The sequence below is a fragment of the Oncorhynchus nerka genome, linkage group LG21, assembly GCF_034236695.1.
Source record: "Oncorhynchus nerka isolate Pitt River linkage group LG21, Oner_Uvic_2.0, whole genome shotgun sequence".
NCBI lineage: Eukaryota > Metazoa > Chordata > Actinopteri > Salmoniformes > Salmonidae > Oncorhynchus > Oncorhynchus nerka.
This window is the reverse complement of record NC_088416.1, coordinates 21,415,659-21,704,016: the sequence shown is the minus strand read 5'-3', so window position 1 is coordinate 21,704,016 and position 288,358 is coordinate 21,415,659. Positions and strand designations below refer to the sequence as shown.

Below are 288,358 nucleotides of genomic sequence, written 5' to 3'. Positions count from 1 at the left end.
AGTCCTTGTCAAGTCAGAATCAGTCCACAGGTGGCCGAAGAAGAAGGTGGCAGGGGGACTAAGGAAGTGGTGGTGGGGGTTCAGGGGTGGGGCGCTGCTGGTCTGCCGGCAACTGCTGGAATTGTACTCAGAAGGTGGTGTGACGTCGATCCTCGCTCACTCTCGCTCTCACTCACACATTCTCAGACACTCATCTCAGCGCACGCTTCACTTCTGCTTTAACTCGGACACGACGCAAAAGACAGAAGAAACTCCAGTGGGGCGTTTTCATTGTTGTCCATCTTATCCCCAACCAGCATGAAATCTGTAGAGGAGGAAAAGAGGAAGAAAAGCTTATTAGCTGAAGGAGCCAAAGTCCTGTGTTCACGTGCTCCATGCACATAGTGATCTCTCTCATTAGGCTGCTCCAGTGAAATTCTGGTGACTTTATAGATATCAGAATTGGTCACCAAGTTACACACTCTATACATGCGCTTTCATGAAATCACTAAAGGTTACAATTTCACACCATCTCCATAATGAAAAATAAATAAATGGACAAGACTCGCACTTCCTGAATAAGTATATCCCAACGCAACATTAACTTTCAAACTGTACTTTTTTTTTTAATCCCTTAGCTATTCCCTTGCTGTTTTGTGACGCCCTAAAGGTGCTGTAGGGGTGACTGTCAGTCAGTAGGGCATTAGGACAATAACTCACCAGGCCTGGCTCTTGAGCTTGCGCAGCTCCTTGGTGGCCCAGGTGGCCAGCGTCTTGGTCTTGGTGGTCTTGGACCTCCGGCCCTCCGTCAGCAGGTCGTTGATGAGGGGCCGCAGCTCCACCAGCTTCATCACGTCCTTCCCAAAGGCCGTGCACAGGTCTCTGAGGAGAGGAAAGAGGGAGAGTCGGACCACATGCAGCACATTTTACGTCACAGGGGAGGGAAAGGGTTAAACTAAGCACGTCGGGCAGGAACATTACTATTTACATACTGCAAAGGGAAGCGGAGGAAACCGTTTTACATTGATCAAGTCGCTGGAAACACTTCGATCTAGAGGCCTGCTACCTCAAACAACTCCTTTTCAAGTCTCTTACTGACCGGGTCTGTGCAGGTTTAAGATAAACGCCATTAAAACATCAGGGTTTTGAGTACAAGATCTCACAGAATTTTTTAATCAGAATTCATCATGAAGTAACTTTCATGCCTTGAGATCACCTGCCCTCCTCCGCGCATCTTAGCCCAAGCTGCCATTAACATTTTTATGCTATGTCGTACCAAAAGCATCTTCAGTATTATTGTGATCCACAAAGCAAGCGTCACTACCACTGAGATAATCCTAGTTGCCTTACCCTATAAGTCCGGCGGCGTTTGCCACCACGCCATCAGAGTGGTCCTCGTCTTCAGCGATGTGATGGATGAAGGACAGGATGAACTCCACTCTGGGCTGCACCAGCATCACGTCAGCTACAGGTAGGACAGAACGATGCAAGGAAGACAATGTTCAGCGCAAACATGAGAATTAAGACAGGTGACAGATGACCAAGTCACTCAAAATTGCCATAATTCAGACAAAGAGGTGATTAAGGATGTGTGTAAGGAAAAGTGGCATTTGCTGATTTTCAGACTTTTCAGTGTGCCACCATGTGCACGTGTGGGGTCCCGCAAAGTCCAGTGTAGACAATGGCAGCCCTGCTACCTCATGAACACTGGGTGAAATAGACCGTGTTACTCTGTGACCACCTAAAATCCCAGCTGCCACAGCTCAGAGCAGCGAGAGGAACAGGCGTCAGTGGAAGGACTCCTCAGTCTCTACTGTAAACACTAGTGCAGTGAAATCGTACATTTGGCATCTCAAGACACAATATCAATACCATAGTCGCACAAAACACCAAAATACTAGATCCACAAAATGTGTCGATTAGTTATGCCAGTGGGACGATGGCGGACTCACGGTGCACGTTCTCCTGGTCCCCCTTCAGGCCCTGGATGATGCCAGTGTAGGCCTCCAGACAGCCCTCCCGCAGCTCGTTCAGATAGTCCACCATGTCATAGTCCGTCTGCCAGGGGGGGACCAAAACACAGCATGTTAGCAGAATAGAGGACAGAACGCGCCGAGGAGCGCAACTGTCATTGTAATCTATTGACCACTATAATACTAATATCTCTAACAAACTCCGGAAGAGGCATGCTTAACAAGGTTCTACAAAAAAAATTCTCAGGGAAGAAACTTGTGGGGTCCCGCAAAGTCCAGTGTAGACAATGGCAGCCCTGCTACCTCATGAACACTGGGTGAAATAGACCCTGCGTTACTCTGTGACCACCCAAAATCCCAGCTGCCACAGCTCAGAGCAGCGAGAGGAACAGGCGTCAGGGTCAAATGAAACAGGGGGATGCCAATGTGGTACAGCGCGTGTCCATCTGTTCTACCTTGTCGACTTGTGCCTGTGATGCCTGCTGCAGGGTGTCCAGGACGATCTCCAGGTACTTCTTGAACTCTCCTCCGATGGCCAGGGCAATGTCTCCGAACGCTGACAGGATCTGGGGCTTCACCGACCGGTGCACATTCTCATTCTGCAGGGGCAACACACACACGCCCTTAGTCAGTACAAGTGAAAAACGTTATGAATATCTACAAGACTTAACCTAACCCATATGAACAAAGACAGCTGGAATTATATCCCCTTTTCTTCCCGATAATTTTTTGTTGCTGTGTCTACGGTCAGCTTGACACTAAGACATTTACACGCTTCCACAAAGTAACCGATCAATAAAACGGAGGCTGTAAATCTACAATAAAAAAAGACTCAAAATGTCCTGGGTCCTGCACATTCCAGTATTACCAACACAGCTGGCAGAAACTAAAGTGCAACTCACCCCCAGGTTCTCCAGCAGGAGCTGCATGATCTCGTCGCAGTAAGGCAGGATGTTGGACATTAGGGCTCGGCACAGGTCACATACCAGGCCCACCGCGGCCAGACACACCTGACGAGGGAGGGAGGGAGGGCGAGCGGGGTAGCTAGGTGAAATAATTGAGTGTCGACTCTCACGGCAAGCATTACTAGAAGGTACTTCGCTACTAAGTCAGTGCATTTCAAGTGTGGGGTCCCGCAAAGTCCAGTGTAGACAATGGCAGCCCTGCTACCTCATGAACACTGGGTGAAATAGACCCTGCGTTACTCTGTGACCACCCAAAATCCCAGCTGCCACAGCTCAGAGCAGCGAGAGGAACAGGCGTCAGTGGAAGGGAGAAATCTTGTTTGTTTTTTTACTTTAAGAGATTAATAGGAATATAATCTGAAAAAAAAACATAGAACCCACTTGATATTCTGCATAATTCTTCAGTCCAATTCCCAGGAAGGGTTTAAAGGCATCCATGTATTTCTGAAAGTCAGCGCCCAAAACTGAGGAAACAGAAGACATTACAGAACATTGAGTATGGTTACATGCACACAATTATTGTGAATAGTCTAAATTAATATGACAATTCGATTTAAATGTTTACATGCATTGCAAAATTAACGATTTCCCTAATAATTTTGTTTATATGGACATATCTAAAAATCAGGCACTTTGATAAATGCAGAAATTCTTCAATCAAAATAAACGTTACCATAGCGACCATGCCATTTTTGGGAAGCCTATTTGATTCTGAGTTCGGACATATAAAAAGTTTGTATGTGAAAACTATTTATAAGATTCATATACTTGCAGTTTGGTCCTAACTCACTTTACTCGTGCAAAAGATGGAGGCTATAGTTGCTGGTGCTAGCACACGCACCGATCGAAAACGCCACTGGAACACCGATTAAGCCGCTTATATACATCCTAATCTTTCCAAAGATACCTGGTTTTCAGAGCTGTTTTAATTGGCTTATGTTTACTTTGATTGTGACCTTACAGCGATTAAGATCAGTTAGAGTAACGCGATTACATGACTAATGCCACACTCTGCCCACTGCCATAACACCATTTTTTTTAGTGTGCTTGTAAAAATGCTCAGTGAGGCATGTGACACTGGACATGCAACACACCATTTACATACTGCTAGAAGACTGGAAATCAGATTCACATTGACCAAGCGGCTAGAAACAGGTCTCAGATAAATCCTATTAAAACATCAGGGTTTTCAGAGTTTTGAGTACAAGATTTCTCATCACAGACCAGATACGAGGTTTAACTGCTTAGATTCACATAAACATAATTCATCCTACTAAAGTGTGCGTAGAAAACCCTGTGTGTGTGTGACCATCTAAATGTTTTTTTACCCATCCACCAGTGTGAGTTTTAAATGGCTCACCTTCCACCAAGGTTGAGACGGCCATGAGCGCATCCTCCTGTACGCCCCCGGAGCCGGCAGTGTTCTGGAACATTCTGAGCAGGGAGGCCATCACCACGTCTGAGATCTGCAACGCGTCCTGGTGCTGCACCTTCCTCAGCACATTCTACAGAGAAGTGGGGAGGGAAAGGGTTAACCTAACATAGCACAGGCTAACTTGAAAGTCGTTTAGCTACTGTGAGAAGTGGGAAAGAGGAGAACTCCAACCCAGAAGTTGTTTCCTTGCTGGGTGTCCGTCTACGGTACCTTTCCTCATAAAGCCTTCTCCTTTCCTAGTACATTTTAGATCATGTCTGTGCAGGTCTCAGATTCTTCCTAGTGTCATCAGGGTTTTCCGTACACGATCTCTCATCACAGATCAGACAAGTACTAAAAATGTATATGGCTTTTGTCTTTTTTTCTTAGGCTTTAAAATACTCAGACAGCTAAATATATTCATGGAACCCCCTAGGTATTCTTCTTCTACCTCTAGTTCGGGGAGGTTGAAATAGTTTGAGGGTCAAACTGAATGAAGTCAGCTCGTCTCACCTGCAGGGTGGCACACAGTAGAGACTGGAGGTCGTTGAACTGAATTCTGTCCGACGTGCTCTGGATGTGAGACTGAGGCGAGAGAGAGCGCACATGAAATCAACAGTTCCTTCAATGGGAGTTTATTCAATGCAGAAAAGAATCCAAGCAAAATGTCTAATAGTTTAGAGTAGGTCTCAGATAAATCCTTAAGTAAACATCAGAGCTCTTCAGAGTAGTGAGTACATGATTTCTCATCACAGACCAAAAAGGTTAACCCCACCAATCCACCGCTCTCTCTGTTGGGACCCACCTCCATCTGCAGGACCTGCTGCAGGCGTTCCATGATGACCAGGGTGGTCTTCTGCACGGCTGGGTAGCAGTCCTTGGCGCTGTTCTTCACAATCTCCATCAGGGCCTCGTAGGCCGCGCTACGCAGGTTGTTCTGGTGACCGTCCGGCCTGGTGGACACAGGGAAAACATAACTTACAATCATTACTATGCATCAGGAAATCAAATTACTTGCATTTTATATTATACAGAAATGTGTGCAATTCTTAGCAAAAAATTTGGTGCATTTAAATACATAAACCTGATCGATCTATGACAGCGAGACTGGATAAGAGACTCACAGCCTTCAAAAGGGTATATACAGCTAAGGGCTTCAAAGGATTTCCTGAGGAAGTAGATTTTAACGCCATTCTACATCTCCAAATGCATTTTTGTCATTGAAGGCCTCAGATATTGTGGTAGGGGTTATCCATCACATGTTCAGCGTGGTGCATGATTTCTCATCACAGACCAGAGAGTTAGTCTCCAGCTAACTTCAGAAATCCTCCAGACAAAATGTCTCGTTTGACTAGCAAAGTTGAGGTTTCTAAACCTCTACAGTCCTGACAACAGAAGGCGACATTCCATCCCCATGTCCTGCTTACCAGTCAACCGTTTCTGGACAGTCCTGCCTACCTGTCTGTGGTTTCTAATAGTTTCTGGACGATGAGCTCGAAGGAGGAGGAGAGGCAGTACGTGGCAGGCTCCTCCTGGTCCTCCGCTGCATCTGTGGCTTCGTACGCGGCTTCCGCCAGGCTGGAGAAGGCCTGAGGGACGGAGAGAAAGGGATGGAGGGAGAAGTTACGAGGGCATCCATATGAAAATCATGAATCATTATTTTTGGTCCTTAAAAAAAAAAAAAAAAAAGTCTTTAGCATGTCTCAGATAGTGTGGTTGGGGTTATCCATCACATATTCAGTGTGGTGCATGATCTCCCGTCACAGACCTGACAGGTATCTCTCTCAACTACAGGTACTTTGATGCAACATATTTCACTCGAGTGGGGTGGACAGATCTACGGCATCAATTGTAAATGAGCATGTGGTGTCTTTGTACTATGCAGTATATCGTTGATGCTTGTGGTGATGAAATCCTTATCTGTGGGATTAACAAAGTACTACTGCGGCATGTGTGGTGGAGGCCCACAATGGAAATACGCTGTTTACCGTTTTCCGTGACCCTCAATTTTAAATGCATTGTATCCACGTGTTGAGTTTTAAAAAATTGTCAAATTAATCAAATCAAAAAGCGGCTCTAGCTTGTGTCTCACCCAGCAGACGTTGGATGCGACGCGCGGCTCGGCCCCCAGGCCCTCGATGAGGCACTGCAGAAGAGGGGCCAGGTACACCTCGTTGATGGCCGCCTCCGGCAGCAGCTCACAGATCCTGCCCACTGTCCAGGCCGTGGTGTCCCTCACCACAACGCTGGGGTCCTTCATCAGCTCAATCAGCGTGGGCATTGCCTGGGAAGGGAGAAAGAACAGCATTAACCCCGGTAGTGTCAATGAACGGGGACGACGACACATGAAGTCTCCCCATTTAAGAGCGTTGAGATCCTATGAAAAGCGCTATAGGAATGTAAAAAATAATTTAAATTATTAAGTACCGTTAACCAGGGTTCAAGAGTAAACAGAACGACAGATGGGCAGAGAAAGGAAGGTACTGTTAATATAACAGCAGTGTTTAAGTGTAGCGAGGGAGGGCAGTGGACAAGATTTTACAACAGTAGCGCCTGTCAAATGTGACAAACAGGGAAAGGGGCCACCAGGGATTGTCACTGAGCCTCTACAGAGTAGGGCTGGGAATTGCCAGGGACCTCGCGATACGTTATGTATTACGATTCTAAATGTATTGCGATTCGATAGTGTGATTTTATTGTGATTCGAGATGTTCCAAACATATGTCTGCTGCAGACAGACAAGAGAGCCATGAGAAAAGGAGTTTATCAGTCATGGAAATAAAAATGTGTTGATGACAACAATTTGGCTTCCTGCATAAAAAGATGAATAAGCGGTGCAGGAACAGCGAACTAGCAAAACGATACGAGTCATCAAAAACAATATTCCGACGTGTAACTGTCGATTTAATATATCAGGTCAGTTCTCTTTACATTTGCTACCTAGTGAACGACAGGTTTTTATCTCGGATTATGGACAGTTACACAAGCTTATCACCAGCTCACTCTGAGACAAGCACCCACTTTCAGTTCACAGTTCAATAGGGCCTGGGGGTCAAGGATTTCGCACAGTCTGTATCCCAAATGGCACCCTAGTCCCTACATAACGCGTTACTTGTGTCCTGGTAGAAAACAGTGCACCAGATAGGGAGCCATTTGAGACGCAGCCATACACACAGCCACGAAAGAACATGGTGGTTCGGCCGATACCGCCTCCTCACAGCCTCCCCAGTCCACCCTACTTGTGAATGAACACGTCTGGAAATACCCGATCACCCTGGCAACAATTTAGGGTAGATTGTGGTTCATCTAAAGATTTACTGAAACTTGCAGATAGCTTCATTATTAACCGTAAGGGAGTTTAAAAACACACAGAAAAGACAATGCATTATCTGATGGGCATGCAACACAAGGAAACTGAGAAATGCTTGCAGCCTAGAGATAATGACCTTTACAGCAGATACATTTCTACTTGGCCACAAGCAATTCTCTTCCTTGCTCGACACACCCATCAGACGGTGGATTGTTAGTATGCATGTTAGTCTATGCTGCTGTGAAACTCCACCGAAACTTCCCCTTGGGGGAAAATCGGTGGTATCAGTAAGTAGAGCGTCTGCTAAATGACTTAAATGTTAAATGTTATCATAATGCAGCGGAAGCTGGTGTACTGACCTGCGTGACAAGGGGTTTGAGCTGGTTGGGCCATGCCTTAGCGATGTGCAGTTGGGCGAACGATGCGTTCTTTATAAACAACTCTTTTTACTGACTCGAGACGCGTGATTTGTTTCTCCTGAGTGACCGGGTCATTTTATAGTCTTTCGTTTTGACCTGCTAGTACTGGCCGCAGTGAGTCCTACCTACAGCGGGATCAATACACACTCCTCCGGCTCAGCGGCTCCAGAGACGCACTCCGACCACCAACCATCGGTCATACGCGCACGGGGAAATAGATCATAAGCGTCGAGAAGAAAAATGCATGTTTACAACTGATAATTGATCGCATGGTGCAAGAATGACTGCAATTAATTGATTATTGAATGTCATTGGCGCAGCATTTCTTTAGAACCAGAGCCTCTGCTCAAACATACTCAAACTCTACAATTAATCATTCTGGGGGCTGCAGTTTGAACATGGTGCTCGTCACCCTCACGGGAGACATTTAAGGAGTGCAATTCCACCAAGAGTCGTTCATAATCTCGTCCGGTTGGAGCCACAACCTTACCCCATTTCAAATGAATAAAGAAACAATCATATTCGTGTGCCTAGCAATCAACAAATGTACATGGTTTAAAGCAGTTTCACACGTCTCAATCACAAACGACGGCTCCAATAAGCCCCCTATGGTGAACGAGATGTGAACAAGAGGCTTGTGGAATCATGACTCGAGTTTTCAGTTCGTCGTTCGCCGGCCGGGGGTCCTGCGTACTCGGGGCATTACTGACTCAAATGAACAAAAGGAGCCAAACGAGTCGTTCTTTTGACTGAATGAGTCGACAAGATCCGAGGCGGTCAAAAGAGCCAAACATCCCATCCCTACTATGCCAAGAACTTCCTAACAGATAATCAAAACTCCTCTTCGATCTGATATGTTAGCTGCAGGTTGAGATCATAACATGGTGGTATTCCATTTATGGCATGTCTTCATGTCTAATAAAAATAATGACCTGGCGCACACCCAGAGAAAAGTATTTTGTGCAGAGATGCCGACTAACGAAGAATAAACTAAGATATAGAAATAGTCGCACACTATATATAAAAACGGCCGGTCATTTATGGGTAAACCAACGTTTCGGCATCACTGTGCCTTCTTCAGGGTAATGTCATGAATGCTTGAACCAGGTTATGTAGACAAATACTGCAATTAGTGCAACCAATGACAATAGTGATGGTGTGTCATAATTGTTCATTAGAATGAATTGAGCGAAGCCATTACAAGAATGGCTTACAGCATGTTGAATTTGTCTTCATGTCTACATTTGGTGAAGTTAGTCACCTGAATGACGAGGGGTTTGAGCTGGTTGAGCTCGGGCCCCTCCAGGATGGAGCCGAAGGCCATGACCGAGGCGTCGCGGTAGCGCCAGTCGGGGTGCTTGATGTGCTCCTTGATGAAGGGCAGCACGTGAGGCACCACGTCATCCTCGCAGCACGTGGCCAGCAGCATCAGGCACACGCCCGCCGCCTTGCACGGGTTCCAGTCGTCATCGTCGTCGTTCTCGTCCTGAGGAGGAAGCGAGAGGGGTGAATGAGAGGAGACGTTATTACATCGAGAAAAGGAGGGATAAAAACCAAATGTCTATTGACAGAGGAACAAAGAAGGGGGGTGGAGGGAAGGAGAAGTATGAAAGGAATCTATACTGGACTTGCACATAGGACAGGTGAGAGGAAAAACATTTACACAAAAAGGTGTGCCGGGAGAGATGACTCGATGGTGTAGAAGGGAAGGAGACCCAAAGGAAAAAGCATACATTCACATGAACAGGTACCTATAGCATATCAACAAGGACATTCTACACAAAAGGACACACAATAACAGGACAGACCAAATGTGACACAAATTCAGCTAGACAAGTAGTGTCTCATTAAAGCCCCTAATAGATAAGACTGGGGTGGCACGTACAGAAATCCTCACACCTCCCTGCTAGACTTCACATGGTACACTTGTACTTATTATAGAATGGGTGGTAGCAGTAGAACACAGTCTTCCCGGGGGACAATCAACAATGTTGTATGTGGTATTAGACACAAAATGGTGGCACCTGGATGGGTGAGGAGCCACCCCCCCACCCTTAATACAGGCTCCCCGAGTGGCGCAGCGGTCTAAGGCACTGCATCTCAGTGCTAGGCGCGTCACTACAGACACCTTGGTTCAAATCCAGGCTGTATCACAATCGGACGCGATTGGGAGTCCCATAGGGCGGCGCACAATTGGCCCAGCGTCGTCCGGCTTTGGCCGTGATTGTAAATAGGAATTTGTTCTCAACTGACTTGCCTAGTTAAATAAAGGTTAAATTAAAAATACATGTCTGCAGGTCTCAGATATTGTGGTAGGGGTTATCAATCACATGTTCAGCGTGGTGCATGATTTCTCATCACAGACCAGGTTTTCCTAGGAGGCAGAATCTTAATTTAATCTCAAGATTAAGGATTCTGCCAGCTAGAGGCATTAGTGTTGTACAGAGATTTTAATACAAGGAAATGATTCACCCATATCCTTATCAATCAGTATGTCTCACTCTACAGGATCATTCTAGGTTATAAAGGTATTATGGATGGACGTTTTAGTGTCTCTGGCTGACATTAAATCATGTAGCGTCACCACCGCTGCCCTGCTCTCCAAGGACAAACTGGCTGGGGATGCCTTCACTTCCACGGGCTGGCTTACCCTGTCCGGGTAAGGTTTCCAACACCCTGTGGCTGGCATTTTTCACATGCTTCACATTAATCCAAATCTGTTTGGTCGATTTCTCCCTCCTCCAACCTCATTAACATTGTTTCACTTAGAATTGTGTGTGGGCTGTGCTAGCCAGGCTGGGCTGTGAACGGCAAGGAATCTTGCCTTGTGGTAAACACTAAAAAACGGCAGACTGAAATGTTGTGTGGTGCATACAGACGCTTCACTTGAATTGTGTCCATCAAATCTGTGCCCTAATGTGTAACGGAGAGGATAACGAGGTGTAAAATGACTGCCGCGGGCTCTTCTCTTGGGTACCTGTTTGGTGAGTGTCTGGGTGAGGATGGGCACCAGGTATTGCAAGGCTCCTTTGGCATAGAACTTGCTGGTGTGCTCTGGGGGCCGGCCCTGCTCCGATGCCTGGGGGGAGAGAGAGAGAGAAAGATGTACCAAACTTAGAGGAATATTTGCCTTTTTGTTGTTGTGCAACTCTCCACTGTATGCATTTTGCACCTAAAATAAACACCCTCGAGGTAAGGGATGTCAGCTTAATGGCCGACTAATGGTGTGATAACAAAATAACAAGGTAGGTGTAGGTCTCCGATTTAGTGGTAGGGGTTATCCATCAGGCGTTCAGCATGGAGCATGATTTCTCATCAGACCAGACAGGTGAGCTAGATCGTCACTCAGCAAGCACGGCCAATTGACCCTTTCGGGTGTTATAATATATAAAACGTTTACATTTCCATTAGTGGGCTGTAGTGTTGCCTTGTGTTTAGTTTATCGAGTTAAAACACGTTTGAAAGCACGTGTGTGTGTGTGGGGTGGGGCTCACCTCAGTCGCTTCAATGGCCAAATCCATCTCCTCGTCGCACACGTTCGACCAGAACTCGATTCCTTGTAAGGCAACTTCATCAATGTCACTTTTCATGGCTTCTATTGTGATCTGTTCGGGGGAGGACAGAGACCGGGGGGGGTCAGGATGTTCATTTTAAAGGAGCGTCCTTGATATGGACTACTGGCCTTGGTGTCCGTGCAGGTCTCAGATATTGTCGTAAGAGTTACACATCAGGCATTTACAGCGTTGTGCATTATCTCTCTAGACCAGACAAGTGGTCAACAAGCAACGCTATAATATCAGTAACTGATAAGGTCCATCAAGACCTTGTTTGGAGTTCTCTGCCTTAAGTTCTTCAGAAAGAAATAGAAGCACATCGAAAGACCACAGACCAAGACCCAAGTTGCTGCATGGGGGTTGCTTACCGCAAACAGTGCCGGACCCATGTACGTTTCCATGTACTGATAATACAAAGACATTATCTTCACCAAGTTCTGTAAGGCAGCCACTCGTACCTTTGGGAGACAGACATTGCATTTCACCAACATTGGTTAACAATATGATTATTGGCTGAACGCATGAATAAATGTGCCAAAAAAGGTTTTAAATAGAAAAGAGAAACTCACGATACTCACTCTGGTGTCTGGGCACTGTGTGGCCTCGCAGACGACCTGCATGATAAAGTGCCTCTCCGTCTGGAAAACACAGACCCATTCACTGTCATGACAAGCCCATAGACAAAGCATTCAAAACCCAACCATGTGTGCAGGTCTCAGATATTGTGGTAGGGGTTATCCATCACACATTCAGCGTGGTGCATGATTTCTCATCACAGACCAGATAGTTAAGTCTAAACAAGCTCAGATTTGTCCATTTCATCTTTCCATTTTTGGGGTCACAGCAGGCGACAAAGGAGGAACTTAAACACTAACATAGTGGGACACAGGCAGGGCGGGGGACACAAACACACCTCTTTGTCGAAGTTGGCTTTGGTGAACTCCAGTGAGTTGAGCAGCGCGTTGGTGGCAGCCAGCTTGACGTTGTTGCTGGGCTCCTCCTTCCTCATGCCCTGGATGATGGCTGTCAGGATCTGGTTGGCGTTGTCCTGCAGCTGCTCAGGGTCCTACAGTACAGGGGAGGAGAGAAGACAGGTGTTCATGGAAGTTACATCTGCTCTGCAGCGAAACATGCTTTGGAAAACAAAAAACAATTTAGCCTAGGTTCGATTTTGGAATCTTGTATTTGTGAAATTGTTATTGAGGACACAATGTCACAAAGTTCCATATTACAGTAGATAGATTGAGGTTATAAACACTGTATCCTCATGTGAGCAAATGTGTGTGTGCCAGGGGCACTCACTATGTCCTGGCAGATGTATCCAATGGCCTCCAGGGTGGACTCCTTCATGTGCTCAGTGCTGCTGGGGTCCGTCACGTTGGCCACCAGCTGGGGAATGAGCTCGGGCCACTGGGTGACGGGGATCTCTGCGCAGGCGATGCCAGCCACACACTGGGAGGCCGAGCTGGGCCGGTAAGTCTCCGTGCCCAGGGTCTGCAGAACCTGGAGGGGAGTGAAAAGGGGGGGGGGGGGTTAGAGGTGAATCAACTGGTGCATTTGGCTGAATGAAGCCAAGTGGGGCGGAGAACATTGGTATTGTTTTGGGGGGACCACATGAAAGCCAACTGAAGCTAGAAAGTATAAATAAATCTGCACTTAAGAGGTAGAAGAAGAGTTTCTCCTTACAAAGTTCTTGATCTCCCTCCGGGCGTTGGCGTCGATGGCAAGCCATCTCTGCTGGTAGCGTGTCTTCACGTCCGGGTCTTTGGAGGTGAGTGAGTTCTTCACCTGCAGCCCTGCGGCCACGCGAGCCACCTGGGTATTGCCAGGGTTGGCGAGCACCTTGGAGAGCTCCACCAGGAACGTGGGCTGGAGAAAGGGTGGGGAGAGTTTTTAAAATGTATTTTTTTACACAATCAGGCCATAAGATGGTAGTAGTTTAGTAAAACACAAGTAAGATTTTTTTCTCATCACCACAGTCCTTCAGTCCCAGGCATGAGTAAGATTTCACTGCAGTGATTCTGAACAGCGTTCAACAGTTACATTCAGCAACTGAAGGATGTGGGAGGCTAGTAATCAATCAACAGACATGACAGAGCAGGTTTGTATGCAACAGCAAAACAATTTGGACACTAAATTCCATTCATGCTGCAGTCAGTGAGTAGCAGCAGCAGGCACCACAATCTCTTTTGATCCATGTGTGGTTGTTTTAAATCAGATCTGTAATGCGTTTGTGTAACCAAAACAACAAACTGCTAAATTCATTCAGGTCCTGGTAAGTTGTTAAGGTTTCTATTTTACATATACATTGCCTTTGGAAAGTATTCAGACCACTTGACTTATTCCACATTTTCTTACATTACAGCCTTATTCTAAAATGGATTAAATAAAAAGATATCCTTAGCAATACCCCATAATGACAAACCAAAAACAGGTTAACTTTTTTTGCAAATTTAAAAAATAATCAGAAACAACTTATGTACATAAGTATTCAGACCCTTTGCTACAAGACTTGAAATTTAGCTCAGGTGCATCCTGTTTCCATTGATCATCCTTGAGATGTCTACAACTTCATTGGAGTCCACCTGTGGTAAATTCAATTGTTTGGACATGATTTGGAAAGGCACACACCTGTCTATATAGGGTCCCAAAGTTGACAGTGCATGTCAGTCCAAAAACCAAGCCATGAGGTCGAAGGAATTGTCCATAGAGCTCTGAGACAGGATTGTGTCGAGGCACAGATCTGGGGAAGTGTACCATAAAATGTTGGCAGCATTGACAGTCCCCAAGAACACAATGGCCTCCATCAATCTTAAAATGTAAGAAGTTTGGAACAACGAAGACTCTTCCTAGAGCTGGCCGCCCAGCTAAACCGAGCAATCGCGGGAGAAGGGCCTTGGTCAGGGAGGTGACAAAGAACCCGATGGTCACTCTGACAAGCTCTAGAGTTCCTCTGTGTAGATGGGAGAACCTTCCAGAAGGACAATCATCTCTGCAGCACTCCACCAAGCAGGCCTTTATGGTAGTGACCAGACGGAAGCCACTCCTCAGTCAAAAGGTACATGACAGCCCGCTTGGATTTGCCAAAAGGCACCTAAAGGACTAAGACCATGAGAAACAAGATTCAACTCTTTGGCCTGAATGCCAAGCCTCACATCTGGAGGAAACCGGGCAACATCCCTACAGCGAAGCATGGTGGTGGCAGCATCATGCCGTGGGGATGTTTTTCAGCAGCAGGGACACTACTCAGGATCGAGGGAAAGATGAATGGAGCAGTAGAGAGATAATTGATGGAAACCTGCTCCAGAACACTCAGGAGCTCAGACTGGGGCGAAGGTTCACCTTCCAACAGGACAACCACCATAAGTACACAGCCAAGACAATGCAGGAGTGGCTTTGGGACAAGTCTCTGAATGTCCTTGAGTTGCCCAGCCAGAGCCCAGACTTGAACTTTCCGGAAGTAACTGTATACTCTGCTTTGTGACCAATTTTAGATGTAAGAGTTCATCCGTGACACCTATTCAAGATCATCCCATTAGTGGGGCCTATGAGGCATCAAGTGTCTAGCTTGGAGTCACTATCTAGGCTTTCTGGAGATCAAAAAGTGTATGTACAAATATGTTGATTTGTCCCTTTAGCTGATGGATTAAAAGACAGATAGGGTTTAATCATAATGCAGTCTTTAATGATAATGAAGGACAGGAGGGCACCACAAAAGAAGGCCATTTAGCAACACTTGTACCATGACATCTTCTGACTACTGATTTGGGTCAAACTCCCTTAATAGTTTTTTATCTGCCTAGCCAATTATGTGACTGATCATTAACAGAGCTGCACAGTCCAGCAAACAAGCCATAGACCTTAAAGGTGCCTTGCAGTTAAGAGTGTTGGGCCAGTAACCGAAAGTTTGCTGGTTCGAATCCCTGCGGCGACCAGGTAAAAAAAAATCTACCAATGTGCCATTGAGCAAGGCGCGTAACACTAACTGCTCCTGTATGTCGTTCTGGATGAGAGTGTCCGCTAAATGACTAAAATGTCAAATATATTTATATTATTTTGACTTGAAAAAAGCTACATAAGGACATGTGGACAAATAAAATGGGAGATTACACAATCGATGTTTTGCGTTTGACTACTCTTCAGAATATATAACTTGTATGTAACATGCACAAATGAGCCCTGCACACCTTGCACAAACTAGCTTTTTCTATGGGGATCTGCCACTGCCCAAAATTGTTATCATAGCATAAATGTTTCCTCAAAAGGCAGAGACTAATTTCAAAGCTAAATAGCTCTGCAAAAAATGTAGTTCAATGACAGATGCCTTGATCACGCCTTACTTCCTCTTCTCTAGCCAGCTAGCTACACCCTCTTTTGCTTTCTACTCCAAAAATGCAATGGACATCTGTCAGGGGGGAGGAGTGCTCTTGCTCACTAGTAAAAGCCTATCAGGCAGTTTTCCGGTTAACTATTAGTTACTTGAATAGCATACGGAATCAAATGCAGCTATACAATTACAACATGTTAGCCACATGTGTCCATATCAAAACAGCGTAATCCGCCCTGCTAGTGATCCATCACTATCATTGAACTCGTTGTTCGATCCCGGGGTTATACTGCTCAAGTGAAATTAATCTGAATGAATAAACGTCTTAAAAAATCACTGAAAATGGACATTTGTCGAAATTTTGTTAGTGCTCAAGTGATCATGCCAAGGCACTGGACTCCAACAATGGTGTAGCTGGTGTGCTAGCTAGCTAACGTGGGTTAATGCTAGGTCTCCATTCATTCGCGAAAGCTGAGGTGTGTGACGCTGCTGCCATAATGTTGAGATGGAGAAAGGGCCCAGTTGAAAACGCCGGCAATTCAATTCAATGCGCTCATGCCCTGTGTTTCTGGCGCCAGACCTGAATGTGACCGGAATATATTATCCGTCTGACTGATAAAATGTGTAGTTATACAAACCAAATTCTCAATTGCCGCCTGCTCCAGAAACTTCTGTGCCGCCTCCAGTTCATTTCGATCTGAGGGGGCGAGGGAGAAAATGTGAGCGTTATACAATGTGAATAGCTAGTGCACTTGCTAGTTAGCTACAACATGAAGCAGCAAAGTTATGTTAGCATGCATCTGCAATTCCTACATTGCCCAGCTAGCTAGAACGATTAGCTAGCTAGGCTACCACGATTACCTAGCTAACATTAGCTAGTGTGTCCACCAGTGATCACATTCACCGCTACTGCGATAATTGGGAAATCTACTTGGGAAATTGTGGGTGTACATTTCCTGATGCGAGATTAGTTCGTTAACTAGTGAATTAAATAGGCAATTTATCAACCCTACTAGCTAGATAGGTGACCTATGTCATGCAAACACGTTGGCTACCGGGGATGCTATGCTCACTAGCGGATAGCTACTAGAGGCCAACGATTAAGTTAGCCATCCAGCTAACCAACTCGTATCAAACTATTTAGCTAACGTAGTTCGCTCTACATGTTACATCACCACGGGCAATGCACAAGTGTTTACTTCACTAGCTAGCGTATACCACCTAATAAGGTTTACATGATTGAGCCCAGGCCTTTTCTTAAAGAAAAAAAAATCACATCGGCACAACATGCACATGTTAGATACAGTACTTAGATATTAATCTTTAAAGTTAGCGGGCGTGCAAGGCAGGGCCGATTTAGTTGCACATGAATGGCTAGTTAGCCAAGTTAATTGATAGGTAACTATACGTATCAAACCAGTAAAAATATCCCATCAAAATGACCAACTATCTGGGTGATAACTTTTCCAACGGATAATACATTTTGACAACTGGCAGTTCGGCCAATGCCACCCAGATTAAACTATTAACAGTGCTAAAAGTTAGCATGTTAGCGAATTCACCACAGAAGCCGCATCCGCAGAGTGAGTAGGCCCTAACATTAGCAGCCTAGCTAGCCGAGTGCTAGGCATTTCCTCCTCCCTTTTTCTGATTTAACTTTCACCCGTTATCGTTATCAAATACAGATATGTCAAGTTGCTTGGCCTAAACTCTTCACATGGCAAATGTTAAAGATAAGTATATGGAGCTGTATAATCACCTGGAGAGACAGTTTTTTCGAGGATTGTTATCAGCTCCATTCTGTCCCAACCACTCTACACAGAAGTCGCTAGCTAGTTAGATTGCCGCGCACAACTCAACCCCGGATTATATTTCTTCAGTGTTCAACCAAAGTAACAAGACCGTGGATAAATCAACGAAAGCCGGTGAGAAAAACACACACGCCCAGTATCCCCCAGCCGATTAGTTTACTCTGGATATGGGCTATTTCCAAACGCGGAACCTGGAAAAAAATTGTTTAAGCAGCAATGCCGCTTGTTCATTCTGTGTTGTCGGGAGGGAAAGGGCCTTGCTCGACTCCCGCGGAAGGATATCACGCGCCGCTTCTATGAAAAAAAAACAAAAAAACTCCTCCCTATCTTCCGCGCGAGCGCGTTTTCATGTGCGCACACCTTTTCTGGACATATTCTTATTTTTTTTACCAAAACTTGTTCGCTTGTTCAAATAGGTAAAGTATTAGCCAACTGTTGTATAATTGTTGTAACTTTGCTGTCCTGTACTTAAATCAACCATAATATGATCTGACTTCTCAATAAATTCTAAACCAAATGTGGAGTGGACAAAATGGCTAGTCTAATGTAATGACATTTAACCGTTATTTCAGTTGGGACAACTCATGTATGTATCTAAGTAATCCCCCTATACTTTATGTACTGCCGATAACTTTTAATTTATTTCCAATGAACGTGATGGAAGTAAGCCATGGAAGAGTGTACTAATAATAATAATTGTACAAAGTTCAAATAAATCGTCCCTTAGCCTGCCATCCAGGGCACTTTTTATTTGATCTGTCACAGCTGCTCTCCAGAGCTGGCCAGTCGGTTTGTGCACCTGTACACTAACTGATAGCAGCTACATTTTATGCGACGCCGTTTGGCTCTTTGCGTGTCAAAAAAGATGCACGTCAAATAACACTATTTTACCCGTTAAATACGCTTTTAATTTGACACGTCAAATAACACAGTTATATTATAGAATGTTGTGTGTTCTGAATTTACACGTGCAAGCCAAGCGCCACCACTACTATCAGTAGCACTGTCACAGCTGTACAAAAAAGTCTGCAAACAACTGCCATTAACGAAGTGTTTACAATACCGCTTTGGTAACAAAGCGTTATTTGTTCGACCGCAACTTCTGGGGAAGCTAGCTAACCAGCCTGAAAACAATGACCAGTAGAAACTGTAGTCATTTTCATTATTCTTAGTAATGATTTAGGAATCATTGTAAGTATTATCTAGGTAGCCACTTGTTGTTCGCCTATTAAAATTCAACTTCAGATCATGAAAATAAATAGCTAGCCAGCTACTTAACCCTGTTGCCCATAGCTAACGTTATAAGCAGCTGGCGAGTGATGCTCGACCGGGACCGGGTTGTGAAGCTAGCTACAATAAGGATTAGGCACAATAGGGGAATGTGCGGGTTGTCTTCAAAATAAAAGTACCTATTTGAAAGTGATGCAGAACGTTACAATTGGAATGTGAAGCAGTGAAATGGGGTATCATTCATATTACACAGTACAGCTTTACCCAATGATTGGGGATCAATGAAATGGGGTATCAGTCAACTCAATACCCAATATATTTTTTTCCTAACGTCCTCCTCCGAATTATCAAACTCCTAAACATCCACGCACTTATTTTTTCTCAGGAACAGACACTAATGTTCTCTGGGTGTTGCACTGCGCTAAAGGGTAGAGCTGCCGCTTTCAAGGAGTGAGACTCTAACCCGGAAGCTTATAAGAAATCCCGCTATGCCCTCCGACGAACCATCAAACAGGCAAAGCATCAATACAGGACTAAGATCGAATCGTACTACACCGGCTCCAACGCTCGTTGGATGTGGCAGGGCTTGCAAACTATTACAAACTAAAAAAGGGAAGAACAGCCAAAAGCTGCCCAGTGACACAAGCCTACCAGACGAGCTAAATTACTTCTATGCTCATTTCGAGGCAAGTAACACTGAAACATACATGAGAGCATCAGCTGTTCCGGACGACTGTGTGATCACGCTCTCCGCAGCCTATGTAAGACCTTTAAACAGGTCAACATTCACAAGGCCGCAGGGCCAAACGGATTACCAGGACGTGTGCTCCCAGCATGCACTGACCAACTGGCAATTGTCTCCACTGACATTTTCAACCTCTCCCTGTCTGAGTCTGTAATACCAACATGTTTCAAGCAGACCACCATAGTCCCTGTGCCAAAGAACACTAAGGTAACCTGCCTAAATGACTACTGACCCGTAGCATTCACGTCTATAGCCATAAAGCGCTTTGAAAGGCTGGTCATGGCTCACATCAACACCATTATACCAGGAACCCTAGACCCACTCCAAGTTGCATACCACACCAACAGATCCACAGATGATGCAATCTCTATTGCACTCCACACTGTCCTTTCACACCCGGACAAAAGGAACACCCATGTGAGAATGCTATTCATTGACTACAGCTCAGCATTCAACACCATAGTGCCCTCAAAGCTCATCACTGAGCTAAGAACCTTGGGACTAAACACATCCCTCTGCAACTGGATCCTGGACTTCCTGACAGGCCGCCCCCAGGTGGTAAGGGTAGGTAACACATCCGCCACACTGATCCTCAACACGGGGGCCCCTCAGGGGTGTGTGCTCAGTCCCCTCCTGTACTCCCTGTTCACTCATGACTGCACGACTCCAACACCATCATTACGTTTGCTGATGACAGAACAGTGGTAGGCCTGATCACCGACAAGACAGCCTATAATGAAGTTAGAGACCTGACCGTGTGATGCAAGGACAACCCCCTCTCAACGTGATCAAGACAAAGGAGATGATCGTGGACTACAGGAAAAGGAGGGCTGAGCTCGCCCCCATTCTCATTGACGGGGCTGTGGTGGAGCAGGTTGAGAGCTTCAAGTTCCTTAGCGTCCACATCACCAACAAACTAGAATGGTCCAAACACACCAAGACAGTTATGAAGAGGACACGACAAAAGCTATTTCCCCTCAGGAGACTGAAAAGATTTGGCATGGGTCCTCAGATCCTCAAAAGGTTTTACAGCTGCACCATCAAGAGCATCCTGACGGGTTGCATCACTGCCTGGAATGGCAACTGCTCTGCCTCCGACCACAAGGCACTACAGAGGGTAGTGCGCTTGTACCAGTACATCACTGGGGCCAATTTTCCTGCCATCCAGGACCTCTATACCAGGGGGTGTCAGAGGAAGGCCCTAAAAAATGTCAATGACTCCAGCCACCCTAGTCATAGACTGTTCTCTCTGCTACCGCACAGCAAGCGGTACCGGAGCACCAAGTCTAAGTCCAAGAGGCTTCTAAACAGCTTCTTCCCCCAAGCCATGACTCCTGAACATCTAATTAAATGGCTGTTCAGACTATTTGCATTGCCCACACCCTCTTCTACTCTATCTATGCAAAGTCACTTTAATAACTCTACACGTACATATTACATCGACACCGGTGCCTCCGTACATTGACTCTGTACCGGTACCCCCTGTATATAGTCCCGCTATTGTTATTTGCTGCTGCTCTATAAGTATTTTATTATCTTTTTGTTGTTGGTATTTTCTTAACTGCATTGTTGGTTATGGGCTTGTATACTGTCAGACATACTTTTATTTAAGGCTAAGTGCAAAGTCCACTCTTGTAGTTTTATTTTACCTTTATTTAACTAGGCAAGTCAGTTATGAACACATTCTTATTTTCAATGACGGCCTAGGGGTTAACTGCCTTGTTCAGGGGCAGAACGGCAGATTTGTACCTTGTCAGCTTGGGGGTTTGAACTTGCAACCTTCCGGTTACTAGTCCAACGCTCTAACCACTAGGCTACCCTGCCACAGATGGGTCTGACCACCATTAATCAAATAAGAACTGTCTTATAAATTAGGGTAATTTTAAATGACACCAGCTATATAGTTATCTAGCATTGTAGGTGCGCGAGACAACTTTACCAGCATCATGGCATACGTATCGATGAATCGTGACAAATGAAATGAGTGATTACACCATGTGTAATAACTACATAAATTAATGAACGAGTTAAGTTACGTGATATGCAGTCATATTCAGGTCAAGCTTATTTGACGTATCTGACACGCGAAGACCCAAACGGCGTTCCATTGAACGTGGACAAAGTGTGAGCTGCTATGTAGGCAACATAACTTAATGTAAAATCTGAGAAATCAGGCCACACAGTGTAAAAACCACCCCACTGTCTTTTATTTAGTTAGTCATTTTACAGTAGTCACTCGTAAGTAGCTGCCTTGAGTTTCTCTTTTTCACATCGTTCTGCTTTTCTTTCTCATTTTGATCAACACAATGGAAGAAATAACAAATAAACAAGAGGAAAATGAAAATGGATAAAATGCCCCTTCTCAAAGAAAGCAGGAATTTTGGCAAGAAGTGATGACAATGTTGATCCAGTGCATCGCTCTGGTGCAATACAGTTTGGTAGAGACAAGACTGTCCAATCTAGGGGCCAAGTCTGAGTCAACTTGACTAGGCTGGGATGTTGGGATCAGGATGGGGGTGAGAATGACAGATTTGAGTCTGGAATCATTTCCTTATCGGACTACCGGATCAATTCCGATGAACCACCACCCATTTATTTTCTCTGAAAGTGGTTGTCAGTTTAACTTCCGATATGCTTTCTCATGCTAGAACATACTGGATGACAAGGAGTAGTAACAACTCCACATTACTGATGGAAGTAAACAACATTTTTGGAAAACTGACCCATTGTCTATGAAAAGTTAAATATTGATTCAGATGAGTGTGTATGGCAGAAGGCAATTTTCCACCATATATTGGACATTTGCTTCGCTGAAAGCCTCAGCCCACCACAATTACTACGTGGTAAGCTCAGCTCTGTAAGCAGCATAGCTTAGTGGCAAACAATGACTTAGCTATGATCTAAAGTAGGACCCAACCTGAGCTAACATTTAAACGCGCTGGACTACCCAGCTAAATGGTAACTAGCATGGACAGCTAATTAGTTCTATTTTTGAATCAAGCTTGAGGTTCATGATTGGTCTTTTTTAATTTGACCTGTTTTAACATATATGTATACCCCTTTCAGGGTAATAAAGCACACTATAGCTCAGTGTTCCCCCCTAAATTGTCTTATGATCGATCAGTTAGTGCAATCTTGGTACCAATGCTTTGTACGCAAGTCTATAAATTCACACAGGAACACGAAGCGATTTAGAATACACTGGGTAAAGATGAAACCAACCTTTTAGGGAAAGGGGGATACCTAGTCAGTTGTACAACAATACAATGGGACAACTACCAATTGTCTAGTGGCTCAATAGTTACTTGGCAGGTCTCTAGCCCTACATGTATACCCCAAAGAAGCTGATTTGAGTTCTAATAATGGTATTGTGAATTTTAACAGAACCGATGAGGATGGAATCACTGAAAGTCTAACAGAATAGTTGAAAAGATAAGGAAACACATGATTTAGATGAGAATTACAGATTGAGGCTCAAGACTGTCCACCACCCCGCCTAGAGTTGGTGGGGTTTAGCTCCAGATAGCACACAGCAGCAAGATCCACTGTGGCACTGAAGCACAAATACAGATCAATATGGCTCAGGAACTGGACAACCGCTATAGAAGGAGGAGAAACAGACAGACAAGGGAAACACATGACTCAACCTGGCATGGTTGAGTCCAGCATTGCAGGACAAAGTGCTGTCCAGTCCAATACTGAATGAACTGGCCCTATCAGTCCGATAGCTGTTTGAACTGGTCCAATGCAGCCCGACTCAGCTGAATACCATTTACCCATGTCACATACTGCTCATGTTAATTCAATACAGCTATAAAGTATTTTCAATTTCCTCTCAACCAAATTCAATACAGCTTGGGCTGTGGTCTGAATGACCTCCTGTACATGCTGGTTTCAACCAATAACATCCATTATTAATAATGATAGTTGTTCCTTTTCCTGCTCACCCTGACTGTTGACGTTGGCCTCTGAACTGGATTGAGAGTGGATTGGTTAAAAAAGTTGAGACTGAATAAACAAATACTGCACTAGATTTGTGATTAGAGTCAAAAACCCAGCATGCACAGGGGTAACCCTAATGGATAAATAGTTTGGGGGTTAATGCTGCAACTGAGTCAAACCCTCATCCTACAAGACCTTAAGGTAATGGCATTGTGATGCAGGTTGGATGGGCTGGGATGTTCCTGGCTTTGGAAGATAAGCAGCATGTGGACACTGACATGAAAACCCAATTCTGGGGAAATATTCAAAGTACCTCACATCTGAGGCAGAAGTACAACCAGGGTCAGCCTTAATTTGAATCCCCCCTGCCACGTGGAGCAGCGAGCTCATTGCATCGGACGGTCTCGGCTTTCGACAGTTTTCCCAATTCATACTCAAAACGTGTCAGTCATTCACTTCTAAGTTTGTGCGGTCGTGATCTAGACTGAACCAGTCTGCACATATACAAGATAATGTTACATCAGCCAGGCATCGTGAAGCAGGGAATAAAGGGGCCTTGACCAATTCCAGGTCTGGTATGGAACAGTACGGTAAGCATGGTTCATTGCAGTCGGGCACAGCAAGGTCCAGCTCTCTGCATAATGTACGCACACAGCGCAGACGGTGGGCAGCATAAGCTGCAAAAGGGAAATGGGAGCAGAGACCGTATGATTGGAAGGGTTGTCCAGGGTACGGAGTAGGACAATCAGATTCACAAGGATGGACAGACTATAAGAATGGCACGCACGTTGGGCGGGAAGAGGTTGTGGTCGGGGCTAGGAGTTTTGGGCTCTAGTGGCTCTCGGCCATTGAACAGGATATGTTGGACCTTGAATGTCCTTACCCCCCTGAAAGATTGAGGGCAGCAGAGAGCTTAGTGGCGAAGGAAACAGACAGGTCATATCTCCGTCTCTTTCTCGCTCCAATTGTCACATTAACACTGTTTACATCTCACACATACTTAAAGACACACACACACAAACACCAGCCCAGCATCCGTCTGTACATTAAACGGCTTCTGATGGGGCGCAGCCTCTGGCATTGGGTACATTCTTCGTAGTCTGACGCCACGAAATAGGAAATTGATTCCTTTGTCAGGAGCTTTTAATTATGGAGTGCAAATTATGCTAGTTCAATACGGCGGCGCAGTGCAGTGCCTTTACACATGTCAGCTGGATAATGTGTGCCATGGTTGGTGTGAGGGTAGGAGGGAGGTAAGGGGCGGAGAGTGGATAATTTACAGTAAACTACATTTATATACACACACCCATTGTACAGATATTGAATATGTACATGCTGAAACATTTTCAATGATGTCCATTCACAAACAAGTCAATCCAGAGAAATGTAGGCAAAGGTCTATGTTTTCTCATTCTCTAATCCCCCCTTTCTCTTTCGTGGCTCCCACTGCATGTCCTTTTCCCTCTGGCTAGCTCACTGCCCACATCACAGGGTCCCTCTCGTTCGCTTATCTCTCTGTAGTGTGGCGGTGGTTGATGTGGGGGGTGGGCGTTGCAGGCCCTTAGCTGTTCTTGAGCAGCACTCTATCATCAGGGCAAGGGAAGGAGAGGAGCTGACAGACATCGGGGGTGAGCAAGGTGCAGGAGCGCAGGTCAGCGCTCTGTAGGGAGGCACAGCGGCGCAACAGGGGCAGGCACTGCTCCGTCACCTTCACACAGCCTGCGGACAGGAGGAAACAACAGGAGGTTAACAACCAATGGTTAACCTACATAACCACAATGACTGCAACACTTCCATGAGTATACCTGGTTTAAATATTTGAATCAGGAGCCAGGTTGATATTGTTCAGAAATAAGAGAACAAGTACCTCTATATGTTCCTACTTTAGCATGATTAAACATCTCAGAGGGAAGAAGAGGTCAGTATCTGGAGCAGATCCCTGCTCATTAGTGGTCTGAACCGGCAATGCTCAAATACACAAACAAAAACAGGGTACCTACCTTGGTGTATTTGGGGCTAGTGAGTCTACCGTGTAGTCTTTACCTGCCAGGTTGAGGTGGGCGAGGCTGTCCTTCAGTGGAGACATGGGGGAGGTCAGTGTGTGGATAGTCTGGTCCGTGATGTTGCCACACTGACTCAGGTCCAGCTTGGTCAAGTGGGGCAGGTAGCGCACCAAGAGGCGGGACGTGACATCTGTCAAGTCCAGCCCGGCCAATCGCAGCTCCGTTACGTTCTGGAACCTCCCCCCTCTGCTCTCTCCATGAGCTTTTTGACCAAGAACCAAGCAAAATATGTTACAGGACTTTTAAGATTCAGTCTGTGTTTATTATGCTTATGAAGAGGGCGTGGTTGTTCAAAGCAACAACATTCACTGGAAACAAGCATGACAGTACAGTGAAATTAAACAGTACATTACAGCACAGATTGGTATTTGTGATATCAAGTCTATCCAATGAACACAACATGGCATCTTCCCTTCCATAATGTATTGCAGGTTATGGATGGCTGATCAATCATATGAGTGACTTGTCACTAACCTGTCCGAGTGTCAGTAGGGGGCGCCAGTAGCTCCCTCAGGTGCGAGTCCTTCATGTCTTCTACCCGGCTGAGGTCGAGCAGACGCAGGCAGGGACAAGCAGCCTGACACAGGGCCGACACAGAGGACCAGGGACAGCCCGACACATTCAGCTCCAGTAGACCTGGGAGAGAAAGAGGAAGGCCAGGAGTTACCGTAATCTCTGAGGCAGACGAGCAATACGGTGACGACAGCCCAACTACAATAGGACATGATCAGGCTATATTGATGGAAAAAAAGAAGTAGCAGGGAGGCAGAGGTGTTGAATGAACACAAGATACCTTACCTTGTAGACGGTTGATGAGCCACATGAGCTGCTTCTTCGAGATGTTGGTATAGCTCAGGTTAAGGGAGACTGGTTGCCTGCGGATTATACCACTCAGCATAGGAGGGGTGATGGAGCGCTGCCGGCTGAGGTCAATCTGAGTCCACAATCTCTTATCACAGCACCTGAGAGAGCAAGAGAAAATAAAAGACTGGGATGAGAACAAAAGAAAGTCTGGTCTACTGTACAACACAGAATTTGAGACACTGCAGTCAATGAATATCCTTTCAGGGATGGTTTTCTATTGTTCTCAACATCAAAGATGCATTTCTCAGTAGTCCAAACAAGTTTGTGTTGAACCACCCTCTTCCAGCCCAACCGGATGCTGACCACATCTGAACCCTTTGTCTAGACTTACCACCGGCTCCATGTCCGACAGACCCTCATGCAGACGCACAGCTCCCTCTGGCTGAGGTGCTGGAAGACGCGGAGCCAGACGTCGCGGGGCATCACGTGGGAGGAGCCGCTGTCCAGGGGCAAGCAGTGGGGCTCGGGGCAGGCGGGCGGTGGCCGAACCAAGTGCCGCTCCATCTGAACAGGCCGGGGAGGCGAGGGCACAGCAGGGGGGCTGCGTTTCATCATCTGCGAGCGTGGAGCCATCCGGGAAGGCTGTGACCGGGGTGAGGCGGCGAGGGCTGACATGCCCCCTGAGGAGTTGCTGCCTGGGCCCAGCAGCCCCCCCCCTCCCCCGTTGGATGTGGTAGTGGCAGTAGAAGCGGAAGAGTTGCTACTGTTCCTCGACGTTGGTTGGGACCCTGTTTGCTTGTTGTTACGGATCTTGTTACCCTTGTTGCCTTTGCCAGTTCCGTGTCGGTGGTTGGCCACCGAGCCGCCGCTATTGTTGGCGTTCTCCTTCTCCTGAGTCTCCCGGTCCCTCACCCCTGCCCGTGTCCGTCCATTGCGCGTCTCGGAGCCATTGCTGCGCTTACCGGAGAAGCCCTCGGAACCTGGCGAGGGACCGTGGCCGGACGAAGGTGGAGGCTGAGTGGAGGAGAGAGGGGAGGGTGGAGGCAATGGGGTAGACTTCCGACTCCTCTCCCCGCTCTCCTCGTCATTCCCGTCCGTCGTGAGCCCCTTGCGGCCCCGTGGAGGTCCCTCCCCCCGACGCCGAGGCTTGTCTCCCACAACCTGCTCCTCCACCGCATCCTCCTCTTCCTCCTCCTTAACACTTCCCTCAGAGTCCTCACTGGCACTGAAGCCCAGCTCCGCCAGCCTCCTGTCCCTCTCCCTGTCCCGTTCCCGGTTGCGCTCCCTCGCACTGTTGCTATAAGCGACGGGTACGGGGGAGGAGGGTTCAGAGCCGCGGCGGCCATCTGAACCGGAAGGCGAGTCAGAGTCGGACTCAGAGTCAGACTCTGAACTAGACGAGCTCGATGAGCTGGACTCGCGGACACGCTCAAGGAGTTGACACATGCGCTTGAAGCGCTCCAATTTCTCGCGGTGGTGCGAGCGCTGGTCCTGGCTGGCCGTGGAGGTGGGGGACTGCGTGGAGTTGGAACCCCCTCCGGAACCCTGGCTGCCTCCAGTGGAGGAGTTGGGCCCATTGGACTCTGCAGTCTCTGACACGTTAGGCTTCTGTTTCTGTCATGGGAGGGATAATGTTAGTGAAGAGAGTGACAGAGGAGCATGAACCGTAACCTTTACCATTGAGAAATATGACTAAGTCAACTAAGAGATGGATTCAGTCCGTATCTCGGAAGAACCGCGTTATCGCTTGATTGAAATTCTAAGGCAATATTCCCGCATTTGCGAAGACTGCATTCATGGTAAACACTGCAGATGTCAGCTCAATCAGAAATCTTTTCCTTTTTTTAATGTACTGGGATCTACTGCGATACAGATTGAATCTAGCTCTTAGTTACCATATGCTTTATGACGGAGCTTAAAACTTGATCTTCATATGAAAATGTACCTTTTTCAAGCGTTTTTCATGTGCCCCTTTCATCTGAGTGAGAAGGTCAGACAGAGACAAGAGTTGGCAAGCTGCGTTCATAACAACTGGTCACAACTAGTGGGCCTCTAAGCAATGATACACTGAGCATACAAAACATTAAGGACACCTGCACTTTCCATGACAGACTGACCAGATTAATCCAGGTGAATGCTATGATCCCTTATTGATGTCACTTGTTAAATCAGTGTAGATGAAGGGGGGGGGAGACAGGTTAAATAAGTATTTTTAAGCCTTGAGACAATTAAGACATGAATAGTGTGTGTGTGCGCCATTCAGACCGCAGTGCTGCTGGGTTTTTCACAATAGCGTTGATACACACAGTTTCCCATGTGTATTCAAGGTCCACCACCCAAAAGACATCCAGCCAACTTGACACAACTGTGGGAAGCATTGGGGTCAACATGGGCCAGCATCCCTGTGGAATGTTTTCTGCCCCTTTTAGAGTCCATGCCCTGACGAATTGAGGCTGTTCTGAGGGCAAAAGGGGGGTATGCAATTCAATATTAAGGTGTTCCTAATGTTTGGTATACTCAGTGTGCATGCTGCTAAATGTTTGCATACTGCAACACTGCAAAGATCTTCCAACCTTCTTTTTGGGGCCGCTGTCCTGGGGAAGCTCCTTCTCCTTCTTCCTCTTATGACCGTCCTGCCGCCCCCCGTCTTCTAAAGAGGGGGGTTTCTTTTTGGTGGGCGGAGGATCGTCTGTTAGCTTCCATCGGCCCACCTCCCCGTTGTCCATCCGCCTCTTCCCTGAACCATCACCCCCGTCCTGATGTGTGGAGAAAGGGGAAGAGGATTTAAGAATATGTACTGTGCATTCGGAATGTATTCAGACCACTTTCCACTTTGTTACGTTACAGCCTTCTTTTAAAATGAATGTAAAAAAAATAATCCTCAATCTACACACAATATCCCATAATGACAGAGCGAAAACAGGTTTAGACATTTTAGCAAATTTAAATAAAGAAAATAACTTAGAATTGAGCTCAGGTGCATCCTGTTTCCATTGATCATCCTTGAGATGTTTCTACAAATTAAATTAATTGAACATGATTTGGAAAGGCACACAAGATCCCACAGTTGATAGTGCATGTCAGAGCAAAAACCAAGCCATGAGGTTGAAGGGATTGTCCATAGAGCTTCGAGACAGGATTGTGTCGAGGCACAGATCTGGGGAAGGGACCAAAAAAAATTCTGCAGCATTGAAGGTCCCCAAGAACACACTGGCCTCCATCATTCTTAAATGGAAGACGTGTGGAACCACCAAGAATCTTCTTACAGCTGGCCGCCCGGCCAAACTGAGCAATCGGGGGGGAGAAGGGCCATGGTCATAGAGGTGACCAAGAACCTGATGGTCACTCTGACAGAGCTCATCTATGGAGATGAGAGAACCTTCCAGAAGGACAACCACATCTGCAGCACTCCACCAATCAGGCCTTTATAATACAGTGGCCAGACGGAAGCCAGTCCTCAGTAAAAGGCACATGACAGCCCGCTTGGAATTTGCCAAAAGGCACCTAAAGGACTCTCAGACCATGAGAAACAAGATTCTCTTGTCTGATGAAACCAAGATTCAACTCTTTGGCCTGAATGCCAAGCGTCAAGTATGGAGGAAACCTGGCACCATCCCTATGGTGAAGCATGGTGGTGGTATCATCCTGCTGTGGGGATATTTTTCAGCGGCAGGGACTGGGAGACTAGTCAGGAATGAGGGAAAGATGAACAGAGCCAAGTACGGAGAGATCCTTGGTGAAAACCTGCCTCAGAGCATTCAGGACCTTGAGACTGGGGCGAAGGTTCACCTTTCAACAGGACAACGACCCTTAGCGCACAGCCAAGAATACACAGGAGTGGCTTCGGGACAAGTTTCTGAATGTCCTTGAGTGGCCCAGCCAGAACCCGGACTTGAACCCGATTCAACATTTCTGGAGAGACCTGAAAATAGCTGTGCAGCAACACTCCCCATCCAGCCTGGCAGAGCTTGAGAGGATCTGCAGAGAAAAACAGGAGAAACGCCCCGAATACAGTTGTGCCAAGCTTGTAGCCTAATGTGCCAAGCTTGATACCTAAGACAAGGCTGTAATCGCTGCCAAAAGTATTTCAACAAAGTACTGAGTAAAGTGTCTGAATACTTATGTAAATGCAGTATTTCCGTTTTAAATTTTTAATACATTTGCAAAGATTTCTAAAAACCCGTATTTGCTTTGTTATTACGGGGTATTGTGTATAGATTGAGGAGTGTGGGAAAAAAACAATGTAATCCATTTTAGAATGAGGCGTAACAAAATGTGGGAAAAGTCTAGGGTTCTGAATACCTTCCAAATGCACTCTAATTTTTTACCTATTTAACTTGGCAAGTCAGTTAAGAAGAAATTCTTATTTACAATGACGGCCTAAGAACAACTGCCTTGTTCAGGGGTAGAACGACCATGGCAGCTCGGGGATTCGATCTAGCAACCTTTTGGTTACTGGCCCAACGCTCTAACCACTAGGCTACCTGCCACCCCTACTATAGCCTACTTCAGTATATGAAATGGGGATAGGGTCAATGAAACACAAAATTCTATTCCAATTTAAGAACTTATTTACACAACGTGTTCCATTCCAAATCAATCCTCCTACCTTATCAACCATTATTGATTAATCCATACAATCATAGATGTCCTTCATCACTCTCTGGTTTAGTTTAATCAGCAGAGCCTGACAGACCAGTATTCCCTGTCACAGTTCTCACCTTACTGGTCTTGCCTTCCTTGTGGCATTTTGGACACTCCCAACAATTCGGGATTTCATCGTTTATGATGCCTTCTGCTTTACCCATCTGTAGGTTGGAGAAAATAAACAATGAAATCACAATCAGTCAATCAATAAATGTATGTAACCAATACTAGACAGAGCAGACATTTGACTTAGGACAGTATGAATGGAAGATTGTGTGTGTATATGTGTGTGTGAGTGAGAGAGAGAGAGAGACACACTCTACTTCTCCAGCTATGACAGCCGGCCATACACATGGAGGGTCTGGCCCCACCTTGAGGCAGCTGGGGTGGATGATCTCGTTGCAGATGGTACACTCCATCAGAGAGAGGCTAAACTTCTCTTCTTCTGTGTCCACTGTGTCCTCCTTCCCCGCCTCCCCACACGAGAAGCACACCGCTGTGTGGGGCAACACAGGCTGCAAGGAAGAAAATAAAAACATAACACGTTATATAACCAAGTTAAACAATATAATATACACATTAGGTGTGGAATGTAGGCCTGTATTTAGTCAATATAAATCAAATATTGTATGTGCGTAACCAATATAATGTGTATATGTAAATAAATCAAATATTGTACGTGGGCCCATTCAGGATAGAGGGCTCAGAGTTGGAGCTGTAACTATGTATTCATCCACTATGGATGGTATGTTTATTAAGTATTCAAATTGACGCTCAGAAAAAAAATATTGGACTCTTGCTGCTCTTATGAGAACCTAGCTAATTGAGAGTGTGTGGATGAAAGCAAATGCATTAAATTTAGTTTAGCGGTTTTTGGAGTGTTTTCAGAAGCACAGGGACAAAGCGCTATTTTTATTAGGTTTATTTTCTTTGACACATTACCCCAGTTGTCCAGCTCAACATTTTCATTAACCTGCCAACAGTGGAAATTTGACAGTATCAAAAAAATTAACTGAGGTGGAAATTATTCACTTATCAAGCCCAAACAATATGAGGCCAACAGAATCTAGCCTAGATCCATTGACAAATGATTATGCATTAATATGAGAGTAGGTCTTCAATCTGCACAGATTCTGTGGATTAGTATCTCCGTAGACATCCAACCTAATTTCTTTCCTTCCCCACAAGATATGTTTTCTAGACAGATAGCCAGGAGACTAACTGATCAAAGCAAATTCCTACCCTCCAAAAAAACAAACACCCAAGTAACAATGTGCTTAGTTACCAAGGAAACAAATCACATTTCCCACATCGAAACTACCAGTCATCTATGCCATTTGAGGCATTCGCAAACCAATCTATTATTTTTTAAATCACACCCTAAATCACTGAAGGCGCACTAACAAGCTTATCCATTTTCATGCAGGGGGTGACTACTCTATTTTGATGACAATCGCATTCTGAAACAGCTTTTCTAAACCAGAGGGGCTGATTTGCAGAACGTAAGCAGCAGCGAACAGTTAACATGTTGTATGTCATACAGTGCCTTCAGAAAGTATTCATTCCCCTTGACTTCCACAATTTGTTGTGTTACAGCCTGAATTCAAAATTGATCAGGGATTTCTCTCTTTCACCCATCTACACACAATACAACATAATGAAAAAGTGAACACATGTTTTCAGTAAAATGTTGCTAATTTATAGAACATTTTCTACATAAATCTAATTTACATAAGTATTGACACCCGAGTCAATAGAAGCACATATGGCGTCGATTACAGCTTTGAGTCGTCTTGGGTATGTCTGTGAGCTTTGCACATTCTTCCTTTCAGATTTTCTCAAGCTCTTTGAAATTAGATACATATTGGCGGTGAACAGCAATCTTCAAGTTTTTCAAATGGGACTCAAGTCTGGGCTTTGGCTGGTCCACTCAAGGACTTTCACATTCTTGTTCTCGAGCCATTCCAGTGTTGCCCTGGTTGTATGCTTGAGGTTATTGTCCTGTTGGAACGTTAATCTTCGCCCCAGTTAAGGTCATTTGCACTCTGAAGCAAGTGCTTATTTGGCTGTGTTTATTTTACTGTATTTGGCTCCACTTATTGTTCCCCACCCTTACCAGTCCCTGCCGCTGAAAAGCATCCACATACCATGAGGCTGCCACCACCATGCTTCACGGTAGGGAAGGCTTTAGACATGTGATGAGCAGTGCCTGGTTTTCTCCCGACATAGGCCTGAATGCAAAGCGCTAAGAGTAAAATATTTGTCTCATCAGACAACAGAATCTTTTGCCTCATGATCTCAGAGCCTTTTTGCAAATTCCAGGTGTGCCGTCATCTTCCTATTTCTCAGGAGTGGCTTCCATTTGGCCACTCTCCCATAAAGCCCAGATTGGTGAAGAGCTGTAGAAACTCCTTTTTTACTTAGCCAGGATTGTACACTCAGTAACAATTGCCACTGTTTTCCAGGAATTCTTGGGTTCCATTGAACCAATAAAAAATATATACAGCATACCCACTGGCATACATACAAAAGCACATCTAAGACTGCTTTCCTTCTGGCAGGTTCTCCCATCTCAGCCAAGGAACTTTCTAGTTCTGTCAGTGGTCATTGGGTTCTTCGGTCACCTCCCTGACCAAGGTCCTTCTTGCCTGGTTGCTCAGTTTGGTCGGACAGCCACCTCTAGGCAGAGTCTGGGAAGTTCCATATTTTTGAGACAAATTTGGGCTTGGAAACCTTCAACACACAAAAATTGTTTTATATCCTTCCCCAGATACACAGTGGCAAGAAAAAGTATGTGAACCCTTTGTAATTACCCGGATTTCCGCATAAATTGGTCATCTAATTTGTTCTGCCTTGTTAACTGCCTTGTTCAGGGGCAGAACGACAGATTTTTCCCTTGTCAGCTCTGGGATTTGATCTAGCAACCTTTTGGTTACTGGCCCAACGCTCTAAACACTAGGCTATCTGCCGCCCCATCTTCATTTAAGTCACAACGATAGACAGTGTGCTTAAACTAATAACACAAATTACTGTATTTTTCTTGTCTATATTGAATACATCATTTAAACATTCACAGTGTAGGTTAAAAAAAAGTATGTATGTATTTGAACCCCTAGACTAAAGACTTCTCCAAAAGCTAATTGGAGTCCAATCAATGAGACGAGATTAGAGATGTTGGTTAGAGCTGCCTAGCCCTATAAAAACCACCCAGTCTGAGTTTGCTATTCACAAGAAGCATTGCCTGATATGAACCATGCCTCGAACAAAAGAGGTCTCAGAACACCTAAAATTAAGAATTGTTGACTTGCATAAAGCTGAAAAGGGTTACAAAAGTATCTCTAAAAGACTTGATTTTCATCAGTCCAAAGTTGGACAAATTGTCTATAAATGGAGAAAGTTCAGAGCCGTTGCTACTCTCCCTAGGAGTGGCCATCCTGCAAAGATGACTGCAAGAGCACAGTGCTGAATGCTCAATGAGGTTAAGAAGAATCCTAGTTCACACCAGACATCCAAGAATATTGCTGAACTGAAACAGTTTTGTAAAGAGGAATGGTCCAAAATTCTTCCGGACCTTTGTGCAGGTCTGATCCGCAACTACTGAAAATGTTTGGTTGAGGTTATTGCTGCGAAAAGGAGGGTCAACCAGTTATTAAATCCAAGGGTTCACAAACGTTTTCTTGCCACTGTATGCCTCATTACAATTCTCTCAGAGATCTACAGATAGTTCCTCAGATTTCATGGTAGTTTCTGCTCCGACATGCACTGTAAACTGTGGGAACTTATATAGGACAGGTGTTTTCCTAAATCATGTCCAAACTATTTAATTGGCCACAGGTGGAGTCCAATCAAGTTGTAGTGACATCAAGGATGATCAAAGGAAATTGGGATGCACCGGAGCTCAATTTGGAGTGTCAAATGGATGTGCATATTTATGTAAATCAAGGGGTATGAATATTTTCTGAAGGCACTGTAACTGTAGTCATCAATGGGATATGTCAATCATTTGTGTATCATAAACAAAATGAGTTTATATTCCAGTGTAAACAGCGGTTTCTGTTTAGATGGGATCTCAATGAGTGTGAGGGATATGCCAAAAGCTCGTCCTTTCACATTTGGGAAAAAAATGCGGGTCAAAACATGTAAGCAGTGTATGTGGAGACTCCCTTCACATATTTATTGTTTGGCAGGGTGGAGGGTTTGTGTAACAGGAAAAACAACCTTAACAGTCTTGCATGGATAAATTACAAATGTGTTACCGAGGTTAATAAGGCTATGTAATGTGCTCTATATAACAGATGCCAATAAAATATCATTACAATGCGTGGTCTTGGCTGTGTGCTTATGGTCGTTGTCCTGTTGGAAGGTGAACCGTCGTCCAAGTCAACCTGCTCCAGAGCGCTCAGGAGCTCATTCATCAAGGATCTCTCTGTACTTTGCTCCGTTCATCTTTCCCTCGATCCTGACTAGTCTCCCAAGTCCCTGCTGAAAAACATCCCCACAGCATGATGATGCCACCACCATGCTTCACCATAGGGATGGTGCCAGGTCTCCTCCAGACGTGACGCTTGACATTCAGGCCAAAGAGTTGAATCTTGTTTCTCATGGTCAGAGTCTTTAGGTGCCTTTTAGCAAACTCCAAGTGGGCTTTCATGTGGCTTTTACTGAGGAGTGGCTTCAGTCTGGCCACTCTACCATAAATGCCTGATTGCTGGAGTGCTGCATAAATGGTTGTCCTTCTGGAAGGTTCTCCCATCTCCACATAGGAACTCTGGAGCTCTGTCAGAGTAACCGTCGGGTTCTTGGTCACCTACCTGACCATGGCCCTTCTCCCCGGATTACTCAGTTTGGCCGTCCGCCAGCTCTAAGAGTCTTGGGGATTCCAAACTTCTTCCACTTAAGAATGATGGAGGCCACTGTGTTCTTGGGGACCTTCAATGCTCCAGAAATGTTTTGGTACCCTTCCCAGACCTGTTCCTCGACACAATCCTATCTCTGAGCTTTACGGACCATTCCTTCGACCTCATGACTTGGTTTTTGCTCTGACATGCACTGTCAACTGTGTGACCTTTATATAAACAGGTGTGTGCCTTTCCAAATCATGTCCAATCAATTGAATTTACGACAGGTGGACTCCAATTATGTTGTCGAAACATCAAGGATGATCAATTGAAACAATACACCAGAGTTCAATTTCAAGTCTCATAGCAAAGAGTCTGAATATGTAAGTAAGGTATCTGGTTTTTAATTAATATTTCTAAAGACCTGTTTTTGCTTTGTCATTATGAGGTTTGTGTGTAGATTGTTAACGATTTTTTATTTATTTCATCCAATTTAGAATAAGGCTGTAAAACGTAACAAAAAGTGGAAAAAGGGGTCTGAATACTCTCCTTATGTATGTATGTATGTATGTATGTACATACGTATGTGCATGTTCCACAAATTAGTGTCAGATGTTACAGCCTATCTAGAAAATGCAATCAGTTGGAACAATTCATACACTACCATTCAAAAGTTTGGGGTCAATTTTTTTGAGGTAATCTGAAGAAATTTCACCCCATGCTTACTGAAGCACCTCCCACAAGATGGATTGGCAAAATGGGCACTTCTTACGTACCATACAGTCAAGCTGCTCCCACAACAGCTCAATAGGGTTGAGATCCGGTGACTGTGCTGGCTACTCCATTATAAACAGAATACCAGCTGACTGCTTCTTCCCGAAATAGTTCTTGCATAGTTTGGAGCTGTGCTTTGGGTCATTGTCCAGTGGTAGGAGGAAATTGGCTCCAATTAAGCGCCGTCCACAGGGTATGGCATTGGTGTTCCAGATGGAGTGGTAGCCTTCCCTCTTCAAGATCCCTTTTACCCTTTACAAATATCCCACTTTACCACCACCCCCAGACCATCACATTGCCTCCAGCATCTTTTCATTTAGTCTGCGTCTCACGAATGTTCTTCTTTATGATCCGAACACCTCAAACTCTGTCCATAACACTTTTTCCCCCAATTTTCCTCTGCCCAGTTTCTGTGTTCTTTTGCCAATCGTAACCCTTTCATTGGCCAGTCTGAGATATGTCTTTTCCTTTGCAACTCTGCCTAGAAGGCCAGTATCCTGGAGTCGCCTCTTCACTGTTGATGTTGAGACTGTTGTTTTGCAGGTACTATTTAATGAAGCTGCCAGTTGAGGACTTCTGAGGAATCTGTTTCTCAAACTAGACTCTAATGTACTTGTCCTCTTGTCTGGTTAGAGCCCATTTGCACTGTTCTGTGAAGGGAGTAGTACACAGCGTTGTACGAGATCTTCAGTTTCTTGGCAATTTCCCGCATGGAATAACCTTCATTTCTCAGAACAAGAATAGACTGACGAGTTTCAGAAGAAAGTCCATTGTTTCTGGCCATTTTGCGCCTGTAATCAAAACCACAAATGCTGATGCTCCGGATACTAAACTCGTCTAAAGAAGGCCAGTTTTGTTGCTTCTTCAAATCAGCACAACAATTTTCAGCTGTGCTAACATAATTGCAAAAGGGTGTTCTAATGATCAATTAGTCTTTTAAAATGATAAAAATTGGATTAGCTAACAACGTGCCATTGGAACACAGAAGTGATGGTTGCTGATAATGGGCCTCTGTAGATATTCCATTAAAATATTTAATAACTTTTTTTCCTCCATTTTTATCAGCCGTAAATAGTCATTTACAACATTAACAATGTCTACACTGTATTTCTGATCAATTTGATGTTATTTTAAAATGGACAAAAAAAATGGTTTTCTTTCAAAAACTAGGACATTTCTAACTGACCCCAAACTTTTAAACGGTAGTCTACATTTACTAATGGATGCAATAGAGCACTGGCACTTTTCCTAGTGAGAGTATAATAATAGGGCTGGGAATTGCCAGGGACCTCACCATACGATATGTTCTATAATTCTAATTCACAATTCTATATGTTTTGCAATTCGATACTGTGATTTTATTGCGATTCGATGTTATAACATATTGTTCACCATATGTCTACGGCAGAGGGACAAGAGAGAGCCATGGGAAGTTTTGATCAGTCATGGAAATAAAAATGTGCTGAAAAAAAATTGGCTGCCTATTTAAAAAGAAGATGGAGAACAAGCTATGAAGGACAAGTACTGGAATTTTGGTGCAGGTACAGCCAACTAGCTCAAAAATAATATTGTAAAAACCCTACAACCTCAAAGATAATATCCTAATATGTAACTATATCGAGTTCTCCCCCCATCACTAGTGTGTGTTCTAACTTACCGCTGTGCACTGTCGGAGCAGACAGGACTGCTTCATCCTTCCAGGCCCGCCAAATTTTTTCATGTCCTTGCAGAAGTGGCACTCGCCGCACTCGGTCCGCATGCAGGCCTGACAGCGCCGGCACCGCGTCCGCCGCCGCCGTGCCCCTCCCAGAGCCTTACTGCCTGACATCCCCTCTGCAGTCAACTGAGGAGAGGAGAGAAACAGGTCAATACAAATACAGTGGGGCAAAAAAAGTATTTAGTCAGCCACAAATTGTGCAAGTTCTCCCACTTAAAAATATGAGAGAGGCCTGTAATTTTCATAGGTACACTTCAACTATGACAGACAAAATGCGAGAGAAAAAAAATCCAGAAAATCACATTGTAGGATTTTTTCTGAATTTATTTGCAAATTATGGTGGATAATAAGTATTTGGTCACCAACAAACAAGCAAGATTTCTGGCTCTCACAGACCTGTAACTTCTTCTTTAAGGAGGCTCCTCTGTCCTCCACTCGTTATCAGTATAAAAGACACCTGTCCACAACCTCAAACAGTCACACTCCAAACTCCACTATGGCCAAGACCAAAGAGCTGTCAAAGGACACCAGAAACAAAATTGTAGACCTGCACCAGGCTGGGAAGACTGAATCTGCAATAGGTAAGCAACTTGGTTTGAAGAAATCAACTGTGGGAGCAATTATTAGGAAATGGAAGACATACAAGACCACTGATAATCTCCCTCGATCTAGGGCTCCACGCAAGATCTCACCCCGTGGGGTCAAAATGATCACAAGAATGGTGAGCAAAAATCCCAGAACCACACGGGGGGGGAGCTAGTGAATGACCTGCAGAGAGCTGGGACCAAAGCAACAAAGCCTACCATCAGTAACACACTACGCCGCCAGGGACTCAAATCCTGCAGTGCCAGACGAAACCCAACCCTACTCAAATATGGCCCAATATGAAACCCAAACATAACTTTTTGGTAAAAACTCAACTCGTCGTGTTTGGAGGACAAAGAATGCTGAGTTGCATCCAAAGAACACCATACCTACTGTGAAGCATGGGGGTGGAAACATCATGCTTTGGGGCTTTTTTTTCTTTGGGTTTTTCTGCAAAGGGACCAGGACGACTGATCCGTGTAAAGGAAAGAATGAATGGGGCCATGTATCGTGAGATTTTGAGTGAAAACCTCCTTCCATCAGCAAGGGCATTGAAGATGAAACATGGCTGGGTCTTTCAGCATGACAATGATCCCAAACACACCGCCCGGGCAACGAAGGAGTGGCTTCGTAAGAAGCATTTCAAGGTCCTGGAGTGGCCTAGCCAGCCTCCAGATCTCAACCCCATAGAAAATCTTTGGAGGGAGTTGAAAGTCTGTGTTGCCCAGCAACAGCACCAAAACATCACTGCTCTAGAGGAGATCTGCATGGAGGAATGGGCCAAAATACCAGCAACAGTGTGTGAAAACCTTGTGAAGACTTACAGAAAACATTTGACCTCTGTCATTGCCAACAAAGGGTATATAACAAAGTAATGAGAAACTTTTGTTATTGACCAAAAACTTATTTTCCACCATAATTTGCAAATAAATTCATTTTAAAAAATCCTACAATGTGATTTTCTGGAGAAAAAAAAAATTACCATTTTGTCTGTCATAGTTGAAGTGTACCTATGATGAAAATTACAGGCCTCTCATCTTTTTAAGTGGGAGAACTTGCACAATTGGTGGCTGACTAAATACTTTTTTGCCCCACTGTATATACTAGATGCCAACAGCCAGACCTCCCCTCTGGAGAAAAAAAAAGTGATACAGGTAAACACAAATGTACACAGCGCATTCAGAAAATATTCAGACCCTCATTTTATTATGTTACAACATTCTAAAAAAGTTACATTGTCACAGAAATACCTTATTTACTTAAGTATTCAGGCCCTTTGCTGAGACTCGAAATTGAGCTCAGGTGCATCCTGTTTCCCTTGATCATCCTTGAGTACCTAAAGGACTCTAGGGCCATGAGAAACAAGATTCTCTAGCCTGATGAAACCAATATTGAAATCTGAATGCCAAGTGTCATTTCTGGAGGAAAACTGGTACCATCCCTATGGTGAAGCATGGTGGTGGTGTCATCATGCTGTGGGGATATTTCTCAGCGGCAGGGACTGGGAGACTAGTCAGGAATGAGGGAAAGATGAACAGAGCCAAGTACGGAGAGATCCTTGGTGAAAACCTGCTCCAGAGCGCTCAGGACCTTGAGACTGGGGCAAAGGTTCACCTTTCAACAGGACAACGACCCTAAGCGCACAGCCAAGAATACACAGGAGTGGCTTTGGGACAAGTTTCTGAATGTCCTTGAGTGGCCCAGCCAGAACCCGGACTTGAACCCGATTCAACATCTCTGAAGAGACCTGAAAATAGCTGTGCAGCGACGCTCCCCATCCAACCTGGCAGAGCTTGAAAGGATCTGCAGAGAGGAATGGGAGAAACTCCTCAAACAGGTGTGCCGATCTTGTATCGTCATACCCAATAAGACTCCAGGCTTTAATCGCTGCCAAAAGTGCTTCAACAATGTACTGAAAAATTTAATATTTCAGTTTTTAATTTTTAATAAATGAGCAAAGATTTCTAAAACTTGTTTTTGCTTTGTCATTAAGGGTATTGTGTGTAGATTGACAGGGAAAAACTACTTTATCCATTTTAGAATAAGGCTTTAATGTAACAAAATGTAGAAAACGTGAAGAGGTCTGGATACTTTCCAAATGCACTGTACATAACAGATAGTCCTATGCACTACATATACAGCTACAGCCTATACCATATGCACATACTGTCTGACATCGCCTCTGCAGTTAACTGAGGAGAGAGGTCAACACAAACTTTACATACACTACAGTCAACTTGAAAACAAGTTAACATTTGGACATCCATTCTGCAGTAATTGAAGAAAATTAGACAGGTTAGCACAAAAATACACTGCAAATACAGATAAGCACCACAATCTGAATATCACCTCATGTCATATGGGAGGGAGGACAAACAGTTCATGAACATACACAAACTGGGGTGTTCTCCAAAGTGAGGATAGATAAAGAGAAGGAAAGAGAGAAGGGACAAGAGCTTATTCAGTGAACATACTGAACACGCATGCCAGTGCATTCATAGACATTTAAGAGACAGAGAGAAAGACTGACAGTGCAAACACTAGTGAGCAACAGGAGGCCAGTCTGCTCTCTAGACTACTCCTCATACATACACCATAAGTGCTGACAGGCTATAACTATAGCATATGCTCCATGCTCCTTACCCCCAATGTTATAAAATACAACAGGGCAAATACTGTTGGGAGCGTATGGAATCTCCGCATTCCATGGCCTCTAATAAAAATAGGATTGGTTTACTCTTAGCCTAAGCCCATGTGACAGGCCCCAAGCTAGTTGCATAACTTGGAACACAAAGCCTTGGGAACTTATTTCTTGTACCAACCAATCTCACACCGCACCTTCTCTCTAGCAACTAACACAGGTGATCTTACATTTCCTCAAAACAGCCAGGATCAAAGAGCCCGTGGCTAAGGCTTTGAGGCCCTGGTTGTCTCGTCTGTTAAACAATAATGTGGTTCCTGCCTAGAACGAGAGACTGGTCAGGAAGATCCTTATTGCATCATGAGTGACTGAGGATGTTGAGGGGTTTTGGGAGATTCAAATTGCATTGCGCTGGCAACTAAACAGATATTTTAGCCTGAGAGAATAGGCTTTGAAATGTCTAATGGTCCCATGATTCATCATTCGATCGTGGACATTTTTTTACAATCTCAGAGATTTTGAGTAACTGCGTTTCAAATTAAGTGCTCACTGATGGCACAAACTCTGTCTCTGTGGACCTTCAGCCAGTGCATGAACTGCATTAGGCTACCATTACTCCTATTTTTAGAACCTTTAAAAAAAGAGGCCAAGTTTAATTTTGGTGCCACAATCTCTGGATGGTACTTTAAGGCATAGTGCTTATTTAAAAACCTATAAGAAACAGAACTGTACAGGCCTATCTACTGCACAATCATATGATGGTTAGGCATATTTGGCCTGTTACAGGTACGACACATCGATAACTGATTATTTTCAGAAATAATGCAAAAGTATTTTTTTGTACTTCGGTGGATATTTTAAAAAATGATTTTACCGACAGGGGGCATTGCAGGATGCAGTGTCTGGATTTGAAAGACCAGCCATTCAATGGGTGCAAGTCATTGCTCCCGTCCAGCATGACCTTCGCAAGCACAGACTGGAGTATGTTCCTGGATTCATCCGATGTCATTGAGGAGTTTACCACATCAGTCACCGGCTTCATGAATAAGTGCATCGACGACATCGTCCCCACAGTGACAGTAGGGGGGCGACATTTAAAACATAAGACATTTAAAACAGGTTAACATTCGAGGCCCAGCTGGCAAGTGTCTTTACTGAAATGTTCAACCTCTCCCTGACCCAGTCTGTAAATATACTACATGTTTCAAGCAGACTACCATAGTCCATGTGGCCAAGAACACCAAGGTAACCTCTCTAAATGACTATCCCCCATAGTACTCACATCTGTAGCAATAAAATGCTTTGACAGGCTCGTCATGCCTCACATCAACATCATCATCCCAGACACCCTGGACCCATTTCAATTCGCAGGCCTCCCCAACAGATCCACAGATGACGCAATCTCTATAGCAACGCACACTGCCCTCTCCCACCTGGACAAGAGGAACACATATGTGAGAATGCTGTTCATTGACTGCAGCTCAGCATTCAACACCATAGTGCCCACCAAACTCATGATTAAGCTAAGGACCCTGGGACTAAACACCTCCCTCTGCAACTGGATCCTGGAATTCTTGACGGGCCACCCTCAGGTGGTGAGGGTAGGCAACAACATATCCGCCAAGCTGACCTTCAACACGGGGGCCCCTCAGGGGTGCATGCTTAGTCCCCTTCTGTACTCCCTGTTTACCCATGACTGTGTGGCCGCACACAACTTCAGCACCATCATTAAGTTTGCTGACGACACAACGATGGTAGGCCTGATCACCGACAATAATGAGAAAGCTTATAGGGAGGAGGTCTGAGACCTGGCAGTGTGATGCCTGGACAACAACCTCTCCCTCAAGTTCAGCAAGATAAAGGAGCTGATTGTGGACTACAGGAAACGGAGGGCCGAGCTCATCTCCATTCATGTCAACAGGGCTGTAGTGGAACAGGTTGAAAGCTTCAAGTTTCTCGGTTTCCACATCACTAAGAATCTATCATGATCGACACACACCAACAGTCGCAAAGAGGGAACGACAACGCCTCATCCCCCTCAGGAGGCTGAAAAGATTTGGCGTGGGGGCGAAGATCCTGAAACAGTTATACAACTGCACCATTGAGAGCATCTTGACTGGCTGCATCACCGCTTGGTATGGCAACTGCTTGGCACCCGACTGCAAGGCGCTACAGAGTGGTGCATCCAGCCCATTACATGACTGGGGGCAAGCTCCCTGCCACCCAGGACCTCTATACCAGGCAGTGTCAGAGGAAGGCCCTACAAATTCTCAAAGACTCCAGCCACCCAAGTATTTGACTGTTCTCTCTGCTATGGCACAGCAAGCAGTACCGCTGCACCAAGTCTGGAACCAACATAACCCTGAACAGCTTCTACCCCAAGCCATAAGACTGCTAAATAGTTAATCACATATGCATCTGCTACTGTTTACTATATATCCTGTTGCCTGGTCACTCTATCTCTAGTTATATGAACATATATATACCTCAATTACCTTGTACCCCTGCACATCAACTCGTTACTGGTACCCCATGTTTACAGCCAAGTTATCATTACTTATTGGGTCTCATTATTTATCTATTATTTCTATACTTTCTATGTCTCTGCAATGCCACTGTTAGTCTACACCTGTTGTTTACGAAGCATGTGACAAATAAGACTATATTTGATATCATGTCAGATGTATAGTAGGGTTGGGCCATATTTGAGTAGGGTTGGGCCATATTTGAGAAGACCTCTTCAACAATATGCTACTCCAAAAATCTTTGCGCTGTTTGTGTGCTTATTTACAATATTAGTCGCATTCTCATTAAATTATCTCTTAATTCATTTGGAATTAATTTTTTACATATTGATACAGCCTAATTGATAAAACTGCACAGTTTTGATTTGTAAAGATCAAATAGAGTATATATAGTCTTGCACTTCCCGATATATCATCAATGTCAAATATCACCATATAATCAAATATCAGCCCAACCCTAATTTGTAGGCTATACTTTGCATGAACTAATGTAGATAAACAGATGTGTGTGGAATGAGACAGAGTAATGCACTGACAGCTAGCTGGCTTGGGGGGTGAAAAGCAGAGATGAGGATAATATAGGATGTTATAAATTAGAGCCAAACATGGACCAAGTGTATCAGTCTCTCTCCATCTCACACAAAGAGAGGGGCTAAGGAAGGAAAGAGGTTAAGGAAGGACAGAGGCGTGATATTGCAGAAACTGAACTGAGATAGATGTTAGTACCAGCCAGGCACTCGTGAAATCAAAACAGTAATTTCAATGTGTGCCTCCCCAGAGCAGAGGAACCTTTGCCAATTAAGCCAAGTCATTAAATGGATGTGTTATAGTACAGTAAACTTACATCCAGCGACCTGTTTTATAGGAAATAATTAAGTAAATACTGGGGTTTGATTAATGAGATGGCAAGAAATAATTCAACCAAGTCTTGGTGTTGCTAGCTGCTGTGGCAAGCAAGCTTGTTAGCCTGCTTCCTAACAACCACAACAAGCATTTACTTTGCACACAAATCACGTATTGATAAAACATGCTTGTAATTTTTCATAGCAATGTTGTTTGTTGGGAGGGACTTGTCCATTCTGTAAGGATACATGGCTGCCCACATTATGGCCTGTAGCGCAAGATTGAATTGGATGACTAGCTAACATTAGCTAGCTACAAGGAAGATGCGCAGCCAATAACTTAGCAGCTAACGTTAGCTAGCTAACCAGTGTGGCTGCTTTACTGGCTACTGTACGTAGTTAGTTCACTGCACGGTGTGTAGTGAACATGCTGTACATGAGTAACATTGAAAAAATGCATTGTTATATCAATGAATAAAATGATCAATTGATTACACACAGTCCTCCGTCATCTCTCCTCCATTCGCTTCCCTGCAATGCTCTTCCTCTTTCATATTGCTCAGTATCTTGCAAAAATACTGTAGTAGATACCTGATCACTTTGAATATGTGCGTTTAGTGGTAAACTGTTACAATTACTAACCTCTTTGTATCGAGTCGCATACTCCTTGGTCGCGCATTAGAAATAATATTATTAGCCAACAGTTAGCTAGCTAGCTTTGATATTAGCTGTTAGGAGATTGCTTCCTTGTTTCTTTCTCCTGTAGCCTTTCTTGCCGATTCTGGGTCCCGTATGGCACGTTCATATGCGTTCCATGTTGTTACAGTAATAATGGAGCCAGAAAGATAATTAGATTTTTCCTTCTTACCGGTCTACTCTAGATTAGGCAGAGATGTAAAGGGTTGCAGAATGGGTATGTAACAATACATTTCAAGACGCAACACATAGCGTTTTTTGTGCCATTCACTCAATTCTTTGACCACTATCCCTGTTTCTTGGTCTCTCAAACGTCTTCCAAACGTGTTCTTGAGGTCTTCAAAACATGCAAAATGGCACGTGATTTCGAGAGAAGACGTTTTGTTAAAAAAAAATCTTATTTCGCAGCTTAAATGTCTGCTGCGGGTTTCCCTATAAATTCCAGTCAAAATGAAAGAGAAAATCTGAATAGACGGATGAGCGTGGCTATTGTTCTCGTTTTCTATTTCTTGTTTTGTGTTTTTTTTTATTAGCTTTTCAGCAACCTTGCTACTTTAATCCGAATACACGTTTAATCGTCCGTATGCTATTGTTAAAATATGTGGCAATCGTTCTCCATTTTTGTCTTGAAAAAATTAATTAATAAATAAATATAGTAAATAAAATATGGGGAGGAAAAATATTGCCGCGCCTCCCTTTCAAGACGTCAGGAGCGAAGCCTGTGGAATTGTGGGATTTGGAGTATAAAGAGTGTAGAACCAACCAAGTTCTAATTGTACCACTAAAAGGCTGCAAAGGAAGCCTTGTTTGAGATTCAAATAGTCAGTAAACATCTGTATTTATTCTATGGAGGATTGTGGACAGCAGTAGGCATTTTCTTTTTGTGTCTAAAATATCCACAAACAAAAAGTCTGTGATGAAACTGTACATAAAAAAAGGTGAAGAGACAGAAGGGTAGATTACCCTTGGTTACCCAATACCAGGTTGATGTTATACCAGGTGATCACCGCATTCTTATTGGCAGACTCAATAGCCTTGGCGTATCAAATGACTGCCTCGCCTGGTTCACTTCTCAGATAGAGTTCAGTGTGTCAAATCGGAGGGCCTGTTGTCCGGACCTCTGGCAGTCTCTATGGGGTACCACAGGGTTCAGTTCTCAGGCAGACTCTTTTCTCTGTATATATCAATGATGTCGCTCTTGCTGCTGGTGATTCTCTGATCCACCTCTAAGCAGACGACACCATTCTGTATACATCTGGCCCTTCTTTGGACACTGTGCTAACAAACCTCCAAACGAGCTTCAATGCCATACACAGTTTTGATAGCCTTTAGCCGTACCCTCATCCTACTCCTCCTCTGTTCCTCGGGTGATGTGGAGGTTAACCCGGGCCCTGCGTGTCCCCAGACGCTCTCATTTGTTGACTTCTGTAACCGTGAAAGCCTTGGTTTCATACATGTTAACATCAGAAGCCTCCTCCCTAAGTTTTTTTACTCACTACTTTAGCACACTCCGCCAACCCTGATGTCGTTGCCATGTCTGAATCCTGGCTTAGGAAGGCCACCAAAAATTCTGAGATTTCCATCCCCAACTACAACATTTTGCATCAAGATAGAACTACCAAAGGGGAGGAAACTACAACATTTTCCATCAAGATAGAACTACCAAAGGGGGAGGAGTTGCAATCTCCTGCAGATATAGCCTGCAAAGTTCTGTCATAGGGTATCCTAGTGGTTAGAGCGTTGGACTAGTAACCGAAAGGTTGCAAGTTCGAATCCCTGAGCTGACAAGGTACAAATCTGTCGTTCTGCCCCTGAACAGGCAGTTAACCCACTGTTCCTACTGTTCCTAGGCCGAACCCACCAGGTGCAACCCTAAATCCATTAACATGGGCACCCTCATAGATATTATCCTGACCAACTTGCCATCCAAATACACCTCTGCGATCACTGCCTCATTGCCTGCATCCGCTATGGGTCCGTGGTCAAACGACCACCCCTCATCACTGTCAAACGCTCCCTAAAACACTTCTGCGAGCAGGCCTTTCTAATCGACCTGGCCCGGGTATCCTGGAAGGATATTGACCTCATCCTGTCGGTAGAGGATGCCTGGTCATTCTTTAAAAGTATTTTCCTCACCATCTTAAATAAGCATGCCCCTTTTAAAAAATGTAGAATTAAGAACAGATCTAACCCTTGGTTTACTCTAGACCTGACTCTGACCTCGACCAGCACAAAAACATCCTGTGGCGGACTTCACTAGCATCGAATAGTCCCTGCGATATGCAACTTTTCAGGGAAGTCAGTAACCAATACATGCGTCGGTCTGGAAAGCTAAGGCTAGCTTTTTCAAATAGAAATTTGCATCCTGTAGCTCTAACTCCAAAAAGTGTTGGGACACTGTAAAGTCCATGGAGAATAAGAGCACCTCCTCCCAGCTGCCCACTGAGGCTAGGAAACACTGTCTCCACTGATACATCCACGATAATCGAGAATTTCAAAAAGTATTTCTCCACGGCTGGCCATGCTTTCCTCCAGGCTACCCCAACCCCGGCCAACAGCTCCGTACCCCCCGCAGCGACTTGCCCAAGCCTCCCCAGCTGCAAAACCTGAACCCGTACAAATTAGCTGGGCTACACAATCTGGACCCTTTCTTTCTAAAATTATCCACCGCCATTGTTGCAACCCCTATTACCAGTCTGTTCAACCTCTCATTCGTATCATCCGAGATCCCTAAAGATTGGAAAACTGCCCCGGTCATCCCCCTCTTCCAAGGGGGTGACACTCTAGACCCAAGCTGTTACAGACCTATATCTCTCCTGCCCTGCCTTTCTAAAGTATTTGAAAGCCAAGTTAATAAACAGATCACTGACCATTTCGAATCCCACCTTACCTTCTCCGCTGAGCAATCCGGTTTCCGAGCTGGTCACGGGTGCACCTCAGCCACACTCAAGGTATTAAAAAAATGTAATCTAGAATCGGCTTTCTGTTTCGCAACAAAGCCTCCTTCACACTCGCTGCCAAACATACCCTCGTAAAACTGACTATCCTACCAATCCTCGACTTCGGCGATGTCATTTACAAAACAGCCTCCAACACTCTACTCAGCAAACTGGATGCAGTCTATCACAGTGCCATCCGTTTGCCACCAAAGCCCCATATACCACCCACCACTGCGACCTGTATGCTCTCGTCGGCTGGCCCTCGCTACATATTTGTCGCCAGCCCCACTGGCTCCAGGTCATCTGTAAGTCTTTGCTAGATAAAGCTCCGCCTTATCTCAGCTCACTGGTCACGGTAACAACACTCACCCGTAGAATGCGCTCTCGCAGGTATATCTCACTGGTCATCCCCAAAGCCAACACCTGCTTTGGCCGCCTTTCCTTCCAGTTCTCTGCTGCCAATGACTGGAACGAATTGCAAAAATTGCTGAAGCTGGAGTCTTATATCTCCCTCTCTAACTTTAAGTATCAGCTGTCAGAGCAGCTTACCGATCACTGTACCTGTACACAGCCAATCTGTAAATGGTACAACCATCTACCTCATCCCCATAATGTTACTTATCCTCTTGCTCTTTTGCACCCCAGTATCTCTACTTGCACATCATCATCTGCACATCTATCACTCGTGTTAATGCTAAATTGTAATTATTTCACTTCTATGGCCTATTTATTGCCTTACCTTCCTACTTTGTACACACTGTACATAGATGTTTTTATTGTGTTATTGACTGTACGTTTGTTTATCCCATGTGTAACTCTGTGTTGTTGTTTTTGTTGCACTGCTTTGCTTTATCTTGGCCAGGTCGCAGTTGTAAATAAGATCTTGTTCTCAACTGGCCTACCTGGTTAAATAAAGGTGAAATAACATTTAAATAAAAATGTTCCTTGGACAAATATGAACAAATAGGTATGATGTCCTTGGGACAATATATAGGTATGGGATAATGTCATCCACCTCCCGGCTCTCTGTCAACCTGTCTATATGCGGTAGCAATTGAGCCTGGAGACAACATTAGGTATGGGACAACACAGAATGTGTTTCTGAATGAGGTCCCTAAACTTGAAAATGCTGTCTGAAGTAAGACTTTTGATATGACTCTCTCTCTCTCTCTATTCAAGGGGCTTTATTAGCATGGGAAATATGTTTACATTGCCATATACTGAATGACATTGATGAAGCGCAAAAGCCAGACAAAAGTTATTCAAGTTGTAAAATATTTTTTAGATACAGTATGTCGCCCATTATCCTATATATTGTTGCAAACACTAACACAATTATGCCATGGGTGTTAATTTATATTTTTAGGATGAATTTCTACATTTTAAAAACACTTTTGTTATTCAATCTTTAACCCGGACAGTTACACTGAAGGACATTTGAAATGTTAAATCGCATTTATTGGTCACATACGTGTTTTGCAGATGTTATTGGGGGGCAGCGAAATACTTGTGCTTCTAGCTCCGACAGGGCAGTAAAATCTAACAAGTAATATCTAACAGTTTCACAACATACACATAAATCTAAGTAAGGAATGGATTAAGAATATATATACATACAGTTGAAGTCGGAAGGTTACATACACCTTAGCCAAATACATTTAAACTCAGTTTTTCACAATTCCTGACAATTAATCCTAGTAAAAATTCCCTGTCTTGGGTCAGTTAGGATCACCACTTTATTTTAAGAATGTGAAATGTCAGAATAATAGTAGAGAGAATTGTTTATTTCAGCTTTTATTTATTTCATCACATTCCCACTAGGTCAGAAGTTTACATACACTCAATTAGTATTTGGTACCATTGCCTTTAAATTGTTTAACTTGGGTCAAATGTTTTGGGTAGCCTTCCACAAGCTTCCCACAATAAGTTGGGTGAATTTTGGCCCATTCCTCCTGACAGAGCTGGTGTAACTCAGGTTTGTAGGCCTCGTTAGGTTTGAGTCAGGTTTGTAGGCCTCGTTAATCGCACACAATTTTTCAGTTCTGCCCACACATTTTCTATGGGATTGAGGTCAGAGCTTTGTGATTGCCACTCCAATACCTTGACTTTGTTGTCCTTAAGCCATTTTGCCACAACTTTGGAAGTATGATTGGGGTCATTGTCCATTTGGAAGACCCATTTGCGACCAAGCTTTAACTTCCTGACTGATGTCAGGTCTTGGCTGATTTCTTTTGATTTTCCCATGATGTCAAGCAAACAGGCACTGCGTTTGAAGGTAGGCCTTGAAATACATCCACAGGTACACCTCCAATCTATCAGAATCTTCTAAAGCCATGACACAAAAAGGCACAGTCAACTTAGTGTATGTAAACCTCTGACCCACTGGAATTGTGATATAGTGAATTATAAGTGAAATAATCTGTCTGTAAACAATTGTTGGAAAAATGACTTGTGTCATGTGTAACAGTATAGACTTTACGTCCATCCCCTCGCCCCGACCTGGGCGCGAACCAGGGACGCTCTGCACACGTCAACAGTCACCCTCGAAGCATCGTTACCCATCGCTCCACAAAAGCTGCAACCCTTGCAGAGCAAGGGGAACCACTACTTCAAGGTCTCAGAGCAAGTGACGTCACCGATTGAAACGCCACTAGCGCGCACCACCGCTAACTAGCTAGCCATTTCACATCGGCTACACATGCACAAAGTAGATGTCCTAACCGATTGCCAAAACTATAGTTTGTTAACAAGACATTTGTGGAGTGTTTGAAAAGCAAGTTTTTAATGACTCCAACCTAAGTGTATGTAAACTTCCGACTTCAACTGTACAAGATGGCGTAGCAGTCGGACGTGTGTTTTGTCTTGTCCCGTCCTGTCTGGTGTAAATATAGTTTTCCTCGTTTTTTTCTGTATATATTTCGTACATATTTTAATCTCACTTTCCAACTACAGGCTGAATATACTCTCCTGCAACCCGCATCACCCAATGTGGTACGGATCTGCTTTTTCTATACTTTAGAACCGGAACCCCCATCAGAAGCTAGCCAGCTAACTAGCTACTAGCTAGTACTCAGTTAGCCACTGCTAGCGGTCTTCAAAGCTAACTAGGACACCAGCGCGACATCAACCCAGAGCATATCAGACTGCTTTTTCTCTACCACATCTCCGGATTCCTACCGCAAGCTCTGAACCTTTACACCGGATCATCGCAACTAGCTAGCTGCAATCCGAGTGGCTACTCCTGGCTAACGTCTCTGTCCCAAAGCAAGCACCAGTTAGCCTTGAGCTAGCCTCGAGCTAAGCCCATCTCCCGACTAGCCGAAGAGGTCCAACAATACCTCTTTTGCCAATTGGCCTGGACCCTTTACTGCCGACACGGAGCCCCGCCGATCCATCACGACTGGTCCGCCGACATAATCGTCCGAGGTGGTTTCAACAGGCTTTTCCGTTGCGACATCGCCAAAGATTCATCTGCTGGCCAAGGCCCGCGAGCTTTCTGAATCGCTGTGTCTCCAGCTCACCTAGCGTACTAGAGCACCTGTAGCATACTCCTGGGCTACAATTACCCGGGCCCACGACCGGTCTGTCGATGTCACCGCATGAAGAGGAATAAACAGACTCACCCCATCGCGACGTCCCCCAAAGGTTAACTCTCTAGCCCTCGCTATCTCCCTGCTTGCTAATTCGGCCTGCTAACGGCTAGCTTGTCTAGCTCCGGTCCGCTAACTGCTACCTTGTCTAGCCCGGGCCTACGAACTGTTAGCTTGTTAGCACAGGCCTGCTAACCGTCTGAATCACCGCGTCCCAAACACTCTCTGAACCCATTTACTTTCTATCTCTTTTTGATTTTTAATTTGTTTATACCTTCCGGAAACCTGCCTCACCCAATGTGATACGGAATCGCTATTACTTTTAATTTTATTTTTATGACACACTCAAGAACTATAACATCTTCCGTCAAGATAGAACTGCCAAAGGGGGCGGAGTCGCAGTCTACTGCAGAGATAGCCTGCAAAGTAATGTCATACTTTCCAGGTCCATACCCAAACAGTTCGAACTACTAATTTTAAAAATTACTCTCTCCAGAAATAAGTCTCTCACTGTTGCCGCCTGCTACCGACCACCCTCAGCTCCCAGCTGTGCCCTGGACACCATCTGTGAATTGATCGCCCCCCATCTAGCTTCAGAGTTTGTTCTGTTAGGTGACCTAAACTGGGATATGCTTAACACCCCGGCAGTCCTACAATCTAAGCTAGATGCCCTCAATCTCACTCAAATCATCAAGGAACCCACCAGGTACAACCCTAACTCTGTAAACAAGGGCACCCTCATAGACGTCATCCTGACCAACTGGCCCTCCAAATACACCTCCGCTGTCTTCAACCAGGATCTCAGCGATCACTGCCTCATTGCCTGTATCCGCCACGGAGCCGCAGTCAAACGACCACCCCTCATCACTGTCAAACGCTCCCTAAAACACTTCTGTGAGCAGGCCTTTCTAATCGACCTGGCCCGGGTATCCTGGAAGGACATTGACCTCATCCCGTCAGTTGAGGATGCCTGGTCATTCTTTAAAAGTAACTTCATCACCATTTTAGATAAGCATGCTCCGTTCAAAAATGCAGAACCAAGAACAGATACAGCCCTTGGTTCACTCCAGACCTGACTGCCCTCGACCAGCACAAAAACATCCTGTGGCGGACTGCAATAGCATCGAATAGCCCCGTGATATGCAACTGTTCAGGGAAGTCAGGAACCAATACACGCAGTCAGTCAGGAAAGCTAAGGCCAGCTTCTTCAGGCAGAAGTTTGCATCCTGTAGCTCCAACTCCAAAAAGTTCTGGGACACTGTGAAGTCCATGGAGAACAAGAGCACCTCCTCCCAGCTGCCCACTGCACTGAGGCTAGGTAACACGGTCTCCACCGATAAATCCATGATTATCGAAAACTTCAATAAGCACTTCTCAACGGCTGGCCATGCCTTCCGCCTGGCTACTCCAACCTCGGCCAACAGCTCCGCCCCCCGCAGCTCCTCGCCCAAGCCTCTCCAGGTTCTCCTTTACCCAAATCCAGATAGCAGATGTTATGAAAGAGCTGCAAAACCTGGACCCGTACAAATCAGCTGGGCTTGACAATCTGGACCCTCTATTTCTGAAACTATCTGCCGCCATTGTCGCAACCCCTATTACCAGCCTGTTCAACCTCTCTTTCATATCGTCTGAGATCCCCAAGGATTGGAAAGCTGCCGCAGTCATCCCCCTCTTCAAAGGGGGAGACACCCTGGACCCAAACTGTTATAGACCTATATCCATCCTGCCCTGCCTATCTAAGGTCTTCGAAAGCCAAGTCAACAAACAGGTCACTGACCATCTCGAATCCCACCGTACCTTCTCCGCTGTGCAATCTGGTTTCCGAGCCGGTCACGGGTGCACCTCAGCCACACTCAAGGTACTAAGCGATATCATAACCGCCATCGATAAAAGACAGTACTGTGCAGCCGTCTTCATCGACCTCGCCAAGGCTTTCGACTCTGTCAATCACCATATTCTTATCGGCAGACTCAATAGCCTCGGTTTTTCGGATGACTGCCTTGCCTGGTTCACCAATTACTTTGCAGACAGAGTTCAGTGTGTCAAATCGGAGGGCATGCTGTCCGGTCCTCTGGCAGTCTCTATGGGGTGCCACAGGGTTCAATTCTCGGGCCGACTCTTTTCTCTGTATATATCAATGATGTTGCTCTTGCTGCGGGCGATTCCCTGATCCACCTCTCGCAGACGACACCATTCTATATACTTTCGGCCCGTCATTGGACACTGTGCTATCTAACCTCCAAACGAGCTTCAATGCCATACAGCACTCCTTCCGTGGCCTCCAACTGCTCTTAAACACGAGTAAAACCAAATGCATGCTTTTCAACCGATCGCTGCCTGCACCCGCATGCCCAACTAGCATCACCACCCTGGATGGTTCCGACCTTGAATATGTGGACATTTATAAGTACCTAGGTGTCTGGCTAGACTGCAAACTCTCCTTCCAGACTCACATCAAACATCTCCAATCGAAAATCAAATCAAGAGTCGGCTTTCTATTCCGCAACAAAGCCTCCTTCACTCACGCCGCCAAGCTTACCCTAGTAAAACTGACTATCCTACCGATCCTCGACTTCGGCGATGTCATCTACAAAATGGCTTCCAACACTCTACTCAGCAAACTGGATGCAGTCTATCACAGTGCCATCCGTTTTGTCACTAAAGCACCTTATACCACCCACCACTGCGACTTGTATGCTCTAGTCGGCTGGCCCTCGCTACATATTCGTCGCCAGACCCACTGGCTCAGGTCATCTACAAGTCCATGCTAGGTAAAGCTCCGCCTTATCTCAGTTCACTGGTCACGATGGCAACACCCATCCGTAGCACGCGCTCCAGCAGGTGTATCTCACTGATCATCCCTAAAGCCAACACCTCATTTGGCCGCCTTTCGTTCCAGTACTCTGCTGCCTGTGACTGGAACGAATTGCAAAAATCGCTGAAGTTGGAGACTTTTATCTCCCTCACCAACTTTAAACATCAGCTATCCGAGCAGCTAACCGATCGCTGCAGCTGTACATAGTCTATTGGTAAATAGCCCACCCATTTTCACCTACCTCATTCCCATACTGTTTTTATACTGTTTTTTATTTATTTACTTTTCTGCTCTTTTGCACACCAATATCTCTACCTGTACATGACCATCTGATCATTTATCACTCCAGTGTTAATCTGCAAAATTGTATTATTCGCCTACCTCCTCATGCCTTTTGCTCACATTGTATATAGACTGCCCATTTTTTTCTACTGTGTTATTGACTTGTTAATTGTTTACTCCATGTGTAACTCTGTGTTGTCTGTTCACACTGCTATGCTTTATCTTGGCCAGGTCGCAGTTGCAAATGAGAACTTGTTCTCAACTAGCCTACCTGGTTAAATAAAGGTGAAATAAAAAATAAAAAATAAAAAAATATGTCAGAGTGGCATTGGACTAAGCACAGTGGCATAGTATAAAATACAGTATATACATACGAGATGGGTGATGCAATATTTACACACAATTAAATTGACTAAGATACCGTAGAATAGTATAGAGTACAGTTTATACATATGAGATGAGTAATGCAAGATACGGAGACATTATTAAAGTGGCTAGTGTTTCATTTCCTTAAAGTGGCCAGTGATTCCTAATCTGTCTATAGGCAGCAGCCTCTGATGTGCTGGAGATGGCTGTTTAACAGTCAGTGGTTTAGACATTTACATTACATTTAAGTCATTTAGCAGACGCTCTTATCCAGAGCGACTTACAAATTGGTGCTTTCACCTTATGACATCCAGTGGAACAGCCACTTTACAATAGTGCATCTAGGTCTTTTAAGGGGGGAGAAGGATTACTTTATCCTATCCTAGGTATTCCTTAAAGAGGTGGGGTTTCAGGTGTCTCCGGAAGGTGGTGATTGACTCCGCTGTCCTGGCGTCGTGAGGGAGTTTGTTCCACCATTGGGGGGCCAGAGCAGCGAACAGTTTTGACTGGGCTGAGCGGGAACTGTACTTCCTCAGTGGTAGGGAGGCGAGCAGGCCAGAGGTGGATGAACGCAGTGCCCTTGTTTGGGTGTAGGGCCTGATCAGAGCCTGGAGGTACTGAGGTGCCGTTCCCCTCACAGCTCCGTAGGCAAGCACCATGGTCTTGTAGCGGATGCGAGCTTCAACTGGAAGCCAGTGGAGAGAGCGGAGGAGCGGGGTGACGTGAGAGAACTTGGGAAGGTTGAACACCAGACGGGCTGCGGCGTTCTGGATGAGTTGTAGGGGTTTAATGGCACAGGCAGGGAGCCTAGCCAACAGCGAGTTGCAGTAATCCTTACGGGAGATGACAAGTGCCTGGATTAGGACCTGCGCCGCTTCCTGTGTGAGGCAGGGTCGTACTCTGCGGATGTTGTAGAGCATGAACCTACAGGAACGGGCCACCGCCTTGATGTTATTTGAGAACGACAGGGTGTTGTCCAGGATCACGCCAAGGTTCTTAGCGCTCTGGGACGAGGACACAATGGAGTTGTCAACCGTGATGGCGAGATCATGGAACGGGCAGTCCTTCCCCGGGAGGAAGAGCAGCTCCGTCTTGCCGAGGTTCAGCTTGAGGTGATGATCCGTCATCCACACTGATATGTCTGCCAGACATGCAGAGATGCGATTCGCCACCTGGTCGTCAGAAGGGGGAAAGGAGAAGATTAATTGTGTGTCGTCTGCATAGCAATGATAGGAGAGACCATGTGAGGTTATGACAGAGCCAAGTGACTTGGTGTATAGCGAGAATAGGAGAGGGCCTAGAACAGAGCCCTGGGGGACACCAGTGGTGAGAGCACGGGGTGAGGAGACGGATTCTCGCCACGCCACCTGGTAGGAGCGACCTGTCAGGTAGGACGCAATCCAAGCGTGGGCCGCGCCGGAGATGCCCAACTCGGAGAGGGTGGAGAGGAGGATCTGATGGTTCACAGTATCGAAGGCAGCCGATAGGTCTAGAAGGATGAGAGCAGAGGAGAGAGAGTTAGCTTTAGCAGTGCGGAGCGCCTCCGTGATACAGAGAAGAGCAGTCTCAGTTGAATGACTAGTCTTGAAACCTGACTGATTTGGATCAAGAAGGTCATTCTGAGAGAGATAGCGGGAGAGCTGGCCAAGGACGGCACGTTCAAGAGTTTTGGAGAGAAAAGAAAGAAGGGATACTGGTCTGTAGTTGTTGACATCGGAGGGATCGAGTGTAGGTTTTTCAGAAGGGGTGCAACTCTCGCTCTCTTGAAGACGGGAGGACGTAGCCAGCGGTCAGGGATGAGTTGATGAGCGAGGTGAGGTAAGGGAGAAGGTCACCGGAGATGGTCTGGAGAAGAGAGGAGGGGATAGGGTCAAGCGGGCAGGTTGTTGGGCGGCCGGCCGTCACAAGACGTGAGATGTCATCTGGAGAGAGAGGGAGAAAGAGGTCAGAGCACAGGGTAGGGCAGTGTGAGCAGAACCAGCGGTGTCGTTTGACTTAGCAAACGAGGATCGGATGTCGTCGACCTTCTTTTCAAAATGGTTGACGAAGTCATCTGCAGAGAGGGAGGAGGGGGAGGGGGAGGAGGATTCAAGAGGGAGGAGAAGGTGGCAAAGAGCTTCCTAGGGTTAGAGGCAGATGCTTGGAATTTAGAGTGGTAGAAAGTGGCTTTAGCAGCAGAGACAGAGGAGGAAAATGTAGAGAGGAGGGAGTGAAAGGATGCCAGGTCCGCAGGGAGGCGAGTTTTCCTCCATTTCCGCTCGGCTGCCCGGAGCCCTGTTCTGTGAGCTCGCAATGAGTCGTCGAGCCACGGAGCGGGAGGGGAGGACCGAGCCGGCCTGGAGGATAGGGGACATAGAGAGTCAAAGGATGCAGAAAGGGAGGAGAGGAGGGTTGAGGAGGCAGAATCAGGAGATAGGTTGGAGAAGGTTTGAGCAGAGGGAAGAGATGATAGGATGGAAGAGGAGAGAGTAGCGGGGGAGAGAGAGCGAAGGTTGGGACGGCACGATACCATCCGAGTAGGGGCAGTGTGGGAAGTGTTGGATGAGAGCGAGAGGGAAAAGGATACAAGGTAGTGGTCGGAGACTTGGAGGGAGTTGCAATGAGGTTAGTGGAGGAACAGCATCTAGTAAAGATGAGGTCGGGCGTATTTCCTGCCTTGTGAGTAGGGGGGAAGGTGAGAGGGTGAGGTCAAAAGAGGAGAGGAGTGGAAAGAAGGAGGCAGAGAGGAATGAGTCAAAGGTAGACGTGGGGAGGTTAAAGTCGCCCAGAACTGTGAGAGGTGAGCCGTCCTCAGGAAAGGAGCTTATCAAGGCATCAAGCTCATTGATGAACTCTCCGAGGGAACCTGGAGGGCGATAAATGATAAGGATGTTAAGCTTGAAAGGGCTGGTAACTGTGACAGCATGGAATTCAAAGGAGGCGATAGACAGATGGGTAAGGGGAGAAAGAGAGAATGACCACTTGGGAGTGGTTTAGTATAGAATGCAATACAGTATATACATATGAAATGGCTGATACAATATGTAAACACAATTGAAAAGTGACTAAGATACTGTAGAATAGTGTGGATTGCAGTTTATGCAGATGAGATGAGTAATGCTAGAGACGGAGACATTATTAAAGTGGCTAGAGATCCATTTCTAAAAGTGGCCAGTGATTCCTAATCTATGTCTGTAGGCAGCCGCCTCTGAAGTGCTAGTGATGGCTGTTTAGCAGTCTGATGGCCTTGAGATTGAAAAATATCTTCTATCTCTCGGTCCCAGCTTTGATGCACCTGTACTGACCTCGCCTTCTGGATGATAACGGGGTGAACAGGCAGTAGCTCCGGTGGTTGATGTTGTTGATTATCTTTTTTATAGCACCCAACTACAGCACTGCTGCCAATGGGTGTGCTGTAGGTGTACCTACCATAGGAATCTCCTCGAAGCCTAACATTGACTATGTACAGACCCAGCGTGCGACCAAGTTGCAGGAGTTGTGACACATTTTCTTGGTTGTTTTGTCATAGTTGTGTCTAGGGGGGCATATTTGGGAGGGAATACTGTCACCTCCAGGTAGGTGTTTGTCTCCCTGTGTGCTGAGAGTGTCAGGTTCTTGTCCAGTTCTGGCATTTAGGTTTGCCACAGACTAGTACATGTCCCTTGGCCTGGAAATGGTTGTTCTCCCCATCTAGGATGGAGAAGCTGTCATCATTAAAGTATGGGGATTCTATTGGTGGGATATAGGTAACACACGTGAGGACATTTCAAATCAATTCAAATTTATTTATATAGCCCTTTGTACATCAGCTGATATCTCAAAGTGCTGTACAGAAACCCAGCCTAAAATCCCAAACAGCAAGCAATGCAGGTGTAGAAGCACGGTGGCTAGGAAAAACTCCCTAGAAAGGCCAAAAATTAGGAAGAAACATATAGAGGAACCAGGCTATGTGGGGTGGCCAGTCCTCTTCTGGCTGTGCCGGGTGGAGATTATAACAGAACATGGCCAAGATGTTCAAATGTTCATAAATGACCAGCATGGTCAAATAATAATAATCACAGGCAGAACAGTTGAAATTGGAGCAGCAGCATTGCCAGGTGGACTGGGGACAGCAATGAGTCATCATGTCAGGTAGTCCTGAGGCATGGTCCTAGGGCTCAGGTCTTCTGAGAGAGAGAAAGAAAGAGAAAATTAGAGATACTTAAATTCACACACGACACATTTCTCTGTTGAGATAATTTCCTTATTACATTTCTAGCCAGATGTAAAATGTTCCTGTTTTGACTACTTTAAGAGTGGGTTAGGTCTGCTCTATAACAAATTAGCATACCCCCTGAGTCTCTTCTCTGTTTCACATCTGGTAGTTCGGTGGATGGGACTACCAGCTCTCTGTAACCTAGAGGGCAACCAATGAGTCTGTCTCCTCTATACCATGTTTCTGGCAGGATGACAATGTCTGTGTTTCCAATTTCTTTGATGAAGTCTGGGTTCCTTCTCTTTATTATTATTATTATTTATTTATTTAACCTTTATTTAACTAGGCAAGTCAGTTAAGAACAACTTCTTATTTACAATGATGGGCTATCCCGGCCAAACCCTAACGACGCTGAGCCAATTGTGTGCCGCCATATGGGACTCCCAATCACGACCAGTTGTAATACAGCCTGGAATCAAATCAGTGTCTGTAGTGATGCCTCAAGCACTGAGATGCAGTACCTTAGACCGCTGCGCCACTCGGGAGCCCATTAGGCCAAAGGCAGATGACCGCAGACCTTGCTGTATCTAATTGAAGGAACACACACACACACACATCAGTTATAGAGGTGTCATAATACCCATAAAACCTCCAATTGATTTTCCACAGGGAATTTTAGAAACACTTAATAAGGGCTGTGTTTCGTGTAGGCTTACCCTGGCATGACATTTTGATTAGCATGTAAATCTCTGTTTGGACAAGGTGACAACAATATTTGTGTCTATATTACTCAGATTAAAAAATGCTCATTAATATCAAAGTAGACATCATGCAAGACTACAAATCCCTGCATGTCATCGCTAGCTGACACCTTTGGTAACAGGTATTGTGTCAACTTAAACCTTGCACAAGACAGTTCACAGAGCTGTCAATTTAAAGAAATGTAGCCAATTTATTCATTGCTAAATTTAGCATTAGATAGTTAATCCAGAGATTCTTACCTTTGCGTTGAATTGGCAACCTCATCCAGATCATCATGGCATTTGTAGTTCTTTATGATAGTCACAATATCAGCTAATTAGCATTTCATTTTTTGGCAGGTAAATACATTGATAAGTCTCCTTGTCCTAAAGTGAATTACAGTTATCAAAATGTCACTCCAGGGTAAGCCTACACGAAACACAGCCCTTGTTTCCCCTATGGGAAAACTTTTCCACCATTCATTTATTATGACTCATAGTGAGCTAGTCATAATTAAATGTGAGAAATATTTTTTTCAATCATTTTCCAAGCATATTGTTCTTGCCTGAGAGACAAAATACTGTCTGGTGTGGTGCTGCAAATACATATGTGCATTATTATTTTGTGTAAGCTATGTACAACACTGATTTAACATTGTACATCTGAATCAAATAGTTTCTGTTTTGTTTTGTCCTTGAATACTTCAGGGTGCTGTTCCGCAACCAGAAAATATGAACATATCTCTAACCCTCCAATATGAGTGTAAGTTAAATAAAGCTTATGAATATGAGTATCCCAACTAGGCAATATCCTATGATTTAATATCAACAGAAACAAACTGGTACAGTTTGTGTACCTCCACCGTTCTTTCAGAACTCCCCCCTTCCTTCATTCGATACCTTGGCATCGTAACGTTACTGTCTCACGCAGCAGTGCTACGGAGCTAGGCTATCAGCTTGTCTTCCGATATTGTAGCTGAGACGCACCGGCTCCAACAACATTACGGTGCTGTACTGAGTCATAACTCCCTCCATAAATTTAAGACAAAGAGCTGTTTCTAATTGAAGGACCTGAAACATAGATCTTCAATAAACTAATTGAAGATGATTAAGCTCTTTTCTCTGAAGCAGCAGAAGAAAGACGAGGAATCTGCTGGAGGAAACAGAACAGGAGCTGGGGGTAAAAAAGCGAGCGCGGCCCAGCTTCGAATACAGAAAGGTAGGCTAACTGGCTTCTTTAAAATCAGATGGTTTATTTTTAAACCATGGACATGTTTGTTTAATTAGCGTGTCTGTCTACATGGTTAATAAATAAAGACACAACTAAAACTAGTGTGTTTTGTCATAGGAGGCTGAGCTAGCTAGTTGGCTAATTAGTTAGCTAGCCATCTGGCTAACGTTAGCTAGCTAGCTATTATGAAAACAAAACTCAAACGTCGCAGCCAGAAGATGGTGAAGCCAGGGAGTCAACTCATATGCACAGCACTTCTTTTTAGTTAGCACCCTTGTTAGTTAGTTAATTTGCCCTACTAGTTAAGTGACTTGGCTAGCTAACTTACTGTATAACGTTATTTGTTCAGTAGTTAGCCAAGTTATCAATGTTTCAATTTAGATGTGCCACTAAGCAGTTTGTGCAAAAGAGAAAACACAAGCTACCAGTAGCTATACCCATTAAACAGATGAAGTTCGTTAGCTACTTCGGTCTGATGCTAACTAGCTCAAAAACGTGGATGTAGTTGTTCATTATTCAACAAGATATCACAAATGTGTCTTCCACTATTGTGGATATCACTATTGATGTTATTAAGTAACATAAAAGTAACCGTTGATTTTCATTAGTCAGCAGCTAGTTAGCTATACTGACTTGAAGTAGCAATCACTAGCCAGGATGTTTGCCACGCTTACTTACTTACCTAGGTTACAAACAGTTTCTGGCCAGTGTGCTGGAGTAAACTGTTTGTCACAAAGTAACTGTGTACAACGTGGCTATTTAATGTGAGACATTTTCAACTTTCCATACCTTTCATGACAGAACACGTGACAAGACTGACTGGGAGTTGAATGGCAAGAAATATGAATATTGTTTTATAATCTCAGCCTTATAAAGTAGTTACAGAATTGTAAAGGCGGGTCTTTAGCTAATAACATTGACTCAAACGTGTATGTGACATTTCCAGCTATCCAAAATGAGGAAATGCTGTGAAAAGACATATGCACCATGTTTTGAAAAGCCCCCCACAACCATGTACACAAATGTTTTCCCAGATACTTGGATAATGAAATTCAAACCACCCCTGTGATGAGTGTGGTGGTTTTGTTCCAATGGCTCAGTTGTTTGGTTCATGAATCTTGTAACACCACGGACCCCATATAAGATATCCAGTTGGCTTTTGACTCAAGCCATGATTTTGAAAGACTAAGCTAATCTCCATTTCATAGCGGATGAAGGCCGCCTAAAACCAATGGGACCTATATACCTAAAGAATGTTGTTTAGCTTTTAGGCTAGAGGACCACAACATAGTCACATTGGTTTTCCTCCATTTGAAGTGAACTGACTCTGTTCGCATATTAAACTTGTAGAAAAAGATTGTTGTTATTCAAAGCAAAATATAGGAAATACTGCAGGGGCAACCATTGCAGTTTGAAAGACCTCCGAGTGAGAGGGAAAATACCACCACAGGTGTGGGATTACCCCAGCACTTCAGAAGGGATCATTGGACTTTGTTCATTGGACTGCGCTGCTCAGGTGCCTTCTTCAATGGCATTTACATGCCACTTTCTGTCCGTTAAAAAAAACAAAAAAACGGATAAGAAGACTTTAGTTTTCATATTTCTGCCAGGCAGGTTTCATGCATGCAACTGAAGGGAAATCGATGCAAACGACTGCTATTCACTGAGACATACATTTTCTCCTCGCAGACATCAATGAGCTGAACCTCCCAAAGACGTGCGAGATCGTCTTCCCCGACCAAGATGATCTGCTCAACTTCAAACTCATCATCTCACCAGACGAGGTCTTCACTCTTTCCTGAAACAATCTGTAGCTACTTGTCAGAGAGAATCCTCCATATGTCATATGTGTTTATTAGACATTTAACTATTGTACTCACACTTGTAAAGTTGCAACTAATGAATGGGTTCGAATGCTAACGTGGTTGCTTATCAACTAATATCCAAAGATAAATACTTTGTACACAATGTATTATTTAGCGCTGTACATTGGCATCATGTCATGCCAACCCACCAAACAGGCTATGAACAGCATTCATAGAAACCCTTATGTAAACACATTCTCAGGTTATTTTCTCTCTTTTTAGGGCTTTTACAAAGGGGGAAAGTTTGTCTTCAGCTTTAAGGTAAGGGGGCTTAATGTGGGTGGACAGACATCGGGACGACATGAGTCACTACACCCTTGCTTTACTGTCACACAAAACTGTTGTTAATGGCATTCCACCTGCTTGATAGCTATTGTTTTGTGATGTTTTTAGGGTCACAATTTGGTATCCAACGTTTTTAATGTCAGTTTTGAATGGTTAAAGGCCCAGTGCAGTCAGAAACTTGATTTCCTTGTGTTTTATATATAAACTCAGCAAAAAAAATGTTCCTTTTTCAGGACCCTGTCTTTCAAAGAAAATGTAAAAAAATCCAAATAACTTCACAGATCTTCATTGTAAAAGGTTTTAACACTGTTTCCCATGCTTGTTCAATGAACCATGAACAATTAATGAACATGCACCTGTGGAACGGTCGTTAAGACACTAACAGTTTACAGACGGTAGACAATTAAGGTCACAGTTATGAAAACAAAGAGGCTTTTCTACAGGCTCTGGAAAAACACCAAAAGAAAGATGCCCAGGGTCCCTGCTCATCTGCGTGAACGTGCCTTAGGCATGCTGCAAGGAGGCATGACGACTGCGGATGTGGCTAGTGCAATAAATTGCAATATCAGTACTGTGAGACGCCTAAGACGGCGCTACAGGGAGCCAGGACGGGCAGCTGATCATCCTCGCAGTGGCAGACCACGTGTAACAACATCGGTACAGCTGAACATCACATCTGCGGGACAGGTACAGGATGGCAACAACAAATACTCGAATTACAACATGAACGCACAATCCCTCCATCAGTGCTCAGACTGTCCGCAATAGGCTGGACTGAGGGCTTGTAAGGCCTGTCCTCACCAGACATCACTGAGCAACAATGTCACCTATGAGCACAAACCCACCGTCACTGGACCAGACAGGACTAGCAAAAAGTGCTCTTCACTGATGAGTTGCGGTTCTGTCTCACCATGGGTGATGGTCGGATTCACGTTTATCGTTGAAGGAATGAGCGTTACACCGAGAACTGTACTCTGGAGCGGGATCGAGGTGGAGGGTCCGTCATGGTCTGGGGCGGTGTGTCACAGCATCATCGGACTGAGCTTGTTGTCATTGCAGGCAATCTCAATACTGTGCATTACAGGGAAGACATCCTCCTCCCTCATGTGGTACATGACAATGCCACCAGCCATACTGCTCGTCCTGTGCGTGAATTCCTGCAAGACAGGAGTGTCAGTGTTGTGCCATGGCCAGCAAAAGAGCCCGGGATCTCGAGCCCATTGAGCACGTCTGGGACCTGTTGGATGTGAGGGCTAGGGCCATTCCCCCCAGAAATGTCTTGGTGGAAGAGTGGGGTAACATCTCACAGCAAGAACTGGCAAATCTGGTGCAGTCCATGAGGAGGAGATGCACTGCAGTACTTAATGCTTAATGCAGCTGGTGGCCACACCTGATTTTGACTATTACTTTTGAACCCCCTTTGTTCAGGGGCAATTTCTGTTTGTCACATGTCTGTGGAACTTGTTCGATTTTTGTCGAAGTTGTTGGATCTTGTTATTTTCATACAAATATTTACACATGTTAAGTTTGCTGAAAATAAACACAGTTGACAGTGAGAGGACGTTTCTTTTTTTGATGAGTTTATACTCAGTGGCCAGGTTTTATCAGGTACACCCACCTACTACTGGGTCAGAGCCCCACTTGCCTCCAGAACATCCTGAATTCTTTGGGGTATGGATTCTACAAGGTGTGGTGTTCAAATGTTGCTCAGTTGGTATCAAGGGACCTAATGTGTGCCAGGAAAACAGTTCCCACACCATTACACCACCGCCACCAGCCTGTACGGTTGACACCAGGCAGGATGAGGCCTTGGACTCATGCAGCTTATGCCAAATCCTGACTCTGCCATCAGTAACAGGAACCTGGATTTGTCGGACCAGGTGATGTTTTTCTACTCCTCAATTGTCCAGTGTTGGTAATCACGTGCCCACTGGAGGCGCTTCTTGTTTATAGCTGATAGGAGTGGAACCCGGTGTGGTCGTCTGCTGCAGTTGCCCATCCGTGACAGGGTCCGACAAGTTGTGAGTTCCGAGAAGACGTTCTGCACACCACTGTTGTACAGCGCCGTTTGTGGCCCGCCTGTTAGTTTGCACGATTCTTGCCATTCTCCTTTGACCTCCCTTCAATGAGCGCTTTTCACCCACATAGCTGCCGCTGACGGGATGTTTTTTTGTTTGTCTGCACCATTCTCGGTAAACCCTAGACACTATCGTTCGTGAAAGGCCAGTCGTTTCTGAGTTACTGAAACCGGTGCTCCTAGCACTTACGATCATACCACGCTCAGTCGATAAGGTCACTCATTTAGCCCATTCTAAAGTTCAATCAAACAGTAACAGAATGCCCTGATGCCTGTCTGCCTGCTTTATATAGCACTCCACGTGACTCACTGTCTGTAGGAGCAAACCGTTTTCATGAACGGGGTGGTGTGCCTAATAAATGGACAACACTATGATGATGGAATAATACCGTGAAAGCCAAAATGCCCTTTTTAATGTAAGAGCTGATTTGAAAAGACAGCCTGTTTTAGTGGGACATAGTTTTGGCCTGCATGGTGATATCACTAGGTGGACATTGGTTAATAGACTATTGACAAAGGGATTTCCCAACCTTAATTCCAATAACAGCTCGTTTTTAATTCCCCCTCCACTCAGAACTGTTCTAGAAAAATGATTGCTTGAGAAATTGTTCTTTGCTAGGAAGCTTTTTTGGCTTCAAGTTTACCATTTTAATTGAAAACAATCTCAGTAAGGTACTTATTTGTTACCCAGAAATTATTTTATATTGAGATAAAAATGGCTGCACTGGACCATTTAAAAAAAAAAAAAAAAAAAAAGGATTTATTTAACCTTTATTTAACCAGGTAGACAAGTTGAGAACAAGTTCTCATTTACAATTGAGACCTGGCCAAGATAAAGCAAAGCAGTTCGACACGTACAACAACAACAGAGTTACACATGGAGTAAAACAAACATACAGTCAATAATACAGTAGAAAAATAAGTCTATATACAATGTGAGCAAATGAGGTGAGAAGGGGGGTAAAGGCGAAAAAAGGCCATGGTGGCGAAGTAAATACAATATAGCAAGTAAAACACAGGAATGGTAGATTTTCAGTGGAAGAATGTGCAAGGTAGAGAGAGAAATGATGGGGTGCAAAGGAGCAAAATAAATACAGTAGGGGGAGAGGTAGTTGTTTGGGCTAAATTATAGATGGGCTATGTACAGGTGCAGTGATCTGTGAGCTGCTCTGACAGCTGGTGCTTAAAGCTAGTGAGGAAGATAAGTGTTTCCAGTTTCGGAGATTTTTGTAGTTCGTTCCAGTCATTGGCAGCAGAGAACTGGAAGGAGAGGTGGCCAAAGGAATAATTGGTTTTGGGGGTGACCAGAGAGATATACCTGCTGGAGCGAGTGCTACAGGTGGGTGCTGCTATGGTGACCAGCGAGCTAAGGGGGGCTTTACCTAGCAGGGTCTTGTAGATGACCTGGAGCCAGTGGGTTTTGCGACGAATATGAAGCGAAGGCCAGCCAATGAGAGCATACAGGTCACAGTGGTGGGTAGTATATGGGGCTTTGGTGACAAAACGGATGGCACTGTGATATAGACTGCATCCAATTTATTGAGTAGGGTATTGGAGGCTATTTTGTAAATGACACCGTCGAGGATCGGTAGGATGGTCAGTTTTACAAGGGTATGTTTGGCAGCATGAGAGAAGGATGCTTTGTTGCGAAATAGGAAGCCAATTCTAGATTTAACTTTGGATTGGAGATTTTTGATGTGAGTCTGGAAGGAGAGTTTACAGTCTAACCAGACACCTAGGTAGTTGTCCACAGAGCCGTCCAGAGTAGTGATGTTGGGCGGGCGGGCAGGTGCAGGCAGCGATCGGTTGAAGAGCATGCATTTAGTTTTACTTGTATTTAAGAGCAATTGGAGGCCATGGAAGGAGAGTTGTATGGCATTGAAGCTTGTCTGGAGGGTTGTTAACGGTGTCCAAAGTGCCAGAAGTATACAGAATGGTGTCGTCTGCGTAGAGGTGGATCAGAGACTCCCCAGCAGCAAGAGCGAAATCATTGATGTATACAGAGAAAAGAGTCAGTCCAAGAATTGAACCCTGTGGCACCCCCATAGAGACTGACAGAGGCCCGGACAACAGGCCCTGCGATTTGACATAGAGAAGTAGTTGGTGAACCAGGCGAGGCAATTATTTGAGAAACCAAGGCTATCGAGTCTGCCGATGAGGATGTGGTGATTGACAGAGTCGAAAGCCTTGGCCAGGTCAATGAATACGGCTGCACAATTTTGTTTCTTATCGATGGCGGTTAAGATATCGTTTAGGACCTTGAGCGTGGCTGAGGTGCACCCATGACCAGCTCTGAAACCAGATTGCATAGCGCAGAAGGTATGGTGGGATTCGAAATGGTCGGTGATCTATTTGTTGACTTGGCTTTCGAAGACCTTAGAAAGGCAGGGTAGGATCGATATAGGTCTGTAGCAGTTTGGGTCAAGAGTGTCCCCCCCTTTGAAGAGGGGGATGACCGCAGCTGCTTTCCAATCTTTGGGAATCTCAGACGACACGAAAGAGAGGTTGAACAGGCTAGTAATAGGGGTGGCAACAATTTCGGCAGATAATTTTAGAAAGAAAGGGTCCAGATTGTCTAGCCTGGCTGATTTGTAGGGGTCCAGATTTTGCCGCTCTTTCAGAACATCAGCTGACTGGCCCATGTTTACTCCAATGCTTCCCACAATTGTGTGAAGTTGGCTGGGTGTTCTTTGGGTGGTGGACCATTCTTGATACACACAGGAAACTGTTGCGGGTGAAACCCAGCAGTGTTGCAGTTCTTGGCACAAACCGGTGCGCCTGGCACCCCGTTTAGAAAACTATTCACATTTAAAATGGATTACAAGTGAGGTTTTTTGCTACACACAATACCCCATAATGTCAAAATGGAATTATGTTTTTTTAAATGATTGCAAATTCCTTCAAATGAAAGCTGAAATGGCTAGAGTCAAGTATTCAACCCCTTTCTTATGACAAGCAAGTTCAGGTGTAAAAAATGTGCTTAACTAGCCACAAATTGTATGGACTGACAGTGTGCAACAATAGTGTTTCAATATGCTTTTTGAATGACTACCTCATCTCTGTACCCCACACATACAATTATCTGTAAGGTCACTCAGTCAAGCAGTGCATTTCAAACACAGATTCAACCTCAAAGACCAGGGAGGTTTTCCAATGCCTCACAAAAAAGTGCACCTATCGGTAATTATTTTTTAAATAGCAGACATTGAATATCCCTTTGAGCATAGTGAAGTTATTTATTACACTTCAGATAGTGTTTCAATACACCCAGTCATTACACAGATACAGCCGTCCTTGCTAACTCAGTTGCCGGAGAGGAAGGAAACCACTCAGGAATTTCACGGTGAGGCCAATGGTGACTTTAAAACAGTTGCTGAGTTTAAAAGCTGTGATAGAAAATTGCGGATGGATCAACAATATTGTAGTTACTCCACAATACTAACGTAATTGACAGTGTAAAGAAGGAAGTCCGTACATAATAACAAACATGCATCCTGTTTGCAACAAGGCACTAAAGTAATACTTTTTTTTTTTAATGCGGCATAGCAATTAACTTTTTGTCCGAAATACAACGTGTTATGTTTTGGGTCAATTCAATACAACACATTACTGAGTACCACTCTAAAATATTCTCAAGCATAGTGGTGGCTGCATAATGGTTTGGGTATGCTTGTAATCATTAAGGAGGATAAAAAAGAAAGGAATGGAGCTAAGCACAGGCAAAATCCTAGAGGAAAGTCTGGTTCAGTCTTCTTTCCACCAGACACTGGGAGATGATGAATTGACCTTACAGCAGGACAATAACCAAAAACACAAGTCCAAATATACACTGGAGTTGCTTTAACCATGAAGACCGTGAATGTTCCTGAGTGGCCGAATTACAGTTTTGACTTAAATCTGCTTGGAAATCTATGGCAAACTTGAAAATGGTTGTCTAGCAATGACCAATTTTGACAGCGCTTTAAGAATTTAGAAAATAATAATGGATAAATATTATACAAATCAGGTGTGCAAAGCTCTTAGACACAGCTGTAATCACTTCCAAAGGTGATTATAACATGTACTGACTCAGGGGTGTGAATACTTATGCAACATTTTTTTTTACTCTTCTGAATTCAGGCTGTAACACAACAAAATGTGCAGTAAGTTGGTTATGAATACTTTGTGAAGGCCACTGTAAGTCTTTTGTCTTGCCCATTCAACCTCTGAATGGCACACATACACAATCCATGTCTCAATTGTCTCTAGGCTTAAAAACCATTATTTTCCCTGTCTCCTCTCCTTCATCTACACTGATTTGAAGTGGATTTAACAAGTGACATCAATAAGGGATCATAGCTTCTACCTGGATTCACCTGGTCCGTCTAAGCCATGGAAAGAGCAGGTGTCCATAGTGTTTTGTACACTCAGGGTAAATGAAGATATTTGCACCACGTCATTGTTCTCTCTCTGGCTCGGGTGTGTGTGTGTCTTGCTAGCTCTCACTTAAATGGCGAGGGCTGAAGTTCATTGGCTTGATCTCAAATTGCTAGGGGCTGGCTCACGTGGGGGAAAATGCTAGAATACAGCGTCCAGAAAAACAGTCACTTTCAAACTAGGGATTTCGTGGCTAATTGAGGTAAGACAGTAATTCAGATCATAGATAATGCATGTATGAACTACACATCGACACATTCAGGCCAAAGCGGGAGGTTTAAAAAAAACACAAAAAAACTTAGTAGTCGCCAAAGTTCCCGATCATGCCTTTAACAATGTTGATGGTAAGCATGTTAATTAACACGGTTGTAAGTCGAAAGAAAGGGAATGGATATAAGGTCAGAGATTATCCTCCTTTGACTTCTTGTGACTGCTCTGTTTTCCAGGTAGGACAGGGCTACCCTCATGACCCCCCGAAGGTCAAGTGTGAGACAATGGTGTACCACCCAAACATTGACCTGGAGGGCAATGTCTGCCTAAATATCTTGAGGTACACCACCTGCACTGTGGTCACTTTGTTTACCTTGTCTCATTTGATAATTCAGAATGACTACAGATTTCCAAATTTGGACTATTATACTGAGCAGTGTCTTTAAACATCTATTTTTCTCTTACAGAGAGGACTGGAAGCCTGTGTTGACAGTAAACTCCATCATATATGGACTACAGTATCTATTTCTAGTGAGTACAGGGATATTCTATTTCCAATTTTGCCTAGCCAAGTTTGATTACTCTTCCTTGTGCACCATGCTTAGAATCAGGAATGTAGCAGGATGTACAGTGTGTTCAGACCCCTTGGCTTTTTCCACATTGTTATGTCACAGCCTTATTCTAAAATGTATGAAATGGTTTTTTCCTCATCAATCTACACACAATACCCCTTAATGACAAAGTGAAAACAGGTTTTGACATTTTTGCAAATGTATTCAAAATAAAAAATACCTTTTATTTCCACCAGTATTCAGACCCTTTGGTATGAGACAAGCAATTGAGTTCAGGTGCATCCTGTTTCCATTGATCATCCTTGATGTTTCTACAATTTGATTGATTGGACATGATTTGGAAAGCTGCACACACCTGTACATATCAGAGCAAAAACCAAGCCATGAGGTCGAAGGAATTGTCCGTAAAGCTCTGAGAAAGGATTGTGGCAAGGCACAAACTCTGAGCAATCTGGGGAGAAGGACATTGGTCAGGGAGGTGACCAACAACCCGATGGTCACTCTGACAGAGCTCCAGAGTTCCTCTGTGGAGATGGGAGAACCTTCCAGAAGGACAACCATCTCTGCAGCACTCCAGCAATCAGGCCTTTATGGTAGAGTGGCCAGACTGAAGCCACTCAGTAAAAGGCACATGAAAGCCCGCTTGGAGTTTTCCAAAAGGCACCTAAAGGACTCTCCGACCATGACAAACAAGATTGAACTCTTTGGCCTGAATGCCAAGCGTCACATCTGGAGGAAACCTGGCACCATCCATATGTTGAAGCATGGTGGTGGCATCATCATGCTGTGGGGATGTTTTTCACTGATAGGGATTGGGAGACTAGTCAGAATCGAGGGAAAGCTGTACAGTGAGATCCCTGATGAAAATCTGCTCCAGAGCATTCAGGACCTGAGACTGGGGCGAAGGTTTACCTTCCAACAGGACAACAACCCTGTGCACAGCCAAGACAACGCAGGAGTGGCTTCGGGATAAGTCTCTGCATATCCTTGAGTGGCCCAGCCAGAGCCCGGACTTGAACCAGATCAAACATCTCTGGAGAGACCTGAAAATAGCTGTGCAGCGACGTTCCCCGTCTAACCTGACAGATCTTGAGAGGCTCTGCAGAGGGGAATGGGAGAAACTCCCCAAATACAGGTGTGCCAAGCTTGTAGCGTCGTACCCAATTAGACTCAAGGCTGTAATCGCTGCCAAAGATGTCAACAAAGTACTGAGTAAATGGTCAGAATACTTATGTAAATGTGATATTTCCGTTTTATTTTATTTTTTTAACTAGAGGGGGGGGAATCCAGAAACCTGTTTTTGCTTTGTCATTATGAGGTATTGTGTATAGATTGATGAAGGGGGGAAAACAATTTAATAAATATTCGAACAAGGCTGTCACAAAATTTGGAAAAAGTCAAAGGGTCTGAATACTTACCAAATGCACTGTATAATGGCTATGACTTTCAGATTCTGAAAGATTGGTCGACTGGTTGGAGCAGGTAGGAACACCTGGCAAATAACCACGCCCTTCTACTCCTCCTCAGGAGCCAAATCCAGAGGACCCCTTGAACAAAGAGGCGGCGGAGGTCCTGCAGACAAACCGACGGCTCTTTGAGCAGAATGTCCAGCGGTCGCTGCGGGGGGGCTATGTTGGCGCTACGTATTTTGAGCGGTGTCTCAAATAGCTCCTTGCCCATGTCGCTTTTTCTTTTTTTGTCTTTTTTCCCCCCAAGACGCATTACCGTTTACACACGCTGAGACACTGACTGATACACAAACTTGAGCAGTCGGGGAGGGAGGGGGTCGATGGAGCTGGGAGGGGAAAGTATTGGGGGGGTGGGGTTCACTCGGGGGAAGGGAGGGGGTCCAAAGGTAAAGATGACAGGTTTGGATGGTCAGTGAATGTCGCTCAGAGAATCGGTATATTGCCACTACGCTGATGCCCACAGTTGTTATTTTGCGGAGATAGACATGCCAACTGATCCTCCCACTCGCGGACCAGGACAAAAACACACAACCGAGATACGCACTTAGACACCTCCCTTACTAAAGGATCGCGTTGTATGTTTTGAACACTGCGAGGCCTCTCGATTACGAGAGCTCTGAACCTGACGGATCGCACCCATGCTTGGTGGCGAAACTTATCATATATATACACACACATGCCTCAACAACATGCCTACTGACACGCAAGGCATATGCTATCACATGCGCACACGTGATTCAGACAGGTACTTATACCAACCCAGATGCATAATACAGGCCATAGACACACTGGCAGAGGACTGACTGACTTGACAGGACTGACACAGACATAGATTGACAGGATCAGTAATGCAGGCAGGGCTGTTGTGGGATTGGGAGATCTTTTTAGTTTTGTTATGGTTTTCCGGGTGGGGTGGGCGTTAGATTTCATTGGGAGGGGGGGGGTGGAGGCTTACAATGTTACAATTCTATTGTGTATATTGAAATCCCAGCTGTTCACAATGACTGCAATATGAATTATGTTAAATAAAATATGAACTTGAATGATAATTATTGTAACGTCTATACAAACTACAACTTATGTCAATGGGGCTTTATTGAATTAAAGGTTTATTTTATAACTAAACTCTACCCTGAGTTATACAGCCAATAGAACATTTAGTTGTACTTTATGAATTCATCAAGATGCTTTCAGTTTGGCTGTGTTCAGAAATGTTGAGGCCATAATGTTATTGGTGATTTAATAATCTCAGGCTGCCAGTGGTGATTAAGTTTATTGAAATTAATTAACCCTTTCAAATGAACCATGCATACTCACTGTAGTGGCTAGGATCCAACTGACAGGATCCTTTGAAAACATCTGAGAGCAGCTGAACAAAGATGCATTGTTCATTGCCATGGACCGACACAATATAATGCTGGTTTATATAACGCTTTCCATTATAATTGAGCCATGGTGACGCAGTATACGTGATCTTTTCGCATTTGTCAATGTTGGGAGTTTGGTGCATGATACGACTCATGAAGTGCTGGGTTTGCGCCTGCACATAATGGCTGTCCAAGAGCAGGGATGAGGAAAAGGCTGCTCTTGTACTCCAGCACCCTCTCGTGGCTGGAATCAACAGCACTTTTTGTAGCTGTAGTGATGTTTTTTATTTGACCAGGCAAGTCAGTTAAGAACAAATTCTTATTTACAATGACGGGCCTAGCACCGCCCTCTGGGACTCCCAATCACAGCCTGGATACGAACCAGGGACTGTAGTGAGGCCTCGCCTTAGGCCGCTGCAATAATGGGAAGGTTCCAATGACCAAGTGTAAAACATGAGGCATTTATATTAATAGCTGAGGCAACCCTCCCCCCAATACATTTCTATTGTTAAAAATATACATATTGGGACAGAACGACAGACAATAACAAGCAATATTGCCACTCAATAAATAAGCAACCCACTGTCAAGGGCTCTAAATAGCCACACAAGATATTGGTATCTTTCACAGCCTTCTACTTGATTTGTGTAAGGATGGTGATTCATCAAATGTCTATGATCATCATCTACCATAATTCTCTGACAATGGTAGCACATGAATGCATTACACAATGCTGCAAACAGGACGAAATTCAACTCCAGGTATAGAACAAAGGTATTTTGTGCAGCATTTCCCCTACCACAACACAGCTGTAGGACATGATAAAAGCTTGATTAGTTGATTTGAATCAGCTGTGTAGTGCATACTTGGAAGAAGAAGAAGAAAAAAAATTGTACCCCTTAGGGTCCCAAGGACCAAGTTTGTGAAACCCTGAGTTAATGTGAAACATTGAACAATGCAAGAGATCCTCAACAGGACCTACCACCAAGATAAATAAGAACCTTAGGCTAAACCATTTTGACACAAATATTAGAAAATTGTGACAAATAAGTGTACCATTGTGATTTCATGACTTACTGATTTGTGACCATGAAGTAATTCCAAGATTCCACACGTGTTTAGTCCGATCACCTGCCTTTCAGTGAATCAGTACATTGTGAACCAGTGTGTGTGCAATGGGTACTGGACATAATGCCAACAGTTGAATTGGAGGTCACAGGCAAAATGTAGAGATGAGACTTCTCTCCAACTTATTTTCACCGCATATGCCTCCATTTCTCTTTGTCCCCTCCCTCCATCAGTCTCACAATCCCACACCCACTATTAAATTGCATCACATTCATCTTCGAGCACATTCACCTTAAAATTTGTAATACATCACCTAATTAAACTTCCTCTCTATGACTCATCCAAGCTAACCACACTTTCATCAAGCAAATTCATCCTAAAACACTTTTACTTTCATAATCACACACACATCTATCTCACCCTATCCTCTCACTCAAGCACACTGTGATCTTGAGAGCCAGGGGCACCTCCCTGTCCCCAGCAGAGGAAACGTTCTCTTAGAGAACTCGGCCACGCTGAAGCGGTACACCGCCGAGCTAGTCTTGATGTTATAAAAGTCACCTGACCCTCCTCACAATCCAGGAAGACATCCACTCTGGGGAGGCGCACCAATGCCTTAACCTTGGTGAGGGCGCGCAGGTGGGTGCACCCCCACCAGAGGGCGTAGTAACCGCTATTAGGGCTCATGTCAAACAGCCCTTTCCTCTGGGCTGACTCCCACACCACACCCACCTTCCAGTCTTTATTCTCACCCACGTTCACCTGAGATGAAAAGACACAAAGAAACTAAGAAAGTGATACCGACAAAAGTTTCAGTGGGGACGAGTATGCAAATGTGGTCATCAGGGTTCGAGACCTTAAGACAAAAAATCATCTTTGGCGTGAAGAGCTCCAAGAGTGCAGACAGACATACCTGATTTGATCTTTTTTTAGATCTGAGGGGAGAAGAAACATTTAGACATGTTTAAAATGGAAGTATGTGTGAGTACAGGTTTTAAGTCCAAGCCCTAGAGTCCAAGCCCTAGAGAGCTCCGAGACAGGATTGTGTCGAGGCACAGATCTGGGGGAGGGTACCGAACAATTTCTGCAGCATTGAATGTCCCTTAAGAACAGTGGCCTCCATTTTTTAAATGGTTCCAAACTTCTTCCACCGAGACTCTTCTTACAGCTGGCCACCTGGCCAAACTGAGCACTCGGAGGGGAGAAGGACCATGGTCAGGGAGGTGACCAAGAATCTGATGGTCACTTTGACAGAGCTCCTCTGTGGAGATGGGAGAACCTTCCAGAAGGACAACAATCTTTGCAGCACTCCACCAACCAAGCCTTTATGGTAGAGTGGCCAGACTGAAGCCACTACTCAGTAAAAGGCACGACAGCTTGCTTGAAGTTTGCCAAAAGGCACCCAAAAGACTCTCAGACCATGACAAACAAGATTCTCTGGTTGAGTGAAACCAAGACTCGAATATTTGGCCTGAATGCCAAGAGTTGTCTGGAGGAAACCTGGCGCCATCCCCTTCCCTAAAGTGAAGTATGGTAGTGGCAGCATCATGCTGTGGGGATGTGTTTTTCAGCTGGGAGACTAGTCAGGATCTAGGGAAAGATGAACGGAACAAAAGTACAGAGAGATCCTTCATGAAAGCCTGCTCCAGAGCATTCAGGACCTGAAACTGGGGCAAAGGTTCACCTTCCAACAGAACAACGACCCTATGCACACAGCCAAAACAATGCAGGAGTGGCTTTGAATGTCCTTGATTGGCCCAGCCAGAGCCCGGACTTGAACCAGATCAAACATCTCTGGAGAGACCTGAAAATAGCTGTGCGGCGATACTTCCCATCCAACCTGACATAGATTGAGAGTAGAAGAATGGGAGAAACTCCCCAAATACAGGTGTGCCAAGCTTGTAGCGTCATACCCAAGAAGACTTAATGCTGTAATGGCTTAATGCTGCACTCCATCACTCTCCTTCTTGGTCAAATAGCCCTTACACATCCTGGAGGTGTGTTTTGGGTCATTGTCCTGTTGAAAACAAATGATAGTCCCACTAAGCACAAACCAGATGGGATGGGATGGCGTATTGCTGCAGAATGATTTGGTAGCCATGCTGGTTAAGTGTGCCTTGAATTCTTAATATATCACGGACAGTGCCCCATCGCACCTCCTCCATGCTTCACGTGGGAACCACACATGCGGCAATAATCCATTCACCAACTCTGCGTCTCACAAAGACAAGGGGGTTGGAACCAAAAATCTAAAATTTGGACATATTTCCACAGGTTTCCACATTTGCAAGTGTTTCTTGGCCCAAGAAAGTCTCTTCTTATTTATGTCCTTTAGTAGTGGTGTCTTTGCAGAAATATGACAATGAAGGCCTGATTCACTCTCCTCTGAACAGTTGATGTTGAGATGTGTCTGTTACTTGAACTCTGTGAAGCATTTATTTGGGCTGCAATGTCTGAGGCTGGTAACTCCTTTGCAGCAGAGGTAACTCTGGGTCCTCCTTTCCTATGGCGGTCCTCCTGAGAGCCAGTTTCATCATAGCTCTTGATGGTTTTTGCGACTGCTCTTGAAGAAACATTCAAAGTTCTGGACATTTTCCGGATTGACTGACCTTCATGTCTTATAGTAATGGACTGTTTGCTTATTTGAGCTGTCCTTTCCATAATATGGACTTGGTCTTTTACACAAATGAACTTTTAGCAAGGTACAACTGTTAATTGAAATGCATTCCAGGTGACCTCATGAAGATGATTGAGCGAATGCCAAGAGTGTGCAAAGCTGTCGACAAGGCGAAAGGTGGCTACTTTGAAGAATCTCAAATATTTATTCTACAATCTAGAAAGTAGTAAAAATAAAGAAAGACACTTGAATGAGTAGGTTTGTCCAAACATTTTACTGGTACTGTCTGTGTGTGTGTGTGTGTATACACTGCTCAAAAAAATAAAGGGAACACTTAAACAACACAATGTAACTCCAAGTCAATCACACTTCTGTGAAATCAAACTGTCCACTTAGGAAGCAACACTGATTGACAATAAATTTCACATGCTGTTGTGCAAATGGAATAGACATCAGGTGGAAATTATAGGCAATTAGCAAGACACCCCCAATGTGGTTCTGCAGGTGGTGACCACAGACCACTTCTCAGTTCCTATGCTTCCTGGCTGATGTTTTGGTCACTTTTGAATGCTGGCGGTGCTTTCACTCTAGTGGTAGCATGAGACGGAGTCTACAACCCACACAAGTGGCTCAGGTAGTGCAGCTCATCCTGGATGGAACATCAATGTGAGTTGTGGCAAGAAGGTTTGCTGTGTCTGTCAGTGTAGTGTCCAGAGCATGGAGGCACTACCAGGAGACAGGTCAGTACATCAGGAGACTTGGAGGAGGCCGTAGGAGGGCAACAACCGAGCAGCAGGGCCGCTACCTCCGCCTTTGTGCAAGGAGGAGCAGGAGGAGCACTGCCAGAGCCCTGCAAAATGACCTCCAGCAGGCCACAATTGTGCATGTGTCTGCTCAAACGGTCAGAAACAGACTCCATGAGGGTGGTATGAGGGGCCCAACGTCCACAGGTGGGGGTTGTGCTTACAGCCCAACACCGTGCAGGACGTTTGGCATTTGCCAGAGAACACCAAGATTGGCAAATTCGCCACTGGCGCACTGTGCTCTTCACAGATGAAAGCAGGTTCACACTTGAGCACGTGACAGACGTGACAGAGTCTGGAGACCCCGTGGAGAATGTTCTGCTGCCTGCAACATCCTCCAGCATGACCGGTTTGGCGGTGGGTCAGTCATGGTGTGGGGTGGCATTTTTTGGGGGGGCCGCACAGCCCTCCATGTGCTTGCCAGAGGTAGCCTGACTGTCATTAGGTACCGAGATGAGATCCTCAGACCCCTTGTGAGACCATATGCTGGTGCGGTTGACCCTGGGTTCCTCCTAATGCAAGACAATGCTAGACCTCATGTGGCTGGAGTGTGTCAGCAGTTCCTGCAAGAGGAAGGCATTGATGGTATGGACTGGCCCGCCTGTTCCCCAGACCTGAATCCAATTGTGCACATCTGGGACATCATGTTTCGCTCCATCCACCAACGCCACGTTGCAACACAGACTGTCCAGGAGTTGGCGGATGCTTTAGTCCAGGTCTGGGATGCCCAGGCATTGTAGGGAGGTCATACAGGCACGTGGAGGCCACACACACTACTGAGCCTCATTTTGACTTGTTTATATGAACGCAATTTAAATTGACCCACCTCGTAGAGACCACTGACTCTTAGTGGTCCGTAGTGTCTGTACACTGGTCGTACTGTCGCTCTCCCGTAGGGAAGTAACTGTAACACACGCGCACTGTGTTATATTAAAAAAAACAAATAGGTCGGTCCTCAACATACAGTGCATTCTACTTTATCAGGCCAGGTGTGATAGGTTGTGTTTCCTTTCTTGTGTGTTCATGTTCCTCCTGGTATTTTTTACAACCCACTTTTGTCAATGAGTCATTCTTTGCCAGGCCGATGTTGCACCACAGTAATGGATGACGGAAGGAATGAGTTCTATTGGCATGAGGTATTTGAGTTGGAATGGTTTTTTGACTGCTTGCAGACTAGGCTGACTTTCAGAGTGACTCAGCAGAATTCCTGTCTCAATATGTATCATCAACTCAGTAATTTATGAGAAAACCACAGTAGGGGAACAACTTATGAACAACTTATGACTTTACAAAATAATAATGTTGTAGATGATCATAAGGAGGAAAAAAAACAAAAATGAAACTACCATTATGAATATTTGGTAACTGATGTTCATTTTGAAAAGGATAACACATAATGATATGACTACGTTGATTAGAGGATTGTTTTAAACAACGAAAGTGATGGTGCTACTCACTGGAGAATCGGGAGTGCACCTCCCCCATGCGGATTTGAGCCATACTCTTCTTCAGTTCTCCCAGAACCACCTTCCCCTCCCCCAGAGAGAAATGCAGCGACACCTCTGCCTCAGCATCCAACTCCTGGGTGTCAGAGTCTGCCCGTAGGGGGGGCACTCGCCTCCTCAAAACTCAGTGGTTTGAAGGCAGGCATTGACAGATATGTTCAATTGAAAGACTTACAGTTCAGAGTTTAACATCAGTGGAATGGACTCTGGTAATATCTCTGATAGCTTGCACTTAGATGCCATTGGAACGTATATGTGGCACACCCGGTGCAGGTCTCATCGCCCTCAAAGTGTGAACCCCACCCAATTGTTACAACAGACACCCACAAATGATCAAATGTGCCTCGGCTAAAAACACATTCCCTCCATACCTGGAGGAAGCAAATGTGGTCATCAGATGTGACCTGGGCTTCCAATCTGGATCGCCGCACCAGCAGCTGGCTATGCTCCGCCTCCAAACGTGTCACCAGCCCCTTCCCCCTTGTTTCCACAGACGCCTGCTTCTCTTCCATCCCGCCCACCAGCTCGTCACGGATCCTGTCCACCGAGCGACTCAGCTCCCCCAGCAACTGCTCCACCTCCGACAGCTCACCCCGTACATAGTTCTAGAAAAAAAACAGTAGGATTAAGTTGCTCCTTGACGCTGATTTAAGGTCAGTTTCTTTCTCTCCAGTTGTGGTCATTATTGTGATCGCAGGTCAAAGAGAAAACATTCTGCCAACTGAAAAATGTGTGTTTGTTTTTTTTTACATTTTAATTGAGTATTTTCCATAATGTATCATAACAGGGGTATGACAAACATCCTTTCGGTTGACTACACAGACTGTCTTGACCTGCTAATCGCCACTGCAGTGGGAGTAATGGTTGTGGGTACGTTCTCCTAACACTAGAGGGAGTGGTAGCGTGATCTGGTGAATATGAAGCCCGACATGTTGAGGGGTTTAGGGAAGGGGTCAAATAGATCTAACACAATGTTGATACAACGTTGGGGCCTGTGAATCAGCTGCCGACCCCGACGGTCTCCAGTCGGCTCCTGAGCTCATTCAGACAGAGGCGCTTCCCCTCAATCCTGTCCAGAATCTCTAGTTCTGTCTTCCCAATGAGTTTCTGTGTAATAGACAAAAGGACAGGAAAGAGAAGGAGGATGAGAGACAAAGAGACCAATTATGTGAATGCAGTGTCATTGAGAGTAGATTTGGTGTCATGTATGTTCACTACTTGTCCTAACTAGACAAGTCTGCTGGCCTGCTGCTGCTGCTTAGGGAACACTTAAGTAAAACGTGCTTTGTGAAGTGCAAAAAAAGATATATATTTTTAGATGCAAATAGAAAAACATTGCTCTTGAAATAGCCATATACACACACACACAGCAGATAACACAATGAAGTACATTCATTCAACAACAACAACAAAAGGGTGCATGTTATTCATTTGCCTTGAGCCAAACCCATTGTCCAGAAGATTAAACCTAAATCATGTCAAATTGCTCATGTTTTGCCTGACAGAGATTTTGAGGACTCTAGTGCCCAAAAGCCCATTTTAGCACCATTGAGGACTTTGACCACAGTATGAGTCATAATACCTGTATGTCCTCCTATAGGTGAAGGAAGGATCACATGATTTTGGGCTCCCGAGTGGCACAGCAATAGAAGGCACTGCATTTCAGGGCTAGAGGCTTCACTACAGACACCCTGGTTCGAATCCAGTATGTATCACAACCTGCCGTGATTGGGAGTCCCCATAGAGCGGCGCACGATTTGCCCGGCGTCGTCCGGGTTTGGCCGTCATTGTAAATAAGAATTTGTTCTTAACTGACTTGCCAAGTCAAATAAAATACAAATATTCCATCTGCGTCATCAGGAGGAATCCGCCAATGATTGCTACTCATGAGTAAACATTCCATAACTGCAGGTGGCAGTAAATCAAACCTTGGCTTTATGTAACACATTCCAGGTCGCATACTTCGTTTGTCAACTCAGAAATAGTAGAAGAAATTGAGTACTTTTGAGCCGGGAGCTGTCAAATTGTGATGCAGTCATTGAATGGAAATGTGTTGCTAAATCTGTAAAGTTCCACAGTTCCCAATCACTTTTTTACCCTCTTGGTTCAGGAATTTACAGTTATCTGAAAGCAAACCAGAGAAATACCCAGTCACTGTTTCTATGCAAGTGGTTTACATTAGAAATGTGGATGCAGCTTAGATAAGAACATAATCAACTCCCATCTCAGACAATCTTTAGAGTAAAATCTGCATTGCAAAAGGGATTTTAGTGGCTTGTTTACAAAAAGGTGTCATCTATGTCATCTGCATTGCAAGAAGCTGGGATGCCCCTAATGACCTACAAACTAGTGGCCAATACTCAGTCTTTCAAAGGTTCAATCAAAATGCAAGTTGTAATATAAAAAAGTAACCTAAATAAAAACACCAGACACCAACCACAGAACTAGAATGTAATTATACTTCTTTAAGGAACACGTCCAACCCTAAGAAACACACCACACCCTTAAGTAGCCTTCAAGACTATAACCTTGGCACAAAAAGCATCTTTGAGCTGCGTGGGCCATTGAAGTTCTGAAGGGGTGTGTGCTCCAAGAGCCTGATGTGAAAGCTGCTTTGCCTTCTCACCCGTTTGCTGACTCTGTCTGCAAGGACACGGTGCGGTTCTCCTCCAGCACACAGATACAGATCTGGTCCGTGCGGCAGTACACCTCCAGAAGCCGGTGGTGCAGTGGGCAGGGTGCGGCCGCGAAGCGCTCCCCGGGGCTCCAGGAGCTGGTGGTTGGCGTAGAAGGGCGTGTTCAGGTGAGGCTGCACATGGGCCTCGCAGTAGGATGCCGTGCAGGTCAAACACGAGCTGATCGCCACTTGTTTCTTCCCTGTGCACACGTCACATTTGATCATCTCCTCCAGAAAGGGGTTGCTGTTGGCCATGGCTCCTGGTGTCTTCATGTCCAACATGTGCGGATTTGCCGTGGTGTAGCGAGCTTCTTTGAATTACTCAGCGATATGGGCGAAAACCCGGTTGATGTTGAGCTGAGGCCGCTCGGGGAACTGATGCTTGCAGAGCGGGCAGGTGCAGGTGGAGCTGGAGGCAACGTAGCCTCCGATGCAACCCTGGCAGAAGTTGTGTCCACAGGGCGTCGACACTGGGTTGTTGAACAGGTCCAAGCAGATGGAGCAGGTCAGCTCCTGCTCTGAAAACATCTCCATGACCCCTGCCTCAGCCATCATTTTCTCCTACTCTACGGGTGAGACAACATACTCAGTCACACAAAAACATTGAACTAGGCCCATAGGTCAACACATAGGCCCAGTTCAATATTTGTGACATATGCAGAGAAGAGGTTAGGAAGAATCTCACCAACAGGAACCGCTTTGAAAATCACAACTGGATAGTTTTAGAATGGGCCAAGGACAATTGTCCCTTACAAGGCAAACAAATGATGGTCACAAAATACAAGTGCTGATAGACACATTTTGGACTAAGTTGTTTATTACAGTAAGGGTTGCATCACAAATAGTAATTCCTATTTTTATCAAGCATTTTGACTAAGAATTCTATAACTAAACTTGTCCCTGTCTAGGTGAATATTTTTGAGTTAGCTGAACACACCTTAACCGATCTCAGATAAGTATTTTTAAACTGATTTCAGACTTGTTGTAGATTAGAGACAAGAAGTGTGTCTGACAGTGGACAAACTATCACTGATATGCACAGGTGAATTGTGGGCCACCTCCACTGGGATTGGCCTAACACCTGTTTACAATTAGTGCTGATTCACGCCAAGGGTTTATCTCAATAGTCTAAAGTTACCTCACCTCTCTTCCTCTCATCTGCTCTGATCCAAGTAATTACCCTCATCAATCCAGAAGGCTGTGTCTGGTTTTTCAGAATGCTCTCTATTCTAGTCCATTGATATTTCTGGTCCTACAGCGTTCCATGACATTTTCTAAAGACTCTCTCTCTCCTATGCTGTGTGTGTGTGTGTGTGTGTGTGTGTGTGTGTGTGTGTGTGTGTGTGTGTGTGTGTGATTTCTCCACATAATTCCTACAGTGCACCTTGTGTGCTCTCATAATTCCTCCTGAAAGCACAACAATAGACAATTCTACCCCACATAGGCCTAATGGGAGCACACAGATGCAAGAGAGGTTGAAATCATTATTCTACCATGATACTGACAGACAGACAAACGTCATCCATGCAATTTAGACTGATGTGTGAGCTCATGGCTTTTATCCCATGTTTTAAGAATTGAATAGCCACTGAAGAACAGTCTCAGATTCCAGTACTTCCATTGTCATTTGAACACAGGTCTCTGACCACAGGTACATTTTCAGACAGACAGGCTGACATTGAATTTCCAACATTGCCATAATATCATTCTCTGCTTCGAGGCGGAGGACTCCATACTTCCGATGTTTCCAACCCAATTTAACATACAATCTGTCAGGTTCTTCATTACTTATTTTGTAGTTAGTCCCAAAAGAAGCCTCCCTTGTCCGACCATTAATCTACCTGTGTGGCGTGCAAGTGATTTTCCTCTTGGTGACCTGAGAGATGATCAGGAGCTTCACATCTGAGCCAATGGAAAATAACAGGTGTATCTCTGTATGCTCTGTAGACTATAGTCAGTTTTGTTGCGTGTGGCTTAGATTGTCTCAGACATGAGTGAATGTGGATGATAGTCAGTTTTGTTGCGTGTGGCTTAGATTGTCTCAGACATGAGGGAATGTGGACTATAGTCAGTTTTGTTGCATGTGGCTTAGATTGTCTCAGACCTGAGTGAATGTGGACTATAGTCAGTTTTGTTGCATGTGGCTTAGATTGTCTCAGACCTGAGTGAATGTGGACTATAGTCAGTTTTGTTGCGTGTGTCTTAGATTGTCTCAGACCTGAGTGAATGTGGATGTCATACCATGTGAACTCCAATGCTCCATCTCCCTCAATAAAAACAACAATGGCCTCTTTGTGATGCAGTAAATGACTCTTTCAACCCTAAGAGCTTTAAAATTGTATTTATTTAGAAAGTGATCCGTGAATCCAACAAATAAGTTATATAACCTCAAAAACATGGGGACATACTTTCAAGCTTCCCTGCCAGTCAGGCAAACAATATCCCAGGTTGTCTACTCGAATCTACTACTGACAACTGCAGGCTGTCGACAGGCCGATTCTTGTGTCCCATTCATGCGGCCTCAGTTTGGTCCAAAGCTAAACGGCTGTCTAAAGCCCAGGTTTAATTGACTGTTTCCAGTCGCACCAATGTCACCATCCAACATAACATGACACATGCATTGTGCTACTAGATTTTATACTTTACATGATTGGCGCTAGCTCGTCAAACCTGTTCACCAACAGTGAACGGTGAGGTTCATATGTAACCAAGACTAAACTCAGCAAAAAAATAAACATTCCTTTTTCAGGACCCTCCAGAATCCAAATAACTTCACAGATCTTCATTGTAAATGGTTTAACACTGTTTCCCATGCTTGTTCAATGAACCATAAACAATTAATGCACATATGCCTGTGGAACGGTCGTTGAGACTCTAACAGCTTACAGACGGTAGGCAATTAAGGTCACAGTTATAAAAACTTAGGACACTAAAGAGGCCTTTCTACTGACTCTGAAAAACACCAAAAGAAAGATGTCCAGGGTCCCCGCTCATCTGCGTGAACGTGCCTTAGGCATGCTGCAAGGAGGCATGAGGACTGCAGATGTGGCCAGGGCAGTAAAATGCAATGTCAGCGCTACAGGGAGACAGAACGGACAGCTGATCGTCCTCGCAGTGGCAGACCACGTGTAACAACACCTGCACCGGATTGGTACATCCGAACATCCCACTTGCGGGACGGGTACAGGATAGCAACAACAACTGTCCGAGTTACACCAGGAACGCACAATCCCTCAATCAGTGCTCAGACTGTCCGCAATAGGCTGAGAGGCTGGACTGAGAGCTTGTAGGCCTGTTGTAAGGCAGGTCCTCACCAGACATCACCGGCAACAACATCGCCTATGGGCACAAACCCACCGTCGCTGGACCAGACAGGACTGGCAAAAAGTGCTCTTCACTGACGAGTCGCGGTTTTATCTCACCAGGGGTGATGGTCGGATTCTCGTTTATTGTCGAAGGAATGAGCGTTACACCGAGTCCTGTACTCTGGAGCGGGATCGATTTGGAGGTGGAGGGTCCTTCATGGTCTGGGGCGGTGTCACAGCATCATCGGACTGAGCTTGTTGTTATTGCAGGCAATCTTAACGCTGTGCGTTTGATTTTGACCCATTTGTTCAGGGACACATTATTCCATTTCTGTTAGTCACATCTGTGGAACTTGTTCAGTTTATGTCTCAGTTGTTGAATCTTATGTGAATACAAATATTTACATGCTGAAAATAAAATGCAGTTGACAGTGAGGACGATTATTTTTTTGCTGAGTTTATGTTAATGGCTGTTTACGAATGGAAAATAAACTAGTCAATGAATGTCCTGTACTGAGGTCTACCTGGAAACGTCTCAGTGACTAAACCATTGTCAATCAAGGAAGAATAGTATCTGCCAAACTGGGATGCTCACTGTTATAGGTTCAGATGATGATGTCACTATATAGTTGTGTTTAAATGTGAAATGTACCTGACCCACATCAACAGACAAGATTGTTTGGAATGCAAACTTAAGAATCGTTGCTCTCATAGAGTACTTATAGCACTGTAACTTCACAGCAGTTAATATTGCTACACACAAAAAAAATGGCTTTATCCTGTTACAAAAATAGTTGACACACAAACTTACCTTATATCGATCTTTCTTCTGGGTGTTTTCTTCTGCAATGGAGTTGAAATAATGAAATAAGTCTGTGACTGTCCTGCAAAGCTGCTGTCATCACTGCCAAAGGTACTACCAGCTAGTCAGGTATATGTGTGATTGTGCGTGGTTATGTGTTGTGATGGGGAGTTGACAGCAGCTTGCACAGTAGTCAGTGCCCTCAAAGTATTCACACCCCTGGACTTTTTTCACATTTTGTTGTTACAGGCTGAATTTAAAATGCATTACATTTCGATTTTGTGTCACTGAACGCAACACTCCATAATGTCAAAGTGGAATTATGTTTTTAGAAATGTTTATAAATGACTAAAAATGCAAAGGTGAAATGTCATGAGTCAGTAAGTATTCAAGCCTAAATAACTTCTGGAGTAAAAATTTGCTTAACAATTTGGATAAGTTGCATGGACTACCTGTGTGGAATAATCGTGTTTAACATCATTTTTTAATCACAGACCCATCTCTGTACCCCACACATACAATTTATCTGTAAGGTATCTCAGTCGAGCAGTGAATTTCGAGCACAAATTCAATGAAAAAGACCAGGGAGGTTTTCCAATGCCTCGCAAAGGCAGGCACCTATTGGTAGATGGGTAAAAAAATAAGATGTCAAATATCCCTTTGAGCATGGTGAAGTTATTAATTACACTTTGGATGGTGTATCAATACACCCAGTCACTACAAAGGTAAAGGCGTCCTTCCTAACTCAGTTGCCGGAGAGGAAAGAAACCGCTCAGGGATTTCACCATGAGGCCAATGGTGACTTTAAAACAGTTACAGAGTTGAATGGCTGTAATAAGAGAAAACATTGTAGTTACTCCACAATACTAACCTAAATGACAACGTGAAAAGAAGGAAGCCTGTACAGAATACAAATATTCCAAAACATACATTCTGTTTGCAATAAGGCACAAAAGTAATACTGCTAAAAATGTGGCAAAGAAAATTAACTTTTTGTCCTGAATACAAAGCATTATGTTTGGGGCAAATCCAACACAACATTAAGAGCACCTTTTCTAATATTGAGTTTTTTAAAGATTAATGGGCAAATATTGTACAATCCTGGTTTGCAAAAGCTCTTAGTGACTTACCCAGAAAGACTGCCAAAGTTGATTCTAACATGCACTGACTCAGGGGGTTGAATACTTGTCTAGTCAAAATATATTGTTTTTTATTTTCCATTAAATACTCTAAAAAAGTAATCATTTTGTGTAATCATTGACAAAAAATGACAAATCCATTTTTAATCGCACTTTGGAACACAACAAAATGTGAAAAAGTAAAGGCGTGTGAATACTTTTTGAAGCCACTGTATTTCTCCTTTAACATGCGTGTGAAAGAGACAGACTGTGTAAAAAGATATGGCTAATTTGTGTAGATAATTTTGTTACTAGCACATATATTCATAAGAGATAGATGAAGGAGTTTGTGGTTATTTTGAGAGGTTCACCAACTACACAGCTGCAACCTGCTGCTGAAATCGCAAATCTGTAAATTAGTCAAACAGACCAGAGAATAGATAGGACAAAACACAGATTCTAAACCTATATTTACACAAATTACCATTAATTTCACAACTGCAGCTATTTTTCTATGTCTGGTCTGCAGGGCAAATATATTTATTTCCGACTCTCAAGACACCCACATGAGAACTAAAACTAAGTAAAATGCTGATGAGGCTCATTATTTGTTTCTGCACTTCCCACCTGTTAATAGTTTCTGTTGTTTTCTGCATTAGGGGAACTACAGGGGAAAACTCTTGTTTGTTTGGTGTTAAGGTTCATTTATCATAAAGACATTTCTCCAGCCTATTATATTACAGGAGCACCTCAGGACAGACCAAAACAATAAATGTGATAAAGATGCACTGAAACACGAGGGGAAGAGAAATTACTTGTCTGAATGCAGATACAAATGACTACGACGCCTTAGGGAGGACACAGTGCTTCATCTTTTACTAATGAGGAGAAATGTAGGTGTTGGAATGCTGCCTACCCTGACTGACGTCCTAAAGGAGGATCTAATGCATGTAACACATGGTGTTACTGTGATTCATCTGGAGTCTGTAGGTGTGTGTTTCTCTCAATGCTGTGGCTCAGCAGGGAGGTCCCTTTAGTGCAGTAAAAAAAATAATAAAGCAGTCAATTTCAGTGCGAATGGCACCATCAAGCAAACTGTTCTATGAGCCATACTGGGAGCATGAATGCAAAGTAAGGGTTTATATTGGCTTCGCTTTATTGGTCTGCTGATAAAATTGCACCCGAGCGCAATTACTTATGTAAATGAGATATTGCTGCATTTAATTTAATACATTTGCAAAACATATTTAATCCATTTAGAATTTAGGCTGTAATAACAAAATGCGGAATAAGTCAAGGGGTATGAATACTTTCTGAAGGCACTGAACATTCTAAGTATTTAATCCAAAGTTGTGTGAAAATGATTGTCTTCAAACACCATCAGATTTGGAGGAGCGCTTTGGTCAAAATGGAAGTCACAGTGAATTCTAATCCATTATTGTGGCTGGAAGCAACAGATTTTCAGGTCAACATGGAGTAGACTAACGGGGCTTTAGTGCATACATGTTTGACAGCCTTTCTATACTAGTCAATCTATAATGTTATTGTTCTCCGAAATATCTAGGAACAGAAGAAACTATACTAATGGCCTTTCTATACTAGCCAATCTATAATGTTATTGTTCTCAGAGATATCTTGGAACAGAAGAAACTATACTAATGGCCAAGTATCAAGGAAATGAAGTTGTACATTATCCATTATACAAACATTTGTCAAACCCTAAAGTAGACAGAAAGAAATACACAGGACAAGCATTTTGAAAACTGAACACTTAAAAAATGTAATCACTCAAATTTGAAGGGAAAAAAAACAGGATAAAAGACATGGTATCTTGCTGTGACACTTTCATAGATGAAATGACCATAACCGAGTTCACAATTGAAGTCCTTTTCATTGTAAAATGTCTTCTTGAAGACAATGGTAGTTGTATTGAGGGAGCTTGGTGTCTTGATGTTGATTACGAGCCTGCTTGTGATGCTCTTCATCAAAAGTCTTTGTAATGCAACAACCTGAAAATAAACCAAATTATTATTCCAACATATTTACTTGTATCAAGTCACCCATAGTGTTGATGTTTTTTATTTTCTGCTGTCTGAAAAAACAAAAAACAAGACTTACCTGAAGAGAGGGGCATGGCCCTTGTTGTTGGCCAGAGAGAAGAAGCCGCTGTTTGGGGAGAAGTCCAGGCGGTGGGCCCTGTATATGGTTTTCCTCTGGAACATGGGGAAGTTGGAGAACACCGTGAAGCTGGGGATATGAACCTGAAATGAGAAGGGTAGACATATGGCACTTGGAGAGACTTGATGACAGTGAAAGAGAGACATGGTGTTAGTTCTTTATTACTATCCAAGTCATGCTGCAATAAAACCTCGTATTTACAAGAGACCAGGTGTAGCTGTTATGATGACAAAGACAACATTAGGTGTGTGAGAGAGAGAGAGACTGACCAATCGGGCAGCCTCGTCGTCAGCCCTGGAGGCAATGGCCAGGATCTCGGAGGTGGGATTGAAGCGGAGAGAGGTGGCAGACGTCACCAGGTTCATGATGGCCTTCAGAGGCTTGGGGTTGTTCTGCCGCATACACTCCTCCTGCGAGTACACGTTCACCACACCTGCCGCTGACCTGAGATAATAGAAATGGTAGAAAAATGTGAACTTGTGTGCTACAGCTATATCTATACGAAAAAAATATAATTGGGTTATTCCATGAAATGGGTGCCTTTTGCATCCCGTTGAAATTTTAAGTATAAAATGTGCACAAATACTACAATTTAAAAGCCTGTTATGTTAAATGAAGTGCCCTTTAAAATGTAGACCACATGGAGAATTCAATAAATCAGCATTTTGACATGTCCCTCCGTCAACCATGTGTCCACCTTTAGTCAGATTTGAACTCACTTAACCCCAACCTTTCTCCAAGTTTCTTTCACCATCATTGTACAGCCCTAGTTATTTTGTTGCTTTGACAAAGTCATTTCTGAAGATAATTTATTTAATGTGATTCATTTACATGTTTCCTTCATTTTTAAGATCAACCATGTTTACTTGAATTCGTGAAACTATTCCTTTTAGAATAGTTTTCATCCTGAAAAACAGAACATCGAATAGTCAAATCAGAGTAAAATCGGGTGAGCTGGTTCTACTCTTTTTGGCTATTTTCTGGTGTTTTGTGGTGGAAAACTGAGCGGGTCGAGCATGACATGTCAACCCTGTTACCCATGGACAGACAGGCTAGAAATGTTTTCACTACATTTTTTTTGTGTGAAGCTTGCATTTAATTAACACTCCCTGTTGCACAAAACAAGATTCCATTCTCCCTGTCACGAGGAAATGTACAGCTGATTAAAGATGAAATCGTCAACCCTGTTCCTTTATTTGGCACATAATAGGCAAATGTTTTATTTAAATCGCTTAAAGTGGGATACTATGTTTTTTATTTTTATTAAGTTGAACGTGCTCTTTATGACATAATGTTAATATTTGTTACACTTCTTAAAAAGCCACCTAATTGGTGGAACGACCCAATTATCCTTAAGGTTTTGTGGCAAAATCATGCATAAAAACAACAACAAAAAGACATCTGAAGCAAGACAAACAGGACAATACAAACATTGCAATGGCTTGATCACAAAACGACAGGGACCATCGCTGCTGAAACACATCAGCAAGGAAACGGATGAATTAATAATTAATAAATGAATAATGATACACACCAACAACCTCGTATCACAAAAAGACATGGAAAATGCTAAAAACAAAATGGCTGACTCACCCGCAGGCCAGATACTGTCCATTCTTGGATGCAGCCATGGAGGTCCCACTCACACAGCCATCATCTGTGAACCTGTTCAGGCATTTACTGCTCCTCATGTCCCATATGTACACCTCACCCTCCTCTGCAACATCAAAACAAAGTTTGGTACATACAGGTACCCATGTACAGCTTTTTAAAAAAAGGTGCAATATGCAGAAATCGCTCCACCATTTCCTTTCTGCTAAAATGCTAGTAGTTCGCCTAATTTCAGTTTGTGACAAAACAAGCAGTGGTCACCAGGGCAGTGGTCACTTCCTTAGTCAAAATTCAAAGCCAAGATCTACCGCTCAGATTTGTTTATATATATTTTAAACATGACAAAAAATGAAATATTAACCTATTAAAAACAGCTCGAGGCTTCTTTTTACAGTCTTTGGCTTGAGGAAACTGTGCATACACAGTGATCTGAGCTATATGATTGGCCAGCGGTAGGCCTGAAGTTGCACTTGATTTGCTCTCTGGGTATTTTTCAAAATGGGAACACTTTGCCTTCCCAGTGCTAGGGCTGCTGAATCAAGTGCACCTACCACCAACAGCATGAAACAAATACAAAAATAGGAACATGAGGATTAATCGTTGTTTTTTTTTTACAGAAATGTTTGGTGACCAACTAGGACCACTGGTGTAGAGAATCATTGTACCAGTTAAATATATGTCCCATAAACAAAAATATTGTTTGAAGCTGGTGAACAAAGCTAAAAGTAAAAAGACACTAAATCTAACTTGAGAATGTGAAGCATAGAAATGGCACACATAAAACAAGTCTACAGCGTCTTAGAATTGATTTCAAAGAGAATGACAGATGTATAACTCACATTTCTATGTTAATTTGGTCAGGTCGCCCAAAAAGTCACATTTTGAAGCGTTAACTAAAATCTAAAAAAAGCTTTAGGATGTGATTGGGGTGTTGGGCTGTGGCTGTGTGTCTTAGACCAGGGTAAAAACCCACCAGAATTGGTGAAGACTTTGCTGCCGTCGTGGGAAAAAGCCACTCCCACAATGTTTCCGTTGATCTTCATGCTTTTCACTACCTCCTTTGTCTGAAAAAAACAATAATAAAAACAGTGAGAAAATACAGACATTTATGCAATACATGTATGCCCCTGATCCAAAATGGAGTCTTACATTTTGATCCATTTTGGATGTGTGGTATACCAGGTATTTGCCATCTACAATCACTTACCTTCATTGTTAACACGTGGAGGTATCCGGAGGTGCCAGTGAGAAGGAGGGATTCTCCATCAGGGGAGACTTCAAACTCTTTCACCCTCTGTTCCCTCAGACCTGGGGGGCAATCATAATTGTTACTGCACTCAATCACACAACCAGGCACTTACCCACTACCCATGTAAAAAAAAAAGAACACAGCCTGGCTGAGATTATACAGCGATTTTATCTTCAAACCAATCACAGAACACAATAACTTGCGCAGTAATAACTAGGCTTGGGCGGTATACCGTAAAACAGGGTATTTGGAAATAGCCATGGGATGGTTTTCAATACGGTCAACACAGTTGAAACCTTCATTTTTATACATTGGAATATTTGTAGGTACTTTTTAAGTAAATAACTGCAGTCAATTTGTGCAATACGTTACGAGATAAAGCAGTTCCTATTCTTAATTTCACCGGTCACATAATATTTTATTATGAAGCTTACCAGTAGTTCCCAGTCACATGGTGTTTGGTTTACAAGCACACAACGACTAGAGACTGGAGCCTTGTGAATCACTCAATGTTTTGCACCACGTGCCAGGTGATCTAGGGGCGGCAGGTAGCCTGGCGGGTAGGAGAGTTGGGCCAGTAAACGAAAGGTTGCTGGATTGAATTCCCGAGCTAACAAGGCAAAAATCTGCCGTTCTGCCCCTGAGCGAGGCAGTTAACCCACTGTTCCCCGAGCGGCGTTGACGTGGATGTCGATTAAGGCAGCACCCAGCACCTCTCTGACTCAGTGGTTGGGTTAAATGTGTTAAGAGACATTTCAGTTTAATACATCCAGTTGTAGAACTGACTAGGTATCCCCCTTTCCTCTAGTTACACAACTAAATGTTTGCCAGCTACATATCAAACCAAATGTTATTTGTCACATGCGCCGAATACAACAGATGTAGAACTTACAGTGAAATACTTCCTTACAAGCCCATAACCAACAATGCAGTTAAGAAAAATGAAGTGTTAAGAAAGTATTGACTAAAATAAACAGGTAAAAATACAAAACAATTTTTTTTTTAAAGAGGAACGATAAAATAACAGTAACAAGGCTATATAACACATGTGGGGGCACAGGTTAGTCGAGGTAATTGAGGTAATATGTACAAAAGCTGAAGAACATACGCACATCCAGGTACTTTCCACAGGTGCTGGAGTTGTAGGCAAAACTCATGGAAAACAGAAAGGAAAATGCCGCACACTGCTGCTCATGCTCCCAGGTGAGGTCCTGGATGGCAGGAAGCTTGGCTCCAGTAAGGTACTGGGCTGTACTACGCACTACCCTCTGTAATGCCTTGCGATCGGAGGCTGACGCAGTTGCTATACCAGGCGGTGATGCAACCAGTCAGGATGTTCTCGATGATGTGGATGATGTAGAACTTTGAGGATCTGAGGACCAATGCCAAATCTTTCCAGTCTCCTGCGGTTTTGTCGTGCCCTCTTCACGATGGTCTTGGTGTGTTTGGACGATGACAGTTTGTTGGTGATGTGGACGCCAAGGAGCTTGAAGCTCTCAACCTGCTCCACTACAGCCCCGTCGATGATAATGGGGGTGTGCTCGGCCCTCCTTTTCCTGTAGTCCACGATCATCTCCTTTGTCTTGATCACATTGAGGGCGAAGGTTTTATCGTGGTATCACGCTGCCAGGTTTCTGACCTCCTCCCTATAGCCTGTCTCATCGTTGTTGGGGATCAGGCCTACTACTATTGTGTCGTTTGCAAACACATGGTGTTGGAGTCGTGCTTGGCCATGCAGTCATGGGTGAACAGGGAGTACATGAGGGGACTGAGCACACATCCCTGACGGGCCCCCGTGTTGAGGAACAGTGTGGCAGATGTGTTGTTACCTACCCTTACCACCTCGGGGCGGCCCGTCAGGAAGTCCAGTATCCAGTTGCAGAGGGAGATGTTAAGTCCCAGGGTCCTTAGCTTAGTGATGAGCTTTGAGGGCACTATCGTGTGGAACGCTGAGCTGTGGTCAATGACTAGCATTCTCACGTTCCTTTTGTCCAGGTGTGAAAGGGCAGTGAGGAGTGCAACAGAGATTGCATCATCTGTAGATTTACATTTACATTTAAGTCATTTAGCAGACGCTCTTATCCAGAGCTTGGGGCGGTATGCAAATTGGAGTGGGTCTAGTGTTTCCGGGATAATGGTGTTGATGTGAGCCATGACCAGCCTTTCCCTGTAGTAATTTAGGCAGGTTAATTTAGTGTTCCTGGACACAAGGGCTATGGTGGTCTACTTGAAACATGTTGGTATTACAGACTCGGTGTAACGGCGTTCTTCGTTTGTGGAAAGAGAGTCGGACCGAAATGCAGCGTGTTGGTTACTCATGTTACTTTAATGAAAGAAAATGTGGTACATGAAATAACTCATACTAATGAAAACAACAAACAGAACGTGAAACCTAAATACAGCCTATCTGGTGAACTACACAGAGACAGGAACAAACACCCACGCAATACCAAGCGAAACTCAGGCTGCCTAAATACGGTTCCCAATCAGAGACAACGAAAGCACCTGACTCTAATTGAGAATCGCCTCAGGCAGCCAAGCCTATACCACACCCCTAATCAGCCGCAATCCCAAATAATACAAACCCCAATACGAAACATAACATATAAACCCATGTCACACCCTGGCCTACCCTAACATATGACAAAAACACAAAATACAATGACCAAGGCGTGACACTCGGTCATGCACAAGTTGAAAATGTCAGTACAGACACTTGCCAGTTGGTCAGCGCAAGCTTGCAGTACACATCCTAGTAATCCGTCTGGCCCTGTGAATGTTGATTTAAAAAGGTCTTAACTCACACCGGCTACGGAGAGCGTGATATCATAGTCGTCCGGAACAGCTGGTGCTCTCATGCATGTTTCAGTGTTGCTTGCCTCGAAGCGCACATAGAAGTCATTTAGCTAATCTGGTTCGCTCATGTCACTGGGTACCTCGTGGCTGTGCTTCCTTTTGTAGTCTGTAATAGTTTGCAAGACCTGCCACATCCGTCAGAGCCGGTGTAGTAAGACTCGATCTTAGTCCTGCTTTGCCTGTTTGATGGTTAGTTGACGGGCATAGCAGGATTTCTTATAAGCGTCCTGCTCCTTGAAATGGACAGCTCTACCCTTTAGCGCAGTCTGGATGTTGCCTGTAATCCATGGCTTCTGGTTGAGGTATGTATATACGGTTAATGTGTGGACGATGTCATCAATGCACTTATTGATGAAGCCAGTGACTGATGTGGCGCACTCCTCAATGTCATCGGAAGAATCTGGACACACCTACTCATTCAAGGGCTTTTCTTTATTTATACTATTTTCCACATAGTAGAATAATAGAGAAGACATCAAAAGTATGAAATAACATATGGAATTATATAGGAACCAAAAAGTGTTAAAACAAATCAAAATATGTCTTAGATTCTTCAAAGTTGCCACCCTTTGCCTTGATGACAGCTTTGCACACTCTTGGTATTCTATCAACCAGCTTCACCTGGAATGCTTTTCCAAACCATCTAAATTGGGTTGAGGTTGGGTGATAGTGGAGGCCAGGTCATCTGATGCAGCACTCCATCACTCTCCTTCTTGGTTAAATAACCCTTACACAGCCTGAAGGTGTCATTGTCCTGGGTCATTGTCCTATTACAAAACAAATGATAGTCCCACTAAGCCCAAAACAGATGGGATGGCGTGTCGCTGCAGAATGCTTTGGTAGCCATGCTGGTTAAGTATGCCTTGAATTCTAAATAAATCACAGACAGTGTCACCAGCAAAGCACCCCCACGCATCCTCCTCCATGCTTCACAGTGGGAACCACACATGCAGACATCATCCGTTCACCTACTCTGTGACTCACAAAGACACGGCAGTTGGAACCAATAATCTAAAATTTTGCTTTCCTCCGGTCTAAAGTCTATTGCTCGTGTTTCTTGGCCCAAGCAAGTCTCTTCTTATTATTGGAGTCCTTTAGTAGTGGTTTCTTTGCAGCAATTCGACCATGAAGGCCTGATTCATGCAGTCTCCTCTGAACAGTTGATGTTGAGATGTGTCTGTTACTTGAACTCTGTGAAGCCTTTATTTGGGCTGCAATTTCTGAGGCTGGTAACTAATGAACTTATCCTCTGCAGCAGAGGTAACTCTGGGTCTTCCTTTCCTGTGGCGGTCCTCATGAGAGCCAGTTTCATCATAGCGCTTGATGGTTTTTGCGATTGCACTTCAAGAAACTGGAAGTTCTTGACATTTTCTGGATTGACTGACCTTCATGTCTTAAAGTAATGATGGACTGTCATTTCTCTTTGATTATTCTAGCTGTTCTTGCCATAATATGGACTTGGTCTTTCACCAAATAGGGCTATCTTCTGTATACAACCCTTACCATGTCACAACACAACTGACTGGCTCAAACGCATTAAGGGAAAAAATTCCACAAATTAACAAGGCACACCTGTTAACTGAAATGCATTCCAGGTGACTACCTCACGAAGCTGGTTGAGAGAATGCCAAGAGTATGCAAAGCTGTCATCAAGGCAAAGGGTGGCTATTTCGAATGATCTCAAATATAATATATATCCGGCGCCATTAAATGCCATTCAAAGATATCTTATAACTATTAAGTTAACGGTCTAAAATGTGATAAATACTCTGCAGTTGTGCATATGGTTTGCTAACTTACAGTAGATATATAGCTTCTTGCAGAAAAATAAGCTTCTCTTGGTAACAGCAGAGAATCCCCTCCTGGATCAAGAGCCTTGCCGTTTAATATTTGTTTTGTGTATGCAGCAAACTGTGAGTAGCATTTCTTGTTATTTGTATAACTGAGTTGGGATGTCTGTCCTGCAAATAATTTGGATCAGAGACTGTATAAAATGTTTTCACTGAGATTTTACATGTACTTGTTAGCATTGCTAACCTTCGGTTTACAAAGGCTCAGCGGGGTTTGTGTTCAGTGCCAGTCTTTACCGGATATCAATATGGAGGTTTGACAATCTCGATACCGCCCAAGCCTAGTAATAAAAGGCTGTCACTACCTAACAGCCAACTGGTTAGACTACTACCGAACAGCCTTGGGGTTCTAGTGACTCCCCATGGCTTCCTCCTCCTCACCTCTGACAGTGTGGACAGGGATGACCTTGCCCTCCATCATGTCGTAGATGTAGAACAGCTTGTTCCTGAAACTGGTGGCCACCACCTGCTCCCCGTTCACGCTGAACTGGGCCTTGTGCACCGGGAACCTCTCCAGGTGAATACTCTGAATCTTAGGGTTGGTCTTCCCATCAACCTGGAGAGGAAGGAGGGACATTTAGAGTGAGGTGGATGGTATTAGTACAAACTTGTATGTTAGTGTCACAGATTCACTAAATAACCATAAGAAATAAATAATCCGTAAGGATGATTGCTGGTCCATTGAGTTTGTATATATTTTTTGCTTATAGTTTATATGGTCAAAAAAAGGTCTGGAGGATATTATTAAGGATGCAGTTCCCTATACCATGTCTCATGATGACTGCCACAAGAATACCTGAGAGAAGACTGCAGCTGATGAGTAAAATGAATACCTGGAACAGAGAGATGGACTGGTCGAGCCCTGCTGTCATGACAACCTGGGCAGAGGGGTGGAACTGCACCGTGGTCAGCCTGTCCTGAGACGGCCGGTCGTTGTTGGCATGTAGGCACTTCTTCATCTGCAAGAGAGTTAAATACATCCAGAATAAATGGACTAGCATCACATGTAAACAAAACCACATGATCTAATACTGGAAAACGTACTGGTTTTGTAACTCCCAAACCTCTAAACTACTCTGGTTTAGAGTCCTCATTTGCAGTCAGAGAGAGACCTGGTTGTTTTACTCTAACTTAACCTCAAATGTAGAACTCACCCGTATGATTCCTTTGGGAAGGCTGTCGGATGTGCCCACAAAGTTGCCCGTCTTCCTCATCAGGTCGTCTCCATCTTCATCATCAGAGTCATCTTTAGTTTTTGGAAAATAGACATATTTTATTGAAAAGACAAATGTATACTTTATACCAGGACTCAAACTAGATTCAGCCGCATGCCGATTTTTTTCTTGAGCCGATGGTCAGAACATAATTACAAATAATTTGTAAATTGCAAATTGTCCACAAGAAGCCCAAACATATATACAATTGTATTAAAACAATAATTTCAAACCGTATATATCATGAAAAGAGCAGGTGTTCATAATGTTTTGTAGACTCAGTGTGTATCTCTCTATTATGCGTGGGAATACTTTGGAACAGATATGCAAAATTAAAATCAAAATCATTTGTTGGTGTTTTTAGTCTTTTATGTCCAAAAATGTTTAAAAAATGTACTTCAGAAAACTTGGAGGGCCAAATAAAAATCACCAAAATTCAGCCCGCACTCAGTTGGGGAACCCTGCCGTATACACTATATCACCATTATATAGTAGGTAATCATAAGTGAGAGGCATCTCTCATAACATACTACATGGATCATGAAGTTGTTTACAACCAAAATGTGGGAGTTTACCTTTTTTCTTATTCTTTTTCTTTAATTTTGTCTCTGCCCAGGACGGCATTCCACCCATTGCTTTTTGGAACCTGGCAAAAACGAGTTGGAAGTAAGAGCTTGAACCACAAGATCCCAACGGTATTTACTCCATGGCTGTGTTACTAACATCCACTTACTGTTCTTTCATCCTCTGCTGTAACTTCTGTTTGGACATCTTGGCCTCCGCGTCACTCTTGGCCAGGTCTCTACGGAACCGGTGTGTCATGTCCACTCTAGGAAACAGGAGGGAAATATCATGAATGGATTAATAAAAAACAGTGACGTAACTAGGATGTAATGGTTCACCGAAACCCATCGGGTCCCTGGTTCCAATGTTTAAGATCGATCTAAATGTACCACGCATCGGTCAGAAAATCGTCTCAAACGTAATGAATCGTCAGTTCACTAAAAAAAAAAAGGTTTTGCTCATGTTACTTTCTTTCTACCTTCCCGAAAATACCTCTGATCTGTTGTGAAAACCGATGCTTCCTCTCCTTCATTGTCAAACTAAGCATGTAACTGCGTTGACAGTCACTGATTTTGGACACTTTTTTATTTTTTTTATTTTACCCCCTTTTTCGTGGTATCCAATGGTTTAGTAGCTACTATCTTGTCTCATCGCTACAACTCCCGTACGGGCTCGGGACAGACGAAGGTTGAAAGTCATGCGTCCTCCGATACACAACCCAACCAAGCCACACTGCTTCTTAACACAGCGCCATACAACCCGGAAGCCAGCCGCAACAATGTGTCGGAGGAAACACCGTGCACCTGGCAACCTTGGTTAGCGCGCACTGCGCCCGGACCGCCACAGGAGTCGCTGGTGCGCGATGAGACAAGGATTTCCCTACCGCCTGAACCCTCCCTAACCCGGACGACGCTAGGCCAATTGTGCGTCGCCCCACGGACCTCCCGGTCGCGGCCAGTTACGACAGAGCCCGGGCGCGAACCCAGAGTCTCTGGTGGCACAGTTGGCGCTCCAGTACAGCGCCCTTAATCACTGCGCCACCCGGGAGGGGGATTTTGGGCTCTATTAACAAACCTCAAAATGCGTTTCAATGCCATACAACACTCCTTCCGTGGCCTCCAAGTGCTCTTAAATACCAGTAAAACTAAATGCAGGCTCTTCAACCGATTGCTGCCCGCACCCACCCGCCCAACTAGCATCACTACTCTGGACGGTTTTGACTTAGAATGGCATCTCCAATCCAAAATAAAATCAAGAATAGGTTTCCTGTTTCGCAACATATCTCCTTCACTCATGCTGTCAAATATACCCTCGAAAAACTGACTATCCTACCGATCCTTGACTTCGGCAATGTCATTTACAAAATAGCCTCCAACACTCTACTCAGAACATTGGATGTAGTCTATCACAGTGCCATCCATTTTGTCACCAAAGCCCCACAACTGCGACCTATATGCCCTCGTTGGCTGGCCCTCACTACATATTCGTCACCAAACCCACTGGCTCCTGGTCATCTATAAGTCTTTGCTAGGTAAAGCCCCGCCTTATCTCAGCTCACTGGTCACCATAGCAACACCCACCCGTAGCACATGCCCCAGCAGGTATATTTCACTGGTCATCCCCAAAGCCAACACCTCCTTTGGCCGCCTTTCCTTCCAGTTCTCTGCTGCCAATGACTGGAACCAATTGCAATAAAAAAAAAATCACTGAAGCTGGAAGCTTATATGTCCCTTTCTAACTTTAAGCATCAGCTGTCAGAGCGGCTTACCGATCACTGCACCTGTACACAGCCCATCTGTAAATAGCCCACCCAATTACCTCATCCCCATATTGTTATTTATTTATTTTTGCACCCCAATATCTCTACTTGCACATCATCATCTGCACATCTATCACTCCAGTGTTAATGCTAAATTGTAACTATTTCGCCACTATGGCCTATTTATTGCCTTACCTCCCTAATCTTACTACATTTGCATACACTGTACATAGATTTTTCTATTGTGTTATTGACTCTGTTTGTTTATGTGTAACTCTGTGTTGTTGTTTGTCACACTGCTTTGCTTCATCTTGACCAGGTCGCCAAATGAGAACTTGTTCTCAACTGGCCTACCTGGTTAAATAAAGGTAAAATTGTTTATTTATGGGGCGGCAGGTAGCCTAGTGGTTAGAGCGTTGGACTAGTAACCGGAAGGTTGCAAGTTCAAATCCCCGAGCTGACAAGGTACAAATCGTTCTGCCCCTGAACAGGCAGTTAACCCACTGTTCCTAGGCTGTCATTGAAAATAAGAATTTGTTCTTAACTGACTTGCCTGGTAAAATAAAAAATATATATTTTTAAAAGGATCTACAAGTAATTTTGCATGTTGAACAACCCCAGGGAATATCGGTAGCCTACTAAAATTGAGCGTTGCTTCGCACGCTGACTAATAACGCCTCGATCACACCAATAGCGTCATTGCATTTTGGTACACCAGAAGGTGAATGTTGAGCTTTGGTTGCACACATCCAGATGATGCTGCTTACCATTTTGCACAATGACCCTCTGTTGGTGTGATCGAGGCTTAACAAAAGTTCAACATTCACCTTCTGCTACCATTTCTGTCAAGCGGTCTACACAAATCTAATAGTGGAGTGGTAGATGCTCACTAGTCTCCCTTATGGCTCAGCTCAAGTGACTACACACACACCATAGACATTTACACACACATCAGCTCAAACAGGTTCAGCTCAGAGAGGCCCAGCCCGTGAGCTCCATCAGCAGCAGATTTGAATTTAGAATGGAAAATGAATGTGTTTATGTAACAAATGTTGTAGCATCGAATATTATCACATCAAACCAAATCGTATCGATTCGTTCCTCTCATCAAACCAAATCGTTACAAACAAAAACGTATCATTCCCGTCAGTGCTTGACTTGGCTAGGAGCTCACTGGAGCTGAGTACCAGCACCTCAAATGTTCTACTGCTTGAGCTCCTCTTCATCATATAGAATATTAGCTCAAAAGTATTGTGGGAGCTCCTGCACCTAAATTTCAACAGTACCGGCACCCAAAATGAGTACCGGAACCGATTTCAGTCCAGGTCAAGCACTGGTTTCTATATCATACCCATGTATCTAGATACGTATAGATTCGTCTTCAAAAGGGAAAGATGCACATCACTAGTAACTGCCCATACAAGCCATGTTTGATTCACATATCCATGTAATTGACATTAGGGTTACATGACTACAACTACATGAAGTGTGAAGCATTGTACATGACATCAATGCTGAAAAGAGACAATAAGACATTGCTGCAGTCCCAGGTACTAACTCTTCCTCCAGATCATCATCCTCATCCTCCCATACTGCTGTCCTTGTTGGCTGAACCTTCAGCCGTGCTTCATTCTCTACATCGGAATCGCTGGAATCGTCATCATCCAGAAGTGTGGCACCTCCATCCTCTCTGTCCTGTTGACAAGAAATTGATTTGCTAAAAACGGACTGCAATGAAACTAAAAGTAAACGATGTGACAGAGGGATATGTCACTGGAGATTATTTGTCTATTACCTGGTTGTAACTAACTATCAATCAATAATGGATTTATCTCTATGCCATGCTGACAATGTGCCGACATAATCGACTGAGCATCTGGCAGGCAGCATCATTCTGTATGGAATGAGTTTTCGGATTGGAATGGCAACCGTAAAATTAACTACTATTAACTTTAAACTCCGTTTAAAACGCAACAGATATTACGTCACGTTGAAGAGCGTTTGGAGTTGTTGCAAAACGTTTTGTAATAGACGAAACGTTTTGCTACAGAATCGGCGTAATGAATACCCCATATGTAACTAATGCATTCATACCTCCACCAGCTTTTCCACAAGATCATCTTCAGCACCAAAAACAAGATCTTCTAGAAGTTTTACAGATGCATCTTCTTCGCCCAAAGCAGTCACTGCCTGAGCGTTTTTGTGTCTTTTTAGCACTTCCTCGTCGTAGTCAGGCTCTGGTTCAGAGACTCTCTTCGTCGCCTCTCTCCCCTTTCTAGAGTGTTTACCGACTTTGTCCATGTTTATCGTTTAAACCTTAGCATATGAAACGAATTGTAAGTTGTCTCAGGACACGCTAGAATTTAACCAGATTCAGTAGACTCATAAATGTGCTAGCTAGTCTTTTACAATTAACATGCCTCATACACCCAAATGTTTTCCACATGGGGTTGCTGCAACGCTGTGTTAGTTGTGAGAAAAGGGAACGTGCGGCTGCACTATTTCACAAATTTGCAAAGTATGTGCACAGAGAAGAACTCATGGCCCACGCAACGCGCCAACAGTGTACATGTTTTATTAATCAGCGGTTGGGCGCAGGCTGCGCGCAAAATTCCCTATCACGTGTTTCCGTTTTCTTGACCCCTGAACTCGGAATAAATTGTTTATTTTTTCTCTCTTTGCACACAAACGTTCTGGCAAAGATACTTGCGCCCTGTTGTGCATGGCTTGTAAAATGATCTTCAGATTTTGCATTTGTTATTGATGCAAAGTTTTGGGGAAATCTATTTTGAATTTAATGCTCCTAACTATTTCATAAATCTTTATTTATTGATGTCTTCTTTGAGAGTGTACATATCAGTGTAATCATTGGGTATATGTGAAAGTATGTGAAAAACAGGCAAGAGACATATACAAATGATACAAAATAAAGATAAAAGACTATGCATAGAAAATGCTTAACAGTCATGCATAATGGAAAAAGATCATCTTCATATACAGTATTGGGAATGGGAACTTTCCTACATTTTCACATGCACAAATCTCTATTCTCTTACATTTCTCTCCTGGTACCCCTCCATCTATAGGCCATAGATAAGATCATTATTATGTAAAAATACTACAGGTTTAGAGAGGTGATCATAAATCAAACTATCAAAGGGGTGCAAGAGAGACAGAGGGATTATATACATTGACGGAAGGAGCAAGGGAACGCAGAAGCTCTAAATAGCAACTGTCAATGACCCATTTTCAAGCCCACCCTTGGCCTCCAACCAACAGATACCTCTCAGGCTGACCCTAGCCCCTATTAATGGACCCTTCTTCATTACAAAGACTGTATGATCAGCAGGATTATAATAGCTCCACTTTGACCTTGGCAACCTCTCCCGAAGAGCTGTATAGAATATGATGGGCCACAAACCACACCCCTTCCCCCACTGGAAATATATGCATCTAAATGTGTTGAAAAAGCCACTCTTTGTATTAATATTGTGTTTCAATGTCATTTAAACACATTTTCACCAAGGTCAATACAAACAAAGCTAGTTTGAAATACCTTCTCAGTTTGCAAGTATATTACAAATATTGAAATCATGTTCTTAACACGGTAAATGGAACATGCAAATCTGGTGTGAAATGTTCAGTTGGGCCAACTCCTTATCACTTCAGTGTTTGCAGATAGGAAGGAATCAAAAAAGAATAAGCAATATGGTAGAACCAATGCGATGGCAGGTAGCCTCGTGGTTAAGAGTGTTGGGTCAATAACCCAAAGGGCACTGGTTTGAATCTCCAAGCTGGCTAAATGAAAAATCTGTTGAGGTGCCCTTGAGCAAGGCACTTAACCCTAGTTGCTTTGGATAAGTGTCTACTCAAATATCCATGTCAAGAGAGTCTATTAAATTTGACTGCAGACACAATGATGTTTATTAGATGTTGATGGCTAACCCTTTCCTAATTCTTCTTGCAAAAAGCACAGCCCTTGAATGGTTTCGAGATGGCTCTGGAAATGGCCCGGAACACCCTGACCAACAGGGGACGTTTACAGGACTCCTGTGCAGGTGCTGGTGGCAGGTCGTCCTCAAGTTGGGGAATGAATGGGACAACATGATCATCATCTGTGATAAGAGAACATTGCAGGATTAGAATTGAACATGGCAAATGTACTTTCATTCTCTCCGACCACAGTCTAAACCAACCAGACGGTAATACATCAAAATGACAGCATCAAGGATTTTGACCTTGGGAAATGTAAGAGTTGCTACAATGTTTGCCTGGCAGCTTGTCAAACTCAGTGGCCTTGATCAGAGAAAACATTATGGGACCAGAGTTGAATAAAACTCAGCATTAAACTCAGTAAAGCTGCATTCACTCTGACCACTGGCCACATCTTGGCAATGCATTAAAAGAAAAGGATCATCATTGTGTGTCGCTTACCCAGCGCAACTCGAGAGGTGCTGAAACGCTGCGAAGGCAGCTCTTTTTGAGGGAGGTGGCTCTCTGGTTCCACTCTGCTCTTGAACACCTGTTGCCGGGTAAATTCATCCTTCCATTAGACACCCCACAATGTCTCACTCTGACCCCATTAGCTTTGGATTCTATTCCAGCCGTAATGAAGGGTAAACCCCCAAACATGCATCTCCATACCTTGATCCTGACCGTTGGCAACTTTGGGCAGCAACTGAACCTCCGGCCCTGGCTCTTCTTCTTCACTCTGGCAGAAGGGACGTGGTGAGTCTCTGTATCGGCAACAGCTGTAGAAGTGCACCTCACAGGCAATGCAGTGTCAGGGTGGTTGGAATGGAGCACAGACATGTACTCAACAACAAAGTCACTGGAGGCCTGGCTAGTGCCGGACCTGTGGGTACTTGTGGCCTGAGAGAGACATCTCTCTGACCTGTGCACAATATCTGGGGGCAAAAGAGATAAAATAATTAAGCTCAGGATTATGTTTTGTATATTTTACAATAATACACAATCTTAAAAATCCAATGAACACAATTGCAATAAAATTATTAAGCTCAAAATGAGTGAATCCTATATGACAGGAGTTAATCAAATTTAGTGCATACTACAAAATAAAATAGATGAAAAGTGTTCATTTCACTTACCATGCACAGAGGTCGCGGCAGACACATCATCGGTCAGCGGGTCCATCGCCTGGCTACTCCCCACCATACAAACCTGAGAGGTTTTAGATGAGACATCCTGGTAGACATCACGGATCGACATCACATGAAGATGATCCTCTTCACCCACATCAGGCTCATCATCTTCTAGTCTGTTCAGAATGGAGTCCAACATCTCCGTGGCCAGTTGACACTTTTCGGCCATCTGCTCGCCCATAGATGAGTGCTCTGAGCCAGCTACTCCGGCCTTGATCACATTCAGAACCTTTGTGAGGATCTTCTTGGCGCTGCGTCTGACTGACTCCTGGCTGACTGCAACTGTTGGGTCTTTGAGGTCATTGTTGGTAGACACTTCCATGTCCTGGATTTTGTCAGCGGTTACATGGGTATCCTGGTGGTCTCGCTCGTTGGTTAGGTGGCAACCAGTGTACAAACTCTCCAGGTTGTCCATAGCTGTGCTGTAAAGTTTCTGGGAGGATAACTGGACCTGTTCCCAGAACTTGCTCCCCCTTGCCCTACTCACCTCAATTGCCTCGTTTAAGTCCACTAGAAGGGACTCAAGAATGCTAGTTGAGGCATCAGCAATGTTCCTTGAGGAAACGTGGGCTGACAGGATGTCCTCGGTCAAAGAAGCATCTCTTATGACCTGAGTCACTACCTGTTGTGCCTTGGCAAGGTATTCTGCCGTTAGGCTGTCGGTCTGGAGGTCAGCAGGACGCTGCTTTTCTCCCTGTGTGGTCACATCCTGTGCAATGAGTGAATGGCTTAGGATAATTGTTTCCTGAACCCTCTCTGATGGTGGGAATGGACAATCAATGAGCAGGGAATGGTAGATGGCAGTGGAAGATATGTCTGGGTGTTCTCTCATAGCCTCCGGCTCCATGATTGCTGAGCGGCCCTGGAGCATCTCACCAATCTCCAGATTGTCGATGCTCTCGACACTCAACGCTAGACGTGCTAGAAGGTTTCCAGCCATCTGGCACGGATCAAAGAACTCCTCTGAGTTGCTGTCAAGCTCTGTTTTTATCACTTGCAGGGCAGTTCTGACTGCCACTGCTGACCGGACACACAGCATCCTTAGGTCGGAGTGGGAGCGAGACAGAGGTGAGTGGTTCGAGGGACCACTGCTGCCCTGTGAGGATCTGGATCCCCGCTCCAGCTCAAACTCAGACATGGAGGCCTTGAGTTTTTGTGCAGCTTTCCGGACCATGTCCCTTGCCACACCATCAATGTCGAGGCCTTCAATCCCTGTCAGAGAGCCAGCGGTCTGGGGCCCGGATAATGCCTGGTTCTCTAGATATCCAAGGGCCTCCAGGGTATCATCGACCACCAAATCCACCAAATCACTGGACATGGCAGTGATTCTGTCATGACTTGGCAGGATATTCTGTTCTGTCAGGGTCCAATTCCACAGGGATCCGCCGTGCATTTCAGCCATTTTCAGCTCGACGGCCCTGGTGATCTTCGCCCGAGACAGGTTCAGCAGGTGGTCGCTGCCTGACTGTCTGGCTGACATCCTGGTCCCTGATCTCTGGAGCACCAGACTCTGCACCTCGGCTGACACCGCTGACAGGAAGTAGGTGAAAGGGGAGGACACCCGAACCTCATGTCCTGTCTGAGCGTTGCTCTTCGCCGCCTGGATGCTGCTGATGGTTGCAACAATGACCTGACCTGCCAGTGGTCCTAACTCGGTCTCAAGCCTCCTCTCAATGTCCAGAGGGGACTTTCCAGACAGCCGAGTGAGCACCATCTGTCCCATGGTATGGCCATTCATTGTGGTTGTGATTGTCCGCAGCATCTGTTCAGCAAACTGACTGCTCGCTGAGCTGATGCTCATTGAAGGAGCTTCGGCTCCCTGACTGGCACCTCCTTTCAGCGCGAGCTGGCCTAGTCTGGCATTGATCTGTTTGATAATGATCTCCACAATGGCCATGATCAGCCTGGTGTCCGCAGACAGAATAATAGGCCTCATCTTCTTCGGTCTCCTCTGGATGGATGGCAGTATGACCTCACTCAGGGACCTGTGGGAGTCTCTGTGAACCTGACTGAAGATGAAGCTGTGAGACAGTCCAAACACAGACCTCAGTGGGTCTGAGCGGGGTCTATCCCAATCCTCTCTATCTCCGTCCTCAGACGTGGAACAATATCTTCTTGGGTTGTCATCCTCTTCCTCATTTTCCAAAGTCTCCTCTGAGCTGAAGAGGGCCCCACAACAGAGATATGGTAACAATATGGTAACAAGATATGACAATAACAAACATTTATGACACAAACACGGGTTTAAAACGTTTTTTGAAAGAAGCAAAGGAATCAAATGAATCAAAAATCCAACTAAAGTCACACAGATGTAGGATCTTCATTTGATCCCCCTATTGCAGGAGAACCTTCCTGCAATGTAGGACATGTAAAACGTGCAGTGTATTTGTTGTTTAAAAAGGCTTATGAATTTTGTAATTTCCACTTTGAAATTTCTGACTTGATTTTCCCTGACAAAAAAAGTATCAACCCCTACAAAACTGTCTATTAATTATAATCCAGATAATAATTCACATTTCCTGTTGCTGCAGGATTATTTTCCTGCTGTAGCAATCTTAAGATCCTACATCTGTATTCAGTGGAAATAAAACATTTTTAGAGAAGTCATTATTTATACACAGTGAAGAAAATAATGGTTTCAACCATTATGGGAAGAAATAAGCTTCTGAGGGGGTACATACGAAAGTGGGGAGGGGAAGGGAGTTGGGTTCCGTGTGCTGGCACCAGTTCTATGGCTAGTGACCTCGCTTGGCCCATGACTTGGCCCAAGGCTGAATCTGACACTGCGGCATATGGAGGCTGCTGTCAGATCTGCTACATTGATTACGACTGAAGACCAGGAGCAGGAAGTTGATGATGATGATGATGATGATGATGATGATGGCGTCCAGGGCAAATCCATGCTGAGATCAAGGGCAGGGATCACCATTGTTGAAGAGGCCTCCTTCACCCATGACACGATGTTCTTGCACTTAGCATAGGCCTCAACTACGGTGAACTGTAAAGTAAAAGAATAGCCGGGAAAGGTTGTTCTAAAATCTAACAAGATCTAACATTCACTTAAGTCTGTCTACATTGTGTTATTAGGCCTATGTCTTTATTACCTAATCCGAATGCCACAACTGAATTGATTAAATAAAGTTATTCAACCCCCCCACCCACCTTGTTTTTGAGATCTTTTTTGAGATTTGAAGCCTGCTCACCAGGTTCCCATTGTCTAGATAGTAGTAGTATTGTAATAGAATATCTAGGCCAGGGATTGGCAACTTTTATGGGGGAGGGGGCCACAAAAAATCTGAAATCATCATGAGGGGCTGCAGTGGCTCGCGGGTCTGCATACCCACATCCATACCCACACATGCAGTCAGAGTTGGCCCTTGCGTTTTGGGGGCCCTAAGTAAAATTTTGTTTGGGCCTGCCCCCCACTTTGCGAGCAAATGATTTTAGCGGAACCCCTCTTGACAGTGGAGAGAAGTTTTCGAGTTCCTTCCTGCAATGTGTAATTGCACCTTGTGAATTCTACTATTCGAACTCTCAACAATAAGTTGAGACCCCAACTGAGTTCCTATTTGTATTATTTATTATTGATCCATGGGCTTACAAAAGAGGATCCGCGGCCGCTAGTTGCCCATCCCTGATCTAGACTGTGTCCCAAATGGCAGCCTACTCCTTAAATAGTGCCCTGCTTTTGACCAGGGCCCATAGGGTTCTGGTCAAAAGTAGGGCACTATATATGTAAAAAGGAACCATTTGGTATGTACCCAGAGCATTTTTTACCATCTTCCTGATGTTAAAAATTCCAGAGCTAACACTAACTCACCCTTTCATGCATATTCTCAGTCAAGAGAATCCATTGCCTGCAAAATGGGTAAATAGATGAGTACTGTTAATTATTACAACTATCTAACTCTTGACCTCTACAGGACTAGCCTATATACATGTACACCACAAACACACCCTCTGATTTGATCTTTGGTCGGTTGCAGAACATACAGCATAGAGAATAGGAGGTAAGTATGGGGAAGACAAAGAGCAACCTACTTCTCAGTCATCTCCTCCCCTGAGAATTTGAGTTCTGAGGAGGAGCTTCTCCGGGCCAAGGACAGGTTGTAATGAAAAGTCTGCTGTGGCTCCCATGTGTTAGATGGGCCGGCTAAGTCCCGATTAGCCTTCTGCATCTCTCTCTCTGCTTCAGTCTCTTGTGACTGAGATGGGCCGGCTGACTCTGGATCAGGCTCCTGCTTCTCTTTCTTCGCGTCAGTCTCTTGTGACTGAGATGGGCCGGCTGACTCTGGATCAGCCTCCTGCTTCTCTCTCTTCGCTTCAGTCTCTCCTGACTGAGATGGGCCGACTGACTCTGGAACAGCCTCCTGCATCTCTCTCTCTGCTTCAGTCTTCTCTGACTGAGATGGGCCGGCTGATTCTGGATCAGCCTCCTCCATCTCTATCTCTGCTTCAGTCTCCTCTGACTGATATGGGCCGGCTGACTCTGGATCAGCCTCCTCCATCTCTATCTCTGCTTCAGTCTCCTCTGACTGATATGGGCCGGCTGACTCTGGATCAGCCTCCTGCATCTCTGTCTCTGCCTCAGTCTCCTGTGACTGAGATTTTACATATCACCTTTCACAAACTCATTAATTAGCCTAAATGATTTATCAATAGGTTATATAACCTTTGACCTCTGACCCCGGGAATGTCATCAGAAAGTCCTCTATGCACAGTGTCACCTTGGCGATCACCTTTACCCAATTACTCACTATTTCTGACTTTGGCAGATGGCAAGACTTATCTTGCCTTTCAAAATGTTTAATATATAAAAATACATCTCTATAAAAAAACAATACCTACCTCAACTTATTTATTCTCTCCAGTAGTATCACAAATTAATGTTTAAAAAAAAAAAAGATAAATAAAGGTTAAATAAATAGATTGCAATTAAAATGCGGGACAATACATTTTCGACCACCAACGAAACCAACCCGATGTCTGAACGAATGGTCAAATGTGATCTGATCTGTTTCAAACATGCTCACGTATGACGTAATAGATATGCATCACAGACGTCATTGTGCGGCAACAGTCAGCAGGTGGCGGCAAAATCTACAATGAAAACAGCCCTTGTCGGGAGTTGTCACAAGCATAAAACATATGTTTCGACCACCACAAGCAGACCTCATCCAAAATATGTAAAGGAAAATTGTTTCATAGTGTGTTTGTAAAATGTGAGCCTCTGATATATTTACACCTACACCTGTTTCTTTGATAAAAAATAAAACATGTCCACCCATTTCAAAACCCACCAACCTCTTGCAACAGATACCGTTTTGGTTAGTGTGCTGATATCAACCATTGTCTAGACTCGAATATTTGACAGCACATGTGGATATCACGCAACCCATTAACTGTGTTGCGCTAGAATGCGCAGAAGAACATGGACGATTAAAAGGCACGCAACATGTCAATCCATTTTTGACCTCGTCCAAGCCCCACCCGTTCACCCAGCAGCCTTTATAAACTAGCTCTCAACATCTTCTCATCCTCACTGATTGTTCCCTTCCCAGAACGGTTGTCTCACGGGTCTTCTGTCAGTCTCAACAACGCAACTCTAAAGGTATGCTGCTTGAATGGTGGGGCCACAACGCCCTTCATTTTGCGTTGAATCACAGCGTTGTGTTTTTACAGTAGTCTTTATCGTTCTATTCCGTTCATGTTTTTTAGGAAGTTGGGGGACGTCGCTTGTGTTCTGCCTTTCGCATTGACGAGCTAGCTAGTATGCCACGCAACGGCGTGGTTCTTCGCCCGTTTCTACCCAACTAAGTTAGCCAGATAATTGACATGCATCGAGTGACTGTTAATTCCCATCCTAATAGTAAACCAATGACTTGCAGTTTTATAGCTAGTGAATTGAAAATGTAACGCGTTAGGTAACACAACCGGGGATGTGCATTTCAGTTTCACCCAACGTGACTGATTTGCGGGGTGAAATTTGCTTATTCACATGGCTAATAAGCTTAGCCTTACAGGTTACCGTAAACCACTTATCTGTTACTATGAACTCCGTTTTAGGTGTGAAGTGCTTTACAATTAAGCTAGACTTTAATCTACTTGGACTTTATTTCGTGTAACGACAGTGGAAAGCCGGGCCATGTGGCATGGCATCTGTACCAAATATGGCCGCTTTCAACAATGGAATGTGCTCAAGTTCATGGCGCTGCTAGCGTCCTTAGCTCGCTTTTGGAAGTTATATTAATGCCGGTGAAACGCACAGATCTGTATTAAATCTGGACGTGGCAAGTTAACCAACTACTTTTCGTTTGCTGTCAAACGCTAGGCCTATTCAACAATCAGTACATCGCGACGCAATAATTAAAGTAACTGCACAATTCGTATGGTTCCGCAGGGTGTGGTTGTGATCTTTGATGACTGTTTTAATACAGGTAAAGGTTCATGAATTTAAAGTGTTTTAATAAGTCCTTGAAGTGACGTTTACAGCGCACAGTTCAACACTGCACTCGCACTGCTGCAGCATCTGTTTGCAGTTGAATGTAGGTAACGTTACTTTTAATATAGCTCAACCTAACACAACTACAGCATGGGGTCACTTTGCGCGACAGTAACTACGCTACAATGCCAGTAAAACAAACTCGTTTGCCCATGTATGAAACATGAGTTGCACATTGGCAACGAAAGCAAATTGTTCATACCAAATACCCCATAGGCGTGGAATGGGCATGTGGGAATACTTTCCGGGGATGGGTGATGAGAATAGATTTGTACTGTCCTTGCCACATTCAGTAGCTACACTGCATCTGTTCACTCCATAGCATTCTAGGTGACATTGAAGCGCTGTACATTGATCAAAGGTTGCGGTGTTGTGCAGTGGCCTGGCTTATTCCAGCTAATTCAGCAATTTAATTTTAAATGGATGTTTTAATCTCCAAGACAACGAACTAGGCAATTTGTCCATTGTTAATGTGTTTCACAGACAGCCCACTCAATATCTAATATCCTCTTCTCTTGTTGCAGCACCATGTCTAACACCGAACGTACCTTCATTGCCATCAAGCCTGATGGTGTCCAGAGGGGACTTGTGGGAGATATCATTAAGCGCTTTGAGCAGAGGGGCTTCAGGCTTGTGGCCATGAAGATGATCCAGGTATGTGAACATCTGTCTAATAGGTTTAACAGCATTTAACTGTGACTATTGATTTTAGGGCCTTTATAAAAATTTTTTGGGGGGTGATTGCAGGCATCTGAGGACCACGTCAAGCAGCACTACATTGACCTGAAGGACATGCCCTTCTATGGCGGCCTTTGCGCCTTCATGCACTCCGGTCCCGTTGTTGCCATGGTAACTATCCTTCTGACACTACGCACAGCCCCTTTGAAAATGCTTGCTCATTGCTAGATGCATAGTGGTTCACTGCTAAAGCCACCGGAACACAATACTTCCAATACTCTTGGTCAGTGGTTGTGACATAATGAATTGTTCTGCTCTCAATGTGCCATTTTACCTTCCTTTGCTTTCAGATCTGGGAAGGCCTGAACGTTGTGAAGAACGGTAGATTGATGCTGGGAGAGACCAACCCTGCTGACTCCAAGCCCGGCAGCATCCGCGGAGACTTCTGCATCACGCTTGGAAGGTATGTGTCCACTGATGCCTGTTTATACAGAATCTGCTTTGGCAAGTACTAAGTGCTCAACCAACAAGCGGTGCAACCTGAAAGTGAGAATCATTGGACAGGAATTTGATGCAATCAGGCTGTAATGCATTTTCTACAATCAACTCGTGTATTAAGAAATGTAATATACCCTGCTGACTGTAGTTCCAATAAACCTCAAGCCCATGATGCGCAGTTGCTGATTTGTTTCATTTTGCCGTTAAAGGAACATCATCCACGGCAGTGACTCCCTCGACAGTGCCAACAAGGAGATCGCCTTGTGGTTCAAGCCAGAGGAGATGGTCGAGTACAAGAGCTGCCAAAATGGCTTCCTGTATGAGTAAATAAAATGGAACTGGAATCGTTTTCTCCTCACCCATCAAACCCATTCTGAATGCTGTCTACCTGGAATTTGTTTAAGTACTTTGAGCACTTAAAAATAATGTCAATAAAAATCATGGTGTAGAATACATGACTCTTCCTAGTGTACTTTGAAACTGTTCAGGGGCTTTGTCAGTAGGGGACTGGGGAAGTTTGATAAAGCATTAATTGGTCATGTCCCCAAGATCTGTTCAGGGCATGTGGGCCTCTAGTGAAGGAGCTTCAATATATTCATAAATGGCAAGGCATGCTATGGAAAATATTTCAATAAATAACTTTGCAAGATGTTATGTACATGTAGTTTAAGGCATTACCCATCAGGGTGTCCTATGGCTTTGCTGAGTACACTCCTGTGATTGGGGGGGGATATCGGAAAAGTGGGCGGTGGCAGCAGTGGGTTGACTTGTCAACCCAATTCCACCGTGTAGGAGGTTCTGAAAGTGTCAATGTGGGGCTTGCCTGATGGGATGTTTTGGTAGACTTTAACTTGGGCCTGTTTGGGCAACAGTTGTGCAGAAAATATTTGCATTGAAATGGTAAGGTATTAACTGTGTTCTGGATGTTAGTTGACAATACCCCAGTTGTCGAAGCCGGCCGTTGCCCTATGCTACATTGGTTAACATGGTAACGTTCACTACATCAGGGGTATTCAACTCACCCTGAGGTTTGGTCTTCTCCCTCAATTGCACCCACCTGGTGTTTCAGGTGTGAATCTGTGATTTGAAGGCACTCCATTTAAATCCAGATTAGATGCATTCATTGGGAAACGCTACTTTACATCTTGACTATATTTTGGGAGGCCCTTTTGTCTACTTCCAGTGTCGGATGAACTTGTGGCTGAAGTGTTTTTGTCCAGTTTGAAATAAATTGGCTTAGGAAACGTTAGTGCATCTTCTAGTATGCTAACAGACACCAGACTTCCAGTCATAGCATGCTAGCATAACATTGAAAGCCAAATGTAATTTGTCACATGCTGAATTCAGGTGTAGACCTTAGTGAATGCAAATAGTCTGAGTAGCCATTTGATTTGATGTTCAGGACTCTTACGGCTTGGTAGAAGCTGATTAGAAGCCTCTTGGACCTAGACTTGATAAAAGCATCCAGTCATAGCATGCTAGCAGATCCCATAGATTTCCAGTCATAGTGCTGGCTCACAAAACAACCTGTAACTTCCTTACTGGACACGCACACATGGTATCTAGGAGTTCATCTGACTCTGGGGAAGGAGATAAAGGACATCAATCCCAAAGTATCCAGTTAATGGTGTGGTTAACAAAATGGACACTAGCTCAATACTGTACTTTTATGCAGTGTAAAAAAAAAAGTTAATTTATTTTACATTAATGCTTTTTCCACAAACATGCAAGATTCATTAAAAATATTAAATGAAAGTAAACAAAATATCTTCAAATACATATTTTTCTAAACTTTTGTTCACAGCACATTTACCATGGAAACCAAGGAACAAAAACTATATACTTGGATGAAGATTTTTTCGTGTTTTGACAGTTAATTCATTACAAATCTTTCATTATAGTTGTATCCAAAATAAGAGAACTGCATTTCTCCACTATGGTCACAGTTTCTGAAAATCATTTCATTCTTAAAAGGTTATGACTTTATCAAATATATGTATATAGCACCAGAATACAAAGACAATATGATGAACAGGTTTCACAATAGAAACAAGCACACATACACACAGACCTGTGTTAGTGCAAAGACCAACTAGTTAAGCACAGGAGGACATGATGTTCACACTGCTGCATGCACATATTTTGGTTTTAACAAACACACCCTATAGTCTTGTTCTTTGATATTGATTATAATATTGAAATAATGCATTTGAAATCAATGAACGTCATGAACAGAACAGTGTAGCCCTATATTGAGTCAATTTGTGCATTTATTTTTTTCTTCATTCAAATACCATGAATTCTCGTGTCTAACATTTGTGTTACAAGGACGACGGAGAAAATGTTTGTCGCCTCAAAACAGTCATGCCATATATTAACATAATATCATGTATATTTACACCATTCGGTCTTTGGTGCACAGTCTGAAGTTTGAGTGAAAGTACAGCTAAAAGCTTATGATCTCACTGTCTCCCAAACCTAATGTAGGGTGAAATTGGGAGCATTTGCAACAGATATGCCTCTGTAACATATATTTAGCTACCGTGTGCCTGTCAAACCTTGTTCATTATTATGACATTTAGGGTAAAATGTAACGTTAGGAGAGTACTGTGATAAGACGTTATTGCTTGACAGTGACCTTAGGCAATCTTTGGCATCACCAAGGTCACCTGAGCTGGTTTACACCAGCCAGCGTGTAAAATGTACATTTTCATTGAGACTGTAATACTAGTTTGAGTTTCACTCAGGACCAGACATTGAAACATACAGTAACAACAGTAAGACAAATCGACAGAGCTAACATTTAACTGAACATTTTTGCAAAAAAAGAAAAGTTCAAAACAAACACCTACACATTATCAAACAGTGACACACAGAAGGGTAATCCTACCTCTAGACAGAATATATGACAAATCCACTTAAAATGGGACCTTGTATCACATCAAATAGGTCTCTCTACATTAGTGAGATGGTTTACCAAGTGACACATTTACTTTAAGACCGATCTTGGACTAAACACATTTTTATTAATACTGTTGACCACATCAATCTCTGAAGTCTAATTTCAGCATGCCAACAGCCAATGACAACACCGTTCTCAATAACCTTAACAACGAAGAAGAAGCCTATAATACAATACGCTAAGATTTCCTGAGAGTAAATTGTCAACCTTACTGGTATATAAAGTAAGACAACGGAGTGCAGTCGTTAGTATATATAGTATGTCAATTATAATCCCTCTTTAATTTCTCATATGGCACAAAATAAATCACCATATCATGTTTGTAAATTGGCTCTGTTATATACTGCATACTTTGTTCATAAATACACATTTAATGTGATATATTTTGTTTTATAAATCAATATTGACATTCATTTAATATCTCCCAATGAAAGGATGGCCTATGAATAAAATGTATGATCATGAGTCAGTGAGTATGACAATTTAGCCCAGGCCTACCAATCACTTACTAGGAAATATGCACACATAGCCGTCAAAGTGATTTAAATTGTAATGAAAAGTCACCTATACGTGTGGTTTGACCAGAATCTGAAAACCTTGCAACAGGAGATTACATTAAAAGTTCTAAAAGAGGTAGAGCAAACAGCATTATGAAGTTTTTCTTTTACAAAGACAGTAAATTCTCTATTCAGATAAAACGTTTCACATGTTGTTGATGGTACAGATGAAACACAGCCCGAACATTACAGTGACTTGAATATTTCCTCTACTCATATTTATAGTATCGCTCTGAATTATGACATAATTCATGTAGAATAATGCTATATGTTAGATATAAAACATTTCACATAGATCTCTATTACTTGACACGAGTCAAGGTTTGCATATCATTGTGTAGTAAACTGTGATAGAACTAAATATTACCACAGTGAATGACCTGTTTTTCATAAGAGTAGAATTGTTTAGATTTGACAAAAAATTTGCCTGCAATCAGCTGGCCAAGAGGAGTAATATTTGTAAACATATTTTAAATAAGGCATGGTAAATATAGTGATAGAAAAGGGTCAACTGAAGATTTGGGGCTCTCCCACATTCTCCCTGGTCATGTCCCAGTGATAGCTGTAAGTAATTATTGGCTATCACACAAATGGAACGCAAGATCCAGAGAATGTGGTAAACTGCTCAAATCTTAGTTGAATGTGCGGAACTGGTATGAAGCTGATTGGTGGTGTTTCTACTTTATATCTGAGTGATTGTTTTATACCAGTAAGGTTTAGTCCATTCAATACCTACATACATACATACACCCTGTTATATATACACAAACATCACACAGTTTATCCATCGAAAGATTACCCTACCTCAATGTAACGAATACGAGAGATGCACAAAAAGATATCGGATTAGAAAAAAAATCGTAAAAAAGCTTATTTTTTTGTTGTTGAAGTACAAAAAACTGAACTGAAACGTAAAGTTATTGTCATTCACGCACCTCTCTTTTCCCCTTTATTCTCTACACACCTCTCCCCGTTTGCGCTGTCTGTTTGGAACTAGTCTTTGAGTCGCTCTGTCCCACGTCTCTATGGGCACAGCTTGAAGCCCCCTAGTGACCTTCCATGTTAATGTTGTGGGGATGCCACCCAGGGCCCATGGTCTCTGGTGCTGTGGAGGGAGAGGGAGGGGACTGGCTCTCCTGCAGCAGTGCCCCACGGAGGCTCAGGTCTCCTGCTTGATGTAGTAGCTGCCGCCGGAGCCATTGCTCTCCAGGTCGGAGGCTGTGCCCTGCGGGAAGGTGAACTCGTCTGCCTCCTGATCCTCCTCCTTCAGCTGCAGCGTCACCCCTTGGGAAAGGAAAGAGGGCCAGTATAGAAGTATGAAAATAAATAGGAAGGAGAGGATGAATTGTAAAACTCAGGAGATAACGGAGAAAATAAGTTGCCTTGTTCAAGATTGTTGATGTTGAGATGGGGTAGAGTACTTAACCTACTACACCATTCTCTTTCAGTAGAGGACATCCCTACCCAACTACCAGGCTTAACATGGGTTTCTAATTTGAGTTCAGTTAGCGGGTTGGTTTAGGTTACCTAGCTTTCCATTGGGGCTGAGTTCCTGGGCTGCCGAGGGAGGCTGTGCAGTCCCAGAGGCAGATGCTGGCGTGGGAGGAGATGGGTAGTCTGGCGGGGTCATGTTCTCGTCTCCAGATAGGTTCCTCTGGGGCACTCCACTCAATACCACCCCCGACAAACTCACTGGTCTCTTACCAATGGGGATCTTCCTCTCTAAAAACCAAGGCAAAGGGTAAAATGGTTGATCAGCTCTTCTGTTACTTTCATGTTTCTTATGCCTTTGCTCTTTTGACGTGTGGCTACTTAAGTGGTATTAATCATCCATGAAGTCAAATTTAAATATTCCAATCTAGGTAAAAATGTCTTAGAAATCTAAGTTATTCAGGAAAATCTAATTAAAAGCTACATAATCAAATAATTTGTCTTTTATTGCAGGCAATGAATATTTTTCTTTAGCCTGAGGTCTAGACCTCTAATAACAGCTTCACACTGGTACGAAAATTAATCCGGTGTAGGAGAGTTTGACTTGGTTTCAATGCTCTGTGTTGGTGTGAATAAATATGCCCGCAGAGCAAGAATCGTGACGAGCCGTGGCGAGTGCAGCTTTGCCCTTAAATAGAGAAAGAAAGAGGGAAGGGGGAGTGTGCATGGGAGGAGGTAGTAACAGGGGAAGCACAGGGGCAGTAATGAGAGGGGGAGGGGGCGAAATGAGGGGATGGATGACCTACTTTTCTTTTGGCCTTTGTACTGCTGGGATTTCTTCTTCTGCTTTGTCACACTCGGAGGGAGCTCTCTAGAGGCTGAAAAAAAGCACAAACCGGAGAACAACTCATTCATTCATACATTCGTGCAGCACAGCTCGTCTCAACTCATTCAAAAAAAGCCAATGCTTTAGCTCATTTGTCCTACATTACTAGAATTTGTTTCAAATTAAAGGTTTGTGTTAAAGTCGCAGTGTTTTGGTTATCTGAACGTTTCTGTGTTTTGGTTAAATGAAGTTTGATGTTTTGACTGTTTCTCTTGGTTGTTTTTGTTTTGCATTTATTGGCAGTGTCAAAGCAGTTCCACCTGTATTGGTAGTTTTGGTTATTTGGGAGATTACAGTCAAGGTAATTTGGATGACCCTAATGAAAAATCTGGCTTTGTTTTCCAAAAGGTTATTTGGGGCTAGACTAGAATTAGAGTTCAGACATTGCACTACGAAAATGTATCTTTGTCCATCTTTATCTTTGTGAATAAATGCTGAAAAATCCCAATAAAACTCACAGAGCACAGCTGGTGGCTGTAGCTGGTAGCCAGTCAGCTGACACCAGCCCACAGGGTAGAGGTCAGGTGATTCACAGTCCACCCACTGATCATACTCGTCCTCCCAGCCGTCAAAATGGATGCGCAGCAGTCTATGTACAATACGTGTCACTGTGGCAACACACACCAGCCGGGGCTCCATCAGGTCCACAGCCTCCAGCTTCATGCCAGGGCGGAACCCATGGTTTGGAACTTCCTTCAGAGTCAAGAAAGAGAAGGGGACATTCAGCTGGTGAACTCAGGGAATTTCTCATAACACTACAAATACAAGCATATGACTTTGTACATTGGTGGGCTACTAGTCTTTCTCAACTTCACTGCACTCAGATGCGCTTGGTCATCCTTATTCGGACGAATATCCTGTAACACCTACACTACTGAGAGAAATCAAGCAATTTGAAAAAGCCAAAGTGCAAAAACAATCAAACTTCAAATAGATGAAATCCAGCAGGTGAAAAAATGTAAAGGGTTACTCAAGACAAGCAAGTAGTTGGTTTTGACAACAAATTCAGTCCAACTAACAAACTGAGAACAAAAGTAAAAGAGCCTAAACGAACTAACAGGCAAAATAGCTAGCAGACCAAAAGCTGAACAAGGTTACCTTGTTAAAGAGCTTCACCGGAGCTGCCACTGAACCCGTTTCCCTGAGGTAGTCAAACCATCTGAATGGGAGTTTTGTGTACCCTGCAGAAAAGACTTACTTATTGAGGCTACAAGTAACAGCAACTGGCTGGCCAATTTAAATAGCCACTGTGAAGTGAGAATCAGTGGTGTGCACTCTCTTGATACTACAAATAAACTCAAATAGACAATTGTGAGGATGCTTTTACCACACAATGTAATGTATTTTAGTATGTACCACGTGGAGGGGTGAGTTCAATTGTGTTGATTTCACAGAATCCAGCAGGAAAGATAGAGGGAGAGGTGGAGTGATAGCAGAACCAGTCAGAACCATCAGCCGCCTCGGAACCATCAATTCCAATCATGAGGTATCCATCCGCCAAGACCTGGAGGAAGAGAAGGCAGGGAGCGTGAATGTGTACAAATCTGTTACATGTGCAAGTTAATTTGTCTTTTATTTCCCTCATTTCTCTGTCAGTCATATTTCACACCACGATTATGAGGCTTACCTTTCTGACAGTAGCAACACAAATAGCTGATAGATTCAGAGGGTCAATAGCCTCCAGCTTCATGCCATCTTTAAACCACTCCCCGCTCTGGTCAACATCCTTCACCTGAGAGAGATTGTGCCACGTATCAAACAAAATGTCAGAGACCAGAAAGATCTGTGAATCAGTCAAGTGGCAGATTGAAACATTCATTTGAACTCACCTTCGCAAAAAGCTGTCCTGGGGCATCTACTTGGCCATCAAGTTTCTTTGAAACATCTGAAACAATAATATCAACATGCGTTTGAAACACCAAAATAAAGAAAGAGCATTCGTCATTAATGGACAACAATCTAATCCTAAAACTCAATATAAATCATACTGAAACAACTAGAATCTTAAAGTGCCTGTAAGTGTTTCATCCATGTTGAACTTTTCAGGATCCTTAGACCCCAAGCAAATCTTTACCCTTATGTGTATGTCCCACGTGCCTAGTCCCATGTGCCCTCCCCACTATGTCACTGACCAGATCTCTTGAAGCGGTGTCCAATGCCGCGGGACCAGCCGATGCTGTGTATCAGTGGGCTGTACATGTGGCACCAGAAGTCGTCGGAGCCGTCCTCGCACTCCTCGTAGACGAGCCGAAGCCGACCTCCGATCACCTGCTCTACCAGGGCCACCCGCGTCCGGCACAGGTGAGTCTTATCCACCACCTCCACACGCATCAGCTTCTTAAAGGGGAACTGCATGCTCTGCTGCACCTGGGGAAGGGTGAGGAGGTGAGGATTCTACAAGGTTACTTGACAATCCTGTTAGGCATTGTAGAATATGTCACTCTACAATAACGCATGTTTGTACTGGTAGTGCCAGAAGGTTATTAGTGTTGCATTTGTGGAAATAATACAAGCATACTCATCTTCTCACATTGATATTTGATGCATGTTTGTACTATGAGTGAGGTGTTGGAGTGTCTTGTGATGTAGAGTTGTAGCTCACCTTGGTGGAGAAATCAATAGGTAGAGTCTTTGCTCCTGTTAGGCATTTCACAAGAAACTCTTTCCAGTTGGTGCACTTGTGCTGAATGGCTAAGGTGAAACAGTCAGACAACATTTGGCAAAGATTAGAAATTATTCTCTCAAACCGGTCAGAAATGATAAATGACTCAACACTTGCAGCACAGCCTACATCCTTATCTTGGCAAAACAAAGTACAGTACTATTCCCTCTGTTAGTCTTACACTTGGGAGGAACCAGGGGCTTTCCTCCTGCTGCACACCACCCCACCGGGTGGATGTCAGGGACACAGATGTTACACCAGAAATCCCTGCCAGAGTCACCATCAAATCCCTCGTACCGTAGCAGTGCCTTAAAGCCTTCGGAGAGAAACACAATGTTTTAAAATGAGGGAAACCACTGAACCTTATTTGTGATTTTCAGATTCTTTTTTTTCTCCTGAAATACCATTACAAATCTAAATCATAGGAGTATTGTGGATGAGAGAAGAATCTATGTTTCCAAGCATTGTGTGTAGGCTAAATCTAAGTGTAACATGTCTGTGTGTAAACAGAGTTTGATGAAAACAATGAATGCAGAGAAAGTACACCGTCATCTATGAATCCAATCAGGTGCATTTTAGAGTGAAGAGGATTCTCTGGGGCTGCTTTGTTACCTGCTAATTTGATAACTCCTGCTATCCAGTACACCTTCATTGGCAGGCCGCTGTCTGTATTGGGCACCTCTACTCTCACCCCTTCTGCAAGGTCACCCCAGGAAGTTCCCATGGGAACCTAAAAGGCAGAGAAGACAACACATGCTGAACACAGAAGATGACATTATCACAATATAAATATGTCCACTCAAAAAGGACAGCTGTTAAAACAACCAAACTCATCATGGCAAGCTAATATTCTTCATCGTCACCTATCCTCACAATTAGTGCAGCTTCAATAATGTAAAAAACAACAAAAACTATGTTGTTTTCATCTCTCTGTTTGATGGCTCAATAAGGATGAGATACACTACCATTCAAAAGTTTGGGGGTCACTTAGAAATGTCCTTGTTTTTGAAAGAAAAGCAATTTTTTTGTCCATTAAAATAACATCAAATTGATCAGAAATACAGTGTAGACATCGTTAATGTTGTAAATGACTTTTGTAGCTGGAAACGGCTGTTTTTGTTATGGAATATCTACATAGGCGTACAGAGGCCCGTTATCAGCAACCGTCACTCCTGTGTTCCGATGCCACGCTGTGTTAGCTAATCCAACTTTATCATTTTAAAAGGCTAATTGATCATTAGGCAGAGTCTTCTAAAATGATCAACTTGGATGTATGTAGATATTCCATTAGAAAATCAGCCGTTTCCAGCAACAATAGTCATTCACAACATAAACAATATCTACACTGTATTTCTGATCAATTTGATGTTATTTTAAATGTTAAAAATTAAAAGTGCTTTTCTTTCAAAAACAAGGACATTTCTAAGCGACCCCAAACTTTTGAATGGTAGTGTATATTCTAACATACTTGCACTGTTGAGTTTCGTTGTACTGGAGCATTAAAAAAAAGTCTGACAGGGTTACAAATCAACACATTCTAATATCTACAAGAATCTACTTCTTTATAACAAACAAGAAAGGCGCAAGCTGTAATTCAATTACTTTGTATTTATTGTAATATTAGTCCCTTAATAAGCACTCATCATGAGAGGCAACCATAGACGCTTGCATCATTCATCCACTGAGCGTAATCTCTACTTTAACATTTACATTTAAGTCATTTAGCAGACGCTCTTATCCAGAGCGACTTACAAATTAAAAAGTATAATGTCAGTTAAGATATACCACATTGGCTGTGTCTACATGTTCTGACTTCCATACACTGTCACTTTTCATCAGCAACCCTTTGGAGTGTTTGAGCTGAGCGTTGCTTACGTGTTTGAAACAGCCGACAGGTGCCCCGTTAATGTCGCCGGTGCCTATGTAGCGTCCCCAATCAAAGCCTTTCACAGGAATCACTGCAACCACCACAAGTATCGTCATGGGAGATATAGATAACAAAAGTCGACTACCTTATTATCATCACCTTCTTTATTTACAGTGAGAAAGACATGAGCTCAATCTAGTCCTAGTAGAATCATCCATAAAGACTGTTGCACCTATACTGTAGTCATTTGTCATTGTTGTCATTTGTAATTGGTAATAAATGCATTTCACGTGTCATGGACTTTTGCGTGGAACTTACCTGTTTTTGACTTGACTTGATTCTGTTGGTTGGCTTGGTACTGGGCATAGGCAGCCAACTTCGCCATGAGAGGCTGCTTCTGTAATACTTTAGCCTTTTTCGTTGGTGGTTTACCCTTTGAAAATAATAATATTGAGAGAGATTGAAGAAGAACCATACAAGCCAGGCAGGTTTCCTTTGTCCAAGGTTTATTCGACAAAAGAAATCATTGCGATGTGTGTAAAGGAAACGGCAGATTATAGAATACATTTTCTAAAGATCAACGACATTTGTATCAGTTCGACTGGGATGGATTTTTTTGTTGTCTAACTTTCTTTATTGTGACAAATTATGATGGAAACTGTTTTTTGAAAAAAGGATTGCCAAATCATTTTGAATGTTTGTGGGGCACATGACGTCGTCACGTAGCCCTAACAAAAACGATCCACTCAACATTTAATTCTAAATATTCATTGCTGACAAATTAAAAATTTCACCGTTGCAATACATTGGAACATGATAATTATTAGAATATGACAAATATTAGTACATTATTGCAGTATATCCATGCTGGCTTTCGCGGGATACCTGAGACATAGGTGGGAGGGCATATAGCCTGTCAGCAATTTATTAATGCTCTATTTGCCTAAAAGGTTCATGTTAACACTTTAACCACTTAATCTGTATTCTTTTTTTGGTGTAACGTCATTACGTCCAGACGTTTTTAATCGACAAAATGGAAACTGTAGCAGGCAACTGTTGCATCTATTTTCTATACAGACTTTCTAAATGTCAACAACAACAACAACAAAAATCACTGGACCAGTTAATGAAAACATAGCTACTTATAGATACATAGAGGATGATACACAGAGGAAGCAATTCAAATGAAATAAACACAACCCGTTTTCACACCTTTTCAATGTCAATTGAACAAACAAAAAAAGAAGATGGTTATAGAGGAACATACAAGGACAATAGAAGTAGACTTAGTGCAGTTTGCATGTTACCTGCAGTCTGGCCAGTATGCTGGCTTTTTTAGAGTTGGATGAGTAACTCCTTGAACAGGATACACTGCAGAAGCGCTTGGTTTTGGAGTAGAAAGCATCTCTCACTCCCACCATCCCACACATCTCACAGGTGGCTGAGGAGAGTGAAACACACACACACACACACACACACACACACACAGGGATACCGAGGTGTGAGTACTGTTCGAAGAGATGGCCATATAATAGAATGCTAAAATCTCAATTCAACCCTGTAATAACACCATCAGCAATTATGTTCAATGGGCAGAGGCAGTCACAGTACTACTAACCCATTCCTGCCTTCCCATCGGGGTAGGTGTAGACCTGGCCGTTGGTCTTGATGATGGGCAGGCTGGCAGGGAGGGAGGGAACCTCTTCATCACTGTCCTCTGAGCTCGAGCTACTGCTGGAATCCTCACTGCAGCTGTCATAGCCATCGAACATCCCAAACGAGTCCCGCCTTTTCCTTTCTGAACGAACAGTCCGTTCAGCCTATAGGAGAGAGGATTGTGTCAGCTAGAGCTAGCACAGCGCAGTCAATGCAGTCTCACTTACCCGCATGCCACGACAGGTGGTTGCATGCATGATAACCTACTGCTGATCATTTTTTTCTGATAAAGGCAAAGCAATCACTGCATCCATAAACCTTGTTAGATAAGCCTACATATAGAGGTCCAAGAGAATATGTAGCCTATGTGCAATGTCTCTATGCAACACAGACAGAATGAAGAGTGAAGGGGACTTTGAAAGTATAACATGTCAATTCAATAGCTACATATCAATTAATTAATCTATGAATAGCACTGCATTGAACCAACATGGAAATTGCTCAGAGCTCAACATGTTAACCAATTATAACCTGTAACACCCACCACCACATATCTGGTGGTAGCTCACTTACCATTTCCACACTAAAACAAGTCTGTTCTCAGTGATCAAAACAGCGACAACATACAGCAAGTAAGCTACATGACAAACACTTTGCACTGCAGTAACAGATAGCTAATGTCATCGATGGTGCACCGCCCCCTTTCTATTCAGAAACCTCTGTTGCCAAAGCACAACATTGAAATGACAGCTGCACGCACTGGCTCATGACCTGATATCCCCAGGAATTAAAGTCTGCAAGAGGCCCCAATACAGCGGCAAAAAATCACTGCAGTGCGGTCTATTTAATATGACGGACCTGCCTTCTTGCAATTGTTTGCTAGTCAGCTAACGTAACGTTAATGGTAGCTGCTGGATCTTTCCCGTTATTCAAGCAGACAAGCTGCCCTAGAATGTTGGGAGGATTGTTGAAGCAGCAGCACAACAGCATGCCAACAACACCGGCTAGCTTTATAAAACAATTGAAAAGCAGGCAATGCTGGAATAAAGCTGTCTGTTTTATTTTCTGCAGCTACAGTAACTATCTGGGACTACTACTGCCTAGCCTAGCTAGCTAAACTAGCTGCTGCAGTCTGACAACCACAACAAAGAAAGGGGAAATAAGACTACACCAGAGATTTACACAGAACACAATAATAGCGCTCACCGTATCTCTTGCGTTTTCCATTAGCCCTTCATGCGGAGCGTTTTCGGGTTTATCTTGATACAGTGGCGAGACAGTGAAGAGAGTAAAGTTAATGTAACCTAATATGCAAAAACAACTCCACTAGCTAGCTAGCATAGCATATCAACAACATTATCATATTTCAAACGCGCAGGCGCGGAGTACAGACGATTTTTGCCAATTGGGCAAGAAATTCTTCTTCATCTTTTTAGCATGCAGGTTTAGCCAAGTGAAAGTACTTTACCGCCATCTACTGTACTGTATGCACATACGTACAGTAAAATGCATCAAAGTAAATATACTACATGGCTGAAAGTATGTCGACACCTGCTCGTCGAACATCTCATTCCAAAATTATGGGCATGAATATGGAGTTGGTCCCCACTTTGCTGCTATAACAGCCACCACTCTTCTGGGAAGGCTTTCCACTAGATGTTGGAACACAGCTGCAGGGACTTGCTTCCACTTAGCCACAAGAGCATTAGTGAGGTTGGGCACAGATTTGGGGCGATTAGGCCTGGCTCGCAGACTGCGTTCCAATTCATTCCAAAAGTTTTCTATGGGGTTGAGGTCAGGGCTCTGTGCGGGCCAGTCAAGTTCTTCCAACCCAATCTCGACAAACCATTTCTGTATGGACCTCACTTGTGCATGGGGGCATTGTCATGCTGAAACAGGAAAGGGCCTCCCCCAAACTGTTGCCACAAAATTAGAAGCACAGAATCATCTAGAATATCATATTATACTGTCGTGTTAAAAATCCCCTTCAGTGGAACTAAGGGGCCTAGCCCGAACATTGAAAAACAGCCCCAGACCATTATTCCTCCTCCATCAAACTTTATAGTCTGCAATATGTATTTGGAAGGTAGCGTTCTCCTGGAATCTGCCAAACAGATTAATCTGTCGGACTGACAGATGTTGAAGCGTGATTCATCACTCCAGAAAAAGCGTTTCCACTGCTCCAGAGTCCAATAGCAGCAAGTTTTACACCACTCCAGCTGAGGCTTGGCATTGTGCATGGTGATCTTAGGCTTGTGTGCGGCTGCTCGGTCATGGAAATCCATTTCATGAAGCTCCCAATGAACAGTTGTGCTGACGTTGCTTCCAGAGGCAGTTTGGAACTCGGTAGTGAGTGTTGTAACCAAGGACAGGCGATTTTTATGTTATGCACACTTCAGCACTCGGCAGTCCCGTTCTGCGAGCTTGTGTAGCCTACCACTTTTTGGCTGAGCCATTGTTGCTCCGAGATGTTTCCACTTCACAATAACAGCACTTACAGTTGAACGGGGCAGCTCTAGCAGGGCAGAAATTTGACAAACTGACTTGGAGGAAAGGTGCCATTTTGTGACGGTGCCATGTTGAAAGTCACAGAACTCTTCAGTATGGGCCATTCTACAGCCAATGTTTGTCCTTGGAGATTGCATGGCTGTGTGCTGGATTTTATATCCCTGTCAGGAACAAGTGTGGCTGAAATAGACAAATCAACTCATTTGAAGGGGTGTCCACATATGTTTGTATACAGTCGTGGCCAAAAGTTTTGAGAATGACACACATATTAATTTTCACAAAGTCTGCTGCCTCTGTTTGTATGATGGCAATTTGCATATACTCCAGAATGTTATGAAAAGTGATCAAATTAATTGCAATTAATTGCAAAGTCCCTCTTTGCCATGCAAATGAACTGAATCCCCCAAAAACATTCCCACTGCATTTCAGCCCTACCACAAAAGGACCAGCTGACATCATGTCAGTGATTCTCTCGTTAACACGGGTGTGAGTGTTGACAAGGACAAGGTTGGAGATCACTCTGTCATGCTGATTGAGTTCGAATAACAGACTGGAAGCTTCAAAAGGAGGGTGGTGCTTGGAATCATTGTTCTTCCTCTGTCAACCATGGTCATCTGCAAGGAAACACGTGCCATCATCATTGCTTTGCACAAAAAGGGATTCACAGGCTAGGATATTGCTGCCAGTAAGATTGCACCTCAATCATTAATCGGATCATCAAGAACTTCAAAAGAGAGCAGTTCAATTGTTGTGAAGAAGGCTTCAGGGTGCCCAAGAAAGTCCAGCAAGTGCCAGGACCATCTCCGAAAGTTGATTCAGCTGCGGGATTGGGGCACCACCAGTACAGAGCTTACTTAGGAATGGCAGCAGGCAGGTGTGAGTGCATCTGCACGCACAGTGAGGAAAAGACTTTTGGAGGATGGCGTGGTGTCAAGAAGGGCAGCAAAGAAGCCACTTCTCTCCAGGAAAAACATCACGGACAGACTGATATTCTGCAAAAGGTACAGGGATTGGACTGCTGAGGACTGGGGTAAAGTCATTTTCTCTGATGAATCCCCTTTCCGATTGTTTGGGGCATCTGGAAAAAAGCTTGTCCGGAGAAGACAAGGTAAGCACTACCATCAGTCCTGTGTCATGCCAACAGTAAAGCATCCTGAGACCATTCATGTGTGGGGTTGCTTCTCAGCCAAGGGAGTAGGCTCACTCACAATTTTGCCTAAGAACACAGCCATGATTAAAGAATGGAACCAACACATCCTCCGAGAGCAACTTCTCCCAACCATCCAGGAACACTTTGGTGACTAACAATGCCTTTTCCAGCATAATGGAGCACCTTGCCATAAGGAAAAAGTGTTAACTAAGTGGCTTGGGGAACAAAACATCAATATTTTGGGTCCATGGCCAGGAAACTCCCCAGACCCTAATCCGATTGAGAACTTGTGGTCAATCCTCAATAGGCAGGTGGACAAACAAAAACCTACAAATTCTGACAAACTCCAAGCATTGATTTTGCAAGAATTGGCTTACCATCAGTCAGGATGTGGCCCAGAAGTTAATTGACAGCATGCCAGAGCGAATTGCAGAGGTCTTGAAAAAGTGATGCTGGCCTGATCTACTGTGTCTAGGATGATAGACCATCCACTGCTTAATTCTTGACTGTTCTCAAAGGGATACTTAAAGTCTTCAACTTTTTCAGACCCCTCTCCCAATCTCTGCCTTATTTCTTTATTATTTTTTTTATAGGATACACAGGGTAATCATTCAGAAATATATTGCATTTCATATAATTACCAAAATGTCCATGCTAGTACAGACATACACTATATACAGTCGTGGCCAAAAGTTTTGAGAATGACACAAATATTAATTTCCACAAAGTTTGCTCCTTCAGTGTCTTTAGATATTTTTGTCAGATGTTATGGAATACTGAAGTATAATCACAAGCATTTTATAAGTGTCAAAGGCATTTTTGACAATGACATGAAGTTGATGCAAAGAGTCAATATTTGCAGTGTCGACCCTTCTGAGTTGCATGGCTCAACACCCAGTGGCCAAAACCTTCCATTTAGTTTGCAACAGAGTAGTGAAGTAATAAAGAAGTGCCCGATGCAGCAAAGTACCGGCAAACCTATAGGCCTATATAACCAGTTTTAGCCAGACAGAGGAAAACCTACCAGTGTAGAGAAGATTACCTTTGGCCTTGCTGGATGAATACACAAGCAAATGCCCAAAGTAACACTAATGCTAGAACTTCAAAAATAATTTCAAAAAGTATATATTACAGTTTTTATCTTGGGAATAGACTGTTCTCTCTACTATCGCACAGCAAGAGGTACCTATGCACCAATTCTGGAACCAATAGGACCCTGAACAGCTTCTACACCCAAGCCATAAAACGACTAAATAGTTAACCAATAGCTATCAGGACTATCTGCATTTATCCTTTTTGCAACTCATTTGACTCATCACATACGCTGCTGGAAACTTTTTATTATTGTCACGGTCGTCGGTGGAAGAAGGTGAGGACCAACGCGCAGCGTGGTAAGTGTTCATATTTTTTTTATAAAGTCATTGAACACTGACCAAAACAAATAAAATGACAAACGAACAGTCCTGTATGGTGCTGAAAAAACACAGAACAGAAAATAATCACCCACCCCACACAGATGGGAAAAGGCTACCTAAGTATGATTCTCAATCAGAAACAACTAACGACACCTGCCTCTGATTGAGAACCATACCAGGCCAAACACAAAAACACCACATAGAAAAAGAAACATAGACAACCCACCCAATTCACGCCCTGACCATACTAAAACAAAGACATAACAAAAGAACTAAGGTCAGAACGTGACAATTATCTATCCTGTTGCCCAGTCACATTATCCCTACCTATATGTACATATCTACCCCAATTACCTTGTACCCTTGCACATCGACTCGGTACTGATACCCTGTGTAAATGTGGTGGAAAAAGTACCCAATTGTCATACTTGTGTAGAAGTACAGATACCAAAAATAGAAAATGTCACCCAGTAAAATCCTACATGAGTAAAAGTATTTGGTTTTAAATATACTTAAGTACCAAAAGTAAAAGTATAGTTAATAATTATGTCTGAGTGTTGAAGTGTGGCCCTTTTTTAAATAAAAACAAACAAACAACAAAGCATTTGTTTTTAGTGATTCTGCCAGATCAGAAGCAGTAGGGATGACCAGGGATTTTCACTTTAAGTGCGTTAATTCAACCATTTTCCTGTCCTGCTAAGCATTCAAAATGTAACAAGTATTTTGGGGTGTCAGGGAAAATGTATGGAGTAAAAAGTACATTATTTTCTTCAGGAATGTTCAAAAATATCAATAGTAAAGTCCAGATACCCCCAAAAAACTACTTAAGTAGTACTTTAAAGTATTTTTTACTTAAGCACTTTACACCACTGGTATATAGCCAAGTTATCGTTACTCGTGTATTTATTCCCCAAATTGTTTCCCTATTTTCTCTCTGCATTGTTGGGAAAGGCCTGTAAGTAAGCATTTCACTGTTAGTCTATGCCTGTTGTTTACGAAACATTTGACAAATTACATTTGATTTGAACCCATATGGCAGGGTCACCTAGCAATATTTGAAGACCCATGTTTCTGCTGGTCATTCCAAAATAGTGTCTGCAGCTTCCTGACATGTAATTTGGGCACTATTTACTTAAGGGAGGGGTGTGTTCTAGTGGAAATGTCTGACCTATGCATGAGTACTAGCCTGGGTGTAATTCTGTTTTTGTCTTATTCATCATGACAACGACAGAGCAGAAAAAGACTGGCACTCTGGCTATGCGAGTACAGCTGCGAGACCCTACACAGCTACGAGACCGTGCAGAGTGAAACCCTACACATGAGCCTGGTATAGCCTCCTCATTATGACCTGATCACAGGTACGGGATACATCGATTTCTGTCTTTCTCACATTGTTTGATTGTTCCAGTAGCCTTGTGAATTAACTCACTGGGCACAGACGTCAATTCAATGTCTATTCCACTTTGGTTTAAGGTAATTTCATTGAAATGACTTGGAAACAACATTGATTCAACCAGTGTGTGCCCAGTGGGAAGACACAACACATTACTCATCCTGGCAACGCAAGACTATATATCTGTATTCCTCCTGATTCACATTATTCTGCACACAGAAAATATCTCCTTGTATGTTATACCAAGTGGGCCAAATTTGGCCATAACATATAGGTCATCATATGAGGTTGCAGTTCAGAATAAAACATTCCCAATTATTCAAATGTAAAGCTATACATTTTAAGTAATTGACCCATTATTGTCTGTCTGATAGCCTCTACATTTACAATGAAACTCATGGGTGTTTAATTGGATGTGGAGCTTTATTGTGGACAATGGCATCATTAGGCCTGGGCTTCCAGGGATACAGCCCCAAATTGTATTTGATCCAGCCTGAAACCTTTTGATGGTCTAAGAATTGCACAATTTCAGGCTGTATGTCTGAAATTAGTTCCCATAACGGTGCATCACTTACACACTAAGTAGTATGCCATAGAGGAAAACTGAGCACAGCTTCGTGACTGTCATGGTTTCACCATTACTTTACTGAAAATCGTGTATCCCTAGCCCAAACCGTTCAAAAGATATGATCCATTTTACTGGAGCAAAATTGGGTGGTTTTTTTCTGTCGCGAATTCGCAGGAAGCAATTGATAAATAAACAATGTCCCGGGCCATTATAAAACCGGGCTACTCACAAACCGCAAATTAGCTTACAGTGCATTCGGAAAGTATTCAGACCCCTTGACTTTTTCCATGGTGTTACATTACAGTCTTATTCTAAAATGGATTAAATACATGTTTTCCCTCTTCAATCTACACACAATACCCCATAATGACAAAGCGAAAACAGGTTTTTAGAAATGGTAGAAAATGTATTAAAAATGAGAAGAAAAAAATATTTACATATTTACATAAGTATTTAGACCCTTTCGAAATTGAGCTCAGGTGCATCCTGTTTCCATTGATCATCCATGAGACGGTTCTACAACTTGATTGGCGTCCACCTGTGGTAAATTAAATTGATTGGACATGATTTGGAAAGACACACACCTGTCTATATATGGTCCCACAGTTGACAGTGGATGTCAGAAAAAACCCAAGCCGTGAGGTCGAAGGAATTGCCCGTAGTGCACCAAGACAGGATTGTGTCGAGGCACAGCTCTGTGGGAGGGTACCAAAAAATGTCTGCAGCATCATGGCTTGGTTTTTGCTCTGACATGCACTGTTAACTGTGGGACATTATATAGATAGGTGTGTGCCTTTACCAATCATGTCCATTCAATTGAATTTACTGCAGGTGGATGCCAATCAAGTTGTAGAAACATCTCAAGGATGACCAATGGAAACAGGATGCACCTGCGGTCAATTTTGAGTCTAATATGAAAGGCTGTGAATATTTATGTAAATATGGTAATTATGGGGGGGGGGTTGGTATTGCAAAAATGTCTAAACTTGTTTTTGTTTGTCATTATGTGGTATTGTGTGCAGATTGTGGGATTAAAACAATATTTTAGAATAAGGCTGTAACATAACGAAATGTGGAAAAAGTCAAGGGGTCTTGTATACTTTCTGAATGCACTGTGTGTGTGTGTGTGTTATATATTTGTTGCTAGCACATTTTTACTCATTACAATTACAGTGGGGCAAAAAAGTATTTAGTCAGCCACCAATTGTGCAAGTTCTCCCACTTAAAAAGATGAGGCCTGTAATTTTCATCATAGGTACACTTCAACTATGACAGACAAAATGAGGGGAAAAATCCAGAAAATCACATTGTAGGATTTTTAATTAATTTATTTGCAAATTATGGTGGAAAATAAGTATTTGGTCACCTACAAACAAGCAAGATTTCTGGCTCTCACAGACCTGTAACTTCTTCTTTAAGAGGATCCTCTGTCCTCCACTCGTTACCTGTATTAATGGCACCTGTTTGAACTTGTTATCAGTATAAAAGACACCTGTCCACAACCTCAAATAGTCACACTCCAAACTCCACTATGGCCAAGACCAAAGAGCTTTCAAAGGACACCAGAAACAAAATTGTAGACCTGCACCAGGCTGGGAAGACTGAATCTGCAATAGGTAAGCAGCTTGGTTTGAAGAAATCAACTGTGGGAGCAATTATTAGGAAATGGAAGACATATAAGACCACTGAAAATCTCCCTCGATTTGGGGCTCCACGCAAGATCTCACCCCGTGGGGTCAAAATGATCACAGAATGGTGAGCAAAAATCCCAGAACCACACGGGGAGACCTAGTGAATGACCTGCAGAGAGCTGGGACCAAAGTAACAAAGCCTACCATCAGTAACACACTACGCCGCCAAGGACTCAAATCCTGCAGCGCCAGACGTGTCCCCCTGCTTAAGCCAGTACATGTCCAGGCCCGTCTGAAGTTTGCTAGAGAGCATTTGGATGATCCAGAAGAAGATTGGGTGAATGTCATATGGTCAGATGAAACCAAAATAGAACTTTTTGGTAAAAACTCAACTTGTCGTGTTTGGATGACAAAGAATGCTGAGTTGCATCCAAAGAACACCACACCTACTGTGAAGCATGGGGGTGGAAACATCATGCTTTGGGGCTGTTTTTCTGCAATGGGACCAGGACGACTGATCCGTATAAAGGAAAGAATGAATGGGGCCATGTATCGTGAGATTTTGAGTGAAAACCTCCTTCCATCAGCAAGAGCATTGAAGACGAAACTTAGCTGGGTCTTTCAGCATGACAATGATCCCAAACACACCGCCCGGGCAACGAAGGAGTGGCTTCGTAAGAAGCATTTCAAGGTCCTGGAGTGGCCTAGCCAGTCTCCAGATCTCAACCCCATAGAAAATCTTTGGAGGGAGTTGAAAGTCTGTGTTGCCCAGCAACAGCCCCAAAACATCACTGCTCTAGAGGGGATCTGCATGGAGGAATAGGCCAAAATACCAGCAACAGTGAGTGAAAACCTTGTGAACTTACAGAAAACGTTTGACCTCTGTCATTGCCAACAAAGGGTATATAACAAAGTATTGAGATAAACTTTTGTTATTGACCAAATACTTATTTTCCACCATAATTTGCAAATAAATTCATTAAAAATCCTACAATGTGATTTTCTGGATTTTTTTCTCATTTTGTCTGTCATAGTTGAAGTTTACCTATGATGAAAATTACAGGCCTCTCTCATCTTTTTAAGTGGGAGAACTTGCACAATTGATGGCTGATTAAATACTTTTTTGCCCCACTGTATATACACTGCTCAAAGAAATAAAGGGAAGACTTAAACAACACAATGTAACTCCAAGTCAATCACACTTCTGTGAAATCAAACTGTACACTTAGGAAGCAACACTGATTGACAATAAATTTCACATGCTGTTTTGCAAATAGAATAAACAACAGGTGGAAATTATAGGCAATTAGCAAGACACCCCCAATAAAGGAGTGGTTCTGCACTTCTCAGTTCCTATGCTTCCTGGATGATGTTTTGGTCACTTTTGAATGCTGGCGGTGCTTTCACTCTAGTGGTAGCATGAGACGGAGTCTACAACCCACACAAGTGGCTCAGGTAGTGCAGCTCATCCAGGATGGCACATCAATGCAAGCTGTGGCAAGAAGGTTTGCTGTGTCTGTCAGCGTAGTGTCCAGAGCATGGTGGCGCTACCAGGAGACAGGCCAGGACATCAGGAGACGTGGAGGAGGCCGTAGGAGGGCAACAACCCAGCAGCAGGACCGCTACCTCCGCCTTTGTGCAAGGAGGAGCACTGCCAGAGCCCTGCAAAATGACCTCCAGCAGGCCACAAATGTGCATGTGTCTGCTCAAACGGTCAGAAACAGACTCCATGAGGGCCTGACGTCCACAGGTGGGGGTTGTGCTTACAGCCCAACACCGTGCAGGACGTTTGGCATTTGCCAGAGAACACCAAGATTGGCAAATTCGCCACAGGCGCCCTGTGCACTTCACAGATGAAAGCAGGTTCACACTGAGCACATGTGACAGACGTGACAGAGTCTGGAGACGCTGTGGAGAACGTTCTGCTGCCTGCAACATCCTCCAGCATGACCGGTTTGGCGGTGGGTCAGTCATGGTGTGGGGTGGCATTTCTTTGGGGGGCCGCACAGCCCTTCATGTGCTCGCCAGAGGTAGCCTAACTGCCATTAGGTACCGAGATGAGATCCTCAGACCCCTTGTGAGACCATATGCTGGTGCGGTTGGCCCTGGGTTCCTCCTAATGCAAGACAATTCTAGACCTCATGTGGCTGGAGTGTCAGCAGTTCCTGCAAAAGGAAGGCATTGATGCTATGGACTGGCCCGCCTGTTCCTCAGACCTGAATCCAATTTAGCACATCTGGGACATCATGTCTCGCTCCATCCACCAACGCCACGTTGCACCACAGACTGTCCAGGAGTTGGCGGATGCTTTAGTCCAGGTCTGGGAGGAGATCCCTCAGGAGACCATCCGCCACCTCATCAGGAGCATGCCCAGGCGTTGTATGGAGGTCATACAGGCACGTGGAGGCCACACACACTACTGAGCCTCATTTTTACTTGTTTTAAGGACATTACATCAAAGTTGAATCAGCCTGTAGTGTGGACTTCCACTTTAATTTTGAGTGTGACTCAAAAGCCAGACCTCCAGGGGTTGATAAATTTGATTTCCATTGATAATAAAATGATAAAAAATGTAGAAAATAGTCAAAATAAAGAAAAACCCTTGAATGAGTAGGGGTGTCCAAACTTTTGACTGGTACTGTATATAAAATAACTGGTTTAGATTATTAAATATTCATACAATAGTCATACTGATAATGATATACAATAATAATAATAATAAAACAAATGATAAATATTTTACTAAAATGCAGTGTCCTATAATCAGGGTTAGGTGACTACCTCCAGGCTCCTAGGTAACTATACATTTTCAAAGCAAAAACAGAAATCTCATGGATCAAATAGAAATGTCACTTATTGAACTATCATAAATGATTGCAATAGCTTTGAATGACGGTTAGGAAGGTTACATCTGCGTGCCAAGAAACATATATGCCTTGGAAATACTAATAGATTCACAAACACAATGGCATAAAAATGTATCCGATGGCTGTGAAATTGTCAACTGATACACTTGATTTCTATTTCACAAGCAATATTTTTGCATGTGGATCACTTCAAACTAAATTGGGAATAGGCTAATAGAAAACAGATTAGAACACAGTGAAGCACATTGGACACCCTGAGAAAATCAACTATAGGTTATCAAGTGTTGCAATCTAATAAACTAAATCATTTTGGAGTATTATACTATCACTCCCAAACCATGAAAGAAACAATGACTGTAATGTACAATACCATAGACAGACATAGTGACCTCAGAATGTCATTTCGTGTTGCAATCTAATAAACTAAATCATTTTGGAGTATTAAACTATCACTCCCAAACCATGAAAGAAACAATGACAGTAATTTACAATACCATAGACAGACATAGTGACCTCGGAATGTCATTTCCTTCATGATCCACGAAGCAAAGGCTGTTTTCACGGGAATCTATTATGAGCAGCGCCTGCACCAACTGTGGATGTTTGTCTGATTTGGATTAACAACATGATTGAGCGCGCATCAGCAAAATGGACAAGTTACAGTTTCTGGAGAGCAAAATACAGTACAGCATGCAAAAAAAGTAATCTGTTTTAAAAATATATAGGTGTTTGATGCAGACTATAATGTTATTCTGCGCATGATGACGCGCAAAAGTACGTATGTCTCCGCTTCACACCGCTAGCTAGCAGGAAGTATGTTGAATCCGTGGAGAAAAAAAATGACCGAAGAACCAAAGTCGGTTGTTGATCTGAAAAAATAACAAGTCTCCTAAATGAGAACGCAAATGCTGCGTTTTTCAGATTCGGCATCATTCGCTCTGGTCCAAAGAACGTCATTAAACGGGTAAGTCGAGTGCGTAAAACGTATAAAAAATATATGTTTTCCATCAATGGGCCAGAGTGTATTTGTCGAGATCTTTGTTGGTTATAGGCTAGCGCACGTTAGCCAGCAAGCTAACCTTTTGCGTGCCACGGTTATTTGGCTTGCTAAGGCATTAATTGAAATAATATGTTCTGTGCAGATAACAAGGGAATATACATACATGTATGCAGAATGTGCATCTTATATTTATTTGAGCTTGCAAAATGTAGAGTTAACGACTTCCGTTTTCCTTGTATTTATTTTAGCATCGTGGGGGGTACTTAGCTAGGCGGCCGCGCTAGCTAGTTTGTCGGGTCGTTGCAGATTATTACATTAGTTTGCCAGGTCAATTGCTCCTTAAGGTGAAGTAATGTCTCACATTTAGCTACACTTGTATTAGAATAACATTTAATATGCATGTATATGATCCGAAGTAATCTATTTTCACAACTTGACCTAGCTAAAAGGCTAATGTTTGCACAGCTAATTTAGCTAAAACGCGGCTAGCTAGTTGCAAATAGCTTCTTAGAAAGCAATTTGATGGAAATTTAGTCGTTCTCTTAGATTTTTGTGTAAAGCGAATTCGCATTATATTTAAACATTTTAATAATTAGTTGTTTCAGTTAACTATGCATTTATGAGCAAAATGTCATAGTTTATGCTTTCTCGGTCCTCCGGCCTTGACGTCGCCTAATTTGGGGAGTCGTCCGATGGAAAAGAGCACGGAATGTCTCGCGGATCCGTGGTAAAGATGCCCTGCTTTTGTCCTGAAAATATTACGCTGTGTGAACTCAGTAGAAAATTCAAGCCAAGGTCACGGATCGCGTTAGAATCGCCGCCCACCACAAAATCAGATGATACGTTATGAAAATTATTTCGAATTACAGTTTCATGGGCCTTAATATGAAAGAAAACCATTGTATTTGTTAAAATGTAGCTCCAGACCCAAGTCGTCCGAGCTCTCAACCAAAACAATGCACGTGTAAACATCGAGTCACACAAAGTAAATGTAAAGATATTAGCAAAAGCAAACGGTGTATGTACAACTATTTGCGCGTTAAATGTAAAGATGGTTGTGATTTCGCTGTTTAAAATAGTTTCTTCTGCTATCAAATGAGTTTACCTTGTTTTCTAGGCGAACTAGTTACATAATTGTATTTGACAATTCTTAGACATTGTAATTTTTTGTTTGCATTTAGTTGTAAATGGGAATTAGTCAGTGGTCAGTATTCCAAAGTTGTTTATGCTTTACCTCCCCGTTCTTACGTTTTAATAATTATGCTACTTGCATCATTCACACCACGTTTGATAATGGCCACTCGAGCTGAAGTGGGCACATTCACATTACATTTTCCTCCCCAAAGAGAACAGAAACTATGGCTTCTGTAGGCCAGAGATTTAAATCAGATCACGTTTTACACCATGTGCCCATTGTGATTTGTTTTGTTTATCATTTGAATAGACATATGCCTTTATTCCAACCTGGGCTCAGCTCAGCAATGAATATGCTTCAAAGTGTAAACAACAGATGACAGACAACCTAAACTGTAGACAAAGTGCTACCCATCTGGTATTTTGCTACACAGATCTTGATTGGCTCGATGAGCCTAGCACATCCAGATGGCCTGTCGTCAGAGCCCTGGGTCAGGGTACCATCCCAGAGGTTATGGGGCTTTCACTTTCACAGGAGAGCTGTAAGACTAACCCATGCAGGGTATAAAGTGTATTCTGTTGAGGTGTTGAGGTCACTTGACTGCAGGACCAAATACTGGTAGGCCTATGTCAATACTAGGCCTATGTTACTGAAAAAGACCAATGTTGCATTTGACCCATTTAAAAAATAAATGAGAATTGTGTGTACAACTGTAATATCAATCTTGCATTAGCTTATATTTTAGTCCAACATCTCAAATTTGGATGAATTATCACAGAACTTACATAGCTTTTTCACAATGTGAAATTAGGCATTCCACAAACCTTTGTATTGTCTTTTGTGCTGTAAATGTGCAAACTATAGGTGTGGTTCCCAAGATCCTTCAGGAAGAACTTGGCACACGACACATTGGTCAGCCTGGCGGAAGCGAATACAAGCTGCAAACGTGCCACATCCAATAAAACAAAAGCCATGTCTAAAAGTTCTCACAACACAAGTCCTTAGTTAGCACATATGCCTAAATATAATCAGTAAAACTTTGAATCCACACTGACAACTGTCAGTAGATGATAAATCATATGTACAAATAAACTATAGACTAATTTGAACAAATGTCCTATTCATCAAACATTGGCAAAACATAAAGCATTGAATTCTATAAATGTAAGACAACATATATTTTTTAAGTTTGTCGATGCATATTCACAGTTGTAATGACTCCAAAGTAACCTTTATGGTGTCCAAAGAGGTTGTGAACTGATATCATGTTTCTTTTCACCCCACAATAAAGCACACGTGTTGAATGTTAAAAGGGCAGTGCAGTTCAAAATTAGTTTTTTTTATCTCACGTTTTCATAAAGGTCAAAATAACACACTGAAATTGTGAAAATTATGATAACGCCCCTTTTGTGTAAGAGCTGTTTTTAAAAAATCCTGGAATTTCAGCCTGTTCAGGTGGGATGGAACTTTTGGCCCACAACATGTCACAATGTGATCTGAGCATAATAGACCAATGGCAGTTCATCTGATGTGGATGGGCTCTAGACCAGCCTTTCAGGGCTGTGTAGGTAAAAATCTTTTAATTTGTGTCTGCCCTAACAGTGGGAGTTGTTGGCAAGATCAGGTGGGAACATTCTAGCCAATGAGAGGGCAGCTACGCGTGTTCAAAACAAACAACTATACAATTTCATTCACTTATCACTAAATTCCTAACAACCTAAACTTTATGAAACTTCAATTTGATCAAATAAGCTCCCCACTTGGTCTGCTTATTGCTGTATTCTCGTGGACAAATCGACAGGAGTGGAGCCTCGCTTCGCCTGTTCTTCTTACCGGGGGTAGGCAACTAGAGTCAGCGGGAGTGTTTTTGGCGGAGCTGATTGTCGGGGGGGCGGATCATAATAATTTTAAATGCAAATTGACCACAATTTAGCACCCCAAAAATTAACTTGTGGGAGGATTTTTGGCCCGCGGGCCACCTGTTTTCGACCCCTGACCTAGACACTTGTGGTGATCTGAGAGGATTAGGTGGAGGAAATATGTCAAAATTCCACCAAGTCTAAAGCTTTTACCATATTGCCTCTTAGATCTCCAAGTATCTAGGGCAGAGAGATAAACGTTTTACCCTCCTAAGGTCAGGACTACTGCTGGTTTTCTGTTCGACCTGATAATTAATTGCACCCACATGGTGTACCATGTCTAAATCAGTCCCTGATTAGAGGGAAATAATTTTAAAAAGCAGGGTCTAGGGCACTCAAACTAAGCTTTGGACCTTCAAAGCCAGTTCCACTGAATTGTCTTCATGTTCCCCTCTAATCAGGGATTAGAATTAAGTACCAGCAGCCTCCAGACTAGAGGTCGACCGATTTAATCGGAATGGCCGATTTAATTAGGGCCGATTTCAGGTTTTCATAACAATCGGAAATCTGTATTTTTGGGCGCCGATTTGCAGATGATTTTATTTTATTATCTAATTTTTTTACACCTTTATTTACTCTTTATTTAACTAGGCAAGTCAGTTAAGAACACATTCTTATTTTCAATGACGGCCTAGGAACGGGGAGGTTAACTGCCTCGTTCAGGGGCAGAAAGACTGAATCCCCCGAGCTGACAAGGTGAAAATCTATCTGGCAACCTTACAGTTAACTAGTCCAATGCAATAACGACCTGTCTCTCTCTCTCGTTGCACTCCACAAGGAGCCTGTTACGCAAATGCAGTAAGCCAAGGTAAGTTGCTAGCTAGCATTAAACTTATCTTATAAAAAACTATCAATCATAATCACTAGTTGGTTGATGATATTACTAGATATTATCTAGCGTGTCCTGTGTTGCATATAATCTGACTGAGCGGTGGTAGGCAGAAGCAGGTGCGTAAATGTAACAGTAGAACTTTAGACCGTCCCCTCGCCCATACCCGGGCGCGAACCAGGGACCCTCTGCACACATCAACAACAGTCACCCACGAAGCATCGTTACTCATCGCTCCACAAAAGCCACGGCCCTTGCAGAGCAAGGGGAACCACAACTTCAAGGTCTCAGAGCAAGTGACGTCACCGATTGAAACGCTATTTAGCGCGCACCGCTAACTAAGCTAGCCGTTTCACATCCGTTACATAAACATGAATTCAAACTGCACTTTTGTGCGTTTTGCCAGCAGCTCTTCGTTGTGCGTCAAGCATTGCGCTGTTTATGACTTCAAACCTATCAACTTCCGAGATGAGGTTGGTGTAACCGAAGTGAAATGGCTGGCTAGTTAGCGCGCGCTAATAGTGTTTCAAACTTCAGTGTTCAGTGTTTCAACCTTGGTGGTTGTTTTCCTTGCTCTGCATGGGTAACGCTGCTTCGATGTGTTGCTAGTTCGAGCCCAGGGAGGAGCGAGGAGAGGGATGGAAGCTATACTGTTACACTGGCAATACTAAAGTGCCTACAAGAACATCCAATAGTCAAAGGTTAATGAAATACAAATGGTATAGAGGGAAATAGTCCTATAACCACAACCTAAAACTTACCTGGGAATATTGAAGATTCGTGTTAAAGGAACCACCAGCTTTCATATGTTCTCATGTTCTGAGCAAGGAACTGAAACGTTAGTTTTCTTACATAGCACATATTGCACTTTACGTTCTTCTCCAACACGTTGTTCTTGCATTATTTAAACCAAATTGAACATGTTTCATTATTTACTTGAGGCTAAATAGATGTTATTGATGTATTATGTTAAGTTAAAATAAGTGTTAATTCAGTATTGTTGTAATTGTCATTATTACAAATACAATTTTTAAATTTAAATTAATTTATTTTTAAAATCGTCCGATTAATCGGTATCTGCTTTTTTGGTCCTCCCAATAATCGATATCGGCGTTGAAAAATCATAATCGGTCGACCTCTACCCAGACCCTGTAGGGCAGCATTTCCCAAACTCTGTCCTAGGGCACCCAAGGAAGTACGTTTTGGTTTTGCCCTACCACTACACAGCTGATTTAAAATTATCAAAGCTTGATGATTAGTTGATTATTTGAATCAGCTCTGTAGTGCTCGGGCAAAAACCAAAACGTGCACCCCTTGGGGTCCAGAGGACCGAGTTTGGAAAACCCTGTCGTATGGTCAGAGTTGAGTACCACTGGTCTAGGGGATTTGGCGCTAGGGGTTGGCCCAATCCCAAATTGAACCTTAAACCCTTCGCCCAATGCACTTCTGGAGATCTGAGGATTTGATTGGTATAAGCACTTATCACAGTGGGAGGCCGTTCCTTCTCTTGCTAGAACAAAAGCGGTACCTGCTGCGTGCCGACCTGGTAGCGATGGGCATGCCGTTTCTACTTGTAGAATCGCAGTGCTCGTCAGTGGCCAAAAACTTTTAAAACCTACCCTAACCAGAAACCGTGGATGGATGACAACATTCGCACAAAACTGAAAGTGCGAACCACTGCATTTAACCATGGCAAGGTGACTGGGAATATGGCAGAATAAAAGCTGAATAGTCTTTTCCCTCTGCAAGGCAATCAAACAGGCAAAACGTCAGTATAGAGACAAAATGAGTCGTAATTTAATGGCTCAGACGTACTGTATGTGGCAGGGTCTATAGATAATCACCGACTACAAAAGGAAAACCAGCCGACGTCTTGCTTCCAGACAAGCTAAACACGTTTTTTGCACGCTTTGAGGATAACACGGTGCCACCGGCGCGGCCCACTACCAAGGACTGTGGGCTCTCCGTGGCCCAACGTAAGACAGCTACAAGACCATGGTGCTTGCCTACGGAGCTGTGAGGGGAACGGCACCTCAGTACCTCCAGGCTCTGATCAGACCCTACACCCAAACAAGGGCACTGTGTTCATCCACCTCTGGCCTGCTCGCCTCCCTACCACTGAGAAAGTACAGTTCCCGCTCAGCCCAGTCAAAACTGTTCGCTGCTCTGGCCCCCCAATGGCGGAACAAACTCCCTCACGACGCCAGGACAGCGGAGTCAATCACCACCTTCCGGAGACACCTGAAACCCCACCTCTTTAGGGAATACCTAGGATAGGATAAAGTAATCCTTCTCACCCCCTTAAAAGACCTAGATGCACTATTGTAAAGTGGCTGTTCCACTGGATGTCATAAGGTGAAAGCACCAATTTGTAAGTCGCTCTGGATAAGAGCGTCTGCTAAATGACTTAAATGTAAATGTAAACTTGTTAACCCTTGCAAGGCTGCCGGCCCAGACGGCATCTCTAGCCGCGTCATCAGAGATGCGCATACCAGCTGGCTGGTCAGTTTACGGACATATTCAATCTCTCCCTGTCCCAATCTGCTTTCCCCACATGCTTCAAGATGGCCACCATTGTTCCTGTACCCAAGAATGCAAAGCTAACTGAACTAAATGACTATCGCCCTGTAGCACTCACTTCTGTCATCATGAAGTGCTTTGAGAGACTAGCCAAGGATCACATCACCTCTACCTTACCTGTCACCCTAGACCCACTTCAATTTGCTTACCGCCCAATAAGTCAACAGACGATGCAATCGCCATCGCACTGCACACTGCCCTATCTCATCTGGACAAGAGGAATGAATACCTATTTAAGAATTTAAGCATTCAACACCATTGTACCCTCCAAGCTCATCAATAAGCTTGAGGCCCTGGGTCTCAACCCTGCCCGGTGCAATAGGGTCCTGAACTTCTTGACTGGACGCCCCCAGGTGTTGAAGGTAGGAAACAACACCTCCACTTCACTGATCCTCAACACTGGGGCCCCACAAAGGTGTGTGCTCAGCTCCCTCCTGTACTCCCTCTTTACCCATGACTGCATGGCCAAGCACGTATCCAATTCAATCATCAAATTTGCAGACAAACAGTAGCAGGCTTGATTACCAACAATGACGAGACAGCCTACAGGGAGGAGGTGAGGGCTCTGGGAGTGGTGCCAGGAAAATAACCTCTCACTCAACTTCAACAAAACAAAGGAGATGCTCGTGGACTTCAGGAAAACGCAGAGGGAGCTCCCCCGGTCACATCGACAGGACAGCACTGGAGAAGGTGGGACGTTAAGTTCCTCGGCGTACACTTCACGGACAAACTGAAATGGTCCACCCACAGAGACAGTGTGGTGAAGGCGCAACAGCGCCTCTTCAACCTCAGGAGGCTGAAGAAATGTGGCTCGTCACCTTAAACCTTCAAACTTTTACAGATGCACAATTGAGAGCATCCTGTCGGGGGTTATCACCGCCTGGTATGGCAACTGCACCACACACAACCTTGGGTCTCCAGAGGGTGGTGCAGTCTGCACGAAGCATCACCTTGGGGAGGACACCTACAGCATGTCACTGGAAGGCCAAAATTATCATCAAGGACAACAACCACCAGAGCCACTGCCTGTTCACCCCGCTATCATCCAGAAGGTGAGGTCAGTACAGGTGCATCAAAGCTGGGACCGAGAGACTGAAAATAACTTCTATCTTAAGGTCATCAGACTGTTAAATAGCCATCACTAACACAGAGGCTGCTGCCTATACACACAAATCATTGGCCACTTTAATAAATTAAACACTAGTCACTTTAATATTGTCACTTTAATAATGTTTACATATCTTGCATTACTCATCTCCTATGAATATACTGTATTCTATACTATTCTACTGTATCTTAGTCTGTGCCGCTCTGACATTGCTCATCCATATATTTATATATTCTTAATTCCATTCCTTTACTTAGATTTGTGTGTATTGGGTATATGTTGTCAAATGGTTAGTTATTTCTGCACTGTTGGAACTAGAAGCACAAGTGTTTCACTACACCCGCAATTACATCAGCTAAACACGTGTATGTGACCAATAAAATTTCACTTGGCTTTGAGCCAATCAGAGAGCACAATGCCTCACGTGGAGGAGCCAACAAGAGTGACAAAAATGGCATTTTCTCTCTATCCACGGATAAGCCAGTGACACTTCATATGCAATTAGGTTATGGGATGGTAGCTAGCTAAGTGCACATACGCAATGCACACAACACTAAATACTTCCTCCAAGCTAGCTAACCACTATAGCTAGTATTGATGTTCTAATTAAATCACAATGGATTAGTTTCCATGAAACGGCTTCCTGTGTTAGCTGCCGCGCTAATGCAGTGTCTTTAGCTAGCTAGTTATGTTGTGCTAAACATCTGGCTATGTGCTGGCACTGGGATTATGTAGAGTGAATTGAATTGTTTCTTCATCATCTTGTTAGGTAGTTCTCTAGTTGATACTGGCCATTCTACAAAATAGCAACATCAGCTTGCTAGCTAGCTAACGTTGGAATCTAGACCATAAACTAAGCCAAACACACAGACATGCGTTGCCAAACAACGCTACTGCCTTCTTCTGGTTTGTAGTATTTTAAGGATTTGTGACTGATGACTTCAAGGTCTTTGCTGTGAGATTTACTGCCGACACTCTGTTCAGAAGTGTAAATTACTCTCGGCTGGCATAAGGTAAACAATCCTGTGTGTGTTCCTGCTCTTACATGTAGGTATGCTTGATTTACCCTGCCCAGCACCCTTGATAGGTAGAGTTTCAATGTTGGAAACATTTTATTGGTCTGAATGACTGATGCGGTGGATTTTCAACTGGTTTGCTTTTTCCAGACCATTATTATTCCAATGAAGGTGTTCTTTGTCATATTTCTTTTAGTATAGAATAGATAACCTTTCCACGTTGACAGTGCAAATGGCTAGATGTTCAGTATGTATAATCGTTTCTGGTTTGAGTCTCTTCGAAATGATTTAATGCCTCCTTTTGTTTTTCCAATTTCAACAGTGCTCTTCCAGTGCCTGCTCCGTGTCCAGATCCTTCCGGTGCTGCCCTGACGGGGTGGTATTGAATGGCTGAAAGAGAAGACTTTCTTCAGCTCTGGGAAGAAAATGGCTGACGCCACAGAGTCCAAGAGCTAAGACTCTATTTTACCCTTGTCTACTTTGTTTATTATCTTGAGATTTGAATACCCCTTCCTTAAATGTATACGCCTACTATGGCAATGCATGATATGAGCCGTGTCAAGGGTTTCCCCTGTAAAGAGTGTGATATGGTTTGCCCCAGTACCCCTAGTCTATTAGAACACATGAAGGCTCACTACCAGCAAGAAGAAAATGGCAGGTTTGAGTGTGAGCAATGTGGCCGCATCTATAAGCATGCTGGCAGCCTGGCCAACCATAAGAAATCCCATGAAGTGGGTTCCTTTCAGTGCCCAGTCTGCACCAGAACCCTGCCCAATGCTGTGGCTCTGAAGAACCACCTCCGCATCCACACCCTATCCCCAAGCAGTGCCCAGGCAGAGGAAGACGGCGGTGACGATGGCGCTGAAGACGGACATGATGAGAGGAACTATGGTCTTGCACAGGACCTCTCTGATGGCTTTGCCCGCAGTCACCTGAACAACAGTGGAATGGGTCATGGTGTGATGTCACATGACCCAGATGATCATAAGAAGTCACCTGTAACCGATGATGCCTGGGATCGTCCATTCAAATGCGATCAGTGTGATAGGACCTACCGCCACCATGGGAGCCTGGTTAATCACAAGAAATGTCATCAGGAAGGGGCGTTCAAGTGCACCGTCTGTTACAAGCAGTTCAACAACCTGGCTGCTCTCAATGGTCATGAGCGAACCCACTCAAAGTTTAAGACTCCTGGAGCATCGATGGTTAACAACATACATGACTCTGTGACTGATCAGCGTTCGTCTGCTCCCCAAACCGATGATGCAGCTAACTGCTTCTGCCACCTGTGCCAGGTAGCTTTGCCCAACAAGAGTGACTTCCAGGAGCACATCCTGTTGCATAATGCAGCCTCCTCTTCACTGGGTCTTTCCCGTAGTTTCCCTGGGATAATGGCGCACAATCTCAGCACTGTCCGCTCTCCAGCATACACACCTGCCCTGGGTGACCCTCTGCCGCTTCCTCCTTTGCCAAATGATAAACGTGGCCCCTTTGACCCAATGCTTGGACCTCCTGTTAATAATCCCATTTACACTTGTGCATACTGTGGGGCTGGGCATCCTGATCTGGAGAGCCTCAAAGTTCATTACCTGACCCATGACCCCCACCCAGGCTCCCATGGTCAGGATGGTATCCTGAACACTGATGGGATTGGCTCTAACTCTAACCCATCACCATCTGGAGAGAGAGTGCAATCTTCTTCTGATGATGGCGAACGTCGTTTCAAGTGTCAGGATTGTGGGAAAAGCTACCGCCATGCTGGAAGCCTGGTCAACCACAAGCGCTCCCACCAGACTGGCCTCTACCAGTGTACCATCTGCTGCAAGCAGTATCCGCATTTGGCAGCCTTGCATAGCCACCTCCGCAGCCATAAGGGAAGAACATCCAACCAATCATCCCTCAACACTGAAGGCGACTGGCTCTCCTCTGAACCCCTGACACTTGACTCTCAGAATAGTTATGTGCAGGAGGGGAGCGGCGCAACCACCCCTATCTCCCTCCCTGGAAATCTTGGTGACGCTGCTCACTTTGTACCTGATGGTGGACACAGCAGTGGTTTGGATTCACTGGAGTTCCATGATCGATTTGATGGCTCCCTTGCCCAGAGCAACTCTGGGCACTCCCCTCTTCCCCAGAACCACCGCCAGGCTGATAGACACATGTGCACTGACTGTGGAGAAATGTATGGAGACATCTCTGGCATCAAGTCTCACATGTGCCCCCAACGGCGACAGAACCAGGGGATGTCCAATGGATTCATGGGAAACATGAGTGGCTACAACAGTCCTGGAGGCGCTGCGCTCCCTTCAGGTGGAGGAAATGTGAAAGAGAGCAATGGACAGCGCTCTCAGTATGGTTCTCAGTCCCATGCCCAAGGAGGGGGGAAAAGGATGAATAAAGAAGATGAAGATGATGGTGAAGTGTACCAGTGCTCAGTGTGTGGAAACCATTATGCCAGCCTCAGAGCTCTGAGGAGCCATCTGCGCAGCCATGCTAACAATCCCACAGGGCCTGGGACTTCGGCACTTTCTCCTAACGGTGAGGCAGACTGGAGGATTATCTGCAGCACCTGTGGCCAGAGCTTCTCCAGAAAGCAAGACCTGTTAAACCACCAACTGATTCACGGGCCACAAAGGTCAGATGCAGCAGCGCAGAGCATGGGGGCCGATCCCGCCAATACTAATGGCAAAATGGATGGTGATGGGAGGAATCACATTTGCGTTGACTGTGGCATGTTCTTTGCTGATCGCCATCACCTGATTACTCACCTGTGTCCTGGAAAGGGAAGAGGAGGAGTGCTGAGCAAAGAAGGATTGAATGGCGCTAAAGGGATGACTGGCGGAGACGGAGTTGGTGGCGGCGGAGTTGGAGGACCTGGGGGCAGTCGTGATATGGGAGGACAGGACCGTAGACAACAGATGCCAGATTCGGAGGATCGACCCCACAAATGTGACCAGTGTGGAAGGGGCTACAGGCACCCTTGCTCCCTGCTCAACCACAAGAAATCTCACAAGACCGGAGTCTTCAGATGCCTTGTCTGCCAGAAGCGCTACTACAACCTGCTGGCCCTCAAGAACCACCAGAGGACCCACTTTGATTTAAAAAGGTAAGTTTTTGTTTGATGCTTTTCCCCATTGAGACTGGTTTGTCTTTGTGGGCGTATTAATAACATAAGATCTGTTTGCATAGCTGAATTCGGTCCAAATTTCCAGTTGACATCAATAGGACAGTTTACACTAAAATCTGGATTGTACAGTATCTCTTCCATAGATTGGTTTTTATTTTCTCTGAAATAATGAGATGTGGTATTTTTCATTGTAATAATACTAGATGAGTAATAATAATCAATTTGCCTGTTGAAGGGCCTCCGCATTGATGTAAAAAAAATAGGCATTCGATTTGTTGTAGAAAACACACCGCTTTTCCCTCACTGTACAGCGGCACAGCTGAAAAACTAACAACATTGTAATTTTAATGTAAGAGTCTACTCTGTGCTACAGTCCAATCTGTAAAGCTAATTTAAAAACAAAACTCCCCTTAAGCAACCCCTAGGAACCCAAGAAATGGCCAGGCCATGACATTTTTTAATCCATTCTAAACGTAAAATGTATTTCTGACTGGTGATTTCCCTTTATTGGCTTGCTACAGCAAGGCTGCCGCTGGCACAGGGAGAAGCGGTCCCCAAGTGGCACCCGATTCCGAAACGATGGCTTTACTTGAATGGTAAATAACTTTCCCCAAATGTGCTTTTATCATCATTACTAAACGTAGCTACTGGCTGCCCATTCAGCCAGTAGGCTTGTCCACTCATGATGTTAGGAGCGAGTTAAGTGGCGGGCAGATCGTGGAATAGGGAAAAGGAGTGCTTACCAATTCCTAACTCATCTTTAATTTGGTCCTACATTTTCTTTGCAGGCACAAGTGTGAGGAGTGTGGGAAGGCCTTCAAGATCCAGAAGCAGCTGGAAAACCACCTTCGGCTCCATGAAGAACACCGAGCAAAGGCTCACGCCCAGCTCGCAAAACTAGGCAATGGAAGGTATCAAGGAGGACCCTCTGGCATGCAGGCCATGAGAGGAGAATCGTCCAAATCTCAGAACCCTGGCATGGGGGAAGTCAAGTATGGACAACAACAACAAGGCTTCAAGCAACCCTACTCAGAGGCTGGCACTTCAAGGGCTCAGAATTTTGATCTACAAGAAGGGGGACGACGACCCTTCGCCTGTGATGAGTGTGGACGGAGCTATCGTCATGCAGGTAGCTTGGCTAATCACAAGAATCTTCACAAAATTGGCGAGTATCACTGCAATGTCTGCAACTCCACTTACCCGAACCGCCTGGCCATGAAAAACCATCTGCGTCTACATTTTGCCCTCAAGAAGCACACTTGCCAGGAGTGCGGCAAAGGATTCCGTACCCAAAAGCAGCTTACCACCCACCACTCTGCACAGCTCTGCAAGGGGGCTGCAGGTGCTGTTGCTCAAATGGATTACGAGTGTGATGGGTGCTGTGAGGGTTTCGCTACTGCAGACCAGCTGGCTGCACATGACTGCCCTGCTCAGCAGCTCCCTTCGTCCTCTGCCTCCCTCAACAGCTCAAGCCTCAGCATCGATGGGGCTGACCTTGTGCCAGATGAACGCCCCTACAGCTGTGACATCTGCAACTGCTCTTACAAACATGCCAGCAGCTTGCTGAACCACAAGCACACACACAAGACGGGCACCTTTACTTGCACCTACTGCGACAAGCCGTACTCCAACTACATGGCCCTGCGCAACCACATGCGCATTCACACGCAGAAGAAGAGGCACATCTGCCACCACTGTGGGAAAGCATTCCGGCTAGCCAGATTCCTCCGCAATCACCAGAAGGTCCATGAGGAGGGCCACACACGCTTTGGCTGCACCAGCTGCGGGAAGAGCTTCCAGGGGAGGTCAGGCCTGGCGAGGCACCGCTGTGGGGAGAACCAGGTAGGCAAGGAGGGCAGGAGGATGGCCACTGCAAGCACGACAGGGGGAGAAGAGTGCCGGTACACGTGAGTTTTCGTCTGTTGTTTGTGATTCTTGAAGTGAAAATAGTGAAGATCATAGGTTTCTACATGTCTATTACAGGTATATGATCTCCAATCCGGCTTCCTTGGGACCATACGTGCACCGGAATTCGGATATTTCTGAAGTTTGGACAGATTGATTAGTGGAGACCAGATAAGTCACCCTGTTTGCTTTCAGTTAGATATACATTCGTTTCCTAGGCTACTATGAATCAGACTTGATTTGATTGTTCAGTTGGATGTTTTATGTTCTGCTTTTACAAAGAATACTGCCATTAATTGATATCAATTCAAACTAGCTGACATAGTATAATAAGTAAGATTTATGATTTGTGTGTTCCTTGTACTTGTTATGAATTGTAGTGCTCCTTTGTGCCTTCCCTGTCTCTTTTAATAGGTACATTGTACATTTTTAGGTTGTTGGTAGTGTAAACCTAGTTTAGTGGGTTTCTTTGTTTGACAAAGTCAAGGCACAAAAGCTGGTTAAAATGGTAAAAGACCATAGAAGTGAAAAGGTTCTTGTATGTTTGTTTTTTTGTTGTTGCTGATATTACAGTAAAGACTACATTGATAAAGAGCATAGGTCTACCCTTAGATCCACAGTAAGTATTTGGAGCTTGCTGCACTGCACATGCTTTGTTGTCATTTAGTTATTTTATGGGGGTGGGGCAACCTGCACTAAGCCACCATATTTCACCACAGTTGCGGCCAATAAGAAAGTCAGAATCATTTCAATAACTTTGAAAGTGGGATGGAATTGTTGTATCCAAATGTGCAGTGCAGGGAGCCACACATACCTTCTAAGACTCTCAATCAAATAATTGAAAACTAATTTAATGACGATCCATATCCCCCCTTGTTTCCACCGAAATGTGTCCCCTTTTTTACTATGTGTATAAATTGACTATTTCTTCTTGCAGGACATGGTAAACCACTTAGTCATCTCCAAAGCTTTAAGCCGGATTCCAGATCATATACCTGTACAAATTATTTTGAGATATATACGTTTTATCTAATGGAAAAGTGGTAACCAGCCAATTAGTTTTGTTAGATTAGTAAAAAATGGACCGCAAGCAGTTACTAATTTCTTCTTCTTCTATTCTCTCTCCACAGATGTGACCAGTGTGGCCGCTCCTACGCCCATGCCAGCTCCCTCCTCAACCACAAAAACACCCACACCGTCGGCATTTACCACTGTGCTGTGTGCCTCAAGACCTATTCCAACCTCCTGGCCCTCAAGAACCACCGGCGCATCCATTCAGAGATTCGGCGTCACCGCTGCCCAGAATGCGGCAAGGCTTTCCGTGTCTCCTCCCAGCTCAACAGCCACCGTCGCGTCCACCTAAAGGAGAGGGAGCTAACTTGTGGCCCCTGCCAGCGCAGCTTCCCCAGCCAGGCCAGCTTCCGGCTCCACCAGGAGATCTCCCACGGCCAAGCCCCCAGGCCCCCCCAGCAGAAACAGGCCAGGGCTGGGGGAGCCTCTGGGGGAACATCCGGGGGCGGGAGCTCAGGCCTTAACTGGGACTCCGGTCTGGATCTCACGCTGTTGCAGGCCCAAGGACTGGTCCCCAATGGACTACCCAAAATTAACTCCCTGTCCTTCCAAGGCCCCAGTGGCAGCAGGAGCCGTGGGGCGACGGGGACCAAGTCGCACGTCTGCAACCAGTGCGGCCGCGGCTACCTCCACGCCAGCTCCCTCCTCAACCACAAAAACAGTCACAAAACAGGTGCCTACTTCTGTAACTCCTGTCAGAAGGAGTTTCCCAACCTGATGTCCCTCAAGAACCACCGGCGTATTCACACTGAGCCCAAACGTTTCCAGTGCCCCGACTGCGGAAAGTCCTTCCGTGTGTCCACCCAGCTCATCTGCCACAGGCGCATCCACACCAAGGAAAAGCCCTTTTCCTGCCAGCAATGCGACAAGCGCTTCTCCAGCAAGTCCAACCTGCGCCACCATCAGAAGGTGCACTGGAGCAGCTCAGCGCCCCCCACCATGGCCATGGGCGCTGCCAGCTTCTTGGGTATGCCCTCAGGCCCATTTCTATAAGTATGGGTGGGGGGTGGGGGGGTGCTAGTGTGAGATGCATTGAAATGCCAAGGTTTTAGAGGTGCCAAAACTCTTAGTCCCCTTCCTTCTCATTCACCACCATCTCGCTCTTGTTGTATAGTGTGAGGTTTATATCTGTAGATTTTCACAGAGCAGATGATGTGTTTTAGAGACCCAGGCCCTGCATGCAACCTGAGACCAGGGAGGGTGGAGGGGGAGAGGACTGACTTGGCATGGATGACATCTACACTGGTTAAGACAGTCTGGTGGCAAAAGCTTCTCCCATCCGCTTCATCCCAACCAGCATGGCTACTCTTTCTTGCATTCACTCGATGGCCTTTGCTAGGGGACAAGAACCCATTCGCCTGTAATGGTACACAAGGATTACTGCTCACTCAGTGTAGGATGTGTGCTAGACTTCTCTGTTCGGCCCGTTTAGAAACCTTAATGATATACTGTTGTCATAGCCCCTGTTGCATGTTGCACAGTAGATGATTGTAGATTTCTCTGTGTTTTATTGACAGTTAAGCCCCAGTGTCAAAGTTACAGCAAACCTGGCACATTAGGAAGAACATCCTTATGCCATGCCAAGAGTGTGGCGTGACGCTCACCAAGTCAACCACATTGATGAATTTGACCAATGTTAAGGTTTTCTTTGTGGCATCTTTGCAGTTTGAATGCGTTGCACATCATGACATCCCATTCCATATCTGTTGATTTTGGATAAAGCCTTTGCATGCGGCCTTTGTCCTGTTCTACAAAACATCTTAAACAGTAAGACATTTTTTATTTCAAACAGTATCTCTGAGGTGAGCAATATGTTGGAACCAAGAGTGGAGATGTACTTTGGCATTGTAAAAATGTAGTTTTAATGGTGAATTAATGCAGTGGATGGAGATGTCACATTTCTGTAATATAGAACTGACCTCAGGGTGTATTGCTCTCTTGTGAGGTTCTAATCGTTTTCTAACTTGTGTGTTTCTTGCAGCACGAAGATGAGCTTCAAACCTTATTATTCTGCAGATGACAGCAATGCTCTTTATCGGTTGCTTCTTTCTGGCATCACATTTGTGTATTCCTCCTAATATAAAAAAAAAAAATGTTTCTGGGCACCCATATTTTAAACACTGCGCCTAACTAGTAAACATGTATAGACAATAAGTTGTGGTTTTAAAAAAAAAAAGAAGGAAAAAAAGTTAAGAAAATGTATATTGTTAGGCCCATGCCGGCATTTGGTTTTATCCTGTATCGTAATCGTACTTCTGACTGTATTATTTACAGTTCGACTTTTATAAAACAGATCATTGTAGAATGCATTTATTTATATTAACACTTGTAATGGAAAACGCTAGTCTTAGGATCTCTGTTTAGGAGCTGTGTTGTAACCACCCCCTTTCCTTACACTTACCCCTGACTATTCATCCTGTATGTATAATTGACATGGAGTCAAGTATGAAGGACTCCCAAAGAACACTTGTTACAGTACTCCTCCATGTTGTCTCAATTTGTTATGGTTTAAAAAAAAAAAAAAAGTCCCTTGTACAATAAACGGGGAACTTGTATAATGTGTGTTTTTGATTGCAGTACAAAGATTAAGGAATTATTTCTGAAGTGATGTTGTGACCGTCTCCCCTCAAGTCAGACTGGACTTCCTTTTGTTTCACAGAAAGCTCACACTCAAAAGGGATGACTTTGTGAATTGTTTGTGCGTTCAGTCATCATTCTCTTAAGTTTTTGTTACACCTTAATCGTAACCCTTGTATTTATTAGTATTTCTTTTATTTAATTGCGTTTTGACTATTCAAAGCTCTGTGTGAACACCTTTTACTGGGAGCGCTGGTGCTAGTAAGTGAAATATAAAGTGACAGTGAAGTGATTTTTAAGAGCAATGTGCTAACTAGACCACAGGACAACTAACTATATTTTAATTGAACTCTTGCGTTTTCTCCAGAATTGGTATAAAGTGGACACTTCCAACCATCATTACGGTTAGATTAGAAAGGATTTGGTTTGAACAACTATAATGAATAATATTCAGTTCTAACTTTTTGTTTCATACATGTAATGCCTACTACACACTTTTATAAACTATGTTTTCATAATTCATTTCTTAACAAAACCTGTCCATATTATAACCCCTAATGCTGAGTACTGAAAATAAATAGCTGGAAAACAAGTGAAGAACATTGTGGTGAATCAATTGTCCTTTAACTCCACGCTTTTAATGTACTTTTGAAAGTGTTAAGTGTTTTAATAATTAACTTGTTTTCACACAGGCCATTTTTAACCTGTGAAGGTGAAATCAACCTGGGTTAACTCGACCTTGTTAAAGACCTGGCTTGAACATTTTCACTTCAGTAAATTGGTCAAATTAAAATGTGTCTAGTAGAGGGGCCAAATAATTGACCTGTTTGATGATATGTAAGGAAGGGGGGTACACAATTGCAGATCTTTATGCAAATGATGTAGACTGCGGATGAAGTTTGATCATGTTTATTTACCTTGTTGCCTTTAGAAAGGCTGGTGCCCTCATCATACACCTAGGCTGTGTACACAGAGCCCATTGCTGATATTTTTTCCACTAAATGTTATTTTGACCAATCACAGATCTTTTCACATCAGATCTTATTCAGAGCTGATCTATATTAGATAAAATGGCAATTAGTGGAGAAAAAGATTGGCATAAGGCTCCCTGTATAAACACAGCCCAAGAGGATTTGACCTCTTGTCATTTTCAGTCATTTGCTCATGTTAGTCCAAACAATTAAAAAAGAAAATGGACACTAATGTACCTTTATGTAATCTTTAAGGTACAATCTTTGAATGCATTCCATTATCTTGATGCTAGAATATTTGTTTGTTTTATGCAACACATAATCACAATAATATTGAGTTTACAATGTGGTTGTTGAAAATATACCTTATTTTATAATCAACCAAATGGGTTTAGAGTTCTTTCATCCTTGGGAAGAAGAATATCCTCAAACTCCTTTCTTTAGTTTTTCCACTTAGCCGATGTTTAGACCAACCTCATTTTTCCACGTAGGGTTTAAAAAAATTTTTTTTTATCAACCCAGTCAAGTCTGAGTGTGCATATTTGCCGCTAGTTAGCTTAGCACGCTAACACACAGTGTCCATATGGAATCTGTTGAGCTGATGCCAACGTCTAGCAACCACAGTGCATTTCTATTACATGTTGTTCAAGAGTGTGGTCACTATACACGTTGGATGGAGTGTCTGCGTGGTGGTGAAGTGTGTTTTTGGATGTCCAATTTTGTTCAATTGCGTCCTATAAACTCTTAGATTAATATGCTAATCTAACAAGTGGCTGCTCAAATTAACGGAATAAAATATTTTTGTCTGGGTTGATTAAGGAACGCTCAAGTATTGGGAGAAAACTATTTAATTTGGTTTTTGAGTAAATTGTCCTACGGGTTGTAGAATCAACATTGCAATATTGCTGTCTCCCAATGTTTGTGTATTTGTCACCATGAATATGAAACTAGCCCAGATATTGAAGATGCACATCTCTCGCCCGTAATCGTACGCATGTAACTCTGACCTGTTCCATGTTTGTTTTGTTTTCATGTACATTTCGTCTTTTATATATGCATGATAGTTTGTGCTTAATAAAGATCCACCCGTGTTGAATATAATTAACTGTAGCTATACATTTGTTCCCAAATTGAGACATCAGATTCTTCCACCAAATTCAAAGGTACAGTTATAAGGCTTTGTAAACGACCAAATGAAATACTGGTTGCTAGTGGAAATGCATAAAAAACCCTTATGCCTGCAGTGTACAGTGGGGGAATGACATTTACAACACATGTAGCCTCACCGTTTGACTCAAAGCTCAGTACGCCATCAGTGTAGGGAAGGCCAATTTGCCCAATGGTTTGATTATATATTGAAAAGGCTCAGGTGAATTGCCCGAAAAACCATTTATTGTTAAAGGTGCTATCTGTAACATTTCAGTGATATTTTTGACTCCCTCTCTGATTTTGAAGAGTATGACATAAGTCCAAAATATTATTTTGTCGATGCAATATTGTTGGGCTTTCAACTTCTGAAAAGTACAACCAATATTGAATCAAGAAGACGCTGCATTTTGTATAAACTGAGGGTAGCCATGACGTGCCACTCGGACAGTTCTTTTTGTTTTTCTCTCAATTAATAGTATTAATTTATTACTACCGATATATTAAGATCTATGTGCATGTGGAAATGTTACGGAATGCACCTTTAATTGTTGAAGAATTATTGATGAAGCTGTTTCTAATGCAGCTTTCACATTAGTTCCCAGTGGGAAATTTCACTTGAAGGACTGTCCAAGTCTAAATTACAAGTACAGAGACATTTTTGTTACCCAAGTTGTGACGTTTCACCACTGACCTTTTACCTTTGACAACAAATATGTTTTTGATAATTACAACCTTATCATTATGTATAATGTAGCTAGTCTGACCATATTGTTGATGTTAAGCAAGCTAGCTTACTTCATTAAGAATTGTTCCAACTTCAACACAACCATGTCGGGCTTATGACTTCCCAGTTTCCCCATTTTCCCCGTGCATGTGAAGCCAGCATGAATGTTTATACAAACGAAATATTAGAATTATGGCATGACACAATTCCTACATTTTACATTTTCAGGTCATCCACCAATTGGCGCAGGGAGACCACCCAAGTTGCATGTCTGTGACCAGTGCGGCCGTGGTTACCGCCATGCCGGATCCCTCCAGAACCACAAGAACGTCCACAAGACAGGTGCCTATTTCTGCAGCTCTTGTCAGAAGGAGTTCTCCAACCTGATGGCTCTCAAGACCCATCGGCGCATCCACACTGAGGTCAAACGCCACCGGTGCTCAGATTGTGGAAAGGCCTTTCGTGCTCCTAGCCAACTCATCGTCCACCAGCGCATTCACACCCAGGAGAAGCCCTTCTCCTGCCAGCAATGCGCCAAACGCTTCTCCAGCAAGTCCAACCTACGCCACCACATGAAGTTGCACTGGAGCGGCTCAGCTCCTTCCAGTTTCCTGGGTATGCGCTCAAGCCCATTTCTATAGGTGGGGGAAGGGAAAGTGCCGCTGTGATATACATTGAAAAGCAAAGGTTTCTGGAGGTGTGGTTTAATACAAGTTCAACGTTTACATTTTCAGGTAAATCGGTAATTGGTGTGGAGGCCAAATCGCACGTCTGTGACCAGTGTGGCCGTGCTTACCGTCACGCTAGCTCCCTCCTCAACCACAAGACCATCCACAAGACAGGCGTTTATTTCTGCACCTCCTGTCAAAAGGAGTTTCACAATCTGAACGCCCTCAAGAACCACCGGCGCATCCATACGGAGACCAAGCGCTACGAGTGCCCGGAGTGCGGAAAGTCCTTCCGTGTGTCCACCCAGCTCATAATCCACCGGCGCATCCACACCAAGGAGAAACCCTTCTCCTGCCAGCAGTGCGACAAGCGCTTCTCCAGCAATTCCAACCTGCGTCACCACATGAAGTTGCATTGGGGCAGCTCAGCACGACCTGTGCGCACCAATGTGTCTGTGGCTGCTACCAGTGCCACCCTCTTGGCTCTGCCTCAGACCCATATCTATACAAAGTATGGGTGGGGGTGGGGAAAGGGGAAGCATTGAAATGCCAAGGTTCTGGAGGTGCCAAAACTCTTCTTCACCCTCCTTCTCATTCACCACCATCCCCCCCTTTGTTATAGACTGTGATAGAGCAGGTTTATGTGGTTTAGACGCACAAGGCAATGCGACCCCAGACAAGGGGAAAAAGTGGACTTGACATGGACACTATCTACACTGGTTAGGATACAGGTTGCAAAATCTTCACCCATCCAATCAGTTAGCTGTGCTTTACTGCATTCACTCATTGGCCTTTGCTAGTGTACAACAACCCTTCTGCCTGCAATGGTACACCAGGATTACTGGTATAAAAAAAAGTCAATATTAAGGTTTTGGGATTGTTCCTTTTTGACTGCTGCACATCATAACATCTCACCTGTTAATCTGCAGTGAAGCCTTTGCTTGCGGCTTTTGTTGTGTCGTACAGTATGAAAGATATTGAAGAGTAACTCGTGGATTTTAAACATATATGCGCGCAATATGTTGGATTGAAGAGTTGAGATGTACTTTGACATTTTACATTGTAAAGATTGAGTTTTCATGGTGAATGTAGTCATATAGAACTGACCTGTAATATAGTATATAGAACTGACCTGTAATATAGAATATAGAACTGACCTGAGGGTGTATTGCTCTCTTGTGAGGCTCTAATCGTTTTCTAGCTCGTGTGTTTCTGGCAGCACGAAGATGAGCTTCAAACTTGTATTATTCTGCAGATGACGACAATGCTCTTAATGGGTTGCTACTGTCTGACATAACATTTCTGTATTCCTCCCATTATTTCAAAATGGCTCTTGGCCCCAATATTTTAAACACGGCTCCTAGCCAGCAAGCGCGTATAGATGATTTAAAAAAACATGGATAAAACATAAAGAAATGTATATTGTTTGGCCGGTGCCTGCATTTGGTTTTAACATGTATCATAATTATACATCTGACTGTATTATTCACGGTATGGCTTTTATAAATCATTATAGTATGCTTTAGGATCTCTCCGTTTAGGAGACGTGTTGTAACCACCCCTTGTCCTTACACTTACTTCATCATGTACAGTTGAAGTCTAAAAGTTTACATACACTTAGGTTGGAGTCATTAAAACTCGTTTTTCAACCACTCCACACATTTCTTGTTAACAAACTATAGTTTTGGCCCAGTCGGTTAGGACATATACTTTGTGCATGACATAAGTCATTTTTCCAACAATTTTTTACAGACAGATTATTTCACTTATAATTCACTATATCATAATTCCAGTGGGTCAGAGGTTTACATACACTAAGTTGACTGTGCCTTTAGACAGCTTGGAAAATTCCCAAAAATTGTGTCATGGCTTTAGAAGCTTCTGATAGTTGAAATCATTTGAGCCAATTGGAGGTGTACCTGTGGATGTATTTCAAGGCCTACCAAACTCAGTGCCTCTTTGCTTGACATCATGGGAAAATCTAAAAAAATCAGCCAAGACCTCAGAATTTTTTTTTGTAGACCTCCGCAAGTCTGGTTCATCCTTTGGGAGCAATTTCCAAACGCCACGTTCATCTGTACAAACAATAGTATGCAGGTATAAACACCATGGGACCACACAGCCGTCATATTGCTCAGAAAGGAGACGCGTTGTCTCCTAGAGATGAATGTACTTTGATGCAAAAAGTGCAAATCAATCCCAGAACAACAGCAAAGAACCTTGTGAAGATGCTGGAGGAAACAGGTACAAAAGTATCTATATCTACAGTAAAACGAGTCCTATATCGACATCGGCAAGGAAGAAGCCATTGCTCCAAAACCGCCATAAAAAAATCCAGACTATGGTTTGCAACTGCATATAGGGACAAAGATCGTACTTATTGGAGAAATGTCCTCTGGTCTGATGAAACAAAAATAGAACTGTTTGGCCATAATGACCATCATTATGTTTGGAGGAAAAAGGGGGAGGCTTGCAAGCCGAAGAACACCATCCCAACCGTGAAGCATGGGGGTGGTAGCATCATGTTGTGGGGGTGCTTCACAAAATAGATAACATCATGAGCATGGAAAATTATGTGGATATATTGAAGCAACATCTCAAGACATCAGTCAGGAAGTTAAAGCTTGGTCGTGAATGGGTCTTCCAAATGGACAATGACCCCAAGCATACTTCCAAAGTTGTGGCAAAATGTCTTAAGGACAACAAAGTCAAGGTTTTGGAGTGGCCATCACAAAGCTCTGACCTCAATCCTATAGAACATTTGTGGGTAGAACTGAAAAAGTGTGTGCGAGCAAGGACGCCTACAAACCTGACTCCGTTACACCAGCTCTGTCAGGAGGAATGGGCCAAAATTCACCCAATTTATTATGGGAAGCTTGTGGAAGGCTACCCGAAAGGTTTGACCCGAGTTAAACAATTGAAAGGCAATGCTACCAAATACTAACTTCTGACCCACTGGGAATGTGATGAAATAAATAAAAGCTGAATTAAATAATTCTCTCTACTATTATTCTCACAATTTACATTCTTAAAATAAAGTGGGGATCCTAACTGACCTAAAACAGGGAATTTTTTCCTGGATTAAATGTCAGGAATTGTGAAAAACTGAGTTTAAATGTATTTGGCTAAGGTGTATGTAAACTTCCCACTTCAACGGTATGTATAATTGACATGGATTCAAGGATGAAGGACTCTTTGACACTTTAAATTGACTGTACTTCCTTAAGTTTCCCTTGTACAATAAACAGGGAGCTGCTATGTGTGTTTTGATTGCAGTATGAAGTTTAAGGAAGATTAAGGATTATTGCTGACATGTTTGCCTTTTGAGTGATGTGTCTGTCTTCCCTCAACTCAGACTGGACACTTCTGTTTCACACACACACAAAAACACAAACAGATAACTTTGTAAAAGTTTAGTGCATTTATTATGTCAAGATTGTTACTCTTTTATTGTAACCTTTGTGTATTCATTCATTAGCTAGTATTTCCATATACAATTGTGTTATATTCAACTATTCAAAGCTCTGTGTGAACGTATTTTACTGGGAGTACTGCTAGTAAGTGAAATATAAAGTCACTGCATTGATTTAGGAGTAATGTGATAAAACTAGACCAGAGGACAACTGTATATTTTAGTTATACCTGAAAATAGTATACAAAATGGACACTTGAACCTTCATTACAGCTAGTTTAGAAATAATTGCTTTTAACAAGTTTTAATTTAAAGTTCTTACTTTTTTTAGTATATATGTAATGTTTACTATACACTTTTATAAACTATGTTTTGATTATACATTTCTTAACAAAACTTGTCCATATTATAACCCCTAATGCGGAGTACTGAAAATAAAAGCTGGGAAAATGTGTTGTGAATCACAATTGTCCTTCAGCTCCTCACACTTTGTATGTATTTAAGTTTTTAACAGTCACAATTTCTTTGAAGGTTTCTTCAATATTTCCAGGAATATTAGACTCCTACAGTATTTCATTGCTATTAATCATGAACTGTTAAAGTAGGTCTGTTTTGGGGGCTCTTTTCTATGACAGTGCATTCCCCTCAGTCAGGAAGGCCTGTCATAGAAAAAATAACAAATATATTCAGCATCATGATCAATAAGGCTTTGTTCATTTGTGCTCTCTCAGACAGTTTACCTGAGTGGTCTGCAGTTAATCCCACTTCCGTTTCCCAATGTCCATGCCCAATCGGAATGATGAATGTGACCTAAGCCCCATGTACCATGGGAGAGCAGAGGAGTCTAGCATCAAGGCAAATCCCCCTGGGGCCAAGGACTGTGACTGTCCTGAGAGTCCAGTAAGAGGAAGCCATTCATCACTGTCTGGGGGCTTGTGACCCTGGTGTTCTGTTGATGCCATGAGGGGGCAGTGAGGGGGGCACTACATATTCCCAAATGGCACCCTACTCCCTACAGTGCACTACTTTCGACGAGGGTCCATCCCACTGGGCACGGACATCAGTTCAACATCCAGTTTTGATTGACATTTGGTTGAGTTGTCAACTAACGGGAATTCAATGATGTGGAAACAACATTGACTCAACCAGATTTTGCCCAGTGTGTAGGGAATAGGGTGCCATTTGGGACATAGACAGAGTCTGGATGTGCAGCCATGAGGGGGTAGTGGGGGAGTACAGCATGTGGATGTTGAGGTAACAGACTATTGAATCCCTGCACAAAATGGAGTACTGTATTTATTTAGGTGTTTTTTCAGAAATGTTCAAATTGGTTCTTTGCGTTTTCCTTTGTTGATTGGTGGAGCTAGATTAGTATGGCTGACACAGATGGGAATGGTTTAGTTAATCAAAAACAGGCCTTTTTGTTTGCATTTCCTTTTATCTCCATCTTGAATTTCCTACTTCTCCACATTCCCCATTCAGGTAATTTCATTGTGGTTTTGTGTCAGTCTTTCACCGAAACCTTGTGTAAAGTATTGTACATTCAAATGTTAAAATATGTGCTGTGTCATTTAACATACTATCTAATTAGAATCAGCACATAGCAGAGGACAGATGAACAGCCGTGTACTGTACAAAACAATCGTAAAACCTCAATGGTAAGTAGCCATGATGAGGTGATGGGGATAGAATTTGCACCAGGGTGAGTGATCAAAGTGGGGATGTCTTGCATGCCTTAATGATGAGGTCATAATGTGTAGACTGGACCGTGAGTCATGGATTCCTAGTGGTCCTTTTGGGAGGCTGGGAACCTGATGGGCACTGTGCTGGAAGAGCTAACCCACACAGCATGGCTGAGCAGCTGTTCAAAGCCCTTTGTTCAAAGGGTCTGAGTAGGAGTGCTGATATAGGATCAGTTTAGTCTACTGGATATTAATGAATAATATATGGACAGGGACGGATCATAGATCCGCACTGCTGCTCTGAGATGCTTCTTCAATATGGCCTAGTCCACCTTTAAAAACACACTGGATGACAGTGGGTCCTTTCAAGGAAAACCATTGACATAATACAATAATGCTGGATTACATTTATATTGTTCGTTTCACGAGGTGTCAAAATATGCTAAATTGTAAGGAGTGAACTCCGTCACCTCGCCCACTACCAATTTGTAACACTTGACTTACCCGAGTGATGCACAGCAGCCATTTTTTGTGTCAGAATGCTTGCCAAGTCTCGCATATCACAGTGGAGAGTTGTCTGAGATGTTGCTAGCCCAGTGGAGGGTGATCAGGGTCTACAGAGATACTCACTGTGACTTCATCCACAACTCAATGAATTGGCCCCAGGGACTTCAGACACACTCAAGGTGTTGAAAGGATAACATGAGGATGCTTAACACAAACTAATATCCCATATTCCTGAATCAAAATAACATGAAATAACATTACGTTGCCAAATGTTTGGTAGATTATGATCTAAGAACATAATTTACAAACATTACAATTGAATTTGAGCCATTGTGTACTATAGCGATGGAGACTGACAACAGTAATGAAGACCAACCACTGCGAGGGTACACTGAACAATCCTTTTCTTTATTCATTTTTTTGTTATCATTTCGAATATGTCTGTCGGGTTAGTTTTTTTTAATCGTTTTTATTTTAAATTAAAATTTGACACACTTATAAAAGACAGCATCTGCATAGAGTTGTCATCTTAAAGATCCATGGAGAAAAGGGAGAGAGAGAGCAAGAGGGCTGGGGAGGGGAAATACTGGCACATCACACTAACTAAACAGAACAGCAAACAGCAGTACAAGAGAGGGAGAGAGAGGGACAGATAGTTTTTTACATTACGGTACGCACACACACACACACACAAAAAAAAACGGTACACAAGTTGCATTTCCAGTCAAAGTTGCAGCAAACGATCCAACTGTCCTCTTTTTGTCAGTCTCTCTCAGTATCATTTTCTTGTTTCGCTCGATCTCTTCCACCCTGACCAACCCCCTCTTAACGGACTTTCACTGAACACGATGGAGTTGTTCTCTTCTGCCTGTGTTGTTACACATTTCAAATCACTTCTACCAACTGTGGCTTTCGATCATCTGCAACCAAAACTGTGTTGTGGTTGATCGAAGTCTGGGTTAAATTTGTCTCACTTCTGCATGTTAGAGAAAGCCCTTTTTCTTTTGTATTGCACATAAAAGTGGATTTCTATATTGTCACAGGTCAATCTTTCAGTATGATCCACAACGTTCCCTTTGAGGATGATCAGACCTCCTTGGGTTGCTCTCACAATTGGGACAAAATCCTCTCAAACTCAGTTGTTTGCATCTGACGCGCTAAGATATCAGTACAAAAGAGGACAAAACTCAACGCAGAGCCTAACTAATTTCAAAAATTGAAAATCTTCTTACAATTTTGACAATATAAATAATTTCCTCTCCTATTTCTCTCCCATGAACATAGGAGAGTTGCAACACTTGCCAGACATTAAAGATCACACAAATGAGCGCTTAATGACTTTAAATGTCATGACCACTACGTAATGGCGGGTTCAATTAAGAGAAGGACTTGTTGTTTCACCACAGTATACTTTCCACAGCGATGAGAGACCCTGGACCCATGAGAAGAAGCCCAAAGCCAAGTGACAAGGTTGACATTGTCATTATACAAGACAATGCCAATCACAATGACAGGGCTGTTTTTGGCTGACTACCAGCTACTAATTGGAGACAAAGAGAGTGTTTGAGTTCATATTTGGCCTGGAAGCAGGAAACCGAGACAACATGGCAACATGTACGTTGCCACTCCCTTCTTACTACGGATGGAGGGAAGCACTATTCATCAGAGACGGATGCCTCTGAACGAAATCAAACGGGTGGGTTTTTGACTGATATGGTTGGTCACACAATTGATTCTTTCTTTTGTCCAAACACTCCAAACACACATTAAAACTGAAAGAACATATATGTACAGACAGTCAGTCCAAAGAGGGGGGACAGTGGGTATAGGGCAGAGATCGAACCACTTCACAACTTTGACAGGAACAAGTTTCTCAGTAGTTTTATACATGGACATGCAAGTCATTTTTTCTCTCTTTGAAGTATTTACAATAATTACAAGACACAAAGATCCAGTTCAGTTGGACAAAATTGCGAGCATTTCAATATTACTACTATTATTTTTGTTAACATAACTCCTTTATTTCTTTAAATCATTGCTATAATAGAATCACTCACTTTTTTTAGTTTAGCATTTGATCATTTTGCCATTCTTTCTCCCTCAGTTTGCACATGTTACTGCATTCTCTTCTCATTATAATAATATATTTCATATCTATTCAGTTTTCCGTTAACCTACTGTTAAGCCATTCAGATAACGATCGACTTTCTGAAGTCACAATTTCGGGGCACCATTCCTACACCGCCAACCCCGCTCCCAATTAGAACACTGATACAAAGGAATACTGTTGTGAGATATGGTGAGTATTTTCCAAAATAGGACCATAAAGCAAAGAAAACAACAAACGGTTTCGTCGTGGCAAATAACAGTAGCACATTAGTAAGCCACAATAGAAATGAGCATCTCTGAAGAGGGCTTAGTTGGTTTTTGAAATGAACCTCTTCTGTGAAAGCAGTTTGAATGTTGACATAACGGTGAGGATAAAGCCAGGGGCCATTGCATAGGGCCTTGGATTTCTTGTGGCTACAACAAGCAAATATGTATGGGTGCCCATATATATAGCCAGCAAAACTCCAAATATGAACCATGATAATATAAAACATGATATTTCGTTTTGAAAGATCTAACTGGTTATAATTGCAGTTCAAGACCATATTATCAAACCCCTTTTCCAGAAGAACGTTTTGTCTTTCCATATTGACTGCACTGACAAGGCTTCGCACTGACAGAAGCTAGATGGCCAGGTCATTACCGTCATTCCTTCTCCACTCATTTTACAGAACGCTTTCTCTATGCTCACTACGCTTGGAGGTCATTACCGATGTGCCGCACACCCCGGCACCTCTTTTCACTTTCAAAACAACACAGGAATAGAAACATAGAATACTTTGGTTCATCCAGGTCAGTGCCCTTATATTCACCAAAGTTGATCTGGGTTACACTCTATTCAGGTGTGTTGCCAGCACACAGAAAGCAAAGCAGGTGGGCGTTGAATTGGGTGGTAAAAGAGGGCATAACAAAACAAAACATGTCGATATTGTGTGCATAAAGATAGGTGTATAGACTATGCAGAAATAATAGTAGTCACTGTTGTCTCCTTTGGACTCAAGTGTCAGAGGACTGCATGTACGTCGTATGATTATCCATCTCTTCTCACTGTTGCAACCATGAAGACTACAAACTACGAATGATTAAAGGACAATTTGTGAAGTCTATTCAACAAGTCATTTCAAACGTTTGAGTCAATTAGCTGACAGATCAACGTACAATGATTTGAAGGGGGGGATATGATCTGATCTAGATTCCTATTATTATATTATAAGCATTTTTTTTTGTAAACTTGACTTTCTTTGTGCTCTTTGATCCGGTGACTGAGAACACGTGGGGCAAAATGCTTTGGTTTGAATTTGGTAACATATATAAATAGTGTATTTTTGTTGTTCTGTTTTCAACATAAAACTGGAACTCAACAGCTACAACCCATGGACCTGCTAAACCCAAACAGCCCTTACGCCTAGTCGCGTGCTCAATGTGTGATGCAACTGATCTGCGCCGATCACAGACGTGCACACACATACTGTACACAAACACACGTTCATGCTCACACACAAACACACACACGCACCATCGTTTTTTTTGTTGTGCCAGGGACGAGGGGCATGCACACAAGGCCTAGGAGCTCACAAGTTGCAGTCGCAGCTTAAAGACTCACGATTAACGTTTCCTCACAAAGGACACATACGCCACCATAGAAGCACACAGAGCAAAGTGGGATAGATGCCATGGGAGAGAAAGAGGGGTACAGAATGGAATGTATCAGAATTACTACTAGGGGTTCTGCCATGGTGGGGAAAAACCGCACACTACAGTACTCTGGAGGAAGGGTGAGAGGACATTTTGCACCAAACAGTACCCAGAGGTTTACACACACTCGTACATACGTAGATCACCTCTCTGGACGTACCACTGTAAATATGGTGTCTCTGTAGACTTGCAATAAAACAGACACCAGCAGTGATATAACTATAAGCCCTCACCCCGTCCTCAGTGAGTAAATATAAATAATCGATCGATAAATTAAACCGTGAATGTGATAGACAGTGTTTTCTTATAGAGTGTAAAGTGCGCACATGATCGAGAGCAGAAATCACCATGCAAACTCACAAAGCCGAAAGTTGCATGCCTTAAAGAATAAGGGCTCCCTAGCCATATTCCTTTTAAAAAACAACAACGACATCAATATAACCCCATTTTAACTGTACATGTAAGTGGTTGGACACATTAAATACACAGAAGCTTCAAAATAACATGCTGGCCAGTGCTGGAATGACTTGAGGACTACAGTCAGATTCCCTCCGGGATCTGTGGGTGGAGATGTTGGTCGAATTAACCTACATTTCCCGTTTGCCATTCCTATGCCCTCAATATCTCTTGCTGCAGAAAGACATTCTTGCCATGGAAAGATACAAATTGGACTTCAGAGGCTCACCAAAGTAATATAAGCGCCTTTAAGTCATGGTGGGACTGAAATATCACGTCTCATGTGGTGATCGAGATTGTACAGAACTCAAAAGTGGTTACCGGTATGCACATAGAAAACAGTGACATGGGTTAGTCCTGAAGTTAAATCATGTTCAAATAGAGGCCATTATTTGTTGTTGTTTCTCGCTCAATGTGTTCCAAGCCGTACGTGAGTGCCAAACTCCCAATGGTATGTGGTTGTTCATGGAAAAAGTCAGCAACGCAGACTCCCATTCTGTAAGGACAGCCCACTATCAAAGGCCACTGTTTCACACTCAGAACCAAAGAGCCTTTTGCATGGATTCGTGAAATGACTGAACCTTTCATCGAAGGTTTCAGCTTCCTATTTATTGCAAGTATTGTCCTTATGATGATATGGCGGGCCTTAGCACAAAGCATCAGCTAACTACTACTTAGCACTTGAAAGGGACATGATTTGGTTGGCCGCTGAGCTGAAAGTGGAACATAACTTTAATGTAGTTACTATAGTTTCAAGTTTGGACAACAACAGAGGCAGTTCAATGACAGTCAGTGATGACCATCATAGGACCACTTGACTTAGAAATTCACCAAGAAACCGATGACTTAGAAAATAACGTTCCTCACTGATGACAATGACAGGGGAATGACCATGTAACTGTGAAGGGTGAGTGGGTGTGTATTGATTTTGTAGCAGCCAATAGGTAAGATGAATTAGGTCTAACTCTGAAATATCCTATCCAATGTCCTGTGAGATTTGCATTAATAGACTATTCTGTGTCAGAAGGTTAATCTAACGTGATTATCTGTGTTGGGGCACCCGTGAAGTAAAATCATCTGCCTTTGGTTTTACACTGAACAGAGTCACTTTTGGCATTTGGAAATGTTGAATTTAGCTACATTTCCGTAGCACTCTTAAAATCCAAGTTCAGAAAACTGAAAGCTGGCTCCTCCCTTTGAATATACAATATTAAGGACATATTCAACACAAAATTAGTATTTTAAGAAAACATTTGACAACATATTGTTTTTTCCTTACAATTATTACATATACAGTCAAAGTATCAATTACAAGAAAACACAGTTTCATCTTGTAGTGGCCAACATAGTCTGTTTGGGCACTTGAAATGAAGAAGAGTACAACTTCTGACTTACATTTAAGTCATTTAGCTGACGCTCTTATCCAGAGGGTAGTACAGGAGTAATTAGGGTTAAGTGCCCTTGCTCAAGGGCACATAAAACAGATTGTTCACCCAGTCAGCTCAGGTATTTGAACCAGCAACCTTTCAGTTACTGGCCCAACGCTCTTAACCGCCAGGCTACAACTTATATCCTATGACGTTCCTACATATAGGAAGCTAACGTCAAAGGATAATTGGTTTACTATTTAAATTGGCTATAATCAAATCAATACACCAGCAATAAGGTTGTTGCTTTTTTTCAATATCTATTGATCGTAGAGTATATTCTACACTCTGATTAGGTCCATGTCCAATCTAGAACACAGGGGGTATAAGGCCTTGTCATATGAACTACACTGGGACACTATTCCATGAAGGTGACCCCAAACAGTCAGAACGCTTCAGTTCATCTAGTCGGGGGCCAACACCATCAACGCATGCCAGGGAATTGGGACTTCGAGGGCAAGAGGCTCACGAGTCATGATTTTGATCCAGTCATTCCCGCAGTTTGGATCTTAATCTGCAACATTACAGCGCTGGCTTCAACAGAGTCACTGTGACATCCGTGTCATGTTGCCATGCATATTTCCTTGGCAAGGTAGAGTTGTCTCCGTGAGATAAATGTAGCAGCATTCATATCTGTTCTTAGCCTGAACTCAAATGGCATTGGTTTGTAGATTGTGCAATCATAGAGCACAGTATTCTCTCCTGACCTTGTCATTCTGAACTGGTACTAGTTCAGCACCACCAATGGGCTATTATTAAGAGGGAAACGCCCATCTTTATGAAATGGCACCCAAACAACTCAAGCGGAGGGTTAAAACCCTTTAAACTCAACATGACCTACCGATTGATAGATTATCAATACCTAACATGTTTTATGAATCGATTCTATAGTTGCGTGTTTTTTAAGATTATATCTTTGCTTAGTAAAAAATACAATTTCACAAGGAGGGGCACACAAACTTGTTCCATTCAAAGTACCCATTTGCTTATATGTTTTTAAAATAAAGCAAACTGCAAAATGCTAAATATAGCTAAAGGTCCATTATTGGAAATATGAGGCCAGACTATTTGTCACAGGACACGTCACACACTACACGACCACAGTAGAACTAACCACTTCCAAAGCAAGACATGAGACTCGACACCAGGGCTAGCCAGCATTTCAAGTTTTGAGATTCCGTTGTTCAATTTTCATCTTGACTTTTTAACATGTTCCAATTTTTTTGCAAAATCTGTAGAACAGGCGTGACCGGCTATAGGTCTCTCTTTCTTTCACCTCCCTCTCTTCCTTCCCTCTCTGGTGTATCTTTACTCTGTCTGTTCTCTTTTAACATCCCTGGGAAAACTCGAGCTGATCGGCTTTCTTTGTCAAAACTTGCATCATTCGACCCCCCCTCCCGTCTCACCTCTCTAATCTGTCTCTCTGAATTTGGTTTCTGCCGCAGACATATCGAATTAGCTGAAGACCCTGAGACATTCCTCTCTCCATGCTCCTACTGTATGGATAAGAGCAGAAGGGCTTTGATGGAGCACCTGCAAACTGTCCGTTTTTTTTATTTTAAACCTGCTACTGCAGTGCCACGCCTTTCATCTGCCGTTGTAACAGCTCCATGGGTGTCAGCTCCTGTCCCTATTGGTCGAAGTAAAGACATTGTTGCAAATGAATGCCTAATCTAGGAGATTTGATTAGCCCATTGGCAGGTTACTCAAATTGACTACACTAATTTGACTGGCTGTTTAACCTGATTGACAGGAATAATCAACCCATGAGAAGTCTCTAAAAGACCAAAACCAAAGTCAGTGTCTCCCAACGAAACGTGATTATTGTATCTATGAAATAAGGTACACCAATCATCCCAATTCCCTTCTACAGTTTTGTGCATTATGTTCTAAAATCGCATTCCAAAGTAAACGACCTTTGCTGGAACAACACACAATTTAGCAGTCATTGGCACTGTCCTGGAGATCCCCAAAAAAGAATGAAACGTTCCAAAAAAATATTTTACGTCATATTTCTTTCCAGGTAGCTAACCCATGTGCTGTTTCTTATGTTCAATACATTTACATGTACATTGCAAATATTATGTTTATTTGTATGTTTATTGTCGTATTTTTTTTGTCTTTGTTTTTTCAACCCCACCCAACCACTTTTAGAACGTTTTCCTTATCTGATATTGTATATGATATTTTTCTCTCTGTGTTTTTTTCCCTCTTGTGGCCGTCTTTCATCGTTGTCGTCGTCATTAAAAGCCCAGGTATCCGCCGATAGTGGACGCCAAGACAACTCCCAGAATAGTACAGCAGACGATGATCATGAGCTTCTTCTGCAAGGGGGGGGGGGGGGGGGGACAAGGTGGTGATGGTGTTAGTGAGACACAGGGAGGCTTGTGATTGTATACATGCTACGGGACAGTTTTACGGTAAGGGACAATGCCATTTATCTATACAACACATTAGTGTGTACATTGTGTCCAAAGCTATCACGCCTGAGGAGGTTGGTCGCCTGGTAATCACTGAGGTACTGTGTGAATGAGGGTGGAATGCCCAAGAGGAAATGCACTGTACATGAAGAGGTGGTGGATATTATTATTATAAGAGTGTGTGTGTGTACTATTTAATAATATAGTATGAGGGGGTGGTGGGCATTTTTGTGGTGTGATTGATTGTAGGAGGATGCTGTGCCTATTTTAGTATGTGTGCCTATGTTTGTTTGTATGATGTCATACGTATAGTATGTATATTAGAATGTATACATGTATGTATACATCCTCATGTAGGTCGAGGATATGGGTTACAGCAAAGTGACAGTGATAAAACATGTGTATGCACAATACATGCGTTAGCCCTGCTCTACGGAGAGCCTGTGACTTACCTTGCGAGCCTGGCTCTGGTATTTGACAGCCTTCTTGGTGTCAGACACCGCCCGCTCCACAAAGTCCACGGAGTGCTCCACGTTGTACTCAATTCTGTCAATCATCTCTCCCTGTAAACAGCAAAAAGCACCGTCATCAAAATGCAAGGGGACTGATGAGAATACCTTGTCCATTATCACTTAAAGTCAGCCTCAACCCACATTGTATGCATATGTTTCTGCCCCATGTTTGTGTAAGGCTCATGTGTGGTATTGTATTTCTGGTCTTTTGAATCCAAACAAAGCTTCTCGCACAAATATATGCTGTTTCTATTCATTTTTATTCCAGTTATAAAGTACTGTAAGTGATATTGATGCAGCCACTTAGCATCTAAATGTCGTCTTCCATGTAAAGGATGGATTTTTTTATATTAACAAAAGTATTGATACATAAATGAGATGAGCATAGCTAAGTACCTATGTTTATTCATCACACACAATTGCATATTGTCCATGAGGAAAAGCCCTCAAGAGCAAGAGAAGAATTGTCACTCAAAAGCTTTTCTCCCCTATTGTACTTTGGATGAAATAATCCAACTCACAAACGGTTTATAGTGCATGAGCTAAACTTAGAAACCATATTTCCCTGTTACCCAGAAGCAATTTCCTAATTTAGGTCGTCCTGATGAGATTCATAGGCTCTTATTGGATGTCAACGGTCATTTCTTCACAGTGAGAATCGAAATTGGCAACATAGTATTCTCATATTGTATCTCACATAATGTATAGAGATGCTATGTAATATTAATAAATGTTCTGTAAATATGAAAATATTTGATCATGTAACTTAATTAAGTTAAGTTTTGGGAATAAACTGTAGTATGTTAACGACACATGTAAGACAACAATTCTAGAATATCATCCAGTATTTAAGTGATGTTTTTTCTCATGCATTTTTAAGGTGCAAGTATTTGCTATACCATTTTAATCTAAGTGCAACCACAATGTACAGCCAGAACCCTGAACGTACTGCAAGAACCCTTCATTAATTATGTCACGACTTCCACCGAGGGTGGCTCCTCTCCCTGTTCAGCCGGCGCTCGGCGGTCGTCGTCACCAGTCTACTAGCTGCCACTGATCCCTTTTCTTTTGGTTATGTCTGTTTTGTGTTTCACCTGGTTTCATTTTGGTTAATTAGGGGGGGGGGGGGGGGGGGGGATATTTAATCTCGCCATTTCCTTTGGGTTTTTGTGCGGGATTGTTTTCGTTTGACTGTCAATGTGTTTTGGGTTGCGTTTTCTTCAGTTCATTTTTAACAGGTGGTTTTTCCCTTGGACTGTGTCTGAGTGGGGTTTTGTGGCTACTGTTGTAGTCCGGTGTCCTGTTATTTTGAACTTGTTTAAATAAACACCCCTTTTCCTTCAGAACTTGTTTCTCCTGCGCCTGATTCCACACCCACGTCTCCTTGGGGATATCTGACAAATTAAGATAACTGAACCCTAGAAGCAGAGAGCCGGCTACACTGATGAAACCAGGATATAAAAAGGCTACAGTTGTAGCCTGAGCTTTTCTGAATGGCTACACAGCATTGCTAATTGGCGTGGAACTAGTTTAGGTTACTGTGTGTTTACTCACAGTCTCAATCTAAACATAGAACGATAACAGCTTGCAACATTTGTCCTGTCTCAAAGCACAATTACTCAAATATGCCTGTGAACCCACACGCCTGAGGCTAAATGTCATACGTTCATACGTTCAGCTCCAAATATCTGCCCTGTTTCTCAGACAATTGTGTCAAAAACGAAATCACAGTTGGACAGATTTCTTTATGGAAGACAGAAGATACATAGAATCTACAATGTTTTCATTTTAACATCACAAAAGGACTCTTGATGCCATTGGTGCAGAATTAAACCACACCCTTGATATTGGCATGATTAGGCCCGATTGTAACCTATTCGATTGTAAGCTGTGCTCAACACAATGCTAATGGCATAAAACTGGGCTTTCATGAATTCATTCATCTTTTAAAAACATTTCAAATAAAAACAAAACTTTACCTGGCTCTCGACCAGCATGGCCATGTCCACAAACATGTCGTGCAGCTCACGGATGCTGTTCTCCAGCTTGATGATCTCGGTGTGTCGGGTCTCAATCTCATTCAGGGCTTGCTTGTCTATCTGAGAGTCCATCTTGATCTAAGGACCCAAAACAAAGGGTTGAGAAGGAGACCGAGGATGAGGATAGAAGAGGATTCGATGTGTTCCTTTACCACCTGTAATAATCAACATTCTTCTTCTGGTAAAATTCATATCAGGACATAGCGGTAGTTCATTGAACGCAAACGTGACAGATGTAGCGAGTTAGCTATGACTAGCCACACAGGTCATTAGCATCTGTGGTCCCCATGCCTTCGCTGTGGATATATGTCTGCCATGGGGAATGGCCTGGCTCAGGTGTTGTACTCACGTCATCGGTGAAAATGGCAAGCTTGCCACTCTCCAGCATATCCTCCAGCTCCTCGTTGGTGGTTGTTCTCCCAGCTGCCGAGCACACGCACGCACACACACACACACACACACACACACACACACACACACACACACACACACACACACACACACACACACACACACACACACACACACACACAATGAAATATATTGCCAACAAATGATCATAATGCTTTGCCTGATGCACTTAAAGTTTAGTTATTTAAATCAACACATTCCCACTGTTTTAGTGCCAATTTGAGGCACAGCACAGATTCTGGGTAGTAAAAAAGACCATGTATCTCTAACCAGATGTCTAGAATAATCTAGATCAATTTAAAGCTCTAAGGTATCCTAAAAATATGACTCAAAATGAAATAATATGAAAGAAAACACAGCTTTTAAATTAAATGTGTGAGCTGACTTACAATCAAGCTATCACTATACTATAAGGAAAGTCTTTTGTTTTTGAAAACTGCATGACTATACAACTTATCATTGGCTAATATGTGGTCATATGTGGCCATTCAACCCCCTTGTCTATTTAATATTGTCTTAATAAACTTAAAATGCATCTATACTGCTTAGTCTGTCCCAGTCTTCGAAAAATACTGTGTCTGTGCATAATACTAGTTGATGTCCGGATCTCAGATGTCACTATGGCTGTGAGTTGTGTATGAAATGCTTGCCAGTGTTTGTATCTGTGTACTTCAGTATTATCTAATACTTCAGTATTAAAAGGATACTCACTGTCTGTGAATTACAGTCTGTCTCATATGAAGGTCAGTGGGGCTGCCTTGAAAATATCCTTACGTCTGCAAAACCCATTTTTGTGTCTGCGCTGTTGGGTATCAGTGTATATTTAGTAAGAACTCTGGCTATTTCTTGTGTAAGATACTAACGTACCTCCTTGTCAGTCGGTGTAACCCTGTCTGCTGTCAGCATGTGTGTGCATGGTATTAGTCTTGTTGATGTATTACCAATCACAAAATCAATCATCCAATCAATCAATTGGATTATATTTGTGCAGCCATTTTAACAAAGTCATTGACAAAGAACGCTAAATGAAGTCTGGGTCTAACCCACCTTAAAAGAGAGAATCTAGGTTGGTAATGTCAATATACTGTAATGTCTGTGTACTGGATGGTTCTATGCTCTACGAACTGTACTGTACTTGAAAAGTATTGCCATACATAGATACTATATAGAGCAGGGTTCCCCAACTGGTGGCCCACAGACCGAATTTGGCCCGCAGGTGGAATCATTTGCCCCCTCCCCCCCCCCCCCCATTTTTTTTCATTTGGCCCCCCCAATGATCCATGATATAGAGTATAGTATGGAATGTCAGCGGTGCATTAACTGTGCCCTATGATGGTGGTGGGCTACAGATACTCACTGATCTCCAGCTGTCTCTGGATACGGTCCTTGCAGCGGTCCCTGTATTTGGACTGCGTGGTGTTGTACTCGGTCATCACCTCTACAAACTTGCGTGACAGCGTCGAGTGCTAAAAGAACAGACACAGGGAGATCAGATGGGGGGGGTTAGGGAGTGGCCACTGGAGCAAAGAAAATGATAAATAAGGTCGATCAACACCATCTGATAATGTGATGATGCCTAATTGGCCATTTGCAGTGCGCATCAATCATGGCCTTGATGAAAATGGCAGAAACGCCTGCATATGTATGCACACAAGCACCTGAATTCAAATAGTGGCTGCTGCATTAGAGAATTTGCTGATGCTGCAAAGTCAATGACAGTGGCAGTTGAACGTTCCGTCCACCAGAGGGGATCATTGAGTATCACTGAGCCTTGTGCATTGAATTACTGCCGAAAATAATACAGGCAGGGGTCAAAGCAAGGATGGCTCAATTCTGTGTCCTGGAGGGAAGGCCTGATATTCAGGCCAGCTGTGTCTCCTGCTCGGCTTGCCTGAATAACCCACTAACAATGCAGGGCAGTGAATAAGGGAGAGGTACACTCTTAGAAAAGTGCTATCTCGAACTTAAAACGGTTCTTTTGGCAGTCCCCACAGGAGAACCCTCTGAAGAACCTTTTTCGGTTCCAGGTAGAATACTTTTAAGTTCCATGTAGAACCCTTTACACAGATGGTTCTGCAAGGAACCCAAAATAGTTCTAATGTTTGCTATCAACGACTCTGCATATTACCTGGTCATGGTGGGGACCAAAACAACATTTGTATATGTTAATTCATCTGCAGTGCAAATGAAGACTGCACACTGCATCAGCAGTAACTATCATTTCCGGGAACAAAAAAAGGTTCTACCTCAAACCAAAAAGGGCTATCTTTAAGGGGACAGCCGAAGAACCTTTTTGGAATCCGTTTTTTCTAAGTGTAGCTATGGTGAGGATGGAAGAGAGGCTGGAATTTGTGGCAGTGAGTCAGAGGATCCGGTGGTTGAGAGAGTCAAGATATTCAAATGACAGATATCCTTTCTGGCCACCTCTGAAGAACATTGGTTCAGAGTGAGATTATCTGAATTTCAAATGAATGAACATTTGGGTGGTTTAAAAGAAAAGTGTCTTTTTGAAAAAGGCACAATTCAGTGCACAGCTTGATTGAATGTTTAGGTGGGATTTATTATTTCAGTATTTGATAATCATTCAAATACTGAGCTATATTATATGCTCAAAAATAGGGGGAATTATATTATTTTATACTAATACAATTGCTCAGCGAAAGAGATGATTTTGTTCAACAAGTATTTTTTTGTGTGACTCGTGGCCTCATACAGTTTTTTTTTTTTAAACCTGCTGAAAATCTGGTGTTTCTACGTCAAATCGTTTTGTTATTTTTCAGTCTTCTGTGATGTACACTGAACAAAAATATAAACACAACATGTAAAGTGTTGGTCCCATGTTTCATGAGCTGAAATAAAACGTCCCAGAAATGTTCCATATCCGCAAAAAGCTTATTTTTCTCAAATGTTACGCATACATTAGTTTACACCCCTGTTAGTGAGCATTATAGCATTTGTCAAGATAATCCATCCACCTGACAAGTGTGGCATACCAAGAAGCTGATTAAACAGCATGATCATTACACATTACACAAGACAATAAAAGGCCACTCTAAAATGGGCAGTTTATTCACACAACACAATGCTATAGGTATCTCAAGTTTTGAGGGAGCGTGCAATTGTCATGATACACTGCAGGAATATCTACCAGAGCTGTTCCTAGAGAATTCCATGTTCATTTCTCTACCACTTCGTTTTAGAGAATTTGGCAATATGTCTAACAGGCCTCAACTGCAGACCACGTGTAACCTCGCTAGCCCAGGACCTCCACATTCGGGTCCTTCACAAGCGGGATCGTCTGAGGGGAGGGACATGGGTGCTGAGGAGTATTTTTGTCTGTGATAAATCCCTTTTGAAGGAAAAAACGAATTCTGATTGGCTGGGCCTGGCTGACCATTGGGTGGGCTTGGCTCCCTCCCAGGCCCACCAATGGCTGCGCCCCTGCCCATTCATAGATTAGGGCCTAATTCATTTATTTCAATTGACTGATTTCCTTATATGAACTGTAACTCAGCAACTTTATTGAAATGGTTGCATGTTGTGTTTATATTTTTGATTAGTATATATACAGCTGAAGTCGGAAGTTTACATACACCTTAGCCAAATATATTTAAACTCAGTTTTTCACAATTCCTGACATTTCATCCTCACAAAAATGTAGGAACCCCACAGTTAGGATTTATTTTAAGTATGTGAAATGTCAGAATAATAGTAGAGAGAATGATTTATTTCAGCCTTTATTTATTTATTCACATTCCCAGTGGGTCAGAAGTTTACATACAATCAATTCGTATTTGGTAGCATTGCCTTTAAATTGTTTAACTCGGGTCAAACATTTTGGGTAGGCTTCCACAAGCTTCCCACAATAAGTTGGGTGAATTTGGGCCCATTCCTCCTGACAGAGCTGGTGTAACTGAGTCAGGTTTGTAGGCCTCCTTGCTCGCACACACTTTTTCAGTTCTGCCCACAAATCTTCTACAGAATTGAGATCAGAACTGTGTGATGACCACTCTAATACCTTGACTTTGTTGTCCTAAAGCCATTTTGCCACAACTTTGGAAGTATGCTTGGGGTCATTGTCCATTTGGAAGACCCATTTGCGACCAAGCTTTAACTTCCTGACTGGTGTCTTGAGATGTTGCTTCAATATATCCACATGTTTGTGTATGTTTGGTTTCTGTTTCGGCCTAGTATGGTTCTCAATCAGAGGCAGGTGTCGTTAGTTGTCCCTGATTGAGAATCATACTTAGGTAGCCTGGGTTTCACTGTTGTCTTGTGGGTGTTTGTTTCCGTGTGTGTGTTTGTCGCCACACGGTACTGTTTCATTTTTTGTAGATTTCACGTTATCGTTTATTGTTTTTGTTCGAGTGTTCATTTGTCTTTATTAAAAACATTATGGACACTTACCACGCTGCATCTTGGTCTGACGAAGAGGAGATCTGCCGTTACAGAAACACCAACCAACAGAGGACCAAGCGGCGTGGTAAAGGACAGCAGCAGCAGCAGAGGCAGCGATATTTTTGAGAAATGGACTTGGGAGGAGATTTTGGACGGCAAAGGGGAATATCGCCGCGCCAAAGCAGAGCTGGAGGCAGCGAAAGCAGAGAGGCGGCATTATGAGGAACTAGCACGGCAGAGCGGCTGGAAGCCCAAGAGGCAGCCCCAAAAATGTCTTGGGGGGGGGCACACGGGGAGTGTGGCAAAGCCAGGTAGGATACCTGCGCCAACTTCCCGTGCTTACCGGAGAGCGAGAGGGACCGGGCAGGCACTGTGTTATGCGGTGGAGCGCACAGTCTCCCCAGTGCGTGTGCATAGCCCAGTGTGGTACATTCTAGCTCCTCGTATAGGCCGGGCTAGAGGGGGCATCGAGCCAGGTGCCATGAAGCCGGCTTTACGCATCTGGTCTCCAGTGCGTCTCCTCAGGCCGGCGTACATGGCACCAGCCTTACGCATTGTGTCCCCGGTTCGCCAGCACAGCCCAGTGCGGGCTATTCCAACTCGCCTCACTGGCCTGGCTACCGGGAGCATTCAACCAGGTAAGGTTGGGCAGGCTCTGTGCGCAAGAGCTCCAGTGTGCCTGCATGGTCCGGTCTATCCAGTGCCACCTCCACGCACCAGCCCTCCGGTGGCAGTCCCCTGCACCAGGCTGTCTCTCCGTCTTCTGCCTACAGGTGTTCCCGCCTGTCCAGTACTGCTAGAGCCTTCCTCCTCTCCAGCGCTGCCAGAGTCTCCCGTCTGTCCTGAGCCGCCAGAGTCTCCCGTCTGTCCTGAGCCGCCAGATCCTCCAGTCAGCCAGGAGCCGCTAGTCAGCCAGGAGCCGCCAGTCAGCCAGGAGCCGCCAGAGCCGTCTGTCAGCCAGGACCTGCCAGAGCCGTCAGCCAGCCTGGAGCCGCCAGCCAGCCAGGAGCTGCCAGAGCCGCCAGTCAGCCAGGAGCCGCCAGTCAGCCAGGAGCTGCCAGAGCCGTCAGCCAGCCAGGAGCTGCCAGAGCCATCAGTCAGCCAGGCAATGCCAGAATCGCCCTTCACTCCGGAGCTGCCGGAGTCTCCCACCTGTCCGGCGCTGCCAAAATCTCCTGTCCATTTGGGACCCATGGCTTGGGTTCCCAGTCGGAGGTTGGCAGCGAAGGTCGCCGCTCATAAGAGGCCACGGGGGCGGCTGAGGAGGCGGACAAAAACTGTGGTGAAGTGGGGTCCACGTCCCGCGCCAGAGCCGCCACTGCGGACAGACGCCCACCCAGACCCTCCACTATAGGTTCAGGTTTTGCGGCCGGAGTCCGCACCTTCGAGGGGGGGGGTACTGTCTCGTTCTGACCTTTATTTCCTTTGTTTTGTCTTTATTTAGTATGGTCAGGGCGTGAGTTGGGGTGGGCTGTCTATGTTTGTTTTTCTATGTTTGGTTTCTGTTTCGGCCTAGTATGGTTCTCAATCAGAGGCAGGTGTCGTTAGTTGTCTCTGATTGAGAATCATACTTAGGTAGCCTGGGTTTCACTGTTGTTTTGTGGGTGTTTGTTTTCGTGGGTGTGTTTGTCGCCACACGGTACTGTTTCGGTTTTTGTAGATTTTACGTTATCGTTTATTGTTTTTGTTCGAGTGTTCATTTGTCTTTATTAAAAACATTATGGACACTTACCACGCTGCATCTTGGTCCGATCCTTACTCCTCTTCAGACGAAGAGGAGATCTGCCATTACACTGCAAACAATTGCTGGAAAAGGTACTTGTGTCATGCACAAAGTAGACGTCCTAATGGACTTGTCAAAACTATAGTTTGTTGACAAGACATTTGTGGAGTAGTTGAAAAACGAGTTTTAATAATTCCAACCCAAGTGTATGTAAACTTCCGACTTCAACTGTATATAAAGTGTAATATTGGGGTGCAAACTCAAAATGTAATACATTTCAACTCTATATCTGACATGGTACAGGTGTCTTCATTTTTAAAGCCCATAACCATGTGTGTGTGAGGTGTATACTTTGGTTTCAAAGTATATTTGTTTTAACTACCAACAAACACTTTGTGCCACAATTGATAACGGTTGGTAATTGAGCAGATTGACAATCTTTCACAATTCTATTCAGAGAATGTGGTGGCGTCATAATTTCACTTCATATTCAAAGAACATACTTTGGTTTTTGTGTAACTCTAAAGTTAACCAAGGCTTTTAAATGTGGTCCTAGGGGAAAGATAATTAGTCCTCATACAGACGTCATAACCAAATGAATCTTTATTTGAGAATGAAGCTTCATTCCCTATCCCCGGTTAATTTGAGAACTGGTTACAACCCAAGGGGGAGGACCTACCCCAAGCCAGCAGAACATATATCCTAATCTTTAATCGTTCGTTTTTAAGCACATTTCTCACATGGCTTTTCTAAAACTCTTGATATATGCCAAGTTGTTTAATCTTAAAAGTACATTTGAATATATCTTTCATAGCTTCATTCTTCTACATAATTGCTTACTTCATCCTTGAAATGACATGATCAATCTAACACATTTTCTATCATGTCAAAAGACAAATGCATGTCAATGAGCTTTTACATTCAATGGTGCGTCACGGTCCATGGTCATGAAGGCCTTAGGAATTCCCGCTTCATAGGGGTATCCCTTAAGTCTCCTACTATATGAAGATTTATACTCTAGGCCTAATTGGTGGTATTCTGGGTAGGCATCAGACCACATGGTTACAATAACAATATAGCTTTAAATGTCAGACCTGTATTCAAATAGTATTTGTTTTCGTTTCTTTTTCAAAGCCAAGTCTGCAAAAGTGTAGTTGGCAGAAGGCTAAACTGGTGGTGAGGCCATGTATTCTCCGTCTTTATGATACACCAGCAGCTTTATGTTTGATCAACACCTTGTTGGTACTTGGCATCTCCTCAGTGGATGTGCAGAAGATACGAGCGAGTGACTCACCTGTGTCTTACGAATTCGCAGGTCTGCAGATGATCTGTTCAGCCCCTCCTCCTGCTCAATGCTCTGCTCGATTGCTTGGGAAAGAGGCAAGAAACTGTGAGAAATAAACAATGGAACCACCAAACAAACAGAAAGGAGATTCCCCCATCTTCCACTGAACTTCAGTCAGTAAACCTCTTCACCAGAGTCTGGTACTTTCTTTCTCGATTATCCGTTATTTTACCAGGTAAGTTGACTAAGAACACAATTCTCATTTACAACAACAACCTGGGGAATAGTAGGGGGATGAAAGAACCAATTGTAAACTGGGGATTATTAGATGACCATGATGGTTTGAGGGCCAGATTGGGAATTTAGCCAGTACACCAGGGTTACCACCCCTACGACAAGTGCCATGGGATCTTTAATTTTTTTATTTTATTTTTAATTTTACCTTTATTTTACTAGGCAGGTCAGTTAAGAACAAAATCTTATTTTCAATGACGGCCTAGGAACAGTGGGTTAACTGCCTGTTCAGGGGCAGAACGACAGATTTGTACCTTGTCAGCTCAGGGATTTGAACTTGCGACCTTTCAGTTACTAGTCCAACGCTCTAACCACTAGGTTACCCTGCCACCCCAATGACCTCAGACAGTCAGGACACCCGTTTAACGTCCCATCTGAAAGACAACACCCTACACAGGGCAATGTCAATCAATCACTGCCCTGGGGAATTGGGATATTTTTTTAGACCAGAGGAAAGAGTGCCTCCTACTGGCACTTCAACACCACTCCCAGCAGCACCTGGTCTCCCATCCAGGGACTGACCAGGACCCAACCCTGCTTAGCTTCAGAAGCAAGCCAGCAGTGGTATGCAGGGTGGCATGCAGGGTGGTATGCTGCTGGTACTATAGCTAGCATGCCAATATGCTAACATTATGTCATCTTGGGTGGAGCAACGAGTACTGTATGTCATGTGCAATATGCTAATGCTACAATTACATATAGTCCCAGGCCTGATGATACAATTCTACTATTTTACAACAGATTTGTCTAAAACATTTTTTTAAAGGCATTTTACTTAATGAGTCATCATACAGTACCAAACCCGATAGAGGAATTCAGACCCGAGTCAGACCTTTCTCTCTAGGCGTTATCGTGACCTTGAACATAAGCATGAGGTAAAGTATGTGCCAGCCAGCTATTCGTTTGGGGTGGAGATCATAGAACTGGAGGTGTGGCAGAGGTGTGTCTACCGGTACGCTGTATTCTGATCTTGACTTGATTCCCTCATCATTCCACCGCCTTTACGCGCAAAGACATCATTAATAAGGTCGAGCAAACTGTCAGTTCCAAGTGGAAAGATATCTACTTTACAAATAGAAATAACACCAATCTCCATGCACTATCACTTAGAAACTTCTAAGAGCTATTGATAAGACCTAGGTAAATTAATCATCCGTTTGGATTAGGGGATTATAAATATACAGTGCCTTAAGAAAGTATTCACACCCCTTGAAGTATTCCACATTTTGTTGTGTTACAAGCTTGAATTCACACAATGTACCCGTAATGAAGTGAAAACATGAAATGAAATCATGTTTTTAGACATTTTTGCTCATTTATTTAAAATTAAATAATGAAATATCTAATTTACATACAGTAAGTATTCACACTGATGAGTCAGAACCACCTTTGGGTAAGTCTCTAAGAGCTTTCCACAGCTGGATTGTGCAATGTAAGCACCTTATTCTTTTCAAAATTCTTCAAGCTCTGTCAAATTGGTTGTTGATCATTGCTATACAACCATTTTCAAGTCTTGCCACAGATTTTCAAGACGATTTAAGTCAAAACTGTAACTAGGCAACTGAAGAACATTCAAAGTCGCCCTTGAAGAAAAAATACGTGGAAAATCACATGATTTCACAGGAAATTTTGTGTGTGAAATCATATGAAAACCTGTGTTCATGGAACACTTCACCTGTGATCACATTTTCACGAGTATCACAGGTTGCTTTACATGTTGTCACGTTATCACATTAACTTCCCACAAGATCATGGAAATGTGTTTTTGTAGCACTTCACGTATGTTCACGTGAAATGTACGTGGTTTTTCCGTTAGAGATACTCTTGGTAAGCAACTCCAGTGTGGATTTGGCCTTATGTTTAGGTTATTATCCTGCTGAAAGGTGAATTTATCTCACAGTGGTGTTGGAAAGGAGACTGAATTAGGTTTCCTCAATGATTTTGCATGTGCTTAGCTCTATTCTGTTTCTTTTTATCCTAAAAAGAATCCCTCATCCTTGCAGATGACAAGCATACCCATAACGTGATGCAGCCACCGCCATTCTTGAAAATATGAAGCGTGGTACTGTACTCAGATTTGCCCTAAACATAATACTTTGTATTCAGGACAAAAAGTACATTTCTTTGCAGGATTACTTTATCTTTGTAGTGAGTGGGTATATTAAAATAAGAATTTGTTCTTAACTGACATGCCTAGTTAAATAAAGGTTAAAAAAAAATATATATATATATATATATATATATATTGAAACACCATCCAAAGTGTAAAAATGTATAACTGCACCATGCTCAAAGGGATATTCAATGTCTGCTTTTTTTTTTTTTTTACCCATCTACCAATATGTGCCCTTCTTTGCAAACCATAGGAAAACCTCCCTGGTCTTTGTGGTTGAATTCACTACTCGACCCTTACAAATAATTGTATGTGTGGGGTACAGAGATGGGGTAGTCATTTAAAAATCATTTTATGTGACTTGTTAAGCACATTTTTAGTCCTTACTTAGACTTGCCATAACAAAAGGTTTGAATGCTTATTGACTCAAGACATTTGCGCTTTGAATTTTATTAACTTGTAAACATTTCTAAAAACATAATTCCACTTTGACATTATGGGTATTGTGTGTAGATCAGTGACACAAAATCTGAATGTAGTCCATTTCAAATTCAGGCTGTAAACACAACAAAATGTGGAAAAACTCAAGGGATGTGAATACTTTCTGAAGGCACTGTCGGCCATTTTCAAAACGAGAAGTTGCAGTCACTCTTTAAATCAAAATGCATCAAAAGGGAATAGATTTCCTAAGTATGAATCCATAGTGGGTTGCTGACCATAAACCAAACATTATTTTCCAGTTGTGTTCTAAATGTGATTTAAAGGGTGTAAAATGCCCTCTGTGCATTTGATTTGGATCGACAAAACAGACAAATAGCAGGATTTTGGGATGTCAAATTGCCAGCTTATGACATACCATCTCCTTTTGAACAAATGCAATGCTCCCAAAACTATAAAACATTGATCAAAAACAACACATTTGGGGTATTCTGCCAAGCCCCTTTTAAATAGAGGCAATGTCCTTAAAAAGCTTTTGGAAAAAGAGATAATTCCTGATACATACTTATGGACAAATGTTGGGTTTCTCACAACTACGAGATAATGTGATTCCCAATATAATCTATTGTGTACTGTATGTGATTATTCATCATTTTACATTGGTTTTCTCTCTGTGTGACCTTCCCCAAGAGCATTTCTGAGAACAATAAAGAGAAAATGGAGAAGTAAAAGAATGTCAAACGAAAGCACCAGATGTAAGGACCTATTATATCACCCATAGTATAACATTTGCATGTAGGCTTTATAAGGGCTTCATTAAGCTTCATAAGATTGTCAATGTAACTGCGCAACCCCTCCTCACAATATCTCCCACCTCTCAAACTCTTTTGGGCTCCCGAGTGGCGCAGCGGTTTAAGGCACTACATCTCAGTGCTAGAGGTGTCACCTGGTTCGATCCTGGGCTGTATCATAAGTCCCATAGGGTGGTGCACAATTGGCCCAGCATTGTTTGGGGTTAGGGGGAGGGTTTGGCCGGGGTAGGCCGTCATTGTAAAATAAGAATGTGTTCTTAACTGACTTGCCTAGTTAAATAAAGGTGAAATAAATTAAAATAAATATTCCAGATTAATTGTCTTACCATATTGCGCATACTCTTCCTGTAATTTTTCTTTATGACTACTGTGCGCCCTGGTCAAAGACACAGTGCTTCGCTGGTGTCTCAATAAGCTAGGCCCACTTTGAACCCACCTTAGATCAAAAGCAAAGGAGATTTCCATATTGCTGATTGGATGTTTTGTTGCTGCTGCATGGTGCCCAGACGCCAATGTCCCATCACCGTTCATTACCTTTGATAGAGGAAGCCCTCTCTCGGCAGCAAAGTCTTTTATAATGCAATTTAGAAGAAACAACCAGATGAGTGGGAGTCGTCTAGATTATTGGACTGAAATAAAGAACGAAGCTAGAGGAATGTGACTCAGCGCCATTGAGTGAGTGGTTTCCTATCTGGCTTCAGAGGGAGCTTATACTTCAAAGGAGATTAGTCTAAAACTCCTACTGGTATTTGAATTCACGCCCCAAAATCAGACCTCTTGTGCACGTTTGTATAGTATCTTAGTGGTGGTCTATCAGCAGCGAGTGTGTTGGACACTGAGATGTTTGAGATGTTTGCCTCGTGGTGCTTCAGGTATTTTGATATCAACTACATATAATAAGTATGATTTGTTTTAGTTTGTGTCTGAAATGATCGATTTTATGTTATGTATTCTTGACCTATCTGCGGTCTTGTATCTTGTGTAGTGCAGCTGTGGTAATGTGGATAATGCAGGGAATCTATAGCGTATTTACCCACAGCATCTGTGAGGTCATACAATATCTATGCATGATGGTTTCCCTATCGTTACATAACTTCCTGATCAATCTAGAGAATCTACCGTACAGTTGTGGTCGGTAGTTTACATACACTTAGGTTGGAGTCATTAAAACTAGTTTATCAACCACTCCACAAATTTGTTGTTGACAAACTATCGCTTTTTTTAGCAAGTCAATCTACTTTGTGGATGACACAAGTAATTTTTCCAACAATTGTTGACAGACAGATTATTTATCTTATAATTCACTGTATCACAATTCCAGTGGGTCAAAAGTTTACATACACTAAGTTGACTGTGCCTTTAAACAGCTTGGAAAATTCCAGAAAATGATATCCTGGCTTTAGAAGCTTCTGATAATTGACATAATTTGAGTCAATTGGAGGTGTACCTGTGGATGTATTTCAAGGTCTACCTTCAAACGCAGTGCCTCTTTGCTTTACATCATGGGAAAATCAAAGGAAATCAGCCAAGACTTCAGAAAAACAATTGTAGACCTCCACAAGTCTGGTTCATCCTTGGCAGCAATTTCCAAATGCCTGAAGGTACCATGTTCATCTGTTAAAACAATAGTACGCAAGTATAAACACCATGGGACCACGCAGCCGTCATACCGCTCAGGAAGGAGACGCGTTCTGTCTCCTAGAGATGAACATACTTTGGTGTGAAAAGTGCAAATCAATCCCAGAACAACAGCAAAGGACCTTGTGAAGATGCTGGAGGAAACAGGTACAAAAGCATCTATATCCACAGTAAAAATTAGTCCTATATCGACATAACCTGAAAGGCTACTCAGAAAGGAAGAAGCCATTGCTCCAAATCCGGCATAAAAAAGCCAGACTACGGTTTACAACTGCACATGGGGACAAAGATTGTACTTTTTTTAGAAATGTCCTCTGGTATGATGAAACAAAAATAGAACTGTTTGGCCATAATGACCATCGTTATGTTTGGAGGAAAAGGGGGAGGCTTGCTAGCTGAAGAACACCATCCCAACCGTGAAGCACAGGGGTGGCAGCATCATGTTGTGGGGGTGCTTTGCTGCAGGAGAGACTGGTGCACTTCACAAAATAGATGGCATCATGAGGCAGGAAAATTATGTGGATATATTGAAGCAACATCTCAAGACATCAGTCAGAAAGTTAAAGCTTGGTAGTAAATGGGTCTTCCAAATGGACAATGACCCCAAGCATGCTTCCAAAGTTGTGGCAAAGTGGCTTAAGGACAACAAAGTCAAGGTATTGGAGTGGCCATCACAAAGCCCTGACTCCGTTACACCAGCTCTGTCAGGAGGAATGGGACAAAATTCACCCAACTTATTGTGGGAGGCTTGTGGAAGGCTACCCGAAATGTTTGACTCAAGTTAAACAATTTAAAGGCAATGCTACCAAATACTAATTTAGTGTACTTCTGACCCACTGGGAATGTGATGAAATAAATAAAAGCTGAAATAAATCATTCTCTCTACTATTATTCTGACATTTCACATTCTTAAAATAAAGTGGTGATCCTAACTGAATTTTTACTAGGATTAATTGTCAGGAATTGTGAAAAACTGAGTTTAAATGTATTTGGCTGAGGTGTATGTAAACTTCTGACTTCAACTGTATCTATAGTGGTGGATCTATGGTTGGTCGGCTACCTACCTACAGTATAGCAGCGCTCCCCGGTGAGGCACTTCCTCTGGCTTGCTGCCTACTGCCTTTTCATTTTTCACTGTGTCATGACTCAGCTGATTTGCATAATAATGCCAAAGGGGGTCTCCTTAATGTTGCCTTAAACAAGGGGTTTACCTGTCTTTCAGTAAATATCAACACTCTACATGGCTGGTTGAAAGGTCATTGATCATTGTTGTTCTGTTGGTTAAACACTTTGTCTGACTGGATGAGACAGGAGCTGCTTCTCTCTCCTGGACTACAAAGCTACCGCATGGCATACTGTACAAGGAAGCAGAGTAGTAGCATAACATAGCATAGCGTAGCGGTCGCCTGTAAACCTGAGGCAATCTTTCACACGAGGTCTGATGGAAAATGTTGCATTTTTGGAGCACAGTGTATAATGCACTTGGCATTCAATTAATCTGAATGTGATGACCTTTTCTGTACTGATGCTGGTTTAATGCACTATTCAGTGTATTTGGAGGCTGAAGAAGTAGCTTCTTAGTTTACAAACTAGACTGGTGAGCAACTGTAAATGGTAGTTCTTACATTGTAAAATAATAATTTTCAATAAAATGCTATTGAATCATATGAGGCACAAGAGAGTATTCCTAAGAAGAACGCACAGCCTAAAATATAAATTGCTACACCATCAAGTCCTATTACAGTTTTTAAAGGGCATTTTTTCAATTCTCACTTTATTAGTTATTAGGAAATGGTGAGCAAAGCAACATATTGCACCTAGATCCAGGCGTCAACTGATATGCGACCTGGCATGCTGCCAGTCTGAGGGCAGAGGCTGGAGGCAGAAGGCGTTTGGATGACAAGAGTGATGTCTGCTCCATTGCGGCTTTGTTTTTTACAATATGCCCCTTGGGGGATCACCAGAGACAACCTATTTTCTACAGCAAAACCCCCAGAAGTATATTCTTTGTTCTCCACTGTACACATAACTAGGCAGCTGACGAGCTGATTTAAATGCCAAATGATTTATATATATTCATGTGTTCACAGTGGGTAGGGTTGAAATGTATAGTAATGCTACTGTAAAACAAATATATATATAATTTGAGAGTCAACTGACAAATTCTGCAGTTTTTTCTGTATAAGGTCGAATCAAAGAGCACCCAAGATTTTTGAATGCTCTCTGTTTTGATCTTTACTTCCTACTCAATTACATTATAAATCTAACCCACGAGAGAGAGAGACGATTGTATTAACAAACGATGTCACAGATACGTTTCAAACACACATACTTGCAAGACTGCAGTATGATCTGTGTATTCAACGTATGCAAATATTTGTCCGTATGTTCGAGATACGGACGGAAAATGATAACATGTCTGCACGCTCATTTGCATATGCGAGTGTGAATGGGATGTGTGTTGGGGCGAATGGTTGGATGGAACTCCCAGATAGATGGTTTCACTGCTCGACCGTCACACATTCATGCAGCAATGCCCTTGAACCATCATGGCTTGAATTGTTCACTGTCAATCCAGCTTTGCTCTTAGCTATAATTCTCCCCTCATTAAAAATACAATTGTTGTAGATGATACTCTGACCCCAATTGACTCTTGTCCTTAACAAAAGTCCCTGAGACGCTCATTTGACGTTATTGCAGGGGGCCACTAGATGTAGCAAATATCGTCATTTTTGTTCATCGTAACCATTTTGTTTTAGGATGTTGGGCCTGAAATCATGGGGACTCCATTGAGGACAAACACTCTCGGATTTAAGGGGCTGATAAAGACTAAACATTGTCTTGTGTTTTTATTTGCGCTATAGTAGTCTGCTGTGTTGCCTTTACAATAATGTCTTCATTGGCTTTTTCTGACCATTAGTGTTCTAGTCAGGTAATCTAATGAAGCAAGTGTTCTGGCTCTGAGCAAGTGTTTAAGTAGCGGGTTCAGTATGAAAATGGAAAAGATAAATAGGGTAGGTTTGACATCATTTCCTTCGTAGCCGAGAGGTTCTAATCTTGTGTTCAACATCTAGCGTGGACAACTTAACCCCGTGCAGCGTTGGTTGACATGGTGTTTTTCAGGCAAAGTGTTTTCCAGTGTTTCACACAACATTTTCCATTTTCATTTTATATTACCTTTTAATTTTGAGCGAACTTTATTGGCCGTCTTCTTGATGTCAGCTGTGAGGTCCTCCAACTCCTGCTTGGTCTCTGAGATACAGAAAGAGAGACAAAATTATGCCATGCTCAACATTGTGTTCCATATTATACCTTTATGGCAACAATATTCAGTTATCACAATTCCCAACCTGTGTCAATCACAATACCACTGATAAAACAACTTATGTTGTCAGTAAATGAATGTATTGTATGTGAGTGATATTGCAAAGTTTCTCATTTATGTATAACAGTGTGCAAACATACTAGTGGGTGAATGAAAAGTGGTATTGTATGTGAAAATCAGTTTATTATCTAGACAAAGAATATGGGATTGTGTAGGTTGGAGTGGATGAGTGTGTGTGACAGTGTTTAAGCCTGTGTGTGTGTGTGTGTGTTTGCGTCTATATGAAAATGTACTCATGCATGAAACAGTGCACACTGTGTGTGTGCGTGTGTGCGTGCGTGTGTGCTGATGTGCGTGCGAGTGTGTTTGTGTGTGTGGGACTCAGCTGCAGTGTTTGGGCTGATTTATTACCGCTGCAGTGCCATTCATTCAGTCACTGGAAACCAGCTCAGCCCTTTCTGCCTCCCTCCTTCCCTCCCTCCCTCCCTCCCTCATACTTCACTTCCTACCTCATCCTCTCCTTCCTTCGCACCTGTAAATTCCCTCAATCCCTCCCTTCTCTCTCGCCCACCTCCGCAAACACCCCAACACTCTCATCTAGTCTAGTGCAAAAGTCTGTTTTTCCAGAGCACTCCACTAACAAGAGGACTATCTCCTAACACATCATTAACTGGTAATAGAAACTCATATGCATAATTTGTTTATCGACAACAAATGTATAACGTCTACCCATGATTATAGATAACTAATGAGTTAATTGCCGGCATGTTTCTCTCGTGTTGTAATTTGGCTGTCGGCTCATTAAGATAGTTTTTGCTTTACCTCAGATAAGAGTTTTCACAAGAGTGCAGCACCTACATCCGCTGGTTAATCTTAAAACATGTGCCTCTTACTTCAAGAATCATAAAGAAATATATCTAATTCTGACGCTTGGAAGTACCTAGAACCTAAAAGAATCTAGAACCTAAAAGGATTATTCGGCTGTCCCCATAGAAGAACCCTTTGAAGAACCCTTTTTGGTTCCAGATAGAACCGTTTTGGTTCCATGTAGAGGGCTCTACATTGAACCCAACAGGGTTCTACCTGTAAACAAAAAGGGTTCTCCTATGGGGAGAGCTGAAGAACCGTTTTGATTTTTTTTTTATAAGAGTGTAGTTTAGCACTATTGAGAGCCGGAAAGGTTTAAAATAAATCATTCAACACACTAAAATAATATCATTTAAAATCTAATTTTGTGGTAGAAAAGGATATTCATCACACACAACAGTAAGCTACTACAACGATACAGTATTCTACAACTGCTCTACGGCGTTATTATATGCATTGAAATGTAGGGACTGTTCTGTCCATCACAAGTAAGTCAATGATATATTTACAGGAACATTAGGATAACCAGTGATTTGCATACAGACAACACAGATAGGTCAATTACCTTTCAAAGTACTGTATCAGCAAGGAAAGCCATTGTAGATTTGTGATATTTGTTTGGGGTATATTTAGAGTCAATTAGTGCAAATGAACCTGTAATCACTGGGCACATTTTAGGTGCTATCAACAAACCAATCAGATGCTAACAAGCTCCTGTCTGCTACTTAATAGGTTAACACTGGATGCCTTGATTGTTGGGTTGTGTTGTGTTTTCAATACCGCGTTTTTTTCTGAGATTATGTCTAAATGTTAGTGTATTTAAGGTGTCCGGTAGCTACTCCACGCCTCTGCATTTGACCTGTCTATCGATTCTCCCAAAGCAAAAAGGGTCCTATGTCACTGAACTGGCAACTCATATTTGCACACAACGACACCTCTTTGTTGGTCAATACTGTTGTCTGGGACTAGCATCCGTGATCTATATTTCAAGACACAAGAGCTGGCTACAACACAAAGTCATTTCAGTTGAAAGATTTAGCTTTTGGCCTCTAAGGAAAAAAAACGAACCCTTACCTATAAGGCCTTTACTTTTAAGACCATTTCCTGAAAGGCCCTTTCCTATAAGGCCTTTACTTTTAAGACCATTTCCTATAAGGCCCTTTCCTATAAGGCCTTTACCGATAAGGCATTTTATATCTGTAAGTGTAAATGCATAAAGACTACAACTAAATAGCTTACTAATAAATAAGTTGGCTGCCAAGTAATGTATTGCCTTCTGTTGACGGGTCCTCCCTGTCCTTGTGTTCACCCTGTGTGTGACGTGATAAGTGAATTCTGTGCTAACTCAAATGGAGTGATTCCTCAGGATTTCACTATACATTATGGAGATGCCCTTCGGCCATGATTGGAGAGAGGCATGAGATTTAAACATGTTCCGTTGCTAAATCCAAGAATGATTGTTCCTTGTACGATTCACAATTCATTTGAAAATAGCAAAGTGTGACAGGGCAATCTGAATAACTACAGGCTACAGCGTTGGGTTTCCAAGTGATGATAACTGAAGATGATTGTTCGACACAGATGTCTTCAGTAAACAACTACACTTCCCAGCATGCATTATTCAAGGAAGTACACTGGAATGCATTTTGTATCATCCACTGACTTCCAAACATTATTTGGAATGGCTTGACGACCAAACATGATTTGGAATGGCTTGACATAGGGAGAGGCCAAATTTAAGCTTTTGGTTCATTTTGAGGACATAAATGTAAGATTAAGCTAGCATGAATATCATAAAAAACAACAGAAACAGAAATATGCTGGCAATTCTGTAGGGACAACGTACATTACTGTCTGAGTTGGAATATTTAATATAATCAATAATAACAGTGAATCTAAAGATATTATGTTTATGTGAATATATGTAAGCAATGATCTTCCTACTTAGACGCTTTAGTCACAAAGAAATGTTCCAAATGACCAGATTCCCTACATTTATCACATAAAGAAATCAGACAACCTACACACACATAGCATAGCAACCACATACTTACTAGTTAAACCACCTGGGTAGATAACTAGTAACCAGTTAGCTCACTCACAAAAACTGAACTCCAACAACAAGTCCCCTGGAGCAAGTCCTTCATGAAGCATGCATCACAAGAAAAAAAAGGAGGGGAAATGGGGGGGGAAAGGAAGGAAAGACAGACAGACAGAAAAAGACAGAAACAGTCCAACAACATTACATAAGATAAAACATGCATGTGTAGAAATTGAAATCAAATATTGAAATCATAAGGCAAAAAAAGAAAGAATTGTATGCAAAAACACATTGAGGAGCTACAATAAAAGTGATGTGAACATGTGAGAAAAGGAAGTGAAATCTGAAGGATTCCGTGATGACGGTACAGTAGGTATTGTGCCACTGCCTGCCCTGAGACTCTGGGTTAACCCAGACTAGAGGTTGTCTGACAAGGCCTAAACATTAGCAATGAAACATTCATTCACTCCAGTTGAGTCACTAGCAGCCTGGGTCACTGTGAACTCTAAAGAACATACTACACTCATCTCCTAACAACCGCACGGCCCTACAGCAGCACGGCAACAATGAAGGGGCCATTTACTGAAACGTCTTTCACTGTACGTTCTTGGCTGATTGATTGTGGCATCTTTTGGGCCCTATTGAGGTTTTGACAAAATGCCAGACAGTCATAAGGGCTTAAAAGCAGTGGTTGAAGGTTAACAGGATTGGATTTCAATCAAATTATTGGCGAAAATACCATAGTATTTAAATATTTACACACATCTTCATGTCTGTTTTATACCATACTCATAAGTGTTATCCATGGTAAAACTTTAGTGCTCTTCTTTTTTTTTAAGCCTGCCTCCAAACAACTTCATTTCATGTTAGGGCAAATGTATGTGTTGTCTTCATTGGCCGTAATATTAAAATGTGTTATAATAATGATAATATTGTCACAATAAACACACACACAAAAAAATGTTTCATTGAGTATTCAGTGAGTGTGGTGGTGAACCCTCGTCAACCAGTGGGTGGAGTCCCACCCTTGCAAATTCATTTGAGTCGTGTGTGTTGGCCGGGTGTGCGTGCGTGGGCCGGGTGTGACTCAGTAAGAGATGAGTGGGTGGGGTCACATTCACTGAGTGCGTGGGTGGAGTATCTCCCACAGGTATATAGACAGGGTCACACACACACTTAAACCAATCTGTCTCCGCTATCCTCAGGCCCTTACTTACTCCCCCTCACACAGACCTGAAAGGATTTGACACCAATACTAAACTGGAAAGCAATATTGAATTTTCTGGCATATCACGTCTACCTATCCAGTCCTGTCAGTGCTGCAAGATGGAGTCCATGAGGACTGAGGGAAAGCCGTATGGAACTGGTATGGAATTGGGCCCCGTCTTAAAAGTATCCATTCCAAACTCATGGATGTGGCTCGTGACCACCGAGACTTACTTTCGTCAGGGTTGGGCGCTGCCAGGATGGCGCTATGCTGCTTCTTGACCTGCTCCACATCTTCTGACAGCTTATCTATACAGACTCGGATCTCTTCCACCTGCACAGGGAGTGAGAAGGAGGGGGCAGAGGCAACATACACAAGGGCTTAATTCCTGTACCCTTTAAATGAGTGTACTGTCAAATGGCCGTGGTCTAAGGGGCTTTTCCGTTCTAGTAATTCTATCTCTATGGAATTGACCAGCCACCCATGGAGAGGATGTGTGTATGGTGTGGGAGAGCTGAGGCCTCTGAACCTCATCATGGACCGGATTGCCTCACACACTCGATCATCGACTGACACGACAACCCAATGGAAGCACTTTTCTGATGGGTGGGAGAGCAAGGGAATCTCCATAAGTCCACATAAGTCAATTACTGACTGATAATTATCATCTCTGCTGGTTTAGGGTTGGGAGGCTTGATTCTTAGCCATCGTCGGGGAAATTTAGGAATGTTATTTAGTCTAAATGGTTTTCATACTGAGACATCACAGCGAAACCTGTTAACATACATACATACACCGGCAATAACATCTGCTAAACATGTGCATGTAACAAATCAAATTTGATTAGATTTTTAATACCTTATTACAGTATTAGCTATATATCGTCACGTGTTGGGGATCAATATCTCCATCTAACATTTGTATGATACAAGACGGTCGCTGTTTCAATGGTGGGTGTTCAAACTCCTCCAAACCCCACAGAATATGTGCAGAGGCGCCTGCAGATAATACATTTCCAAGAACTTCTGACTATCCCCTGAAATCCTGTGCAAAGTCAGCCTCAGCAGCCTAACCACACATTCTGCATTCATTCCACCTCTCCATCTGAATGGGTTATGTAATTCAATTCCCAATACAGATGTGTCAAAGGCAGATACAGACGTGTCAAAGTCCCCCTATTCTTAGCACTGTTTGTGGATATGCAGATACTTTTGCAATGACTGTATGGATATGAGCATCTATGTGCTCTGCATTCCTATTCATTCTCTTCTCCATTATTAATAGCTCTTCCTATTGTTCTTTCTATGGGACAGAGAGTTCAACGACAATGGCTTGTGAGCTACTTCCGCAACGAAGCTAAGGGCATACCGAATAAACTCATGCTTTATAGTGAATCATTGTTTAGCCCAGATTGAGCCAATTCCACTTCCCTTATAGTGTTCACTTAATAGTTTTAGAGGAAAGCTTTGTAAAGCAGACAGATTCGTTTTCATTAGGACAGAGGAGTAGAGCCACGGCCCATAAGGTAGTGAGGAGCACAGCTAAGCCAGACTCAATGACTGCACCCTGCCTGCAGCAGCAGCAGAGCTCTTCAAAGGCAGGTGTCCTCAATCCCAGCTAGCCCCTCGGGGCCCCACTAACAGTGTCTACCTGGTCTTCCAGGCTTGATAAGATGCCTATCAAAAGACAAGGACCAGAGTTGGGGATTTTGTTTGCGATTTATGGTGCTCTATTGCAGATAACTGGGTATCTGTTCAAGGTTTTTGCTTTAAAAGCCTTTCCAAAGAGAGAAAACAATTCCTCTGTGTATAAAATGGAGCGGTCTTACACAAAGAATGAACTACTGGAAATGTTAAGCCACAGATTGTCTGTACTCCCAGAAATGCTGGGACATTCTGTAGCCATATTGTTAAACATCCAGGGTGTTAATGTCTTCGTTAAGAATTAACACTCAGCGATAGAGAGTTCTGGAGGCATCTCCCAAGTATAAAATATACCTCCACTGATAGAGTTGATGGATTGACTGCAGTCTTATTATGGTAGGAAGAAGAGAAAGGTCACTCAATTTTGGCATATTAGGCTAAATAAATCACAAGAAACCCAGGGGGAGGGACTTAAAAGCTGTTACATCCTCCACACATTGGTCTTTTAGTAGCTTTCCCCCACCATTGGATCGTCAGTTAGTATGCAAATCATTCCGATTTCTTGTGTTTGAACACACCAATCATAATGTTGCTCTATTTGCATATCCTGCCCCTTCTTCTTTTCCTCTCATGGTATGTTCCTTGTTGCAAATGATGAATGTGGAAAGAAATTATGCTTAAGCACTTTCAATTTTGATTGATAAAGCTGAAGGGAACATGACCTGGAGGTAATGTCGCCAGTAGGCCTATATTCTTTTCGTGTGTTTACATTATGTGGCCTGATGGCCCCCATTATAATATGGCATTAATAACACTGCACTTGGAAACACTAGTAAATGGGTAACACGTAAAACAGTAACACCTTAACTTTAGAGATATGGCACTTATAAGGCATTTACTACCAGTTATTTGCCGATTATGACCTCATGGCATTATGCATAGACCTTAATTAGTCAATTTGCACCCTTTTATTAAATATGACCTGCAGACGTGTGGATACAAGAAACTACCAGGTTAAGTTTGTAATAATAGTTATTAGGATATGGGCATGTATTACAGTTATTTTGTTGCACTTACCTGTTCGAAGAACTCATCCATGAAGTGATCCCGATCAACCTGGACAACTTCTTCATCATCATCGCTGTCCTTAGCCTAAAACAGAACAAATGAAAAACAAAATCAGTCCCCTATGCACTACACTGGCATATTACTATTTATTGTTGATTGCGTATTTGTGACCTGTGCAAACCGCAGATAACACAGTACCACACGTGGCTATAGATCTCTCCTAACTGTTGGAAGGGTAAGGAGTAAGGATAGAAGGGTAAGGGGTAGAGAATAAAAAAGGAAAACCCTTGTATCCATACTGCTTGGTGACCTGCATGGCAGCCATTTTAGATAAAGCTACAAAAAGGCTTTGAAATACGTGTGTTATATTTGCGCTGTCACTTCAAACAGTTCATGATATGAAAGGAATGACCCTTGACGGGAGTGAAGGGAGTGACCCTCAGCGTCTTACACAAAACGTCCTCGGCTTAGAGTGATGCGGGCTGTGTAAACTGACCTCAACAGGGTCAAGGACTAAGAGACAGTGAGAAAGAAAGGCTGTATACGAAGGTGTTGAAAATGGCAGGAGAATCGATGGAACACCTTACATTTGTGCTAAAATAATAAAGATGTGTCCTCGGCTTCTTGTCGCGCTTAGCGTTGATGAATTGCCAGAGGCCCATGGAGAGGGCCTGAGGTGTGTAGTGTTGGCAAGGTGGAGCGTGGGCTGTCTGCCATAGGGCAGCACACAGCTCATTCTGTTGCTGATATTAGTGGCACTAGAAATTATACACCCCAAAAAAAGGCAATAGATAGGCCAGAGATAGATCACTGTGTGTGTATGATCAAATTGATGAACTGTTTAGGCAACAGCTTGATGGGTATTTTGCCTATTTGCGCCAGAGAAGGGCATAGTATTTATGTTCAATAAACAGACAAGCAATAACAGCAAGCAGCAGTTAGATCTAGGGCTCTATTTAATCCGTAGTGCTGAAGAGCTGTGCTATAGCGCGATAGACATTAAAAGGCAACGTTTCCGCGTCAGCGGAGACTGCATTCACAGTAAACGCTACATATGCCGGCTCAATCGGAAATTACCTATACATTTCAATTACACTATCACGCTGAACCTCAGCGATATGGATTGAATCGAGCCCCTAGAGTGTTTCGTGACCTAATGGCAGCCATGATGAATCACATTGTGAGGGGGAGAAGGGTAGACAAATCCATTTCACCTGGGAAAAAAAAAAACGACAAGACCTCTACAGAAGTCCACAACAGAAGAACAGTCATTGCTGAACAGCTTAGTCATAAACACAGCTAGTGGACAGCTATCTATAACTGTTGGCAAACAGAGAAATCTACAAAATGGCAGCCCTGTACTTGGGCACACTCTAGTTAACCTTTTCCCTTCACTCTCCATTGCTTCCTGTATGTCTTCTGGCCAGAAAAAGACAGGAGAGGTAAGTCCTCTAAATCGCATCTCATGCCAAAACATACAGCAGCAGACATGTGTGTCGGGGAGGCAACGTTTTTTCATAGGCGCATATGGGAGGGGAAAAAAAGCTCCAAGGGAGAGGCTGGATGCGTTGGGAGGCCTAGTCGAGTTGCTGAGTGTTGAACTTGAGCGCTGGCTCCCTGATTGTAACGGACAGTTAACTACGTCTCCAGCTGTTGGGGCTGGCTTTGCATTGGTTAGGGTTTGAAACATTTCCCTCCAGTGCCCACCTCTAACTAGCTAGCTCCACCTCGAGGCTGTGCAGTTCATGTTCCTGCCCTCTGTGCCCTCAGATGACAGTCACCCACTCTGCCTTGTATGGTATGCTGAGAGACGGTTCCTGGTTGGATCACTCACTGTCCAATGTAATGTGATGTTAGTGTATATGGGGTGTGTGTGACAAAGGATTAATATGACTTCAGTGCATGGAGCTTTGATATTGATACACACTGCAGTTCTTGGAGGACATGGCACCATTTAGCCACTTTGCTGTTGTTATGTTTTTTTTCTCTTACCTCATTGGATAGATTTTTTGTCATTTAAATGCTTTTCTGAAAAAACATGTCATGACATGCCATTTTGTTAATTTCTTGCTCCATTTAAGCACATAATAGAGAATACGATGTGTTGAGTTTTCACAGTAGCGTTCAGGCTAACGAGCGGTGACTCACATTTGCGCTAACATTCACACAGGCAATATCAATGACCTACCATATTCGTATCAATTTCGAGCAATTATTTTCTGAAGTATTTAGTACCAGCTCCATTTAAATGGCCATAGCTATGCAAAACAAAAAAATATGCTGTGGTTATTTGATTAAATGACATGTTGCTCAAATTTGGGTTAATGACTAATTGGTTTCACCTCTACACATGATCACCAAAGAGAAAGATACATAGAATGTTCAATCAGAATAAACAACCGACAGGCTTCCACAGAGAACAGCGATTCTGACAGACTCGCCTGAATCAGTTTAGGTTCCCTTGGTTTTTATCAAAGGCTACAGATCTGGAACTGTGGTTCATCTGTGTGGTCCGTTTCATTCAAAAGGCCTTGGACCGGAGCATGTTGGAGTAAGATATGAACACGACTGACTGTGTACAATCAAGTGACTGTGGTCATACACGCATTGTGTTGTCCTCTAAGCTTTCATTGTAAAAGTGTCACGCCCTGATCTGTTTCACCTGTCCTTGTGCTTGTCTCCACCCCCCTCCAGGTGTCACCTATCTTCCCCGTTATCCACTGGGTACTTATACCTGTGTTCTCTGTTTGTCTGTTGACAGTTCATCTTGTTTGTCAAGTCAACCAGCATTTTGTCTCAGCTCCTGCTTTTCCCCATTCTCTCTTTTTGACCCTTGCCTGTCCTGACTCTGAGCCCGTCTCCCTGACCACTCTGCCTGCCCCAGACCCTGCCTGCCATCCTGTTCCTTTGCCCCTACTCTGGATTCCCGAACTCTGCCTGACCTGATCCTGAGCCTGCCTGCCGTCCTGTACCGTTCCCCCACAACTCTGGATTATCGACCCCTGCCTGTCTTGACCTGTCATTTGCCTGCCCCTGTTGCTGTAATAAACATTTTTACTTCAACAAAGTCTGCATTTGGGTCTTACCTGAAACGTGATAAAAAAGGGTGTGGTTACAACAGACAATCAAAGTATTGATTATAATAGGCATACAGATACCACCAATCTGGATAATGCGGTAGATGTTTTTATAGGTGTAAAGAAGCAAGTAAAAACCATATAGCAGACATAGTAATATACTATGCTTGCGATATAACTGCAGTGTTGCAAGTAAATTATTTATTTGATAAGAGAGTGGCCTATTCCTAGATACTTTCCAATTAAGATAACTGATGCAGATTTGACCATGGCTCTTCTCCCCCGATTGCTCAGTTTGGCCAGCTCTAGGAAGAGTCTTGGTGGTACTGAACTTCTTCAATTTTAGAATGATGGAGGCCACTGCGTTCTTGGGGACCTTCAATGCTTCAGAAATGTTTTGGTACCCTTCCCTAGATCTGTGCCTCGACACAATCCTGTCTCTCAGCTGTATGGACAATTACTTCAACCTCATGGCTTGGTTTTTGCTCTGACCTGTACTGTCAACTGTGGGACCTTATATAGACAGGGGTCTGCCTTTCCAAATCATGTCCAATCAATTGAATTTACCACAGGTAGACTCCAAGCAAGTTGTAGAAACATCTCAAGGATGATCAATGGAAACAGGATGCACAAGAGTTACATTTTGAGTCTCATAGCAAAGGGTCTGAATACGTATATAAATAAGGAATTTCTGTTTTTCAATTTAGCGACCATAGTTTCTAAAAACCTGTTTTTACTTATTCTGAGTAGATTGATGAGGGAAAATGGTTATTTAATAAAATTTAGAATAAGGGTGTAACAAAACAAAATGTGGAAAAGGGGAAGGGGTCTGAATACTTTCCGAATGCACTGTATATGGTAAGCCACAAACAAATATTCATAAGCACACATACTTGCAGTAACACACAAGCATGTTGGCTTTATTTGAAAAGGCAAACACACATAAATGGATAAATGAACCTTAATCCTGATATGTTACAGAGATTAAGTGAGAAATATATATTTCCGCACTTTAAAAATATAAATTGTGATCGCAGAAAAATCTAATAAAAAATCTAATATTAGTAGCTTTGATTGTAAAAGAGTCAGGTAACAACAAAGATATTCAGAATGTCCAAGATAGCTGACCTCTTCAGAGAGGCAATGTCTTCTCATATTTCACAATGTCAGTGTTGTATTACAAGTTGGAGTAATAGGGGTCTGTGTTAGTGTTGTATTACAATATGGATCTCTTATCACATTAGCACACTTACCTACACACTAACACAGACCCCTTCTAAATCAATACAGCTGTAAATAGCTGCGCTTGAATAGCTACATTTGTTTGCTAGCTATCACCCTACACCACTATGCATTGTTTGAGTATGTGTGCGTGCATACGTGGTGGCTTTATACTATGTGTTTAGCCAAGAAAAGAAGAGGATACCAATCATGCTTTTCACCCAGGGTGTCACGGTCGTCATAAGGAGGAGACCAAGGCGCAGCGTGATAAGTGTACATTCTCTTTATTAAACGAATGCAACACTGAACAAAACTACACAAAATAACAAAACGGACCGTGACGCAATATGACTAGTGCGAAACAGGCAACTATACATAGAATAATAACCCACAAAACCAAAATGGAAAATGGCAACCTAAATAGGATCCCCAATCAGAGACAACGATAAACAGCTGCCTCTGATTGGGAACCAATTCAGGCCACCATAGACCTACATATACCTAGACATACTAAAACCCCATAGATATACAAAAAACCCTAGACTGGACAAAAACACCTAGACAATACAAAAACTAAACCTACCACCCTTATCACACCCTGACCTAACCAAAATAATAAAGAAAACAAAGATAACTAAGGTCAGGGCGTGACACAGGGGTGTAGAACAGTCCTCTAGGACTGCAATGCTGCAGGTTTTCCATTTCGCCCTTGCCCATAATTAATCAGCTAATGTCACTGATTGCCCAGAGAGTCCACACACCTAGTAACACAGGTCTAAATCAGCCACTGATTAAAAAAAGCAAGAATGAAAACCAGCAGCCACTGTAGCCCTTCATGACTCGAGGTCAGGCAGCACCTCTGTTTGAACCCGTACCAATTATTAATTAAATATGGCAAATGTTATTCAGAAGTATTATGTTACGATGTGAGTAGCATATGCACCTCATTCACCCCCTGGTGTCACTACAAGGTAGGTATCTGCAATCACTACTTGTGAATTAAAATGTGTAGTGAAACGAGCAGCAGGGCTAAATGCTAACTCGTCGCTAGCTCTGTTGCCAGATGCCTCTGAGGGGATCCTCAATCACAAGCTGCAGCTATGTCGGCTAGGCTACGGCTATCTCCTCTTGAACTGGTCAGCATTTTTACATTTCCGTGTGTGTCGTCTACTCTCTGTAGCTATATTTGGCTGTTTTCTTCCTTTACTCCTCCCAGGCCCTCCCAGCACTCCACCTGCATCCGGTTTCACCCGACGGGGGGAATGGCAGCCTCTCTAGCCCTTGCTTGCCAATGGGCAAACAATCTAGTTTTACAGCTCATGTCTTCCATATGAGAGGCATGTGCATACTAATGAAAAGGGGACAAGGGGCAAAACATTCCACGACAACAGATATCCAGGAGGAGAGCAGGCATGTACGTGGTAGGTAGGTGTGAATAGTTGCATATATGAGCAGGTAAATCTGCTAGGACTATGTGTTTAATGGAACGGGGTTTAGGTGGGATTCAACTGACGATAGGAATGTGACGACAATAGTGCACAGCATGTCTGGGCTGCAGAGATAAGGTTTGAGAAAGGGTTGCTGCAATATAACGTCAGAATTCAAACCTTTAGGTTGTGTTACAACGGGCACCAGATAGATCAATCCAGTATTCATAACTCATATGGTCAACACTGGTACAATGTAGACACTGGTTTGTTTGAAAGGTTTTTGAGGAAATTAAATGCTAATTATTTAGCAGAGAATAGACATCAAAAGATGCTGTGAGATAAGATATGGTTGAATGCGGTTGGACATGGTTGGTGGAATCAGATGGGGTTCCAGAACAATCCACAGAAATGTCATACACAGTTGAGCATAACCAATGTACCTACCTAGTGTACCGCTCACTTGCTTGTGGCAATGAATTGTTGTAACAGCTGGACTAAACAAAACATCACGCTAGCACTCATGTTACACTGGACAGGCTAAATTCCTAGACTGGTTAATCAGGGCTCGAACCAAATCATATTTAATCTAATGTTAAGTAGGGACGATAGCTAATGTAGAGCTTATAGCTCAAACTAACTCCAGGCAACCTACTCTTCACTGTACACACTATTCTGACTTACAACAAGCAGCAAAAAGGATTTGACAGTAATGTAATGGATGCACAGTACTTCCACCATTTCCCTCATTTCAGATATACCAGAACATTCAAAAACACATTCTTTGCTAGGTGTGAATGCGACCTCATAATGTTCAGAGCAGTACATAAAGCGTTGCACATCTGGGAGAATATCCTCTTGAGGGCACCACAGGGAAATGCTGGTGTGTAGCTCTGAGCAATGTAGGGCAGGCCTAATACACCTGCCATGTGAGTCTCAGTAATTCTGGCTATAGAATATAGAACAGTACACGGTTCTAAACTGTTTAGGGATCTAAAAAGTCGCCCTAGTTAAAAGTGTGTGTGTACTCTGCATGTGATCCAAAGACATACATAATCGCATTTCAACTGGGTAACCCACATGAAGAAGCCCTGTCTGTGTCCCACTCACCCCCTTTATGTAGCCAGCTCCCGTTCCAGATGCATGCCAGAGACTCGCGACACAATGAAACTATTAACGACCTCAAAGCTAGCCGTGGGGGTTATCTGCTCGCAGACTGTAAACACGCCTTTTTAAGTAGTTCATTCATTATAGTCATGGAGATGCAATGCTAGGAAGGAAGCATGCATTCTAAAGTTGTATCTCTGGATATCGTGTCACAAAAAAAAAGAGGAAAAAGCTAGCCATCAATGAAAATGTATTCATTTCAAAACCTTCAATAGGCTAATCCCTCACACCCGAGAGATGACTATGTACTGTACAGTATGTTTTACTGCAGGCAATGTTACCCTTATGGAGCACTATAATGATACGAAAGGCAAATCATCTGAAATGTACGCTAAAACATTTAATTAATTACCTCCCATACTAAATGATCCTCGCCTCATTAGAACAACACGACAAATTTGGGCCGTACGTAAACGCTGAACAATGTACACCCTCTCACTCGCTATTACATAGGCAAATATTTCATTTATCGCTTATTCATCAAGCCGTTGACAGCCTAACCAGCTGTTTTGGATCTAGTGGCAGGGGAGCTTCCCTCTATTTATTTTGTTTTATTGGTAGAGGAGTAGGGAAGTTACAATGCCGTTGTCCATGGGATCACATGACGCTATGACATTGGCCCTGCAGTAAAAATGTCTACATAAAATATAACATGTCCCACTGCTTTGCTTTTGTGGGTGGATGGATGAGCGGATGGTTGAGTGGATGGATGGGGGAAGAGATTATGGATGCACAGGATGTGAGTATTATACACGTGCGTATATGTGTAGCCTTGCAAGTGAATATTTATGTGGATGTGTATCTGTGTGAAGTGTTATTCACAAAACTGGATCTCTGAGATTGCCTAAACACACCAGTATTGATTATCTCCTAAAAACACACATCCTAGAGAAAACAGCCAAAGCACATTTGAAATGCAGAATTATATTCTTTCAATGTTCTTCACAACCATTTGAAACTGAAGGCTCGCAAAATGATCATACTGAGTAAATCATATTAAATTTGATCCATTCAGCAGCTTAAAAAACGACTGAGACCCAGTTGAGGTTTTATGGGAGATATTGCAGCAAACAGCATCCGCCTGCTAGCCTGCTAGCCTGCTAGCCTGCGGACAGCATTGGATCCACCAGGAATAATGTGAGTAGCATCCAGACAGCTAACAAACAGTGTACCAGTTCAACCACAGAGGACGGATGCATACTGCTGCGATCCCTGCTGCTGATGCTATAACAAATGGGCTGCTGGGAGGTTGGATGGATTGATAGGGCCCATGTATGTGCAGATGCTTGGTCATACAGCTTATAAACCTATTTGTGCAAATGTGTACACATGTGTATAGGAGTGTGTTTATGTGCATATTAATTGGATTAATTTGACTGACTGCACTTTGACAGCTAAAGCCCTGCAGCAAAGATGGAGCTATGGTGAGTGTGGAGGAGGAGGAGGAGGAGGAGCAGAGGGGATGGCATGAGAGAGATAAAGAGAAAGGGTCAAGAGAAAAGAGAGAGCGGCTGTGGGGGAGGGGACAGAGGGGAGATAGAGAGGGAGAGAGAGAGAGTGGGGGATGGGAGGAAGAGGGAGGGTGAGATCCATGGAGAGAGAAGGAGAGGGAGACGGAGAGGGAGGGAGGGAAATTGGAAAAGGGTGGGGGAGGGGAAGAGGAGAGAGTCTGTAGCTAGCTAACACACATGATGCAGGTTAAACAGCATCTGTCACCACCTACAAAAAATTCTCATTGCTCCCAGCACAGTGGATCAAACAGCCATTGTGACCCAACCAGGGGTCGCCCATTCCATATGTCACCCCACCCCCAACGCCATCCCTCTGCATCCACGCCACACAACTCTCTGTCAGGGAGAGTTACATAAGCCTGGGTGACCTCAGGTGTGAGGGTGAATACAAATGTCATGTGCGCCTTGCCCAACCCTTAGTCCATCTGTGCTGGGAGTGGAAGAAGCCATCGGAGAGAGAGAGAGAGAGACACCCCCTGTCCACCATTACTGCCCGTCTTTGGGGCCTGGTAACAACATTAACTAATGTCCCAATGTAGTACACAGGGGTTAGGGTTAGACTTGGGGGGGGGTTGAGTGGTGGCAGCAGAGGTCGAGGGCATGGAGAGGGGAGAGATTAAATAAAGACGCCCTGATGTATACACACGTCAACCATCATCCACTTCATGTCCATCTTTTGTCAATCCATGTTTGCTTTTCCACTTCCAGGGCTATGAAAAGCATTGATTGTCAGTGTCCATGTTCCTTTATCAACCGTCATTCTGATGCTTTAAGGGGGCTAAGGGAGAAAATGGAAGCAAGCCATCTTTTATATGGCTCATAATGAAGGGGGGATGGATGGAGGAGGGGATGTTTAGATAGAAATAGATGTTGTGGCTTCCAGACTGACTCAGCGAGAAACTCAGGGGAGTGTCTTGAGTGAAGTAACAAACAAGGTCAGGACGTGAGGCTAGGCTCCAGTAGAGAGACGCAGGTTTCGACCCGATTCTTCTCTCTTCTCCCGAAGTGTGCACTTGCACACTCACCATGGTGGAAACTCCCTCCAGTCTACGCTTACACCACTCCAATGCTTTTAAATCCATGACAGGAAGTGCACATGCTGGGAGAAGTGTGGAGAATCGGGACGCACTTCACTAAATTCATCAATACGATGCACAGTCATATCAACCGCTCTTCCCAGAGTATTTTACACTGTAAGATACTCATCCACTGCACTGCGCACCCCCCCAAAAATCCTGAAATATAATTAGTGAGAAATGGGAAAGTATTAATCTTATATTTAAGCAATAAGGCTTGAGGGGGTATGGTATATGGCCAATATATCATGGCTAAGGGCTGTTCTTATGCACGACGCAACGTGGAGTGCCTGGATAAAGCCATTAGTCATGGTATATTGGCAATACACGCTATATATACAAACGTATGTGGACAGCCCTTCAAATTAGGGGATTGGGCTATATCAGCCACACCTGTTGCTGACAGGTGTATACAATCGAGCACACAGTCATGCAATCTCCATATACAAACATTGGCAGTAGAATGGCTTTACTGAAGAGCTCAGTGACTTTCAACATGGCACTGTCATAGGATACCACCTTTCCAATCAAGTCAGTTTGTCAAATTTCTGCCCAGCTAAAACTTCCCCGGTCAACTGTAAGTGACGTTATTGTGAAGTGGAAACGTCCAGGAGCAACAATGGCTATGCCACGAAGTGGTAGGCCACACAAACTCACAGAATGGGACCGGCGAGTGCAGTAGCGCATAAAAATGGTCTGTCCTTGGTTGGCACCACTCACTGCCGAGTTCCAAACTGTATCTGTAAGCAATGTCAGCACAACAACTGTTAGCTGGGAGCTTCATGAAATGGGTTTCCATGGCCGAGCAGCCGCACACAAGCCTAAGATCACCATGCGCAATGCAAAGCGTTGGCTGGAGTGGTGTATCAAGCTTCACCATCTGGCAGTCCGACGGACGAATCTGGGTTTGGAGGATACTAGGTGAATGCTACCTGCCCCAATGCATAGTGCCAAATGTAAAGTTTGGTGGAGGAGGAATAATGGTGTGTGGCTGTTTTTCATGGTTCTTAGTTCCATGGTTCTTAGTTCCAGTGAAGGGAAATCTTAACTCTATTGTATACAATGAAATTCTAGACGATTCTGTTCTTCCAACTTTGAGGCAACAGTTTGGGGAAGCCCCTTTCCTGTTACACCATGACAATGCCCCTGTGCACAAAGCAAGGTCCATACAGAAATGGTTTGTTGAGATCGGTGTGGAATAACTTGACTGTCCTGACCTCATCAACCCCATTGAACACCTTTGGGATAAATCGGAACGCCAACTGCAAGCCAGGCCTAATCGCCCAACATCAGTGCCCAACCTCACTAATACTGTGGCTGAATAGAATCAAGTCCCTGCAGCAATGTTCAAAACATCTAGTGGAAAGCCTTCCCAGAAGAGTGGAGGCTGTTATAGCAGCAAAGTGAGGACCAACTCCATATTAATGCCCATTATTTTGGAATGAGATGTTCGACGAACATGTGTCCACATACTGTTGGTCATGTAGTGTACCACAAACCCCCAAAGTGCCTTATTGCTAGTATAAACTGGTTACCAACGTAATTAGAACAGTAAAAATAAACGTTTTGTCATACCCGTGGTTTACGGTCTGATATACCACGGCTGTCAGCCAATCAGCATTCAGGGCTCGAACCACCCAGTTTATAATTTATAATTTTGTGGAACGGGTTAGGGGTTAAAGTAACTAATGAAAGAGGGCTAATCGAAAGGTTGAGTGTCGGCTGAGCCATATCTCTAAAACCACAAAATGACAATCTTCTAATTCCCCTTTAAATTAATTAATAAAAACTTAATGACTATCACTATCAGTTTTTATCAGAAGTTTGTGTGTTATCAACAAGTATGATAAGAGGAGTAGAAATATTGCCAGAGGTGTTTTTGGAAACATGTGGCATGGTGCTAAGTTAACTCAATTTAGACCTTCTCTGAACTGCATGCAAAGCCCCCAAAATACATTTAGACTTACTTTAACCAAGTCTGTGGTCTCCCTCAGGGGATTACAGCTGAGAAATGGAGACAGGTTCGTGACGCTGCCTAGACATTTTTGGGGCATTGTACATGACCAATTCCCAGAATTCATTGAGCCATGTAATCAATATATAAAATGGTGAATGATGGGAGGGTTTAACAAATTTATGATTGCCTGTTCTAAAATATCTTGCATCATGTAGCCTAGGAACCTATAGGAAGGAGTGTTCCATCTTACAACTAGTGTCTACCTAGATTATACTTCATCCTGTTGTCATATAATCTAATGTCCACTGTTAATAACAACTGCATGACCACTTCTTTCATATGTTATTACATGCTTCATAAGAGTCTACATACCAGATGATATTACAGGGTGTTATGTCATTTACCAACCTCTGTTTCACATTATTACATTGAATGGAATGACGGGCGTCATAACCAGGGCATAAGCCGTTATAGAGTGTGCACAGATAACCGGAAGTAAAGTGAGCTTCATTTGAGGTGTTATAAAACAGTTATGGGTGTGGTTGCTCAACAGAATCAGTTGAGAATCACAAAACGTTACCATTCAAAGGATCTCCAAGAATTTGTGGCAAATGGGAGCACAGATGTATTTAGGGTTGTACATTTTTGGAAAAACTGCACTCCAGATATAAAAATGAAACATTATAATACTAACAACTTGCCAAAACACAAAAATGTCCTAATAAAATGGAAGCAAATAGAATTTTACAACATAAAGGTTTCTGGAGCACACCAGGATTTGTGACAGCTGTGAAAAAAGGAAGATGTGCAGGCCACAGTAACAATGGCTAGTTAGTCAGGTATCTAGCTAGCTTGCTAATTAGTTGATGTTGCAACTGCAACATTTTGTTGACCAACTAGCTGCCTAACTGGCTTACTATCTACCAATCTGCTAGCACTAGCTAGTTAACTTCACTAGCTACTGGTGGAAATAAAAAAAACATATTCTTATCACGGACCTGACCGTAGAGAGCCGTTTTATTTCTCTATTTGGTTAGGTCAGGGTGTGATGTGGGGTGGGCAGTCTATGTTCTATTTTCTATGTTTTAGTATTTCTTTGTTTTGGCCAGGTATGGTTCTCAATCAGGGACAGCTGTCTATCGTTGTCTCTGATTGGGAATCATACTTACGTAGCCCTTTTCCCCTCCTTTCAGTGTGGGTAGTTATCTTTGTTAGTGGCACTTAGCCCTGTAAGCTTCACGGTTGTTTCTTTCGTTTGTTGTTTTGTTGGCGACATTTTTAAATAAAAGGAAAATGTACGCCTACCACGCTGCACTTTGGTCTACTTCCAACGACACCCGTGACAGAACTACACGCCACCAAAAGACCAAGCAGCATGCGCCAACCTGGAGGACGAGCTGGACCGGGGAGGAGAGAATGGCAGAGGACAAGACCCGGTCATGGAAGCCCGAGAGGCAGTTAAAAAAATGTTGGGGTGGTGGCACACGGGGAGATTGACGGAGTCGGAGTTTAGACCTGAGCCAACTCCCCGTGCTTACTGTGGGGGGCATGTGACTGGTCAGGCACCGTGTTATGGGGTGATGTGTCTCGAGTGAGCATTCACATGCCGGTGTGCTCTGTGCCAGCGTCCCGCATTTGCCGGGTGGAAGTGGGCATCCAGCCAGAATGGGTTGTGCCAGCTCTGCGCTCGAGACTGCCAGTGCGTCTTCACAGCCCAGTGTATCCGATGCCCGCCCCACGTGCCAGGCCTCCTGTGTGTCTCTCCATCCCGGTGAGTCCTGTGCCTGCTTCAAGGACCAGGCCTCCTGTGGGTCTCCCTAGCCTGGTGAGTCCTGTGCCTGCTGCACGAACGAGGCCTCCAGTGATGATCCATGACAAGAAGCCTCCAGTGATGATCCATGGCACGAAGCCTCCTGCGACAGCCTCCAGTTCGGAGCATCCAGCGACGGTCTCCAGTCCGGGGCCCGCAGCGAGGGTGCCCAGTCGGGGGCCCGCAACGAGGGTGCCCAGTCCGGGGCCCGCAGCGAGGGTCCCCAGTTCGGGGCCCGCAGAGATGGTCCCCAGTCCGGGGCCCGCAGAGATGGTCCCCAGTCCGGGGCCCGCAGAGAGGGTGCCCAGTCCGGGGCCCGCAGCGAGGGTCCCCAGTTCGGGGCCCGCAGAGATGGTCCCCAGTCCGGGGCCCGCAGAGAGGGTCTCCAGTCCGGGGTCGGCGGCGAGGGTCTCCACACCAGAGGCGCTACCAAAGTGGGGTGAGCCAGAGGTGGAGCGGGGTCTACGTCCCGCACCAGAGCCACCACCGCGGATAGATGCCCACCCAGACCCTCCCCTATAGGTTCAGGTTTTGCGGCCGGAGTCCGCATCTTTGGGGGGGGGGGGGTTATTTCTCTATTTTCTTTCTCTATTTGGTTAGGTCAGGGTGTGATGTGGGGTGGGCAGTCTATGTTCTATTTTATATGTTTTGGTATTTCTTTTTTTTGGCCAGGTATGGTTCTCAATCAGGGTGCACGCTGCACTTTGGTCTACTTCCAACGACACCCGTGACAATTCTGTAGCACATTGCACATTAACACCCTCTTTTACACTTTTCTTTTACACTTTAAATGCAATAACATTTTCATCTTAATCCACAGTATTTTACACAATCTAATTAATGTCATTAGCTATTGTTACCATTAGCTATTGTTACCATGTTATTTGCTATGGCTAGATTTGAGTTAGTGATATCAAGTATCATTGGGACTTCCCTACCCTAAAGCCTAACCCTAACCCTTACCTTAACCCCTACCCTTACCCTAAACTTAACCATAATCCTTACCTAACCATAACCTTAAACCTTACCTTAACCGTTTAAAATGTATATTTCAATGGGGTGACTTCAGAGTTAGGACATCCCAAGGACTCCGTTTAGACTTTTCTGATAGATTTGCCCAATGATGTAAATAAAGCCTTGATTGAGGATGCTACACTACATTACCAAAAGTAGATGGACACCTGCTCGTCGAACATCTCATTCCAAAATCATGGGCATTATAATGGAGATGGTCCCCGCTTTGCTGCAATAACAGCCTCCACTCTTCTGGGAAGGCTTTCCACCAGATGTTGGAACATTGCTGCAGGGACTTGATCCATTCAGCCACAAGAACATTCCAATATTGCGTTCCAATTCATCCCAAAGATGTTTGATGGGGTTGAGGTCAGGACTCAACCGAGTTAAGTTCTTCCACACCGATCTCGACAAACCATTTCTGTATGTACCTTGCTTTGTGCACGAGGGCATTGTCATGCTGAAACAGGAAAGGGCCTTCCCCAAACTGTTGCCACATAATCATCTAGAATGTCATTGTATGCTGTAGCGTTAAGATTTCCCTTCACTGGAACTAAGGGGCCTAGCCTGAACCATGAAAAACAGCCACAGACCATTATTCCGTATCTACCAAACTTTACAGTTGGCACTATGCGTTGGAGCAGGTAGAGTTCTCCTGTCATCCGCCAAACTCAGATTATGGTGAAGCGTGATTCATTACTCCAGAGAACACATTTCCACTGCTCCAGAGTCTAATGGCGGCAAGCTTTACACCACCCCAGCTGATGCTTGGCATTGAGCATGGTGATCTTAGACTTGAGGGCGGCTGCTCGGCCATGGAAACTCATTTCATGAAGCTCCCCACGAACAGTTCTTGTGCTGACGTTGCTTCCAGAGGCAGTTTGGAACTCGGTAGTGAGTGTTGCAATCAAGGACAGATGATGTTATGCGCTACGCGCTTCAGCACTCGGCGGTCCTATTCCGTGAGCTTGTTTGGTCTACCACTTCACGGCTGAGCCGTTGTTGCTCCTAGACGTTTCCAATTCACAATAACAGCATTTACAGTTGACAAGGGCAGCTCTACCAAGGCAGAAATTTGACGAACTGACTTGTTGGAAAGCTGGCATCCTATGACGGTGCAAAGTTGAAAGCCACTAAGCTCGTCAGTAAGGCCATTCTACTGACAATGTTTGTCTATGGATGTTTCGTGGCCGTGTGCTCGATTTTATACACCTGTCAGCATTGGGTGCCCACATACTTTTGTATTGTGTATGTTTTGGCCAATGAGAGGATTTGAAGCCACCAGTTGGTCATATTGGCACTCTAAGGTATTTCAGTTAAATATTTCACAAACAAAATGACAAGTATTTAAGATTTTTTTTTTGCTGTGGTGGGGACAGTAACATTAGTACTTTCAAAACATGTTTATTTTAAAGGAAACAAATCCATATATATTTTTTCAGTTTAAATTTGTATGTTTAGCTCACATAATATAATTTAAAAGTCTGTAATAGAATAGACATGGACATTTTTTTATTTATTTAATCTTTATTTAGGAGAGGCAGTTAAGAAGAAATTCTTATTTACAATGACGGCCTACCCCGGCCAAGCCCTAACTTGGAAGACGCTGGGCAAATTGTGCGCCACTCTATGGGACTCCCAATCACGGCCGGTTGTGATACAGCCCGGAATCAAATCAGGGTCTGTAGGGACGCCTCTAGCACCGAAATGCAATGCCTTAGATAGCTGCGCAACTCGGGAGCCCAAATGTAGGCATTAATAAATGCATTTCCACAGCTTGCAAAATATCTTTACAATGGTGGGGGATTGCCAAGATGGAGGCTTCAAAACGGTGCCCCCTTGTCAGTCATCTAGAGTGTATATAAATCATTGGATTTGCCCAGGAGAGAACTACTGCCCCAACTCCTTGAAACCACGGAAGTTTAAGGCAGATTAAAAATATATATATATTCGTGGCCAATCTTTGTGTAAAAAAAAATGTTGAAGACAATCATGGTACTAATAATGGCTTCTAATACACCATATGTATGTCATTGAACCAATTATTTAAAAATCGCACACAGAAGACGTTATAATGATTGTTTTGTTGCTAATGGCAGCTTGCAGTACTCCGGTCAGCCTTCAACCTGGGTTACTCAATGAGAGGGGACAGCACTGAGATAGCCTGCAACGTCAGTTCCCTGAATAGGTCAAACTGCGCATGTTATGTCTCCATGAGACGCCATCTTAGCAAGCTTTCTGGCCTTCAAATGTGCTATTGAGTCTCCACATAGGAATGAATGGTGTCATGTGATTGATGGCTTTGGCCATTCTTTGTACAGTCATTGGATTTGCCACATGAGCCGAGATCTGTCTTCTCCCATTCTTTTACTTAGTCCCACCCTTCTTCTCCCAATTTCAGGGATATGATTCACTGACACAAGAACTTTAAATAATTTACCATCCTGAGACAAGGCAGAGTATAGCCCTCAACGATCTCCGCCACGGCCCCCCCTTGGGTTGTCCATTGTGTCCATTGTGTCCTCCTCCCAGAGCGCTAAGAACCTTGGCGTGATCCTGGACAACACCCTGTTGTTCTCAACTAACATCAAGGCGGTGGCCCGTTCTTGTAGGTTCATGCTCTACAACATCCGCAGAGTACGACCCTGCCTCACACAGGAAGCAGCGCAGGTCCTAATCGAGGCACTTGTCATCTCCCGTCTGGATTACTGCAACTCTCTGTTGGCTGGGCTCCCTGCCTGTGCCATTAAACCCCTACAACTCATCCAGAACGCCGCAGCCCGTCTGGTGTTCAACCTTCCCAAGTTCTCTCACGTCACCCCGCTCCTCCGCTCTCTCCACTGGCTTCCAGTTGAAGCTCGTATCCGCTACAAGACCATGGTGCTTGCCTACGGAGCTGTGAGGGGAACAGCACCTCAGTACCTCCAGGCTCTGATCAGGCCCTACACCCAAACAAGGGCACTGCGTTCATCCACCTCTGGCCTGCTCGCCTCCCTACCACTGAGGAAGTACAGTTCCTGCGCAGCCCAGTCAAAACTGTTCGCTGCTCTGGCCCCCCAATGGTGGAACAAACTCCCTCACGACGCCAGGACAGCGGAGTCAATCACCACCTTCCGGAGACACCTGAAACCCCACCTCTTTCAGGAATACCTAGGATAGGATAAAGTAATCCTTCTCACCCCCCTTAAAAGATTTAGATGCACTATTGTAAAGTGGCTGTTCCACTGGATGTCTTAAGGTGAACGCACCAATTTGTAAGTCGCTCTGGATAAGAGCGTCTGCTAAATGACTTAAATGTAATGTATGTAATATCTATACTCGGCCTTGTCTCAGAATTCCAAGTTGGTGGTTGAAGATATCACTCTAGTGGTGAGGGGGCTGTGCTTTGACAAAGTGGGTGAGGTTATATCCTGCCTGTTTGGCCCTGTCCGGGGGTATCGTCGGATGGGGTCACAGTGTCTCCCGACCACTCCTGTCTCAGCCTCCAGTATTTATGCTGCAGTAGTTTATGTGTCGGGGGGCTAGGGCCAGTCTGTTATATCTGGAGTATTTCTCCTGTCTTATCCGGTGTCCTGTGTGAATTTAAGTATGCTCTCGCTAACTCTTTCTTTCTTTCTCTCTCTCGGAGGACTTGAGTCCTAGGACCATACCCCAGGACTACCTGGCATGATGACTCCTTGCTGTCCCCAGTCCACCTGGCATTGCTGCTGCTCCAGTTTCAACTGTTCTGCTTGCGGCTATGGAATCCTGACCTGTTCAACAGACGTGCAACCTGTCCCAGACCTGCTGTTTTCAACTCTCTAGAGACAGCAGGAGCGGTAGAGATACTCTGAATGATCGGCTACTGAAAAGCCAACCGACATTTATTCCTGAGGTGCTGACCTGTTGCACCCTCGACATCCACTGTGATTACTTTTATTTGACCCTGCTGGTCACCTATGAACATCTTGGCCATGTTCTGTTATAATCTCCACCCGGCACAGTCAGAAGAGGACTGGCCACCCCTCATAGCCTGGTTCCTCTCTAGGTTTCTTCCTAGATTCTGGCCTTTCTAGGGAGTTTTTCCTAGCCACCGTGCTTCTACACCTGCATTGCTTGCTGTTTGGGGTTTTAGGCTGGGTTTCTGTACAGCACTTTGAGATATCAGCTGATGTAAGAACGTCTTTATAAATACATTTGATTTGATTTTCATTGGAGCTCCAATCTTTCCATGACATTTCAGGTATACTGTATCATTTGCAGAAAATAATTGACAGTTTGCAGGCAGTGCTTTGCAGTGGAGAAGGTTGGAATATGGGGGATGGAGAGATGATGCGAGGTAGAAAAAAGGGCGCAAGGTTCAAACCCAAACCAATACCTGTGAAATACAAGCGGAGTACTTTCTCCTTTGAGTGAAGTACAGAGAAGATAATGATATGTTATGCTTCTTAAAACCCCGAGCAAACGACGAATAGTAAAGTCAGAAATGTAACCTGACAGAAGGGAACAGGACGAACATGCGCCAACAGGTGAGGTGAAGGCTTCCGAGCCTCACCCCAATGATCAGGAAAATGCCCAAGATGACTCTGGCCCAGTGGGAGTACGATTCGTGGAGAAAGTGGATCCATGCCTTTTGGCTGATCTATTTGTGGTATCAGGCTGGGTGAAGAAGGAGTTTGGTTCTGTCAATTCGGTCAAAGCATCCAGAAGTGGACTTGTGTTGACTTTTTGCGTGTTTGCTGCCCAGAGGGAGAGGGTGCTATGCATTTCATAGCTGTGTCCTGCTTTGCTCTCTGGAACAGAGCGCCACTGAAAGGAGTGATCTACCTGAGTGTTGAGGTAGATCTACTGAAGATGAGGATCCCTTGTGTCTGCGATGGACACCGTTTCGTACAAAGCAGACCCGATGGCGAGAACGAGACTGAGGAGACCTTGTCTGTTCTTCTAAATTAAGATGCAGAGTGTTTGCCGGATAAAGTCATGCTATGGTATATAAGTTAGCCCATGAGAGCTTTTGTTCTGAACACACTACAGTGTTTCGGGTGCCAAGTTTATGGTCATGATGCAGCAGTATGTAGGAGGGAGATGCCGAGGTGTGCGAATTGTGCAGGTGGACATGGGACAAAGTGGAGTGTTTCAATTGTGGGGGTGGCCATGTAGCTGGGGATCAGAAATGTTCTGTGCTAGTGAGAACGATTTTAAGTTTCCAGGGTGAGGACAGCTCAGAAAGTGTCATATGCTGAGGCAGTGAGGAAAGTAGAGGATTCTGGGCAAAGGGTGAGGGAGCCTGAGATGATTAGGTAGTAGGCCAGTACAGAGTGACCCAAACAGTTTGTTCTTTAGTAAGGTTGGCTTCTTGGCATTTATTGCTATGGTCATTAATTGTACCGTACAGATGGAAAGGAAATCCCAGAACATTGAAATGGTAGTAGCAGAAGCAGAGAAGTTTTGGGGTGTCATAGATTTTAGTGCAGAAGAACTACAGGGGGTTTTGAGAGAAGGGGTTCCAGCCTCCCTGGTGTATGAGCTGTTAGGGCAAAAGTAGTGTACAGGTGTGGTGGGGATAGTGGTATGTATGTAGGAGTAGATGGTGGTGCAATTTCCTTTTTTCCTCATTTCCTTCCTTTTGTGAACAAAGGGTCAATGCACTTTCTGAACTGTGAAACGCAGCAATACGCAACAAAGCGTCTAGTCTGACGGAAAACCCCATGAAGAAGACAGAAGACAGTTTGCAGAAACTATAGTTATTTAGCTAGAGCTCGTGTCAGTGAATCATATAGCTGAAATCTGAAGACGAAGTGTGGGACTTAACAACAGAACAACAACACATGAGAAACAATTAAATTAAAAAAGTAATTGTGTTTAAAGTGTACTGAAAGAGAATGTATTGTGTGATGTGCTGCAAAATGTGCTTTATAATTTGAAATTCCTCCGGTAGCTAGCAAGCTAGCTAGCTAGCTAACTATCTAGCTATGCATAGATGGGGGCACAGTGGGGCTGCTTGTGCTCATGTCATGGCCCTACGGCTGTGGTTACCTAGCTACAGGCGATATTTGGATTGTGAGAAGCATGGCTCTCCAACTCTGTTCCTGGAGAGCTACATGTTGCAATTGCACCATCAACTACTTAGTTAGCTAGCTAACCGCCTGACTAATTATCCATCTCCTTTATAATATAGCTGTCATTTGTATTGTAGCCTGCTCATCTTCCTTTTTTTCACAGCTGTCACAAATCCTGTTGTGCCCAACCAACCTTGATTTTGTCATAACTTCTGTGTTTTTTTTGGCAAGTTGTTGGTATTATAATGTGTCCTTTTTGATATCTTGACGTGGTCCAATTTGTACAACTCCAAATAAAACAATCCTAAGTACATCTGTGCTCCCATTTGCCCATGTTTGTTTTAAATCCTTTGAATGGTACAACGTTGTGATACTCTCAACTCATCCTGTGGTATAAGCACATTCACAAATGTTTTATTAGATATCAAATGACTGTCACGTTACGTAAGGTGTCTCTACACACTATAACGGCATATGACATGGTTATGACCACCATAATTCCATTCCATGTAATAATGTGACAAAGAGGTTGGTAAATGAGAACACTGTAATATCATCTGGTATGTAGACTCTTATGTAGCATGTAATAACATATGACATAAGTTGTCATGCAGACTGTGTAATAGCAGCTGTTATTAACAGTGACATAAGAGCATATGACAACAGGACAGTCATCAATATAACACCCATTATAACTCATTTTATAACATCTTATTTCGTTACTTATAACTATTTAAAATGACATCTAACAGCTTATGACAAATGTTGTGTGTTATATAGTTGTTATAAAGGCTTTATGAATGCATACATAAGGCCACCTACAGTAAAGTGTGGGTGGCAAATAGCCAATTATGAAGATTAAGCTGTTTTCACTTATTGATTGATTGGGTTTCTGTTGCCTTGCCAAATCCCCTTGCAGAAGACATTATAGGGAGCAGTGAGCTGCATATTTCTTCACCACCCCTCCCTCCTTCCATCCCTTGCCTCATGAATGAAACAGGAAGTGGGTGATCAATTACATATTCAACTTACACAAAAAAAGAACAGTCTGAACTATATGTAAATGAGCTCACCCACTTAAGTATTGCATCCGAATGCTGTTTCGTTGTGATTTACTTACTTATGTCCAGACTAAAATTCAACGGCTACAACTTATTATGTAATGTGGGATATTCAACGTGTGCAACTACTGCTAGTACCGCCATACCAATGTGAGATCAGCAGTACTGGTAAACTCGGCTCTTTAAGGATGCGAGGGGCATTGGGCCGATAGCACCAGTGACGCCGTCTTTTAGAAAAATAGATGCACAAAGGAGGATGGATATCCGGAATGAAAGTGACAGCATGGGACAAATACACGCAAAGCTGTTTCTAGTATCAGGATTTGATTGTACAGTTATAAATGGTACTCTCTAACCTGGATTTTCTCCCTAAATGCAGGATTTAATTGTTGTTAGATTTTTTTTGAATTGTCAGCCATTACTATATTGCTATAGTATAGTTTCTATGTAAAAGCTAGTTCTACAGAAGGGTCATCCCTCTTTGCAACCTTCTGAGGACTTTACATCAGCCATAAGTAGCTTCTCACCCATCAGAGTTCTTAACTTGTGCTTAACTTAATAATGCGCTGTAGTAGAGAGAGATATTGATTTCTTGTTGGGGTCATACATCTGTGGTTTATCGATAGTTAGGCTACCTGCAGGCATGGGTTCTTGAGGATGTCAAATATACAGTACATCAATCTAAATCGGTCATCAAATAATGTTTTTTGTCTTATGCTGTAAAACTATTTGACTCACTTTTAGTGGTTGGATTGATATATCTGGGAGCGCCTTTTAAATGTGTTTGCCATCCGGGTGTATGATTGCGTCACAGTGCAGTAAATGGATCTGACATTTACCCTTTACAATCAGAAAAAAAGACATTGTATCTCCTCGCCACCCAAAAATGGCAAAACTCTGACCTCTAAAAGATCATACAACACAATCAGACCATCCTGACATCCCTAGACTGTTTCCAAGACAATTTCCCCAACTAGCAATTTCCGAAATAATATTCTGAACCGATAACATGGTGATCATGCAAACTGAGAGAGCAGGTGATAATCAAACTTCAATAACATCTCCCCAACATAGTGGTCCTTAAGAGACATGTTGCTGCTGAACTCTTTTCCTTCCTTTGTCCTATCAGTGTGCTCATGAGTCATTTAAAGATGTTGGATTAAAACCATATCACCTGACGTAGTCCTTTACAATCATACCCGGGATTGAAAATGGCAGATTTGGGCACTGATAAGCGCCTAAATTGGAACAAATTAGCTGTACAGTAACCTGCTATAAATTACATCAGAGCTCCGGTCTCTAAGCTTCACAGTGCTGACTGACAGCCGTTCTGAACTTGAGCACAGCACGCGACAAGAAGTCGCCCCAATCCCTCCTGCTAATTGAAAGTTTTGCAAATGTTTTGTTGTCTGAGTAAAGGAAATGCTTTATATTAAGAGGACTCTGTGTATTTTGAAAGATGAGACATTGAGGATTATAATAAATACCGCTTTGATGTCATACAAGCAAGCCAAACACCTGCGCACTTCACATTTCCATGATCATAAAACTCATGTCATATACAATGTCAACATTTTTGATCACTATGTTTGATGTACAGTTACAAGATTACATGATGTTATACCCTGTGTTGTTCTGAGCAGAATGAGCCTGTTTGTCTATTGTGAAGAAGATTTGCCGTGGAACACGCACCTGAATGCACTCATAACTCCTTTCTACACTCTTAGAAAAAAAAGGTTCCAAAAGGGTTATTTGGCTGTCCCCATAGGAGAACCCTATTTGGTTCCAGGTAGAATCTTTTTTGGTTCTGGGGAAGGTATTCTACATGGAACCCAGTAGGGTTCTACCTGGAACCAGAAATGGTTCTTCAAAAGGTTTCCAATGGGGACAACCGAAGAACCCTTTTTTTTCTAAGAGCATACGCGCACCAAAATTACGGTCTGTTTCTCTGAATTGCTTTATGAAAGCCCTACACGGGAAGATAGTATTTTATAACTTGTCTAGTCTAGCTTGGCAATACAACAAGCTTCAAATGATGATGCCCACCTGACCCTGATTGTGATTTATAATGGTCTGGTTTTGGATTGTGTAAACAACAGTAATTGTGTGATAGCTGGGATGCAGGGTTGTGTTCCAAACAAAACAACTACAATTGTACTTGCTCTAGCTCCTCAACGGCACAGCTAGGAGAGCTCAGAAAAGCACCTTGTAGTTGACGACTCTTCTATGAGTCACTAAAGTGCATTGAAATTACTTAGTAACTGAGCACACCTTGGAGAGCTGTGTGGCCACTTGAATACACCAGTTAGTCCTCTCACTCAAACAGATGTGATGTGTTTGTCTTACGTTGCACCTACCCCACATTCTCCAAGGATATTCTTATCATGTTACTGAATGGATCCAGAGTATTTTCGGATTTAATGTTAAATCACATGATAACATTTCGGTCTTGTGTCAGGGGAACTGTTGTGTCTTAAACATTGATCTAATAACTTCCCCATAATGACATTTTCCAAACCCTTTCAATTGCTACCATGCTTATGCATATGTTTTCACATTTCTTCCGTTATAAACATTTAAATGTAGCCCTATCCATATGGGTCCATTTTCACAAGTGTAAAGGGTTAAATAAAAGTCTGAATTTGTGGCAACAAGATGGCATACCCAAAACTTTGGATTCCGTGTTTCAAAACTTACAAAAACGGACTTGAATGATCATGGGCATTCAATATCAAAGAGATTTAGATTCTACATAGCTTGAAAGATAGAATGATAGTCCCTGGAACATCTTATTACTTAAAGCAGTGTGAGTCACAATAAATCCCAACTGTACGACATTGTAAGCATCCTGAGACGGTGGTGATCTCACTGCTTCACCTTTGTTCAGCTCAGTCTGAGTGAAAGGGGATGTGAGGTAGGCTAAGAAACAGATTTCCGCTAGACAGCCACCTGATCTCATCTGACTGATCAACCCGTTCCTCTCTGACTTGTATGGGCACAGTCGGGCACAGAATCCTCAGAAAAGTAGGATGGACGCCAGAGCGAAAGTAATTGTTCAGCGTGTTAATTTAGTGGCTACAATTGTTGACGGAAGTAAGTGGTCCGGCCTGGGTTGGCCAGTCAGCATGTCTTTCTTTACCCTACGTTGACATTTAAAAAATGCAAGCTATTCTTTATATGGCACATAGTAAAAACAATTGAGTAAAAGTGGAGTAGGAATTATTAGATGGTTTCTGGACTTTCTAGAACTCATTTGAAGCTATAACCCCGAGGAGAAACGACTAGCTGTATTGAGGTAAACTTAACTATATCAAAAAAGCAGGTAGTTTCTGATTAATAAAAAATCCTGCAGTCCAAATATGTGGGGATAAACAACATGTGACAGGTTCACCAGTGTGGAGGTGAGTAAGACTCAAAGACAGGGACAGAGACTGTTCCTGAGTACCCTAAGCCTACTAAACTAGTCAGCTTTTAACCATACCCCCAAACCCAATCCACACAAAAAACATATTACACTCGACACAAAGGCTATTTGTTGTCCACCTCAAGTGACTTTCCTTCCATTGTTCAGTTCATTGCCATTGTGAGGAATATAGATGCTAAAACATGCCTTGGAGGGCTATTTTTATTGTATAATGTGTCCACCAAGTCAAGGGCACGTGTACCAGTCTGTAAGTACCAGTGGGCAAACAGATCCCTCGGTCAGATGAAAGACGTCTTGCTGCAATAAATGCGTCACATTCCCTCCTGCTATTTAATCCTGATTAGCATTTTTTTTTACTTCATTGTTGAACTTTTGTGTCTCTACGACTACAGTTACAAGCTTAATTGCATTTTGGGTTGACAGAGTGCAAATGAAGATCCCTCTGCTTAAATGACTTTATGGAGGAGGACTCAAAACACACATCACTCATTCAGCTTGGGTCTGCGCAACATTGTTTATTGGGAAATAAATCAAATTTAGGACTTATCTACCGGTAGTTCTCGGTTTGTGCTTGCATTGTGTGTACCACTGAAAACCACTGTGATTTTAAATATAGTGGCTGTCATTGCCCTTGGTTGCATATGACCTCACAGAACACTGCGCCCGCCCCCCATCATCCCCCACTCTACCACAGACGCGCCAGACTTTAGGGCTAAACCAGGAAACTGTGGCTTTTCCTGGGTTATTAATTTCCAACATGGCTGCCGTTATGACTCACCGCTTGATACAAACACATCTTTAGAATAGATCATGCACATCCTTGACCTCTCCTGGAGTCTATTCTCCATCCACGAAAAACATCATGCCTTAAGGAAAATACTCAAAACAGAGCGACCATTATTCTCTGGTGCAATCTGCTACTACATTGATGTGGCATGTAGTCAGGGGTGGTGCTCATACATAATGTATTACTAGCTGCGGTAATCACTCATGGGGAGTGACTATTGGAGGGCCATCAAATGGAGATGCTCGGCTACACATTTTGTGACCCCCCCCCTTCCTTTTGAAAAAAATACACTTTAGGACAAGAATCCTTTCAGTAATGATAGCCTGTACATCTACTAACTGCATCAAATGCCAATCGCCACTGTGTTCTCTGATATCATTTGTTTAGCAGTGAGCATGGTGACATTTTAGGGTCAGGAAGGATTACTGTCTCCTAGAAACTTGACAGAATTGTCCTAATATGGAATTGTATAACATAAAAGATGCACACTTCAAATAAAAGACAACGTAAAAGTGGATGAACGTTTCAACTTCAGATATGCCAATAAAATGACAAAAGCCGCTACAGATGCAAATATTTCAAATGCATTCAGTACAGCAGAACTGCTAGGCAGTGCCATTAAGACAGAACTTCCCTCACACAGATTTGAACATGCAGTTATTTTCCTAACTATGATCATTTCTGAAATACATCCAGCAGAATTCGTTAGTGTCTCTCCCCACTCCCCTATACACAGTTCCACTCTACGTTTTTTAAGTGGTGGTTTGGGCCTTGCCCTTCAATGACTCAAGGACAGCATAAGGCACAATAGAGGCAAGATATATCGCAACTTTCAATGTGGCATAATCTTTATTACAGCTGGCAAATTGTTCTTTGTTATCGCGTGTATTCTACTATCATTACAACACGTTAGCCCTATTAGCTTCCGTATCATTTGTGCTGAGGGAGCCTTGATGAACCCTTGTTGTCAAAGGTCAAAAGGTCATAGAAGGTTCACTCATTCATCAGCTGCTATCTGTGTTTGATTGTACCCATTTCGATGATGAATTGTTAAAAAACAAAGGCTTTTGATTCAGAATAGTTGGCTATAAATGTATCCTATTCCAGCACTAATTCTCAACAGCCTTGATAAAAATATGAACAATGTCATCTTAAAGTTGTTTCATTGTTATTACATTGCAATAACAATGTTTTGCAACATTTAAGTATGGTACTGTATAAGCTGAGCTAACCGTGTTGCTAATGGAGACGTTTGGGACTTGTTAGTACAGGTGAAGGTTCCAAAGAGTATTCACACCTCCCTTGACTTTTTGCATAGTTTGTTGTGTTAAAAAGTGGGATTAAAATGTATTTCATTGTCAGTTTTGTTCAATGATCTACACAAGATACTCTGTAATGTCAAAGTGGAAGAAAAATTTGAACATTTACGAAAAATAAAACACTAATATATCTGAATTAGATATGTATTCACACCCCTGAGACAATACATGTTAGAAACACCATTGACAGTGTTAGTCTTTTGGGGTCTTTAAGAGTTTGCACACCTGGTTTGTACAATATTTTGTCAAGCCGATTTAAGTAAAAATTGTAACTCGGCCACTCGGGAACATTCAATGTCATCTTGGTAAACAACTCCAGTGTAGATTTGGCCTTGTGCTAAATTAAGTAATTGTCCTACTGAAAGGTGGATTCGTCTCCCATTGTCTTTTGGAAAGAAGACTGAACCAGGTTTTCCTCTAAGATTGTGCCTGTGCTCAGCTGTATTCCGTTCATGTTTATCCTAAAAACCTCTGTAGTCCTGCCGATGACACGCATACCCATAACATGATGCAGCCACCACCATGCTTGAACATATGAAGAATGGTACTCAGTGATGTGTTGTGTTGAATTTCAGGACAAAATGTTAATTTCATTTTTTGCAGTATTACTTAACTACCTTGTTGCAAACAATGCATGTTTTGGAATATTTGTATTCTGTACAGGCTTCCTTCTTATCATTCTGTCATTTAGGTTAGTATTGTGGAGTAGAGTAACAACAACGTTGTTGATCCATCCTCATTTTTCTCATATCATAACCATTAAACGCTGTAACTGTTTAAAATTACCATTGGCCTCATGGTGAAATCTATGAGTCGTTTTATTCCTCTCCGGCAACAGAGTTAGGAAACACGCCTGTATCTTTGTAGTGACTGGGTGTATTGATGCACCATCCAAAGCCTAATTAATTAATTTACCATACTCAAAGGGATATTCAGCTCAGATATTTTTCTTTTTACGCTACCATTCGGTGCCCTTCTTTGTGAGGCATTGAAAAACCTCCCTGGCCTTTGTGGTCGAATCTGTGCTTGAAATTCACTTCTCGATTGAAGGACCTTACAGATAATTGTATGTGGGAATACTTTATTGACTCAAGACATTTCAACTTTTCATTTTTTTTTATACATATCTAAAATGTTCTACAAACTAAATTCCACTTTCACATTATGGGGTATTGTGTGTAGATCCGTGACACAAAATTTAAATGTAATCAATTTTAAATTTAGGCTGTAAAACAACTAAATGTGGAAAAAGTAAAGTGGATAAATACTTTCTGAAGGCACTTTATATACATTACCACAGAATACAGTACAGGGAAAAGCCTGTCAATGTAAAATAAAGGTGTGCTGTCTAGGTCGGAGACGGAAGTCAAACACTCCTTTCCTCTGACGCAATCAGGGAGTTCCAGCTTGTGTCTTACTAAAATCCCTGTTTATGTGGGACACATTGCATGGTAGCGAGGTGAATGCTGTTTTTCTCACTCTTAAACTTACGTCATGTCATACATGTGGTGAATATGAATGCTAAATACATGGGGTGAATATGAATGCTAAATACATGTGGTGAATATGAATGCTAAATACATGTGGTGAATATGAATGCTAAATACATGTGGGGATAAATAAAGCAACACAGGGATTCGAGGCACACAAAGCTTTAAGCAAAACAACACAAAATATACAGTAACTGGAATAACAGAATGTTTTGCTAATTCTGCATTGGACACAAAGATGTTACTGGATATGTTATAAATCTGTATAAATAAACTCACTACCTTACCAAGTAGGTACAAATTGGAGGCATGTATTGCATTTATGGCTCTGCCAGTCAAGGACACAACTGTACATTTCGGTGTTCCTCAAGGTTTCATTTTAGGACCACTATTGTTTTCACTATATATTTTACCTCTTGGGGATGTCATTCGAAAACATAATGTTAACTTTCACTGCTATGCGGATGACACACAGCTATACATTTCAATGAAACATGGTGAAGCCCCAAAATTGCCCTCGCTAGAAGCCTGTGTTTCAGACATAAGGAAGTGGACAGCTGCAAACTTTCTACTTTTAAACTCGGACAAAACAGAGATGCTTGTTCTAGGTCCCAAGAAACAAAGAGATCTTCTGTTGAATCTGACAATTAATCTTGATGGTTGTACAGTCGTCTCAAATAAAACTGAGGACCTCAGCGTTACTCTGGACCCTGATCGCTCTTTTGACGAACATATCAAGACTGTTTCAAGGACAGCTTTTTTCCATCTACCAAACATTGCAAAAATCAGAAACTTTCTGTCCAAAAAGGATGCAGAAAAATGTATCCATGCTTTTGTTACTTCTAGGTTAGACTACTGCAATGCTCTACTTTCCGGCTACCCGGATAATGCCCTAAATACACTTCAGTTAGTGCTAAATACGGCTGCTAGAATCCTGACTAGAAAACAATTATCATATTACTCCAGTGCTAGCCTCCCTACACTGGCTTCCTGTTAAGGCAAGGGCTGATTTCAAGGTTTTACTGCTAACCTACAAAGCATTACATGGGCTTGCTTCTTCCTATCTTTCCGATTTGGTCCTGCCGTACATACCTACACGTACGTTACGGTCACAAGACGCAGGCCTCCTAATAGTCCCTAGAATTTCTAAGCAAACAGCTGAAGGCAGGGCTTTCTCCTATAGAGCTCCATTTTTATGGAATGGTCTGCCTACCCATGTGAGAGACACAGACTCGGTCTCAACCTTTAAGTCTTTATTGAAGACTCATCTCTTCAGTGGGTCATAGGATTGAGTCTAGTCTGGCCCAGGAGTGTGAAGGTGAACGGAAAGGCTCTGGAGCAACTAACCGCCCTTGCTGTCTCTGCCTGGCCGGTTCCCCTCTCTCCACTGGGATTCTCTGCCTTTAACCCTATTACAGGGGCTGAGTCACTGGCTTACTGGTGCTCTTTCATGCCGTCCCTAGGAGGGTTGCGTCACTTGAGTGGGTTGAGTCACTGACGTGATCTTTCTGTCTGGGTTGGCGCCCCCCTCCTTGGGTTGTGCCGTGGCGGAGATCTTTGTGGGCTATACTCGGATGGTAAGTTGGTGGTTGAAGATATCCCTCTAGTGGAGTGTGGGCTGTGCTTTGGCCAAGTGGGTGGGGTTATTTCCTTCCAGTTTGGCCCTGTCCAGGGGTATTATCGGATGGGGACACAGTGTCTCCTGACCCCTCCTGTCTCGCCTCCAGTATTTATGCTGCAGTAGATTATGTGTCGGGGGGCTAGGGTCAGTTTGTTATATCTGGAGTACTTCTCCTGTCTTATTCGGTGTCCTGTGTGAATTTAAGTATGCTCTCTCTAATTCTCTCTTTCTTTCTCTCTCTCGGAGGACCTGAGCCCTAGGACCATGCCTCAGGACTACCTGGCATGATAACTCCTTCCTGTCCCCAGTCCACCTGGCCATGCTGCTGTTCCAGTTTCAACTGTTCTGCCTGCGGCTATGGAGCCCTGACCTGTTCACAGGACGTGCTACCTGTCCCAGACCTGCTGTTTTCAACTCTCTATAGACAGCAGGAGCGCTTAGAGATACTCTTAATGATCGGCTATGAAAAGCCAACTGGTACAAAAAGTGGGGGACAAAATGCAGTCATAAAACCATTTAAAATTTTAAAAAGCACACACATTTTTTCTCTGAATAAATGTCTAGTGTCATGCAAAATGCTAGTGCCTTTACAGAAATGTTAAGGACATTGAGTGAGTGAAATATTTTGGTCTTGGGAGAACAAATCAATAATATGTGTGTGTGTGTGTGCGTGCGTGCGTGCGTGTCAATGATAGAGAGCAATATTAATTTTATGAGTAAGGAATTGCACTGACATATCTGTAGCTTATAATGCTTAGAAATATGTTTTTGAATAAGAAAACTATGCCTGTGCATTTTCAACCCCCAGAATGTGTCCCTTCTCAGCAACCACTACCCCAGTTTATAATCAATAACATTGGAACATATTTTGTGCAGCAACGCACGCGCGCACCCTCAACCGAAGGTCTATCAGCCGATTCTTTGGTTTACACGGGAATAGTCGGTATAGACATGGTAAATATAGCAGGCCAATCTTTTGCTCACTCACACGTAGCACATTCGGTAAAACCCGTGCAGACACGGCTTGCTCAGAGCAGGACGATGTAGCGCGCGACGTATACGTCACTGTGATGTTGATGATTACATAAAACGTAATTATTACCCAATCATATAACATCTGTTGCCAGAATTACGTGATATTCTATCATTATAATATAACATTAACAATATTATTTCCATAGAGTTTAGACTGACGGTAGCGATTATTTATCCATTTCACTTCAGATGGCATAGATTATATCGGGAATGTGAGGGGCTAAATTACAGTTAAAGAAATAACGAAAATTCGTCTCAGAGAGCAAGATAATCTGCAAAAATGAGCACGTCTAATAAACGCTCGTATGGTTCGTTTGGACACGAAAGCATCATAACCGAGAGATTTTTTGTAGCCTAGTCTCGTTGAATCTGCAGTGGGCAGTGAGGCAAGTGCCTAGTGTCTGACTGAGTATGGATCTAGCTGTGTTCAGCGTTTCAGTGGGAAGGCATAGAAGGAGGCACAGAATTCGTGCAAGGTGATTCCGCTGACCAGGGGCTATCTCAGGAACGGTGGCACAATCACAATCATGTGCTATAATGTTCACAGCAGTATAGCCTGTATTGGCTCTACATTTGGATATAATAAATCACACACAGGAACGCACGCGCGCGCGCACACACACACACACGCTATAGATATAGGTGCAGAGCGGCAGTGAGTCCAGGCGTTTCCTCGGATATTTTATTGATCTCCAGACGTTGGGAGGTTGGGCTACGCCAAAAAAAAGGCATTCATGCTTCGGGCCTCATATTGATTTGATTCACTTGAGGATAGGAGACATTTGTTTTTCAATTAAACCTAGACAGACAAATTGCACAAATATATGACAGTGGCTATCCTCATGGCATATATCTAGTCACTGAATGTGTTGTAAACCAGTATGCATGTGGTTTTCCAATGCAGGGAAAAATGAAACCCTGGTGCAGATCCTGCCATAGCATGGTGTCGCCAAAGCGAACCCAATTGAACCCTATAGACGCATAGTTGGGAGAGAGCTAAAATTATGTCCTCCTTGGTCGAATTTGGGTCTAATACAAGCAATAATGTAAACTATACCCTATTATAGAGGCCAGTTATAAGAAAATGTACAATCTCATAATATGACCCCCCACCCCCACCGTAGTCGACCCCGTCCCACTCGTATAAAACGCTCTCTCCATCAACTATCTAGAAAAAGATAAATCCGATGGGCTGAGGCAATTCTGAACAAATATGTAGTTCTACCAAGGGTTGAATATAAATCCTTAACGGTGTTTGCAGGGATTGCTAGACTAGGAGCACTCTGGGCTAGGATAGCTTTCACCCACAGTATTTTACCACTATTCTGGGTAGCTGTCCATCCAATAAGCATTCATAAGCTTATATTGATTAGGGTTATTTCTAGCAGTAGACTATTTATGGTAGATGAGTTTGTTTTATATGCTTTCCTGCCTACAATGCTAATAGCCCTATACTATTTTCTCAAATCACTGCATTTTAACGGACCTTTAATAGAGAAGTCATCTTTTTATCATGCTTACATTACGTGTATGATCATCAGTGCACGCATGCGGGCACCACTAGGCTATTGACACTGATGGGAAGACACATTCGAATGCGTAAAATATAAATGAATAGCCTAAAGGTATCAGCCTCTGTATTTTTGGTAAGAACCGAAACCTCAGTGCACATATTTGTTATGTTTGCCGTGAGCTAGCGCTCAGCAAGGAGATGTCAGACGCTGACGCCCGATTGCGGTGAGGATTCGGAAGGGAGGAGAGAGTGGGACCAAGGGAGGAGAGCAGGAATGATATAAATATATAAGCTTACACTTCGTAGTTCTTGTGTACGATCCTTCATTGTTTCCCCGCCGTGCTGGCTAAAATATAATCGCCTGGGTTTTTCCGCCTCGTTGTCTTCTTATGTCTAAAGGTCCGACAATGTTATATTTTCTTCCAGTATTCAAATGAGGGGGTAGGCTATGAGTCTCCCCTGTGAGCTACCTTCTCTTGTCTTTTTTCCCTTCTCTCTAGTCCCCCCTCTACCGTGCTTGTGCGTCCTCCTTGGCGGTGCAGTGTCGCCCCGCAGCGCGCTCCGACTCCAGCAAACGAATGCGATACGAGCGCGGTACTGATGCTGCAAAAAAAAAGAAGCGATGCGGAGGGATGGAACTCTGTGCGCACGCGTGGTCTCCATCGCTATCACTTTACCTGCTACCCCTCCCCCTCCGCCCTTTTTTTCCCCTTCGGTGTCTATCCGCAGCGCGTAATCGGTCGGCGCCCCATGCCAACACAGTGAACTGTAGTTTGTTTTCGGTGAATTAAAATAATTTGGTGAAATTCAGTCCACAAGCATGGAGACTGGGTAGGGCAACGGAAACCCCCAGCCTCCCTTCCCAAAGGAGCGGTTTCCACAAGGGGCTCAGGGTGGTCTATAGTGGCAGGCAGAAGGAAGTGAGATAATCAGAGGATGAGGTGATGTTACCCCCATTAAACACGTTTTTATTTATTTATCGGAAGCCACCCACTTCAATGCACAAGTGCTCTATGTATGAGCTGTCCACCACAACCCGGCAAACGACATCATAATGACTGGAATAGAAGTCAGCTGTAGGTTAAAAGGCAATGTAGCCTAATGATTTAGAGAATTCGATATCAGACTTGACTTTCTGCTTTAATATTAGGCTACAGCACACTGTTTTACTGATAGGCCTAGATTTCGAAAACCTTAACATAGTTGTATACTTTATTATTATTATTATTTTTTACAGTTATTTGATTGTAATACGTCTAGACCTGCATTATAATAGCCTATAACCCGAGGCAAATGCCATCAAAATTGTTTCAACATTTCAGATATCTTTGTTTAATTAAATTAGAATAGGCTACCATGTTAGATTGCTTTATAAGTTTACATCTTGGGTCCAAGTTAAAGTTTGGTCGCAAATCAGTCTTCCAAAATGGACAATCACCCCAAGCATACTTCTAAAGTTGTGGCAAAATGACTTAAGGACAACAGAGTCAAGGTATTGGAGTGGCCATCACAAAGCCCTGACCTCAATCCTATATAAAATGTGTGGGCAGAACTGAAAAAGCGTGTGCAAGCAAGGAGGCCTACAATCCTGACTCAGTTACACCAGCTCTGTCAGGAGGAATGGGCCAAAATTCACCCAACTTATTGTGGGAAGCTTGTGGAAGGCTACCCAAAATGTTTGCCCCAAGTTAAACAATTGAAAGGCAATGCTACCAAATACTAATTGAGAATATGTACACTTCTGACCCACTGGGAATGTGATGAAATAAATCAAATCTGAAATAAATTATTCTCTCTACTATTATTCTGACATTTCACATTCTTAAAATAAAGTGATGATCCTAACTGACCTAAAACGAGGAATTTTTACTAGGATTAAATGTCGGGAATTGTGAAAAACTGAGTTTAAATGTATTTGGCTAAGGTGGATGTAAACTTCCGACTTCAACTGTATGTCATGCAGTGCCATCTTATATCCAGTAAGATCACTAATAAATTGGGCCACGGTGCAGAGTCATTTCAAATAAGGATTTTAGGATTGTGATGAACTCACGCTCTACTCTAATTTCCTTGGACATGATGATACCCAGTGACGAACCAACAGTCTTGTATTGTATAACCCACCTTGATGTCTTCCATTTAGCTAGCATAGAGTAGAAAGAAAAAATCAGCGATGAGGCAGGGTTAAAACACAGCCGATAGAGTTGGGGTTCATCTCACTAAAAAGGGGGTATACAGTGAGGAAAAAAAGTATTTGATCCCCTGCTGATTTTGTATGTTTGCCCACTGACAAAGAAATGATCAGTCTATAATTTTAATGGTAGGTTTATTTGAACAGGGAGAGACAGAATAACAACAAAAATCCAGAAAAACGCATGTCAAAAATGTTATAAATTGATTTGCATTTTAATGAGAGAAGTAAGTATTTGCCCCCTCTGCAAAACATGACTTAGTACTTGGTGGCAAAACCCTTGTTGGCAATTACATTTAAGTCATTTAGCAGACGCTCTTATCCAGAGCGACTTACAAATCACAGAGGTCAGACGTTTCTTGTAGTTGGCCACCAGGTTTGCACACATCTCTGGAGGGATTTTGTCCCACTCATCTTTGCAGATCTTCTCCAAGTCATTAAGGTTTCGAGACTGACGTTTGGCAACTCGAACCTTCAGCTCCCTCCACAGATTTTCTATGGGATTACGGTCTGGAGACTGGCTAGGCCACTCCAGGACCTTAATGTGCTTCTTCTTGAGCCATTCCTTTGTTGCCATGGCCGTGTGTTTGGGGTCATTGTCATGCTGGAATACCCATTTTACGACCCATTTTCAATGCCCTGGCTGAGGGAAGGAGGTTCTCACCCAAGATTTGATGGTACATGGCCCTGTCCATCGTCCCTTTGATGCGGTGAAGTTATCCTGTCCCCTTAGCAGAAAAACACCCCCAAAGCATAATGTTTCCACCTCCATGTTTGATGGTGGGGATGGTGTTCTTGGGGTCATAGGCAGCATTCCTCCTCCTCCAAACACGGCAAATTGAGTTGATGTGAAAGAGCTCCATTTTTGTCTCATCTGACCAAAACACTTTCACCCAGTTGTCCTCTGAATCATTCAGATGTTCATTGGCAAACTTCAGACGGGCATGTATATGTGCTTTCTTGAGCAGGGGGACCTTGCGGGCGCTGCAGGATTTCAGCCCTTCACGGCGTAGTGTGTTACCAATTGTTTTCTTGGTGACTATGGTCCCAGCTGCCTTGAGATCATTGACAAGATCCTCCCGTGTAGTTTTGGGCTGATTCCTCACCGTTCTCATGATCATTGCAACTCCACGAGGTGAGATCTTGCATGTAGGCCCAGGCCGAGGGAGATGGACAGTTCTTTAGTGTTTCTTCCATTTGCGAATAATCGCACCAACTGTTGTCACCTTCTCACAAAGCTGCTTGGCGATGGTCTTGTAGCCCATTCCAGCCTTGTGTAGGTCTATAATCTTGTCCCTGACATCTTTGGAGAGCTCTTTGGCCTTGGCCATGGTGGAGAGTTTGGAATCTGATTGATTGATTGCTTCTGTGGACAGGTGTCCTTTATACTGTTAACCAACTGAGATTAGGAGCACTCCCTTTAAGAGTGTTCTCCTAATCTCAGTTTGTTACCTGTATAAAAGACACCTGGGAGCCAGAAATCTTTCTGATTGAGAGGGGGTCAAATACTTATTTCCCTCATTAAAATGCAAATCAATTTATAACATTTTTGACATGCGTTTTTCTGGATTTTTTTGGTTGTTATTCTGTCTCTCACTGTTCAAATAAACCTACCATTAACATTATAGACTGATAATTTCTTTGTCAGTGGGCAAACGTACAAAATCAGCAGGGGATCAAATACTTTCCCCCCTCACTGTATCCTGAAGGAGGAGTCATTACATGTCACATTCTGTATACCTGATTCACACTATAGGGTCGACCTGAACTATACCCTGCTGGCTCTGATAATTTCTTTTTACATAGTCCTGCAGCGTTACAGTAACTATGGTGGATGCGTAACCCGTTCAGCCCAGTGCACCTTGGCTTGGCTCGGCACAGTTTGGCTGAGTAGTGTGAAGTAGATACAGTAATGAAATCCCATTGTGCACATTGCTTGTTTTAACTGATGCCATCTGGGTAACCTGTTCTTATCACTTCTAAGAAGTTCCTGGCTGTCCTCACAAAACCAGGCCTGCTGAAAAGGACTCAGAGTTAAGGCCTACAATTGAAACAAAAAACCCATGATCTGGAGGTAGTTAAGATTATACATGTCGTATACACCACAAATATCTCTGGCAGTTTAAGTGCTCCCTTCAAAAGGTCATAAAAATATTTTACTCCAGGAATTCATCTTGAGATGATCCTTTTCCAAATAATCAGCCATTAGAATTAGAATTCTAAACTGTCATCACAAAATCCTTGAATTTCATGTGAACACATGAGCTTATGTGAAGTTAATGTGGTAACATGTGGCAACATATAAAGCAACATGTGATAACATGAAGCTGCACATATGAAAACGTGATCACATGTGAAGTGTTCCAAAAACATGTTTTCACATGATTTCACATGTGACATTTCATGTGAAATCATGTGATTTGTACACGTGTGAAATATTTTTGTTTCTCTGTAAAGGCATTCAGGGCCAAAACCCTACTGTAACTTGTTAAATCCATGAATAACTTGAATTCTCATGTCTACCAGTGACCCCAATAACATGGTTTACATGTCTGGGTTAACGCGTGTAAATTCAGCCCACAGGTAGGATTCAGCCCACACGTATCAAATTATTCATCACTGGCACCATGATAGGCCTACTCAATTTATTGAATGACAGTACAAGCAGAAAAAGAAAATTCAATGATCAAATGTCATTTTCATTAACAAAGTTTAAACAAATGTGAAAGGAAAGGAACATAATTATACAAAAAAAAAAGAATAAATACAGTGAAAACTAAATGTAAGCCACATTTGCTTTCTCAGCTGTTGCCAAGCCAGTTGAGGAATGTGGTCATATTTCTGTTACCTTCGTCTAATGCGGAGGATGCGTCCCAAATGGCACCCTATTCCCTATATAGTGCACTACTTTTGACCAGGGCCCTGTGGGCCCTGGTCTAAGGTAATGCACTATAAATGGAATAGGATGCCATTTGCAACCATCCAGAGTGATGCATCCAGAGTCATTGGTCTCACCCACTTCATCTGGGTGGTAATGAATCAGCAAAAGCACTTGGGTAATGTTCCCCTTCAAGCAGGCCTCAAGTAGACCTAAAATCCCTCCTTTCACATTACTTTGAAGAAGTTTTTTTTTTTGTGTCACGGTTATACGAGTAATACTGAAACCCCAACTATTTGGATGTATCAGACATTACATAGAATTGTAGGAAAAAAATGGGTCAATATTGAGAAATAATTTAGTTTTGTGACAGAAAGAAAAACGATACGAATGTAGAGGCAACCCTGAAGCAATGAATAATTTTATCGCCTTGGAAAGGAAAGACCGAGCTTCTCAACGCAAGCTAATTGGTTGACCTATAGATTTAATGAATATTTTTGAACTGATTTACCATTAGCCTCATGTAACAAAGGTGAAGCAGCAGAGAGAGAACTGCAAAGGACCGTCTGGCATGTTGTGTGTTGTTGCGGCCTTATGCTCCACAGGGAGTGAAGAGGAGTAAATAGTCCTATGTGGCTCAGATGGCAAGAGTATTGGTTAGAGGGTTGTGGGTTTGATTCCCGCTGGTGGTCGCATACTCTGAAATATATGCACTGTACTGTAAGTCCTTTTGGATAAAAAGCATCTGCTAAATGGCATATATTATTATTATATTGTAATTAAGTAAGTAATTTAACATGAAGGGCACCGGTCCTGTTCCGTTTACTGTGAGAACCCTGGAAGAGGGTGGGTAACGTCTCGGTCTTTCTGTCCCAGTCATGGACATAACTCAGCCTACCCTGGGACCCAGGCGAGGGGCCACACAGAAGGATGGGGCTGCAAACTACAGACAGGGACACAAAAACTGTACCGTGTTTCAACTTGAAACTTTGGTTGACGTTCATGCCCCTTTGAGGGGTTATGGAGCCCTTTCCTAGCAGGTCATCGTTCCATCTGTGGTCGCGGTCCCACACCTCAAAGTTCAAGGCTCTGTTAGGGAACACAGAGAGTGGGTGAATGAGAGAGAGCACTCTAAGTAAGAGCAGTGGTAATACACAAAATATTCACAATGCTGTCTAAAAAATGTTTTTTCTAAATGTATCTTTTTTTTTTTTTTACTCTTACAAGGTTTTATAGAATAGGGAGCATAATTAGCAAACTGGAAACTACCCTGGAGATCCCACCGACAAAGACACAGAGAGCCCAAAACACCCTTAACATATGTCTTGCTGCTCCACTTATTCCTTTGTACCGGAAGCCTATACATAGTAACCCTCAAGAGACGGATCTGACTATTTAACATAAAAATTGAAAAAAAACTCGCTGTCTACTTTTCAAATCCACCGTTCCATACTGAATCCTGTAGTTCCAGTAGGGGAAGTCATTGTTCCAGATCACAGGAGTGGAACTGCCTTGCTTTCCGTAGAAGACTTTGACGTAGCCATCTGTCTTAGATAAGTTGTCGCCCCAGAGCCCCGTAGCTCGGACCACCGTCACATTCATCCTGGCCACGCCCAGTTTACGGGGGCAGCAGTTGGAGTACACGTTCCTGTAACCGCTACACTTACAGATGCAGTCTTTGTTGCGTCTCCCCGTCTTGCAAGCAGAAGGGCAGGAGGTGGACACAGCGTACTTCTGGATGTAGTCTCTGACGGCATTGCGCAGGTTGGCCTTAAGGATGGGGTTGTCTCTGGCCAGGAAGTGCAAGGAGCTGAGCTGGTAAGAGACCACACCAGGGACCTTCTTCAGGGACTTCTGACAGGTTTTATAGTCAGACTTAATGTCAGAGTTGAAGAGGATGTCCACAACCTCAACGTTGCCGCCCTGCACTTCAGTGATGCGGTCCGAGAAGGTGGCTCCGAAGCTATGGCCTGTCTTCAGTTTTTTGCTCTGGGACTTAATTGGTCTCGGCGCTGATCGTGACACCCTTGATGGCGCCACTGGCTTCCACCTCCAGACAGTTGCTGACAGAATGGAGGGAGAGGCCGCTCATGGCAATCTCACAGATGCGTCTGGCTGTGGTGGAGTGCACCCGGCCCCCCAAGTTCACCTTGCGGATGTAGTGGCTGTCATAGATGGAGATGAAGTGGCTGTAGGCAGGGCCGGTCTTGTGAGTGTACGTGCCGTGGAGGTTTTTTAGGGAGTCCTGAAACTCCTGGCTCAGGGGAGGTTGGGTTCAGAGGCGGAAGCTAAGGACAGGGAGAAAGGTATGATGAATGAAAACAACTTCAACAACATGGAGAACACTGTTTTTTTCCGTACAAAATCTATATAAATTGCTGTTGGCTTTTTTGTTGTTGCTTTAGACGGCATTCATTTACATCCTATGGCACTAAAATCAAAACCTTGACTCACGTGTAGTATTTGCATTTGAATTTATGGCTGGTGAAAGAGAACGTGTCTTTGGTGGAGTGGTCTCTGGCGAACATGGCAGTTTTGGAGTGTGTGCCTCCAACAGCAACCCCCGCAATGCCCTTGATTCCCAGGCCAGCCTTCCAGCTGACGCTGGCAGAGTTAGTGGTCTCCTTCAGAACGGAGCTGCTCGACTCGTACATCTGGCTGCTGAGGCTCCGACGACACGTCACCTTTGTGCTCCAGTCTAGTACGGAGAGCGGTAACTTCTTGACCTGGCTGTCCACCAGAGTGTTGGTGCACAGGGTGCAGTTACCGTCGTGTCCACCAGAGTGTTGGTGCACAGGGTGCAGTTACCGTGTCCACCAGAGTGTTGGTGCACAGGGTGCAGTTACCGTCGTGTCCACCAGAGTGTTGGTGCACAGGATGCAGTTACCGTCGTGTCCACCCACCATGAACTTCCGCACATCCACCACAAAGGTGCCGGAGGTCTGCATCTTGACATGTCAAAACCCTCTCCGGCCAGGTTGTGACCGGGTGACGAACGGAGCCTTCTGGCGGTCGGTGAAGGAGCCAGTGTGACAGCTGTGACAAACAGGGAGGAAGAGGAGGAGGAAGAGTAGAAGGTTGACAGGCATTGCAGGTGCTGGGAAGAGAGAAAATTGACAAACGTGGTGTGACAAAGGCAGGGGATAGACAGAAAGAATTTAATGAGGGAGTTTTGAAATAAAGTTATTATAAGATTTTGCAATTGCCATCCCACTGGGCAAAGACGTCACATCAACATCACAACAATGGATGTATTTACTAAATTTGGGTGTAATATTAAAGGACAGATTTATTTTTTTAAACGTCTCAGGTCACTGTGAAATCCACACGGAAGTTCGTTCAGGCATTCCGAGATTTGTATTTCCCACATTGCCTTGAAAAGGTCACTAAAAAGTGAATGAATTGGAAAACAATATAACATAGATCATACATTGGATATAAGAGGAGTTACTGATGCAAACATCTTGGATTCAGATCTAAATCCAAGCAAAGAAAACTGGTTGACATTTAATGGGAAGATTTTGCTGTACATATGAGAGAATCATTTTGATAAAGTATATCTTTAAAAAAAAAAGGTAATTTGAGAAACAAACAAATTATTATTTGATTTACTGAGCCTCCATCATATCCTAAAGAGGACTTTTTACTTAAAAGATCAATAACGATTTAGTTTTGTTTTCTATCTCTCAATTTCTCCATACTGTGCAACAATGATTACAGTATTCATACTCTTCACCGACTGAATGGCTCTCTCATTTGAACTGTCTTTGAGAATCCAAATAACTAAACCTTATATTAGGCAGTAATGTCCTTTTGGACCCTCGAGCTCTTTCAATTCTTTGGATTGTGAGGAGTTCTCTTATTGACTGTTGGAAATAGTCAAGTGAGTTAACAATAGATCATGGGTTCACAATAGTGACTATATGACCATCATGTCGATGAAGAAAAGAGATCTGAAATTCATTTCGAATATGCACATTGATCATCAAGTGATGATTCATAAAATATGCACATTGAGTGGCAGTGAAACAACAATAGTGAGTTTTCGACAAGAGGAATGCAATCAAATGATTTGGACTCACCTTACGCAGAGACGTTGGTATTTCGAGGTGAAATACATTGGATAGGACAACAGTAAACCTATCTTTATATACCAACACACAGTGTGTCAACTGGGGAGTGGCTAACAGAGATACACCCATTTATGGAGTAGTCTGTGCCAAACCAAAACAACCAACCAAGCACAAACTCTCATACACACACACACACTTTCTCACAACCTCTAACACCCAACTATACCCATACACACAACACAAATACAAGGGACAGGCATACTTAATAAGAAAAACGTTGACTTCACTGCTTAATTTAGCCTTATTTAGTTTGACAATTTCCCATTGACAGACCAGTAAAATAGTTCTGACACACACTCTGTCTTGTTCCCTCCAACTGCATATTTGTATGACAGTCCCAGCCCTGAAACCAGACGTGCCAAATTTACATTAATGTTGCATCTTTCAAGATACCTTTGTAGTGTGCACATCAGTAACTGTTATTTTCCAATCCGTTGCACTATGCACAACATTTCCTGGTTGCTAAAACTCGAGTAGTTCGCCAAATTTCAGTTTATGTGACAAAATAAGCTGGTATTGTGTAGAGAATCATTGTACCATCTAAACCTAAACCTGATATATATTTTATGTAAACAAAAATATTATTATTTCTGCTGTTTGAATCTAAGGTACAAAACAATTAACAAAAACAAAACAACATAGAAATAGTGCACATAGAACAGATCCACCGCTTCTTAGATTTGATTTTCAAGTAGAATGATAAATCTATAAAGCACATTTCTATGTGAATTTGGTCAGGTCGCACAAAAATGTTGCATATTGGCACTTTAATGTTGTGTCTGAAGTGAACTTGGGCAAATACTGTAAACATTTTAGACAGATTGTCCTGTATGTGTGACAAATGTATTCCAGCACATTGTTTAGTACACACACACAAACATGTCATACAACTTTGTATTGTGTTACTATTATAATGTGTTACTATTATAAATGTGTTACATGAATTACGCAACTAACATACAGAAAATGTATTGAATATGGCTCTCAACATTGATTTCAGAAACAGGGTTTGAGCAACAGATAATTCCTTGAGTCATTTTCACTCATGGTGCATTTACCCCAGTGTTTTACCCAAAAGGCTCAGACTTTTCTGTTTTCATCTACATGTGATGTCCCCCATGTCTCACTGGGTCATGGCTCCAGGGGACCTGCTCTATCTTGGAGCCAAGGCAAGGCTCTGGTTACTTTTTAGCAGGCTCCCGAGTGGCGCAGCAGTCTAAGACTGCATCTCTGTGCTAGAGGCATCACTACAGACCCTGGTCCGATTCCAGACTGTATCACCACCGGCTGTGATTGGGAGTCCCGTAGGGCGGTGCACAAATGGCCCAGCGTCGTCCGGGTTAGGGTTTGGCCAGTGTAGGCCATCATTGTAAATAAGAATTTGTTTTTAACTGACTTGCCTAGTTAAATAAAGGTTAAATAAAAAAATGACATGACAATGGCTAACTGTGAACGTTTACACCTTCTCACAAAGCAACAGTCTTGCGTGATGCAGTTGTTGATTCTGCTCGCCACAAGTCTTAAGGATCACACTCCTGATGGAACCAAAATAACACTAGAGCGTACATTAACATAAAACACTGGCAGTCCACTGGTGTGGGGGTAAGTCTCAATGGAAAAGCACCATTAGTGATGGGGGTACAACTTGTTTTCAGAGAAATAACATTTCCATCGGCTCATTATAGCAGCTGCGATGCTGGTACAGTAGAGATCGGAGTTTTATTGTTAGATTCCAAAATGGTTGTTTTGTTTATTTAGTAGGCCTAGTTGTGTAGTTGTAGTAGTAGAAGTAGTAGTGGTAGTATTAGTTGTACTAGTAGTAGACATGACTACAGTCGACACATTGCTTGGGTATGTTTGTAAGAGTGTAACTGTGTGTGTGAGAATTTGCATGTGTGTGTGTACAGAGCAGCCTCAGAGGTCTTGAAAGGAAAGAAGACAAATAGATGACTCAGCAGAAAAGTTGGAAAAAGTCACACCTCTCAAATGACACCTTCTCTTATAACACAAAGAGGAACATAGTTCCCTTTTTTTTAATAGCAACTCAGTCAAAATAAGCTTCATCTGCTTGTCTTTACTTCTCAATTCACTCCAAAAAGTTGGTCAACGGACAAATTGCCTGCCAGCATGGTTTTTGCTGAGCATGCTGCAATAAGTGTTGCATGTTACTGTCTGCTTGGTCTGGTTTGAACGAGGGTGTGGGTTTCCATGTCCGTCTACTGTAGTCTGTCTGTTGCAGTAGTGGTTATTCGTATGTAGTGGGTTGTTCAAGCCTTTAGTTGGGTGGGGGGGGCTTGTCAGGTTCAATGATGATACAAGACTGATGATTGAAGACCTCAAAGACTTCCAAATGTACAGTCTATAAGCTCAATTCAAATTCAGAACACAATGTTGTAAGCACTTCAAAATACAAACTACATATGCACCACAGCCCTTGTCATGGAACTAATTAACGCTACATTTTTCACACAGGAGAATCCTCTAACCGTCTGAGCAGCTAGAGGAAATCTCAGATACTTACATGACTTGAGATATGACCTCAGCAGATTTACAATAAATATGTATATTTATAAAAGTACATATTTTTGTTAAATGTGCTGTAATTAAGGGTAAATGATGTTTCATGTGAGGAATTGTACTTGGTTAGATTAAACCGAGATCCGAATTTGACATGTAACCATGCAGGCCTCTGAGAGATCAAATTATGTTCAGTCTAACCGGCAGGATGTGGAGGCGTAAGGGGACTGATGACAGACATATAGATTTACTGTTTCAGTTTCAGGCGGAAGCCAAGCCATCAAACAATGTCACAGAATTCCAAAATAAAGGCCAGGGCCTGGTGCCCACTGCAGTACTTTACTGACAACTCAGCACTCTGCGCGAGACGCTGCGAAGACAATGAAACACACCAGGAAGTGAATGGAAAAGTCCAGAATGAGACTTTTATTCTTAGTTCTTCAACATGGATTCAGATCAGATAAATCCCTGATACTGCTATGATGATGTACTATTTCACATAGTCATGGCAGAAATGGGATGCTATAAAAAACAACAACAACCTTAGTCTCGTTGGATTTCTTCCAAAAACGATGAGACAGCAAGCCAGGAGACGAGGGAGAATTGTATTGCCGTCTTCAGAAAGGGGACGAGAATGGGAGAATTCAAAACTGTTAATTTGTGACAGTGCAAGATGCAACAATGCCTTTGCCTTGAAAATAAAACTTCTCATGTGAATGGCTCAAAAAGAATGAGCTGAAATTTAAGATTTTTATTTTTTTAAAGCCCTATATCCGAATAACAATTAGTGATTGTAAACACCAAATTAGGGCATCAACATACTTGCCTAATCCCTTATCACCTCTCCACAGTATAGTTACAGGCCAGCTGGACCCACAATGCACTGCAACATGTTACGCTTAACTGACCATTGGGCCAATTGTATGTGTGGGTGAAATGGTGTTATATTGTCCCATTACAGCTCCCTGGCACGCCTCCTTGGTCACAGTCATTCTTTCCATCCCTCCTCTCCTCCGGCCCTTCAAGTCAAAAGTCCACCGAGTCATAATGCTGCAGGCCCTGCTCCCCCTAGAGGCCAAAGAGGGCAAAGACATGCTCTAAAAATGTACAAAATGTACTAAAAATGTTGATTTCCAATTTAGATGGAAATTGTGGTGTCCATCTCATGTTTGATTAGCAAAGGGCATTTTATCAGGGTTTTTCTTTTTGGCAACTCACAGAAACAGAAGTTGTTGCTTCCTTAAAAGCTATTGACACCAAGAAGTCTTTAGGGGCTGACAATATGGACCCGTCTTTGCTTAAGTATGCAGCACTATTGCTGGCTCAGTAACACACATTTTTAAAATTTAACTTCAGTATCAGTAAATATTCCAAAAGTGTGGAAAGTAGCTTTTGTGTTGCCACTCAACTCCATAAGGGCGGGGATCGTAGTGATCTCGATAATTATTGACCCATTTCCAGGCTCCCTTGTCTTGGGAAATTCCTAGAATCTTTGGTCAACAAACAGCTACGTTATTATCTGTCTGTAAATGGTGTTCTTAATATTAATCAATCCGGATTCAGACCTAATCACTGTACCACTATGGCTACCATGCATGTTGTAAACAATATTGCAAATGCCTTAGATGACAGAAAGAATTGGGCTTCCATGTTTGTAGACTTGTCAAAAGCTTTTGATGCTGTAGAACCATGTTATTCTGTTGAGTAAGCTGTCCCTGGTAGGGTTGGTAGGGTTGGTCACTATTGTAAAGTGGCTGCTCCACTGGATGTCATAAGGTGAATGCACCAATTTGTAAGTCGCTCTGGATAAGAGCGTCTGCTAAATGACTTAAATGTAAATGTAAATGTTAAATGTTTGATAATTATCTCAATGACAGAACTCAGACCATCAAGTTAGATGGGGTCAAATCTGAGTTCCTTGAATTACATAAAGGGGTGCCCCTTTCCTCGGCCCTCTACTGTTTACAAACAACATAAATATCATTGGTAATGCTGTAAAAACAAAATCGATTCATTTGTACACAGATGATACAGTGTTGTATTCCATTGCTGGATTGGATTAGCCTTTTCAAGTTTTAAATCAGATTTTCTAGCACTGCTGTGGTCACTATTGGACCTAAAGTTAGTGCTAAATGCAAAGAAAACAAAATACATGTTTTTTTCTAGGTCCCATAAACCTGATTTGAATGAACTTGTAATGACTCGTTTGAACTTTACACAAAGTGAGCGAGTTCCTTCCTACAAATGTCTTTGTTTCTGGCTTGAGAGAAAACTGTCATTAAAAACAAAACAGGTCACTGAGCTGGTGAAGAAGGTGACGTTCAAGGTTGGTTTATTTACAGAAACAAAGCATGTCTGACTTTTGTTAAAAGGAAGGAAATGGTCAATTTAGATTATGTGGATATTGTCTATATGCATGCAGCAGCATTTGCACTTAAACCGCTAGATGCTGATTTCCATTGTGCCCTTAGGTTTATTACTGGTGATGCTTATATAACTCAACATTATGTTTTTATCAAAAAGAGGGTTGGAGCCTCTTTGTATGTAAGGAGAGAGCAGTATTCACTTGTGTTTATTTACAAAGCACTCATGCAGAAATGTCATTTGTATCTATCATCATTAATTCAATTTAGACTTAGAAATTACCAAACACAGTCACAGGCTTGGATGACACTGGAGGCCCCTTCTGTCTCCATAAAGTTGGTTTTAATTTTTCCCCCTTTATGAGGAACAACTCATAAAGGATCTCTGAAATGAGCTGTTCGTTCTGGTCCCCCTTGGTCAGCTCAGAGAAATGATCAGAGACCTATGCTGGTAAATGTGTAAATTTTTCTTAATGTGTTTGGTAATTTTGTATATTGTACAGTGCATTCAGAAAGTATTCAGACCCCTTCCCTTTTCCCACAATTTGTTACGTTACAGACTTATTCAAAAATCGATTAAAGAAAAGTTCATCAATCTACACACAATACCCCTGAATGACAAATCGAAAACAGGTTTTTTGACATTTTTGCAAATGTATTACAAATTTGAAAAAGAAATACCTTATTTCCAAAGTATTCAGCCCTTTGCTATGAGATTCAGGTGCATTCTGTTTCCATTGAGCATTTTATTGATTTATATTATTGAACCTTTATTTAAATAGGCATCCTTGAGATGTTTCTTCAACTTGATTGGAGTCCACCTGCGGTTAATCCAATTGATTTGGAAAGGCACACACTTGTCTATACAGTGCCTTTGCGAAAGTATTCGGCCCCCTTGAACTTTGCGAACTTTTGCCACATTTCAGGCTTCAAACATAAAGATATAAAACTGTATTTTTTTGTGAAGAATCAACAACAAGTGGGACACAATCATGAAGTGGAACGACATTTATTGGATATTTCAAACTTTTTTAACAAATCAAAAACTGAAAAATTGGGCGTGCAAAATTATTCAGCCCCCTTAAGTTAATACTTTGTAGCGCCACCTTTTGCTGCGATTACAGCTGTAAGTCGCTTGGGGTATGTCTCTATCAGTTTTGCACATCAAGAGACTGATTTTTTTCCCCATTCCTCCTTGCAAAACAGCTCGAGCTCAGTGAGGTTGGATGGAGAGCATTTGTGAACAGCAGTTTTCAGTTCTTTCCACAGATTCTCGATTGGATTCAGGTCTGGACTTTGACTTGGCCATTCTAACACCTGGATATGTTTATTTTTGAACCATTCCATTGTAGATTTTGCTTTATGTTTTGGATCATTGTCTTGTTGGAAGACAAATCTCCGTCCCAGTCTCAGGTCTTTTGCAGACTCCATCAGGTTTTCTTCCAGAATGGTCCTGTATTTGGCTCCATCCATCTTCCCATCAATTTTAACCATCTTCCCTGTCCCTGCTGAAGAAAAGCAGGCCCAAACCATGATGCTGCCACCACCATGTTTGACAGTGGGGATGGTGTGTTCAGGGTGATGAGCTGTGTTGCTTTTACGCCAAACATAACGTTTTGCATTGTTGCCAAAAAGTTCAATTTTGGTTTAATCTGACCAGAGCTCCTTCTTCCACATGTTTGGTGTGTCTCCCAGGTGGCTTGTGGCAAACTTTAAACGACACTTTTTATGGATATCTTTAAGAAATGGCTTTCTTCTTGCCACTCTTCCATAAAGGCCAGATTTGTGCAATATACGACTGATTGTTGTCCTATGGACAGAGTCTCCCACCTCAGCTGTAGATCTCTGCAGTTCATCCATAGTGATCATGGGCCTCTTGGCTGCATCTCTGATCAGTCTTCTCCTTGTATGAGCTGAAAGTTTAGAGGGACGGCCAGGTCTTGGTAGATTTGCAGTGGTCTGATACTCCTTCCATTTCAATATTATCACTTGCACAGTGCTCCTTGGGATGTTTAAAGCTTGGGAAATCTTTTTGTATCCAAATCCGGCTTTAAACTTCTTCACAACAGTATCTCGGACCTGCCTGGTGTGTTCCTTGTTCTTCATGATGCTCTCTGCGCTTTTAACGGACCTCTGAGACTATCACAGTGCAGGTGCATTTATACGGAGACTTGATTACACACAGGTGGATTGTATTTATCATCATTAGTCATTTAGGTCAACATTGGATCATTCAGAGATCCTCACTGAACTTCTGGAGAGAGTTTGCTGCACTGAAAGTAAAGGGGCTGAATAATTTTGCACGCCCAATTTTTCAGTTTTTGATTTGTTAAAAAAGTTTGAAATATCCAATAAATGTCGTTCCACTTCATGATTGTGTCCCACTTGTTGTTGATTCTTCACAAAAAATACAGTTTTATATCTTTATGTTTGAAGCCTGAAATGTGGCAAAAGGTCGCAAAGTTCAAGGGGGCCGAATACTTTCGCAAGGCACTGTATAAGGTCCCACAGCTGACAGTGCATGTCAGAGCAAAAACAAAGACATGTGGTCGAAGAAATTGTCCTCAGAGCTTCAAGACAGGGTTGTGTCAAGGAAGAGATCGGGGGAAGAGTACCTGCTGGAGTCTTATATCTCCCTCACTAACTAAGCATCAGCTGTCAGAGCAGCTTACCGATCATTGCACCTGTAAGCAGCCCATCTGTAAATAGCCCACCCAATTACCTCATCCCCATATTGTTATTTTTATTTTTCATTTGCACCCCAGTATCTCTACTTGCACATTCATCTTCTGCACATCTATCACTCCAGTGTTTAATTGCTAAATTGTAATTATTATTATGGCCTATTTATTGCATTACCTTCCTAATCTTACTACATTTGCACACACTGTATATAGATGTTTCTATTGTGTTATTGACTCTAAGTTTGTTTATCCCATGTGTAACTCAGTGTTGTTTGTGTCACACTGCTTTGCTTTATCTTGGCTAGGTTGCAGTTGTAAATGGGAACTTGTTCTCAACTGGCCTACCTGGTTAAATAAAGGTAAAATAAAAAATGTAAATACATGTATTAAAAATGGAAGAAGTTTGGAACCACCAAGATTCTTCTTAGAGCTGGGCGCCCAGCCAAACTGAGCAATCGGGGGAGAAGGGCCTTGGTTAGTGAGGTGACCAAGAATGGTCTGAATGCCAAGCGTCAAGTCTGGAGGAAACCTGGCACCATCCCTACGTTGAAGCATGGTGGTGGCAGCATCATGCTGTGGGGATGTTTTTCAGTGGCAGGGACTGGGAGACTAGTCAGGATCGAGGGAAAGAGAACGGAGCAAAGTACAGCCAGATCTGTGATGAAAACCTGCTCCAGAGCGCTCGGGACAAGTTTCTGAATATCATTGAGTGGCCCAGCCAGAGCCTGGACTTGAACCCGATCGAACATCTCTGGAGAGACCTGAAAATAACTGTGCAGCGATGCTCCCCATCCAACCTGACAGAGCTTCAGAGGATCTGCAGAGAAGAATGGAAGAAACTCCCAAATTACAGGTGTGCCATGCTTGTAGTGTCATACCCAAGAAGACTCATGGTTGTAATCGCTGCCAAAGGTGCTTCAACAAAGTACTGAGTAAAGGGTCTGAATACTTATATAAATGTGATATTTCTGTTTTTTTATTTAACATATTTGCAAAAATGTCTACAAACTTGTTTTTGCTTCGTCATTGTGGGGTATTGTGTGTAGACTGATGAGGGAAAAAAAATATTGAATCAATTTTAGAATAAGGCTGTAACGTAACAAAATGTGGAAAAAGTCAAGTGGTCTGAATAATCTCCAAATGCACTGTATATACTGTTTGATGTTTTTACACAGGGCTCATATGAAAAAGAGACCATGACCTCTCTGTCAAAATCAAGGGAAAGGGGGATACCTAGTCAGTTGTACAACTGAATGCCTGAAATGAAAAGTATCTTCCGCATTTAACCAAAGCCCTCTGGTTTGATGATACTAATATCTACAAGTGTTATGGTTATAAAGGTCAATCTTTTCAAAACCGCGGGTATGTGGAGGATCTTAGATTGCTGCGATGACCCTGTCTCTCCCTGTTGAGGTTACCCGATTAACTGATGCCAGCCAGGAGATACCAGCGCTACACTTAGCAGAATGATCCAGCGCATATGAGATAATGAAAAAGAAGAGAGAGAGAAAAAAAACACTCACAGTCTTTGGCTGTGTCCTCTTTTTGTATCCTCTAACTAAAACAAAAAGGTAGAGGCTTGGTAATGTACTGTATGTAGGCGATGTTCTTTCACTCGCACAGAGAGTGGGCCTATTTAGAAAAGCACTGCTACAGTGACGGTATTGCTTGTGTATCCATCACTGCACTTAATCCCCCAACATAACTGTACTAAAGACACATTGGTTTACGGTGTGTTTGTAGGTAACAGCGATAAATAATTATGTCGGGATGCGAGGGAGGCCATCCTACAGAGTTGTTGTAACTGTGAAGCCTGAAGCTAATTATAGTACAGTGTACGACAGGAACAGCAAAATCAATTCCTTGAGGGCTACAGTATGTATAGGCTGGTTTGCCTGGAGGGAGCCTCCTCAGCTCTAAACAAGATAATTAGCTCTATCATTTGGTCAACAAATGTGTTTGTTGTTGTGAGTTATACGTCTCTGAAATAATTATAAATGATCAAGTTGAAGTATTAGCCTATATTTGGCTTCAGAAATAGGGAAATCACCATAATAGCCACACCGTCTTGCAAAAACAAATCGCCCTAAAAGTAGAACTTCAAAGAAGGCTCTGTAACACCCTTGACAGGACAACTGTGTAGATAATGTTATGCAAATGTTTCAATATGTCAAGCTTAACAAATCACATATGTTAGATGCACAAAACTAATAGGGGTTGGCATGATTTTTAAATGACTAACCATACTGTTCCCCATACAGTACATACAACATCTATAAAGGTCCCTCAGTCAAGTATTGAATTTCAAGCACAGATTCAACTACAAAGACCAGGGAGCCTTTCAAAGCCTCATAAAGAAGGGCATTGATTGGTAGATGGGTAACAATATCAAATCAGACATTGAATAGCTCTTTAAGCATTGTCAAGTTAATAATTATGCAAAGCAAATAATTATGTTTGAGGCAAATCCAACACAACACATCACTGAGGAACTGCCTCCTTGTTTTCAAGCATGGTAGTGGCTGCATCATGGTATGGGTATCTTTTACATCGGCAAATACTGGGGGAGTTTTTCAGGATAAAAAAACATGGAGCTTAGCACAGGCAAAATCCTAGAGGAAAACCTGCTTCAGTCTGCTTTACACCAGACAATGGGAGAGGAATTCACCTTTCAACAGGACAGTAACCTACAACACAAGGCCAAATCTACACTGGTCACTTACCAAGAAGACAGTGAATGTTCCTGAGTGGCCAAGCTACAGCTTTGACTTAAATCTGCTTGAGAATCTATGGCAAGATTTAAAAATAGCTGTCTAGCCATGATACCCAAAATGTTGACAGAGCTTGAAGAATTATGAAAACAATAAGGTGCTAATATTGCACAATCCAGGTATGTAAAGCTCTTAGATAGATTTACCCAAGAAGACAAACCAGTGTAATCTGTGTCAAAGGGGTTTCTAACATGCATTGATTCAAGGGGGTGAATACTTACGCAATGATTATGTTTTAGTTATTTCATTTCTATAAATCGTTAAAACACACTTACACATTACAGAGTATTTGTGTAGATTGAAAAAATAATCTTTTAATCCCAGGTACAATTTCAGTTTCAATACTACCAATAAATAGTTTTACCAATAATGAGTTTTTAAGTACTTTCTGAATTCCTGTTCAGAAGTGTGCAGGGACAGTTGACAATGATAAGATTGTTTATTCAACATAAGGAAACATGCACAGCTGAGGAACATGCTTCCCGAGAGTATACTCATATCTCAAAAATATATAATTAAATATACTTTTTTGAAAATACACTTAACTTAAATGTCCACAAAATATACTTAAAGTCTACTTTCAAAAACTCATGTGCCAAAAATATGTGCATATTACCCAGCATCCTTTTCTGCAGCTGAAGTTCTGATTTATAATATGATATTTTTCCTCATATTTAGCTTATTCAAATGTTTTCATGTTCATTTTCAAACTGAATAGTGTACTTTTAACTACACATGGCATATTACACATTACACATTTTATTTAAATGTTAATTTATCACTGTAATATGAGCAACTAAAGTGTGAAATGCCACTGGTGCACAGTCAAACACATTACTTGACAATTGTTGCTGCAGCCAGCACTGCTTTGTAAATAACATGTAAACATTGGCTGAGAAGATGCCTTGGCCAATCCAAGGTAACCTTTACATGGCTAATTACAATATCAAATGTTGTTAATGAGGTGAAGTCTATTTGTAAAATAATACTGGAAACACATTGTAAATACACCTTATTTGTAAAGGAAACACAGGAATTCTAATTCAAATACAATTTCAATATACTTCAAAATCATGACAAATATACATAAAATGTATTTAAGGTGTATTCAATGCATATTTGCATTGCTCTTTATCTAATATACTAAGTACAATATCAAATCAAATCAAATGTATTTATATAGCCCTTCGTACATCAGCTGATATCTCAAAGTGCTGTACAGAAACCCAGCCTAAAACCCCAAACAGCAAGCAATGCAGGTGTAGAAGCACGGTGACTAGGAAAAACTCCCTAGAAAGGCCAAAACCTAGGAAGAAACCTAGAGAGGAACCAGGCTATGTGGGGTGGCCAGTCCTCTTCTGGCTGTGCCGGGTGTAGATTATAACAGAACATGGCCAAGATGTTCAAATGTTCATAAATGACCAGCATGGTTGAATAATAATAAGGCAGAACAGTTGAAACTGGAGCAGCAGCACAGTCAGGTGGAAGTTGAAACTGGAGCAGCAGCATGGCCAGGTGGACTGGGGACAGCAAGGAGTCATCATGTCAGGTAGTCCTGGGGCATGGTCCTAGGGCTCAGGTCAGTTGAAACTGGAACAGCAGCATGGCCAGGTGGACTGGGGACAGCAAGGAGTCATCATGTCAGGTAGTCCTGGGGCATGGTCCTAGGGCTCAGGTCCTCCGAGAGAGAGAAAGAAAGAGAGAAGGAGAGAATTAGAGAACGCACACTTAGATTCACACAGGACACCGAATAGGACAGGAGAAGTACTCCAGATATAACAAACTGACCCCAGCCCCCCGACACATAAACTACTGCAGCATAAATACTGGAGGCTGAGACAGGAGGGGTCAGGAGACACTGTGGCCCCATCCGAGGACACCCCCGGACAGGGCCAAACACCACTAGAGGGATATCTTCAACCACCAACTTACCATCCTGAGACAAGGCCGTGCTTTTACACCTGCATTGTTTGCTGTTTGGGGTTTTAGGCTGGGTTTCTGTACAGCACTTTGAGATATCAGCTGATGTACGAAGGGCTATATAAATAAATTTGATTTGATTTGATTTGATATAGCCCACAAAGATCTCCGCCACGGCACAACCCAAGGGGGGGGCGCCAACCCAGACAGGATGACCACAACAGTGAATCAACCCACTCAGGTGACGCACCCCCTCCAGGGACGGCATGAGAGAGCCCCAGTAAGCCAGTGACTCAGCCCCTGTAATAGGGTTAGAGGCAGAGAATCCCAGTGGAAAGAGGGGAACTGGCCAGGCAGAGACAGCAAGGGTGGTTCGTTGCTCCAGAGCCTTTCCGTTCATCTTCCCACTCCTGGGCCAGACTACACTCAATCATATGACCCACTGAAGAGATGAGTCTTCAGTAAAGACTTAAAGGTTGAGACCGAGTTTGCGTCTCTGACATGGGTAGGCAGACCGTTCCATAAAAATGGAGCTCTATAGGAGAAAGCTCTGCCTCCAGCTGTTTGCTTAGAAATTCTAGGGACAATTAGGAGGCCTGCGTCTTGTGACCGTAGCGTACGTGTAGGTATGTACGGCAGGACCAAATCAGAGAGATAGGTAGGAGCAAGCCCATGTAATGCTTTGTAGGTTAGCAGTAAAACCTTGAAATCAGCCCTTGCTTTTGACAGGAAGCCAGTGTAGAGAGGCTAGCACTGGAGTAATATGATCAAATTTTTGGGTTCTAGTCAGGATTCTACCAGCCGTATTTAGCACTAACTGAAGTTTATTTAGTGCTTTATCCGGGTAGCCGGAAAATAGAGCATTGCAGTAGTCTAACCTAGAAGTGACAAAAGCAATATACTTAAGTACAATTTTTTTCTATCCAATTTAGATAATTTAAAAAAGATTTAATACACTTAAAATGCTAATAAAATACAATTGACTTTAAATGTATTTAAAACTGTTCCAATTTAGATCATTTTAAATATCCTTAAGTATATTTATCACACACCTACTTAAATATATTCAAATATATTAATTTAGTATGATTTAAATATACTTCAATTTATTTTTTCGCTTGGGTTAATCAGATGGGCTCTTAAAACGGCTCAATTGTCAGTTATTAAAGAGCTCAGGTTTATAAAGTAGGTTTCCAAGGGTAGACAGTATACAATACAATTCCAATAGTGTTACAATGTAGGCTTCTAATACAACTGAATCCTTATTCAATTCTATTTGGAAAGGCGTTATGTTTGTCTCTGGTGAAGGTGACCTGAGGCTCAGACAGACATGTTTAGAAGATCCCTGTCATTATGCGCGCATGTCCCCTTCGGCTCTCTGCAGGTACAACAACAGACCCAGAGTACAGTAAGGGAGCTTGCCAAGGCCAATGACCTCATTGTCTGTCTGGATCAATGAAGATATTCGATCAGGCTCTTGAGGAAGAGGCCTGGTCTTTACTTTGAAACATCACTCCCGTGTTCCAATATTTCTGTGTGGTTTGCAGCGTTGCAATTGTTGTTGTTTTTCACACTTCATATGTGACATCTGAAATAGACAGACAGGCAGACAGACAGACAGGCAGGCAGACAGACAGGCAGACAGATGGCAGGCTGACAGACAGTGCCAGGCAGTGTGTGTGTGTGTGTGTGTGTGTGTGTGTGCAGGCGTGTGTGTCAGCTCCTTATTAACTAAGGAATTCCAGTGGCATCTGTGTGAGAGAACAAACTTCCCTAAGAAAACTTTCCAAACGCCCTGTAACTTTTTGCTCTAAAACACTGTCATCCAGTGCATGGTGATCAATTCCAATGAGCCTTGTATGCAGGATGCATACAATATGCAGGATGCATACAATTTCCACAATAAAATTCCTTCAAACTGCACCACCTGCTGGTCGAATCCTATAGCACAGCATCACTTGGCTGAGTAGAGGTAACGTAGAAGAAAAATGTTTACAAGATCATCTTCAAAATAAATATATTAGTGTTTATGTCCGACAATAAATTATTAATCTACATTTGATTTTCTTAAATTGGTATTTACTGAATTTATAGATTTCTTAAACATTTTTTTTTAAATAGAATGAAACTGTTATTTCCTATAGATATCAGATTTTTAAATTGTGTCAACATATATTTGAGGTTAGATCTTTTATGGTATGGCAATACGAGGATTAATGATGGAAGCCGCAGCCTATCAGTGTGCAGTACAGTGCTCTCTACAAACCCACAGCCCTCAGTACATTCTAAACGGTCAAGATAGCACTGCAATTGGGATGACAAATTCGGTGAGAAATCTTGGGACATGAGAACTCAGTACCACTTGTAAAGAGGAGTGTGGTAGTATACATTCCTAATATACATACAGCAAGTTATCTTTGCCCTGTTATCTTTGAGTTTGTAATCGAAAAATTAGTCTTAGTACTTGATTTGCCAACATGACTACATTGCAGTAAAGTGTTGTTGACTAACATAAAACCAATACCTGTGCAGTGTGTGACTATCACACACTAATTCTTCCTTATTTATTGCCATAATGAATGTACCACTACATTTACAGAGGGTACAAATTCCACCATGCTGTGTGAGGTTAATCCCAGGTATCTTAATTCGTTCACCCTTTTTTAGGCTTTTTTCAGGACAACATTCTTGCAGTGCAGGAAATGTAAAACTTGTATTGTATTTCAGGTTTCAAAAGGCTTCTGAGGTTTGTCATTTCAGACCTGGTTTTCCCTTACGAAAAATGTATCAACCCCTCCAAAAAATGTAGATTAATTTTAATAACAATATACAATTCCTGTTGCTGCAGAATTTTGTTCCTGCTGTAGCAATTTAGCTAAAATTATGATTCTACATCTATCTGTAAACTAAGCCGTTGCTCCTGTATATTGAGCAAAGCCATTGGCTGTACCCCTCCTTTTATCCCCCATCATTTGGGGGTCAGGACCTCTGTGGTACTCTGGCCCACAGTACTTGACATTAGAGGTCGACCGATTAATCGGAATGGCCGATTAATTAGGGATGATTTCAAGTTTTCATAACAAATCGGAAATCGGTATTTTTGGACACCGATTTTTTTTTTTTACACCTTTATTTAATCTTTATTAAACTAGGCAAGTTAAGAACACATACTTATTTTCAATAACAGCCTAGGAACGGTGGATTAACTGCCTCGTTCAGGGGCAGAACGACAGATTTTTACCTTGTCAGCTCGGGGGATTCAATCTTGCAACCTTACAGTTAACTTGTGCAACGCTCTAACCACCTGATTACATTGAACTCTACGAGGAGCCTGCCTGTTACGCAAATGCAGTAGAAGCCAAGGTAAGTTGCTAGCTAGCATTAAACTTCTTATAAAAAACAATCAATCAATCATAATCACGAGTTAACTACACATGGTTGACGATATTACTAGTTTATCTAGCGTGTCCCGCGTTGCATATAATCGATGCGGTGCGTATCGTTGCTCCAATGTGTACCTAACCATAAACATCAACGCCTTTCTTAAAATCAACACACAGAAGTATATATTTTTAAACGTGCATATTTATCTAAAAGAAATCCAGGTTAGCAGACAATATTAACCAGGTGAAATTGTGTCACTTCTCTTGCGTTCATTGCACGCAGAGTCAGTGTATATGCAACAGTTTGGCTGCCTAATTTGCCAGAATTGTAGGTAATTATGACATAACATTGAAGGTTGTGCAATGTAACAGGAATATTTAGACTTATGGATGCCACACGTTAGATCAAATACGGAACTAAGCCTATGATTTGATAGAGCAGTCTGACTGAGCGATGGTAGGCAGCAACAGGCTCGTAAGCATTCATTCAAACAGCACTTTTGTGCGTTTTTCCAGCAGCTCTTCGCAAGCACAGCGCTGTTTATGACTTCAAGCCTATCAACTCCCGAGATTAGGCTGGTGTAAACGATGTGAAATGGCTAGCTAGTTAGCAGGGTGAGCGCTAATAGCGTTTCAAACGTCACTCGCTCTGAGACTTGGAGTGGTTGTTCCCTTGCTCTGCATGGGTAACGCTGCTTTGAGGGTGGCTGTTGTCGTGTTCCAGGTTCGAGCCCAGGTAGGAGCGAGGAGAGGGATGGAAGCTATACTGTTACACGGGCAATACTAAAGTGCCTATAAGAACATGCAATAGTCAAAGGTTAATGAAATACAAATGGTATAGAGAGAAATAAGTCATATAATTCCTATAATAACTACAACCTAAAACTTCTTACCTTGGAATATTGAAGACTCATGTTAAAAGGAACCACCAGCTTTCATATGTTCTCATGTTCTGAGCAAGGAACTTAAACGTTAGCTTTCTTACATGGCACATATTGCACTTTTACTTTCTTCTCCAACACTTTGTTTTTGCAATATTTAAACCAAATTGAACATGTTTCATTATTTATTTGAGGCTAAATTGATTTTAATGATGTATTATATTAAGTTAAAATAAGTGTTAATCGGTATCTGCATTGAAAAATCATAATCGGTCGACCTCTACTTGACATACTGTAAATTGAGTAACTGGCTAATTGAATGAGCATTGGAGGATTAAGGCACATGTTTCACTTACTTTCCAAGTTTTCTGCTTTCACCGAAAGTAATGGATCTCAGTGACCAGGCCTCCATGCTCTCTGAAAAACACTCATAAGGCATTGAATGTGCCTCATTTATAAAAGTTTTTTTAAATGCTTGAAATATGGACATAGATGGTCCATAAAACATTAGTTAACTAAAGAACAATTACTAAACACTAATGCATTGTTACAGAATTAATATACTAAGTGCCACAACAGATGAGTTTAATTTTTGTGAATGATTCCTTATGTGATCTTGAAGTTCAAGACCAAACAACTACCTAGGTAAGGATTCTGGGACAGGCAATGAAAGGTTGAGACAGACCCGGTGATAGAGGCCTGACATGGAGCCAGGCACTCCCATCTAAGTGTATGACAGATCAGTTGTGGGGGCCAGCAGGGGTACGTTTCCAAGGTGTACAATTCCAAGTGACAACAACTATATATTTTGAAATTTACACTGATCTGAAAATTAAGCAATTACAATTGGTTAGTTGGTTAAAACAGGTTAAAACAGGTCAAAACAAGCGAGTAGAGTGCAAAAGGCTTGAAGTCTGTGCTATAATAGCGCATTACACAAGGCCGTCATTATGTTACCAAACTGACATATCAACTAACAGCACGGCAGTGATCTCAGAACAAGCCAAACGGTACGAAAACATTTCAACAGGTTCCAAAGGCATTTGGATCTCTTCCCCAACAACCAGACAAAGGTAGGAGATGTGCCAATGATGCAACAGACTGCCTCAGCTGGGGAGGTGTAAATTACACCTCCAGAGTGATAGCTGAACACATGTGTGCCCTCTGGGATATGGAATGGGGAACAGGCGATCATGGAACTTATGAAGCTTTCGAGTTCAGACGTGGGCTCCACTACTCTGGTGGAAGCAAAGGCAAAAGTAGCACAAGCCACAGCATTGGTTTGTATAAGCCTTGGTTGGTATACGTTTTTCAAAGGCCATTTGTGTATCTACCAGACCTGGATTCAAACACTATTTGAAATAATTGCAAATACTACAGCTGTGCTTGATTGAGGTTGACTAGCATAACAGAACCAATAGATTTATTTTTAAAAACTGCAAACTCTGCCCACCAGGCAGGCTATAGCAAATGCTCCATGTATTTTAAAGATTTCAAATAGTATTTCAACCCAGGTCTGGTATATCAAACACTCAATAATGATGTATCAACTGCCAAGTGAGTCATCGAGAAAGAACAAACATTCTGATCAAAACCACGCTTATGATGACTGTGTATAGTTGTCCTTGGGTTTTAGGTTATTGTCCTGCTGAAAGGTGAATTTGTCTCCCAGTGTCTGTTGGAAAACAAACTGAACCAGGTTTTCCTCTAGGATGTTGCCTGTTCTTAGCTCTATTCTGTTTATTTTTATCATAAAAAAACTCCCTAGTCCTTGCCAAGCATACCTATAACACGATGCAGCAACCACTATGCTTGAAAATACGAAGAGTAGTACTCAGTAATGTGTTGGATTTGCCCCCAAACATAACGCTTTGTATTAATTTCTTTGCTACACTTTTTGCCGTTTTACTTTAGTGTCTTATGGCAAACAGGATGCACGTTTTTGAATATTTTTATTTTGTTGATCCATCCTCAGTTTTCTCCTATTACCTCCATTAAACTCTGTAACTTTGTAGTGACTGGGCTGTATTGATACACTATCCAAAGTGTGATGAATAACTTCACCATTTCTAAAAGGGATATTCAATGTAGGCTTTTATTTGAAGTTTTACCCATCTACCAACAGGTGCCCTTTTCTGCGAGGCATTGGAAAACCTACCTGTTGTTTCTGGTTGAATCTGTGTTTTAAATTCACTGCTCGACTGAGGGACCTCACAGATAATTGTATGTGAGGGGTACAGAGATGAGGTTGTCATTCTATAATCATGTTTTTGTTTTGCACACAGAGTTGATGCAACTTATTATGTGACTTGTTGAGCAAAATCTTACTCCTGAACTCATTTAGCTTACCCTAACAAAGGGGTTGAATACTTACTGACTCAATACATTAAAGTGTTTCATTTTTTAAATTAATTTGTTACATTTCAAAAACATCATTCCCCTTTGACATTATGGGGTATTGTGTGCAGGACTGTTACAAAAAGCTACATACATTTTTTTTTTAAAATTCAGGCTGTAACACAACAAAATGTGGAAAAGTCAAGAGGTGTGAATACTTTCTGAAGGCACATGAGTGTGGGTGTTAATGTGTGTGTGTGTGTGTGTGTGTATGCAAGAGTGTCAGTGTAGGTGTGTGGGTAGAGACCTGTGAGTATGCATATAGTCAGTGCATATAGTCCTTGGTGGGGGTGGGCATCTTTTGTCTATCTGTTTAAACGTCTCATTGCATGGGGGTAGAAGCTGTCTCGGAGCCTGTTGGTCCGAGACCTGATGCTTTGGTACCGCCTACCGGATGGAAGCAGAGAGAACAGTCTATGGCAGGGGTGACTGGAGTCGTTGGTAATGCTTCAGGCCTTCATCAGACACTGCTTGGTGTGTATGTCATGAATGGGTGGGAGCTCGTCCCCAGTGATGTGCTGGGTCATCCGCACTCTGCGGTCGAGGGCGGTGCAGTTGCCATACCAGGAAGTGATGCAGCCAGTCAAGATGCTCTCAATGGTGCATCTGTAGAAGTTCTTGAAGATCTGAGGGGCCTTGCTAAATATCTTTAGCCTTCTGAGGGTGACGAGGCGGTGCCACGCCTTCTTCACAACTGTGCCGGTGTGAGAGGACCATGTTAAGATATCCGTGGTTGGGACACAAAGGAACTTAGAGTGCTTGACCCTCTCATCTCCACTCTGTTGGTGTGGATGGGGGTGTGCACCCCCCCCCCCCCCTGCATTCCACAATCAGCTCCTTTGTCTTGCTGAAGTTACGGTGGAGATTACTGTCCTGGCACCACACTGCCAGGTCTCTGACCTCTGACCTGTCTCATCACTGTCGGTGATCAGGCCCACCACCGCCGTGTCATCAGCAAACTTGATGATGGAGTTGGCCACGCAGTAGTGGGTGAACAGGGAGTACCGGAGGGGACTAAGTATACAACTAAGTGTTGTTGGTCAGCGTGGCGGAGGTGTTGTTACCTACCCTTACCACCTGGGTGCGGCCCGTCAGGTAGTCCAGGATCCAGTTGCAGAGGGAGGTGTTCAGTCAAGGCAAGTTGGTTAGGACATCTACTTTGTGCATGACACAAGTAATTTTTCCAACAATTGTTTACAGACAGATTATTTAACTTATAATTCACTGGATCACAATTCCGGTGGTTCAGAAGTTTACATTCACTAATAGACTGCGCCTATAAACAGCTTGGAAAATTCTAGAAAATGATGTCATGGCTTTAGAAGCTTCTGATAGGCTAATTGACAACATTTGAGTCAATTGGAGGTGTATTTCAAGGCCTACCTTCAAACTCAGTGCCTCTTTGCTTGACATCATAGGAAAATCAAAAGAAATCAGCAAGACCTCAGAAAGAAAATTGTAGACCTCCACATGTCTGGTTCATCCTTGGGAGCAATTTCCAAACGCCTGAAGGTACCACATTCATCTGTACAAAAAATAGTATGCGAGTAAAAACACCATGGGACCGTGCAGCTGTCATACCGTTCTGGAAGGAGACGCATTCTGTCTCCTAGAGATGAACGTACTTTGGTGCGAAAAGTGCAAATCAATCCCAGAACAACAGCAAAGGACCTTGAAGATGCTGGAGGAAACAGGTACAAAAATATCTATATCCCTGCCTGTGCCATTAAACCCCTACAACTCATCCAGAACGCCGCAGCCCGTCTGGTGTTCAACCTTCCCAAGTTCTCTCACGTCACCCCGCTCCTCCGCTCTCTCCACTGGCTTCCAGTTGAAGCTCGCATCCGCTACAAGACCATGGTGCTTGCCTACGGAGCTGTGAGGGGAACGGCACCTCAGTACCTCCAGGCTCTGATCAGGCCCTACACCCAAACAAGGGCACTGCGTTCATCCACCTCTGGCCTGCTCGCCTCCCTACCACTGAGGAAGTACAGTTCCCGCGCAGCCCAGTCAAAACTGTTCGCTGCTCTGGCCCCCCAATGGTGGAACAAACTCCCTCACGACGCCAGGACAGCGGAGTCAATCACCACCTTCCGGAGACACCTGAAACCCCACCTCTTTCAGGAATACCTAGGTTAGGATAAAGTAATCCTTCTCACCCCCCCCTTAAAAGATTTAGATGCACTATTGTAAAGTGGCTGTTCCACTGGATGTCTTAAGGTGAACGCACCAATTTGTAAGTCGCTCTGGATAAGAGCGTCTGCTAAATGACTTAAATGTATAAAATGTTAAATGTAAAAACTAGTCCTATAGCGACATAACCTGAAAGGCCGCACAGCAAGGAAGAAGCCACTGCTCCAAAACCGCCATATAAAAAGCCAGACTACGGTTTGCAACTGCACATGGGGACAAAGATCGTACTTTTGGGATAAATGTCCTCTGGTCTGATGAAACAAAAATAGAACTGTTTGGCCATAATGACCATCGTTATGTTTGGAGGAAAAAGGGGGAGGCTTGCAAGCCAAAGAATACCATCCCAATCGTGAAGCACGGGGTGGCAGCATCATGTTGTGGGGGTGCTTTGCTGTAGGAGGGACTGGTGCACTTCACAAAATAGATGGCATCATGAGGAGGGAACACTATGTGGATATATTGAAGCAACATCTTAAGATATCAGTCAGGAAGTTAAAGCTTGGTCGCAAATGGGTCTTCAAAACGGACAATGGCACCAAGCATACTACCAAAGTTTTGGCAAAATGGTTTAAGGACAACAAAGTCAATGTATTGGAGTGGCCATCACAAAGCCCTGACCTCAATCCCACAGAAAATGTGTGGGCAGAACTGTAAAAGCTTGTGCGATCAAGGAGGCCTACAAACCTGACTCAGTTACAGCAGCTCTGTCTGGAGGAATGGGCCAAAATTCACCCAACTTATTGTGGGAAGCTTGTGGAAGGCTACCTAAAACGTTTGACCCAAGTTAAACAATTGAAAGGCAATGCTACCAAATACTAATTGAGTGTATGTAAACTTCTGACCCACTGGGCATGTGATGAAAGAAATAAAAGCTGAAATAAACAATTATCTCTACTATTATTCTGACATTTCACATTCTTAAAATAAAGTGGTGATCCTAACTGACCTAAGACAGGGAATTTTTACTAGGATTGAATGTCAGGAATTGTGAAAAACGGAGTTTAAATGTATTTGGCTAAGGTATATGTAAACTTACGAATTCAACTGTAGGTACAGCGCCATGCAAATGTATTCATCCCCCTTGGCTCTTTTCCTATTTTGTTGCATTACAACCTGTAATTTAAATAGATTTTTATTTGGATTTCATGTAATGGACATACACAAAATAGTGCAAATTGGTGAAGTGAAATGAAAAAAATTACTTGTTTCAAAAAATTATAAAAAATAAATAAATGGAAATGTGGTGCGTGCATGTGCATTCACCCCCTTTCCTATGACGCCCCTAAATAAGATCCGGTGCAACCAATTACCTTCAGAAGTCACATAATTAGTAAAATAAAGTCCACCTGTGTACATTCTAAGTGTCACATGATCTCAGTACATATACACCTGTTCTGAAAGGCCCCACAGTCTGCAACACCACTAAGCAAGGGGCACCACCAAGCAAGCAACACTATGAAGACCAAGGAGCTCTCCAAACAGGTCAGGGACAGTTGTGGACAAGTACAGATCAGGGTTGGGTTATAAAAATATCACAAACAATGAACATCCCATGGCACAACATTAAATCCATTATTAAAAAATGGAAAGAATATGGCACCACAATAAACCTGCCAAGAGAGGGCCCCCAACCAAAACTCACAGACCAGGCAATGAGGGCATTAATCAGAGGCAACAAAGGGACCAAAGATAATCTTGAAGGAGCTGCAAAGCTCCACAGCGGAGATTGTAGTCTGTCCGTAGGACCACTTTAAGTTATACACTCCACAGAGCTAGGCTTTACGGAAAAGTGGCCAGAAAAAAGCCATTGCTTAAAGAAAAAAATAAACAAACACGTTTGGTGTTCGCCAAAAGGCATGTGGGAGACTCCCCAAACATATGGAAGAAGGTACTCTGGTCAGACTAAAATGTAGCTTTTTGGCCATTAAGGAAAATGCTATGTCTGGAGCAAACCCAAACCCCTTTCATCACCCCGAGACACCATCCCCACAGTGAAGCATGGTGGTGGTGGAAGCATCATGCTGTGAGGATGTTTTTCCATCGGCAGGGACTTTGAAACAGGTCAGAATTGAAGGAATGATGGATGGCAGGGAAATTCTTGAGGAAATTCTTGAAACCTGTTTCAGTCTTCCAGAGATTTGAGACTGGGATGGAGGTTCACTTTCCAGCAGGACAATGACCCTAAGCATACTGCTAAAGCAACACTCGCGCAGATTAAGGGGAAACATTTAAATGTCTTGGAATGGCCTAGTCATAGTCAAAGTCCAGACCTCAATCCAATTGAGAATCTGTGGTATGACTTAAAGATTGCTGTACACCAGTGGAACCCATCCAACTTGAAGGAGCTGGAGCAGTTTTGCCTTGAAGAATGGGCAAAATCTCAGTGGCTAGATGTGCCAAGCTTATAGAGACATACCCCAAGTAACTTGCAGCTGTAATTGCTACAAAAGGTGGCTCTACAAAGTATTGACTTTTTTTTTTTGGGGGGGGGGGTAGTTATGCACTCTCAAGTTCTGTTTTGTTGTCTTTTTTCTGGTTTGTCTCACAAAATAAATATTTTCCATCTTCAAAATGGTAATCATTTTGTGTCAATCAAATGATACAAATCTTAATTCCAGGTCGGAAGGAATCAAAATAAGAAAAATGCCAAGGGGGGCAAATACTTTCGCAAGTCACTGTATTTCCCCTCTTGTCTAGGTGGGTGAGGGCAGTGCGGATTGAAATTTAAACTGAACAAAAATATAAACGCAACACGTAAAGTGCTGGCCCCATGTTTCATGAGCTGAAATAAAACATCCCAGAAATGTTCCATATGCACAAAAAGCTTATTTGGTGTGCAAAGTTGTTTACATCACTTGTAGTGAGAATTTCTCCTTTGCCAAGATAATCCATCCCCCTGACAGGTGTGGAATATCAAGAAGCTGATTAAACAACATGATCATTACACAGGTGCACCTTGTGCTGGGGACAATAAAAGTCCACTCTAAAATGTGCAGTTTTTTCACTCAACACAATACCACAGATGTCAAGTTGAGGGAGCATGGAATTGGCATGCTGACTGCAGGAATGTACACCAGAGCTGTTGCCAGAGAATTGAATGTTAATTTCTCTACTATAAGACGCCTCTATTGTCGTTTTAGAGAATTTGACAGTACATCCAACCGGCCTCACAACCGCAGACTACGTGTATGGCGTCATGAGGGCGAGCAGTTTGCTGATGTCAACATTGTGAACAGAGTGCCCCATGGTGGCGGTCGGGTTTTGGTAAGGGAAGGCATAAGCTAAGGACAATGAACACAATTGCATTTTATCGATGGCAATTTGAATGCACAGAGATACTGTGATGAGATCCTGAGGCCCATTGCCATGCCATTAATCTGCTGCCATCACCTCATGTTTCAGCATTATAATGCACAGCCCCATGTCGCAAGGATCTGCAAACAATTCCTGGAAGCTGAAAATGCCCCAGTTCTTCCATGACCTGCATACTCACCAAACATGTCACCCATTGAGCACGTTTGGGATGCTCTTGATCAATGTGTACGACAGCGTGTTCCAGTTCCCGCCAATATCCAGCAACTTAGCACAGCCATTGAAGAGAAGTGGGACAACATTCCACAGTCCACAAACAACAGCCTGATCAACTCTATGTGAAGGAGATGTGTTGCACTGCATGAGACAAACCACACCAGATACTGACTGGTTTTCTGATCCACACCCCTACCTTTTTTTAAAGGTATCTGTGACCAACAGATGCATATCTGCATTCCCAGTCATGTGAAATCCATAGATTAGGGCCTGATTGAATTTATTTCATTTGACTGATTTCCTTATATGAACTGTAACTCAGTAAAATCTTTGAAATTGTTGCATGTTGCATTTATATGTTTGTTCATCATTGCATAGTCTGTGAATCTGTTGGGGCGGTATGCCAACTGGAGTGGGTCTAAGGTGTTAGGGATTATGGAGTTGATGTGTGCCCTGACCAGGCTTTCTAAGCGCCTCATTGTTACAGATGTGAATGCTATAGAGTGGGATTCATTGTTGCAGGTTACCTTAGAGTTCTTGGGAACAGGAACGATGGTGATCTGCTTGAAACATGTGGGGATTACGCACTGGGACTGGGAGAGGTGGAACATTTTCATAAAGACGCCTGCCAGCTGGTCTACACATGCCCTGAAGTCGTACCCTGGTTTTTCGTCTGGTCAGCGGCCTTATGAGTGTTAAAGGGCTTACTCACATCAGCCTTTGCAGAAAAACAGCCCCAAAGCATGATGTTTCCACCCCATGCTTCACATTAGGTATGGTGTTCTTTGGATGCAACTCAGCATTCTTTGTCCTCCAAACACGACGACTTGAGTTTTTACCAAAAAGTTATATTTTGGTTTCAGCTGACCATATGACATTCTCCCAATCTTCTTCTGGATCATCCAAATGCTCTCTAGCAAACTTCAGATGGGCCTGGACATGTACTGGCTTAAGCAGGGGGACACGTCTGGCACTGCAGGATTTGAGTCCCTGGCGGCGTAGTGTGTTACTGATGGTAGGCTTTGTTACTTTGGTCCCAGCTCTCTGCAGGTCATTCACTAGGTCCGCCCGTGTGATTCTGGGATTTTTGCTCACCTTTCTTGTGATCATTTTGACCCCACGGGGTGAGATCTTGTGTGGAGCCCCAGACCGAGGGAGATTATCAGTGGTCTTGTATGTCTTCCATTTCCTAATAATTGCTCCCACAGTTGATTTCTTCAAACCAAGCTGCTTACCTATTGCAGCCTGGTGCAGGTCTACAATTTTGTTTCTGGTGTCCTTTGACAGCTCTTTGGTCTTGGCCATAGTGGAGTTGTTAGTGTGATTGTTTGAGGTTGTGGACAGGTGTCTTTTATACTGATAACAAGTTCAAACAGGTGCCATTAATACAGGTAACGAGTGGAGGACAGAGGAGCCTCTTAACCTCTTCAACCTATGGGGGCGCTATGTCATTATTGGATAAAAAGACGTGCCCGTTTTAAGCGCAATATTTTGTCACGAAAAGATGCTCGACTATGCATGGAATTGACAGCCTTGGAAAGACAAAACTCTGACGTTTCCAAAACTGCAAAGATATTATCTGTGAGTGCCCCAGAACTAATGCTACAGGCGAAACCAAGATGAAGTTTCATACAGGAAATGCCCCAGATTCTGAAGGCGCTGTGTTCCAATGTCTCCTTATATGGCTGTCAATGCGCCAGGAATGAGCCTGCCCTTTGTGTCGTTTCTCCAAGGTGTCTGCAGCATTGTGACGTGTTTGTAGGGATATCATTGGAAGATTGACCATAAAGAGACTACATTTACCTGGTGTCCCGCCCGGTGTCCTGTGTCGAAATTATTGTGTAATCTGTAGGTCCATGCGCGTTCCATTTCTTCAGAAGAGAAGTCAACTGCCACGAAGGATTTTATCGTCGATAGATATTTGAAAAACACCTTGAGGATTGATTCTAAACATCGGTTTGCCATGTTTCTGTCGATATTATGGAGTTAATTTGGAAAAAAGTTAATATATATATATTTTTTTACCCAAACGTGATGAACAAAACGGAGCGATTAGTCGACACAAATAATATTTTTTGTAAAAACTGAACATTTGCTATCTAACTGAGAGTCTCCTTATTGAAAACATCTGAAGTTCTTCAAAGGTAAATGATTTTATTTGAATCCTTTTCTGTTTTTTGTGAAAATGTTGCATGCTGAAAGACAGGCATAATCCTATGCTAGGCTATCAATACTGTTACACAAATTCTTGTTTAGCTATGGTTCAAAATCATATTTTGAAAATCTGAGATGACAGTGTTGTTAACAAAAGGCTAAGCTTGAGAGCAAATAGATTAATTTCATTTCATTTGCGATTTTCATGAATAGTTAACGTTGTGTTATGTTAATGAGCTTGCGGATAGATTTACACAATCCTGGATACAGGTATTTTTCGTAGCTAAACGTGACGCAGAAAACGGAGCGATTTGTCCTAAACAAATCATCTTTCAGGAAAAACTGAACATTTGCTATCTGAGAGTCTCCTCATTGAAAACATCTGAAGTTCTTCAAAGGTAAATGATTTTATTTGAATGCTTTTCTGGTTTTTGTGAAAATGTTGCCTGCTGAATGCTAACGCTAAATGCTACGCTAGGCTATCAATACTGTTACACAAATGCTTGTTTTGCAATGGTTGAGAAGCATATTTTGAAAATCTGAGATGACAGTGTTGTTAACAAAAGGCTAAGCTTGAGAGCAAATAGATTAATTTCATTTCATTTGCGATTTTCATGAATAGTTAACGTTGCGTTAATGGTAATGAGCTTGAGGCTGTAGTCACGATACCGGATCCGGGATGGCTCGACGCAAGAAGTTAAAGAAGAAGTTTACAGGTCTTTGAGAGCCAGAAATCTTGCTTGTTTGTAGGTGACAAAATATTTATTTTCCACCATAATTTGCAAATAAATTCATAAAAAATCCTACAATGTGATTTTCTGGATTTTTTTTTCATTTTGTCTGTCATAGTTGAAGTGTACCTATGATGAAAATTACAGGCCTCTCTCATCTTTTTAAGTGGGAAAACATGCACAATTGGTGGCGGACTAAATACTTTTTTCTCCCACTGTACAATGTTATTCCACTGTTATCAGATTAACAACAGACTTTCAGCATGCTTATAGGGAAGGGTACTCAACATGTATGGCATTGACAAAAATAACTGATGATTGGCTGAAAGAAATTAAGAAGAAGAAGATTGTGGGAGCTGTATTTTTAGACTTCAGTGTAGCTCTTGATATTATTTAGCATAATCTATTGCTGAAAAAAATGTATATGTCATGGATTTACGTCCTCTGCCATATTATGGATTGAGAGCTACCTATCTAATAGAACAGAGAGGGGTTTCTTTAATGGTAGCCTCTCTAACGTAAACCAGGTAGAGTGTGGTATACCTCAAGGCAGCTGCCTTGGCCCTATACCGTTCTCTTTTATTTTTTATTTTTACTAATGACCTACTACTAGCCTTGAATAAAGCCTGTGTGTCTATGTACGCTTATGACTCAACATTGTACACATCAGCTACCACAGCAAGAAATCCCTGCAACCCTTAACAAAGAGCTGCAGTCAGTTTTAGAATAGGTGGCTAGTAATATGCTAGACCTAAATATATAAAAAACGAAAACCATTGTTTATGGGACAAATCATTCGCTAAATCCAGACATGAATGAGGTGGCGATTGAGCAGGTTGAGGAGACTAAACTGCTTGGTGTAACCCTCAATTGTAAGCTGACGTGGTTAAAACAAATACATTCAACGGTTACTAAAATGGGGAGGGCTGTCCGTGATAAAGCACTGTTCTGCTTTCTTGACATTACAATCAACCAAACAAGTTCTGCAGGCCGTAGTTTTATCAAACCTGGACTACTGCACCGTATTTATGGTCAAGTGTGGCAAAGAAGGACATAGGTAAATTACAGTCGGCCCAGAACAGAGCAGCATGTCTAGCCCTTAAATGTACATAGAGGGATAATATCAACAACATGCATATCAATCTCTCCTGGCTCAAAGTAGAGGAGATATTGACTGCATCACTACTGGTCTTTGTGAGAGGTATTGACATGTTAAAAGTACCAAATTGTCATACATAACTTATGTAGAGCCATGACTACATGGAACTCTTCCACCTCAGGTAACTCAAGCTAGCAGTAAAATCTGATTTTAAAAAACCCTGATAAAACGGCACGACGCAAACTGTGAAGAGACATACACTTAAACACTACCTAACATACACACACTATAAAACACACACCCACACATTATTCTTAGTAATGTAACATAGTATTGTAATATTATAATGGACCAATGTAAATTTGTATAATGCACATTGCTTTGTTTGATTAAATGTTTTTATCTCTGTTTGGACCCCAGGAAGAGTAGCTGCTGCCTTGGCAACAGCTAATGGGGATCCTAATAAATACTAAATACTAAGTGGGTCATGTCTTCTGGTGGGGGAAAAAAAACATTACAATCACATTAAAATACATGATGAAAAAAAGTTACTCAGTGTTTGAATTGGGTTTTCGAGGAAACATGAAATTTAAATATGTGGTTTATCATGAAGGAGGAAACCTGTTCTGACTATATTAATGGGTATTCCTCCTCTGACCTCCACTGAGTCACAAATGTTTTTTTTAGCAGTCACTCCACTGCTCTCACTGAGCCTCCTGAGAGACTTTTTAATGCCAAATGCCATCTGTCCACCACAAAGACAAAAGATACCAGATTGGGAATGAGTATATTGCACGAGGGGCTGTAATAACCTTTTAATCAAAAGAGGAAACAGGGGAGTTACCATAGTATGTCAAATTTACATTCTCCAAGCCTGATTGAAAAAAAATCTGCAATTAAATATAAATCTAGTGGACCATTTGAATATTTATAGGATCTGCATTAGATGTGTCTCCTAATTTCCTAAATGACAGATTTGATCAAATAAAATTACACAAACATATAAAGTTATGGACTAAACGTATAAAGTTATGGACTACTCTGTACAGACAAATGGCATATTCAACAGTTTAGCACTACTGCATGTCAGTCATATACAGTGCCTTCGGAAAGTATTCAGAACCCTTGACTTTTTCCACATTTTTATTGCATTACAGCCTTATTCTAAAATTGCTTAAATATTATGTTTTGCTCAGCAATCTACACAAAATACGAAAACAGGTTTTTAGAAATGTTAGCAAATGTATAGAAAAACAAAACAGAAATACATTATTTACATAAGTATGTAGACCCTTTGCTATGAGACCATTGATCATCTTTAAGTCCACCTGAGGTAAATTCAATTGATTGGACATGATTTGGAAAGGCACACACTTGTCTATATAAGGGCCCACAGTTGACAGTGCATGTCAGAGCAAAAACCAAGCCATGAGGTCGAAGAAATTATCAGTAGAGCTCAGAGACAGGATTGTGTCGAGGCACAGATCATGGGAAGGGTACCAAAACATTTATGCAGCATTGAAGGTTCCCAAGAACACAGTGGCCTCCATCATTCTTAAATGGAAGAAGTTCGGAACTACCAAGACTCTTCCTAGAGCTGGCCGCCTGGCCAAATTGAGAAATCGGGGGAGAAGGGCCTTGGTCAGGGAAGTGACCAAGAACACGATGGTCACTCTGAAAGAGCCCTAGAGTTCCTCAGTGGAGATGGGTGAACATTCAAGAAGGACAACCATCTCTGCAGCACTCCACCAATCATCCCTTTATGGTAGATTGGCCAGCGGAAGCTACTCCTCAGTAAAAGGAACATGACAGCAAACATGGAGTTTGCCAAAAGGCACCTAAATACTCTCAGACCATGAGAAACAAGATTCTCTGGTCAGATGAAACCAAGATTCAACTCTTTGGCCTGAATGCCAAGCATCACGTTTGGAGGAAACCTGGAAACATCCCTACGGTGAAGAATGGTGGTGGCAGCATCATGCTGTGGGGATGTTTTTCAGCGGCAGTGACTAGTAGTAGACTAGTCAGAGGCAAAGATGAACAGAGAAAAGTACAGAGAGATGCTTGATGAAAACCTGCTTCAGGGCACTCAGGACCTCAGACTGGGGCGAAGTTTCACCTTCCAACAAGACAATGACCCTAAGCACACAGCCAAGACAACGCAGGAGTGGCTTCGCGACAAGTCTCCGAATGTCCTTGAGTGGCCCAGCCAGAGCTCAGGCATGAACTAGAACCAACATCTCTGGAGAGACCTGACAATAGCTGTGCAGCAACGCTCCCCATTCAACCTGACAGAGGTTGAGGGGATCTGCAGAGAAGAATGGGAGAAACTCCCCAAATACAGGTGTCCCAAGCTTGCAGCGTCATACCCAAGAAGAACCGATGATGTAATCACTGCCATGTAATCAGTGTAAATGAAGGGGAGTAGACAGGTTAAGGAGGATTTTTAAGCCTAGAGACAATTGATACATGGATTGTGTATTTGTGCCATTCAGAGGGTGAATGGGCAAGACAAAAGTTTGAAGTGTCTTTGAACGGGGTATGGTAGTATGTGCCAGGCACATCAGTTTGAGTGTGTCAAGAACTGCAAAGCTGCTGGGTTTTTCATCCAACTTGACACAACTGTGGGAAACATTGGAGTCAACATGGGCCAGCTTTCCTGTGGAACGCTTTCGACACCTTGTAGAGTCCATGCCCCGATGAATTGAGGCTTCTCTGAGGGCAAATAGGGGTGCAACTCAATATTAGGAACGTGTTCCTAATGTTTTGTACACTCGGTGTAGTTTACCAAGCTACCAATTACTTCACACTGGTAGAAGTTAAGCTACACTAAATGTACCCTTAGAAACATACAGTTTACTTAACTAACGTTATTTCTGAAAAAGTAGTTCACTACATCCAAACTACTTCGTGATAAATTATCATACATAAACTGTGACATTTCTGGGGAGTAGGCAAACACATCGGCACAATCATTTTTGTGTAGGGTAGGCCTATGTGCACTCTGCAACCCAACAGGGCATTGTTTTTATCCCTCAACATGCCTTATGTACCAGAACTTTCATTCAATCAACTTCACTTTAACATTTTGCCTGCCTGTATACAGTTTGTTTTCTCTTGAAAATGCCCTGGCCTTTTCTCTATTGGTTTGCTCAACTCCTGCGTCATTATGCCCTGAATATATTCTACCATGCCCAGAAATCTGCTCCTTTTATTCTCTGTCCCCAACGCTCTACGCGACCAGTTTTGATAGCCTTTAGCCGCACCCTCATTCTACTCCTCCTCTGTTCCGCGGGTGATGTGGAGGTAAACCCAGGCCCTGCATGTCCCCAGGCACCCTCATTTGTTGACTTCTGTGATCGAAAAAGCCTTGGTTTCATGCATGTCAACATCAGAAGCCTCCTCCCTAAGTTTGTTTTACTCACTGCTTTAGCACACTCTGCTAACCCTGATGTCCTTGCCGTGTCTGAAGTCCTACAATCTAAGCTAGATGCCCTCAATCTCACACAAATCATCAAGGAACCCACCAGGTACAACCCTAAATCTGTAAACAAGGGCACCCTCATAGACGTCATCCTGACCAACTGGCCCTCCAAATACACCTCCTCTGTCTTCAACCAGGATCTCAGCGATCACTGCCTCATTGCCTGTATCCGCTACGGAGCCGCAGTCAAACGACCACCCCTCATCACTGTCAAACTCTCCCTAAAACACCCATGTGAGCAGGCCTTTCTAATCGACCTGGCCCGGGTATCCTGGAAGGACATTGACCTCATCCCGTCAGTTGAGGATGCCTGGTCATTCTTTAAAAGTAACTTCCTCACCATTTTAGATAAGCATGCTCCGTTCAAAAAATGCAGAACTAAGAACAGATATAGCCCTTGGTTCACTCCAGGCCTGACTGCCCTCGACCAGCACAAAAATATCCTGTGGCGGACTGCAATAGCATCGAATAGTCCCCGCGAAATGCAACTGTTCAGGGAAGTCAGGAACCAATACACGCAGTCAATGCTAAGGCCAGCTTCTTCAGGAAGAAATTTGCATCCTGTAGCTCCAACTCCAAAACGTTCTGGGACACTGTGAAGTCCATGGAGAACAAGAACACCTCCTCCCAGCTGCACACTGCACTGAGGCTAGGTAACACGGTCACCACCGATAAATCCATGATTATCGAAAACTTCAACAAGCATTTCTCAACGGCTGGCCATGCCTTCCGCCTGGCTACTCCAACCTCGGCCAACAGCTCCGCCCTCCCCCCGCAGCTACTCGCCCAAGCCTCTCCAGGTTCTCCTTTACCCAAATCCAGATAGCAGATGTTCTGAAAGAGCTGCAAAACCTGGACCCGAACAAATCAGCTGGGCTTGACAATCTGGACCCTCTATTTCTGAAACTATCCGCCGCCATTGTCGCAACCCCTATTACCAGCCTGTTCAATCTCTCTTTCATATCGTCTGAGATCCCCAAGGATTGGAAAGCTGCCGCAGTCATCCCCCTCTTCAAAGGGGGAGACACCCTGGACCCAAACTGTTACAGACCTATATCCATCCTGCCCTGCCTATCTAAGGTCTTCGAAAGCCAAGTCAACAAACAGGTCACTGACCATCTCGAATCCCACCGTACCTTCTCCGCTGTGCAATCTGGTTTCCGAGCCGGTCACGGGTGCACCTCAGCCACGCTCAAGGTACTAAACGATATCATAACCGTCATCGATAAAAGACAGTACTGTGCAGCCGTCTTCATCGACCTTGCTAAGGCTTTCGACTCTGTCAATCACCATATTCTTATCGGCAGACTCAGTAGCCTTGGTTTTTCGGATGACTGCCTTGCCTGGTTCACCAACTACTTTGCAGACAGAGTTCAGTGTGTCAAATCGGAGGGCATGCTGTCCGGTCCTCTGACAGTCTCTATGGGGGTGCCACAGGGTTCAATCCTCGGGCCGACTCTTTTCTCTGTATATATCAATGATGTTGCTCTTGCTGCGGGCGATTCCCTGATCCACCTCTATGCAGACGACACCATTCTATATACACCCGGCCCATCCTTGGACACTGTGCTATCTAACCTCCAAACGAGCTTCAATGCCATACAACACTCCTTCCGTGCCCTCCAACTGCTCTTAAACGCTAGTAAAACCAAATGCATGCTTTTCAACCGTTCGCTGCCTGCACCCGCACGCCTGACCAGCATCACCACCCTGGATGGTTCCGACCTTGAATATGTGGACATCTATAAGTACCTAGGTGTCTGCCTAGACTGTAAACTCTCATTCCAGACTCATATCAAACATCTCCAATCGAAAATCAAATCTAGAGTCGGCTTTCTATTCTGCAACAAAGCCTCCTTCACTCACGCCGCCAAACTTACCCTAGTAAAACTGACTATCCTACCGATCCTCGACTTCGGCGATGTCATCTACAAACTTGCCTCCAACACTCTACTCAGCAAACTGGATGCAGTTTATCACAGTGCCATCCGTTTTGTCACTAAAGCACCTTATACCACCCACCACTGCGACCTGTATGCTCTGGTCGGCTGGCCCTCGCTACATATTCGTCGCCAGACCCACTGGCTCCAGGTCATCTACAAGTCCATGCTAGGTAAAGCTCCGCCTTATCTCAGTTCACTGTTCACGATGGCAACACCCATCCGTAGCACGCGCTCCAGCAGGTGTATCTCACTGATCATCCCTAAAGCCAACACCTCATTTGGCCGCCTTTCGTTCCAGTTCTCTGCTGCCTGTGACTGGAACGAATTGCAAAAATCGCTGAAGTTGGAGACTTTTATCTCCCTCACCAACTTCAAACATCTGCTATCTGAGCAGCTAACCGATCGCTGCAGCTGTACATAGTCTATCGGTAAATAGCCCACCCATTTTTACCTACCTCATCCCCATACTGTTTTTATTTATTTACTTTTCTGCTCTTTTGCACACCAATATCTCTACCTGTACATGACCATCTGATCATTTATCACTCCAGTGTTAATCTGCAAAATTGTAATTATTCGCCTACCTCCTCATGCCTTTTGCACACAATGTATATAGACTCCCCTTCTTTTTTTCTACTGTGTTATTGACTTGTTAATTGTTTACTCCATGTGTAACTCTGTGTTGTCTGTTCACACTGCTATGCTTTATCTTGGCCAGGTCGCAGTTGCAAATGAGAACTTGTTCTCAACTAGCCTACCTGGTTAAATAAAGGTGAAATAAATAAAATTAAAAAATCTCTCGCCTCCTTTAAAAAGGTCAAAGGTAACCGAGGAGAGGCGGCGACTAAAATAAACCTGGATGAAAATGCACTTGTATGAAATGACACTCCTCTCCACTCACGTGTCATCAGGCAAATTACATTTACAGGGGTGGAATCCCAAAATAAATGTGTACAATTATAAAACTAATTTAGCTAGTTGTGCAAGACATTTTATAGATAAAAGGATAGGTTAAGTAGTATGTCGTTTAAAAATGTTTGCATACTTTTCTACTTTGAGAAAACAGTATCTGCTTCAAATGGGGTGTGGCAAATATCAAAAATCTTTCACAAAGGTCTCAGGTAGAATACACATGACTATCCTTGATAAAAGGTGGCTATTGGGGAGGACACACTTCTGTCCACCTACTAACACATTTACACCAGAGAGGATTTGGCAAAGCGTGAGGGTTTACTCCGCCCAGAATCTGTACATGAAGTGAGAAAATAATTATCAAAATATGACCACAAAGTGAGGAATTTTTGTATTGAGGTCAGAGTCTCGAATTCGGTCAAAACATTTAAAAAATGTAGTTGCTCATTTGCTATGTGAGGCTTATTTGATCAAAAAGAAGTTTTGTAATGGTTAGGTTGTTATGAATGCACTGATACGTGGATGAACGTGTCATTTTGGAAACTTTGGGGGAAAAAACAAATTATATCAGAGTTGTGCCTGTTGTTCACACACGTATCTGCTCTCTCATTGGCTACTTCCGGCGCCGACAGAGATGGCCGCCTCGCTTCGCGTTACTAGGAAACTATGCAGTTTTTGTTTTTTTACGTGTTATTTCTTACATTGGTACCCCAGGTCATCTTAGGTTTCATCACATACAGTCGAGAAGAACTACTGAACATAAGAGCAGCGTCAACTCACCATCAGTACGACCAAGAATATGACTTTCGCGAAGCGGACCCTGTGTTCTGCCTTTCACCCAGGACAACGGAATGGATCCCACCCGGCGACCCCAAAAAACAACTTCGAAAAAGGGGAAAGCGAAGCGGTCTTCTGGTCAGACTCCGGAGACGGGCACATCGTGCACCACTCCCTAGCATTCTCCTCGCCAATGTCCAGTCTCTTGACAACAAGGTTGATGAAATCCGAGCAAGGGTAGCATTCCAGAGGGACATCAGAGACTGTAACGTTCTTTGCTTCACGGAAACATGGCTCACTGGAGAGATGCTATCAGAGACGGTGCAGCCAGCTGGTTTCTCCACGCATCGCGCCGACAGAAACAAACATCTTTCTGGTAAGAAGAGGGGCGGGGGCGTATGCTTTATGGTTAACGGGACGTGGTGTGGCCAAAACAACATACAGGAACTCAAGTCCTTCTGTTCACCTGATTTAGAATTCCTCACAATCAAATGTAGACCGCATTATCTACCAAGGGAATTCTCTTCGATTATAATCACAGCCATATATATTCCCCCCCAAGCAGACACATCGATGGCTCTGAACGAACTTTATTTGACTCTTTGCAAACTGGAATCCAGATATCCGGAGGCTGCATTCATTGTAGCTGGGGATTTTAACAAGGCTAATCTGAAAACAAAACTCCCTAAATTTTATCAGCATATCGATTGCGCAACCAGGGCGGGAAAAACCTTGGATCATTGCTATTCCAACTTCAGCGACGCATATAAGGCCCTGCCCCGCCCTCCTTTCGGAAAAGCTGACCACGACTCCATTTTGTTGATCCCTGCCTACAGACAGAAACTAAAACAAGAAGCTCCCGCGCTGAGGTCTGTTCAACGCTGGCCCGACCAATCTGATTCCACACTCCAAGACTGCTTCCATCACGTGGACTGGGATATGTTCCGTATTGCGTCAGACGACAACATTGACGAATACGCTGATTCGGTGTGCGAGTGCATTAGAACGTGCGTTGAAGATGTCGTTTCCATAGCAACGATTAAAACATTCCCAAACCAGAAACCGTGGATTGATGGCAGCATTCGCATGAAACTGAAAGCGCGAACCACTGCTTTTAATCAGGGCAAGGTGACTGGAAACATGACCGAATACAAACAGTGTAACTATTCCCTCCTCAAGGCAATCAAACAAGCTAAGCGTCAGTATAGAGACAAAGTATAATCTCAATTCAACGGCTCAGACACAAGAGGTATGTGGCAGGGTCTACAGTCAATCACGGATTACAAAAAGAAAACCAGCACTGTCACGGACCAGGATGTCTTGCTCCCAGGCAGACTAAATAACTTTTTTGCCCGCTTTGAGGACAATACAGTGCCACTGACACTGCCCGCAACTAAAACATGCGGACTCTCCTTCACTGCAGCCGACGTGAGGAAAACATTTAAACGTGTCAACCCTCGCAAGGCTGCAGGCCCAGACGGCATCCCCAGCCGCGCCCTCAGAGCATGCGCAGACCAGCTGGCTGGTGTGTTTACGGACATATTCAATCAATCCCTATCCCAGTCTGTTGTTCCCACATGCTTCAAGAGGGCCACCATTGTTCCTGTTCCCAAGAAAGCTAAGGTAACTGAGCTAAACGACTACCGCCCCGTAGCACTCACTTCCGTCATCATGAAGTGCTTTGAGAGACTAGTCAAGGACCATATCACCTCCACCCTACCTGACACGCTAGACCCACTCCAATTTGCTTACCGCCCAAATAGGTCCACAGACGATGCAATCTCAACCACACTGCACACTGCCCTAACCCATCTGGACAAGAGGAATACCTATGTGAGAATGCTGTTCATCGACTACAGCTCTGCATTTAACACCATAGTGCCCTCCAAGCTCTTCATCAAGCTCGAGACCCTGGGTCTCGACCCCGCCCTGTGCAACTGGGTACTGGACTTCCTGACGGGCCGCCCCCAGGTGGTGAGGGTAGGCAACAACATCTCCACCCCGCTGATCCTCAACATTGGGGCCCCACAAGGGTGCGTTCTGAGCCCTCTCCTGTACTCCCTGTTCACCCACGACTGCGTGGCCACGCACGCCTCCAACTCAATCATCATGTTTGCGGACGACACAACAGTGGTAGGCTTGATTACCAACAACGACGAGACGGCCTACAGGGAGGAGGTGAGGGCTCTCGGAGTGTGGTGTCAGGAAAATAACCTCACACAACGTCAACAAAACTAAGGAGATGATTGTGGACTTCAGGAAACAGCAGAGGGAACACCCCCCTATCCACATCGATGGAACAGTAGTGGAGTGGGTAGTAAGTTTTAAGTTCCTCGGCGTACACATCACAGACAAACTGAATTGGTCCACCCACACAGACAGCATCGTGAAGATGGCGCAGCAGCGCCTCTTCAACCTCAGGAGGCTGAAGAAATTCGGCTTGTCACCAAAAGCACTCACAAACTTCTACAGATGCACAATCGAGAGCTGTCCTGTCGGGCTGTATCACCGCCTGGTACGACAACTGCTCCGCCCACAACCGTAAGGCTCTCCAGAGGGTAGTGAGGTCTGCACAACGCATCACCGGGGGGCAAACTACCTGCCCTCCAGGACACCTACACCACCCGATGTCACAGGAAGGCCATAAAGATCATCAAGGACAGCAACCACCCGAGCCACTGCCTGTTCACCCCGCTATCATCCAGAAGGCGAGGTCAGTACAGGTGCATCAAAGCTGGGACCGAGAGACTGGAAAACAGCTTCTATCTCAAGGCCATCAGACTGTTAAACAGCCACCACTAACATTGAGTGGCTGCTGCCAACACACTGACTCAACTCCAGCCACTTTAATAATGGGAATTGATGGGAAATTATGTAAAATATATCACTAGCCACTTTAAACAATGCTACCTAATATAATGTTTACATACCATACATTATTCATCTCATATGTATACGTATATACTGTACTCTATATCATCTACTGCATCCTTATGTAATACATGTATCACTAGCCACTTTAACTATGCCACTTTGTTTACATACTCATCTCATATGTATATACTGCACTCAATACCATCTACTGTATCTTGCCTATGCCGCTCTGTACCATCACTCATTCATATATCTTTATGTACATATTCTTGTGTCTATAAGGTAGTAGTTTTGGAATTGTTAACTAGATTACTTGTTGGTTATTACTGCATTGTCGGAACTAGAAGCACAAGCATTTCGCTACACTCGCACTAACATCTGCTAACCATGTGTATGTGACAAATAACATTTGATTTGATTTGATTTAGAATGGTTCCATCTGATCTTGCCTCCTCCCATCTTCGAGGACCGGATGTGGATCTAGCGTTCATCTGCCGATCGTTCAGCGCACTGTGTTCTAGGGATCTGACTGCCAAGATTTTTATGTAAAATCGGTGCACACTTGGTTTGCAAATTTCGTTCAGAGGTGCTAAATTCTCTAGGCCAGCAAATGCTATTGGTGTGTCTGAGCCCTTAGAGCGGTCACTCAATTATAATAGATCACAATAGATAATAAATCATCTTTGTTTACTCTCCTCGACCACTTACCGGTTTCCAGGTCATTAAAAAAAAAAAATGTAAACCTTTATTTAACTAGGCAAGTCAGTTAAGAGAAAATTCTTATTTTCAATGACAGACTAGGAAAAGTGCGTTAACTGCCTGTTCAGGAGCAGAATGACAGATTTGTACCTTGTCAGCTCGGGATTTGAACTTGCAACCTTTCGGTTACTAGTCCAACACTGTAACCACGAGTTACCCTGCCACCTCATGGAGGAGAGAGGAAGGAATTTTTCCCAAATGAGGAAAGGCCCGTCTGGTAGCATACAGTTACTACCACATAAATTTATAAGCATTTCAATACACCAGCAATAACATCTGCTAAACACATGTAATATGACCAATACATTTAGATTTCCTTTGAAATGGCAAAAATTGTGAACACACCCTTTTAAAACCTAAATAAATTAATTCAAATGTGCCAAACCAACATAGTTCTATATATACATACTTCAATATCACGTGAAATGCCTACTTTTTACAAGAACCAAGATTTTGTTTTTTTACAAACAATGTATCACAAAAGGAAGTCTGAACAGACGTGGCTGCATGAGTTATTTAGTCTAGTGCGTTTACACTATTTAGTTGGCAATTTAGTTCTGCTACCAGCACGCAGCAGATGTGTGTAACTAAGAGACATCCTATGTCTCTGCAGTCAACAGTAATTGAACATGGCCAGCTCAGCTCGTAAAGGCTAAAAGCCAATTTAGCTTGATCCGAAAATGTGGTCGGAAGGCTCGTTATGGAGGGTGTGACGCAATTGCGAAGCCTCCAGAGGCATACAGATGCCAAATTGAGCTCCGTACCATACTGCATCGCCATGCGCCTCCCAACTTGTATAACAATGCCGAGTGCTCCATAGAGCTCGTTTAGCCTCGCATTGACATGATTGGTTGACGGTAGGTGGGGGCAGGAGGTCCTGTATAAACACACACTTCGTTGACAACAGCTCTGCGCTGCTCAACAAAGCACAGAATGTATGAATGCCCTGACTTCTGCGGAGGCCATATCACCATAAATGCTGCACGGCCAATGCAGAGGTTGGATTGACAATGCAGCGCCTTTAAAGGAGAAGCATCCAGCTACAGATGTTCTGAGGCTGTGCGGTCTGCAATGCGCATGCGTCTCAGACGGTATGTGCGCACGCAACATGTAAACGTTTTAGTCCCCTGTAATCGAGTGTGTCTGTAGCTTTGTTCCAAGGCGTTAGTGTGCTATGCACATACCTATCGGCGCATTTGCTCTGGTCCAGGACGTTATGTTAACCACTGTTCATTGTGCAGCGCTAGTACACTAGTTTCTAATTATGGATGTAATTTCACCACCCGTGCACCATTCGACATCCAGTCTCACCTAGTATGTCAACAGCGTCTGTGGCGTGAGAAGGTATCTGCTGGAGGTAGATCATATTGAAACCAAGACGAGGGAGTGTAACGACCTACCATGAGCCTAGCCCTGTTTTTCGGTTGTGTTGTGAATGGTCGTTTTTTTTTACCGTAGTGTAGAGAGAAGAGCGCGACATGTTTTAGTTTCAAGGGGGTGTGGAACGCGCAGTTATGTAACGCAACCACAGATCGTTAATAGGCTAATTACAAAATCCCCATAGTTTAGCACATTAAATGCCAAGTAACCCGTAATGGTAATGAGGAATCCATAATACAACTAAGAAAAATGGAATCATTAAGTGCAGACATATAATTATAATATACAATGATATTATGAAGTTAAAGGTGATCTGTCATAACATCTATGATATATATGTGAAAGCATATAAATTAAGTTCCATTTTACATTGTAAGTAAACAAGCCACTTTCCAGTTTAAAATAGACTAAATAGACCAGCTTACTTTGTGGCAGTAGGCCTGTACAAAGAGCAGTCTTCTAGATTTACTAGGCCTATTTTTAATTTTTATTAGATGACAAAATAACATTTTAGCTGATGTGAGGATTTCCTGAAGGAGAGGCCAGACACTGGGTCAACAGAATAAGCTTCAGTTTAAGAGATTTCTAATAAAAACATTTACTTCTACCATGCTCAAAATTGCAGACAGTCCTTACAGCTGACTCCCAAACCCCACCAAGTCATAATAAAACATGTTGTTACTGTAGCAAAGTATGTTTACTTTGTTTGTGTTAATGCATTATATCAGGGGTTCTTAAACTTTTTCAGCCTGGGACCCAAATTATAAATTCTGTGTTTTCCTGGGACCCAAGCTTACAAAAACATGCAACTATACGTAAATATTGTTACATGTCATTGCCCTTATGCCCATTAACAAATGCAACATAGACAAATAACAATTAAATGACATACCTATATAAATAGCTATTCATGTTTATTTTTCACAATTAAAACACTTTTAAATATGTGTCTTGTTTGGACCTGTTGCTGCTAAAATACAATTAATCATTTTTATTCTGAATTGGAATAAACTGATTGATCACATCACACAGGTGTAGACTATAAAACACACACACAGTCCTAATGGTAGGTGTGTGACTGGTTGAAGTTTTCAACAAGCGGGTCTATTCTGGGCTCAGTTTTTGACAGTTGAGAACCCTGACAAACACAGGTATGTGGTGCCAAGCTGGATCAGAACATCTACTGCTTTCTCAGTCAGTTTCTCAGCCTCAAAAAGCATCATATGCGTTTTTCATTGTATTCCGGTTCAGAATAAAAACTATTGCTTGTATTTTAACAGCAACAGATTTTTTTCTCATCTTCCATCTGTACTGTTACTAGGGTTGCACTATCAGTAGCTAGATAGATTGCTTTGGCTAATGTTAGCTATTAGCTGTGTACAAGGCCAGGGGATTGTTTGAACGAGAAACTCATATCGACTACTATGAGAGTTAGTACTCCCTTATTTCTGCTTATCATCACTTGTTATACAATTACAACAATGCCTTGTTAGCTGATTTACTATTCCACTCTCAACGCACTGCTTCCTGAAGTATTCTGCCCTATTCTGAAATAACTCCCTGGGTTTACCATCATGGGGCGGCAGGTAGCCTAGTGGTTAGAGCGTTGGGCCAGATCGAATACCCCAGCTGACACGATACAAATATTTCGTTCTGCCGCAGAACAAGGCAGTTAACCCACTGTTCCTAGGCCGTCATTGTAAATAAGAATTTGTTCTTAACTGACTTGCTTAGTTAAATATTGCTTAGTTAAATAAAGTTTTTGCTGTGGATATTTGGTCAGAACCTTTCTTTTTAATTTGTTCGTTTTGAGAGACTCATTACTAAACACTTTCCTGCACAAAACACATTGTGGGCGCTCCTCGTTATTTCTCAAAGTTTGTATGAAACCAAGAGAGAGAAACTCATCGCTGTATAATGACAATGTAACTCAGTCAGAATTTGTGGCTAGCTTGAGTCCATTCGATGACAGCGGTGAGTGATGGCGAGTGGGAATTTACAAGCCAGTGGCTGACAGCTCATCATCTGCTGCTGAACAACAGCACTGCAGCGTGTGGGTCGCGGAGTGATCTTCAAGAAAACTGCAGAAAAAATATCTGTTTAAACCGCGAAGCACACGGGCATCTCCTTCCCCTACTCATGCAGCTTGCCAAACTGAGCAGAGACACTGCTGTTAAGCAGAGCGCGCAACGAACAGAGTGCAAAATCAATTCCAGTAATTCATTAAATAATTAGAAATGTACTCTGACACCTCGCGAACCACCATTAACAGGTCTGCGACCCACATTGGGTCTGCATTATTATATATGCATGCTAGGATTTTTAATTTTTTTTTTTTAGCAAAGCTGAGGGAACCCCGGTCAAGCATAGCAAACAATGTAAAGAAGGGGTTAATGTGAAAATAATAGTTTTAATAGTACAACTTTATTATGATCAACAACAAAAATTAACATACAAGTAATCTTTAGTAATGGTGAATGTCATAGTTAATACTTTATACTCGGAGACTTAAAAGTTGAGTGACTGGAATGTAGTCTGAGGTATGATCGATGATATTGACTGAGTTGCTTTATATTGATTGATCCAGTTCATAAGTAGTTGATAATTGGTTATATAAGTTAAATAATATTTGTTTATTAAACTGTTAATTATTAGTTTATAAATATATTATGGATATGTGTTATAGTTTATTACATATTTATAAATTATATATAAGCTAATAATATATTTTATTTTACCTTTATTTAATTAACCAGGTAGGCAAATTGAGAACAAGTTCTCATTTACAATTGCGACCTGGAATATAAAATATTAACAGTTTATAAACTACTTAAACACGCCTTTACATTATTGTAAGTATACCATAATGTAAAGTATTATGTAACCTAGCCGTATTTTTATTTAATTTTGTACATATTTTTAAATCTACAATTTTCAATAGTGGGAAATGTATGTCATGGTATGTACTGTTTAAGACAGCGATTGTCTCTCTGAGTCTACTTAAGCAAAATGGCGTGCACACGTGGCCGACCGTAAACGGAAAGGCAATATGGATACGCCTGGTGCCCAAATTGATGACGTTTGTCGCACAGCCAGTCTCGAGCCGAGACCAACGCATTGGGTTCAGTTAGTTCAGTCAGAAGAGAGAGGACCAACTCGGCGGGAAATCTGTCTCCCTTCCAGCAGGTGGCGTTTTTTCGTTGGTTCGCCCACCAAGCAAGGAGTTTTTGTATGGAGGTCATTGAAAGTGTGGAATTAGGTCAACAAATAAATGAATGGCTTATTTGCAACGTGAGGTTTATTTGATCGAATAGAAGTTTCGTAATGCTTCAGGTGTTATGAGTGTACTGATATAAGTAGGACACGTGACATCCTGGCAGCTTTGAGAAGAAAATAACACTAAATCAGAATTGTCTCGAGATGGCTATGCATATTTGGTTCAGTTCAGACAGTAGTTTTGATGAGCCCTTCTATTTTATGCTTGTGGCTAGAAACTTCAGATATAATGTTTTACTCAGCCAAAGTTGGAACTTGGGGGTGTTCCGAATCATTCATTTAATATCGGAGTATTATTTTGTATTACAAAAATGTAACAGACGTTAATGCCGCAGTTGTGTATTTTCGGTGAAAATCACAACAATAAATGTGGTTCAGCCGTCACTCTGGCCTGATATTGGCTACACTATCTAGCTACTTTCCTCTCCTTTACTGCGGGAGCGAAGTGTGCCCTGTGTTGTTGTGTTGTCTGTCGGCTTGCAGCGTAAACTCTCCCATTTGAGCAGTGTAGACCGTATGACGGTGGCATACAAATGGTTATTACCAATATTACAAGTTATTTTGTCGTGTAGGCTGCTATCCTACTACTCGAAGTAAAATCAAGTGGGATGATCCAAATTGGAGATGGTGACGTTTCTATATGTTATTTCTTCTTGCCCATCGAAATAAACATAACTTTCTTTTAGTTTCTTAACTATACTGAACAAAAATATAATCGCAACATGCAACAATTTCAACGATTTTACTAAGTTACAGCTGATATAAGGAAATCAGTCAATTGAAATAAATTCATTAGACCCTTAATGGCCCTGGATTTCACATGACTGAGCAGGGGCACAGCCATGGATGGGCCAGGCCCACTCACTGGGGGAGCCAGGCCCAGCCAATCAGAATACGTTTTCCCCCCACAAAAGGGCTTTATTACAGACAGAAATACTTCTGTTTCCTCAGCTGTCCGGGTGGCTGGTCTCAGACGATCCCACAGGTGAAGAAGCCGGATGTGAAGGTCCTGGGCTGGCATGATTACACAATGTCTGAGGTTGTGAGGCTGGTTGAACGTACTGCCAAATTCTCTAAAATTAGATTGGAGGCAGCTTATGGTACATAAATGAACAGAAATGCTTACTAACAGGGTTGTAAACAACTTTGTGCACAACATTTGAGAGAAATACTTTTTTTGTGCATATGGAACATTTCTGGATGTTTTATTTCAGCTCATGAAACATGGCCCTAACACTTACATGTTGCTTTTATATTTGTGTTCAGTATAAACTAGCTGAAAAGGGCTTATCAAGACGACTGATTTAACCGAGTCGATTCGTCTCCACACTGCGCTCTCTGGTGCACGACATAAATGTGGGACTAGAAACACAATTGTTATGAATGAGATAGGATAAATTTTATTGCGTTTGCACTAGTGATACTACGGTAGCATCCAAGGGGTGCACACATATGATCCGTTGATAGAGGTAGCTAGTTCTCTGTGTAAATCAGTTGTGCGCTGACTTCTAGTTTATATTTTGGGGGTGTGGGGGAAGAATGAAAGAGGTCTTCCGCCAAAACGGACGAAATCATGAACGGCGCCGTATACATTTCGTTTTTTCAAGGTCAGCTGGAATCTGCGCTAGAGCAAGTAGTGCAACTCGCAGTCCAGGAAATAACCAAGACTGTTGGGTCAAGCTTGAGTTCTGTGTTAATGAAAACGGCCGTCAAAGAACAAGAAAACCAACGACTTAAGTTAAAGCTTAAATCACTGGAGTTCGAATGTAATGGGGTAGAAAATGGAGCCGCGTTCAACGGTGGCATGGAAGACAACGCGGCCACGGATCGAACAAAGCCCGAGACACACACCCCCAGCCACGGCACAGAGCGCGGCGTGCACGAAAACACTCAAAGACTGGATCAAAAAGGACGAGTAGTGGGTAAGGTTACTAGTTAGGCAAGGTTACTACCAAGGAACCTAGAGGTTTATACATTTGAAACAAGGCAATAACTCCATTCTGTAGTCCTACAGTCTGTTTGAACGCCGACTGCTTGTTTACGTGTCTGTGGCACAACGTAGCCACACACTCAGTTTACATATAGTGGTGAAGTCAACAACAGGACAAAGCACAGCATCCTGGTATAGGTATCCGCATAGAGCGGAAAAAGCTTGATAATAATAACCAGAGTTGATATGTAAATATGACGTGCAGTAGTAGCCTGCAGCACACTGGGAATCAATGACATGTGTGGTAAAATCTTGAGGATATGAAAAACGGTCGTTTTCAATGTGGTTCTATTACCTTGGTTTCTTTGTTTCACGTGGGTTTTATTTGGCTCAGGCATGTGTCCTTGTGAACGCTTACAATGGTTTCTTGTCTCGAGGTGTACACTTAACAATAATTATGTGTCGAGGCCAATTGGTCATCTGCGGTGACATTGTTGCCATTGAGATTGTTACAATGTACAAGTTGTAGGTTGAGAACTAGTGACAACATCACCGACCTTGTCACTGGTTGTCAAGCAAACGGTTCACTGAAAGGCTGCACATCCATCCCCATTCATTTTTCCTATCAGTGAAAATGATAGGCCTACTTATTGACTACTGCAACATACATCCCTTCCTACATTCTTCTCTGTAATTGAAGATGGGTTGGGATGAGAGGACCATCAGTGGTTGACAAGGCAGTGACGTTATTGTTGTTGAGCCTTTACTTAGCAGTGGCAGCAAAGGATAGGATACCTTTCCCCCCAATAATTCTCCAATGACAGTCACAAGCGCAAACCACCCCCACTCAGTTCTCAGAGGGGATACATTTAGGGAGAGGAGGGGTGTGAGATATTGGGGTGTGAGATATTAAATGGCGGGTGGAGGAGACACTGGGCAAGCTGTGTGTCATCGTGCCCCAAAATGCTGGGGCCATTGGCAGACCTTCAACTCAATTTGCACATTTTGGACAAAGCTGAGGCTGGAGCTGTATCTCGCCACTTATTAGGATATTTAAGTTGTGACGACCAGGGAGGCCATTTTGATGTTGTAGGTAAATGAAACCTGGCAGCAACATTCATCCTTCAGACACCCACACCGGTAGCTCCTCATACAGTGCATGATGTCATACTTACACAATGCAACAATAACAATTAGGCTAGTAGGCTTCTTCCTCTCTGACTCAGCTCAATTACTATTTATATCCTGTGGTTTTAACAAAAATGGGTAATTGTAGAGACCATGCTGCACAAAATCTCCACACAGTTTTCACACTTGATTTCCAACTTGATTTGTTTTCTTTCTCAGGGATTTGGACATGTAATCCATTCTCTTTTCTAATTATGTAAATCCGTGTGTGTAACACCCTGTTTGCTTTGTCAAGCGCCATTGTAGATGATCTAAGGTTGCCTGAAACCAACTAGGCCTATGCTGTCATTGTCTGCAGCAGCTTGGTGCTCTGCTGCTCACCACAGCTTTAAAGCAGTTGCCATCCCACTCCTACTTTAGTCAAATCGCATCAATGAGTACGTTTACATGCACAC

General features: G+C 43.0%; 10 protein-coding genes, 1 long non-coding RNA gene, 3 other non-coding genes and 2 pseudogenes across 21 annotated transcripts in view; 4 read left to right on the top strand and 12 right to left on the bottom strand.

Annotated features, from left to right (window-relative positions):
• Positions 1-18,038, bottom strand: part of LOC115110197 (importin subunit beta-1) — a 19,718-nt gene extending 1,680 nt beyond the window's left edge. Inside the window, exons 1-22 of one of the 2 annotated variants that reach the window (XM_029635640.2) lie at positions 17,701-18,038; positions 16,580-16,638; positions 13,301-13,483; positions 12,917-13,117; positions 12,528-12,680; positions 12,184-12,252; positions 11,983-12,072; positions 11,555-11,665; positions 11,038-11,139; positions 9,322-9,546; positions 6,424-6,615; positions 5,790-5,920; positions 5,137-5,284; positions 4,845-4,916; positions 4,278-4,422; positions 3,299-3,381; positions 2,855-2,962; positions 2,408-2,551; positions 1,932-2,037; positions 1,330-1,444; positions 700-861; positions 1-304 (exon numbers count right to left, since the gene is read on the bottom strand). The exon at positions 1-304 is cut by the window's left edge and continues 1,680 nt beyond it. In XM_029635640.2, the coding sequence (XP_029491500.1) occupies position 304; positions 700-861; positions 1,330-1,444; positions 1,932-2,037; positions 2,408-2,551; positions 2,855-2,962; positions 3,299-3,381; positions 4,278-4,422; positions 4,845-4,916; positions 5,137-5,284; positions 5,790-5,920; positions 6,424-6,615; positions 9,322-9,546; positions 11,038-11,139; positions 11,555-11,665; positions 11,983-12,072; positions 12,184-12,252; positions 12,528-12,680; positions 12,917-13,117; positions 13,301-13,483; positions 16,580-16,638; positions 17,701-17,740 (2,640 nt within the window). In that variant the 5' untranslated portion in view covers positions 17,741-18,038 and the 3' untranslated portion in view covers positions 1-303. The remainder of the gene's footprint in view (positions 305-699; positions 862-1,329; positions 1,445-1,931; positions 2,038-2,407; positions 2,552-2,854; positions 2,963-3,298; positions 3,382-4,277; positions 4,423-4,844; positions 4,917-5,136; positions 5,285-5,789; positions 5,921-6,423; positions 6,616-9,321; positions 9,547-11,037; positions 11,140-11,554; positions 11,666-11,982; positions 12,073-12,183; positions 12,253-12,527; positions 12,681-12,916; positions 13,118-13,300; positions 13,484-16,579; positions 16,639-17,700) is intronic. The other variant, XM_029635641.2, reaches the window with a different exon arrangement.
• LOC115110948 (small nucleolar RNA SNORA79) lies at positions 1,628-1,769 on the bottom strand. The gene has a single exon (XR_003860708.1). It is a non-coding gene; the product is annotated as a small nucleolar RNA SNORA79 (small nucleolar RNA).
• LOC115110949 (small nucleolar RNA SNORA79) lies at positions 2,207-2,350 on the bottom strand. The gene has a single exon (XR_003860709.1). It is a non-coding gene; the product is annotated as a small nucleolar RNA SNORA79 (small nucleolar RNA).
• Positions 3,074-3,217, bottom strand: LOC115110947 (small nucleolar RNA SNORA79). Its single transcript, XR_003860707.1, has one exon. It is a non-coding gene; the product is annotated as a small nucleolar RNA SNORA79 (small nucleolar RNA).
• Positions 18,039-21,912: 3,874 nt separating the features above from the next.
• On the bottom strand, positions 21,913-46,442 carry LOC115110198 (F-box/LRR-repeat protein 19-like). Its single transcript, XM_029635642.2, has 11 exons — positions 45,748-46,442; positions 38,453-38,638; positions 31,555-31,698; positions 31,258-31,344; positions 29,110-29,292; positions 28,482-28,514; positions 26,928-28,150; positions 26,531-26,694; positions 26,207-26,368; positions 25,713-25,934; positions 21,913-25,388 (listed from the first exon to the last, which is right to left on the bottom strand). Exons 2-11 carry the CDS (start codon positions 38,621-38,623, stop codon positions 25,231-25,233), a joined length of 2,547 nt encoding a protein of 848 aa, XP_029491502.1. The 5' UTR covers positions 38,624-38,638; positions 45,748-46,442; the 3' UTR covers positions 21,913-25,230.
• Positions 46,443-61,457: 15,015 nt separating this feature from the next.
• LOC115110213 (NEDD8-conjugating enzyme Ubc12) lies at positions 61,458-73,169 on the top strand. Its single transcript, XM_029635665.2, has 6 exons — positions 61,458-61,926; positions 63,628-63,722; positions 64,026-64,064; positions 71,028-71,131; positions 71,259-71,322; positions 72,891-73,169. Exons 1-6 carry the CDS (start codon positions 61,812-61,814, stop codon positions 73,029-73,031), a joined length of 558 nt encoding a protein of 185 aa, XP_029491525.1. The 5' UTR covers positions 61,458-61,811; the 3' UTR covers positions 73,032-73,169.
• Positions 73,170-75,696: 2,527 nt separating this feature from the next.
• On the bottom strand, positions 75,697-83,424 carry LOC115110863 (E3 ubiquitin/ISG15 ligase TRIM25-like; annotated as a pseudogene).
• A 5,802-nt stretch (positions 83,425-89,226) lies between these two features.
• Positions 89,227-103,830, bottom strand: LOC115110207 (U3 small nucleolar RNA-associated protein 18 homolog). Of its 2 annotated transcripts, XR_010460402.1 has the most exons (14): positions 103,470-103,830; positions 102,934-103,070; positions 99,786-99,881; positions 99,628-99,698; positions 98,993-99,084; positions 98,672-98,797; positions 98,220-98,394; positions 93,091-93,191; positions 92,857-92,947; positions 91,866-91,989; positions 90,542-90,716; positions 90,213-90,355; positions 89,684-90,103; positions 89,227-89,609 (listed from the first exon to the last, which is right to left on the bottom strand). XR_010460402.1 is itself a non-coding variant. In XM_029635657.2 (13 exons), the coding sequence occupies exons 1-13, from the start codon at positions 103,674-103,676 to the stop codon at positions 90,079-90,081; spliced, it is 1,563 nt and encodes a 520-aa protein (XP_029491517.2). In that variant the 5' UTR covers positions 103,677-103,830; the 3' UTR covers positions 89,227-90,078. The 2 variants fall into 2 exon arrangements, 1 of the variants encoding a protein (XP_029491517.2); XM_029635657.2 differs by having other exon boundaries at positions 89,227-90,103.
• A 76-nt stretch (positions 103,831-103,906) lies between these two features.
• LOC115110199 (uncharacterized) lies at positions 103,907-108,870 on the bottom strand. Its single transcript, XM_029635643.2, has 4 exons — positions 106,484-108,870; positions 106,020-106,282; positions 105,810-105,897; positions 103,907-105,490 (listed from the first exon to the last, which is right to left on the bottom strand). The coding sequence occupies exons 1-4, from the start codon at positions 108,471-108,473 to the stop codon at positions 105,327-105,329; spliced, it is 2,505 nt and encodes an 834-aa protein (XP_029491503.2). The 5' UTR covers positions 108,474-108,870; the 3' UTR covers positions 103,907-105,326.
• A 3,169-nt stretch (positions 108,871-112,039) lies between these two features.
• Positions 112,040-114,668, top strand: LOC115110214 (nucleoside diphosphate kinase A-like). The gene is made up of 5 exons (XM_029635666.2): positions 112,040-112,148; positions 113,564-113,693; positions 113,787-113,888; positions 114,068-114,180; positions 114,425-114,668. Exons 2-5 carry the CDS (start codon positions 113,568-113,570, stop codon positions 114,540-114,542), a joined length of 459 nt encoding a protein of 152 aa, XP_029491526.1. The 5' UTR covers positions 112,040-112,148; positions 113,564-113,567; the 3' UTR covers positions 114,543-114,668.
• Positions 114,669-115,875: 1,207 nt separating this feature from the next.
• Positions 115,876-127,621, bottom strand: LOC115110203 (MBT domain-containing protein 1-like). Its single transcript, XM_029635648.2, has 17 exons — positions 127,443-127,621; positions 126,199-126,400; positions 125,888-126,021; positions 124,899-125,013; positions 124,589-124,671; positions 123,326-123,443; positions 122,895-123,029; positions 122,654-122,742; positions 122,184-122,418; positions 121,881-121,936; positions 121,679-121,783; positions 121,408-121,555; positions 121,150-121,232; positions 120,510-120,744; positions 119,972-120,043; positions 119,262-119,456; positions 115,876-119,018 (listed from the first exon to the last, which is right to left on the bottom strand). The coding sequence occupies exons 1-17, from the start codon at positions 127,461-127,463 to the stop codon at positions 118,894-118,896; spliced, it is 2,151 nt and encodes a 716-aa protein (XP_029491508.2). The 5' UTR covers positions 127,464-127,621; the 3' UTR covers positions 115,876-118,893.
• Positions 127,622-138,490: 10,869 nt separating this feature from the next.
• LOC115110196 (zinc finger protein 646-like) lies at positions 138,491-163,446 on the top strand. Of its 6 annotated transcripts, XM_029635633.2 has the most exons (8): positions 138,491-138,732; positions 142,601-142,630; positions 147,678-150,461; positions 151,004-151,078; positions 151,271-152,389; positions 153,518-154,425; positions 159,108-159,494; positions 159,614-163,446. In XM_029635633.2, the coding sequence occupies exons 3-8, from the start codon at positions 147,874-147,876 to the stop codon at positions 160,090-160,092; spliced, it is 5,556 nt and encodes a 1,851-aa protein (XP_029491493.2). In that variant the 5' UTR covers positions 138,491-138,732; positions 142,601-142,630; positions 147,678-147,873; the 3' UTR covers positions 160,093-163,446. The 6 variants fall into 6 exon arrangements, 5 of the variants coding, with proteins under 5 accessions (XP_029491493.2, XP_029491492.2, XP_029491494.2 ...); XM_029635632.2 differs by lacking the exon at positions 142,601-142,630; XM_029635634.2 differs by lacking the exons at positions 142,601-142,630; positions 151,004-151,078.
• On the bottom strand, positions 157,722-159,760 carry LOC135563596 (uncharacterized). The gene is made up of 2 exons (XR_010460401.1): positions 159,676-159,760; positions 157,722-159,514 (listed from the first exon to the last, which is right to left on the bottom strand). It is a non-coding gene; the product is annotated as an uncharacterized LOC135563596 (long non-coding RNA).
• A 2,089-nt stretch (positions 163,447-165,535) lies between the features above and the next one.
• Positions 165,536-236,330, bottom strand: LOC115103493 (syntaxin-1B). The gene is made up of 10 exons (XM_065006429.1): positions 231,915-236,330; positions 199,079-199,153; positions 196,592-196,691; positions 192,096-192,170; positions 183,633-183,706; positions 177,575-177,683; positions 176,156-176,229; positions 175,747-175,884; positions 173,708-173,818; positions 165,536-173,159 (listed from the first exon to the last, which is right to left on the bottom strand). Exons 1-10 carry the CDS (start codon positions 231,942-231,944, stop codon positions 173,079-173,081), a joined length of 867 nt encoding a protein of 288 aa, XP_064862501.1. The 5' UTR covers positions 231,945-236,330; the 3' UTR covers positions 165,536-173,078.
• A 109-nt stretch (positions 236,331-236,439) lies between these two features.
• On the bottom strand, positions 236,440-240,798 carry LOC115103492 (perforin-1-like; annotated as a pseudogene).
• A 45,481-nt stretch (positions 240,799-286,279) lies between these two features.
• LOC135559541 (uncharacterized) overlaps positions 286,280-288,358 on the top strand; it is a 4,876-nt gene continuing 2,797 nt past the window's right edge. The window contains exon 1 of the mRNA XM_065006773.1: positions 286,280-286,767. Coding sequence (XP_064862845.1) covers positions 286,419-286,767 — 349 coding nt within the window. The 5' untranslated portion in view covers positions 286,280-286,418. The remainder of the gene's footprint in view (positions 286,768-288,358) is intronic.

Excerpts from the sequence above, each read along its gene's own strand:
- LOC115110198 (XM_029635642.2), bottom strand. The coding sequence starts at position 38,623 with ATGTCAGGCAGTAAGGCTCTGGGAGGGGCACGGCGGCGGCGGACGCGG. Across the intron at positions 26,369-26,530 it reads GCTCATCAACCGTCTACAAG|GTCTACTGGAGCTGAATGTG; the intron begins GTAAGGTATCTT and ends TTTCTCTCCCAG. Across the intron at positions 25,935-26,206 it reads CCCTACTGACACTCGGACAG|CTCATGGAGAGAGCAGAGGG; the intron begins GTTAGTGACAAG and ends TTGGTCAAAAAG.
- LOC115110213 (XM_029635665.2), top strand. The coding sequence starts at position 61,812 with ATGATTAAGCTCTTTTCTCTGAAGCAGCAGAAGAAAGACGAGGAATCT. Across the intron at positions 63,723-64,025 it reads TCATCATCTCACCAGACGAG|GGCTTTTACAAAGGGGGAAA; the intron begins GTCTTCACTCTT and ends CTCTCTTTTTAG. Across the intron at positions 71,132-71,258 it reads GTCTGCCTAAATATCTTGAG|AGAGGACTGGAAGCCTGTGT; the intron begins GTACACCACCTG and ends TTTCTCTTACAG.
- LOC115110207 (XM_029635657.2), bottom strand. The coding sequence starts at position 103,676 with ATGGACAAAGTCGGTAAACACTCTAGAAAGGGGAGAGAGGCGACGAAG. Across the intron at positions 98,395-98,671 it reads AGTCCATCTCTCTGTTCCAG|GTTGATGGGAAGACCAACCC; the intron begins GTATTCATTTTA and ends CTTCCTCTCCAG. Across the intron at positions 90,717-91,865 it reads GGACAGTATCTGGCCTGCGG|GTCAGCGGCAGGTGTGGTGA; the intron begins GTGAGTCAGCCA and ends CTATTATCTCAG.
- LOC115110199 (XM_029635643.2), bottom strand. The coding sequence starts at position 108,473 with ATGAGGCCTATTATTCTGTCTGCGGACACCAGGCTGATCATGGCCATT. Across the intron at positions 106,283-106,483 it reads TGCCGCGACCTCTGTGCATG|ATATTGTGCACAGGTCAGAG; the intron begins GTAAGTGAAATG and ends TTTTGCCCCCAG. Across the intron at positions 105,491-105,809 it reads CACCTCTCGAGTTGCGCTGG|ATGATGATCATGTTGTCCCA; the intron begins GTAAGCGACACA and ends CTCTTATCACAG.
- LOC115110214 (XM_029635666.2), top strand. The coding sequence starts at position 113,568 with ATGTCTAACACCGAACGTACCTTCATTGCCATCAAGCCTGATGGTGTC. Across the intron at positions 113,694-113,786 it reads TGGCCATGAAGATGATCCAG|GCATCTGAGGACCACGTCAA; the intron begins GTATGTGAACAT and ends GGGTGATTGCAG. Across the intron at positions 113,889-114,067 it reads CCGGTCCCGTTGTTGCCATG|ATCTGGGAAGGCCTGAACGT; the intron begins GTAACTATCCTT and ends CTTTGCTTTCAG.
- LOC115110203 (XM_029635648.2), bottom strand. The coding sequence starts at position 127,463 with ATGGAAAACGCAAGAGATACG. Across the intron at positions 121,784-121,880 it reads CAGGACAGCTTTTTGCGAAG|GTGAAGGATGTTGACCAGAG; the intron begins GTGAGTTCAAAT and ends AATCTCTCTCAG. Across the intron at positions 120,745-121,149 it reads CGGTGAAGCTCTTTAACAAG|GAAGTTCCAAACCATGGGTT; the intron begins GTAACCTTGTTC and ends TTGACTCTGAAG.
- LOC115110196 (XM_029635632.2), top strand. The coding sequence starts at position 147,874 with ATGTATACGCCTACTATGGCAATGCATGATATGAGCCGTGTCAAGGGT. Across the intron at positions 152,390-153,517 it reads GGAGAAGAGTGCCGGTACAC|ATGTGACCAGTGTGGCCGCT; the intron begins GTGAGTTTTCGT and ends CTCTCTCCACAG. Across the intron at positions 154,426-159,107 it reads GGGCGCTGCCAGCTTCTTGG|GTCATCCACCAATTGGCGCA; the intron begins GTATGCCCTCAG and ends TTACATTTTCAG.
- LOC115103493 (XM_065006429.1), bottom strand. The coding sequence starts at position 231,944 with ATGAAGGATCGTACACAAGAACTACGAAGT. Across the intron at positions 199,154-231,914 it reads GTACACAAGAACTACGAAGT|GCTAAGGACAGCGATGATGA; the intron begins GTAAGCTTATAT and ends GTTCTGTTTTAG. Across the intron at positions 192,171-196,591 it reads AGCGCCCAACCCTGACGAAA|AGACCAAGCAGGAGTTGGAG; the intron begins GTAAGTCTCGGT and ends TCTGTATCTCAG.